The 262,639-nt window shown below is 42.7% G+C and overlaps 6 protein-coding genes, 1 long non-coding RNA gene and 1 other non-coding gene across 18 annotated transcripts; 5 read left to right on the top strand and 3 right to left on the bottom strand.

Moving 5' to 3' along the window:
• Positions 1–16,547: 16,547 nt before the first annotated feature.
• Positions 16,548–100,834, top strand: LOC133390183 (SEC14 domain and spectrin repeat-containing protein 1). Of its 5 annotated transcripts, none has more exons than XM_061638227.1 (20): positions 16,548–16,935; positions 21,851–21,927; positions 23,262–23,362; positions 24,775–24,855; positions 36,181–36,289; positions 36,549–36,639; positions 42,129–42,242; positions 56,994–57,107; positions 58,493–58,590; positions 67,882–67,937; positions 69,137–69,339; positions 73,860–73,982; positions 91,476–91,670; positions 92,994–93,108; positions 94,836–94,995; positions 96,632–96,713; positions 96,939–97,061; positions 98,211–98,402; positions 99,421–99,542; positions 100,113–100,834. In XM_061638227.1, exons 4-20 carry the CDS (start codon positions 24,801–24,803, stop codon positions 100,240–100,242), a joined length of 2,082 nt encoding a protein of 693 aa, XP_061494211.1. In that variant the 5' UTR covers positions 16,548–16,935; positions 21,851–21,927; positions 23,262–23,362; positions 24,775–24,800; the 3' UTR covers positions 100,243–100,834. The 5 variants fall into 5 exon arrangements, with proteins under 5 accessions (XP_061494211.1, XP_061494208.1, XP_061494206.1 ...); XM_061638224.1 differs by having other exon boundaries at positions 16,549–17,103; positions 69,137–69,348; XM_061638222.1 differs by having other exon boundaries at positions 16,549–16,935; positions 69,137–69,348.
• On the top strand, positions 48,283–48,388 carry LOC133363538 (U6atac minor spliceosomal RNA). The gene has a single exon (XR_009757705.1). It is a non-coding gene; the product is annotated as a U6atac minor spliceosomal RNA (small nuclear RNA).
• Positions 100,835–107,179: 6,345 nt separating the features above from the next.
• Positions 107,180–131,406, bottom strand: LOC133390192 (dual specificity protein phosphatase 12-like). Of its 2 annotated transcripts, none has more exons than XR_009764333.1 (4): positions 130,208–131,108; positions 122,758–123,024; positions 110,356–111,276; positions 107,180–107,337 (listed from the first exon to the last, which is right to left on the bottom strand). XR_009764333.1 is itself a non-coding variant. In XM_061638259.1 (4 exons), the coding sequence occupies exons 2-4, from the start codon at positions 131,016–131,018 to the stop codon at positions 111,029–111,031; spliced, it is 1,326 nt and encodes a 441-aa protein (XP_061494243.1). In that variant the 5' UTR covers positions 131,019–131,121; positions 131,299–131,406; the 3' UTR covers positions 107,627–111,028. The 2 variants fall into 2 exon arrangements, 1 of the variants encoding a protein (XP_061494243.1); XM_061638259.1 differs by lacking the exon at positions 107,180–107,337 and adding an exon at positions 131,299–131,406 and having other exon boundaries at positions 107,627–111,276; positions 130,208–131,121.
• Positions 131,407–134,823: 3,417 nt separating this feature from the next.
• Positions 134,824–178,050, bottom strand: LOC133390193 (uncharacterized). 3 transcript variants are annotated; one of them, XR_009764334.1, is made up of 5 exons: positions 177,964–178,050; positions 150,469–150,555; positions 145,957–146,088; positions 145,378–145,483; positions 142,541–142,715 (listed from the first exon to the last, which is right to left on the bottom strand). XR_009764334.1 is itself a non-coding variant. In XM_061638260.1 (2 exons), the coding sequence occupies exon 2, from the start codon at positions 160,779–160,781 to the stop codon at positions 159,465–159,467; it is 1,317 nt and encodes a 438-aa protein (XP_061494244.1). In that variant the 5' UTR covers positions 160,782–161,512; positions 177,964–178,050; the 3' UTR covers positions 150,469–159,464. The 3 variants fall into 3 exon arrangements, 1 of the variants encoding a protein (XP_061494244.1); XR_009764335.1 differs by lacking the exons at positions 142,541–142,715; positions 145,378–145,483 and adding an exon at positions 134,824–134,991; XM_061638260.1 differs by lacking the exons at positions 142,541–142,715; positions 145,378–145,483; positions 145,957–146,088 and having other exon boundaries at positions 150,469–161,512.
• Positions 153,309–174,319, top strand: LOC133390900 (uncharacterized). Its single transcript, XM_061640379.1, has 3 exons — positions 153,309–153,499; positions 171,712–171,987; positions 174,041–174,319. The coding sequence occupies exons 1-3, from the start codon at positions 153,309–153,311 to the stop codon at positions 174,081–174,083; spliced, it is 510 nt and encodes a 169-aa protein (XP_061496363.1). The 3' UTR covers positions 174,084–174,319.
• LOC133390194 (uncharacterized) lies at positions 177,576–184,225 on the top strand. Its single transcript, XR_009764336.1, has 3 exons — positions 177,576–178,149; positions 182,305–182,448; positions 182,829–184,225. It is a non-coding gene; the product is annotated as an uncharacterized LOC133390194 (long non-coding RNA).
• Positions 184,226–202,473: 18,248 nt separating this feature from the next.
• On the bottom strand, positions 202,474–207,764 carry LOC133363279 (elongation factor 1-alpha 2-like). The gene is made up of 4 exons (XM_061582679.1): positions 207,365–207,764; positions 207,022–207,123; positions 204,783–205,021; positions 202,474–202,752 (listed from the first exon to the last, which is right to left on the bottom strand). The coding sequence occupies exons 2-4, from the start codon at positions 207,097–207,099 to the stop codon at positions 202,710–202,712; spliced, it is 360 nt and encodes a 119-aa protein (XP_061438663.1). The 5' UTR covers positions 207,100–207,123; positions 207,365–207,764; the 3' UTR covers positions 202,474–202,709.
• A 2,879-nt stretch (positions 207,765–210,643) lies between these two features.
• Positions 210,644–224,754, top strand: LOC133390184 (transmembrane protein 184C). 4 transcript variants are annotated; one of them, XM_061638228.1, is made up of 10 exons: positions 210,644–211,043; positions 213,782–213,912; positions 213,998–214,034; positions 215,002–215,207; positions 217,512–217,586; positions 220,121–220,214; positions 221,081–221,193; positions 222,032–222,131; positions 222,777–222,948; positions 223,098–224,754. In XM_061638228.1, exons 1-10 carry the CDS (start codon positions 210,927–210,929, stop codon positions 223,364–223,366), a joined length of 1,314 nt encoding a protein of 437 aa, XP_061494212.1. In that variant the 5' UTR covers positions 210,644–210,926; the 3' UTR covers positions 223,367–224,754. The 4 variants fall into 4 exon arrangements, with proteins under 4 accessions (XP_061494212.1, XP_061494215.1, XP_061494214.1 ...); XM_061638231.1 differs by lacking the exon at positions 210,644–211,043 and adding an exon at positions 211,066–211,405; XM_061638230.1 differs by lacking the exon at positions 210,644–211,043 and adding an exon at positions 211,480–211,862.
• Positions 224,755–262,639: the final 37,885 nt, after the last annotated feature.

The following is a 262,639-nucleotide window of genomic DNA, read 5'->3' on the forward strand; positions in this document are numbered from 1 at the left end:
TCTTTTTATGTACAAACCCAAAACCCATGGTTAAGGGCTTGCAAAGAAGGCAAATTCCTAAGTCAATTTTTAAACCATGGCTTTGTATCTTGGGCTTTTTGGAAGCCATGAATGATGTTTTTTAGGTTAGCATATAATGAAAAGCTATGGGTAAGTGCTAAATCCTGGCTTGTTCAGCTACTCGTGCAAAGGGTGCAGTGAAACAGCAGGAAAGGTGCGTGCAGGTGCACACCCTCTGTCATATCCTGCTTTATTAAGCCAGGGTTGGACGGTGTGAATTTGCCCACTGTTAACATCTTTCCCCTATAGAGAATGCGCTCTTGGACCAGAGGCAGGTGAACTGAGGTTGGAGCTTGGACATGCCAAGAGCAAGTCAACCCTACCATTAACAAAAGACCTGCCCTGCCTCCTTAGTGTCTCTTGAGTGGTCACACATAAATACTTTTGATAAAGTAGGAAGCGGTGGATGGAGTTTCTAGTCAGAGCAGCAGCACCACCACCACCATCACCCTTTTCATGGCAGTTAAGTTTGCTGCAGGTGCATAGCTCTTCCAGCGGCATCTCCCACAACACACATAGGATGTTTAGTTGACAAGAATGCATCCTTAATCCATGTGCACAAATTGGGGAGCTGCAGCTCAATCAGGGCTCCCAGAGTTTTGTATGTAGGTGTTTAAGGACATGTATCTGTTGCTCATACTTCAGAGGCAATGAACCTGTAGCTCTCCAGGTGTTGCTGAACTGCAGCTCCCATCAACCCTGATCATTGGCCACGCTGGCTGGGGCTGACGGGAGTTGGAGTCCAGCAACATCTAGAGGGCCACCCTGCTTTACACTGTCTGCTTTAGGAGCTCTGGTGCAGCATCCTATCTGTTACAAACATGGATTAAGTGAAGTGCAAAGATGTTCACTTCTGTGTTGCCTCCTGCATGGCTTAACCTTACCTGCGAACTTGGGTCCAGCTATGATTAGAAGTAGGAAGTCCTTCAGCTTTCCTTCTGCTTGAATATGTCTCTGATCTTCTCACCCTGCTCTCTGTGTGTTGCCTTTCCACCTCTGATTCAGCAGAAAGGCAATCTCACAGCTGCCCTTTGTAGCCAAACTAGATGCAATGGCCATTCAGTGTGTTTCTAAACATGGAACTGCCCCCATCATGTAGGAAGGGGTGGGAGGGACCAGGTTTTAAAGACAAATGGGTATGCACAGGTGAGCAGAGCACAATCCTCCACCCACCTTTGCCGGACTACCCTGAATCCCTCTTTCCAGATACTTTGCTTACTTCTGGGAGACTACATTTTATTTATTAAATTTATATCCTGCCCTTCCTCCCAAAAGGAGCCCAGGGCGGCAAACAAAAACACTAAAAGCACTCTGACATCTTAAAAACAAAAGTCTTTAAAATATATTTATACAAAACATTTTTAAATATGTATTAAAACAAAACATCTTGAAAACATCTTTTTTTTAAAAAACAGCTTTAAAAACATCTTGCAAAGCAATTCCAACACAGATGCAGACTGGGATAAGGTCTCTACTTAAAAGGCTTGCTGAAAAAGGAAGGTCTTCAATAGGCACCGAAAAGATAACCAAGATGACACCTGTCTAATATTGAAGGGGAGGGAATTCGAAAGTGTCGGTGCCACAACACTAAAGGTCTGCTTCTTATGCTGTGCAGAACAAACCTCCTAATAAAATGGTATCTTCAGGAGGCCCTCACCTGCAGAGCGCAGTGATGGACTGGGCATATAAGGTATATAATATTGTGAGAGAAGCTACAGGGAACCACCCACCCAGTGGACATATATTATTGGTTGGTCACATATAAATATAGTAAAATTAAATAAACTAATGGAAATAAGCCATAGGAGGGTTTAATTCCTATCAGATGTGTGCCCATTTTTCTTTTAAGGGTGGAACTCTCACTCTCTTTCTACATAATTGGGGCAGTTGTATGTTGTAAACATAAGACACTAACTGCTGTCATCATACCTGCTTACTAAGAGTGCACCAAACCAAGAGCTATAAGCATAGACTATAATGCATTCCTTGCTCCTAGAGAATGCTGAGGTATGTCTCCCATTGTTTCGGTTCTTTCCCCATGTGGGCCAGAGCCAGAGCTGCAAAAGATGACGGTGTCAGCAGAGTTGGCAAGAGGTGTTCGCAGCTTAGGACCGAACTCCCATTTCTCTCCTACCAACCCCTCAGGAGCGCTCTTCTCTATGAGTGGGGTGGGCTTTGAATGCAAGGTGTCCTGTGATACTTAGCTTGGGACAGGTTTCCAAGGAAGAGAACAGTCGAGAGCAGAAGTGGCTTCTACCCCACATTTCCAAGCAAGTGCAGAAGAGCAGTGTTGTGTGATATTGGGTGCAAAATCTAGCATCTCTGAGTTATTAAGTTTGGAGCTTAAAAGATCCTAGACCAGGGATGGGGAACCTCTGGCCCCTGACCTAATTTCACGAGGGTGGCATGGAGGAAGGGAAATGGCAGGAAAGGGGGTGGCAGAGAGAAAAAAAAGAGAAGGGTATGTACCATCCACTTTCAGGCCCTGCCTACTTCTGTGTTTGGCCCCACCCACCACTGGCTCCACCCCTGCCCACTTCCAGCATGCAGACCCCAATAGATTGTCTCCTAAGGGAATGCGACCCTTCACAGAAAAAAGGTTCCTCAGCCCTCTTCTAGACCCTCATGACTGCAAATAAGAGTTCCTATAAGTGAATCGACGTTGCCTATGAAACCTCTAAGACCAGAGTCGGGCTAAGTAGGCAGGGTGTGGCTTCAGTGCCCTGCAGAGTTAATTCCCTTCTCCGTGACTTGACCAGAACAAAGTAAATTATGCAAATATGTGCATTTTTTTAAAAGTTATTTTCTTAGCAGAGCGCATTGGGGTTTGTTTTTGGACATGCAGTACACAGCACTCTAGAGAGCCCTTTCTAGGCCCGTGAAGGGTTTCGTACCTGTACTGATGCGACTAACTACACTGTTGGGCTATCTTGGTGGCCCGCAGGGGCTTTTTCAGCTGGGAGGTCCTGGTTTTTGATCATGTTCAGGTACAGTTTTTTGGTCTCCTTTCTAGAAGACATGTGCACCCCAGAATCTCATTTGCAGTCTCTCATTAGAGAACTTGCAGAAATGGAGTGACTGCTGCAAAAGTTGTATGCGAACAAGCAATAAAGCTTGTCAAACAGCTGCTTGCGTGATAGAGACCCTATCCAAGTTACGGCACTTGGATGATGCATTTATGGCGTTACTCTCTCTGATCTGCGATTACATCAACTCTGGATTTATGAAACTGATTAAGCTGGTTTTGGCAGCATGCTCTAAAGAGTGTTGCAACTGATCTACATCCCCTGCTCTGGGAGGATTCAGGGTCCCAGTATACAAAGCATGACCTAGGGGTAGTTTCCCTGTCTGGCCTGCTCTGTATTCAAAAGTTTCCCTTTCTTATAAGGGTAGCTCTTTTTTAAAAACCTTTCTTCGTCTTGGCAGAAAGCCATCTTGAATTCTGAAGCATCTCATCATCTGTTGCAAGGTACATCTATCCTTTGCATTTATCTGTTCTTTGCATCTGTCATTTACACATCTGGCACTGCATAAAAGAGCTGGGGATGTTGTTGGACTACATCTCCCATCATCCCTGACCATTGGCCATGTCGGCTGGCTGATGGGGGTTGGAGTCCAACAATGTCATCTGGAGGGCACCAGGTTCCCTATCCTTGATCTACAGACTCGCCACACCAAAGAGCAGTAGCACAATGTATTACACTTAATTTATTAAAATCAGCTGACAATCACTGAACAGTAAACTGGTCTCATTCTCTGACTGCCTCTCTCTCTGCTAATATGTCACAAACAAAAATAAAACTTGAAAGCCTTGTTATCCCTTCATTCACTTGCCAGAGCAAGGAAGACTTGTCACTTACCCTGGTGCAGCCTTTCCCAACATTTGGGTCCCCAGATGCTGTTGGACTGCAACTCCATTCAGCCCTAGCCAACATGGCCAATGGTCAGGAATGATGGGAATTGTAGTCCAGCTACAACTGGGGACCCATTCATTGGGAAAGGCTGCCCTGGTGGTTCCTGAAGATGATGTCACTATTGCTCCTGCTCTGCAAAAGGTCCTGGAGCCGTGCTCGCCTTCTCCCCTCCCCACTTCTCTGTTTCATTGTCGTATTTCTTGTTCTTGAATTAGCTTTGAAATGCATTTTGGGTTTGTACAAGGGGAAAAACTGTGTTTCTGATTCTGGCATTGAGGAGAGGAAGTATAGGAAGGCCTCTTGGAGCACCATCCCAGCTCATGACGGGCACAAGACCCTGGTGCTTGTAACATGACTGGATTCCTCTTGTAGACATGCCACCCTCCCCCTCCATGTCAATAACTAAGAAAGGAAGAAGAAATGAAGGAGAGATATTTTGGGGCAGCTGCTTAGCTATTCACACTGAAGTCTGATGCCAGCTTTGAGATTAATAATGCCCCTATCCAAAGTAGCACCAGAGAGCAAAAAGTCAATCCTTTGGGCTTAACCTTGTGGGAGTGTGGGGCCCCTTAGAAAAGATTATGCAAATGCATTGCATGTTCATCAAGCCTTTGAACTGCCCTCCTGTCACATCAGTTGCTGTGACCAGTAGTGTAGTGGCAAATTCAGAAGTGCAGGGTCCCTTCATGTTCATCACAGACATGCCCCCTCCCCGGGTTTTTGCTGTGGGGTTAGGAAAGAGAGCCTTGTTAATTCCTAGGAACCAATAAGCATGAAAGAGGAGAGTTTTAGCTACCGAGAATGACCTCCTTCCACTCTGATTGGCTCCAATCCGCAGGAAAGGGTAAGGAAGCATGTTAGAAGACTCTTTTCAGTGGCTTTCATGCTGATTGGCTTGTAGGATAATGGAAACATAGGGATCCTGCTGGGACCCTACTCCCAAAAAAGTAAAGGGTCTAAGACCCTTGAGACTGTTGTGAGAAAATGCCTGTTCGACTCTCGCTCTGGTCATAATTAAACAAGCCAGACAGCAGATCAGGAGTAAAACTACAAAAATAGGTTTACTGAGAAAAAATATAGTGCACTCATCAGCAGAATGCAAGATGGGTGGGTCGACGACTCCAGACATTCTACACAGGTTCTTTATACCCTCTGGCATATAGGTTTCAGGATACACACAGGAAACACACCAAATATGGCAAATCATACTATTCACATTTGCTGGCCAACATCCAGCTCATAATGGTTTCAAACTTCCCTTTGTTTTTACTTCACAATAGTTTCTACACACATACCCTGTTCTATACAGCCTTGTATTTTGCGCTGACCAAATGCTGATAGCTCCTTCCGTGCATTAGTAGTGCACTTACTGCACGGAGCACAGAGTCATAAAATGCAACGCTGTCTTTGATGGGGGATGCCAGTGTGTAGCAGAGTGAAGTCTGTACAAAAGTAAGTCAGGGCAATCTTTTTCTAAAGTGTAGAGAAAAGGTTTGTTAACCCTTTACTTTAACAAGACCCTGCATGACTACATCCCTGGCTGTGACCCAGTTTGGTCTGGAAACCCCTGGGGGTCTCTGTTCCATCCCAGGCTGACCTTCCTGTGCCAACTTTCTTGTCCCAAGGCTGCTCTGTCCATCAGATGGCACTATGAAGCCAGAAACCATCATATACACACACTCTAAGAAGCAAATTGCTCCTAAAAAGTTTATGTGAAAAATGTTTTGGACTTGACCTAAGGTCTAGACTGGATGCCATGGCACTGATTTCACTGATTCAAGGCATACGTTGGGCTGCCTTTGTCTCTGCTTCAGATCCATTCTGCCTGTGTAAGGGGTGATGGCGAAGGAGTCTTCTCTTCATGCCGGAGCTGCCTACTGCAAGGAGGATCTCTTTTCCAAGGCTTCCCTGCTGCAATGCTAGAGGTGTTTTTAACTCCCCATACAACGGATGCAGTACCGAATTGGTAAGGGGGATGGGTGGGAAGAAAGGTAGTGAAAAAGAGAGGTACTAATTTAGGTCAAGGGTTTATGGTTATTTATTTTGACCATTTATATACTGCTTATTTACAAATTGTCTCTCAAGCAGCATACAGCAAGCTCAACAAATACAACAGAGATAAAACCAGTTAAAGGCTAACCATAAAATCAGAAACAATGTAGTTTAAAATGCTTGCAAGGTGTTTTTAAGTCTTCACTGGGTGCTGGAAATTCAACAGGGAATGGGTATGTCTGATCTCAGCTGAAAGGGAGTTCCACAAAATTATTATTATTATTATTATTATTATTTATTACAAATTGAGCCCACGATACTGAACGCAGGGCTCCTGGTGGATTTAAGCTGGGCATCTGAGCCATGGAGGACCACTACAAGGAACTCCCCTGAAGACTTCAGCGACTGGGTTGGGATACAAGGAATCAGGCTGTTTCTTTACTTCTGAACTGTGCAGTTTGCCCTAAGAATGCTGCCCTGATTGGCACAAGGACGATGTAACCTGTGGGTGTCTAGCATGCAAACCTTTGCCCCTCAATCCTGGGGGAAGGGGAAGGAAACAATCTGGAAACAGCTTAAACTCACCTAGAAAGTGTGAGTTGAAGTTTCAGATATGCCTCTTGTTCCTTGCCAAGCTGCTCCAAGTGGCAATAAACTCCTCCGTCTGCTATCCAGTGAAGAGATGTTCACTAGACCCCCCCCCTCATAACCCTGCTCAGGTTTCTTCAGACAACAGCATGTGAGCAAGAGGCTGCTGCCTTATCTAATATTTGCTTCTGATCATTTATTTCACATTTGAGTATCTAAGGCAGCCTTCACCAAGATGATGTTTTGGACCATGACTCCCATCAGCCCCCACCAGCACAGATGAGAGCTGTAGTCCAAAATACTGGAAACTGGCAAAGGCTGAGCTAAGGGCCGATGACAGGAGTGATTCCCCCTGCTTTTGATTATCCATAATCTCTCCCTGCCTGCCTGCAGTTACAAACCATTCTTTTCTTCTCTCCTACTAAGCCTTCTCCAAGAGCTGTTTCATGCATGCCTTTCACTGTGTCCAACATTTCATTGATAAAATCAGAGTCATTCTAGTGAGGACTGACAAAAGCCCATTTCTCACACCGAAGAGCTCTTCCTGGGTCTACAACCTTACCACACACTGCTGAAAGCTCTTCTGTGTATTTTATACATTTATTCTGAAATAGTCTGTTGACAGTATTCGCCCAAGGCTTGGCCACCATGTGCACAGGCATCTGACCAAAAAAGAAGTGCTTTTTTGGTTAAACAAAAAAGTATGTGGTTAAACTATGGAATTGACTTCCACAAGATGTGGTGATGCCCACCAGCTTAGATGATTTTAGATGGGGATTGGATTTGTCTAATTCATGGCAGATAAGACTACCAATGGCTACTAGTCATGATGGCTATATGATACCTCCAGGATCAGAGGCAGTCTGCTTCTGAAGACCAGTTGTTGGGGATCACAAGTAGGAGGAGAGTGCTGCTGGGTTCATGCCCTCCTTACGGGCTTCCCATCAGCATCTGGTTAGCCACTATGGGAAACAAGATGCTTTAGATACACCTTTTGGTCTTATCTGCCGAGGTTCTTCTTATGCTGTTAAGGGCTTATCCACATGGAAGCCTAACTTTGTACTAAAGAAGCTGCTTTTACCATCACAGTAGCTTTTCAAGGTCCACACTTTTTGCGCAATGGTAGCTTCCAATCTGCTGTTTTCCTTTCACACAAATAGGCGTTCATCTGGAAAGGTTTAATATTGCTGTTTCCTTGTGGCCCAACCCCCAATTTTACATGTTTACTCCCTCTGGAGTATCCATATTGCTAATGGAGAAGGGGAGGTTTTTTTTTGTCAGTTTCATTGTTTCTTGTCAATTGCATGCAGGGCCGGTTTTAAAGGGTGGCCAGGTGGGGCACTGGCCCGAGGGCCCCTGGAGCTACAGAGGCCCCTGATGGGTTGGCCCCTCCACTCCCCTTCTGCTTCTGTTTTATGTAAAAGCGTATTATAGCCCGGAATGGGTATCGGAACAGGGTTTGTGTGGAAGTTTTGTGTCTTATTGCATGAATCCCATGTAGTCATGTGGGACTGGTGAATTTCAGAGGTCTGGCTCGCTGGGAAGTTGATGTTCCGGGCTGTTTCATTCCGTTCCGGAGGGCATTTTGGTTGTTAAAGGGTTAATAAAAATCCTATCGGAATGGTTTTTGTTCCTAAATGTTGTTCTCAAGTGTCTCTAACACATCCCAGTGTTTTTGGCATCAATTTATTTTATAGAGGGCCTGTTTTGTCCTGTTCCGTTCCGTTCCGGCTTTTATACCGTCCCGCGCTCACTAGCCCTACGCCACCTCCCTCGCTTGTTCCCCCTGACCACTCCCCCTCCCCCTGCCCATTTACTCGCTCGCTTTTCTCCGCTGCCTCTCTCGCTTGCCTGTTTGCCGCCTGATCAATGAAGTGCTCTAGCCCTCTGCCGCCCCCTCGCTTGTCCCCCCTCCCACTCCACTTGCTCGCTCACTCACTCAGTAAACACACATTGCTTACCTTGGCTGCAGCGCTTCTGTCTTTGATGGGTCTCCTGGCACAGTGCTGAGGAGTGGGTTGGAGCTGATGCAGGTGTTATTCCTGTGCACGCAAAGGTGATCAGCCTCTGGACAGAGAAGTGCTAAGCGTAGTCTTCCCTTTCATCCTTTAGGGTGTTGAGATTGGGCCGTTAACACAATGGAAAGTCAGAAAAATGGGCAGCACAGGCAGGAGAAAGATGGAATTGCTTTTTAGGAGTTTTTAAATATGTTTTTTAAAAAATGTTTTGTTTTAATATATTTTAAAGTCTATTTTTAAGATGTTTTATAGTGTTTTTAGTGTTTTGTTTGCCGCCCTGGACTCCTTCTGGGAGGAGGGACGAGATATAAATGTAATAAATAAATAAATGTTATTTTTCCCCTTTCAAGTTTTACCTCTTTAGTCCCTTTTTAATATCACTCCCCTTGAATTGTTAACTGTTTTTATATCTATTTTAAAATTTTATTGTGTTTTTATTTACTGTGTATGATTATATTGTGAGCCGCCCTGAGTGCCCCATTGTGGGGTTGAAGGGTGGGATGGCAATATTTTAAAGAAAATAAAATTAAATAAATCAAGTGTAATTGTAAACCATTTTATATATGGATGCAGCTAGCTAGTGATATATTATCTCCACTTTTTCTACACTTGTAGACAGCCTCCCCCCATAATATGTCATCTGACTACTAAAAATGGGCTCTGATGAGCCTACTTTCAAACCATGGACTCACATACCACATGAAAGACACCATGGTGTACACAAACTATGGGACACTCTGAAGTGCGTTTTAATTTTTGCACAGCAACAAAGAAAGGAAGAAATACCTGAATGTGTAATTGGCTATTGTTTTATCACACTTCCCTGATGCTAACAAAGTTCACCATCATTTCCACCCTTATTTCCTTCATCTATTTTCAGCTTTGTCTCTGGCATCTATTTGAATGTTTATTCTTAAGCATCGGTAGGCCGGCCATACATGCTCTTCCTGCATTTTTCTGTAATATCACATTTCCATTTTAGATGAACGTAGAGAAGCTGCAAGTTCAAATATAAGCAGGAACAATATTAAAATATACATAGGAACAAGCAGGAGTGGGATGAGACCACCCTACACTATAATTCTGATTCAATTATTCAAATACTGTTGCTTATGTAGCCAAAATAGCAACAGACAGCCACACACACACAAAAAGGGGGAGGTATCACCAGAAGTAGAAAAACGGTTTTGAGGTGGGATTTAAAAGAGGGACAGCCCAATGGGGACTGAACATGCTCAGTGTTTATGGAAACTACCCCTATCCCAGTTTTCACTGACATGAAAGCTTGACAGTGAAGAGATGGCTGTATGATATCTGAGAAAGATTGTCAGAAAAGAAAAGGAATAGCCATACAAGTTTTATACAGAGAATTGCTAAAACTTAGTGTTTCCCTCAGGATAAAGTAATGGTTGATGTAAAAGCTGGCTATTGATGTAGAAGTTTTATAACATCTGAAAAGCAGTTGTAGCAACTGGAATGCTTAGTTAATCATTTAGAATAAAACAGATTTCAGCCAGTTTGATTTGTGATTGGCATGGAGACAAAGAGATGTTTTTCTTTTTTTCTTATTAGCAAAATGGACGAATATCTGCATAAAATGTTTGCTTAGTTAAACCTAACATATTTTATTCTATGTGTTAAGATCTGTGGCAACTGAAGAAATTGCCATAAAATCTCCAGATCTGATTCTAGCTCAGATAAATATAAGTTTGTGTTCTGTTACGCAAGTTGGTATTTGTCAGCCTAAGTTTCCTATCTGTACAGTGGAAATTATTTCTCATAGGAATACTGTAAAGACAAACAAGATAAAGATTTTAAATTATTGTGCAAATTAAAAGTGCTGCATAAACATTTAAGACTGGACAGGATCTGAAGAGCTGCTTAGGATCATGCAAGCTGAGCAGAATGTTTTAACATTTTTTCTCTTTGAAACTGCTGATCTTATTTATTTATTTCTTTATTTATTAATGATATTTATTAGTTGCCTTTTTTTCCAAAATGAAACTCAAAGCGACACAAAAAAAAATCTCAAAAACATATACAGAATAAAGATAACAGTACAAAAGCATACCAAACAAAACTCAATACAATAAATAGAACAATATGATAACAATTGCAACACACAATACAACTCAAATATAGGCTTTCTGCTACCCCCTCGCAGAGCTTGGAAAAGTTACTTTTTTGAACTACAACTCCCATCAGCCCAATCCAGTGGCCATGCTGGCTGGGGCTGATGGGAGTTGTAGTTCAAAAAAAGTAACTTTTCCAAGGTCTGCCCCCTCCTGTCCCCAAAACTTAGGATCTACTAGTTCAGCCATCGTAGCCACGAACCCCCCCCCCCTCCCCCGGCTTAGGCTACAGGAAGCTCCACTTCAGGTATGTTTGGTGGCAGAAACCACCTCGGAAACAAACAGGACGCTACCGCATTGGAGATGGAGGCAGGGCGCGTGCCAAGCAGGGGGTCTCCATGGATGCAGGAAGGCCATGGGGCAACCCAGCAGGCGGCCCCCACCTATGTGGGTCCAGAGGTGTGGCTTCAGGTGCGAGCTCTTGATGTAGATCTTCTCGCAGCCGGTGTCAGAGCAGATGTAGATGGCAGTCTTGGGCTTGGCTTCCAACAGCTCCAGCGAGGAGGAGGAGGGCGGGGTGAGCAGGCCCCCCCGGGGCAGAGGCCTGGGAGGGGAGGCTCTCCGCGAAGAAGCTGGAGGCCCTTGAGTGCGGATGGGACTAGTACTGGAGCGGATGGGTGAAGGCCGGGTGGTAAGGCGGCTGCGGTGGCTGCAGGGGTGCTCCCCGATCCTCGGAGGCCACCAGGAGGTCGTCAGGGCTGAGGGGCGGCATCTCCGCGCTGGGGATCTGCAGGGAGCTGGTGGCCAGCATGCAGGGCATGGGGCTGCCCTCCTGTTTGATCCCAGGGCAGGGCTGCGGTGCCAGGCCCATAGTCCCATCTCCATAGCTCAGCTCCAGCGTGATGCTCTCTGCCTTGGCAGTGATCCGGCAAAATCTTGCCAGATAGGTGGGCGTAGCCCCAGGTAGGGAGTTAGTTTTGCTTTCCCTTCTCATGCCAAGTATGACATCGCAGAGTTTCCTTCTCTTCCTTCTATATCACACACCACTTTCCTAAATTTCAGTAGTGCTGTGCTATGTTACTGCAGTGGGTGTGCATTGCTAGAAACAAATAATTTTAATTTGTTCTTTTGATCTTGGCCTGAACATTCAAACACATTTTGACAGCACAATCCTATGTATGTTTACTTGCGGTCAATGGAGCTTACTCTCAAGTGAGCATGCACAGGATTTATTTTAATTATTTATAGGAAGCATAACTTATGTTATGGAGTGGCATACATATAGTATAAATACATAGGCTATATACATATATGTATGTATGTAGTACATAGAATATGCATCATTAAATGTGTAACTGACAATAAAAAGATGAATGCTTGCTTATATTTTTGTGGAAATGCTTTAGGATAGTCGTTGTGCGCCACCCCCAATCTCCGAGCGGTGAGATTTCCGGGGGTCCCTGCGCTCCTCCAGGGTTTGGTTTCCTTTGGGAAGAAGGTCAGCAGAGACTGCAATGTCTTTATGAAATATGGTTTATTTATTTACACACATTCCAACCTGAGCTCAAGAATGGAGGGGGTTCAAGGCATCAGCAGTCCAACATCCAGCTTTTCCATCTGGGTTGCAGGTGACACCCCAAATGCCATGGTGCAGGGAGCCAGTCTCTCTGCCTGCCTTCAGTCACCAGCCTTCTCTAGACACAAGTACAACTACAAGCCTCTCTTGGGCTCCAGGAAGGGGGGGGGATGCTCTGCAGAACAGTTTCAATGACAAAAGGGTCTCCCTGGCCCATTCACCAGTTGCTGGGCAACCGATAATCATATCATCTTACCTGGCCACTCTATTTGATTAACAAAGGAGATTCATCTGGCTAGCAGAGCCAGCCCCCAGGGCATAGGATTCCAAATCAGAGGCTGGAAAGAGGACCCACAGGAATCATCCATTCCAACCCCCATACTCATAACAATATGCATCATTAAATGTCTAGCCTTTTAATAAACAATACAATTTGATTATGTATCATCCATCAGATACTTGATAGTTCTTTGCAACTTGTAACTGACAATAAAAAGATGAATGCTTGCTTATGTTTTTGTGGAAATATTTTAGGATGGCTTTGATTTTTATTGCAGTGATGTTCTTGTAAACATCAGTCTAACTGATAGGAAAGCTTTAAAACAGAAGGTCTTACAGACTATCCTAAAGGTGATTAAACTATGGATTAATCTAATCGCCTTTGGAAGTTAGTCTACAGAGCAATCCTTCTCAATGAGAATGATTTATCTCTGGCTCTCACAAGCATTGTAAGCATTACTGTCCTGAAGGTATGTAGCTCTCTCAACACATCACAGTTAAGGAGCTGGTACTGGTGTGGGTGAGAACTCAAAAGGCAGGAAGGCATGGGTAGCAATTAATGTAGCAGAGGAAAGGGGACAGTAGCCCTCCAGCTGTACCACCAAACCAAATTGCTATGTTTCCTGTGGAACTCCCTCCCAAATGATCTCCGCCATGCCCCTTCCATGATGAGTTTCCGCCAGGCCTTGAAGACCTGGCTCTTCAGGCAGGCTTTTGGGGTTGGCTAGATTTTATCTTCATTGTTTTTAGATTTTTAATGTCTAGGTATTATATGCCTATTTTATTCGTTGCCCAGAGTGGCTGGACAGCCAGCCAGATGGGCGACTAATAAATTAAATTAATTAATTAAATAAATAAAAAATCTAGGATGCTCCACTTCAGACTATTGGGGGGGGAGTCATCTGTTCCTCCAAAATAAAATACATAAATAAATTATAAAATCCACAATAAGTTAGCATGTGAGAAAGAAGTCTGTTTCCCTGACATTTTACTTTTCTATATAAGGGAATAGATACTGCTTTGTATACGGAAATATTCAGTCATCTGAGTCTTTTCCTGCAGTCTGAATTAGTACAATTCAGGTGAGAATAAATCCAAATTCTTTGCTCTAAAATAGCTGGGTGCACTGAGCTGAACGCAGATAGCATTTTGCTGCATTGACAGGGAAGGAAGATTTTCCTGACAGACTCTTTAGGGGCACTCCAAATATTACAAACTCCCACACTCTGCCCCACACCACACCCCCATGCCCTGCTGCCATGTGGTGAATCTACTGTGGTTGCCTATTCTTTAGAGAAAAACAGTAAACCCTTCTTAGCATGAAAAAATTGGTGTGCTGCTGAGTAGAGTCAACATTATATGTATTAACCTTTCCTGGATACGCCACACACACACACTTGTAGGAGAAAATTTGCAAAGCAGTAAATACATGTCAACTCAGGTTAATAAAAATACACAGCTACCTCATGCTGAAAGGCTCTCAAAAGAAATAGATAATGTAATAGATAATGATAAATAAACCTGTCTAATGGTGTAAAAAAAGAAATTCTGCCAAGGAAGTCTGACTCTTTATGCTAAATAAGGTCAGCATGAAACTGAGGTTATCATACTTTGGACACATCATGGGAAGACATGATTCACTAGAAAAAACAATAATGCTGGGAAAAACAGCAGGGAGTAGAAGAAGAGGAAGGCCAAACAAGAGATGGATTGATTCCATAAAGGACGGCACAGACCTGAACTTACAAGATCTGAACAGGGTGGTTCACGACAGATGCTCTTGGAGGTCGCTGATTCATAGGGTCGCCATAAGTCATAATCGACTTGAAGGCACATAACAACATCCTCCTTTTCTTCAATTTTAATCTTTTTTGCTTGGATTCATAGGGTTGTCTTAAGTCTTAATCGACTTGAAGGCATATAACAACAAGAACAAATTAAACCAGAACTACCACTAGAAGCTAAAATGATGAAACTGAGGTTTATTTATTACATTTATACCCTGCCTTTCTTTTCATGATAGAAACGCAAGGCAGCTTATATATGGTTCCCAAGCGGTCTCCCATCCAGGTACTAACCAGATCTGACCCTGCTCAGCTTCAACAGGGAGCTGGCCTTATGCACCTTCAGACCATAGGTTATCATACTTTGGACACATCATGGGAAGACATGATTCACTAGAAAAGACAATAATGCTGGGAAAAACAGCAGGGAGTAGAAGAAGAGGAAGGTCAAACAAGCGATGGATTGATTCCATAAAGGACGGCACAGACCTGAACTTACAAGATCTGAACAGGGTGGTTCATGACAGATGCTCTTGGAGGTTGCTGATTCACAGGGTTGCCATAAGTCGTAATCGACTTGAAGGCACATAACAACAACAATCTACAAATGGCTGGAAGTCAAATAAAATGCAAGTATGCCAATTTAAGTGGCCTGCACCTTCAGCCTCTTACCTCACAGTGCAGCTGTGGTGATAAAATGGCAACGGAGAACAGCTTAGTACAGTACCTGAGACACACACACACACAATATTAAAAAAAATTAATACATATATTTTGACATTTTTTCCAGACGTGTCTAACACCAATCAACAGTGGAACAAACCAAAACCACTCAAACCTTTAGATTGGCTTTCCTACTGACCAAAAGCACCTCAGCTTTTGACACTTGGGAACCTAAGCTCTTCCCCCACAGTATTCCATTGCATCTTTGTATCAAATTCAGTTCTTACAAGGTGTATGGTGACTTACATTGTCTGGAAAATAAATAAATAAATAAGAGTTGTCTGGGAAGAGGGACTGACTGTTAAACCAGTCTGGTAATTGGAGCTCTGTGAGGAGAACAAGGGTCTTCCAACAGCTCTCAGCACCTTTCACACACTACACTTCCCAGGATTCTTTGGGGGAAAGCCGTGACTTTTTAAAGTGGAATAATAGAATAAATATATGGTGTGAATGTGGCCCTGGTAAGAGTGGGGAAGATTCTGGACTGGAGCGATGATTCCAGCTACAAACCTATATTTCACCTATGGAACTAAGTGGGGTTATTAGAGGCGCCCAGGATTGCAATGTAAAGCGCCTTAAGTTATTGGCACGAGTTCAGCCTTTATTCTTATGGATGTCTCAGAGAGTTACAAATAACAAATTACTTGTGATTTATTACTTTTTTGAGTAACGAGTGGGTAACTTCATTACATTTTGCTGGTAATAGAACAAGTAGTAATTTCATTACTTTTGAGGAGTAATTGTAATGTTTCCAGCATTACTTTTGCGCATTACTTGGGGGGGGAGCAGGGGAAGTCTTCTGCTCCTCTGATTTGTGGATGAAAATCATGTGCTTCAAATTGGGCTTCTGTGCGGCGTTGTTCTTCATGCTCTGTGGGTGCTTAGGAGGCAACAAGGGAGGAAGTGGAGAGCGAGACAGAGTGGAGAAAACAATTGTTTAAAAATTGACAGGAGTTGAAGGAGAAAAGAGCTAGAGGCAATATATATACACACAAAATATGTGTGTTGGGGTATCATAATTGCTGGGGGTGGGGTGAGGGGATGTGAGATTCTGTTATGCCATTCTGTTAATATTATGGATTAAAAAAATATTCTACTACCCTCTGTGTGTGTGTGTGCTTATTTTTAAAGTTGTTTTAGGCTACTTAGATGTGCAGCAGCCAAGGCCCGCACCTTGTAGGCTTTTTTTAAAAAAAAAGTAACTAAAATGTAATTGTAGCAATTACTTTTGAGTAAAAGTAAAGTAATCAGTTACTTTCAGAGCAATTGTAATTGTAACGGTAATTACTACTTTTTGGGGGCCATGTAACTGTAAATTATTACTTTTTAAGAGTACTCTTCCAAGCTCTGGGATGTCTACACAGAACGAATCGGTTTAAATCTGTATGCGACTGCGCTATATTGGGGGAAAAGGCTGTCTTGTCCCTTTCCAGCGTGGTGGGTGGAGGACACAACAGAGGAAAAGTTCATCTGCTCCGCACGTGTGAGTGATCTTATCCACTGGGGAGGGACCAGTGGGGGGAGCGAAAGGCTTGGCTGGTGCATTATTTTCCTTCAGGGTGGGGCTTGTTATTGCAGTCTCTTGTCTTGGTTGACCCTGCCCCAAAGCAGCTGCAACACGGAACAAATATATAAGGAGGGAATGTGTGATACGTGTAGTCATTTTTCCTGGTCCAAGTTAGATCTCCCTTCTGGAAAACACGCGACTGTCAAGTGGTGGGGCTGCAGCTGCAGCACCAGCCCCCCCTCCCCCCTGCTTTTGTTCGGTGGGATAGCGCCGACAGGCCCGGCAGCAAGTAGCGAGAGAAGAAGCGTGGCAACAGCTGCCTGCCTCCTCCCAGTCAGCCCGCCTTTTTTTTTTTGCCCTGGCTTTATCGCTCCATTACTACGGCGCCTCAGGCCGACCAGAGGCCGCCAGCCAGGACCCAGGTGAGACTCTGTCCGGCCAAACGTTTCTCGGTGGCTGCGGCAAAGAGGGAGAGGAAAAGAACCGAGCAGGCCCTGCCTTGCAGCCTGAGCAGGCTTTTGTCCCCGTCAATGGTGGAGCGCCGCCGGGCTTGCTGGGAATGGCTTCTCCATCTTCCTGAGACCGCGGAGGTAAAACGGCATGGGGGAGGGACTCCTGGGAGTGAGCGAGGAGGAAAGAGGACATTTTCTCTCAGAGTCTGCACCCAAAATGCTTCCCTCGTGCGGGAGGGAGAATCTATCTCTCCGGAGTTTTCCCTCCCGCCTTTTGCAAATGTTGCCCGCCTTCTTTTCCCTTCAGTGTTTCCTGTTTAACCTGGTCATTTGTTCCATCGGATTTCTCTCTTTCGTGGTGGCAGGGAAGGATCCGCGTGAAGCAGCAACACGATCTCTTTATTCTCAAGGACAGGATCTTTCTCTCCACGGTTCTTGTCAGTTTTAATCAGAGTCGGGTTTAAGATCAGAGCAACAGGTTTCTCCTTGCAACTTACGCGTTTGGTGGCTTTTATACAAATCTAGTATTAAGCAACCTCGCTGTTCTCTGTGGAGCAGAGTCGGCCTTTGCCTCTCTGCTGCTGTCTATTGCTCGAGGTTTTCTCTCCCCCTCCCTTTTTTCCTTGCCTTCCTTCTCTTTGTGTTGTCACTTTCCAAACCTTGCCTTGAGTACAAGCGGGTGAGTGCGGAAAGGCACCAGCCTCTTTCTTTCTTATCCTCTGCTACTAAAGAAGTATTTCATCTTTTTTGTCCACTTTTCATTTAACTTTCTGTGCAGCTTTATCTAAACTTTAAAGTGGGTTATTTAAAAAAAAATACCCCAGAGGGATGGTAATTTTGTGGAAAAGAAATAGGAGCTGCCTTATCTGTGAAAAGAGGGACAGAAGCTTGCATCCTAGCCTGGAGATGAATGGATGTGGCTTCTTCACTATGACTTGTCACTGATAGTAAAAATGTAACCCGGGGTGCTGTTCTCTGGCCGTCTTGTGATATATAGTGTAGTCAGGGCTTTGGCATCTTATCCTTTTGCCTTTCTGAAAGAAATGCATGACTAGGGTAGTTGATTCAGCACGGCAGCATTCCGAAATGTGTTTACCATATCTCTCCGTTTTGGACAGGTCCATTGTTTTTACAGTTTTGTTTCTTCCCGTCTTGCTTATACTGCACCATGCTACCTAGTGGGAAAGTGGCTAATTTAAAAGAATTTCCATTTTCAAAGCATTGTGTGGGAAATTGAAAGGCTGTGTATGTGCACTTCTCTTTTTTAAAAAAAGTTGTGGAATAATTTCAGGTGTTACAACTTCAGTGACTAAAGCAGGTAATAGTTCTTTGATCCTAGTTGAAGAGAAGATGACAAATCTATTGTCTATTTGCTTTAAGAAAAATGTAATGGATCTTTGCAGCACGTAAAAATGGTGGCTCTGCAGATACCGCCTCATATCAGCATTCCTGTTGTAATCTAGTAGCATTGATTGTCTTCTCCCCTTCCTTGCTCCATGATTCTTAAAGGTGAAACCAGGAAGAGCTATCTTGTTCTTTCATCACCATGGTGAAGTTTTAATTTTCATGAAATAATGTTTTTTTCTGATTTGAAGAGATCATAGTCTTCTCTGAAACTGATTCATTGTAAGGGGAAGGGTGACTTCAAGTTAAAACTGAGGAGGCAGTTTCAAAGGCCTAGTCCTGATGTTGCACTGAATGCCATGGTAATATTTACAGATACTGACTGAATATTTCTTGAACAATGCAAAATATTCTAAAAATCTACATTGTGATTCCGTGCCTTGTATAGAACTATGATACTAGGCCTTGAGGTCTGATCTGCACAAATAATATTGGATCAGAGTCTTGGAGAAATTCTGTACTGACTTCTCTCCCCACACTTATACATGGATACTAGGGTTGCCAGGTTCTTGGCCTGAGACTGATCCTGTATCTTTAGGAGAAGAGAAAGCCAGCCAAGTGCAGGTGTTCTTGCAGTTCTGTAATGAGAAAAACCACAAGGTGGAAGACCCTTGCACAACTTTTAAAGATACAGAAGATCTCTTGGTTGCCAGGCCCAGCCTCCAAGAGGTCTTCTGTATCTTTAAAAGTTGTGCAGGGGGCAGGGAGAATTCCACCTTGTGGTTTTTCTCATTACAGCATTGCAGGAACACCTGCACTTGGCTGACTTTCTCTTCTAAAGATACAGGATCAGGATCAGGCCAAGAACCTGGCAACCCTAGTTGATACAGATAGGAAATACTTTGTGGAGAGTTTTGCTTAATAATTCTGTCAACAGAAATCTAAGGAGGGGTTCTCTTCTGAAACTTTTGGTATAGATCATTCATCTTTGATTTTATAATCTGATATTTGCAGTTGTGCTCACTTTCATGTTATTTTGTAAATAGCTGGAGGCAGCAGGATGACTCCTCTGCTAGGTGGTCAAAAGCAAATAATCTTGTATATCTCAGTTTGCCTCTTCTTGACAGATCTTGTATATCTTGTTCAATCCCTCAGCAGAGGAACTGAGAGGAAAGAGAAGAGGTTATGTGCAAGGAGGGAATAGCAAATGACAGAGAGAAGAAAACAGTTGCAGCTGACAGAAATGGTACAGTAGGAGTTCTGATACAGAAAGGACATAGTAGAAGTGCCTCTGAGGAAGGTGTAGTAGTTTGCATCACTCCAACTTTTCTAAAAACTTAGAATGCTTTTGTAGGGTGGGGAGAGAGACTTTTCCATTTTGTTTTTGGTGTAGGCCAGGCCTTGATGACTTTTCCTTACCTTTTCAAACTGTAAGTTTAAGGGTGCAGTTGAGAATCTGAAGAACACAGGAGAAGCAAAAACAACAAACTATGCTGTATCCATTCCTATGTATCTGGGAAATAATGTTTCTGGGTACATACTAGGTTTGAACCAGAGGTTAGAGCATTCAGTGAGGAGAAACTAGGAAGAAGTGTAGGCCAGACTGATAAATTTACTGCTCAGAAAATTATCTCTTGTAATTGTCTTTTCCTATAGTTTTCGCTTTTGCTGCATTTGGTAAGCTTTGGAAGTGTATGCTTCTGCAAAAATCAGCCTTGTGTTTTAAACACTCTCCTGTAGGGATGGCCATGGAGGAAGAAAGGCTTTTCCTCTTTACCCTGTACAAAAATTCAGTCGGCTGTTTACATCATGGTATAGAAGGGCTATTAGAGAATTGTACTAAAAACTTCTATTAAAAATCAGATTCAACTGAAAAAAATCTAATCGAATGCAGTGCATTTAGGAAACAGACTTTCTGTCTGTATTGTGCTTCATATCCTATGATGAAAAGTATCCCAGCTTGAAACATGTCAGGAATTGTTGCTTTCTATGAAAGGAACTTTGATTCCCAATTACTTCGTGTTTTCTATTGCTCCTACCTTACAGCTGTTCACAGAGCCGCCATCCTTCATAGATTCTCCCCAACTTCCCTCTTCCCCCCCCCCCCAACTTAATGGTCTGAAAACAATTCAGTATGCAGGACCAGTTTGGCCTGGGTCTGGGGGCCAGGTATACATTAGAACCCATGTGACTGGAACCTTTACAGGGTGATGGGTGTTTAGTGTGCACTGTGTTGAGAGTGGTGTAGACATTGAGTGGTCCTGCTCTAAGTTGTTCCTATTTAAACCACTATACAGGCATACCCCGCTTAAAGTAGCTTCACTTAAAGTAGCCTTGCTATAAAGTACATGCTCCATACTCCACCATACCCCGCTTAAAGTATGCGTGCTTCGCAATAATGGACTCTTTATTGGCATGACGCCGCTGCCATCTAGTGGTGATTGCGTGCAGTACAAGTGAAGATAATTGCTTCACTTTAAGTACATTTTCACTTAAAGTACACTCTCCGGTCCCATTGCATACGTTAAAGTGCGGTATGCCTGTATTCTGTTATGGAACTGTTCTCCTTGCAACATTAATACAGCAGCAGGTGGAAACTAGCTTGTAAACTAGTATCTAGCACTATTGCTGCATAAGAATCAGTGTGGTAGCTGAAGCATGGGATAGAACACCACATGTAAATCCAAGTTCTGTGTCGAGCCCTTAGCCAATAGTGAACATAACCATTCTAAAACTATTTTTATCGTGTCTGAACATGACATGAGAGAGTTGTGATGTCGGTGACACCTACTTGGGGTGCTTTCACACTGCACTTTATTCTGTTATTCTGACTAAGGGTGGGTGTGGGTGGGTGTGTGGGTGTGTGTGTGGGTGGGTGTGGGTGGGTGGGGTACTGCAATGTGAAAGGGGTTTTAGAAATCGGGACAGAAGCGCTTTCTTTTTAATCAGTTAAACTAGCACTATTAGCCCCATGTGTGAAAGCAGTCTTGGTTTCCTGATATGATAGCAATTGGAAATTTAAGTACAATATGTAAACAAGTATTTCTATAAGGTTCTGCTATTTAAGACCTATTTGAATGGAGTGCCTTCCATTGCTTTGTCTCCTAGCATGAACTTGGCTGGAAGTTTGCTTTCACTTTGCCTTAAATGTGGCTTGCCTTGTCCAAACCTGGGACCATAGCTTAACACTAATTATAGTTAGTCTCAATAAGCTAGCTTAATTTGAAGTTGGCTTGTTTTGACACTAAACATAATTGGTGTTAAACCATCATCCCAGTTCAGATGCCTGCTTCCCTTTTTCCTCCACCTGCATGGGCAAGCGCAGGAGGAGGCTACGCTCATTCGCTTAGCATAAAATCATGGCTTAGTGATGTGTTCAAATGTGGGCATTTAGTGAATACTTCAGGAAACTCATTTTAGACAGACACCAATTCCATCATTTGAGAATTCACTCTGAGGTATAAGAAAAGTTTCTAAACAAATCTGTACATTCAATTGTCAGAAGAAAACACTGTAGTAAAATTCTAATTTAAATCCACAGGGTTTGAAAAACTGAGTCAAATCTCAAAACTGTTCTGTCAAGGAACCCCAATGTTTCTGGAAACTGCAACAGACACAGTAAGTAAGACCATTCACATTTTGAAGCATTTTTTGTTGTATGGGAATGGCATGAGAGAATAGGTATGTTCAAAATATATATTGTGCTGCAGCAAGAGATGTATTTGGATGATGTGGTATCTTCCCAAATGATGACGCAAACTCCCTCTCCACTTAAAGCATTTGTTTATACCAACTAGTGGAATTTAATCATTTTGCATGGTCTTATGTTTAGACAAGTTCTTAGTGAGAATCTAGTTGTGAACATGTTATTAATGTAAACACCACAACTGTATGTGCATTTATTCAGAAGCGAGGCATACTTCCAGTTGTGTGCATAGAATTATGCTATAAGCTACTTAATGAAAAATGAGGCATTATTTCACGGATATGCAATGTAAGGCCCATGGCTCAAATCCAGCTCATTGAAAGCCTCAGGGGACATTTATTTTACCTATTTTTATCCAGCCTTCAGCACAAGTGCCTTAAGGCTAGCTAAAATAAATCCAAAGTCTCACACTTTTATCCTTAAAAAAAAAAAAACCCTCTGAAGTAGATTAGGCTTGTGGTTGATGCACAAAATGGTGGCTGAAAGAAGGCTAGGCATGGTGACTACTTTATGTTGCTTACTCCTTTATATTATGATTTAGGGTAGTGATTTCCAAACAGCGTACCTTGGAAGTTTTTCGGGAGTTCCTCAATGAGAAACTTGATAACAGCAGATAGACCAAATCAACTTGTTTAAAGAAGTGCTGGGAATATGATACAGTCACGGTTTCCATGGTGATGCCCAACAGGTTGATCCAGGACCTTGTTTAGAGCAAGAATACTTCTTAGAACATACCCTAGAACGCTGTACAGTATGTAGGGGTGCTATGGCAGATATTCATTGGAAGACAAGTCAGTGGGAATTCACTCTGAGGTGAATTCAGAAGATTTGAAAATCACTGGTTTAGGCTAAATAGCAGTAAGTGTTGGAAAACTAGGCTGAGTGGTTTGGGAAATGTAGGCGGGCAGCACTGAGTGTGTGCATGTTTAACGGTTGTAATGCCTCAGGGAGATATTCTAGAAGATGTTTGGTTGAGAAGATCATGGGCAGATGTAGTCATGAATGCAGCAGAGCCAAGTTGGCTTTGTGTACTAATGATGCAGTTCCAAGACTTCAAGCAAATAAATGCTTTGGATAGAAGATTGCCAAATGTTGCACTCGCAGGTTGCAAAACATGAATGTAGGCTAACAGATATAAAATGAAAGAAAGTGTATGCATGAGTAGAAAGAGAACTAGAGTTTAATTTGAACTGTAAAGTTGTCTTCTATAAAGAGATAAATATGGGATATTGTCTTCTGTTTTTAGGTGAGAAGATGAGCAGCTACAATTCAGAAAAACTGACGTTTGGAGTACATGCTCATAAATCCAGAGAGAAATTACAGTGATTAAGATAAAAAGAGATGAAGGTATGATAGATTAAATATTGTTTGGAATAAACAGTGTGGAACAGGTGATGCCTGAACTTAAAGGGTTGTAACTACCACTGTACAATTGGAGTTCTACTTGTGCAATGGGACTTTCTCTTCCTCTCCCCATGCAACCTCAGAATCTGTTTTGGAGGGTCCGCCAACCCTCTGGATCAGATTCTGAGGGGCTGCAGAGGGGATAGAAAAGGGAAATTCTGTTACAGAAGCAGAAGTCTGTTGAGCAAGCAGAGCAGCAGTGTTGGATACAACCCAAAGAGTTTGGGGATGTTGTGAGGACTAAATATGAAACTGCCTTATACTAAGTTGTTTCATCCAGCTCATTACTGTTTGTACTGTAAAGAGATCCATATGGGATATTGTCTTCTGTTTTGCCTGGCAATGGCTCTCTTAATGTCTGAGGTTGAAGTCTTTTCCAATTCAGTTCCCGTTATATTTTTAATTGGAAATGTAGAGATTGCATACAAAGGATGTATTTGACTACTGAGGTATAGGTCCTCTGCCGTTTTAGGGTTTTTTGTGTGCATACATAGGCTGATATTAAATGATAGCACCAGAGTCTTAGTAAAAACACATCAGTTAAATAACCACATCCAAAGCTGTTAAATGCTTGCCCAAACAAAAAGATACAGCATCACAATCATTTGACTGTCATACCAGGATTTATTCATTTTAGTGGGACAGACATTGGCTGCCATGGTTTAGCAGTATGTGAATGAGCCTAGCCTCCTTTTGGGCATGTGCGTACTCAGCAGAGCTTAAAAGCCTTTAGGTGTTTCACTCTCATTGCTCAGACATGCACAAACCAAAAGGGATGAGGCGAGAGAAGATACTGTGGAATGTAGGGGACGTAAAGTGATAACAGTGGTCCATGTTTTTAATTTTCTTGCAGGAATGGAAGAAAATGCTTATTCTGTTCTTTCCTGAAATACTGAAACTCTTAATTTGCAAAAACAGTACATAAACATGAAAAAGATAGCTATTTTAAGGTGTGCCTGCTTAAATGAGGGGCAATATAAAAGGTACCTGAGAGACTAGGAAAATCTAGAAAGGATGAAGCACACAGCTGAGTTGAGCATTTCAGCTGTGCAAAAATGGGGGGGGGACTGGCTTTATAAGAAAAAGGAGAGATTGGCTGGCCACTGTGAGAACAGGATGCTGGACTAGATGGGCCACTGGCCTGATCCAGCAGGCTCTTCTTATGTTCTTATTAGTTGGCTATTTAGGAAGGCACCCAAAATGTTAACATTATTTATTTTTGTATTATCAAGCATTCTGAACTTCTCTCCATGGAGCAACCATACAAACAATCTGAATCTTGAGCAGCTTTAGTGGAGCACAGTAATTGATTTGCCTTGGCTAAAACCCTCTAACACTAACTTCTTGTGTTTCAGAACTCTGAAAGTTAACTGAAGGTAGGATGGATGCTTCAGTAATATTGCCTATTCTGAAGAAAAAGTTAGCCTTCCTCTCAGGTACAGTTTATATGTTTTATTCCAACTATATTACTTTGAATTGTTAAGCTGTTATCTGATTCTCCATTGCCCCCCTTCTTGACAAGTGGCACAAATGTACTATACATACTGAAGCAAAGGCTGTTAGTGACTGTGGATATGGGATTGCTTTCGAACACTCAGAAGGCTTGGTTGCATAAATTACCATTAGTGTCCATTAGTGAGTTCCTCCTTACTGGAGCTTTCCTGGCTGCTTCTGAAGCATTCAGGGGGACACCTTACTCTGCACCTAGTATCATGGTGCATTCAACACGAGCAGCAGTTGCTTATGCAGCACATACAACAAATGTTCCGCTACAAGAGATCTGTCAGACAGCCACGTGGGCAAACCTGGATATATTTATCAAGTACTATAAGGTGGGCATGTATGCATCTGCAGATGCAGCCTTGGGGAGGTGAGTTCCTTAGGTGCTGCTGAATCATTAATGACCCACACAGAAGGTCAGCTTTGGAACATTGCACTTGGGGGAGGCAGGAAAGAGTTAACCCTCCAAAGGACTCTCGCCTTAGTCCCTCCCATGGAATGACAGTTCGCTGTCTGGCCAAGCTTGAAAGTATTACACTTATAACACTAACAACATCATGGCTCAAAATAACATTGCATTCGCTGAAGCCAACTCGCAAACTTCTAGGTCAGTTCCGTGACCCTTCAATCTCCCCCATTTTCCTTGTGTTATTCTTCCTCATGCTGCGTCCCAGGGTGGGCCTTGGTGGTGTCCTGGTGTCCCCAAAGAAACACCTTCCTGGTGAGTAAAACGGTTCCTTCTCCAGTGGGCACCAGGACACCCCCAGGACATTCTGAAGATAATGCTTCAGAAGCAGCCACAGAAGCTCCAGCTAGGAGGAACTCACTAAAGGACACCTGGTAATATATGCAACCAAACCTCCTGAGTGTTTTGAAAGCAGCCAGGAAATCTCCAGCTAGGTGAAACTTCTCATACCTACAAAGCAATTCCTGAAACATTGTCATGTTATGCAAACCTGCTGAGTGCCTGTAATCTGCAAATGTAACTTGCTGTTTAAATGAACACAAAGGAACAACAGAAGGCCTAGTAGCCAAACAGTACCATTAATGAGCAGCAGGGGCAACAGAGAACATGTGACAATGCTTTACCAGACCCACATGATGTGTCCAGAGGTAGAGCGCTGAGGCTGATGGTACAGAGGTTTGGCAGACAAACCACTGAGACACAACATAATGTGTATGATGATTCAGTTGTCTCTGGAGAAAGAATATAGATGGTTCATTGGTGGATGGCAAAGTCAGCTGCTGCTGTCTATGGAATTGTGAATTAACTGTTTGGTCTGAGTAACCCTGCTACGTTCCCTCAGTAGACTTAGGTAGTCCCATGGAGGGTGTGATGTCCGCCTCGTCTAAGGGACAATGATTGGGCGCTAAAATTAACATTGGAGCCTGGAGTGTTGGCTAGTTGCCTAAATAACCCAATGGCTTTGTTGTAGATAAGGATTGTTCCTGTTAAGCAGATTTTTATTTGATAATTGAGGCCTTGTTCATCCCTAATAATTACTTTTCAGCACCTACAAAGAGTTTTCTTTTCTTCCTTAGAACCAAATATAAATATTTTATAGAATTTGATCCATATTAAGTATTTGTTATGTTGTAGTCCTAGAAAAAAATGCAGTTTGCATTATAGTTGATTATTGGATCTTTGCTAAATCAGCATAACATGACACTCCATCTTAAAGGGAATAACTCAGTTATCATTGGTACTTACATAGTTTTTAAGGCTATGGGAATATGTCACTGTCCCTGGTCCCTGAGTGATCATTAATAGTTGTAAAACGTACTAGATTTTCAGAACTACTCCATATTCTAAGAGCTTTCTCATGCTGCTTGAGCCTTCAGATGTGTTAGCCACTAACCAGGATGACTGTGATCTGCCTTCACAGTTTGAGGCAGTATGTTTCTGAATACCAGTTGCTTGAAACTGCAGGAGGGGAGAGTGCTCTTGTGCTCAGGCCCTGCTTGTGGGCTTCTCATAGGCCTTTGAATGGTCAAATGTTCATGTGCGAACAGGATGCTGGACTAGATAGGCCATTGGCCTGATCCAGCAGGCTCTTCATATGTTCTTAGGTTGTAGTCAACTAAGTCATACCATTGAAATTAACGAACCTAAGTTATTCATGTCTATTACCTTCACTGGTTCTACTCTGAGTGGGACTAGCACTGAATACCACCTCTAATTACTGTTTTTTTTCCTGCTAGCCTTAGTTTTTGTTGTCAGTTTCTTTTAGTATACATGTAGCAAATAAACAGTTATGAAAGGTAACTTCTTATAGTTGAATAATAAAATAGTGCAGAAAATGAGCAATAATAGAGCAGAGAAAAGAATTTACCAGCAGGATATCTCTTTTTTGGCAAATAATTTTTACAGTACCTTTTCCTGACAGGCATCAAATGGATGTTGAGCAATCATTTTCATTGCAACAATGAAACATTTCACCTGTTGCAAACACTTATCTTGAAATAAGCTTTTAATTGACATGTTTGGCTGCTACTGTTTCAATGCCTGCTAAGGTGTTTTTGAGTTTTCACTGAGTTGTATTCACTGTTGGGTTTGTGCGAGTAGAAGGTGCTTCTGCTCGTGCAAGGTGGGGTATCCGCTGATTCCCCTTACCTATTGTAGCCCTTGGTGACATATCCCATACTTTTCTAGATAATCTACCAACCCTCAGGAACAGCTTTTGTGGGGAGGGGCTGCAGAAGTTAGGGGATGAGAGCAAAAGCCACCATTGGATACAACTCCATTATGTATGATCCAGATCTAGAGGTGCTTCCAGACGGGTGTTTGTTGTGGGATAAGTGCTCTTCATGAATACAGGGGAATTTTTGGACAGCATCCACACAATGTTATTAGTATTAAAATGCCAGTGTGCAATTCTCCCCCCCCCAATTTAATCTGGATTTCCCATTTCCTAGAACAATCCAGTAATAGAGCAATCCAACCCCCTCTCCCTTGCTGGGATTTCCCCCTGCCTAGCTGTACCAGGTAAGCCATCCACCTGCCACTGATGGAGTGACACAAGCATCACTCTGTCAGTGCTGACCTCCATCTTCTGCTGTGCGTGTGTGCACGTGTGCATGAACCACTGATGGGATTCCCACAAGCATCAGCCTAAAACCTTCCCAAACACGGTAGCAGAGAGAAGGAGGGGCTGAGGATCTGTTGAATCTCAAGCTAATTACAGTGCCATCATGTGACTGATCCATGGTCAGTTATTGGCCAACTCTAGGCTAACAGGGTGATCTTCCTTTCTTTTTAAAGCCATGTTTGATTTTGCCATAAGCAAGGTTTTTAAAATAGTCTTGATGATGGATGTTCTTATAAAATAGTGTTCTGTTGTTAAACTCTTATATGAACCTTTTTTTACTGCATGTACCTCCCAGAAACAAAAGAGAACCCAGTGAAAGGGGGAAAGTCTGGCTCTTATCCCATTGTCCAACAAATATATATTAAAGAGGAAAATATTGCAAATGGTTCAACAAGAGGAAGGAAAATACCTTCTCCTTAAGTGGGCTCAGCTGCTTGAAGTTAAAATATAAATACAATATTATTCTTCTGAACATTACTGAGTCATTTCCTCTTCCTTCATCTGCTTCCTCCTTATCCATTTACTCTTGGTTGAATTCCTATTCTGTGGGGAGAGGCAAGAGACAGCTCTCTGCACTGCATGATGAGCAGATTTGGAAGCTTAAGCATGGGGACATCTCCGCTACTGGGATTATGTTACTGATTATTTCTTGATCCTGGAAGAGTGGGTGTAAGAGAGACTTCCATATCTTTCATTAGGTGTAGCAAAATATTAATAGAGCTAGGGACAAAAATCCAGTTGAAATCGAGTGTGTTATCAGTATTTCTATTCACATGTGAAACTGGAGCCCATCTACATGTTTTGAAAAAGCAAGAGTTTGGGGCCAGGGCTAAAGCACTTGAGATTGTCTGTAGGGATCACAGAGTGTAATCTTGTACACCAAAACTCTGTGTTCATGGAAAGCTAGGACATCAGAAGTTTAACAGTCTGTCTTCTCCCTGATTTACTATTCTTCTCTCTGCAGAAAAACTTTTCTTACTGTGGTGGTGATGATGATAAGCATTCAGTGGTGCAATTTCTCACTTGCATTCTGAAGCAGTATGATTTGGAAGGCCCAAAAAAACGTATTTTCTGAATAAAGTCTCTCACACACTGAAATGTGATGGTGAAAGCTCCTTTGGAATGAGTGTTGCATGTCTAATTTTTCTGCTCACTTAAAAAAGCTTGGAAATGTGCATTGAACTTGGAGGATGTTGTGTTGATCTCTTGCTTTCAACACAAACACTATCAATATTCATGCATAAAGTCAGCTCATGGTGTCTCTACCACCCAATTTATAACAAAATAGTAATAGTTAGGATTCACATTGCACTTTTTTGAAAGTGCCATGGTGTTTCACATACATTATCTTAGTCTTCACAACAGTTGTCCAAGGATATCCAGTACTGTTATCTTTAGGTTATAGATGGGGGAGGCATAGGGTGAGAGATAGTGGCTTCTCTAAGGCTACCCAGTGAGTTCATAGTGCAGCTAAAACTTTTGAACTGGGGATGCATAAGTTGTACCTTGAGCTCTTGATCACTACACATTTGCCATCTCCGTATATTATATGCAGGGTTCTACAGTTTTTGGATCGCTTTGATAGCTAAAAATTGTGGCTGACGTGTTCCTTATCCTTCCACTAATAAATAAAGCCTTCCTGCCTTTTCCTGCGGGAAAGGCAGGTAGGGAGCCTGTAGGCTTAGGCAATGCAAATTAGCTAGAGGCAGTTCCCTGCAGGGGAGGCAGGTGGGGTGCATTGTGGTTTAGTCACCAGAGGTGGGTGGTATGGGCACTTCCCCTTCAAGCAGCTGAACAAACCTCCGTCTTCCTTCTTCTCCAACTCCAAGGTTGGGATAGGGATTTCTTCACTGCTGATGGGATAGTCCTCACCCCCTCTAGCAGTTGGCACTAATGCTTCCTTCTGTTTTAAAGTTTAAGATATGGCTAAAACCTAAAAAGAAGATTTCTGAGGCAGGGCCTGCGAGAATCTTGCACATTTTCAAGTTCCATGAAACTAACAAAGTCCTCAGTTTAGGCCTTCCTGCTGACAAGGACCTACCTTATCTGCTGTATAATGGATAATGCAGTAGCATTCAAAATGGTAGGATGTGGTAGTGATGAGGGAGTGTGGAACACAAGGTAATAACTGAGGATAGCATGGATGGAACTGTGATGAAGGTGCACAGGGTTTACAGGACAGGTGGATTGAAAGGGAGAGTTGGGCCCTTTCCAGAACATCTTAATGAGGTTTTCAAAAACATGCTTCAAGATAGTGTCAGTTGAACTTACACTTGTTGTTACGTGCATTCAAGTTGATTATGACTTATAGTGACCCTATGAATCAGCGACTTCCAATAGCATCTGTCGTGAACCACCCTGTTCAGATCTTGTAAGTTCAGGTCTGTGGCTTCCTTTGTGGAATCAAGCCATCTCTTGTTTGGCCTTACTCTTTTTCTACTTCCTTCTGTTTTTCCCAGCATTATTGTCTTTTCTAGTGAATCATGTCTTCTCATGATGTGTCCAAAGTATAATAACCTCAGTTTGATCATTTTAGCTTCTAGTGATAGTTGTGGTTTAATTTGTTCTAACACCCATGCTATCTGCAAAGCTCTCCTCCAACACCACATTTCAGATGAGTTGTGTTTTCTCTTCTCTGCTTTTTTCACTGTCCAACTTTCACATCCATGCATAGAGATTGGGAATACCATGGTCTGAATGATCCCGACTTTAGCATTCAGTGATACATCTTTGCATTTGAGGACCTTTTCTAGTTCTCTCATAGCTGCCCTCCCCAGTCCTAGCCTCCTTCTGATTTCTTGACTATTGTCTCCATTTTGGTTAATGACTGTGCCCAGGTACTGATAATCCTGACAAGTTCAATGTCCTCGTTGTCAGCTTTCAAGTTACATAAATCTTGTGTTGTCATTACTTTAGTCTTCTTGCGTTTAGCTGTAATCCTGCTTTTGTGCTTTCCTCTTGAACTTTCATCAGCATTCTTTTCAAATCATTACTGGTTTCTGCTAGTAGTGTGGTATTGTCTGCATATCTTAAATTATTGATATTTCTCCCTCCAGTTTTCACACCTCCTTCATCTTGGTCCAATCCTCCTTTCTGTATGATATGTTCTGCATACAAACAGGGTGATAAAATGCACCCCGGCTCACACCCTTTCCAATTGGGAACCAATCAGTTTCTCCATATTCTGTCCTTACAATAGCTTCTTGTCCAGAGTATAGGTTGCATATCAGGACAATCAGTTGCTGTGGCACTCGCATTTCTTTTAAAGCATTCCATAGTTTTTTATGATCTACACAATCAAAGGTTTTGCTGTAATCTATGAAGCACAGGGTGATTTCCTTTTGAAATTCCTTAGTCTGTCCCATTATCCAACATATGTTTGAGATATGATCTCTGGTGCCTCTTCCCTTTCTAAATCCAGCTTGGACGTCTGGCATTTCTCGCTCCATATATGGTAAGAGCTTTTCTTGTAGAATCTTGAGCATTACTTACTTGCATGGGATAATAAGGCAATAGTTCGATAATTACAGTACTACATTCCCTGGGATCTCCTTTTTTTGTCTGTGGGCCATTGTTTAGTTTTCCATATTTCTTGACAGACTTTTGTCAAAATTTGGACAGATTCAGTCTCAGTAGCTTGTAGATCTCTATTGGTGTGCCATCTGTTCCTGGTGATTTGTTTCTTCCAAGTATATTAAGAGCAGCTTTTACTTCGCATTCTAAAATTTCTGGTTCTTCATCAGATGGTTCCTCTGTGACTGAATCTGTCATCTTTCCATCTCTTTTATAGAGTTCTTCAGTGTATTGCTTCCATCTTTCTTTTATTTCATCTCAGTCAGTGTGTTCCCCTGTCGATTATTCAACATCCCTACCCTTGGTTTAAATTTCTCTTTAATTTCTCTAATCTTTTGGAATAGGGCTCTAGTTCTACCCTTTTTGTTGTCCTCTTCTATTTCTATACAATATCCATTGTAATAGTTCTCTTTATCCCTACGTACTAGTCACTCTATAGTTTCATTTAAGGTTCTAACCGTGTTTCTCCTTTTGCTTTGCTTCTCTCTTTCAACCATTTTAAGAGTTTCTTCAGTCTTCCATTGAGGTCTTGCATTCTTCCCTGATAATGTCTCTGACTTCAGTCCATAGTTCTTCTGGTTCTCTGTCAACTAAGCTTAAAGTCTCAAATCTGTTCCTTATTTGATCTTTATATGCTTGTGGGATGTTATTTAAGTTGTGTTTTGGCATTATGATTTCTTTGTTGGTCTTCTTTAGCTTTACTCTGATTTTCAATATGACCAGTTCATGATCTGTACCACAGTCTGCTCCTGGTCTTCTTTCTGTAGAAAGTATGGAACTTCTCCATCTTCTGCTACCAATTATATAATCAATTTGATTCCTATATTGACCATCTGGTGATGTCCATGTGTACAGTCGTCTTTTTGGTTGCTCAAAACATGTGTTTGCAAGAAACAAATCATTGGCTTCACAGAATTCAATAAGTCTTTCTCCTGCTTCATTTCTGTCTCCTAAGCCCCATCTCCCCACAATTCCTAGTTCTTTTCTATTCCCTACTTTTGCATTCCAGCCCCCCATGATTATCATCACATCTTGTTTTGGTGTGTGATCAATTTCTTCCTGTACTTCTGCGTAAAATCTGTCCAATTCCTCCTCTTCTGCATTTGCCATTGGAGCATAGACTATAAAGTTATCAGATTGAATAAGCTGTATAATACATCTCAAACAGACAGTCTGGTCCTTTGCAGTCTCAGCACTGATCCTTATACAGTAGGCTGTAGTCTTCTCCTGCTGATATATGATGCATCCAGTCTTGGCAAATACCGTATATTCCGGCGTATAAGACGACTGGGCGTATAAGATGACCCCCAACTTTTCCAGTTAAAATATAGAGTTTGGGATATACTCGCCATATAAGACTACCCCTGCTTATGACATGCAGGTACTTAGCAGGAAAACTGTCACTTATAAACTTATAAATATTAATATTTGGATTGTGCAGTTGTTTTGTTTTTGTGCCTAGGAATTACCACCAAAAACTGGGGAAAGATGTGAGAAATCTTTTTTTTAAAAGCAACATTAAATGCCTAGACTCTAGTTTCCAACACTATGGAGTATTTATTGATTGATTAAGAGAATTTATATCCTGCCGTTTTGCTGTTAAAAACAGAGCTCAGCACAGCTTACAAATATAGTAAAAACAATAAAAATACACAATCAGAGAAAAACAAGCCAAAATGTTAGGAAAAGGAGTCTTTCACACCACATGCTCAGTTCTAAATACTGTTGCAGCAACTTTTACAAGTTCCTCCAGTATTCCACTGGTGCAGGCACTCAGACATTCAAAGTACTGTATGTTTCTTAGGTTTTATAAAAGCAGAGCTTTGCTTAACTCAAAATTTCTTCTCCCTTTGATAACCACATCTACACAGGTTCCACCTCCATACTCAAAATGAAACTGAGCCTGGAAGTGTACAACAACCCCACACATACCTTGCTATCAATGCCAGGATGTCTGTCTTATCGACTACTCTCCTGCTCCCCCCCCACACACACACACACCGGGCATCATGAAAGACCCAGTCCTGGGCTCAGAAAGAAAATAAATATCTGGTCCTCTTCAAAGTATTGATAAGCCTCTTGTTTTAATTGAAATAATAATTATAAATTCTTGTTCTTATCACTAATGGGAGTTAATTATCTTGCATATGCTGCTGTTGCTTCTATGGCTGTAACGGAGTGAGGTTAAAGATAAGTGAAATGCAAATAGGAAAAAAAAATACAGAAGGCAGTAACACTTTCCTAAATGTAATACCATACCAACCACAACAAGATTCCTATAAGGCAAAAAACTAAGCATCTCACAACCAGTCAGGATTCCTAACCAAAAACCAAAAATAGGATAAATGAAGAAATATTTATATAAGCATAACTATCAAATATATTTATTATTTACACAAACTGTAAAGATATTTATAGTGCAATCCTAAATTTATTTATTCAGAAGCAAGTCCCAGCATATTCAATGGGGCTTACTCAAACAGGGACAGAAATGCAACCTCAAGTGATAAGCAACTTCATTCACACAACCCAAAATTCCGAATCATGCCACTTTACACTGTTTTGCAACTGTTTATACTTGTTTTTATGGTTATTGGATTTTAAATGGCTTTATTTCTTGTTGTGAGCTGCCTTGGTTTGCAACCCTACCTCACAGGGGTGTTGGAAAGACTCCATACACGCACACGCACACACTGCAGATGTATAAATACATACAGCCCATATAATAGTTTATTGTCAAACCAATTGGTCATTGCAGAAAAATCAGTATTAGTTTTTTAAAAATCAGTATTAGTTTCCTACAGAATAAAAACTGCAATACCTAAGTAAGCCCTGCCTACTTGCTTTAAAATAGGACTGGGGGGGGGGGCAGAAAGAGAACACAAACACAATTCTTTTTTACATTCACTCCAAAGTCCCATTGATTTTCAGCACATTCATAATCATGTCTACTCAAAAGTAATTCCTACTGAATTCAATAGGATTTACTCTGGACATATGGGATTAGCACTGTTTTTACCCCCAAAAGCAACTATTGGGAAGGTTTTCAAAACACTGCCCAGGATCTGACTCCTACACACAACAGGGGGAAAAACTGAAATGTATATACCTACCCAATTTATGAGATTTTCAGATAAACAGGAGGGGAAACCACCATTTTCTGGCCTCGCAATGAGGTTTTGCAGACACTGCCACCAAACAAACACTTCACTGATTGGCTGAAATCCTGAACGGGCGGGGTTAAAGCTACGAAGTGCTATACAGTAGTTTAAAAAAAGATTTAACCGGGGGGGGGGTGCCTGACGTTTTTATATATATATCGAGAACCGCACCACCTAGAAACTTAATTTTTTTTTTAAATGAAAGCTGAGAATCCGGGCCACCTAAGGGGCTAGCCGGGTGCCGGGTGGCATGCTTAGAATCCGGGTAAAACCCAGCTATCCAGGCAGTATGGCAACCCTAATAAGACGACACCCGGCGTATAAGACGACCCCCGACTTTGGAGAAGATTTTCCAGGGTTAAAAAGTCGTCTTATACGCCGGAATATACGGTACTATGTTCCCAGCTCAATATTTGTTGTTGTTGTTGTTGTTGTTGTTGTTGTTATTATTATTATTAGCTTAAATAGTGATTGGTGAACTCTTTTTAGCTTGATTGATTGGGTCAGCAATTAAAAAACATATTTGCGAACATTCTTTGGGGCAACTTTTTTTGGCAACAGTTCTAAATTTATTATTCTGCACCATATTGACTTTCACACAAATTGTAAGCACACCCCAAGGGGGATCTTTATGACTCCAGGGAAATGTGGGCAACCCCAGACAAGCTTTGTAGCCTTGGGACCAAAGGAGCTGAGGAATCCCTGAGCTAGGTAACCTCCCCAACCCAAACAGCCTGTAATTTCTGCAAAGGCTTTTTTGTTAACCTTGTTATCGTATGGGGATGCCAAATAACTTTAGAATCCTTAGTCTTGTTAAATGCAAACTACAGTTTTCAAACATTGTCCTGTTCAAATAGATGTTTCTGTTAATCTGAGTAGTTAGTTATCATTTTATACTAAAGAAATACTTATTGTGGTTTTACAGATTTTCCACACCTTCATCATTTTTTTATTACTTATATATGCCACCTTTTAAAAAAAGGCTTACAGTTAAAAATACTAAGTGTGTAATGTGATCATGCTTGCTTTCTGAAGCAAGTAGGGCAGAATGTTCATTTTATCATGACCAAATTGTGCAAAAAAATGAATGTCCTAAGCAGAATGTCTTGAATGATCATTTCGATGGCTGATCTTTTGGTAATTTAAGTTTTGTGCTGCAGTATGCCTGTGAAAAATTAAACATAACTTTTTCTGAAGTTAACAAGCCTGATCTGGAAATTTGTGATTATGCTGGCATATAGCTTCTTTTTTAGTCCCGTGTCTTGTTCACTTTAATGTATCTTTGTTAGAAAAAAGGGCAAGTAGTATCAAATTTCAATACAAGAAGTTTCAAAACAGTTGTTCACTGTCAAAAAAACACACACCACAGTTTTAATGCCAAATTTTATTGGGTAAAGGTGATTTTTTTCAGTTCAAAACTTATATTTATTTATTACAGGTGGGAAGGACCGAAGAAGTGGCCTCATTCTGACAATTCCATTATGCCTTGAACAAACAAATATGGATGAGCTGAGTGTTACTTTAGACTACCTGCTAAGCATTCCAAGGTGACTCTATGGGTGTGCCCTTTTAAAGCTCTATATATTCTTATTTTGTTTCTATCCTTAGATTTTCTTGAGGTGGTCTTAATTCATTATGTGAGATATGACTTAAATACAAAACTGTTCGGAAAGTTCTTAGAAAGAACAATGAAATGCTTTTTATGTTCTTGGGTGCGCTACTGATAATGCTTAAGCAAGTAAAGAGAGAATTATAGATGTTGTGATACCACTATATTATATTTTGAATATCTGTCCTTTTTTGCAGTGAAAAGTGTAAAGCTAGAGGATTTACTGTTATAGTGGATGGTAGAAAATCGCAATGGAATGTTGTCAAGACTGTTGTGTTAATGCTACAGGTAAGATGTTTTCATGAATTTGTAGTGAATTAAGATCTGTGGAGATTAATCAATCTATATTTTAGGCCACCATGGTGCTTACTTTCTGGGGAAGTAGGCCATACATAATTTTATAGGTTTACAGTGTGGAGTATGTTTATAAACGCATAACAAATCATGATTGGTTGTTATTTGTAGAAGCTGAAGCGAGTCTTCGGCTCACATGCTCTGTCCTTCACATACAAGGGAAGGGATTGATAAGTTGCAAATTGCAAATGCAAAGATTATTAGTTTTCTATTTTGTCTAAGTGCAGGAAACCATGATTTGTGGAAACTGTAACAAATCGCTTTCCTTTCTGTTCCGGTTTATGAATAAATTAAAAGGATACTTCTCATCTCTCATGTGTGAAAGAGGAATTGTGTGATCCTGAAGCTGTCCACAGCATGAGCACATAATGAAAAACCATGGCTTGTCACTGTCTGAGCCTCATAACTAGGCCAGCATGTTTGTAGTTTGGGATTTTTTTATTAAAGGCATTTAGATTCCCTGGAGAACTGATAGTCACTACTTTCTCAGAGATCAGAGTTGTCTTGCGTGCTTGGAAGGGTGCACCCAATAAAGAACAGTAGATACAAGGAAGTTATATTGCTTGCTTCTCATGAGAAAGTGTTCTATAGAAAATGAGAGTCGATAGAGTGTTGAAGCTTATTGATGCGTAGATCTTTCAGTGATCATCCACACTTCTCAGTTTCAGTAGAGGCTGTAGCAAGGATGAGGTAGTTTGTAAGCATCCCTAGAAATCTTAAAATTGCCTCTAATGGTACAAACTATATAGAAAAGGGATTGGATTTTGATGTTTATTATCTCAAGTCAGTGTTATTTCTTTTCTGCAATTTTTGCAATTTTTCTTCCTCTAGTACAGGAAAGTAGTGTTTCATATTTTTGGGGAAACAGATGGGAAAGAGGGGTTCTTAAAAATCAAAATGGGGAGAAATAAAGACCTGAACAACTAAATTTAGTTACTTGGTGGTCCTCCATGAGCTTTTGTCAACCTTTACCAGGGATCAAACCTCTTCCCAATAGAAGTCTGGCAGGAGTCATCTCTGTTTAGATGTCTTCAGACACACAGTACTGTTCAGACAGGACTTTGGAACATGTTTTTTTTATTTTACCAACCACTTTTATTGGCATGTCACCAATGTTTTTGTTGGTGTTATTGTAGAATTATGTTTCCATGTTGCATGCCACAAAAATTTTCTATGAAAGTCCTGTTTATAATTATTTAAATAAACATACATAAAATTGGGAAGAGGCTGCATTTGAAATCTACTGCAACAATTGCCTATTATTTATTGTCCTTGCATGAACTGTCCTCTACTTTAAAGTTGCTATTTCTAAAGAGCCCAAAGTGGGCACTTTCCCTCTTGGCTTTATGAAAATCTTTAATAGATATTGACTTAATGAGGTTTGACATTTTGACCCCAAACCATTTTTGTCAAGTGACAAGGTGTATTACTTTCTTCCTTTTTAGTTCTGTTTGAATGCTCTTTTACAGGATGTGTTCTGTCAAGTTCATTGAATAAAAAGCACTTTGTTCTTGCTGTCTGTCTATTTAATATGTGTGTTTTCACAAAATTGTGAAGCAACTTGACAGGCAGGGGAAACAACTGTGAACCATGAGCACTTTTAAACTGTTCTCATTTGTGAGGAAAGGCTATCCTGTTACATGGGTGGAATATAGAATCTAAACAGTGTGAAAAAAGGCTGACCTTACCATGTTATCTACCATGTGAAGCAAAGCATTTTATGGTTGTTACTTAAATGAAATAAGTTTGAAGGCTCTGGCCTCTTTATTAAAAGATATATTTATCATACTCTGATATTGAGCATACATACATAGGCTGGGAATAAGTCCAATTGAGCTCAGTGGATCTTACTCCTGAGTGTATAGGATTGCATTGTTAGTGTGTGTTTCAGGTTGCTTAAAACTAATTTTAATGGTCCCAACATCTTATCAGTCTATGGCAGGCTTGCTTTATTCAGAGTGAAACTCTTAAGTGTGGTTTCTATACAGCAGACACTGAGTCCAGCAGTTAAGCTACACCTTAACTCTCTCTGCACAGATGCCATGTTAAGGAGTTGACCCCCCCTCCATATTAGCACACAGAAATTTAAGGTTCAGGGATGAGTATTAGGCAAGTAAATTTGGCAAATATATTTCCTTTACTTCACAGAATTTGAACATTACAGAAAATAAAATAAATGAAATTAATCAATAACATAGAAGCATTATAAAATAGTGAATGGGCGGAAGAATGGCAAATGCAATTCAATATAAACAAGTGTAAAATTATGCATATTGGAGCAAAAAATCTTAATTTCACATATACGCTCATGGGGTCTGAACTGGCAGTGACCGACCAGGAGAGAGACCTTGGGGTTGTAGTGGACAGCACAATGAAAATGTTGACCCAGTGTGCGGCAGCTGTGAAAAAGGCAAATTCCATGCTAGCAATAATTAGGAAAGGTATTGAAAATAAAACAGCCGATATCATAATGCCGTTGTATAAATCTATGGTGCGGCCGCATTTGGAATACTGTGTACAGTTCTGGTCGCCTCATCTCAAAAAGCATATTATAGAGTTGGAAAAGGTTCAGAAGAGGGCAACCAGAATGATCAAGGGGATGGAGCGACTCCCTTACGAGGAAAGGTTGCAGCATTTGGGGCTTTTTAGTTTAGAGAAAAGGCGGGTCAGAGGAGACATGATAGAAGTGTATAAAATTATGCATGGCATTGAGAAAGTGGATAGAGAAAAGTTCTTCTCCCTCTCTCATAATACTAGAACTCGTGGATATCCAAAGAAGCTGAATGTTGGAAGATTCAGGACAGACAGAAGGAAGTACTTCTTTACTCAGCGCATAGTTAAACTATGGAATTTGCTCCCACAAGATGCAGTAATGGCCACCAGCTTGGATGGCTTTAAAAGAAGATTAGACAAATTCATGGAGGACAGGGCTATCAATGGCTACTAGCCATGATGGCTGTGCTGTGCCACCCTAGTCAGAGGCAGCATGCTTCTGAAAACCAGTTGCCGGAAGCCTCAGAAGGGGAGAGTGTTCTTGCACTCGGGTCCTGCTTGCGGGCTTCCCCCAGGCACCTGGTTGGCCACTGTGAGAACAGGATGCTGGACTAGATGCGCCACTGGCCTAATCCAGCAGGCTCTTCTTATGTTCTTATGTTCTTAATACAGTTGCTGTTATTACAGTTCTAAACTATTAATGCAGAGCTGAGAAGCCCTATTAAATCATAATTACCTGAATCAACAAGACTGTCTAGGATGCAAACAAGGTGCAAAAAGAAGATGCTCAAAGGAAAGGATATTTAAAGTAAATCTGTCTTTTGAAGAAGAAAAATTATGATGCAGGCCTAAACATTCCTAAATCGCTAAGTTTCGCAATTATCAAAGACAGTCAAAGCTACATTCTACAAAATATTCCAGGTAAATGAAAGACTTTGATCAATTATATGCCAAGGTAACATATAGGCTGGCCCTAGGCATGCCAGGGTCCTTGGGCACCAGCTTGCCCTGGGCCCCTTTGCTCCCCTTCCTCGATTCGCGGAAGCAGCCATGGGAGGGATCGCAGGACAGGAGCTTCCGAGCCACCCGCCATCCCCCCACTTGACCTACCTTTCTCTCCGCTGTTTTTTGCGACTGCTTGCACTGCGCATGCAGGTTTGCCATCAATCAAGATGGCGGCCTAGGTTTCCCTAAGGGACTGAAGCCTCTGCCGCCATCTTGGTTGATGGCAGCAATGCTCGTGTGTAACACACATGCGTGCCATCAACCAAGATGGTGGCAGAGGCTTCAGCCCCTTAGGGAAACCTTGGCCACCATCTTGATTGATGGCATACCGCAAAAAACAGCGGAGAGAAAGGTAGGTGTCAGGCCCAGGATGTGACTCAGGAACCAGACCAACGGCTGTAGTTAATTCGTGTTTTATTAGGGTAATGTCCAAACAAAGACTGCGTTTTCTCATGAAGCAATACAGGGATACAGGTCCTGCGGCATTGGGAGAAAGTTGACAGAGCAAGGGACTTCTTCCCGCCTGTTCTTTAAGAAGGGGCCAAACGGTCCTCCTTAACTGCCCCTCAGGTACTGCCCGCCTTCCCCCCCTTCTCTCCTGTCTTTTCAGCTGTCTGCGTGTGCGCGGTGAGGGGGGAAGCATCACCCCCTCCTCTTCTGAAGTTTCCGATTCCAGGATGGGGGATAGGGGAGGGGCTGATGGTAAACTGCCTCCCCGCTTTTCGGCTGTGAGCAGCCCTCCCTCTTTCCCCTCTTGCTCTGAGCCTGAAAGAGGGGGAGGCGTGAGAATTTCAAGGGAGGGCTCAGGCTCCCCGTCGCTAAGCGACCTTATCACTGGCAGTTCCTCTGTTTCGTCTTCGCTCCAAAGGGGGGAAGTTCCTCCCCCTTCCCTCTGCCATCCATCCGAATACTCTTCTCCCAACTCTCCGGGATCCAGCTCCCCGGGATTGGGACCCCAGCTCTGCCTTCCGACAGTAGGTGAACCAGGGAAATGGTGGGCGGCTCGGAAGCTCCTGTCCTGCTTCCGCAGATCGCGGAAGGGGAGTGGAGGGGCCCCTGTAGCTCCAGGGGCCAGTGCCCCACCTGGCCGCCCTTTAGAACCTGCCCTGAACATACATTGCAACTTTTGCAACAATTTTTATTAAATGTAGTGTACTATCATCAAAGAGAAATAACTGTAGGCACATCTAATAGAAATATGTCAAATACGAACAGTTGCTATTTTATTATCAAAACTTAGATTATATTAATATGAGAATGTGTTTGGTTCGCATTGGTGAATAGTAAATAATATCAATGTTAAAAATAATATTCACTGTGAATACAACTTATTTAGCTGATCTACAAATGTGGATGGATTGAGTTTAGCCAATTCAGGGCTTTCTTTGTACAACAGGAGATGCGGATCTAGTGTTCAAGATAAAGAAATGGGGAGTAGTGGTGTCCCAGTCTGGTTTGCAAATCTATTCTGTCTCTGAAGGACATCACAAACATGGACAGATGCCTTCCATTCCCAATATGATTATTTTAATTGAGCTGCATTGGGGTCAGGAAAATCAGCTATGGAGCCTGGCCCAGTGTCTCTGGAATCAGTCGAAATGGGTGCAAAAATGAGTGCAGAAGTGGTATATTTACGTTCTTTAGTCTGTCCAGTGGTCCGTGGAGTCTGACTCGCTCACTGATTGTTGCCTGTAGATTTTAAACTCTTCTGAGGAACAAACTGATAAGTGCCAGTTTCGTTGTCCACCACTGTTTTTGTTGTTGAAGTGCTAGAAAGAGCATTGAAATTGTCCGTCAACCTAGATTACCGTATAGTAAGCAAAGTATTGTATTACATTAAGATTTTTAGCCAACTGTAGCATAAATAGAAACATGATGTTCTGTAGTTGATGATGGTTTTAATTTTGTATCTTTCATCTTCTTAGAATGTTGTTCCAGCAGAGGTATCACTTGTCTGTGTAGTAAAACCAGATGAATTCTGGGACAAGAAGGTTACACATTTTTGCTTTTGGAAAGAGAAAGATAGACTTGGATTTGAGGTATGTGTGTTTGTTTTTTCATTTGTCAGGCCTGAACACCAGAGTTAGCCTACAACTGCATGCAATAAATAAAAATTGGTAACTCCTAACAAACACTAATATATAAAGCAATTGCTGAATGATTCATTGGATGTTACAACAAAAATCATTGCAATCAGTTTGCAGTACTATGGCATATTGGTTAGTAAGTGGATTTAGTCTGATCCTTAGCTCCTTGTCTCAAGATCTGCAGAACATTTTCTGTTTCTAGAGAACATCATCACTTGAAAGATGAGACTTCACTGCCATGAATTTAACTGATTTCTGTTAGCCGATATGATAGACACTCAGATTTTTTTAAAGATTATTTTTTGTTTGTCTGAATTGCAGTCTATTTTAGCTATGTATAAGTTATTAGGGGTCAAATCGCATATACTCTACTTTGTTCACTTCACAAATCCTTCTGCTCCCCCCTTCCCTTCCTTTTCTTGTTCCTTCCTACTCATCTGATAGTGAAAGAACAACACTGTGCAGTGTGAAGTAAGGGTGTGCAAAATATTGAATGACTCAAGAACTGAAGTGTGCCCACTTTGGACAGATTCAGCTTTTATCAGAGCCAAAGCAGGATTTCTCTCCCATAATCTTAACCAAAGTGGGACCTCCAAAGCAGTTTGAGGGATTCAGATGCTTAAAATAGTATGCAGACTTTGTCTGCTAAAAGCAAAACTTTATCTCAGATCTTCCCAAAAAAGAAAATGCCAGGATGGGGAGAAGCAATGGGGAAGTTCTTTTTGACTAACAAGTCTAGCTGTTGCTATTATTTCCTTGCAAAAGCAACCTAAAGCTACTTACAGCAATAATAAGACGCTAAAACCAATTACAACAAAGTAATAAACCAAAAACTCATATGTACAGAGGTCTTGCAAAACCTGCCACACTTCTAATCAGAGGGAATGGATTTTACCAAGGCTCTCCAATCACAGAACTTTGGGGAAGGGATGTTGAGATAACGTATGCTTGTTCTTATGTGTTCTATGCTCTTTGCTACTTCCGTTTGTAGTGCTTGGAAAAGTTTGGACATTAAAGTCTTTCTGTCTCTCTGCCACATTTTCAAAGAGCCACTCCTGTCAAATCAGGTTTGCATTTTGTTTCTTTGACTTTTAGTGCCAACTGAGCAGCACCCAAGTGTGAAGCATATTTTTTTCATCACACTCCCTGGCCCCTGCACTCAGTCTTCTGAAGTTTTGCAGGCCACTTTCTTAGGGGTACGTCTACTATGGATGCAAAAATTGTTTCCACACAAAACCACAGGGAGGATATTGAGTCCCTTCTAGTTGTCTCTCTTCTCCCACCACCGCCACCACCCAACTTTAAAGACACCAAGCACAAAAGCCCCTGGAACTATTTGTCTGTAAATTTGCAGGTTTCTAGCCTAGCGGCACCCATCTCTTCTGTGTTCTTTTCATACAAATTGCCCACAGAACAGTAACTGAAATAAAATGAATCCCTTTTTTTTAACTGCCCCAAATAGGTTACAGATCCTGTCTTTGCAGAATAACGGTTGCAGTTACCCTTCTGACATTTGACATGATGCATCCTCTTAGAAGGGGCTAGCAAATCTGAAACAGTTATGCGCCCCCTCCCCCAGATTTTAGGGTAGAAACATGCTCACTGTTCTACCGGTTCCAGGGTGTCTCCACCTCTGCTCTGAAAACAGGAGTACACGATGCTAGTCAAACCTTGCGCCTTTTACTGTAAAATCTGGTGGGAGCAGCTTGAATGTATTTTTTAAAATTCAACTTTAAAGAGATTTTGCAACTGATCAGCAGATCAACCTGTCCCCCCTCCAGGTATGGCTAATGGAACCCTTTCCTGGCAACTAGTGTGTTCATGGCCATAGATTCTTCCTTTTTAAAGGTGTTTAGCAGAAGATCCCCTGGACCTGTTTGCCTTTCAATTGGCAGGTCTTGCCCACTCACAAGGGGTTACCTGTAAATTTCATCCAATTGTGTCAAAAAGAATAATAAATATAAAGAAAAATAATGAGAAAAAGTCATAGCCTTTTCAAAATGTAATCCATAATAGTGGGGAGGCATACCTTGGCCTTTTGAAAACCGTAATATGTATTTTCAGGACCCAAACTATTCCTATGACTGTGATTTGTTTTAAACTGTTTTTAATACTGAATTTTAAATTGCTGTAACCCAACCAGACACCTTATGGTGAAGCATGGGCAAGAAATCAAATTAATAAAATTCACAATACAGCTTCATTTTTCCAAATCGGGATTCAGACCAAACCTAATTAGGCTGCTTTCTGAACCACTGAATTGGGTCTGACAACATCTGGAAGGCACCACGTTAGCTACCCTTGCCGTAGTGAAATACATATTCTGAAGTTGTTTCATAGTGGTTTAGCCCATGCCACCTTGACCCTTGTTTTACCTGTAAGAATTGTAAAAAAGGCAAGCTTCTGTAGTTTGAAATCTACTTCTGATAAAAAGTTTCCCACGTGACTGATCAATGCTCTATGACTTGGCACTGACAACTTTCCAGACATATTTAACAGAATGCCTAAAGTAAAAATCTGAAGTACTAATGAGCCTGGGTTAATACCCAGATTCTAGCACTTTCAGATATATGGGCAGTTTTTATTATTTGACTTGAAGGACTGACTCAGTATCAGTCATTTAATCATAAAAATGTATTTAATTATATTTGGGATACAGAGGCATTTAATTAAGAATCTTGTGGTGGCCATGTGGATAATTTCTGCTGCTATAGCTGAACCTCAATTATGAACATAACCCTGTAAATTTAAATTATAGAAAATTACTGCACTGAAATTTGCATGTGTTGGTTTCAGTAATTGAGTTACACTATAGTCAGTTGAAAATGCAACAGGAAACTAGAGAACTAATTGGTGTGTGTGTTTTTCATGAGAATGTTTCAAATGGCCTAGCTATTTAAATGGCTAGTACCTGTGATATGTTCACAGTGAGAGATTTTCATGGGCAAGGTGTGAGAACTTGTGGCTATGGCATAAAGAAACAAAAGAATGCTACACAAGAACTGACTTTGTGGTGTTTTTATAGATAAGCTTGTTGAGGGAATGCATTTCATGTCATTCTAGTACAAAAGTATCCAGTTTTTCTGTTGCAATAAACAAATGTCCACTCAGAAGTAAGTCCCATGGAATTGAGCCTTATTCCCAGCTAAGTGTGTGTAGGACTGCAATCTTAAAGTGTTAATTTATGAAAGTGAATTGCTGTCAGTTGGAATCCCAATTCTCCCTGTTTCCACTGGTTTGCTTTTCGAGCAGGGGAGATAGAGATTGTCCAAGAAACAAAGGGAAAGTAGAACATTCAATAACATTGGATTTTTTTCTTATAACATGCTTGGTTACTGCAAAATTGCCTCTTGATTATTTTGATACATTCCTCTTAGTTGTATTTTTAAATATGACTTCAGATATAAACTGTCAAATTAGCACTTTGAAAATCAAAACTATGCGAAGGCAAGAGATCTGACCTGTTTTCCGTCTCATGAGTATAGTAGAATGTGTTTTAAAAGATTTAGATTTGGAATCTAGAGACATAGTCAAGGAAGCAGAAATGCTTTAAGAATACAATAAATGAATTTTAACTTATTTCTATTTAGTCTAGTTAATAGAATTTTATTCGTAGACTAGGGGGGCAGAGCCTCCCTGCTTGCTTTGCTCGCCAACCCTCCATCCCCCAACACACACACATCAGGCACCCCTAAACCTTACCTGCCTTCCGCCTGCCCAGGCCGCCACAACCCTTGCCCTGCCTCAGCCACTTACCGGCCTTCCACCCCCCTGGCCTGGAGCAAAGCTGCTTCCCCGCCTAGGCTGCTTACCAGCCTCCTGATGGGGTTGCTATTGAAAAGTCACTGTTGGATACAACACATACTTTTTTGGCTGATGCAGACGTAGTAGATATTTGGCAAATGAGGTATATGAATGGCATAATAACTAAGAGCTGTGCCGGAACTCACTCCCTTTTACAAGATAATTTGGCAGGCTTTGTCCAGCCAGGGCACATCAATATTTTCTTCAAAATGTCAAGGGGAACATAAATGGAGGGAAAGGAAACCACTAATTTGAAAGGGCATTCTGAGTATAAGATTTTTTTTAAAAAAATTCATGTGTCATCAGTCTTATGGATAGTTCATCTAGATATGCTAAGTAAAATTTTACTACTACTTTCAACTGTTTGCAGAATTGGAAAGGGTGACTTTTTATATCTGTAGTACTGCAATACTAGAAAGAGGAACTAAACTTGAAAGCTGCCAGGGAGGAATTTGATAGATTGGTTTCGCAGTCTTAGGCTGGGTTCTTATGCTACTCCCACAATGTAGGAACTGAAAAGGTACCTCTGCTTTCTGTGTTGGTTGGTGACATGTGAAGCTTTGGATCATGGGGGGTTAGCCCGTTTTTCAGCTCCTTCCTATACTAGTTTAGCCCAGTTTCTAGAGGGTTGACACTGGTGTGGAAAAGAGCTGCAGTAAGAGATCCATCCTTGTCCAAGATTTCCCATATTACCATAACAGTATGGGAAGAAGCAGCATTTCAGCAACTCCAAACACTACTTAAGAAAACTGCAAGTATCTTATGTTTAGTTGGTAACTATGAAGAAACTCTTCAAAGTGCACCATATGCATATCTGCTTGATGGGATGGACTTGGGAATTCAGTTAAACTTCTGTGTAAGCATGTATAGAATTGCAGTTAAATTCTGGTTGGTGCTGTTGTCAACAGTTGGATTAAAACTAAGAATTAAATGTTTAAAATTCAAAATTAAGCATTGTTAGTCAGTAAATTAATTGTTGAAAACACAGTATAGTGTTCTTTGATATTCCTATCTATACAATGAATATTGTACTGGTAATTTTCATATATAAATTTTAATATTTCCAATAATATGTGTAAGAATTACTTATGTGAGTGGCAGTAGTGGTAGTGCTTGTATTATATGCTCTGTGCTCTAACATTTTTTTCTGTGAAGAACCATTTCTGTGTGTGTTTCCTCTTGGGATCACTGGGCTACAGGCAGGAACAAAATCCACTATTGTTTACTGTGTTTTGGGCAACGTTTTTGGGGTGAAAAGAAGGGTAGAATCATTGTAGCTATAGTTAAGGCTTGAGTTTATTATTTTTAAATAAATTAGTATTATTTTAGTAATTAATAAATTACTATCTGCCAATAAATCTTGGCAGATAGCTGTGAAAAGAGCCAGTCTTGCTTCTATTTTCCTTTATATTGAGCATCATCATCTAACCAAAGTTAAATACTTTTAAATCCCATTGATATCAATAAGCACCTGCTTAAACATCTCTTCATTAATTTTATTACGACTTAAAAGTGTTTGCATTTGACTGGATAGTACCCACGGGTATTGTCTTTAACAAGATCCTTGGCTTATCTGATGATGGTGTAGTCATTAACAAAATTGACAATTGGAATAATTTCATGAAATTCACATTTCTTCAAAGGATAAAGACCTTTGCTACTTCAGTAGGATTTCATTAACATTAGCAAAATTGCAGCTGCCTGTTGATACGAAGCTCTTGGAATTAGAACCACTGGGGGAATCTGATTAGAGCGGTATCACCACCATTCTTGCTAGCCATGAATCGTGCCATGGGGTGGCCACTGGAAGCCAAAAGGGAAATTAGAGACCTCGGGTATAAATTATTGATGCTGTTTATTTATGCTACCATCTGTCCAGTTCTATCTTTATTCTCTAAGAAGTTTAATCTTTGCACTATAAATTGATATTGCATCCAACTCAGTTGCCAGATAAGCCATTTGTATCCAGGTTTATCTTATTTTACATTTTTTAAAAAAAAAAATTAATGTAAGACTGGAAAGTTGGAAAATATGTAATGCTGAACCCTTTGTATTATTATTGATACTAAAGCATTTTCGCATCTCGTGGAAGTGAAGTATAAATTTGCATAAGGAGCAGAAAAAAGCATTTGATGTGAATGTCTTCCCTCTGGAGAGGAGAAGAGCTGATATAATTATGGTGGTTAATGTGATTTCTGAGGGGAGAGCAGTTCTGCACTTGAGATGCAAAGGATGGATGAAACTAAAACACAGCTTTTAATGCAATGTTCCTGAACATTTTGGAAATTATTTTAAAAAACAGCATGATGTCTAAATCAAATTTATCACAAACGTATTTAAGGATATCTAATTAGGAAAAATCACTTTTTAAAATGTATGCAGCCTGGCTGCTGAAAAGTTGAGACAATCTGAAATGTGAAATGTTAATGGATATATCTTGGTAATGCAGCAATCATATTTCATGAATAATTACCTTCTTTGATCTATGTGATTTGGTGTACACCATTGCCAGGTCACTTATTGCTTTAAGGTTCAGATGTGAAAGGATAGCCCAGTGGCTTGTGTTGAGACTTCTAGCTGTCTAAGATTAATATGCATATTTAAACATATAGTCCCGTTCTAAAGCAAGTTTGAAAAGCATGGCTCCTGTTTAAAACAAGATAGTCAGAAGTCCTACTGGGTACACAAGTCCTTCATAACAGTGAACCTCCTTAGGCCATAACAGTGAACCTCCTTAGGCTAGTGGCTGTAATTCTCTTGGTGTTACTTAACAATGTTTATATGGCACAGGTTCAGTATCAACAGTTTACCATAATTTGTTTTGCTAAATTCACCAGAGCTTTAAAAATTCAAGGTTGAAACATCTCTTACAAACCAGGCAGAACCTTCTATATCTCAGATGCATTTAAAGTGCTTTCAACAGGAAAACTCTTCATTTTATTATCAGTTATTTATTGTTCTTTTTATAAAAAATGACATATTTTAAAATATTTAATTGCTACTTAAGAGTATGCTACCAGAAATGAACATAGCATAATTGGGGGAGTACAGCATATCCACCAGCCATGCTGATAGCATCTACCTTCTCCATGGAGGGGAAAAATAGAAATCAGTTGCTACTCTCAAGGTTAGGCTACATTTTCCCATATGACCCTCTACTATTTTGGGTGTGACAAAACTGTATTATACTATATTATACTGGAGAGGCTTTGCTTTCTTGAAGAGTAAATGAAAATATAATAACCAGGCTAAGTACAACTAGCCAAGGAAATGTATTTTAATTGTGGTCACCAGGTGCTTCTAAAACAGTCAGTTGCTCAAACTGGAGAATTAGGAAGGGTATCCAATATGGTGTTCTCCAGATGTTAAGCAGTACAACTTTAGTCATCTCTGACCAATGGTCATGCTGGCTGAGGGTGATAGGAGTTTGTATCCAAAGCATCTGGAGAACATCACCTTGTAGTCTATATGGTAACACACAGTTTTTCAGTCAAATTAGACATGATGCTTCTCATGTAATTTGGTTGTGCATAGTATTTTTTAAAACTAAAAAATCACAATAGAGGATGGCCTGAGCTGAATTGGGACTAGGAAGAGGAGGCAAATTAACCATTTGTCTCCATTGGAATTGCCCCTTCCCTCTGTGTTTGCTAATTGCCAATGTGAACTTTCTATCATGAATAGCAAGGGTGGGAGGTGGATGGCCTGATTACATTTGGGACAGTAGTGAGGCAAAGAGTTAAATACACATATGCTACGGTCCCGAATTTGTTTCAGCCACCTGTGATTGCTATTTTAGTTAAACAGAGGAAAGCTATGTAGCGCTAAATAACGTGGTACAATCCATGTCTAGTTTGGCCGTCAGTATATATATTTGGCAGGAAGATTCACTTAAAAGAGTTTTTAGTTGTTGAGTCTTTCGGTCATGCAAAATAAAGTATATCCATCTAATTGTTTGTATAACCTATAGTTCCCTTAGACTGGAGGAATTTTCTGATGGGGGGTGGAGGAAGGAGATGGGATATGTTTCCCTCTCTGTTTCAGAAACAAACAAGCTATAAAAGCAACACATTTGGCTAATGCATATCTCCAACAAAACTTGTTTCACATCCATGTATTAACATACTGAAATATTTATAGTTAGTTTATGAGTAGCATGCCTTAACTATAAATATAATAATGAATTATGTGCATGGAACTGAGATCTAGCAAATCAAAGCTCATAGTAACTTAGTACAAAATGCTTCTTCATATGCTGAACTAGTAAATGAGTTCAGGGATTGTAAGCTCTTACGGTGGAGGAAAGGGAGGTTTTATGAAGGCTGGAACTAAAACAGTCTTTAGGTCAGCTTGTTCTGAAACCTTGGCCATTGCTTCTGTGCTAAGCAGAATGGAAAGAGGGCATTTTATAGGGGAGAAGCAGAGTGTGGGCTGCTTAACTTTTCTCCCACACACTGCTTTTCCCTGTAATTCCTCCCCAGCCCATTTTCCCCAGTCAAGTATTTAGGATAGCAAGTACATGTCTAGAACTGGATGGATGCAGGAGATGCAGAGGAAAAGCCATAAAAACAAATGCCAAATACCACCTCCCTGCAAATTGCCCTTCCTGATGCTACATAGTGTGAGTTGGCTGCAGAACCTATAACTTTCATGTTGCTGGAGAAACTCATTAGCTTGGGTTATATTCCACCTTGTTGTTGAAGGCAGGAAAGACAAGTTGAGGGAAGTAGGTCACTCCCAGTATTCCTCAGTTCACTTCCCTGCCTTCATCAAAGTGGTCCCAGTCAGTATTTGCTCCTGTCTTTGTCCTCAGCCTTTGCCCAGTTTCTTACTCCTTTCTTGTTCCTAAACCTTTTTTACTGATATCCTGCTGCTCCTTTACTGTCAGCCATTATTTTCTCTCCCCACAGCCCAACTTGAAGCATCTCCCCTTTTCTCCACTTCAACACTCTCTCGGTCCCTTCTTTGGAAAAAAAAAGGTCTTTCCTCTCAGCTTCTCTTCCCCTCCTTTCCCTGGCTTTGCCACTTTGGCGAAGTTCTTTGAAGGCACCTGGGTCATGTTTTTTCCCCGCCATTAGTCCACAGCGCCTTCGTGTCAGACATGTGCATTGTACTGCACTTAATTTACCTCAGCTTCGTTTGTGCCAGTGGAACAGCCGTAGTGGCATCTGGCAGCTTTTTACCGGAGGCTTCTCCCAGCACTAGTTTTGCAGCAGCCTGTTAGGCAAAGCAGAAATCCTGCCATTTGGATTACTGCCCTGTCGGAGACAAGAATCTTGAGGTGAAAAGAGCGTACTTCATGAAGGCAGCAGACTCCACATCCACCCACCCTTCAGAGAAGCAAGTAGATAACTGCTCTTTACAATGTCAGTAATGGGAGGGAGATGGTTGCCTGCTCCATCACTGTGGTGTCCTGGGGGACCAAGGAATGCTTCAAGGGCTGTTTTCTACACACTTCTCTGGAGAGGAGGTTTTTGTTGGTTTTGCTGATTCACCTTCTATAGCCTGGCAGAGTGCCTCTGCCTTTTCTCATGGCAGGCAGTTACAGTCCCACACTGAGGGCACTGTACCCTCTAGCCAAGGATTTCTTCTCAGTCCAGAAATTCTCATATTAAAGAGGCACTAGTGGGAGAATTATCTAAGGAATTAAAGTCTCCGCATGTTACCACTGTGGCTGAAGCCAGTGCACCTCCCATCTCTAGGGGCAGACCTTCCAGACAACTTTTGCCACAGCCTAAGGGCTCTGCTCATAGCAGGCTACCATTCCTAGAGAGCACGCTACCACTCCTGCTTCTCCTAACCCTTTTATCACTGATAAGGATGTATCTGAGGATGCCTCTTTCAGGTCTCACCATGTCACCCCTACTATTGATGCAGACCCACTTGACCCCTTTCTGGATCTTGAATTGGAAGAAGGAATAAAGTGAGGGCTTGTTTGGGGATAAACACACATCCCATTGCCTATTATATTATTCTTTCTTTGTGCCATTAATAGGATTCTAGCCACTTTGGAGATTAACTCTTCACCTGCTGAGGCACCTCCAGTCTAGTCTAAAGGCACAGCAGTGCTACCTGAACCAAGTCCTCTGTCAAGCTCATTCCAGTGCCAGATCCCTTTAAGACTCTTACTAAGTCAGAGTGGGATGTACCTCTTCCATATCAAAAATCTGTATCCTTGGTTAATAAACTCTATAATCTGGATTCTGAGTTTACAGATCTGAAGATTCCAGCCATTGACCATCCAGTATCTGTACTTGTAGCCAAAAATACCTTGCCCAAAGATGGGGATGCCCAACTGAACAATCCCAATGAGAGACACCTTGACTATGCAATTAGAAGACCTCATAAGGCTGCAGCTTTGGATATGCATGCATCGTGCTCTGATTCTCTTTTCACCTGGGCAGGTCTTGTCTAGTTGGATGACGTCACTGACAACCCCAGTCAGAACCTGGACCATTTGCGTAAGTCCCTCCTGAAAGTTTCTAGTGCCACAGCCTATGTAGCTGATGCTACCTTAGATGCTATGCAGTTTGCAGTTCGCTCCCTCAAAGTTGTTTGGATCTTCTGGAGAACCTTATAGTTGAAACACCTGGATGCAGACACTATTTCTAGAGTCGGCATCTTATACTGGAGAAAAACTCTTTGGGGATGAGGCAATAAAAGATGTATTGGTGGAATCTCGAGACAAGAAAAAGGTCTTAGCTTTTTCACATAGAGATGGCCAACATTTTCCTTGCTGATACTCATCTTATGAATCAAATCAATCCTTTTGTGATTTCTGGCTGCCACCAAGATATAAGGATGCAAGACCCCTACTGGGAGGAAGGGTGGGATATAAATTAAATAAATAAATAAATAAATAAATAAATAAGACCCACTAGCAGCAGCTGGAGCAAGCCCTAATGTTCCTCAACGTACCACCAAGGCTCCAAGTCCTCCTCCTCCAATAAGACATAATCAGCAATCTTAATGATGCCAATGCCCTGAGAGTAGGCAGCAGGCTGCAACACTTCTTTCCTGCCTGGGAAGCCACCGCCTCAGGTAAGTGTATAATCAGTACCATTCGTCAGGGCTACAAGTTAAATCTTCAGACCCAGTGGCTCCCTTGATTCCTCCCTTCTCCAGTTTTAACTCCCCAGAGAAGAGGGGCATTGTGCAGAGTGCCTTTCTTCACCTGCTCTCCATTGTGGCCATTGAGCCAGTTTCTCCAGGTGAATCCTCCTTCAGCATCTACTCAATATTCTTTGTGGTACCAAAGAAGGAAAAGAATGCTCAGAGGGCCATTCTCGATCTCAAATTCCTGAATCGATGGGTCATATACAGGAAGTTCCAGGTGGAGATCTTGGTTTCAGTCAAGGAGGCTCTCCATCCTTGGGCCTTTTTAAACTCAATAGATATCAAAGAAGCATACCTTCATGCTCCTGTTCACCCTGACCATCAAAACTTTATTCTGTTTTTCTACAATGGCTTTCTAGTTTCAAGCCCTTCCCTTTGGCCTAGCCTCAGCTCTGAGGGTATTTACGAAGATCATGGTTGCCCTGGTGGACCATCTATCTATGCCATGGCCCCGTCAGAGGACTCATCAGACGAGGATGACTCAGGAGTAACAGCAGCAGACCCAGAAGCAGCAGACCCAGAAGGAGAAACAGAGGAAACTCCTGAGAACCCAGCTCCTTCTCCCCCTCAGCTGCAGCGCACCCCAGACACAGCTGAAGCCCTTCAGCCAGACGCAGTCAGTGAACAGGATACTCCCCCCTCACCTGCAGAACGTAGACAACAGAAGGTCAGGCAGAAGAGGGGCAGGCCTGTCCACTTAAGGCCAAAACGCTGATGGCTCACACTTGCTGACAAACCTGCTCCTTAAAAGTCAAACCTTGGCTTCAGCTTGTTGCTGACTACAACGTCAGGCGTGACCACTGTGTGTCTTCCTATCCCCTGAACCTTGACTTAGACTGATCTCTTGGCAAACTAGACCCGGACCTTCACTGACGTCTCTTCTGGATTTCTGGCTTGGCACGTAAGCTTTGAGCGGCCTCTGCCCTTATCTTGCTTCCTCCTTGCTAGCCTGGCAGATTTATAGCCAAGCTGCCGGCTGAGGACTTATGGCCTGGCAATTATCAAGGAATCTCCAGCCCTGCCTGCACCCCCACCGACACTGCTGTCTCAGTGAAGAGCTGACAGTCTATGCCTCCAGGGCATCCATATTTACCCCACCTGGACGACATGTTGATTCACTCCGCACCCAGGTAGAAGGCTCTTCAGGATCTCAACATCTCTCTATCCTGCCTGAAAAGCCATGGATTCCTAATCAACTTACAGAAAAGCCACCTTCAACCCACTCACACTCTAATGCATCTGGGGGCCATCCTAGATATTGCCAATGGCATGATCTCCCTTTCTCAGGGCAGAATACAAAAGATCAAATCAGCAGCCCTCACTTTATCAACCTCCAGATATGTGGGTATTCTTCGTCTCTGCAGCAAACCATCAGCTGAAGAGGTTCTCCTCCAGATTCCATTCTCTAAGGTAGAAGCAATGGATGCACTGGCATGTCTGTGGCCCAGAGCGTTGTTATACACCTTTCCACTACTCCCTATCCTCCTTGACTCTTGCGCAAGATCAGGGAGGAGGCCAGGGTGATCTTTGTAGCCCCATTTTGGCCTTGCCGTCCCTGGCTCTCAGACATTCTAGCCATGGCATTATCTCCTCCATGGTGCCTTTCTCAATGTGTGGATCTGATCTTGCAAGGCTCTCTATATCATCTGGACCCAAGCTGGTTCCATCTGATGGCTTGGGCATTGAGCGAGGATGTCTAAGAAAACTGCCTCAACACAGAGGTTATTGAAACCATTCTCGCATCCAGACACCCATTGACAGTGCACATCTATTCCTTCACTTGGAAGACATTTGTGTCCTGGTGCTCTTCCAGAGACATCTCCACCCACAAGCCCAAAATTTCTGAAATCCTAGCCTTTCTCCAAGATGATCTCAAGAAAGGCTTGAGACCAGTACCCTAAAGAGACAAGCAGCAGCATCAAATCCAACTACAACTCCCATTTCTCACTATCTTATTCTGAAGTGCTTCCTAAGAGGAGCAACCTTGAAATGGCCTCCTGTTGTATAGATTCCTGTCCTGGGACTTGAATAAGGTGTTGCAAATCTTACAAAAGCCACCATTTGAATCCTTCAGTAAAGTCTCTCTTCGACTCTTATCCTTAAAAGTTTTTTTGTGTGTGGCCGTAACATCTGCTCGTAAAGTATCTGAGTTGAATGCCTTGTCAGTTGTGAAATACCTATGTGTATTTCATAAAGTCAGGGTAATTCTCCGTATAGACTCCTCCTTTCTTCTTAAAGTACTGACCAAATTTCTTAGACAACAAGAGTTATTCTTCCCACATTTTGACCTAATCCTATCCATCCCTTTGAATGTGCATGACATTCTCAGGATGTTGGAAGGGCTCTCAAAGTTTATATTTCCAGAACTAAAAGCATTAGACTAACAGACTCATTTTTTGTTTTATTCCACTCTGCCTTCTTGGGCAGGGGAGTCACTACTTCTACACTTTTTAGGTGGATTAGAACATGTATTCACTCTCTTATGATGCCCAGAAGTTACCTGTTCCTTGTAAAATAATGGCTCATTTTACAAGAGCTACAACCATCTCTGAAGCCCTGTCGGCCAGTGCACCAATAGACAAGAACTGCAGGTCAGCCACATGGGTATCCCCCAGCTCATTCACTAAACACTATAAAATGGATGCCTACCCATTGGCAGAGGCCACTTTTGGTCGAATGGTCCTTCAACAGGTCCTTTCAAATCAATGTATAGCCTTTTTTTATTCATCGCTCCCTTCATGGGAATCTTTAGAACATTCCAAGCTGATGAGTTTCTCCAGTAACACAAGAGAGAACCATTGCTTCCCTACCTGAAAGGTAATTCTGTGTTGCCGGACAGAAACTCATCAGCCCCACTCTTCTGGCTGTCCTGTCCAATTTATTTGATCAGCGTTAGCTCACTTGCCAGTTTTTTTTCCCTTTAATGGGAGGCAGGCTATCTGTTTTCTACTATTTGCATAGTTGTTCTTCCTTTAACCATCTGAGCTTGGCAAGAATGCAAACTGAAGAATTTTGGGAGTGACTTACTTCCCTCAATTTGTCTTTCCTGCCTTCAACCACAAGGTGGAGCTGTAACTCAAGCTGATGAGTTTCTTCCAGCAACACAGAACTACCTTTCAGGTAGGGAACCAACAGTTCTTTCTGATCTAAAGATGCAACCTAAACAATGCTTACTTAAAACCAAGTCTTGTTGAATTTAGTGGGAGTTTTCTGAGTCAGTGTGTTCATTGAACTGCCAATCAGTAACCATTGAGCTGATCAAATGCATGATATTTTGAAGACTGTTGGATCATGATAAATTATTGCATTATTGAAAAAGAATCTGCCTCACTTTCTGAAAGAGGAGTTATGATAACTTGTTGTTTGTTGCCATGGCAATTGTAGGGGCAGAAAGTCAAATACTTTTTTTCATGCACACTGTTTTAACAAATATTAAGTGTATCAGCTCAAGGTTAGACTGGCTGCCACCCTGCGGTTCTTCTGTGGGCAGGTGAAAACTTTTCTATCCTAATAGGCTTTTGGGAGCTGACTGCCAGGGCTATTAATAGGGTGCTGTTTTTCTGATTTTTATTTTGTGTTTTTAATAGCTGTGATTTAAATGGTTTTAATTCTATAGATAGTTTAATTACATTTTAAGTATAACTTCCTTTATGTTTTACTTGTTTTTAATTGGATTTAATTTTTGTAAGCCGCCTTCAGTCCCAGTTCTGGGGAAAAGGTGGGATATAAATGAATAATAAATAATAAATAAATAATAATATCCCTTTTAATGTAATTATACAGGTTATTTTAGTATCTGCCAATAAGCTTACACGATACATAGAACCATGCCAGCTGACAGAAGATTTTGGAGGAAGTCTTAGCTATGATCATATGGATTGGCTGAACAAGAGACTGGTTAGTTATTTGGCAAATTTTTGTCCCTCTCTTTCAGTAGACTTTTTAAGTGAGGCAGTAGTAGGAAATATTAATAGTCTTGTTAGATGCGTAAAACTCTGGCAATGTTGGATTTTACTTAAGTGTAAAGAGTGTGTGATTAGGTTGCTTACAGTGATTAGGAGTTGGGTCTGGAATTGCATTTGAAAAGGGAAGAGATCCTTGATGAGTGTTTGTCCTTTTGGATACTTTTCAGTTTGTACAGCCTAAGGATAGGCAGAAGTTATTGGGAAGTGTGAGGTCGTCTATGTATGCACTTGACTCTTGCCCATCTTGGCTTATGAAAGCGGCCAGATCTGGTCTAGCTAAATGGATCCTAAGAATTGCAGACACTTCCTTTAGAACAAGTTGTGGTTCCATTTAATCTTAAAATGGCTATGGTAAAGCTACTATTTTGAAAAAGAAAAAACAACTCTTTTAACCCAATAATACAAGATCGTTATAAGCATCTGTTAAAAGTTCCATTCTTGGGCACGATGTTCAAACGTTGTGAAGTCCTAGATTCAGAGGTTCTTGAATAAAACATTATCCAGACCAGCAGTGGGGAGACCTCTGACCTGCCTATTTAAGCCTTCCCATTTGGCCTCCCACTGCTTTTAGCCATGTCACACCCACCTGCCCTACACCTGTTGTTATATGACACCATGTCGGACAATTAGATGTGGCTGGGCCACAAGGAGATGTATAGGTGCTTGCAAAGTCTTGTACAAAGCCCATGCACAGTGCTTTGTAAGCTCCAGTTATCTCATCATCGGTACTTGCAAAATGCTGTGCATAGAGCTTACCAAATCCCAACAATCAGTAGATGGTTGACACTTGCAAAACACAGGGATGTCCCTTTGCCTGCATGGTTTGATTTCAAACTGCATGGGCAAAACTGGTCACCTGATATTATTGTGACTTCAGGTGATTGAGAGGTGGACATCGCTGGCCTGCTATCAAACTTGGTATGTGGGGTATATAAGGATCTGGCCCATGGGCCAGACCCAATTCCCCACTCTCAGTAGAGATCCTCAACTAGTCATAATAACTAATATTTTGGTTATGTTAGTATTGGACGCCTGTAGAGAGAGCTGCCTTTGAAGAATTTCTGGAAGCTTTAATTTGTCCAGAACACAGCAGCGAAAGTGCTTAAGGCAATATAGCTGTGTGAACATAAGATGTCCATTTTACAACATGTTCTTCGTTTGCATATGCCTTTATACCTCATCTGTCAATGAATTGCTTGACTTTAGAGATGATTTCACAATGTCTGGATTGGAGCACTTAGACAGGCAATCTGAATCTTCAAGCACTGGACTGTGAAAATCAATTGCAGTAAAGTTAACTATAAATATTTTATATAGGCATTTGAAAAATTTACAAAAGAATCTACATCCTTACTGGATGAGCTTGCCTTAATCAACAGTGGAAGTGATAAAGGAAATCAACAGGAGAAAGACAGGTAATTCTTTTTTCTTGTTTTCTTTACTAATTTATCAGTAATTAAATCATTTGACTATAAACTATTGTTAGTTAATAGCTATAACTATAGCTCACATAAGGGACACAATTGTTTTTAAGAGCAATGATGTGGGGGAAATTATAGGTGTACAAAAATCTGATGTTTCTAGCTATGATATTGAACTTTTTTCTAGTTCTGTCATAAGAACATAAGAGCCTGCTGGATCAGGCCAGTGGCGCATCTAGTCCAGCATCCTGTTCTCACAGTGGCCAACCAGGTGCCTGGGGGAAGCCCGCAAGCAGGACCCGAGTGCAAGAACACTCTCCCCTCCTGAGGCTTCCGGCAACTGGTTTTCAGAAGCATGCTGCCTCTGACTAGGGTGGCACAGCACAGCCATCATGGCTAGTAGCCATTGATAGCCCTGTCCTCCATGAATTTGTCTAATCTTCTTTTAAAGCCATCCAAGCTGGTGGCCATTACTGCATCTTGTGGGAGCAAATTCCATAGATTGACTATTTTATTTATTTATTTATTTATTAAATTTATATACCGCCCGACTAGCAATAGCTCTCTGGGCGGTGAACATAAAACAACATAAAAATACAATAAATAACAAAACAATACTAAAATACAAGCAACAATCCAACACAGTAAACATTTTTAAAATTAAATCAGTGTAACTTAAAATGCTTCAGAGAATAGGAAGGTTTTGACCTGGCGCCGGAAGGAGAGCAGAGTCGGCGCCAGGCGTACTTCCTCAGGGAGACTGTTCCATAGTTCGGGGGCCACCACTGAGAAGGCCCTAGATCTTGTCATCACCCTCCGGGCCTCCCTGTGAGTTGGAACCCGGAGGAGGGCCTTCGTAGCAGAACGTAGTGCACGGGCCGGTTCATATCGGAAGAGGCGTTCCGCAAGGTATCGTGGTCCCGCACCGTATAAGGCTTTATAGGTTAATACCAACACTTTGAATCTAGCCCGGAAACATATTGGCAACCAGTGCAAGCTGGCCAGAACAGGTGTTATATGCTCGGACCGCTTGGTCCTTGTCAGCAATCTCAGCAATGCGCTGAGTAAAGAAGTACTTCCTTCTGTCTGTCCTGAATCTTCCAACATTCAGCTTCTTTGAATGTCCACGAGTTCTAGTATTATGAGAGAGGGAGAAGAACTTTTCTCTATCCACTTTCTCAATGCCATGCATAATTTTATACACTTCTATCATGTCTCCTCTGACCCGCCTTTTCTCTAAACTGAAAAGCCCCAAATGCTGCAACCTTTCCTCATACAGAAACTCAGCTTCATAACCCTCATATTTCATGTGCAGTACCAATTTGGAAATGTGGGAATTGGTTCTTTATCTCTGGCTTAAAACTAGCCAGAAACAATAACCTAGTTTTGTAGGTTTGCTTTTGTCTGTGCTGCTAGGAAAGTGGTTCATTGCAGCTGTTGGCTTCTCTCCATTTGTGCACCATGGTCTACTCTTTCTGGTGTCCCAAAATTTTAATCTCTGTAGCTTTCCCAGTCTACATCTCTGTGGAATTATTTTTTAGTTGTAGATGTTTTAATTGTTGTATGTCTGGTGTGTTTGCTACCCTTAGCTCCTTCAGGAGGAAAGGTGTCATAAACAAATTTAAGAAATGATAACAATAATCTACAGGTACTTACTATGGAACCATTGGTCACTCCTTAAGAATGCGTGGCTGTACGGTCCAGTTTGTGTTACCTTTATAGGTCTATATACAAGACACTATTTATGTCTCTGTCAGGTTGTGAGATTTGTGTGTGTTAGCTGGCAGCAGATCTGCCCCTCCCCCCGGGTTCCACCTGTACAAAATATAATCCAGCAAAAGGAAGCGAATGACATTTTGAATCAGGTGTTGTGGATATGAGCATCTACCTTTTTGTCAGTAGGGGCTCATGTGGTACTGCAGAGACACAGACACTTTCCTGATACCGGAGTCACTGCAACCTTACCTAGACAGGGCAGGGTGGCACTGATGTCTGGGTTGCATGGGCACACTGGTGCAAGTGGCGGATTGGTTCTGCCAATGTGTCCATGCAGCCCTGACCTTGCTGTGGCCCTGCCCCATCTCCATGCAGGTAAGCTGCCATGATGCTGATGTTTGGGAGGTCAGTTCTGCCCATTTTCCACAGGTAGCCTGCCATCAGATTGGGGTAGTACTGCCATCTAGCGTCCGAAGGCAAGAATGCACTAGAGTTAAAACCTGGGGCTCGAGCCCCTCCCACTCCAGTCTTCATTCTTGCCTCCGTCCGAGGCAGATCTGAATTTAGACAGAGCGTAGCTAAGTCTTATTTCCATTCTGTTACTCTTCTTATCTTTTTACCTCTTGATTTCTTTGGGGCTCTTCCCTGAGGCTTCACCAGCAGCGGCTGCTGCTTTTACATTTAGCGGGGACTCAGCGGCTGCGATCCTCCCCCCCCTTTTTTCTTTGCCGTTTGTTACTCAGCTTTCAGAACTTCCTCCAGCAGCGGCTGCTGCTCTTTCCCATTTAGCGTGGCTGCGGTCCCCCCCTCCCCCTTTTTTTGCCGTTTATTACTCAGCCTTCTCAGCCTCCTCCAGCAGCGGCTGCTGCTCTCTCGTGTTTGCGGGGGCTCCGCGGCTGTTAGGCTCCAACAGCAGCGGTTGCTGTTTTTTCGTTTAGCGGGGGCTCCGCGGCTGCGGTCTCCCCCCTCCTTATTTCAGTCTATATTTTAGCCTCTACATAGGGAAGCTTGCGGCTGCGGCTCCCTCGTAGACACCCCGCCCGTTCTGAAGCCTCTTGTAGTGCTCCCGTTTTTCCCGCCAACCCCGATATCGCGGCCGCCATTGTTATTTATTTCCGTCCTTAGGGAAGCTTGCGGCTGCGGCTCCCTCAGCGGCCGCCATTGCAATTTCTTCAATTTTTTTACAGAAGCCCCTCAGCCCTGCTGTTCATTCAACCCGGCTTGGGCTCAATTACGCTTACTGATATCGCCCCTCTCGCCTGTTTTTTAGCACCCTCCGGTGGCATATCCTCCCAGCTGACTCCCGGCCGTTTTCAAACCCTGTTAGAGTCTTAGTGAGAGGCTCCGTTATCGCGGCCGCCATTTTGTTCGTTTTTTGCCGCCTTTTTTCTTTTCTAATCACTTGGGACTTGTGTGCTCTCCTGTTAACAAACATATACTCACCTATTCAGTATTCCCCTCAGACACAGCAAGTAGCCCTGTTGTGGGACTTGTGTAGTCTCCGGTTATCAAATTTATATTCACTTAATCAGTATTCCCTTCAGATACATCAGGTAGCCCTGTTATACCACACCTTCCTCTTCGTGTGTGTGTATATTTGTAAGTGCACCTCCAGTAGCCCTGTTATACCACACTTGCCCCATTGTGTGTGCGTATATTCGTAGGTACACCTCCAGTAGCCCTGTTATACCACACTTGCCCCATTGTGTGTGCGTATATTCGTAGGTACACCTCCAGTAGCCCTGTTATACCACACCTTCCCCAGTGTGTGTGTGTATATTTGTAGGTGCACATCCAGTAGCCCTGTTATACCACACCTTCCCCATTGTGTGTGTGTATATTTGTAGGTGCACATCCAATTGACTAGTCTGTGCACCTTGGTGGTACCGCACCTTCCCCATTGAGTGTGTGTATCTAACCTTGGCCACACTGCGATTTTTAAATAAAGCTTACCTCTCTGACAGTGTAACTAGCGGTCTCGCACCTTCCCCATTGTGTGCGTGTACTTAGCTTGGCGCCAACCTTACCCGAGTTGTTACCTTTCTCGTACTGGGCGTACTCACTCCTGTCATACTGTTTCTAGTCTGTCCTATACTATTTCTACCTTGGCTCTGTTACCGCTGCTTCCCCATTGTGGGCGTCATTCAGAGATTGTCATGGCGGATTTGAACCCTGAGGTGACAATATCCCCTGAAGCAGGCCGTCCATCCCCACGCCAGCCAGCTAAACATAAACACGCCAAGGCAAAAGCAAAGACTAAACACCTGTCTGGTCACGGAGCGCCCAAGAGAGCACGCTACGTATCATCACTCCCAGAGAAACCTCGCCATGCAGCCGTTCCTGCACTTTTCCAGTCTCCTTCTGAGTCTTCAGAGGAAGAGTTTGAAGGATTCCCCTGTCAAGCTCCTCAAACTCCGCATGGGCAGCCTCAAATTCCTCTTCAGGAACAGGCAATACCTTCTTCCACTCCCCCAGGGATACAGTTGACCCCTGACTTCCTGCAACAACTACAAGAGCTGCTGGGGTGCCTATCCCATCCCCAGCCTACTCTACAGTTGTCTTCTCAGCCTGGAACCTCGCGACAGCCCAGCTGTGCGAGACAACCCGGTGACAATACTGATGCTCCACTACCCTCTCCTAACCCATATGAGGTGGTCAGGGGTAGATTCAGACTGACCTGGATGAATGGAGTGGGGAATCTGACCAGGAGGAAGAGATCTCCTATCGCCTGTTTGACCCGGCGGATTTCTCTCGTCTGTCACGTAGAGTCATGGACACTCTTGGCATTCAACCAGAACTTATTCAACCGGTTGTCCCTCCTGTCAAGGGTGCCAGAGTTCTCAAGTCCCCCAGATCAGTGCAGCACTTCATTCCCGTGCCAGACCCCATTAAAAAACTGACCAGAGAAGAATGGGCCCGTCCCCTTTGTCCACGTCGTTCCTCCTCCTTAGCCAACAAGCTCTATACCCTGGACCCGGAATCCATGTCCTTTCTGAACGTCCCGGGGGTGGACCAACCTATTTCCAATCTTGTATCCCGTTCTCTCCTTCCAAAGGAAGGCGAATCACTGTTCAAGGACCCCTATGAGAGGAGGCTTGACTTTGTCTTCCATAAGATCCATGAGGCCTCTGCTCATTCCATCCGGGCCTCTTCTACTGCCTCTATCTTCTCACAGGCTTCCATGATGTGGTTAGAGGATATCCTTGACGAACCCAACCCGGATCCCGCCAAACTAAGGAAAGGTATCCTCAAGATACACAAGGCTGCTGCCTTTGTGGCCGACGCCACATTAGACGCTTCCCATCACGGTGCATGCGCCCTTGCAGCCGAAATTGTAGCTCGTCGTACCCTATGGCTCCAACATTGGGACGCCGACTCGACTGCCAGAACCAACTTATCCTTAGCTCCATACTCGGGAAATATGCTGTTTGGCGAGGACACTCTCAAAGCAGTCCTTGTCGACCCCAAGGACAATCGTAAACCTGCACTAGCTACGGCCAAAAGAGACGACCCCAGACCCGGACGACGGTTTACCCCTTACCGTTCCTTCCAACCCTTTTGGAGAGGACGACCCGGTGGACGAGGACGGGACACCAGGCCTACAAATTTCCGTCCCTTCAAGGCACCCTGGTCCAGACAACGATCAGAATACAGGGGCCAATACCAGAGCAGGCAGGCATATGGCAGAGGAAACCGTCAATGCAGGCAGTTCTGACTCCATCCCCATTGGAGGCAGACTCTCCTTCTCCAGCATCTGGCTAAACTTGACAAACATCTCCTGGGTCAGACTTCTCTTCACCCAGGGCTACAATATAGAATTTTCGCGGACACCACCTGACAAATTTTGCATCTCCCCTCGTCTCCAAGGCACGCAAAAAGATCATGCAGGACGCACTACGACATCTACTAGAGATAGCCGCTATAGAGCCTGTTCCCCCATCCGAACGGCTACAAGGCGTGTACTCCGTCCTCTTTACGGTTCCCAAGCGAGACTCCTCATGGAGGGCGGTCTTAGACCTCAAGGGCCTCAACCGCTTCGTCAAATACCGCCACTTCAAGATGGAATCTCTGGCGTCTATTGTAGAGGCTCTACAACAAGGGGACTTTATCGCATCCATCGACCTGAAGGATGCTTACTTACACATCCCAATTTGCCCGGGTCACAGACGGTTCCTGAGATTTGCACTAGGCCACCTCCATTTTCAATACCGGGCCCTTCCATTTGGCCTCTCCTCGGCCCCCCGAGTCTTCACCAAAGTGATGGCCACCATGCTGGCGTATCTCCGCCTCCAGGGGGTCCATATTTATGCTTATCTCGACGACCTCCTCCTCTGAGCAGGCTCCCGGGACTTGGCCAACAGGCAGATCCAGTTCACCCTAGAGGCACTACACTCTCACGGCTGGCTGATCAATGCCGAAAAGAGTCATCTACAACCAACTCAGTGCCTCCAGCACTTAGGGGCAATACTGGACACATCCCTAGCCATGTCCTTTCTGTCCCCAGACCGTATTGCTTCCATCACAGCCATGGCAAACTTACTTCTACATCGCCCCACAGCAGATGTCATGTTTCTGGCCCAGTTTCTCGGGGCAATGATCTCCACCATCCACATCATTCCGTGGGCCCGACATCATTCCAGACCTTTACAATGGGCTCTCCTACCCTTTCAAGCGGACATTTCCAAGTCCAACCATTGCGTAATTCCTCTGGGCCAATCTCTGACGCAATCATTCCGCTGGTGGGTATCCACAACTTCCCTTACCAAGGGGACACCGTTCCGGGACGCAACCAGAGTCCTAATCACCATGGATGCCAGTCTGTCCGGCTGGGGAGCCCATTGCCCATTGCAACTCCACCTTTGTCCAAGGCGTGTGGTCAACCCAGGAACTAAGTTACAACATCAACTGGCTGGAGCTCAGGGCTGCTCATCTCGCTCTGAGACACTTCCAGCCACTATTTGCTCTACAACACGTCCTAATTCGCACTGACAATGTTTGCGTGAAATCTCACATCAACAGACAAGGAGGCACAAGGTCCAGGGCTCTACAGGAGGAAGCGACACGACTCTTCGACGGGGCCGAGTCCCACCTCCTGTCATTACGAGCAGAACACCTCAGCGGCACGCTAAACGTTACGGCCGACTGGCTCAGCAGGCAAACGATCCATCCGGGAGAATGGAAACTTCATCCAGCTGTGTTCACCCTCCTTCAGCGGCGGTTTGGCCCCCTCTCACTGGATCTCTTCGCCTCCAGCCAAAACTGCCAACTGCCTCGTTACTTCTCAAGGTACCTAGAGACAACGGCGGAAGCAGTGGATGCGCTGACGACACCATGGCCACATGGCTCCTGTATGCCTTCCCGCCTATATCACTCCTAGGCAGGACATTGACAAAACTCCGACTCGAACGGACACGGATTTTACTCATAGCACCCTACTGGCCTCGCAGACCCTGGTTTTCGGACCTCCTCTCGATGTCAATGGCGGCTCCCTGGACTCTTCCAATCAGGCCGGATCTTCTCTCCCAAGGACCAGTTTGGCATCCGGACCCGAACTGGCTGAAACTGACAGCCTGGCTTTGAGCAGATACAGTTGATCTCTGCTGGTCTGTCTCAAGGGGTCATAAACACTATGTTAGCATCTCGGCGTCCGTCAACTACTCGAATCTACCAGAGTACTTGGCGTGCCTTTTCCAGCTGGTGCACTTCTAAAGGTTTTTCAGCACCCCAAGCCACTGTACAGCACGTTCTACAGTTCCTACACAGAGGCATGACATTGGGACTCAGACCAAACACCCTGCGTAGACAGGCCTCCACCATCTCCTCAATTCTGTCTGTTTCTTCATCGGCAGCACTCCTGGGCACTCACCCGCTCATCAAACGCTTCTTAAGAGGAGCTCCCCACCTCTCTCCAGCGGTACGTCACCACTTTCCATCCTGGAACCTCTCCAAAGTTTTGCAGGCATTACAGCGACCTCCATTTGAGCCTCTTGCCTCAGTGCCTCTAAGACTCTTGTCTTTTAAAGTCCTTTTCCTCGTGGCTATCACTTCAGCGAGGCGGATTTCGGAGTTACAGGCCCTGTCATCGGCCCGTCATCTCTGCGTATTCCATAAGGACTCTGTAGTCCTGAGGCTGGATCCATCGTTCTGTCCTAAGGTCAACTCAATCTTCCACAGTAGCCAGGACATTGTACTTCCATCCTTTTGTCCAAAGCCGGTCCATCCCCTCGAAAAGGCCTGGCATTCGCTGGATGTTAGGAGAGCGCTCAAAGTTTACCTCTCTCGCACCCAGGATATTAGACAGACGCATTATTTGTATCCTTTCATCCGAGATCTTTGGGAAAAAAGGTGTCCAAATCCACTTTGTCCTGTTGGCTTCGAGCCTGTATTTCTATTGCATATCAGTCACTTAATTTGCCAGTGCCGTCTAACATCACGGCCCATTCGACCAGGTCTGCCGCCACTACGGCGGCTTTCCTAACTAATGCTCCTCTTACAGACATATGCAGAGCGGCGGTATGGGCTACCCCTAACTCCTTTGTGAAGCATTATAAGATTGATCGCTATGCTTCAGCTGACGCCTCTTTCGGGAGACGTGTCCTGCAACACGTTATTTCTGATTTGTAACTTCCTAGGAATCCCTCCCTATTAGGGGGCTACGTTGGTACATCCCAATCTGATGGCAGGCTACCTGTGGAAAATGGTCCCTTGGACCCACCTGAAGGGTGATTTTCACAGGTATGCCTGCCATCACGTCCCTCCCTTGTGGGGGATTTCTGGGGAAATTCGTTCAGTATTTCGTATATAGTTCAATCTATGTGCTTCATGCTCTGTCTGATTTTCTTTAGTTAAAACCTGTTCTTATGTTGCAAGTTCTATGATATTTGCTATGTATATTTTCTTTGCTGCTGGGGCTTTTGCCCTTTGGTTACTTTCAGATTACCACTTCGGACTCGTCATCATGAAGACTGGAGTGGGAGGGGCTCGAGCCCCAGGTTTTAACTCTAGTGCATTCTTGCCTTCGGACGCTAGATGGCAGTACTACCCCAATCTGATGGCAGGCGTACCTGTGAAAATCACCCTTCAGGTGGGTCCAAGGGACCAATCACATGGACTGCTGAACTTTCTCATGTTTGAGCAACATGATGTGTCCAAGGTTACGCAGGTCCTGATGTGTTTTCAGTGCAGTTAAACCAGAGCATTGGTCTCAGTTTGCCACTGAGCTGCAGTAAACAGTATATTAGATATGAGCAGACAGTGTCTATGGAAGTTGGGTGCATATTAATCATGTTTTTTGAGGCTGAGAATGACTAGCTCATTTTTATCATGTGAAATAGCCTAAAGTGTCTCAAAATTTCTGATACTTTGACACCCCCTCTTTTTTCATTTTTTGGTATTGCCAAAATTGAAACACCTGTTTTGACAAAAATATTCCTAGTATTTATGACAGGTAAAGAAAAATTGTGAAATTTGGGTAGAGTATTTTTAAAGGTCCATAAGCTATACTCATGTTTAATACTTGAAACCTCAACTTTCTATACAAGCAATTAACATTTACCTTTTTATTTGAAGGTCTATAGACTCAAATTTTCTTCCATCTGTTGATCCTGAGACTGTTCTGCAGACAGGTATAATTAGCTGAAATGTGGCATAATTTTTGTTTGCTTTACTGGTTTTATAAATTGGTGTGAAACGTTGATAGCATACAATGCTACAGCCTCTGTGTGCTAAAGGCTTGTTTTGGGGGATGATGTTTTGGGGGATGTAAAATCCTTACAGTCAATTATAACAAAATAATATATTCTATGAATATCTTCCTTCTCCACTTGGAGTACTGCTTTCCCCCCTACTACTGTTTTCCCCTCCTCTTTCTGGGAACAGCAACTTACAGAGAAATAAAGTACTGGTCTCCTTGTCTGTTGGAATTGCCAAGCAAACTCTGAGAATGCCAAGAAGGCAATTAAGAATTTAAGTTATTTTATAAATAATCAAGTAGGAAGGATAATGGAGAGCATATACTTGGAGATACGGTTACTGAAGAGTTTATTATGGAAAGGGAAAATAAAATGTAGAGTTTGGGCCTTCATAATTAGTTTCTAGTGTAAGAAACGTACCATTCTAGTGCAGGAATTTTTTTGCTCATTCATTGCTCAGGGTTCAGGTATTATTTCTCAGGGAAATACAATTGTTTCGGGATCATTTCATTCTTCCAGCCAAAGTTAAGTACTTCTCCCATTGGTCTCTGTGGGAAAGTTAAGCATTAGCTCTTTGCTATTGTAACTGGTGGATATGGATAATGCACATTATATTTTATTTATATAGTCATATAATTTATACTCCTAGTTTCTATATTAAAATATGTTCAAAATGGCTTATGAGTTTTATTTAAGAAAAGTAGACAAAAACAATTGCCACTGTAACTTGGACTGCTATTTGAAGTGTGGCTGTGTGAATGCACAGGCACCCATTTGATGATGTCTTTGTCATCACTGGTGAGTAAATCAGATTCTCCCAACTCTCCCCATGACTCTCAATGCTATTATTTTTACTTAGTGTGGCCCCTGTGCAAGGATGACATGCAAATTTGTGAAGCATTCCATATTTTCATGCAGAAAAGATATTTATCATTCTGTAGCCCCAGAGGGGGACTTGCATAGGAGCAGATTAATCTTAAGTCAGAATATGAATAAGCCCCCTTTCAGTTTTATCCTACTACAGTGAGCCTTCATTCTTTATCTTGAAACGTTTGCATCCTAGCTGATTTTAACTTTGCTATACCAGATCTGAATTATTTGAGTATTTAATATGAATGTTTTAATCATTAAAGGTCATGAGCTGTTATCTGAATTGCAACAACGCCGCTTTAATGGTTCAGATGGAGGGGTCTCATGGTCTCCCATGGATGATGAACTGCTTGCTCAGCCCCAGGTTATGAAGTTGCTAGATTCACTTAGAGAACAATATACACGGTATCAAGAAGTATGCAGGCAACGTAGCAAGCGCACTCAGCTAGAGGAGATTCAACAGAAGGTAATGCAGGTAGGTGCCAAGCTCCACTTGGTTTCTTTTATCTATTGTTAATAGGACCTCTAATTAGCAGATTATTTTACTCTTCTAAACCTTATTCTTACTTCATATCAGGGCTGTGGAGTTGGTACGCCAAACCTTCGACTCCGACTCCTCTATTTTTCTACTGTCTGACTCCGAGTCCTTCATAAATGGCAATTGTATATTAACTAGTAATAACAAATTTACTGTAGTAAAATGGTAGCATAAGGCATTTCATCACCACCACATGAATGTGGTGGTGATGAAATGCCCTGTGCTACCATTTTACTACAGTAAATTTGTTATTACTAGTTAATATACAATTGCCATTTATGAAGGAATCAGAGTCGGTACATTTCTTCCGACTCCAACTCCACAGCCCTGCTTCATATGGGTAAATTCAACTAAATACGAAGTATTGGCAGAGTTTCCTCAACAGAGAAAAGGGTGTGTGACACTGGTTGCTGAATACTTCGATTCCATTAAAGAAGTGGCAGTCTAGTAAAATATAGTGATACTTTATGTTACTAGATGTTGTCAGTACTTTGGAATATAGGTTTTAGCTATCTAAGAACTAAGGTGTGTGCTTATATTTCCCATCTTATTTCTTCATTGAGACAGTTAACTTAAACCTTTGTCTCTGTTGGTCTCCTGAAGCACCATGTGACTAAGCAGGTCATCTATAGCCAGGAATATTGGAAAGCAATTCCCTTCCTACATTTGGCTTAAGATCCATATGAGCCATTTTTGAAGCTTTTGTACATTTTTGGGATAGTACAAAGCAGTCTTAATTTCACCAAAGTGCTTGTGTTGTCAAAGCAGTTAATGATGTTGGGTTCCTGTTCCACTTGTGCAAGAGCCTTGCATTAGCATAATGGAATTTTCCCTTCCTCTTCCCTGCAGCCCCCCATGTACACTCAAAATTAGCTCTGGAATGTTGGGAGACCCTCTGAAGAAGATTTTGGGGTCATGGGGGGGAGGGGAAACGGAAGTGCCACTGCACCAGTGAAACTCCACTGACGCTGCTTTGGATACAACCCATTGATCTGTTTCTGGTAGATCTTGTGTTAAAGTAAACTTCCAATAAAATTGAACAGGAACTACCCCAGGCTACTAAAGCAAAGATTATTAGACTGATCTTTTTTCATAGCCATTTAATATAAACAGAAGATAACGAGTTTATCTAATATATGAGTAGGTTAGTGTATCAGTGATTAAAATCCAATATAACATTTGTAATACAAGGCTGTTCCTGACTAGAATAACTAAAAATCCTTGTAATGAATTGTGTGCTAAAAGGTTGTGAAGGATTGGGATGAACTTTAAGAACATAAGAAGAGCCTGCTGGATCAGGCCAGTGGCCCATCTAGTCCAGCATCCTGTTCTCACAGTGGCCAACCAGGTGCCTGGGGGAAGCCCGCAAGCAGGACCCGAGTGCAAGAACACTCTCCCCTCCTGAGGCTTCCGGCAACTGGTTTTCAGAAGCATGCTGCCTCTGACTAGGGTGGCAGAGCACAGCCATCATGGCTAGTAGCCATTAATAGCCCTGTCCTCCATGAATTTGAAAATCAGTATATGATTGATGCTTTCGACACTTCTGCAGACATTGTCTCAGTAGAGATAACAGAGGAAATGGAATCAATTCATTTCTTTCCCCAAGCTTATTATTTGAAATTAGATGTGTATATATTTTAGATGCTATGCTGGGTGGACTGAGTGCACATGAACAATCTTTCAAATACTGGCTTTTCAAAATGAGGTGGTGGGTGGAGAGGCAAGAGATCAAAATATTTTATTCACAGAATTCTAAATGAAATATAAACGCTAAGAATTTTCTGTCACTTTTAAATCTGTAGAGCACAATATTTATTTACTTCACCCTAAATTTAAAGACATCAAGCCACTGTTGCAAAAAAGCCTTCCTTTGAAAAATATTACATGGGTCAATACAAACTTCTTTCTGTGATAACTTCAGCATTCAAGTGATCTGAGCAAAGATGGACTGATTGGAATGAAGTTCATAACCTAGTTTGGCATACTGCCATCATTAATGCATTTAAATAGACTTGTTTACTGGAGCATCAACCTCATTTTGCATCATTTTTATTAGAAATTGTCATCCATTTGCTCTGTCTGTGTTGTTGAAGCTGCATAGTAAATGAATTAAACTTTTGCAGGCAATGAAATTGAGCACTCATCTGTGTTTTTATTTAGTAATGAATTTAGAAGGTACCTGCAGAAGATAGCTAAATAAGGGGCAGGGGGAAGACCTCTAATTGTTTCAAAAAAACCTATAGAACTTGGGAACTCAAGTAATTAAAAAGCCATGTTATTAAGCTAGCTGCCCAGCGATATCAGAAGTATGTGTTTTCATAGTGATGAAAAGAGAAAACTGACAATGGTAAATGGAAACAGGCAGAAACTAAGAGATGATTTGCAGTATCATTTGGTAATTATTGCAGTAGGAAGTTTCCGTCTCACAATTTAGTAACTAAAATAGATGACTATTAGCTCACATTTCAGGTGTATTTACAGAGAACAGCTCTTTTTATGTTATTAATTAAAAACTTGGTATAGAAAATAAAATTAAATGCATCATCTATTCTGAATGGTGCATGCAGATTTAAATGGGTGATTTCTACAGGATGTCTGCAACAGGTTACAAAAAGTACAATGAATTGGCCTTAACATGTACCGAATGCATAAAGTTTTTTGTGGTGCCTTGATGTATTTAGCTCAATAGCACTCAGATATGTTAAGTTTCAAGAGAAACTTATTGCTGTTCCATAGCACAGGCAACAAAAACACTGCCTTACTGAATCTGTGCAAGTGATGGGGCTTTTTGTCACTTTCTCCTTCCATTACAGTAATTTCTCCCTCCAGTTCTAATTGTGAAACTGGTGGAAGCTTCAAAAGTACAACACAGGATGCTGCTGTGTAAGAGTAGGGGAAGGAGAAAAGAGTCAAAAGGCTTATTACATATGTGCCTACCAGCGGCAGGTGGTGTAGTGGGCAGCAGTGCTTACGTAACCTCCGGGTGGTTGCTGCTTACTGGAAGATAGAGGAGGAGGAGGAGCAAAGGAGTGATGAGGTCAGCATGGTGCAAATGCACCTGCAGGAGCACTGGATTGGCTCCACCAGTGCATTTGACCAATCGGAGGTAAGGTGAGCGCCACCACTCCGCCACTCTTTTGGCTACCACACCAGTGGCAACCCTTAGAATTGCCTGAAGAAGTTCTTGGGCTAGCAGCCTTTACCTTCCATTCACTTTTCCATAGATAGGAGATACATCCTGCTTTTTGTTAGTGAACTACTGTGTTTCCTCCTAAATACCTTTATCTCTTACTTTTCACTTGATGTGAAGCTGATAGGTCTCATTTTCTGTTAGCATACATATAGGTTGGATCCAGAAGGACCCTTTAAGCTTATGTATTGCTATCCTGCCTGTAGTGAGGCAGGATCCACCATTTGAAAACCAGTTCTGACAAATACTCATCCAGCCCCATCTGTTTTATATTAACAACTGCAGTCAGGGCTGTGGAGGTGGAGTCGGAGTCGGGGGCAATTTTGGGTGGAGTCGGAGTCGGTAGAAATGTACCAACTCCATCTCCGGCTTCAAAATAAATTTTGATTGACAAATTTTTTAAAATATAAAATCAAAATGTCAAAGAAGCTTCCAATGAAGCCAGCTGTAGTTGAGCATTTCACCATAACTCAAGATGGAAAACATTTTGTGTGTCAGTGTATGACACAGGACCCAGATGAAGACAAATGCTGTAATGCCAAGATCAGTGCATATTCAGGCAGCGATAAAAATGCTCCTATGAGAGCTTCCAATTTAAAAAGACATTTACAGCCCTTTCCAGGGCTGTGGAGTCAGAAGCAATTTTGGGTGGAGTCGGAGTCGGACAATAGAAAAATAGAGGAGTCGTAGTCGAAGGTTTGGCGTACCGACTCCACAGCCCTGCCTGCAGTGTAAGACTTCTGTTAAATAACTTGAATGAAAATAGCAGTCTGTAATAATAAAGCAACAAAGAGTATACATATACTGATGATGATTCCTAAGCTCACAGTCAGGTGCTGTAATTCCACAAGTAAGAACAAGGTAGTTTTCACTAGGGAAGTAAAAGAATCCCCCTCTTTTTTTCTGAAGAAGCCAGCTTATCATCTTAGCTGCTAATACAGATATGAATTGACAAAACAGTGAATATGCCAGATATCTTCATGCTCTGTTCCTAATGTGAGACGATACATTAAGGTTTACAAAGAAAACATTCTTAAAAAAAAAAAAGCATTGAGAAATGTTTGATCAGCCTTGCCCTCTGTACTTAGAGGAAATAAGGGCCCCTGCTGCCCTTATTTGTCTTGAGGCAGAGACTGTATTTGTATTAAAACGAACATTTCTAGAAGTAAAATTTAAAGAACAATAATTATTTAAAATCTGTCTAGATTGCTTTGGTTTAATTATCTGCTGTGGTGAAAATGTTGCTGTTGATCAACAGGTAGTGAACTGGCTTGAAGGACCTGGTTCAGAACAGCTTAGAACCCAGTGGGGGATAGGTGATTCAATTAGAGCTTCACAAGCTTTGCAACAGAAACACGAAGAGATTGAAAGTCAACACAGTGTGAGTTTTCATTTTCCCACGGAAGTTACTGCATGATTGTTCTTATATGTAATTCATTATGTGCAACATTTTCCAGTGACATTTTTTCTAGTGAATTTTAGACAGTGATTTATGAGTTATAAAACTCTGCTCCTATTCTGCAAGAGACTGTGTTGGTGATCTCAATGATAGTTGATTAAATTCTAATGTCATGGCAGTATACTAATTTTAAAAAAGAAAGAAAGAAGAGTGATTGTATTTATAATGAGATTGAAAACACAAAAAGGAAGCATTGATTTAGGAGTAAACATATGTAGGTTTTTTTCCTGGGAACTGCTCTATTGTAACTAATGCTAAATTTAAGATCATATACAATATTGGAGCATAGGTTGTTTCATGATTGGCAAATGAAGATCTTGTTATTCAGGGGTTAAAGCATTCAGAGCATAAAACATTTTGGGGTCAATGTAAATTGAATGGAAAATTGGAGGGGTGCAAATCAGACTATTGCTCACATTCAAAAGACATAATGTACACACATTAGGAGGATGTAGGAATTGCATTCATTCTCCTGTCAGTGTGCATCACCTCCAGGTTGTGTTGGATGATATGAATATTGCACACAATGACCCCTGAATGTGCATAGTCTTACACTGAAGTACATACATAGCATCTGGGGAATGTGTGATATACCATGTTAGTATCCAGTATTCTTCATATATCCCAACATATTTTCACTGAGCAATATATACAAAATGCCCTACTGGTGCTACTTATTCATTCTCCACAACATCCAACGAATGTGCTTGATGACTGGTTTTCACACACACTCAACCTAAAAAAGTGATACCCAATGGTTAACCAAAATGTCATAAAAGAAAAAAGAAATAATTTTAAATACTCAAGGTGCTGCTGCTTTTTTGTTTCATGCTCTGCATATCATAATAGATATCACAGCACGAAATAATGAATATCTGAGATACGCATTTCTCATTATTGTGGGTCATCCTTCCTGCCATAACAAGTTTCCAGAGAGTAGCACTGGATGATTATGACTTAGCCCCCTAGCAGTTATGTTGTGGGTACTGCAGGACACTTTTCTGTCCCCAGCTATTTAATATCTATATGAAATTGTTGGGAGTGGTCATTAGGAGTTTGGGGTGTGTGTGTGAAATGTCAGCTGTATACTGTATACTTTGTTCTCCTTTACATCCAAGTCAGAATTGGCCATTCACAACCTGGGCCAGCTCAGGTTGTCTCTAAGACTGCCTTTTCCCATATAGGCTACCCATCTGCAAGTGGGGCTCTCTTAACTGTACCTACTGAGGTTTTGGCAGGGGTTTGAAGGACAGCCTCTTTTCTTTGTGGCACCCATGTTGTGGAATGAGCTCCTTATGGAGATCACACAAGCTCCAATGATGGGGTGGTTTCACAGACGGTAAAAGGTCTTTCTGCTTATCCTCGTGTTTATTGACTGTTGATACTGAGTTCTTTTTTTTTGGCTCTGGCTGCTGTCATTGTTGAAATTATATAGCTATTTGAATGTTTTAAACTATTTAGTGATTTCATATATATTCTGAACTGCTTTAACATTTATAAATGAAGAGTGATACAGATATATTTAACATGTTTCATGAGGCAAAAGATGTTAAAGCAATACATGCCAAATAGTCCCACACTTAATCTACATGGGGTGGGATCCTGTGGTCCTCCAGATGTTGTTGGGCTCCAGCTCCCATCAGCCCCAGTCAGCATGACCAATGGTTAGGGATGGTGGGTGTTGTAGTCAAACAACATCTAGAGGACTATTTAGTCCCCATCCCTGCCCGAGGCAGAGCTTATTGTCTGCCAACAGTGTTTTTCACTGAGGCTATATTGCCTTTCTCTGCATATACCATACTATGCTATCTTTTTCCTCCATTTTTCTAGGAAAGTTTTGTGTATTCTTAAGCCAAGAGAGCTAAGTTCAAGCCAAACAAAAATCGCTTATTATATAGCTTGATTGTTCTTTATGACCTCCCTGCATATCCGTATATAATGTTCTAAAGCTGAGCATGGTTTGAAATTGATTTGTAAACCATTGTTTGGAGACCCTATTCTGGGTGCCCTCTCTTCAAAGGTTAGGTGGGTGGAGATAGGACTTATTTCTGATGGTGCTTCAGTTGTGGAATACCTCCCAGGCTATGGTGTCTGCTTATTAACTTCTAGGTGTCAGGTTAAGACTCTCTTGAACTTTTAATGAATGATGTATTATTATTTTTACTCCCCCCCCCCAACTGCTTTACTGCTGTCTTGTATCGCTGGCACTTGTGTTAAGGATCCTTGTTAGAAACTCTCATAATTTATTAATTGTTTTACATATTGGTAGTCAATCTTACAATTTTATTTCCTGTATTTTGGTATAAAGGTTACATTTTCTTTTGTAAAATTTCAGTTTAAAAGTGTAAATATAATTTATTCAAATAAATAAAAACATAATGCAGTTACTGCTGACTATAACGTGCCTGATTCCATTGTCCCAGCAAGCTAACTAAGAAGGAAGGAGTGGAAATGCAAGAGGAGAGGAGAAAGCCTGTGGTGTATGTTCCTGCTAACATTAGATGTGAATTCGACCTCTGATTCAGGATTTGTCCCTTAAAAAAAAAAAAGGCCCTCAGGAGAAAGTAAATGATAGTGGTATACAGCTGATATGAATCACCTTGGTTGGGGCACCACCCACCTGTTGAAGCCCAGTCATTTCACAGTGACTAGAAAACATGTTACAATCTATAGCAACCAGGTGGTTCCTTTTTGTTTATTCATGTGGTTTCTAACTTGCTTCTTGAGGTGCTGGATGGAAAGGAACTTCATGGCCAACAGATAAAGGAAAGAAATTTGGCATCATGAATAGAAATTTTAATTACTTAGGGATAATATTGCAGTAGTATCTCCAGTTTCTGAGCCTGTATAGCCAATATCAATATTTTCCTGCTTACCTTGCATCTTATTTGCTCTCCTCTGGAATGAAGTGATTAAACTTCTGAAATCCCAGTGTCAGTTTGTTCTTGGTGCTTTGCCATAACAAAGAGATTGAAGTTCCCACTACATCCTTGACCTTTTGAAGTAGTAGCTTTTCATGAAGCCCAGTGCATTCCAGACAGGTTCTTTTAGCAGACAATCTCCCCTGTGACCACAGTTGATCCCCTCTGTTTGTTCAACCCTTACATCAGGGGTTACAAACCTTTTTTGCCCTGAGGGTCACATTCACCCTATGCCAGCTCTCTGGGGGCCACATACTGGCGTGGGGTGTGGCGAAAGTAGATGCAACTACTCCCACACTCTTACATGTATGCACATAGCCCCTCCTTCCCAGCTGATCCATTCAGATGTGCTGAGGAAGGTTAGCACTTCTCTCTGCTCAACAGATACTCAGTTTGATGATGGAAAGGGGGTAGTTTGCATCCCCATCAGGGCACTGAGCTGGGTGGAGACCCAGTGCTGAGTTTCCACTATCACCAAAATTGGTGAGGTCTTCTAGGGCCAGAAAAAACTATTTTGGGGGGGGACTTCCCAGGAGGATCGCTCCGTCTGTGCTTGCCTCTAGACGAGCTCTCGTCTCAGAGGAACCTTTTTCAGTTTTAAAACCAGTCAGAAGAGTTTTTTTGACTGGGAAATTTTTCTCCCAGGCAAGGGAGAAACTTAGAGATTACCCACAGAAGTTCCGTGGTGTTTGTTGGACTGGAATTCATTGGAATCGCCTATGAAGGAAGGTAGCCAACAGCGTCGGATGGAGCCAGGGATTACAAACAGGCTCTAACTGATTAAGCGAGACGGTTTTTTTTCTTCAAAGAAAAACGGAAATTAACAGGCAAGCATCCTCCTGTCTATTATCATCATTTTGTTATCGTTACTGCAAAAGAGATTTGTCAAAGAGTCAGCAACAAAGAAGCCCTGGGTGAGTTATAACTGTCTCTTTTACATACGGAATTAAGGAGGAAGAAAATCGAAATAGCCTATCTTTGTTTTTTATTGCAAAAAGCTGGCATGGAATTGAGCATTTTAAAGATATAAACGGATGAGAGGCATCTGATTTGAAGAGAAAATTTGATTTATCTGATATTTGAGTATTATATGTCTGGGACTATTTTTTCTGGTCTACTTTTTTTGGGGGGGGGGCGAATCTGCTTATTCCTTATGCCACTAATCATTTGGATGCTGTGAACTAAATTTGTTTTGGACATATAAGAGATAAGGCAGTTCGTGCTGTCTAGAGGGTGATGTCATCTGGCTTGGAAGATTAACTCATTTGTGACTGGAAAAAGAAATAAACTGTTCTTTGCTTGAGAATAGTGACTATATTGGAATTGAAGGGTTTTTTTTTTTTTTTTTTGGTTTTAAGAATGACAGTCAAGAAGGTGGCTGAGACCCTGGATGTTCAGGAAGGGGTTCTGTCTCTAAATATGTTTCAGAAAATAATGAATGAGATTAAGCTAAGGAAACAAGAGCTGGGACAGAACAGACAAGAGATGAAAATTGGATTTGGCAAAATGAGACAGGAGCTGAAAGAAATTCAGGATTCTATAACTGGACAAGAAAAAGAAGATGAAAGAAAGATCAAAGGGAAGGTTCAAGCCCTGGAGATTGGAATAGATTTATCAAATATGGACCTGGAAAAAGATTTGGATTTTATGGTTGTGATGGATCCTAAAGACAAATATTACTGTTTGGAATTCAGCGCTGCCCCTGAAGGAATTGGTGAAGAGATTAGAGATAAAGATATCAACGACTCGAAAAAATTTCTGGATTGGAAGGATTTGATGGAACTTGAAATAGAGAAAGTTTATAGAATAAATTCCAGATATGTGACAATGGAAAAACTCTCAAGAGATGTGTTAGTGCATTCTGTAAAAAAGAGGAACAGAGATACAACTTTACAACAACATTTCAGTAATACATTCAGAATTGATGGCAAGAAAATATCTGTGATGAAAGAAATCCCTATCAGACTCTTATTATATGACTATGGCAGCAAGACCAAGATTATTGGGTGTGCAAAGATGGAAGATGGAATCAATACTGATAATGGGAGAATGGGTGAAGAGCTATTGAAATTACTGGACTTAGTAGACCTGAAGAGATGGATTAATTGACATGTCTATTTGGAGAAAAATTGATGGATATATATCTCAAGGATTAGAAACTTCTCTTTGACTTTTTGTGGAAAGAATAAAATGATGTTAATGAGATTTGATACCAATTAAGATAACCACTGGAGGAAGGTGATTGTATAATTTTATTAAGAGACAGGTTTGTTATATATTATAGACTTATAGCTAATCTACGACAAATCGGAAGTCAATAGTTTTTATTGTAATAGTTATTAATTTGTTCTGTTTGTTTTGTTTTGTTTTTGAAAATTTGAATAAAAAATTAATGATAAAAAAAACTATTTTGGGGGGCATAATCTGACCTCCAGGCCAGGAATTTTTATTTTACCTATTAAAATTATATCCCACCTTTTCTCTCTAAGATGCTCAGGGAGATAGCCACCCCTGCCCTGTATCAACCAAGAAGAGTCTGATTTGGTCCACAAGTAGATCTAGCTCATTGATTTAATCCACACTCAATCCATGCTCAAGCATTTAAGTGGACTTCTTTGTTAGCTTGGTTAATTAATAACATTGCTTTAGATAGTGTGTGGCATCCAAAATCTTGTACTTTTGAACATTTTTTACATTAACTTCACATTAACTTCATTTATTTTTATAAGCCATTTCTTAAGATTGTGTCAACCTGTAGCATTGCATTTCAGCATGACCATGAGCACAGTGTTGTGGCCCTCTCTTTTTGCTGTTTTGGAACAAGATTGTCAAGATACCTACATACATGGCTACAAAATTTCATATTAATAAGCAGGAGGAGCATTACCTTCAAGACATTTTGCCACCTAGTAGCAAAGCCCTGGGATTTGTGTCTAGATCATAACATTCCACCAGAACTATGCATGTTGTGGCCTTGCACATATTAGTAGCAGGTACAATGAGGAGGACAATACTTCATAAAAACGCTTGAAATAAAAAACACTAAAAGTCACACAAGAAAAGCATGAAGAGTTAAAAACTAGAGTTAAAATTAAAACAACACAAACTGGTTGTTGAACTGTTGGCTAAATAAAACTGTGTTGGCTAGACAGCAGAAAGTCAGAAGGGAAGGGTCCAGACTATAAATATGGAGGCCTGGGGTGGGGGGACTGAAAAATTGGGGAAGGAACCTACATGTGTTTTTCTTTTTCCCCAAAGCCTTTTACTGTGTTTTCCACTCAAAAAACCACACTTTTTTGGGTGTTTTTCCAGGCCTTCACATCTCTAGTCCAGAATTTCACAACTAGAGTGCAACCCCAGAAAAGGTCCTCCCACATGTTCGAGCCAACCTAGCCTTAGCCTGTGGTGGGATGCAAAGAAGGATATCTCTGTCAGATCTCAGAATATGAGCAGGATGGTGTGGAAGGAGGTGGTCTTTTAACTACTCTGGACCCAAGCCAGTTATGGGTTGGCTTTATGGCAGGTCTCCCTCTCCCCTGTGCTAGCAAACACAAATCTTCTGCATCGGGGTGCATTAGTAGAGGGGAACCCTCTTTATATGTCTTTCCTCATTTTCTCCTACTTCCAGAACAGCACATACCCCATGTCCAGAGAACATGCCAATTGCATCTAAATAATTCTGTTATACCCCGCCAGCCTTGATTTCTCTCCATTTAGCAGGGGACACCAGCTGTTAAATGCTTTTCCATTACTATGACATTATCCTCCCACTATGTCTTAAGTATGTTGAATCTGATGCCTGGAGGATCCAGTCCTCATAGGAGCCTCTCAAGCCCTCTGTGCTCTTGGACACAATAAAACCAGAATATACTGTACAAAAAAATTGACTTGCTTTTTGTCCAGATACATTTTGATACATTGTCTAATTTTTACGCTCACGTAGTGCTACATCCTGCACTTAAAATGTAGAGGATTAGCTATCTCGTTGGAATATCCTGTTCTTACCTCTTGATTAATCGAGGATCTTCAGAATCCTGTCAAGCAACTTACCAGAGTCTATAGCTTGTTTCTGGTGCTAGTGCAGTGAATGCATAAGTGTGAAACTACTGTGTCCTACGACTTGATTCAAAGCTGCCCTACATCATGACATTCCGTTCTTGTGTTTGCATTAGGACTAAGCTGAACTGCCCCCAGGCTTGGAATTCTGGGGTGATTTCTGATTTCCATCTTACCCAAGATGTTCTTCCTGTTTGATCTTATCACCGCACCATGCCCCCCCAATGTATCTATAGGACAACAGGGTCTGCATAATTTAGATGTTGCAGAGCATTCATGCTTTACATAGGTATGATACCATGGCAGTTTCAGCTTGTCTTTCACCAAGGGGCTTATTTCACAACTGAGTCCAGAGTGGCCTCCTAGTCCCTGTCTTTACATTTGTTTGAAATGTGTTTCAAGACAGCTTTGGCAGAGCAATTCTGCATTGTCTACCTTGCTGAGGATACCAGCACCTTCCTTCAGATATGTTGACTAACCAATTACCCATATTTGGGACTGCATGGAGACCATGAAGAAGAAATGCATGTTGATTCCCTGAAATTTACTTGTTTTTCATGTGAAATTGCACAAATTAGTATCATAAGGAAATGTGTGAGAGGGCATTTCTTCCACCCTTCAGGGAATGGGCAGATGATGATAAATCTCGGTGAGGGAGGAGAGGAGGCAGAGCTCATGAATGATCCCAGAGATGGCTCTGCATTGTGCAGGACCCATATGTGGAATTGCTCCGGTGACCAGACAGAAAAAATAATGACAAGTAAACTGTTTTTTTTCTGGCATGAAATCCTTATAAAGCCCAGTAGACTTCCTCACTAGCTGCTTTGCTTTGCCTTGGTATGAAACAGCTTCTACCTTACTATGTCTGTTGCTCCAACATCACTGATGTTTACATCATCTTTTTTAAATTTGTTTTCAGTACTAACTTGTAAAACTATTTGGAGTAAGCAGAAAGCATATTGTAGCTGTTAAGATTTCTGTTTCTCAAATGTATGGCCATCTTTTCTTGGTTATGCCTTGTTTGAGCATTTGGGGCTTCAGAAGGAGTAATCCAAAAATCTGTTATGTGCCTTCAAGTCGATTACGACTTATGGCGACCGTATGAATCAGCAACCTCCAAGAGCATCTGTCATGAACCATCTTGTTCAGATCTTGTAAGTTCAGGTCTGTGGCTTCCTTTATGGAATCAAGCCATCTCTTAATTGGCCTTCCTCTTTTTCTACTCCCTTCTGCTTTTCCCAGCATTATTGTCTTTTCTAGTGAATCATGTCTTCTCATGATGTGTCCAAAGCATGATAACCTCAGTTTGATCATTTTAGCTTCTAGTGACAGTTCTGGTTTAATTTGTTCTAACACCCAATTATTTGTCTTTTTCGCAGTCCATGGTATCCGCAAAGCTCTCCTCCAACACCACATTTCAGATGAGTTGATTTTTCTCTTATCTGCTTTTTTCACTGTCCACCTTTCACATCCATGCATGGAGATCGGGAATACCATGGTCTGAGTGATCCTGACTTTAGTGTTCAGTGATACATCTTTGCATTTCTAGTTCTCTCATACCTGCCCTCCCCAGTCCTAGCCTCCTTCTGATTTCTTGACTGTTGTCTCCATTTTGGTTAATGACTGTGCTGAGGTATTGATAATCCTTGACAAGTTAATGTCCTCATTGTCAGCTTTAAAGTTACATAACTCTTCTGTTATTACTTTAGTCTTTTTGACATTCAGCTGTAGTCCTGCTTTTGTGCTTTCCTCTTTAACTTTCATCAGCACCAGTTTCAAATCATTACTGGTTTCTGCCAGTAGTATGGTATCGTCAGCATATCTTAAATTATTAATATTTCTCCCTCCAATTTTCACACCTCCTTCATGTTGGTCCAATCTCGCTTTCCATATGATATGTTCTGCGTATAGATTAAATAAATAGGGTGATAAAATACACCCCTGTCTCACATCCTTTCTGATTGGGAACCAATCAGTTTCTCCATATTCTGTCCTTACAGTAGCCTCTTGTCCAGAGTATAGGTTGCGCATCAGGACAATCAGATGCTGTGGCACCCCCATTTCTTTTAAAGCATTCCATAGTTTTTCATGATCTACATAGTCAAAGGCTTTGCTGTAATCGATAAAGCACAGGGTGATTTTCTTCTGAAATTCCTTGGTCCGTTCCATTATCCAACGTATGTTTGCAATATGATCTCTGGTGCCTCTTCCCTTTCTAAATCCAGTTTGGACGTCTGGCATTTCTCGCTCCATATATGGTAAGAGCCTTTGTTGTAGAATCTTGAGCATTACTTTACTTGCATGGGATATTAAGGCAATAGTTCAGTAATTACTGCATTCCCTGGGATCTCCTTTCTTTGGAATTGGGATACATATTGAACGCTTCCAGTCTGTGGGCCATGGTTTAGTCTTCCATATTTCTTGACCAAATTGTCAAAATTTGGACAGATTCAGTAGCTTATAGCAATTCTATTGGTATGCCATCTGTTCCTGGTGATTTGTTTCTTCCAAGTATTTTAAGAGCAGCTTTCACCTCAAAATTTCTGGTTCTTCATCATACGGTTCCTCCATGAATGAATCTGTCATCCTGGCATCTCTTTTATAGAGTTCTTCAGTGTATTGCTTCCATCTTCCTTTTACTTCATCTTGGTCAGTTAGTGTGTTCCCCTGTTGATTATTCAACATCCTTACTCTTGGTTTAAATTTCCCTTTCATTTCTCTAATCTTTTGGAATAGGGCTCTTGTTCTTCCCTTTTTGTTGTCCTCTTCTATTTCTATACAATAACTATTGTGATAGTTCTCTTTGTTCCTATGTACTAGTCACTGTATTGTTGCATTTAGGGTTCTGACTGTGTTTCTGTCTTCTCTTGCTTTTGCTTTCCTTCTCTCTTAAACCATTTTAAGAGTTTATTCAGGCATCCACTAAGGTCTTTTCTCTCTTTTTAACTAGAGGTATTGTCTTTTTGCATTCTTCTCTGATAATGTCTCTGACTTCAGTCCATAGTTCTTCTGGTTCTCTGTCAACTAAGTTTAAAGCCTCAAATCTGTTCCTTATTTGATCTTTATATGCTTCTGGGATGTTATTTAAATTGTATTTTGGCATTATGATTGTTTTGTTGTTCTTCTTTAGCTTTACTCTGATTTTCGATATGACCAGTTCATGATCTGTACCGTAGTCTGCTCCTGGTCTTGTTTTTGCAGAAAGTATGGAGCTTCTCCATCTTCTGCTACCAATTATATACAGTAGGGCCCCACTCATATGGTGGGTTACGTTCCGGACCCCTGCTGTAAAGCGGAACTCATTTAATAGAATGGTACGTGATGCCCCAAAACCACCGTAAAAGCGGAAGAAGCACCGTATGAGTGGGGCTTTAGTCTAATTGTGTCTAATTGAGACCGCAGCATTAGCGAAGCACCTTAAAGCGGGGCCCTACTGTAATCAATTTGATTCCTATATTGACCATTTGGTGATGTCCACGTGTACAGTCGTCTTTTCAGTTGCTCAAAATTGTGTTTGTAAGAAACAAATGATTTGCTTCACAGAATTCAATAAGTCTTTCTCCCGCTTCGTTTCTGTCTCCTAAGCCCCATTTCCCCACAGTTCCTAGTTCTTCTCTGTTTCCTACTTTTGCATTCCAGTCCCTCATGATTATCAACTCTTGTTTTGTTGTGTGATCAATTTCTTCCTGCGTAAAATCTCTCCAATTCCTCTTCTTCTGTGTTTGCCATTGGAGCATAGACTTGGATGATGGTTATGTTAATAGGTTTCCCGTTTAATCCCATTGATATCACTCTCTCAGACCTTGCGTTGTAGCTCCTAATTGCTTTTGCTACATCACTTCTCACTATTAAAGCAACCTCATATCTTCTTAATTTCTCATTTCCTGCATAAAATGTTTTGAAGTTGCCTGATTGAAAATGTCCCATTCCCGTCCATTTTAATTCACTCTATGTATAGTAATGTTGATACGTTCCATTTCTTGCTTGACTATTTCTAACTTTCCTTGGTTCATGCTTCTCACATTCCATGTTCCTATTGTGCGTGTCGTACAACTCCAGACTCTCCTTTCGCATCTGTGCGCATCAGCCTCTGGGCTTCCTTTTGGTTTTGACCCAGCTATGTCATTAGTCACAGCGCTACTCATTCTTGTCCTTTGTTCTCCCCAGTAGCTTGGTGAGTGCCTTCTGACCTGGGGGTCTCATGTTCCAGCACTATCTCGTGTTGCATTTTGGATACTCTGTTCATAGGGTTTTCGTGGTAAGAGGTATTCAGAGGTGATTTACCATTGCCTTCCTCTGAGTTTGGATGCATCTTAGTCTGGTGTCTCAGCTTTGACCATTCCGCCTAGTCTTGATCTAGACTCCTCACGGCATTGCTCTCAGCTTCTTCAACACTCTCAAACCCCCTTGCCACTTTAAGGTATGCATCCTAAAAGGGGATTATTTAATAATAATTCAAGAATAAAAACCTTGATTTGGAGCTCAAAATATACTGTAAATTCTAGTTGTGTTCTTGAACTTTGCACCTCTTTGATTGCATTAGATTAAGGGGCCAATCGTAGTTTCCATTATTTATTTGTTTGTTTGTTCAATTTGTATCCCACCCTTCCTCCCATCAGGAGCCCAGGGCGGCAAACAATGCACTAAAAACACTTTAAAACATCATAAAAACAGATCTTAAAAACATTAAAACAAAACAGCGTTAAAAACATGTAAAAGAAACTTTTTAAAAGGGTTAAAAACATTATTAAAAAACATATTAAACAATTCTGACACAGATGCAGACTGGGATAGGTCTCAACTTAAAAGGCTTGTTGAAAGAGGAATTCTTCAAAAGGCACCGAAAAGATAGCAGAGATGGTGCCTGCCTGATATTCAAAGGGAGGGGATTCCACAGGGTAGGTGCAGCCACACTAAAGGTCCGTTTCCTATCTTGTGCAGAATGAACCTCCTGATAAGATGGTATCTGCAGGAGGCTCTCACCTGCAGACTGCAGTGATTGGCTGGGCATATAAGGGATAAGGAGGCAGGCTGGAGCCAGAGACTGGCGGGTCGGGTGTTGCGGCCTGTCCTTGGAAGATGCTGTTGCTGTGATAATCTTTCGGCTTCTGAGGAGTGGGAGGCGCCCCTGCGGCGGCTGTCATTTTGCCATGCGGCCTCTGTTTGTTTTGCCTGTTATCAGTCGTGTTTACGCCCTGGCTCCTCTGCCTTGGCTTCCTTGAGAAGAACTGCCCTGTTGGTTTTGATTTTGAGGGGCCTGTTCTCCCACCCCTCTCTTTCTTGGAGTTGCTGGATGTTAATATCAGGGGAGGATGTTGTTTTACATCTTGCAAATGAACTATCACCACACTGGTTCGATGCTTACACCAGGAACCTCCATCTGTAGTTACATCTTCGGGCTATACAGGAGAGAAGCCCTGTTATTATTGGAACTTGTTGCTTCTACGTTATTGTTTAGTTTTTATTGTTAGTCTTTTGATGTTTACATGTTCTGCTTTGTACGTCGCTTAGAGTGGCTGATAATTCAGCCAGATACGTGACTAATAAGTCGAATAAATAAATAAATAAAATAAGGCGGATAAGATAACAGAGATGGTGCCTGTTTAATATTTAAGGGGACCTGTATAGGGCTTTGTACACCAAAACTAGAACCCTGAACTTGGCCCGGTAGCAAATGGACAGCCAGTGCAGTTCTTTCAGCAGTGGGGTGACATGTTGGTGATACCTTGCTCCAGTGAGCAGTCTCGCTGCCGCATTTTGCACCAGCTGCAGCTTCCGGACCAACCTCAAAGGCAGCCCCACATAGAGCGCATTATAGTAATCCAGCCTGGAGGTTACCAGTGCATGGACAAGAGTGGTCAGGCTATCCCGGTCCAGAAACAGCTGCAACTGTCTCACCAGCTGAAGCTGGTAAAAGGCACTCCTAGCCACTGAGGTCACCTGGGCCTCTAGCGACAAAGATGGATCCAGGAGCACCCCCAGACTACGAACCTGCTCTTTCAGAGACCCCATCCAAAGCAGGCAACGGACCAATTATCCGACCTCGGGAACCACCAACCCACAGCGCCTCCATCTTGCTAGGATTCAGACTCAGTTTATTGGCCCGAGTCCAGGCAACAGTCCAGGGCTTGCACGGCCTCTCCTGATTCAGATGTTACGGAGAAATAGAGCTGGGTATCATCAGCATACTGCTGACACCTCGCCCCAAAGCTCCTGATGACTGCTCCCAAGGGCTTCATATAGATGTTAAACAGCAGGGGGGACAAGATGGTACCCTGCGGCATCCCACAGCACAGCCGCCAGGGGGCCGAAAGAGAGTCACTTCTGAGAACGACCCTGGAGATAGGATCGGAACCACTGTAAAACAGTCCCTCCAATACCCATCTCACCAAGTCGGCCCAGAAGGATACCATGGGCAATGGTATCAAAAGCCGCTGAGAGATCAAGTAAGAACAACAGGGTTGCACTCCCCCTATCCTTTTCCTGATAAAGGTCATCCATCAGGGCGACCAAGGCAGATTCAGTCCCATAACCAGGCCTGAAACCAGACTGGGATGGGTCAAGATAATCTGTTTCATCCAAGAGTACTTGCAATTGCTGCGCCACAACCCTCTCAATCCCCTTCCCTAAGAAGGGGGTATTTGCAGCCGGTCAGTAGTTGTCACAAATCAATGGGTCCAGCGTGGGCTTTTTCAAGAATGGTCGGATCACCGCTTCTTTCAAAGTGGCTGGAACCACTCCCTCCCGCAAAGATGCATTGACCACACCCTGGATCCTCTTGGTCAGACCCCCTTGGCAAGCTTTAATAAGCCGCATCAACTGAAACCGTTCCCAAGAAGTTGCAGCAGACGTTGCACTGGACACCTCATTGGGGACTACAGTAGATGTGGATGGAGCATCAAGACTGCTACAGAGGCGAGCAACTTTACCCTCAAAGTGCCTTGCAAACAATTCACAGTGGGCCTTGGTTGTTCAGTGCTGATTTCATAGCATACTTCATGAATAATTATTGTAATCTTTTGTAAATGTCACAGTCACATTTTGCAAATTGATTCTGGAACAAAGACAAGAAAATAGGATGTGTTACGTTTCATGTTTTCTGGCTAAGTGGACTATCTGGCTATCTAAGTGGACATTTGTGTCTTTTTTCAAACAGAATTTGTATGTTTGAGTGGATGTGCAGAAGCATTCTTTGGTGTTCTGGGGTCATTGCAATTCAAGATGCTTCTGAAGTTTGCCACGTCTAGAAAAGTGCTTCAGGAGCACAGTAATATTTGTATCTAAGAAAACACAAACATTAGAGAGCCCGAATTCTTCTCTGACTTAGATTAAAATATGAGCTTAAGAAGACTTCTCAATTTACCCTTCCCATGTAGGCTGTACACAGCAAAACTGCTGCTGGGAGGCAAATGCCTCCCAGGGTCCTCTGGAGGGGATGGATTTTATTCAGATCAGTGGTATGCTAAAAAGGGTTGAACCACAATTTCATTTAGGGTGGTGGGAACCATACCTCCTCTCGGAGTCAACCAGCTCCAAGGTCCAAATTAATAATCCAGATCTGCCTGCTTTTAATAGACAGTAAGATCAAGGATCTAGAGGGAAGGTAGCAGACCTCAAACATCCATGCAACTTGCCAACATTCATGCTGCAAAAACGTAAAAGGTATATGTTAAAGCTTGATCAGGTGGTGTACTGGCCACATCCATTTCTGACTGACATAACCATTTAAGCAGATATGAACAATTCTTTCTGCAAAATGTAATTTGCAGTTCACAATGGACTCCTGTTTGAAAAGGGTCTCTAACCATTTGAAAGAGCTCCACTGACTGACATCCCCACAGCAGATGATGTGGGGAAATAAGCTTTTCTTCTCTGACACACAGTGATCAGTAGCATTTGTTTGTAGAGGTTTTTTAACCAGTTGTGTTCTAGTTGTCCACCCAACAATTTTCTTATCCTCAGTATACCAAGGAGCTAAGAAGACTCTATAGTTTGCTTCCAAACATCCTTTCCTAATTGTATTGATGGTCTAGGTCACCTCATTCCAAAGGGAAACAGTAGATCTGCTGGTCTCATCTCCAGGAAAGTCCCCTTGAAACAGACCCCCCACACCTATAGAGATCTGAGGCAGCATGTGTACTAAAAGTGATAAGAAAGTTAAAGTTACAAATAGCTTTAGTTGCTACCTTTTCCCTTATGGATTTAAAATGAACATTAGAGGACCACCAGTGGAAGCCTCTGGAACCTCATGAACTTGTAATCAGTTTGAAAGATTCCATTGTAAATAAAGGATTATGAGAATATCAATCAATCTGTCTCTTGCAACCAAATTTGGCAATGCATGGCAGCAATTAGAAGTTACTGCCTTTATATACATAAAAGCTCTTTGAATAACTCTAGTATTTCGTTAATCTGCTGTCTCATTGATTTACAAGCTAATTACTTTAACTGTGTTTACTAAAAAGGATTCAGACTTTATTGCAAGCCAGTCATACTGCAGATGCCATTTATTCCACTGACACTACGAAATAGCTTAAATACTCATTTAACATTGAGTCATTGCCTTCCCTTCTAGCAAGCCTTCCATAACCTTTTACAGTTCGAGTCATATTCCCCCATTTAAAAAGGTGGTGATATTGCTATTTATTGTCTAGGAACTTCAGTCCATGATTGGATTCGAATCATGCTAGATTATGTGTAAGGCAGGCTTTTATCCAAAGGATTTGTCACCAGAATAAGTGACTAGAGAGAACAGAATAGAAAATAAACTAATAAAGTATATGGAAGTGGTGAAAAGATAGTACTCAAGTTGGAAAGGGAAGCTGAGTCACATAAGCCTCTTATTTATTCATTTGCTACATTCATAATACTGTATTTCCATAAAATTGTCAGGACAGGTAACAAAAACAATGCATCAAATTACAATAAAATTAAATAATTTTCAAATATACAATAAAACTTAAAAGCACAGCAACAAAACAATACAATGCAGCCATTGACCAGTTACAAATTAAGAATGGCAAATTATAAGCTTGCTTGAAATAAAAAAAGTTTCAGTTGCTCATTTCAATGCAGCATAGGGTGCTTGGCAGACTACTCCAAGGAAGTGGTTGTTTCTTGTGTCCACCAACTAGCTTTCCACTAAACAGTGGAACACAGAGAGAGGCCTCCAAAGCAGGTCCTAACCTAGCAGGTGACTCTTGGGGTATCATGTTCTTTGGCCATTAAGGATTTTAAAGGTTAATTCATAAGGTGGGCTAGCGGCACAGCTATATGTAGTAAAGTACAACTCAAAAATTGTTGCCTGAAGATCTCTCTTCCCAGGGAATTCTTGGAACTGTAACTTTGTGAGGGGAATAGGGGTCTCCTAAGAACTCTCATCACCCTTAACAAACTACAATTCTCAGGATTCTTTGGGAGAAGCCATGACTAATTTATAGTGGTATGATATTGCTTTAAGTGTGCAGTGCAGATAGGACTTTGGTCTCAGTTGCAGCAGCAAGTTGTCTTTGAGCAGGATAAATAGTGCACAGCGTGGTCCCCTGTAGAAGTACTTTATTAATAATAAACTAGTAAGATGACTGATGTGCACTCTTGATAACAGTGAAGAAGAGGCAGTGGAAATTCTGTGAAGCTGCAGATAGATGCTGAACTAGTTTAATATTTGTGTTTGATGTGATGGAAAAGAAAGTTGCTGTGGGGGGGCAGCGAGAAGAAATGATGTGACCGAGGGAACAAATAGAGATGATCAGCGGAATGCATATTGCTGTATGTTAGATACAAGTTAGTTTAAAAAAGAAAGACTGTCAGATAAAAAAAATAGGATATTTCAGTAGAGAAAAATTAAGAGCCCAGATAAGAGTATAAGCTTAGTGGATAAATGAAAGGCTAAACTTTTGCAGGAAGACAGGTAAAAAACAGAGGTTCAGATAACTTGATGAGAAAAGAGGACTTGTTGAAAATTGCTCCAAGGTTCTGAGATTGATTTTTGCTAAATAACAAAATTACTTCGGTCAATGGAAAAAGAAATGAAACTTTGGACTTGATTTTGAGATTCAGACAGATTTGTGTACTAATGCTTTTAATTTTATTTATTTATTTATTAGATTTGTTAGATGCCCATCTGGCAGAGGTTAATCTGCCACTCTGGGCGATGTACAACAAAACACAAATACATTCCATATAAAACATAATCAAAGAACATTAAAAGATTAAAAAATTAAATTAAACCTCCCAAGAACTGCAATCTGCCAACCTAACCCCCTTCCCATGCTTGGTTAAAGAGCCAGGTCTTTTAATGTATTATTGCAAGAGTGAAGTATACATAACCTTGCATAAGAAGTTGGTTGATCAAGAGTGTTTCTGCATGCACGATGTCTTAAAAAGAACATTACAAAAATGATAATGCTGATAGTTTTTTGCTCTCCTGGGCTTGCAGGAATGGTTTGCAGTGTATGTGGAACTTAATCAACAGATTGCAGCTTTGCTAAATGCTGGGGATGAGGAAGACCTTGTGGAACTGAAAGCATTGCAACAACAGTTAAGTGATGTTTGTTACCGGCAAGCCAGTCAACTGGAGTTCAGGCAAAATCTGTTACAAGCAGCACTTGATTTCCATGGTGTTGCTCAAGATGTAAGTATATACACGCTTACTGACCGTACAGTCTTGCTTTGTGATTATTACTACAGATGGCCAACAGTTCAGCTAGTTTTTCAGGAAGAAGCAAAGTCCAAAATATACCAATCCATTTCTGATGAAGTACAGTAGCTAAAGCCCTCTGTTTTATGAACATTTATTGAAGTACTGTAGAAATGATCTGATGTACCTAGCACAGCCTTTCCCAACCAATAGGCCACCGGCTGTTGTTGGACCACAATTCCCATCTTTCCTGAGCATTGGCAATGCTGGCTGAGGCTGATGGGAGTTGTGGTCCAACAACATCTGGTGGCCCACTGGTTGGGAACGGCTGACCTAGCATGTTTGAAAAAGTAAATATATAGTCAAAGAGGAGGCTTATTTTAACTGTTCTGAGAGAAGGCATCGGTCATCTCATACTATAGAATGTAACGACCATAGTGCTAAGAGTTCTTCAGTGATTCTTGTGTTCATACTTATCTGAAGGTCCCTTTTTCAATTCATATTCAAGGACTGTCAGTTGATGGAGTGCTAAGGCAATTGTTCCATCAGCACAAGGATTTCTGTATGTGTAATGGAACATTCTCCCCACCACCACCACATACTGGGAAGGGTGAAAGTCCATTTGGACAAGCAGAAATCCTTACACTGGTCAGATGTGTTAACAGAATATCACCCCTTCTGTTTCTCTTCTTTGTCTATATAAGCTCTTTTTCATACTGTCCAGAAGTGGTGAACTTTCATCTCAAGACCACCTCATTAAGACCCCTTTTCCCATTTTTTGGCCTCTTCTATTCTGTCTGGACCTGAGGCCCTTATTGCTGTCTGCACACACAAAAAGTGGAAATGGCCTGCCTTCAAGTCGATCCCGACTTACGGCAACCCTACGAATAGGGCTTTCATGGTTAGTGGTATTCAGAGGGGGTTAACCATTGCCTCCCTCTGAGGCTGAGAGGCAGTGACTGGCCTACGGTCACCCAGTGAGTGTCATGGCTGTGTGGGCATTCGAACCCTGGTCTCCCAGGTCGTAGTCCAGCACCTTAACCACTACACCACACTGGCTGAAGTCCTGCCCATCTTGATCAGAGGAGACTGGTAGAAAGTGTTGCTGTTGAGGACTTCTCAGTGCATGCTGCTGTTGGGTCCCATTATTCAAGCCATCTGCCCGGAAACTTCCCTACCTCCTAGACTTTCTCTCCCTTTACAGATTTTTTTTTTAAGTACAGTCCACCCTGCCATTCTTGCAGTACATACTTGGTGGAATAACCAAATTCACAGATTTTGAGGATAATAGAATGCCTCTTGGCTTTTCTTTTTCAGTTGTCACAGCAACTAGATGGCTTGCTAGGGATGTTGTGTGTTGATGTAGCACCAGCAGATGGGACATCAATACAGCAAACTCTAAAGCTGCTTGAAGAGAAGTTGAAAAGTGTTGGTAAGCCAAAGAGTGTTGAAACACCCAAATCTATACAACAGTGAACAACTTAACTAGAGTAAATTTTAAACTAAAGGATACATTCATTTTACATGTTATCTCTATGTTTAGTTTTGCATGTATCTCTCTAGCCACGAGCCACAAGTCTCTATGCATGCAGAAGAGATTGTGCAAGCTTTGCAAGTCTTTCTTCAGATGTGCAGTCTCCTTCCCTTTCTTTCTCTGGGGATATTCATTCCCTTTATATATTTTTTAAAATGCAATGCAATATGTGGGATGAATACACAAGCCTCACTGAGTTCATAGACCTAGCTTTACAGTTCTTTGGATTATGTCCCCAATTCCTGGCTTTCTTTTACATTGGGCTCAAACAGTGTTAACATAAAATCTTAACAGTACTTTAATTTATTTGTATTGCAACAAGGAAATGTTATAAACTACATCCATGAGTCCTTGACAAGCTACCTGCTTCCAAGATGGAAAACTTCTAAAGCTGCATTAGTGTATTAAATCATGTGTAGGGGATCCATATGTAGCAAGGGCAGCAGGGGCACACCATTAGCCCTGTCCCAAGTTCACATGGCTTGCCTGCCCCATAGCACCCATGAGCTGAGCCTGGACATCTGTAGCTGGAAAGCCTACATGAATAGACGTCTACGAGATTTGGAACCCTGTATAATCAGGGTTCAGCTCCCAAAGCAGTCTACACATGAAAAGATCTATGCATGGAAGCTTTACTCTTGCAGACAGCAACGTTCATTATGTGAACATCATGGACGGTGAAAAGAGCCACATATCTTCAGGGGCAGGGACATTAGCACCAGCCTGCTGCCCCTTTTAATCACATGGATCCCCTTAATGGAATCAACATGTGAAGGTTGCTTATGATAAATAAAGATCTATAATAAGTCTAGACTTGGAAGATTTGTGTCCGTACTTGAAAAGCTTTAACAAGAAAATTAATCTCGTTTTGGAAACATCTGTTGAAGCTAAACTGGATAATTTAAATAATAATCAAATTAAGAAAAAAGGAAAATTTCAGGATACCTACTGTGTGATTTAGCAGTTTATCTATTTATTTATTAGTCACCCATCTGGCAGGTTGTCCAGCCACTCTGGGCGAAGTACAGCCAAAAATATATAGTTATAATCAACATAAAACATAAGCACATAAAATCACAACCAACCAGTTCATAAGGTAGGGGTAACACAACATATAAAGCTGCTTTATACCTACTCAGACAATTGGTCAGTCTTACTCAGTACTGTCTACTCTTGACTGGCAGTGACTGGCCAAGGTTTCAGGCAAAGGTCTTTCTTAGGCCAGCTATCACTTTTTTAAAAAAACTGGTGACATCAGGGATTGAATAGGGATTGTTCAGTATGTAAGACGTGAGCTCTCCCACTAAGCAGTGACATCTGCCTGTAAGAAATTAAAAATACCATTGCCTATTAAAAATTATGGATATCTTTAAGATTGGGCGTACCTATGTAACTTAAATACTAATTATTTATATGTTGACACAATTAGAGTTTGTCAGCTTTTCATTGTAGCACTAATGTTGCTTAAGTTAAATTGATACAGCTAACTTGCACATAGATGAAAAGAGAATTGGGCAGACATTCATGAGTGGAGAACAATGTAATTTGTTCACATTTGCAACTGCATGGGGGTGGGAAATATACTAGATCTATGAAACAAAGAATTTGGGTTTTTTGTACCTTAGACTTAGGTCTGCAAGGTTTGCGTGAAAAAGGTCAAAGTCTTCTTGATCAAATATCTAACCAGGCATCTTGGGCTTATGGAAAAGATGTAACCACTGAAAACAAAGAGAATGTTGATCACATCCAGGGAGTGATGGAAGACATGCAGCTCAGGAAGCAAAGGTAATAATTATGGAGGTGGTGGTGGTGGTGGTGATGTGCCTTCAAGTCGATTACAACTTATGGCAACCCTATGAATCAGCGACCTTCAAGAGCATCTGTCATGAACCACCCTGCTCATATCTTGTAAGTTCAGGTCTGTGGCTTCCTTTATGGAATCAGTCAATCTCTTGTTTGGCCTTCCTCTTTTTCTACTCCCTTCTGTTTTTTCCAGCATTATTGTCTTCTCTAGTGAATCATGTCTTCTCGTTAAGTGTCCAAAGTATGATAACCTCAGTTTCATCATTTTAGCTTCTAGTGATAGTTCTGGTTTAATTTGTTCTAACACTCAATTATTTGTCTTTTTCGCAGTCCATGGTATGCGCAAAGCTCTCCTCCAACACTACATTTCAAATGAGTTGATTTTTCTCTTATCCACTTTTTTCACTGTGAAAAACTATTCTTTACAAGTTATCCTTAGGATTTTTATATCAGATGACTATCTTCTAGTGTTTAAATATTAAATCTTTCAGAGACTCAGAGGCTGCTGATTCCAGTCTGCTTTATAAGCAAAACTGAATGCATTTGCTACTGCATGGTAGGAAGCTCTGCTGCTGCTTTGTCTGCAAAAGTCACACAGAGGAGGGGAGGCATGTCCTGCACTGCACAGCCCAGGAAATAAAAAGGCCGATGTCTTCGCTGCCTTTGCCTTTGCTTTGCAGTGAAATATATCCCATCACGGCATTGCTTTTGCCAAGGCATTAGGCCTTCCTCTCCACCTTTCTGGGTTATGCTATTAACTTAGGAAAAGTATTCAAGCGAACAGAACAGGATATGGGCAATCGCCCTGAGAAAATTTTAGAGAGGGTGTAGCATAGTATGGCTTAGATAATAACATATTTAATCTACCTACCTACCCCCTGCCCCAAAGAGATCTTATCACAAGAGTTGCTTCAAATGAGCCTTGGCTTGTATACTCCTCCTCCCTTACTTTGTACGGCCACAGAGAATATCAGAAATATCATTTCTGGTTTTAAACTGAGTTCCCTGTTTATGTCCCAACTTGGAGAGCTCTGGCTTGCTTAAACTGTGGTTAGTTCAAAGAAGCCAGGGTCAGGAACTGCAGTTTACAGCTTGTTTCAGTCAATGAGTGTTTAGAACCAATCAGAGTTCCCCCAGGTTTTGACATAAAGGGGAACTCTGGTTAATATAAAATTGGAAGAGAAATCTTCCAGTCTCCTCATGGTTGTGCCAGAGGAGGGGAGAGTCTATGAGCCCAAGGCTTGTTAATGTGATGCTAGGTTCACTTTGGGGGGGGGGAGTGGTTTTGTTTCGCCATAAGCTACAATAAAACTAAACTAACAGTACAAAATAAAATACATGAACAGTACTTGCATTATATCAGAAATATAGGGAAGATGAAACAATTGTTCTACATGTCCATTTTGTTGACCAACAAATTATAGTGTTTATCAAGGTTTTGGTAATTTTTAAAGCAATTCCTTTTATATATTTTCAAGGTGGGTTATAGTAATGTTCCGCCCAAGCTTTTAGGGGCACCTGAAACAAAGAACTGTTGAAGTGCTACCTTACATGCTAGGCAGAACTATTAACACCATGCCCTTTCTGATGTGTTTGCATATTATTCTGGATTTCACAGATGTGAAGACATGGTAGATGTACGACGATTAAAGATGCTTCAGATGGTTCAGCTCTTTAAATGTGAAGAAGATGCTGCTCAGGTGAGGTTGAGCTGCATATTTTTTTATAGCTAGTGTTTATGTAAACTTCATTGAAAAAGGGGGGGGGAATACAACAAGCTTTGGAAATTGACTGAATAATTTTGAGTTCCTGAGTACCCCGTGATACATTGCAGACCTCTTACTTATTCAGAACATCTGTGACAAATTGATTATGCTAGCTGAAATGTTTTCTGTTTTACAGTCTGTTTCTGCTCTTCCTTCTAGGCAGTAGAATGGTTAAGTGAATTATTAGATGCTCTGCTGAAGACCCATATCCGTCTGGGAGATGATGCTCAAGAAACCAAAATTTTGTTGGAAAAGCATCGAAAGTTTGTTGATGTAGCACAGGTATATGAAGGATTTATTTCATTATATAGCAGGCTAGATGGGTGACTAGAAAGCTGCCACTAAGGGTTCTTGTCTATTTTTAAAATTAACATTGTCATTTAGACCATTTACTGAGTTTTTCAAGTACAGTTCTGATTGCCAGAAATCTTGGCTAGATCTGACAAGATTATTTTATTGGAACATATCTGAGGGCACAACCACAATCAACTTAACTGCTTTCATGCATCATAAAATGTACACAGTTGATTTTGAAATGCTTGAATTAACTTCATCTTTGACAAACATGGAACGGTTGTTTCATGTACCTTGGGCAAGTGTTTTGTACGTTCGAGAAGCTGCTTCCCTGATTAGTTATTTAAATTTAATAAAGGAATAATGTAGGTAAACAGTACACAGCAAGGCTTTTGTGTTCAGAAACAAGAGGCCAAAAGCTTTTGCATGATTTTACTAGGCAGACATTATTTGTTGTGCATGTGCACAGAACTCAGAGAGAGGTGTTCCTCTTCCTTGCTCTGGGCTTTTTAGGGGGCACATTCAGCCACTTGCTGTGGCCTTCTGGGAAAGTCTGGTGGAAAGGGACAGAAACCACTCATTCACACAGTCCAAGTTTTTCATGAAGAACAATGAATAGAGACAGAAAGTAGAGATATGTGCCTTTTTTCTGTTGTGCTCCTTGAGTCATCAGCCATTCACAGGAAACACAGGGGTGGGAGGATACAGGATCTTTGTGCTGGATCTTTGAGACCTAGACAGGAGTGTTTGCCACAGAGACAGCCACTCACTGCTGGTGAGCAAGCAAGTAGTTTTTTAAAAAAGGTGGGCTTAGTCAGAGGAACTCCTTTGTTGTTCTGAAAGCACTTATGTTGGTTTGCACAGCAGAGGCTGCCAGCCATGAAAGTATCTATATACACCCATACACCCCAACTAGTTTTTTCCAGAGTACGCAAACAAACCAAGAGGGTTAGCTTTCAATTTCCCTCACTTTTCAGAGCTTGGGAAACCAGGCTATATGTTAATAGTATAAAGAAGCTCAAGGATGCCTTACGATTTACATTTTAGGTATTTTATTTCTTGCAGATGTGTTGCTGTATCATTAAATCTGTTTCAAGATTTGAAATTCAGATTTTGCATCTATTTTCCTTTTTATAGAGTACTTATGATTATGGGAGACAGTTACTACAGGCTACTGTCGTTTTGTGTCAGTCTCTGCGATGCACTTCTAGGTCCTCAGGAGACACACTTCCAAAGCTGAACAGAGTGTGGAAACAGTTCACAATAACTTCGGAAGAGCGAGTAACTAGGCTGGAGATGGCTGTTGCTTTCCATTCAAATGCTGAAAAAGTTGGTTGATCCTAATTATGCTATTAACATTGATATAAAAATTTTAAATGTACTTTCTTTGGCTAATACATTTAGAGTGTGAGGTTTTATTATATTTTTCCAGGATGTTCAGATTTATGGTTTGACTAATATATTAGTACAAATCTTCATACTCTGTCATTATTTGGTGCCTTGATCTAAATGTTTAATTGAAAAGAGGTAAATTCACATGTTCAGCATGGATTTTTCTTCCTTGTTGCATCCCACTTTGTTACTTCAAGTGAGCTAGGACCAGTCCACACGCAACTAGTTGATTAGTGCTAAAATGGGACCAGGACTGTCCCACTTCAAATTAAATGTTTTGCCCTGTATTTTTCTTTAAATCTCCCCACACATAGCTATCTCCTGAATAAGATTTCTAGGCTTGAATCCTTTCCCCTAATACCTAGTTTTCTGCATGTATAGGCTATATATGATAGAATATTCAGTCCCATGCTCTTCCATGCAGTCTCAAGTGATGGTCCACAAGCAGTTTTACTATGCAATCAGCTGTTTGAGTAGATTGGGCCTTAGTAAGCTTACTGAGGGCCAGCATGATCACATGTGAGCTACTAGCTCATGGATGTTTGCAGTAGCAGCTTCTGTGTTTTGTAATGGATGTTTTTGGAACTCTGTGATCACCGATGTTGTGTGAAGGCCAAATGTACCGTGTGAGTAATACAGAGCTGTAGATATGCTAGTGGATTTGCGCTTTCAAGCAATTCAGTGCATCACTGAAACTCATTGGAATGGAGCCAAAAATTAGATCCTTTTGCTCCTGGAACGAAGCTTCCCATAAGTACAAGGTCATCCTTAGATCCAGCCTATAGTCCAGTCTTGTATTTAAGCATTCTGGCAGCTATAGGCAAAAAGAATTGCAGGCTGGCATAGGGGCTACAGAAAAATATTTGACTAGAAAACATAAAAATCTTGCTCTGTTGCTTAAAGGAGTCTGGAAGCTTGTTTTTATCCAGTTTTTCATAATGCCACTTTGTTACAGGTTTTGCAAGAATGCCCAGATCAGCCTGATTTTATAAATGACCAGGAACAATTTGATGAGATTGAAGCTGTTGGAAAATCACTTCTGGATAGATTAACTGTTCCCGTAGTTTATCCTGATGGGTATGTAGCTTATCTGTATGATATGATTCTAAAATGCTTCAGTTTGTAACAGAAGCAGAACTAGCATTAAATATTTGGTGAGGGAACAAACCAATATTGTAGTTGTGTTAGTAAGTTCGGGAAAAGAAAGTAGAGTAAGTCAGATACAGCACTAGCAATCAGTAAAATATTTAAGAAAATCTAACTTCTTTAAAGTTGTCTTCCTGTGCCTTCAAAAGGTGCATTTAATGGAGATGCATGCCCACTTCATAGAAGCATGTCTGCTTCTATAAAGTCACTTCATAGAGTAGAATTTAAATGAATAAATGCAATGTTTATTGTTCATTTCAAGTGAAGACTGCGCCAAACAAGTCACATTAGTTTGAATATAAAATGATGAGAATCACATATAAAAATAATGGTGGTGTAGCATATTAATCACTCGGGTCTCGGACCCCATCTAGGACTATGCCAACCAGGTGCAGCTTAAAGCAACTGTTTTTAATTTTTATTATATTTTTATAAACTGAGAACAAATCCATCTGCAGAGCAGGACTACTTATTAAAGTTGTTTGTTTTTCTTTGTTTTAGTACTGAGCAGTACTTCGGGAGCCCGAGTGATATGGCTTCTGCAGCTGAACACATTAGAGAGAAGATAAAGCTAGTTTGTCTCAAAAAACAGCAGCTGAGGCAACCAGAAATCTGTACCACAGAGAGCTAATAGTCTCCATTTGCCAGTTCATAAGATGTCTGTTCGTTACACCCAGCATGTCATCTGCATTCTACGCCTCCCGTAACACGTTAAAATGCATTTCTACAGCTGTTATAAAAATCTCGTCCTTCTTGAAGTAAAACTTACTCGACATCTTAACCATGTATTTCTACCAAGCCATAATTATTTAACATGCTATGAAACCATTGACTTCAAATATTATCAAAAGGAACTGAAAATATTGCACTGAACCCTTTGCTCTGAAGCTTTACCCCAACCTGTCAGGTGCTTCTTTGTTTAAGCAACTGATGCAAGCTTTGAATGGTGCTAATAAGTACAAGTTCCTCAGAGAATAGTAATTCTCGTTATTCTCCAGGTGATGTAGTATTTTTAGGCTGTAGGCAAGCTATCTGTTGTTTAGACAGTGGTGACCCTATAGATTTAATTTGTATTACTTTTTAAATGGTCCTTTTTATTGTGCCAATATACATCCTGCCCATCAAATCTTTGAAATTCACTATAGTTGTTCCCCCCACCACTTTGTATGGATAATGTATTGAGAGCTGTTTTGTGCTTAATAAAATCCATCTTTTAAAAATCTGACAGCCTTTATGCAAGCCCGTATTTCCTAATGTGTAGGCGAACTTCAGTAGAAGTGGGAAGGCCAGGTCTTTCCTTTAGCTCCTAACTTTGGAACTATTATTCTTCCTATCTGTTTCTCTTATGATGTGAAAGGGATGCACATTTTGGATCATGGGTGGGGAGGGGAGAATGTCTTAATAGTTGAGGCCAGAAGGCAGTAAGCAAAGCATTTCTTCGGTTGACCAAGTTCAAAATATCTGAGCCAAGTGGACATGGTGAAAGGGACACACATATGAGCAGTTCTGGTGTTCAGCTTCCTCCTGTCTTCATGAGATATGTGGCAAACAATATACAACTTTTCTCTGCAAATGGGAGTCGGTGGGTGGGCAGGGAGGAAGGGGACTTAAGAAGGGAAAGGGAAGAATATCGAAAAAGGATACAGGGAAGCAAGGGAAACTATCCAGGTAGTGAATGATGAGAGGATTTGGTGGGGTGGGTTCCTCCTCCTTTGTACTAGTGAACATTGCAGGTGTATGTTCTCATAGGGCTCATCCAGATGACTGTATAATCTGCAGTATAATCGCTTTGTGTGTTCATTAATTTTCCATGGTCCATACAACATCACCTGTTAAAGCAGACATTCTTGCTGTTTAATCCCCTTTGGCATTACCGCAACAAATGTGATTTGCTTTTTTAAACTGGGAATCATCCACTGTACCTTCAGGCGCTAGGATGCAATACTGTGGACTTTAGAGCAGGAGGCGTTCCGTGGGCGGTGCTGGGGCGTTTCCCCATACCCCTTCTCTCATTCACAGCCAATCATGTATTTCCACTTTTGCGCATGTTCGAAAATGACCAGGGAAAGCCTGGGAAAACGGAACCAATCAGAGCAATGGGATGGTGTTGGGGGGGGGGGCTCTGCAACTTCTACTGCGCAGATGCAAAAAAATGCATTTGCGCAGAAGCCGCTCAAGGCGAGATCTGCAATTGTGGTTGTTTGTAAAGCCCCCCTTTTCCTAGCTGGTCTCACTCAAGTGCGGCCAGTTGGTGCAGGGAGCTTTGCATCAATCCGCGATAACGCAGAGGACGCTTCGTGTAAGCTTTCTACTCCATTATGAAGCTGTGCAGATGTCCCTATGGCACAGTTTTCCCAACGGTAAAATACAACTCATACTAGACAACAGGTGCAGTGAGGGGCACCGATGCGCACCACTCACCGGTTGATAAGAAATGTGTGTGAGAGAGAGTGCATGATTAGCTCATGCAGGAGAAAAGTGGGTTGCGGGAGGGGGTGGATGAAAAAGGGAAGGAGGAGCTGTGAGGCTCGGGGTGGTCTGGCACGGAGAAATGATCCCCCGAGCATGGGAGTGTATAGTTGAGCAAAGGCCACTGCTGCCGATAACAAATGCGCAGCCTTCTCTCCCCGAGACAGCCAATAAGCAAGAAAGAGTGTTAGCTACTGAGAAGAGTGTTCTCAGTGGCTGACTTACCTCCTTTCACTCTGATTGGCTCCAATCAGCAGTAAAGGGCAAGGAAGCATGTTAAAAGACTCTTCTCACTGGCTAACACATTCCCCTTTCATGTTAATCGGCTCGTAGGATGCTGGAGACTGCTCCCCAAAACGTAAGGGGTCTAAGACTCCCTGACCCCTGGACAACTACACTCCTATTTAGGACAGAAAAAAGAAAGTGTTTCTACACACAGAGCATAGTTAAACTATGGCATTTGCTCCCACAGGAGGCAGTGATGGCCACCAACTTGGATGGCTTTAAAAGAGGATTAGACAAATACATGGAGGATGAGGCTACTTATGGCTACTAGCCATGGTGGCTACGTTCTGCCTCCATGGCCAGAGGCAGTATGCTTCTGAAGAGAGTTGCTGAAAATAGCAGGAGGGGAGAGTGCTGTTGAACTCGGGTCCTGCTTGTGGGCTTCCTATGGGTATCTGGTTGGCCACTGTGAAAACAGGATGCTGGACTAGATGCGCCACTGGCCTGATCCAACAGGGCACGGTTCTTATGTTCTCTCTATGTGTGGCTTTGCTGACTTAAATTGCTCCCACCCACCTGAAGCTACTACAAGCAGCAGAAGGCGGAAGGTGGTGGTAGACCAGTACCTGTAGTTTATGTGCCTCTCCGCCCCCATTAAAAGGTTTAACAGAAAACCTGTCAACATAACCATCATCCAAGTCTATGCTCCAACAGCATAACACAGAAGAGGAGGAATTGGAGAGATTTTATGCAGAAGTACAGGAAGAAATTGATCACACACCAAAGCAAGATGTGCTGATAATCATGGGGACTGGAAAGGAAAAGTAGGGAGCAGACAAGAACTAGAAATTGTGGGGAAATGGGGCTTAGGAAGTAGAAAAGAGGCAGGAAAAACACTTATGAGTTCTGTGAAGCCAATAATTTGTTTCTTGCAAACACCTTTTTGATCAAAGACGACCATACATGTGGACATCACCAAATACTCAATATAGGAATCAAATTGATTATATAATTGGCAGCAGAAGATAGAGAAGTTCCATACTTTCTGCAAAAACAAGATCAGGAGCAGACTGCGGTACAGTTCATGGACTGGTCATATCAAACATCAGAGTAAAGCTAAAGAAGAACAAAGCAATCATAATGCCAAAATACAATTTAAATAACATCCCAGAAGAATATAACAATCAAATAAAGAACAGATTTGAGGCTTTAAACTTAGTTGACACAGAACCAGAACTATGGAGTGAAGTCAGAGACATTATTAGGAAAGAATACAAAAAGACAATACCTCTAGTTAAAAAGAGAAAGACCTCAATGGATGATTGAAGAAATTCTTAAAATAGTTAAAGAAAGATGGAAAGCAGAAGCAAAAGGAGACAGAAACATGGTTAGAACCCTAAATGCAACAATACAGTGACTAGTACATAGGGACAAAGAGAACTATTACAATATGTTTTTAATAATGTTTTTAACCTTTTAAAAAAGTTTTTAAAATGTTTTTAACACTGTTTTGTCTTAATGTATTTTAAGATTTGTTTTTATGGTGTTTTAAAGTGTTTTTAGTGCCTTGTTTGCCACCCTGGGCTTCTGCTGGGAGGAAGGGCGGGATACAAATTAAATAAATAATAATAATAGTTATTGTATAGAAATAGAAGAGGACAACAAAAAGGGAAGAACAAGAGCCCTGTTCCAAAAGATTAGAGAAATGAAAGGGAAATTTAAACCACGAGTAGGGATGCTGAAGAATCAACAGGGGAACACACTGACTGACCAAGATGGAATAAAAGGAAGATGGAAGCAATACACTGAAGAACTCTATAAAAGAGATGCCAGGACGACAGATTCATTCACAGAGGAACCGTATGATGAAGAACCAGAAATTTTAGAATGTAAGTTGAAAGCTGCTCTTAAAATACTTGGAAGAAACAAATCACCAGGAATAGATGGCATACCAATAGAGTTGCTACAAGTTACTGAGACTGAATGTCCAAATTTTGACAAAAAATTGTCAACAAATATAGAAAACTAAACAATGGCCCACAGACTGGAAGCGTTCCATATACATCCCAATTCCAAAGAAAGGGGATCCCAGGGAATGCAGTAATTATCGAACTATTGCCTTAATATCCCATGCAAGTAAAGTAATGCTCCAGGTTCTACAATAAACGCTCTTTCCATATATGGAGCGACAAATGCCGGATGTCCAAGCTGGATTTAGAGAGGGAAGAGGTACCAGAGATCATATTGCAAACATACATTGGACAATGGAACGGACCAAAGAATTTCAGATGAAAGTCATCCTGGGCTTTATAGATTACAGCAAAGCCTTTGACTGTGTAGATCATGAAAAACTATGGAATGCTTTAAAAGAAACGGGGGTGCCACAGCATCTGTTTGTCCTGATGCACAACCTATACTCTGGACAAGAGGCTACTCTAAGGACAGAATATGGAGAAACCCATTGGTTCCCCATTGGAAAGGGTGTGAAAATGATGTGTGTTCCCAATTAAACATTAGTGAACTAATTCATAAGTTCGCCAATGAATGAAAATTCATAAGTTCGCAAACATGAAAGCATGTAAGGCTAAATCGTGTAACTATGTATCTTTTTGCTAAATAAGGGCAATACAAAAAGGTCGTTTTCTTTTTACTTTATTTTACTATTCACACAAAACATTTTCCTACTCCATAATGATTTTATTTGTCTTTATTTGCCTTGTTACATTTTTTTATAACATTTGAATTGAAAAATGAACAAAAAAATTATAAAAGGTAAGGGCGCCGATTTATAATTTGCAAGGGGGCACTGAACACGCCAGCAACAGCCCTGCCTCGATCTAAAAAGCCAGGCTTGTGGGACCAATTGCATAAAGAGGCTTTGGGCAGTCTCTTTTTCCTCATAGCAAACAATTTTGTGAAATTGATGGCTGTTTTAAAAAGTTTGTAACGGCTTTGTTGAGTGTGGGGATGGGAGTCTAACATCAAAGGCAAACAGTCAAGCAAGGCAAGACAAGCTCTTGGGCACACCAGACTCACCATTTGGATCCTGGCCCATTACATAGACTTCACTATTACCATGCAGAAGCAGGAGAAACTACACAAGAGTTGTCCACAGTCTTCTAAAATTATAGCATAGACATCAAAGGTTAGATATATAAGGTATCAGAATCTAGATGCAACCATCTCACTGGATTAGCATTTCCCATCAAGAATATTTGGGAAAGGATCAACCAATCCAGAGATATGCTCCTTCACCTCTTCAAGATAAGAAATAAATAGGTTCAAGCTACAGTTAAGCAAGCACTTCTGTATTCCCAGTGCACACATGCCAGAACAAAGTTTATGAATTCATAACAGAAAAAGACTTCTTTCTTAGAGTCACTTGAAATACCCTGAATGAATAGCCCTTTTTGGTGTGAAACACTGGTCAGTCTTGCACAATATTCCTAGACTAGTCTTTCCTTTATAACATAACTAAGAAGAGAATGGTTATGTTTTAATGTTTAAGTCGCCCATAGGCACTAAAAGAGTGGGACAAGAATTTCTATATAATGTATGCTCTCTAATTAAATTCATCCACAGCAAAGTAGAACTCAATTGCTTTGTGTTTTCAAGTGCAAATAAAAGGCAATAGCACCTGAGGTGACATGGTGTTATCTATAACATACAGAATGTTGGAGCTTTTGAGTGTTTGTGTGAATAACTGGTTGTTCACCTTTCTTCCAGTATGTCATATTGCTGGGAGCAAAGGAAGAGACACCATTTATTCCTTCCTGTCATTGGAGGAGACAGGATTGGGATGGGCCTCCGCTAGTGGGCTACCGCAGCATCCCTGGGAGAGGCAGATTGAAGGTGTTGGTTTAGGCATGCAAATGAGCAATACAAGTAAGGAGCTCAAGCACATTGCCCACCGCAGTCTTGCTTGGCTGCTGAGCAGCTTGACAGGTGTGGAGAGAAGAAAATAAGTGTTTACACACAACATTAGAGTTTGTTGGCTGAAATAAGAGACTAAGGAATCTATCTTGGTTAAAGATGGTACAGGTTGCATTTTCATTGCTGAAGGTGTGGATTCTGGGTAACTTCAATATCAAAATCCCATAGAACATAAAACAGCCCTGCTGGATCAAACCAAAGGCCCATCTACTCCAGTATCCTGTTCTCATAGTGGCCCACAACCAGTACCACTTCCAACACTGGATACTATACACAGCCATCATGGCTTCTAGCCATCTGTCTAACCCCTTTTCAAGCCATCTAAGTTGGTTGTCATCACTACACACTGTGGGGCTGAATTTCAGTTTTAACAATGTGATGTGTGAAGAAGTACTCCTTTTCTCCACCTTGAATCTTCCAAAATTCAGCTTCATTGGGTGACCCTGGGTTCTAGTAGTATGAAAGGAATAAACACTTTGGTAATTATCTGCCTCTGTTTTTCCTCTGGAAGGCTACATATAGTGCTACAACTTTGTAAAACCAAAGCACTAGGCGAAAACGAAAGCACTACAGCCTGGTGTCCTCATAGCCGTGCTGGCTAGGGCTGATGGGTATTGTAGTTCAAAACATATGGAGGGCGCCAGGCTTGGGGAAGGCATTTATTTTGTAACCACAAAATCATGCCACTGCAAAAATTAAAGTGCTTGTGTATTATGGGATATTGCCAAATTATTGTCTCCAGGACTCAAAAACATCAGGTGCAGCTACACCTCAGTCTGTGATCGCACTGAGCTGGAATAACATATCCATGAGAAAAGAAAGCAAACTAATTCTGTTCCTAGATGAAAGCCAGGGTAGGGATAGCCCTCAGAGGAAGGAAGATAGGACCTTCCTTATTCTAGCTAGGATTGCAAGCAGAATAAACATATATTCCAGTGAACTTCAGTGTCAGTCATCTATCTTCTTACAGGGTGAAACAGAGTAAAGATACATGGGATTCTCTCAAAGATATACAGGATTCAAGCTGACATACAAAGTTTTAGGAACTTGAAAAGCACTTCAGTCAATGTCTCAAATGCAATCACAGGTGCTCTTCTACCTAAAACAAATTACAAAAGGATTTAAATTGGTCATTTAATACTCATATTACAGATAATTAGAATGAAATTACTGTGACCAAAATTATTTCTTCAGGAACTCAAAGTTCAGTATGTTATGGAGAGGTAAATTATTCCACTCATAATATCCAAGACTTCCAAAGTGAACAAACAGGATAGCGAGTAATGGGTGTAACCAGGAAGCCAAACTGAAAGAACTGTCCATTTCTTTCTACAACCATCAGCATACTTATGGTATTAAAACACAAATTGTGATCAAAAGTGCTTGGCAATGATTCAAAATAAATTTCTTTATTTCAAAATAGTGTTTTATATCAAATCATCCAGTTAATAGAAAGGTCGCAGAACAAGTAACAAGCCTTTTTTAAAAAAAACAGGGAAGAGTTCACAATTCTGTATTAACAGAAGACCTCTGTCTTCATTAAACAGACAGAATAGAAGACAAGAAAATTGTTACTTTTGCACGGCTTCACTTTTAATCATATATGGTTCCCATAAGGTTGGCTCCAGAATGACTAAGTGATGGGAGAATTTTAAGAAACCAAACATAGATAAAAAGTTTCTTAAAATTGTTCACTAACATGCTCTCCTATGGAGATAAATATTACAAACTGTTAATATTTCTGTGACACATAGTAGCAGGATATATTTAGCATGCCAAACAATTCACACAAAATTTTATTTTTGGAATAAAAACTGTTAATAATCTGATGATAGCTCCAACATTTGAAGGTTTTTTCAAAAGCTAGACACTTTCCATTCTGTGTATTTTGCACTTGAAGACTGCATAAGGATAGTGGAGTTGTTAGAAATGTTAACAACAGAAGATAAAAGAAATACAAGGAGTACATCTAATATTGATATCATCTTTTAGGAGGAGGAATAAACTACAGTTTCTAGAATGTTCATATTTAAACTAACAGTGTAACACTAATTCTGTTCATGAAGTGTTCTATAAGCCAATGAAATTACAAATAGACTGTCAAAGGTGAAGAACACACAAAATAAACAGGTATGTACAGTAATTCATTTATCGAGACTGATATTGAAGTCTCTTTAAATATTCCTGGATTAATTAAAGCTTGATACATAATACTTTTCTGGAAAAGTCAAAGCCATATAATGATGGTTGTAGCATAGTTACACTAAAAATAAACGTTCCAAAAATATATATGTTCATTTCACTGAATGCACTCGATGTGTTTTTTGGTGACTGTTTTGTCTGGCAATTCTGAAAATCTGCCAAAGAATGGGGCAACCTAGTGTCATATAAATAATTAAAAACATGGTTGATCAGGGCATATTTCTCCCCCTTTCTCCAAACATAATGCCTATTCACCAATTCTGCAATATGAAAGGCTTGCCAGTGTGCCACCAGTCCATCTTGCTTGCCATGGTATCCTTGCTTTCCCAGTTCCCAGGCACTGCCACTTAATCTTCATGCTTCACCTATTTTTAGGTATGTTTCAAGACATAACTGAGTGCCCACTAACCTGATTCTGAGTTTACTGGGTTACTCAAATTTAAGTTTTCTTATCAAACTTTCCATTGCTAAAATATCCATAAAATCATGCCACTGTAAAATGTCTTTTTACGGCAGATTTTTTTTCTCTGAAGGACAATGGAGGAAAGTTCAGAATCCAATCCTACAATTGTAGCAGTGACAAATGAGAAGGGGAACAGCTACCAGAACAGAGAAGCATTAACATGTTGAATTTACTGAGCAGCAAGCAAGGAGCTCCATAGAACGTGCAAGTATTTTCTTAATATTTTCTTTTTCAGTAACAACACAGTAGTTATCATTGGTAAATTGGTGTTTGTAGGCTTAGGCTTAACTTTTCATTTTTATGAAATTTTTATTTGCCACACACATGGATCATTCATTAAAATGAAAAGGAATGGCTGACTCTGCTTGGATCAAGAAAACATAATCTATAGACAAAGGCCAAAAATGAGCAAAGCCAACACGTCTTTAGGAAATTTGGACTTACAAGAAAAATATGGGTAACCAGGTAGTTTACTGAGTCACACTAAAAACTCTTGGATGTTGAGGTAAATTAGCACCAGTGTATGTCAGTTGTTGGGATAGATTTCAATTATGCCATGAGAACTATTTAGGACAATTTTTTAAAATGTGCTATTCTTTCCTACACATTCACTGCATGAGGCCCAGGACCCTGCTACCTCAAGGACCACCTCTCCCCATATGAACCAACCCAGTCCTGCCAATCACCATTGGAGGCCCTTCGTGTGCACCCTCTATGGGAAGTTCAGAGGGTGGCAAAATGAGAAACAGCCTTTTCAGTGGTGGCCCCTTGGCAATGGAATGCTCTCCCCAGGAAGGCACGCCTGGCACCATCTTTATCTACCAAGCAAAGTCCTCTCTCTTTTCCCAAGCCTTTCACCCTTGATGTGTGGGGTCTTGGTTATTGATGATGTATACCTGCTCTTTATTTCTATTGATTGTGCTTGTTTTAACTGGTTTTTTAATGTCAGAAGCGTTTTAGATTTTATTGTGTTGTTTTTAACTTATTAATGTGAGTCACTTTGGGTCACCTTGACGACAAATGTGACCAACAAATAGAAATCATCATCATCATGCAAAGCCATCACTTTGAAAGAGTATCATACTCTTGTGTCTTAAAGAACTTCAAATACTGTATCAAACCTTCAACACAATATATTTCAAAACCTTTCAAAATCAGCTTCATTCATTCATTGCATCGGGAAGCACTTCTTGTACAGCCAAGTGTTATCCAATTCTTCTCTATTCTTGACATGACTGATGCATGAAAAACCAAGAATTTTGCATTTTATGCTTAAATAAGAACACCAGAACAAGTTTCTTCTGAACAAAACTTGGAGGGATGGGGTGGGGTGGGGAAGGAAACGTGGTGCTTTTCAAAGCTGTCTTCACACTCCCAATTAGTTTTTCTTAAATATAGCATAAACACAATTTGATAGGGTAAACAGCACTTTTAGGTTGCAATTCCACTTACCTGGAAGAAAGTTCCATTGACCCCAACTGGAGTTATTTTTGAATAGGCACATGCTAGATTGTATTGTAAAACATGAATCAGTTTGCTAGTGATGCACCTTAGATAAATTATGAAAATCTGCAGATGAGGGGGGGAAGTATTTCTTCACATTGCTGTTAAAACAAAGGAGACATTGCAGTTCCATAAAAAGTGTTTGTTTTTTTAAAAAAAGAAGCTGTTACCAATATTTGCCACTTAGAGATTCACTGTGTAAATCCCTCATCAAATTGTTGATACTTTGTTGGATTCATTATTCCAACTCCGCTTGTTTCAATCTCTTCTAGGAACTTGTTCATTAGTGAAGGGGTGATTTTTTAAAAAACTTACACACACAAGGAAATTTCAAAGGGCTAAAGTCCTTTTAACAACCCTAAACGGTTGTTTCACCTGCATGAGCAGAATCTTTACAAAAGCAATCACTGACTACAGAAAACTAGATTATCAAGCTGTTGGTCTTACGGTTGCTTTTCTTTAACAATGTGCTACAAAATGAAGTTAACAGTCCACATAACTAGGTTGCTCTAAGAGCATCTAACAGTGTCCTTTAAATATTTTTTTTTAAAAAAGAAACAAAAACAAGAACCCTCTCCAGATTTTTTTTAAAGAAAAAATACAAATGATAAATAAAAACTTATCATGACGGGAAACAAATTCCGCAGCATTCCATGCAAATTTCCAAACAGTCTGATGATCCACAACAGGCATCCGTTATGCCACAGTCCATATCACATGGGCAGTTGTAGTCATCTCCCATTTCCTCTCCGCAGCAGCAACAGCAGGCTTCCACTGGGCAGACACCACATGATGCTTGTCCCAGGACAAGGCTGCAGAGGGTGACGAATTCACAGAACAAGCAGGCCAAGATACAATGCACACAGCAATCTTGGAAAATGTATTATAGCATGTTGAGTGACAGAGGAGAGGAGAGAGAGAGAGAAAAACAAAAAGTTAACATTGAATTCTAAATTCCCACTTAAAGAAGAAAAAACTTTTAAGAAGAGCAATATAAACAAAAGCTACTTCTTTCCTCCCACAATACATAGCTTATGTGCAAAGGCTGAAAAGGCACAATGTATTCACAGACTATAACTAATTTTACTATATACCAACATTGCAACAAGGTGCTGACCTTCTTCTTCTATTGAGACTTATTCAGACAGTAAACTATCAGATGCAACTTCCAAGTAAATCCATTCTAGCAGATGGGAAGGAGTGGGAGTTGAGGTTCTTCCTCTAGAACTGGTATGCACTTACACGCTTGGCAAACAATCCATTTCTTTTATTCTTTTGGAAGAGACACTGCTCACATTCCACTGGTGAATCACTTTTATCACTAGTTAACTTTCCCAACAGAGCCCTCTAAAGAGTTTTTCGAAAGAGTTTTTGACTGTGTTCCAATACAGTTCTTAAAGACTGACCTACATACATTTTACAGTCACAACCAATGGGAGGTTCATGTTGGGTTTGAGCCCCAATTCAGTAATTACTCAACATCCAAAGACCATTCTGGATTTTAAAACTGCCTTTCTACCACAAGAGGCTGCCCAAACCCTTCATTCTGAATTTAAGTGGGTAGGGGCCTGGGAGAAAGTTTTCTTGGTCGTGGCACTACCCCAGCACAGTTGATCACCAGCTGCACCAACTTTCCACTATGTTTTATAGCTGATACTAGTATTGCTTGTAAGGTGTCTGCTGGCTTTTACCAACCTTACTGAACTTGGGGCTGCTGCTCTATGATTGCATATTACTCTTTTACTGAGTGTTGCTGTATTTCTGTGATCATTTAAACTGTACACTGCCCTAGGAGCCTTTTACTGAAGGGCAGTTTACAAATTCAACTAATAATTTCTCTAGTGGCATTAGGGGTTTCCGTCCCTGGACCCAGCACTACCATCTGCCTCAGAATGAGTTTAGCTCAATAATAAATCTGTCACCTGTCACTCCAAGCTGACAACCACATGACAGAGAATGCGGAAGTATCATTTCATTTTAAGATCAACACGGGGGGGGGGGGGAATGCAGCTTCTAAGTTTCTATTTCTGCTCGAAAGTCCACCCTACCTTTCAGCCACACATTTCCTGTGGACAGGATAGGAAGCTAGTGCACAGAGGAGGGAAATCTTCTACAATCAAAGTCAAACTATTTAGAAAATTCAGAATTTCAGGAGTTAGTTATCTAGTATATTTCACAAACTTCAAAACATTTTAAGTTAAGGAATGTGAGACTCTCCCAAAAGTTGCTTGGGCTCGTAAAAGGGTCATCTTACCCCTTATATATTCAGTCGATCACTGCACTCTGCAGATGAGGGCCTCCTGCAGATACCACCTTATCAGGTCTGTTCCACACAATGTAAGAAGCAGACCCTTAGTGTAGTGGCACCTACGCTTTGGAACTCCCTCCCCTTAAATATTAGACAGACACCATCTCTGTTATCTTTTCAACACCTACTGAAGATCTTCCTCTTTCAACAAGCTTTTTAAGTCGAGACCTTATCCCAGTATGCTTCTGTGTTGGAATTGCTTTTTAATGAGTTTTTAAAGCTTTTTTAAAATGATGTTTTGTTTTAATACGTTTTTACATTTATTTATTTATTTAAAATATTTCTATCCCGCCCTTCTACCCTACAACAGAGCACTCAGGGCAGCTTACAATAAAATCATACACAATAAAACCACAAAAACATTAAAAGGGACTAAAGAGATAAAAAACTTTAAAAGGGGGAAGATAAAATCAAAGATGTTATGCCTGTTTTCAAAATGTTTTAGAGTGTTTTTAGTGTTTTTGTTTGCCACCCTGGGCTCCTTCTGGGAGGAAGGGCGGGATGGAGGGATAGATAGATAAATAAATAAATGTGTCTTAATGCTAGGCCAGTGAACACTTTGTCTTTTTTCCTTATAATAGTTGGCCCCTCTGCCATATCACAAACAATTTTTGAAACTACCCACTGTTCAAAAAGTGTTTTTCATGTAGTAGTGGGTGGGTGGGTGCTGATATTTGAGAAAAACAAATCTAAAGCCTCTTGGGCTCATGGAATCAGTTTCACAGTTCTTTGAAATGTATGTGCATGCATGAGAGGGAGGGACCAGCAATACAGGATTTTTTCTGCTTGAAAAATAAAATTTGACACAGGAAAGATAGCTGAGTCAAGCCATAAACTATATAAAGAGAACAGATCTTTTTGATTTAGAGTAACCAGGTTGTACTAAGATCGAATAGTGCCAAATTGAACTTGCAGTCTTACAGACATCAGGTCAAACAATTGAACAGAAAGAAAGAAAGAAAGAAAGAAAGAGAGAAAGAAAGGTTTACATTTTAATTCATTAAAACTGTGATCCTGTAGTTGTCTACTCAAAAGTAATCTCCACTGAGTTCAATGGGACTTACTTCTAGGTAAGTGTATATAGGACTGCAGCCCTATTTCTACTATTCATCTAAAGAATTCACAAAGTGAGCTATATCCAAGTAGTTGTCTGATCAAACATCCCAGAAAGTAGATCCTATAGCAACTTGAAGTCCAGTAAACACAACTTTTGGATATTTACCTGAAGCTTTCACATATGAAGTTTAAACTGTAATAGAATTTTGGATTAAATAGTCAATGTCTGACCATTGTATCTCAGGCCCACTATACTGGCCTGGTTCATGCATAACTCTAAACCATGGTTTGTTTAACAAACTACATGTTAGTCACAAATTGTCCCATAGGCAAACAAACCATGGTTTGTTTTTCAAAGTCTGATTTGTTTTTCAGGTATGCTTATTTTGTGTATTTGTAGCTTGGTGGGGTCTGGGGTGGCAAGCAAACTATGCTTAAAGAAGGGCACTGGGTTTTCACAAAACACCAAGTCATAGTTAAAACAAACCAAAGTTTATAAGCCAACCACAAACCATGGCTTTGGATAAAGGTTTGTTGGCAGTAAACATACCTTAGTTAAGTCTCTGTGCAGAGTTCACACATAACACTAAGCCATGGTTTAATAAGTCATAGTTTAATCATCCATAACATAGCATTATGTGTGAACCAGGTCATTGTTGGTCCCCTATAGATGTTCTAGGAAATAGAAACAGAACAATTATAATTTTACACTTCCTCTCCCACCACTTTCAAGTATGAAGGAGAAAGAAATCATGCATAGTATTCTCGTCTCTTTCCCCCTTCCTCACATAAACTAACAAGTAGAGGAAGCTCATACTTCCTCTATTGCCACTTAAAAAAACACAAGAAAAACATGTATTAAAAAAGAATGGAAACAAAATTACATGACAAAAGATAAACACATCAGGAACTTCCTGTTGCAGCTTCTTTAGATGATCAGAAGATGGCCTTCAGGAAACACCTCTCTATATGAAATCCTTAAAAGGTAAAGGTGTCCCCACACTTGTAGTGCGAGTCGTTTCCGACTCTTAGGGTGACGTCTTGCTATGTTTACTAGGCAGACCGTATATATGGGGTGGGATTGCCAGTTCCTTCCCCGGCCTTTCTTTACCCCCCAGCATACGCCAGGTACTCATTTTACCAACCACGAATGGATGGAAGGCTGAGTGGACCTTGACCCCTTTTACCAGAGATTCGACTTCCTCCTTCTGTTGGAATCGAACTCCGGCTGTGAGCAGAGCTTTCGGCTGCGTTACCGCCGCTTACCACTCTGCACCTTACTTCCCCCTATATTCAACTGTAAGGGAATACTGTAGGGGAGTCTATTTTGGCCTCTACCTTTGAGAACAGTCCCTCACCTCAAATATAGTACAGTTTAATGGCGTGCAGGATTTCTCGTTTTCTGTCTTCTTTTTAAAGGAAACTCTGCATAGCCTTTTTGTAACAGAAAACAGATGTTAAAGATCTGCTATAATACATGGATGGGGAACTTATACTCTTCCGGATGATGGGAGTTGGAGGTTAACAACATCTGGAGGGCCACAGGCTCCCCACCCATGCTACAATGTTTTGTTTGTCTTTTAACTGTGGCACTTTTCATGTGGATTCTGTTTATTAGTGTTTTAAGGTTTACGTGCTGTATATTGCATTTTGTTTTAGTATTTCATATTAATTTAAGTCACCATTGCTGTTTTTGAGGAGTTGGGATAGAGATCTGATTAATGATTTGGGTGGGAGAGTATACATTTTCCTTAAAAATTGGAAATAAGTGTTTTTTTCATTGAAGAAAACTGATGTAGGCTTTGCAGCAAAAGGGTTATTGGGAAGAAGACAACCACTGAAATGCTTACAATCTACATACGTACTCATCTTAACATTGGTAGTGTTACTCGTATTTGTTACCTCATTCTTACAATTGATGTACAGAAGTATGCAAGCTAAACATTCTCAATGAAGATTGAACATAGCATGAAAAGAGATTGTGAGAAACAAAAAAGAGGGGGAGAAATTCTAAATAAGCTAGATGGTAAAATAAGAAGAATGGTGATGTGAATTAAATGGGATTCTTTATATGAAGAATAAATGTACCTATAAATGACCTTCCTCCAAAGCTCAGCAGATATGACATGTGAAGTGAAGCTGGGGAGTACAAGTTCAGTGAAGAGGACCAAAGCCAGATTGATGGGGATTAATTAGCTTGTTGTCATGGAGATTGTACTTGAATAAATCTAACACAATTTCCTCTCTCTCTCTCTCTCTCTCTGTGTGTGTGTGTGTGTGTGTGTGTGTAATGTCACAGCAGTTTTAAAAATGTGATCTAGCAGGGAGCAAAACAACAACAACACAGACCCATGATTTAAGGCGAGGGAATTCCAAAGGGTAGGTGCCACAGCCCTAAAGGTCTGCTTCCTATGTTGCGCACAAAGGACCTCCTGATAAGATGGCATCTGCAGGAGGCTCTCACCTGCAGAGCGCATATAGGGGGTAAGATGATCATTAAGAAGCAATTCCAGCACAGACACAGACTGGTATAAGGTCTCTGCTTAAAAGGCTTGTTGAAAGAGGGCAGTCTTCAATAGGCACCAAAAAGATAACAGAGATGGCGCCTGTCTAATATTTAAGGGGAGGGAATTCCAAAGTGCCAGTGCCACAACACTAAAGGTCTGCTTCCTATGTTGTGTGGAATGGATCTCCTGATAAGATGCTATCTGCAGGAGGCCCCTGCAGAGCTCAGTGACTGACTGGGTATATAAGTGGTAAGATGATGTTTCCGGCATCTTGGTCCCAAGCTACATAGGGCTTTGTACATTAAAACCACGACCTTAAACTTGGCCCAGTAGTTAACAGTCAGCCAGTGCAATTCTTTCAGCAGCAGCATAATATGTTGGCAATACCCTGCCCCAGTGAGCAGTCTCACCACCACATTTTGCATCAGCTGCAGCTTCCAGACCAACCTCAAGGGCAGCCCCACATGTAGTGCATTACAGTAATCCAGCCTGGAGGTTACCAGTGCATGGAAAACAATGGTCAAGCTGTCCTGGTCCAGAAATAGCTGCAGCTGTCTTACCAGCCAAAGCTGGTACAAGGCAGCCCTAGCCACGGAGGTCACCTGGGCTTTTAGCGACAAATATGGATCCAGGAGCAACCCCAGACTACGAACCTGCTCTTCCAGAGGGAGTATAATGCCATCCAAAGCAGGCAATTGACCAATTATCTGAAGTAGGGAACCACCAACCCACAGCGCCTCCATCTTGCTAGGATTCAGACTCAGTTTATTGACCCTCATCCAGTCCACCACTGAGCCAGGCACTGTTACAGGGCTTCCACGGCCTTTCACAATTCAGATGTTACAAAGAAATAGAGCTGGGTATTGTCAACGTACAGCTGACACCTCGCCTCAAATCTCCTGATGACTGCTTCCTATAGATTTCTTTAACAACACTGGGGACAAGATGGTATTCTATGGCACCCCACAGCACAGCTGACAAGGGCCGTAAGACAATCACCCAATGCTATTCTCTAAAAACGACCCTGGAGTTAGGATCGGAACCACTGTAAAACAGTGTCTCCAATACCCATCTCACCAAGTCGGCCCAGAAGGATACCATGGTCAATGGTATCAAGAGCCATTGAGAGATCAAGTAAGAATAACAGGGTTGCGTTCCCCCTGTCCTTCTCCCAATAAAGGTCATCCATCAAGTGACCAGGCTGATTTAGTCCCATTACCAGACCTGAACCCAGATTGGAATGGGTCAAGATAATCTCTTTCATCCAAGAATACTTGCAATTGCTGTGCCACAAATCTCTTAATCACCTCCTCTGAAAAGGGAATATTTATGACAGGGAGGTAGTTGTCACAAACCAATGGGACTAGAGTAGGCCTTTTCTGGAGTGGTTGGATCACTGCCTCTTTTAGAGAAACTGAAAGCACTCCCTCTTGCAAAGATGTGTTGACCACATCCTGGATCCACTCGGACATACATCCTCACCAAACTTTAATAAGCCAAGGAAGGCAAGTGTCCTATTTTTTTGCAAAGAGGACTTAATGACAAACTTTATAATTTTGTTAAATGATCAATAATTTCAAGTTTGGGGCTGATAGACCAATTTCACAGCATAAAGTGGGAGTTAAGAGTTGCCTACCCTATCCATGGGGTTACCTTCCCCACAGACCCTATATTTTCTCAGTCAAGCTACCATACCAAAAATGAGCCCAGCTGGGAGAAAGGTGGGTGGGTAGGGACAACTTGCATGCACACAGGATCACATTCTCAATCTCTGCAACCCATTTTCCCTTTAAATTGTATATCTTGCTTTATATGTGATTGGGACAGAACTGGGTTCAAACAAGGTGTCACCAAGGCATTTACAGGTGCTCCCAGACTCTGAGCTTTCATTTACAAAAAGAAAAATAAGTCTATAGCTTTCTATAAATCTATAAAGAAAGTTATTAAGCAAAATGTGCACATATCCTCCTAAACAATTTATATGAAATAAGCCAGCCTGACTACTATCAGTTTTAATCTGTTAAATAAATCAGTGCATTATCTGCCTATACTTAAGATACAACTTGGCCAGAAAAATTAAGCTAATTCTAAAACACTTTGCTTGACATAATCAGTACCACACTAGCTGTAGTTAAGAGAACAAAGTTCTAACCAGGAAGTCCTAAATTTAAAATTGCACCTCAGCCAGAAACTAAGATATAAAAATATGTCCTACAGAAAACCACCTCCAGGTGACACTAAACGCAGAAGAACTCAGCAGCCTGTATTTAAAAAAACTGCACTGTATACCGTATATTCCGGCGTATAAGACGACTGGGCGTATAAGACGACCCCCAACTTTTCCAGTTAAAATATAGAGTTTGGGATATACTCGCCGTATAAGACTACCCCTGCTTATGACATGCAGGTACTTAGCAGGAAAACTGTCACTTATAAACTTATAAATATTAATATTTGGATTGTCCAGTTGTTTTGTTTTTGTGCCTAGGAATTACCACCAAAAACTGGGGAAAGGTGTGAGAAATCTTTTTTTTAAAAGCAACATTAAATGCCTAGACTCTAGTTTCCAACACTATGGAGTATTTATTGATTAATTAAGAGAATTTATATCCTGCCCTTTTGCTGTTACAAACAGAGCTCAGCACAGCTTACAAATATAGTAAAAACAATAAAAATACACAATCAGAGAAAAACAAGCCAAAATGTTAGGAAAAGGAGTCTTTCACACCACATGCTCAGTTCTAAATACTGTTGCAGCAAGTTTTACAAGTTCCTCCAGTATTCAACTGGTGCAGGCACTCAGACATTCAAAGTACTGCATGTTTCTTAGGTTTTATAAAAGCAGAGCTTTGCTTAACTCAAAATTTCTTCTCCCTTTGATAACCACATCTACACAGGTTCCACTTCCATACTCAAAATGAAACTGAGCCTGGAAGTGTACAACAACCCCACACATACCTTGCTAATTCGATTATCAACGCCAGGATGTCTGTCTTATCAACTACTCTCGTGCTCCCCCCCCACACACACACACACCGGGCATCATGAAAGACCCAGTCCTGGGCTCAGAAAGAAAATAAATATCTGGTCCTCTTCAAAGTATTGATAAGCCTCTTGTTTTAATTGAAATAATAATTATAAATTCTTGTTCTTATCACTAATGGGAGTTAATTATCTTGCATATGCTGCTGTTGCTTCTATGGCTGTAACGAAGTGAGGTTAAAGATAAGTGAAATGCAAATAGGAAAAAAACATACAGAAGGCAGTAACACTTTCCTAAATGTAATACCATACCAACCACAACAAGATTCCTATAAGGCAAAAAACTAAGCATCTCACAACCAGTCAGGATTCCTAACCAAAAACCAAAAATATGATAAATGAAGAAATATTTATATAAGCATAACTATCAAATATATTTATTATTTACACAAACTGTAAAGATATTTATAGTGCAATCCTAAATTTATTTATTCAGAAGCAAGTCCCAGCGTATTCAATGGGGCTTACTCAAACAGGGACAGAAATGCAACCTCAAGTGATAAGCAACTTCATTCACACAACCCAAAATTCCGAATCATGCCACTTTACACCGTTTTGCAACTGTTTATACTTGTTTTTATGGTTATTGGATTTTAAATGGCTTTATTTCTTGTTGTGAGCTGCCTTGGTTTCCAACCCTACCTCACAGGGGTGTTGGAAAGACTCCATACACACACGCACACACTGCAGATGTATAAATACATACAGCCCATATAATAGTTTATTGTCAAACCAATTGGTCATTGCAGAAAAATCAGTATTAGTTATTTAAAAATCAGTATTAGTTTCCTACAGAATAAAAACTGCAATACCTAAGTAAGCCCTGCCTACTTGCTTTAAAATAGGACTGGGGGGGGGGGCAGAAAGAGAACACAAACACAATTCTTTTTTACATTCACTCCAAAGTCCCATTGATTTTCAGCACATTCATAATCATGTCTACTCAAAAGTAATTCCTACTGAATTCAATAGGATTTACTCTGGACATATGGGATTAGCACTGTTTTTACCCCCAAAAGCAACTATTGGGAAGGTTTTCAAAACACTGCCCAGGATCTGACTCCTACACACAACAGGGGGAAAAACTGAAATGTATATACCTACCCAATTTATGAGATTTTCAGATAAACAGGAGGGGAAACCACCATTTTCTGGCCTCGCAATGAGGTTTTGCAGACACTGCCACCAAACAAACACTTCACTGATTGGCTGAAATCCTGAACGGGCGGGGTTAAAGCTACGAAGTGCTATACAGTAGTTTAAAAAAAGATTTAACCGGGGGGGGGGTGCCTGACGTTTTTATATATATCTCGAGAACCGCACCACCTAGAAACTTAATTTTTTTTTTAAATGAAAGCTGAGAATCCGGGCCACCTAACGGGCTAGCCGGGCGCCGGGTGACATGCTTAGAATCCGGGTAAAACCCGGCTATCCGGGCAATATGGCAACCCTAATAAGACGACACCCGGCGTATAAGACGACCCCCGACTTTGGAGAAGATTTTCCAGGGTTAAAAAGTCATCTTATACGCCAGAATATACGGTAATCTAAAACAACACTTTCTAAACAAAATCACAGAAGTGGTTCGGGTGCTCTGGCATCCAGAAACACAATGCTCCAATGACAATGCTAGATGACATTGTGGAAACACTGCCAGAAAAGCAGGAAAGAGATACTTAAATTATTCAAGTGAGTGATGGGGAAACAGTAAACTCTGTTAGAGGGCAAAAGGATGAGGGAGATACAAATTGGTACAGGCTGAGATCAGCAAAGATCCAAGAAGGTTAGAGATTGACATGGTGCAGGAAGTTGAGGAGATCAAAGAGGTGAGAGGTACAGGAAGTACAACTCTTACAAGCAGAGGATATATGTCAAGAGCTGAAGACAGGCATTAAGCTTGTTAAAATCCATCGGAACACTTTCAAGCAACTCAGGGTAGTTGCTGATTGGGCCAAAAGGCTGTATTTCTTCCTTTACTATACCTCTTCTTCTGTTTTAGCCTCTTATCCTACTTCCCAATGCAATGCAAACATTTCACATTCTGTCTCTAAACATGCATGTTTGGGCCTTTAAACCTCTGTTAACTGACTCCCCAAAGCGCAACAAGATTGGTGTGTGAATATCAACAAAAATAAGGGAATTCACCATCTGTTTTAAAAGATAAAGGAAAATCTACTGAGCATAGTGGCATTAATGGGAGAGCATCAGATTTGAAATAGACTCAGAAACCATGGGGCCATTAGAGTTAAGTGTGATCAGCAACAAACACACAGGAAGAAAATGTATTTACTTGGCTGACATACTGTGCAGCGAAGAGAAAGGAAACAGAAGTATTCATGTAGGTGAAGAGGATTCTGACTGATCCTGAACAATTCTAACTGCCATTCCCTGTAAGCAGGGGAGGGGTCACGTAGACAATAGTGAATAGCACCAATGTAATAGACTGAATATGTTGTTCACCGCCCAGAGAACTATGCTAGTCGGGCGGTATATAAATTTAATAAATAATAATAAATAATAATATGTGTCAAGGATACTGATATCGCAGGAATGTATAGAGGAGGATGGTTGGTACAGGGGGCATCACTGTAGCACTTTAGCATAGAACAATTGGATGAAACTGTTGCCATGGTCATGACGAACATGGGAGACCACTGGGAGTATATATCTGTCTGTAACTGACCACCATTTTGAGGTGAGTTCTGTACTTTACTCCAGCTAAGCGCTTGGCTGAATAAACAACCTTAAACCAGGCTTTGGCTTCATTCTTAAGTCTCCTCCAAAAAGAACCCAGTCCTAAATTCCACGACATAGGTAAATTATGTACTGCCTTTACAGAAGTATGGTGGTAATTAAAGCACTGTCCTAGGTTTGAATGCCTTTGGTCAGAATATATGGGTCTCTCGGATAAGTATTGTACCATTTTCAGTGACAAAATTTCATTGACAAAGAGTTCACTCCATACACAAAGGTATTTGCAACTCTCCTAAGTCAGGGGTGGTGGTGAACCTATGATCCTCCATATATTGTTGGACTCCGGCTTCCATCAGCCCCAGCCAGCACAATCAATGGTCAAGGATGATTGGAGTCTAAAAGGCCTGGAGAGCATCAGGTTCCCTATCCCTGTCCTAAGGCAAAGCATTTATACTCCCTGTTGCATCTGTTAAACAGTCAGCAATTCAGAATTACTCCATCTACAAATCCCATCAATAGTGAGGTGCACATATGTTTGAAAGCAAGAAATCTCTCATTTCAATTTCCTTTAAATACTTAATATTTTCCTTTGAGGGAAGACACTTGTGTTTTATTGTAATGATTTCTATTTGCTTCTGGAGCACGACTCATGCTCTTCAATTATTTTTAGCTGATTGTGTAATTATTAGTGGGAATGGCTTTTGGTTATTCTGTGTTCAGTTTGTTTATAAAGTTTCAGCTTACCTTCATGTGAAGAGCCTGGCTTGTGAGAATATGCAGAGCTTTTCTTACTGCTTTCACTGTTGACAGATAACCTGGACTGAATTTTTCTGTGCATTTTTTGGGAAACAGGCGCTGAGAATTTTCTGCTGACTGGTGCACCACCTTTGACTCCATTGTGCATCCCACCTCCATTATCCAGCTTTGTATGGCCATTTTGTATTTTGCCAGTTTCTTCCTTATACTTTTCAGGTGGTGAAGCATTTGGTTGTGGCAAACGCTGAGGTTGTGCTTTACAAAGAAAAAAGTGACAGCAGTTTAACTAGTATCTGTGCAGAAGTTAAACAAAAAATAAAATCTTGCTTATAATGGAGAATAACTTGATAAACACACACAAAAACCTTTAAGTCCTGGGAATCCTCCTTAACCCCTTCTGGATTCATTATTCAGCTTCAGTATCATTTCCAAATTGAAGAGGAAAAGGACTGGCGTTGAAAGCCAAAGGTAAAATGAGGATGCACAGTGTCAAGGGCGAAACTAGAGTTTGTAGTTTCTATAACGCTCAACATCAAAGGCCCTCCTCCAGGTGCCTACTCTGAGGGAAGCTCGGAGGATGGCAACAAGGGAGAGGGCCTTCTCAGTGGTGGCCCCCAAATTATGGAATGATCTCCCTGACGAGGTGCACCTGGCACCAACACTGTTATCTTTTCGGCACCAGGTCAAGACTTTCCTCTTCTCCCAGGCATTTTAGCATGTGTTTTAATTGGCTTTTAAATATGTGTTTTTAAATTTGTGTATTTGTTTTTATGTTTTAATTGTTGTAAACTGCCCAGAGAGCTTCGGCTATGGGGTGGTATACAAATGTATATAATAATAATAAATAATAACAATAATAACAATAACAACAATAATAATAAAACAAAAGCAGCCAGCAAGGGGCTGGGTTAACTCTTTTCTCCACATCATCTCCCCAATTTATACCACTGTTTCCCCAAAGCTGCTATTTGCCAACTATGAAAAATATACAAATATCTGTTTTCTGCCCAATGAGGTAAATACCACTGGAGGCAGGAAAATTGCATGGGGTAAGAAAGGGTTGAAACCCCATGCCCTCCAGTGCCACAGCCCTAGGGCAATCTAGTTCCTTCACCACCACTCCCAGCAGCTGAACCCCGCCCCCTTTTGGGCTATTCAGCCAGAGATCTCCACATCTCATCTAGTTTGGTTGTAAGTGAGCACAGTATGTGAGACTATGCAATGTCTTTACTGCTTACACTGCAAGCAAGTTAATGAAGGAATCTTAACTCTCTGGTTCCATGCTTTGGGGAATATTAAGTGGATCTCTTAACTCTTAACTCTTCCCTTAAAACAAAAGGTTTTTGCTTGGTTTTTGTCGGGAGGGGGTAGCACAGTGTTTAAGGGATTGAGCTACAAATCTTGAAGTTCCCAATTCAAATCTCACTTTGCCCTGAACTCACTAGGTGGTCTTAGGCAAATCACTCTCTCCCAGCCTCAGTCCCCTCATCTGCAATATGGGAGATGATAATACTGTCTTGCTTCACTGGGCTGTTGTATGGATTACAATGGGTTACAATGCCTGTGAAGCAATTTGAACCCTTGAAAGCACTATACAAATTGACACTGGCAAGACTGCCCCCCTTGCCAGTGAATGCACAGGGTTGAGGGTCCTTGCTTTCTCCCTTCCTCTGTACCTATATAGAGTATGGTGAACATTAGTTCACCTAAGCTCAGAGGTTATCAACAGCAGTCGTCCAGTGCAGGCAGAGGATAAAGGGGGTCCTACTGTAGCTTTCTTGATTCTAGAGAGGTACCAGAAATTTTCTGTTTGGAAGTCAGACTTCAGGCAGCAGAACAGTCTTTATAATATATGCGATTTATTCATAGCTTGCACACTACAACCAATAAAATGCATTCTAGGCAGCCATTGGCGTCACTGCAGAAACAGCAAAGTAGGAATACAAATCAGCATGAAACAAGTTGCTGGATATCCATTTAACATCAAAGGATAAGACTTTGAGGGCACATCTTAGTTAAAGTAGGTTACAATAGTGGAAGAATTCTAAGTTATATTACAGAGCCAAAATTACAAAGTATATGGAAATACATGTCATGATACATCACCCATCAGATGTCATGGATGGAATAGATGGATGGTTCTCCTGCTTTCTTCCAACCCCCATTCCAACCAGAGCTGAGGGGTAATGAGTGCTATAAAACCTGGCCTTTTATACACTTCCTTATCAAAGGGGATGGGAGTGTTCCCTTGGCTTTATCTTGCTACTTTCTCCTTGTTGTCTCTTCATGCCTTCTTGGCAAGCATGACTAGTGTCAACAACTAGTTTACCTAACTGTCTGCAGACCCCCTGGAAAATCTACTTGCCCTGTCTACAGGTTTCAGCCACACCATATAAGGAGCTTCCTCTTAAACAGCCGAAGTGTTGGCTGCCTGCCTAAACATCTTATCTTATACTGTACGTCAACATTCTCATGTAAAACTCTACTTTGTTCAGAAGAGAGGGGAAGCCTATTTTCAAAAGAGAAAATTTTTCCTCTAGGCTACTTATCCGGTACTAAGCTATAAGCTAAGCCGTTGTAAGCAAATGTAAATGATTTCAGCACATTTTATGCATATTTCAAGCCAATATCTGGGCTGTCCCATTACAAAATGTTAAGTATTTGTTAAGCACTATTTGTCATAATAAAATTCAGGATATGTGATTGTTATCTGAAAAAAAAATTGAGGATTCCAGTCTTAAACAATATAAATCACAGAAGTATAAAGTGAAAGAGAGCAAGTCAAATATACAGAGCCAAGGCAAGATTCTCTAAACATGGATTAAAAATTAGCCTACATTATTTATTAGATCTGTAGGTTGCATTTTAGCCAGCAAGTTCCCAAAGCTGTTCAGAATCGGAACAGTTAAAGAACATTAAAACAATGATGCTAAAACCCACAATGACTGAACTAAAATCAGCTGACTGGCAAAGGCGGCAGCGAAGAACAAAAGAACACAACAAAAGTCACAAAGTTTTCTATCCTATATGATATTTTTGTAAGTGTCACACTGCGCAGAAGCGTGTAGTGTGATGGTGCAAGGTGATGGCACTGTCACTTGCTCGAGGTGCCTGGCAGCAGTGGCATGTGAGTTGTGCAAGGTGCCCAGTGGCAGCTGGGCCTGGCCCTTGGTGGGTTGATTGGTCAGGGGAAGTGCTGGTGACCTGTGTGCAGGGAGGGAGGGAATGCTGGAAACCCATCTGCAGGAAAGGAGGGAGGTGGGATTGCTGGCGACCCATGGGGAGGAGCACTGGTGACTCATGTGCAGAGGAGGAAGAGGGGGCACTGGCGACCTGTCAGGGGAGGGAGTGGAAGTATTGGTGACTTGTGGGGGGTTGCGCTAGCAATAGTAGGCAGGGTTGGCAAGCGAAGCAAGCAGGGGCAGAGCCCCTAGTACTTCCAGAAAAATCAAACCCTCACCTAGTCTCAACAAACACACCTTAAACAGATGTGCCTTAACTTCCTTGTAAAATAAAGCAAAACAGCAGTGTCTCTGAAGGTCCAGTGGAAGGGAATTCCACAACTCTGGAGCTACCATGTTAAAGGCCTGCTTTTTATTGCAAAATACACCTTTTTAGATCAGGACATTATCAGTGGATTTTAATATGTGTGGTGCTCACAGGGTGTGAGACACTACCCACGATATTCAGGCCCCAGATCCTTTTGAGGTTTAATTTGGCAAAAAAAGCCACCCAAACAAACTGGTAACTAATGAAGATGCTTAAAAATATGTTTTATATATCATATTCTCATCAATACATGAGATAGCTTACTGTGGAACACTGTGCCTACTGAAATCAGACAGGCACCCACAATTCTGATATTTTATTGCCTGCTTAAAATATTTCTGTTTTGCCAAGTGTTCCTGGAGAATTAATTTTTCAGTGTTGGCCATTTGTTGTGTATTTTATGATGTTATACTTTTATAATGTTTTAATTATTATATTATACACTGCAATATTAAATGAGTTGTCAGTTTACCTTTTTATATAAATTTAAAAATTGGCAGTTACATTTTGGTCAGGTGAAGTTTCTGGACCATGTAAAGTGGTCCAGAATTCCCTGGACAGGCTTACAACAAAACAATATTAAAAATATAATATATAACTATTTTAAAAAAGAGAGATTGCAAAGTCCTTACAACAGATATAGCATGAAACAATTACAGCCCAGATTTAAAACACTTAAAAGGTCCAAAATCCACAGACAAAGCCAATGCAACCCATAAATTGTGTAGGAGATAATCAACATAATTGACAGATATAACAAAAAATATATTACAGCAATAGTATATAACAATGTATGTGACAGACTTATACAGCAGCCAAAAATCACTAAAAAGACCACAAATATAAATTTCCTTGTGAAGCTGAAGCTAAGAACATATTGGAGAATTGTTGATGAGATCTCGAACCTATATCTCATTTCACAGCTTCATCAAAACCAACTTAGAAATGAGGAATTTCTCATAGTTGGCAGTTGAAAATAACCCTCTGGCTTCTTCTGTGTCTCTTCCAAACAACATATTATCTGATATGAATCATCCAGAGTAACTTAACCAGCAGAACATCCTCAGATGGAATTTATTGTTCCCCAGAAACTTCAGTGTTGAAATTGGGGCCACTAACTAATTTTAGGAATACATATAACCCACAGAATGTCTTGGACTTGATACATTGAGACAGCCTCATGGTTATCACAGTGGCTATAAATTCTTGAATTGCACTCAACAGATGGGGGGGCAGGCTTGGCATAGAAGTCTTCCAAGACCAACAGCCTGGGGTCTCCGACACAAACTTGTCCACATCCATGAATTTACTCAAGACACCTGTTAGGCAGTAGGTTCGCCAATCCAGTAGAATCCCTAGTTTGTCCCCATCACCCACCATCAGGTACACATACGCTCAATAAAAGATACTTACTAGAGAAGAGACCTGGTGATAACACTACTAAGAGGAAACAGCAAGATGCAACTATATCAAGGTCCATTTCAGGACAGACAGTTCTAGATGCCTGGAAGCAAGCACAAGAGGCATTTAAAAAATCCTCCACAGTAGCTAGCCAAAGTAAGCACCTAACATGTAATGAATTACAGCATGGTCACTGCCTTCAAGTACTGATGAGAACACAGAGTTGGAAGATACTCAAGATTCACCCCTACCCAGAAGCGGACTGAGTAGTAAGGTTACACTGCTCACTTGACCTCCCTCCAGCTGAGTCACTGCTGCATACTGGCACAAAGAAGGGGAGGGGCAAGGGGCAAAGAGGGGCAAATGTAGCCAATCCAACGCTCCCACCAGCCCATTTGCCCTACATCAACCTTGCTCCTAATCATCCTGGTACACAGCAGCAACTCACCCAGAGGAAGGTCAGGCAAGCAGCACAATTCCACCACACTGTCCACTAGAGCTCCTACCCTCCCTCTAGTCAAATTAAAAGTTAATGATACTTCTGAAAAGAAACAGGGGGACTAGGGTGACTTTATGCTACCTAACAACCTCCCAGTTATAGCAGCTCTTTAAGTGCCCAAGGGAAGGAGGACTATCAAAAGGACAAAACACAACTGATCCCCACGCCCTTTACTTCTACTGCACATTCACAAACACACAATATTTTTTCTTCTACTGAAAACATAAAATTCTGATTTGTAAGAATACCTGTCAAAAGCACCATAGTTAAAACATTTAAAAATAATATTTGTCAAAATAAATAGACACTTGCCTGGCTGCTCATGGAAAATATGACATGCCTGTAAGCTGACGAGTGAAGCTCTAAAAAGGCTGGTTCCTTCCTTTCTTGTAGAGCTCATGACTAACTAGGTATGTGTGGTCAGGCAGGCAGACTAGTTATATAAAAAAGGTCTTATATGCTGATAGCATATTATTTAATTCAAACCTTTTGGTCAACGCAGCCTTTTAGAACTGAAGACACAACACCAAGCCCCGCTGATTTCAAGTACCTCCAATGATCACAAGTACTCTTGCAATTCACTGACAAAAGGAAATCCCCAAAGGTTGTAGTAGAAACTTAAAATACAATAGCTTTTATACAAAATATTCCTTTTACCAACAATTTACTCAATCCAATGGCATAGATCTTAACATTTCCCATTCCTATGCAATACTAATTTGATCCATTTTCATCCTATGTAGGTACTGATAAAGAGGTGACCATCTCAGGGCTGTGGAAGCATCTTGCCACTTAACAGTCTGGCAAGTAGATATATTTTACTTTGAATTCTTGGATATAAAATGTTATGCTTCATCAATAATTCTGTTGTTGGAAGAGATGTTATCCTTTGTCAATAAACAAGTGGAGAGAACAGGGAAGAATTCTGGAAATGCAGTTTGCAAACATAGAAACCAATACTATTCTTGTCAGTCAGGTTTCTGTGACTCAGCAAATGCTGACTACCTGTACTTTTGGATCAATTTTACAACAGATTGTTAAAAACCACCATGATGTAGGAAATCACAGCATTTATCTTAAATACTGCCGCTGATAAGAACATAAGAACATAAGAAGAGCCTGCTGGATCAGGCCAGTGATAAATAAACACGTCACCAGAGAGACACTTTTTTCTGATACTCCTCTTCCAAGTTGTAATCCAGTTGCAGGTGATAATTAGAAGTCAGACATTCACTGCCTGGCCCTCCTGTATCATGAGTGGTTCCTTGACTGTTCTGCATTCCCAAACATCCAGTCATATTTTGCACTGACCCTATCCAATCTTAGAAGACTATATTATTGCATTCTAACAGCTACAGTGTCTCCCTAATTATTTTTCCTTAACTGTAATTTGGGTGCTAAAACTAGACAGGTATATGAAAAGCTTCTGGATACAGACCATTTAAAAAAATTTCTTGAAAGAACAGTGCAGCAGCTAGGGTCAAATGTCATATGCGGGATTGCATTTCACATCTCTTTTAAGAAATAAACTGTAGCCATGGGGGGGGGGATGAGGGTTCAAGATCAAAACGGCAGCATACAGGAAGAGTAGGGAGGCAAGATTTTCATCAGGACTGAAATGCAAAGAGAAGGGTTAATGCCCTCCTTACCACATGCTCCAGTTCTAATCTTGGTTCACCTCACCAACGGGCCTGCTTTCCTCTTTCTTTAAAAACATGACACATGATGTCCAGGTATTCTCGTGTAAAACCACTCCAAGGAAATTCTCAACATGGAGTTCAATTAGTTCCACTGCATATACGACTTGCTGTAAACCCGCAGGAAAAACAATCCTTTTTACTGCAAAGAGGCCACTGATTGGGCTGCACAACTACAAGCCAAGTTCATCTTTTTACAGATTCCCAACGGGCAGCCCTTTCACTTCATCCACACGACTCTTGTGGATTTGGAAGGCAGGGGTCACCCAATGGCCACACGAACACTGCTCACCTTGCCAATAAAAGGAACCAAGCTTTGATGTACATTTTGGGCAGAGAAGCTGTCCTTCCATCACTCCTAATAGTGCTGGCTCCATCCATTGTACTGGCTCAATGACGTAAGAAGTACATCTAGACTGGCCATCACAGTGAAAAAGAGCAGGTGCTGAAAGTCTCCTGTGAGCAAAAGCGGCAGGTCCCTTGCCTTCATCATGAGACAAAATGCTTGAACTTCGGAAGAGCAGACGCCTGCATTTCCGACACCTGTACAGAACTTCAGAGTTTGGAGTTTTCTGTACAGTGTCTGGATCAACTGCAAAGACATCTCGTGGCAGGTCTCGTAGCTCAAGATATTTCTCTGTAACCTTTTGCAAACGATACTGCTTGTAAACAGCACTGGTTATGTCGACTTCACAGCCCATTTCTTCATAGAGTTTCAGTTGCCACTCAAAGCCTCTATTCATTTTGCCATCTGGTTTGATGGCCTGGACAAAGGCACAGGCCTCTTCAAAAGGAATCTTACTGGCTTTCATTAAATAGGCAATCACAACAGCAACACTTCTGCTGACTCCAGCTTGACATCGCACCAGGACGGTCCCACCCCGCTCCCGTGCTCGGCTAATGAAGGAAGCGCAGGTGTCCAAGTGGCTCAGCAAGTCACTCTCCGGCTGATCCAGAGCCTGGACGTGCAACACCTCCGCTAGCCCTGCAACAACAGCGGCTTCGGGTGGCTCCGAATCCACCGTCAACAGCGCTGTAACGGCGCCTTCTGGCTGGCCGGGATCGGTCCCGCTCAGATGCAGGCCCAGAAGTACGAGCACCATGGCGACAGCCTCACCGCCACAGGACCCCTTCACCCAGCGAAGACGCCGCTGGCGAAAGGGATGGGTCGGGACTCCCCTTGCCCCGCCTACCACCGGAAGAATTCTGTAAATCGAAATGACAAAATTATTAGAATTGACAGTTGTGACCTTTAGAAACTAGCAAGATTTGAAATGCTTTTTGCAATTGTTTACATTTACAGCCAGTAGGGAAACCCCCATGGGGGCCAACTCCACTGTGGCTGACCCTGTTGGTGTTGGTGCGCAGTGGAAGGGGACTCACCCAGTGCACCATCCAGTGTTGGCCCCCTGGAGATCTGTGAAGTAGGAGCTATTCCCGCTGCTGCGCTGGTCATCCTTGCATCGGCCCTCCTGGGCCCGGCCTCGAGTGCATCCTGCCGAGCTAAGATGGCATCAATGGCAGCCTTGTTAGTCCCGCCTCCCTGCGGACTGTGTTTTCCTGTGGGAGTGCTTAGCCGGTGGCTGTTTTACCCTCCTAGGCACAGATTGAGCCTGGGGTGCCTCAGGCTGGTGTGGGCCGCGCTCTAGGGCTTCCATCCTGGCCAGGATAGCTGCCCATGGTGGCCCGTCCTCTTTTCCCCTTTCTAACGCCGGAGGCTTGGGGGCCTTTTCCCTTCAGCCCGCCTTGTCCTTTCCTGGGTGGCATCCTTCATTAAAACAAACCAGGGGCCCCCAACTGACAGGACTGTGCCTTGAGAAGGGAGGAGTGGGCACACACACACACACAACCCCCCGGCTGTACCTGTGTTACTACAGCCCAAGCTTTACCTGTGTTGCTACAGCCTAAGCTTTACCTGTGCTACTACCACCCAAGCTTTTCCTGTGCTACCTCCCTGCTGTGGCTTAAGTAGGCCTCACAGGCTGCCCCAGTGGTGGGAGGGGGGAGGAGCAGAAGGCCGCCCACCTGAGGCTCTACCCAACACATGCATCCCTCAGGCAAAGCTCCACTGCGGCAGGGAAGGATGGCACAGCCGCCGTGAGGCTGTTGGGGGGGACTAAAGTTGGCCATGGAGGCCCGAGAATAACCGTCCCCTAGCCCTCCTGTCCCACCAGTTGTGGTGAGGGCAGGGAAGAGCTTCCTCTGCACAAGGATGGCACTGCGCGCTAGCCTCCCTCCCTCAAGAGCCCACGAAAACCAAATCAAATGTCCTCGCCTGTGTGCCCACAGTGCCGCGTTGGCACCACACGTGCACACACCCTCCAAGATGGCGGCCCAGGCTTCGGCCGCAAAACTCGCCCCTTTTGCCCGGTAAGTACCGGGCACGGAGCGGGATTCAGCAGGTGCCGGAAAGATAACAGAGATGGCACCTGTCTAATATTTAAGAGAAGGGAGTACCAAAGGGTAGGTGCCACTACACTAAAGGTCCGCTTCCTATGTTGTGCAGAACGGACCTCCTGATAAGATGGTATCTGCAAGAGGCCCTCACCTGCAGAGTGCAGTGATTGACTGGGTATACAAGAGATAAGACGGTGTTTCAGGTATCCTGCTTCCAAGGGCTTTGTACACCAAAATCAGAAACTTGAACTTAGCTAGGTAGCTAATAAGTAAGCAGTGCAATTCTTTCAGCAGTGGGGTGACATGCTGCTGACACCCTGCCCCAGTGAGCAGTCTCACCACTGCACTTTGCAGCTTCCGGACCCACATATTGTAGCCCCACATACATCGCATTACAATAATCCAATCTGGAGGTTACCAGTGCATGGACAACAGTGGTCAGGCTATCCCGGTCCAGAAACAGCCACAGCTTTCTTACCAGCCGAAGCTGGTAAAAGGCACTCCTAGTCACTGAGGTCACCTGGGCCTCTAGTGACAAACATGGATCGAGGAATAACCCCAGACTACGGACTTGCTCTTTCAGAGGGAGTACAACCCCATCCAAAGCAGACAACTGACTAGTTATCTGAATTTGGGAACCACCAACCCGTGTCTACATCTCACTAGGATTCAGACTCAGTTTATTGGCCCTCATCAAGCCTACCACCGAGTCCAGGCACCAGTCCAGGGCTTGCAAGGCCTCTCTCAATTCAGATGTTACAGAGAAATGGAGCTGGGTATCATCAGCGTACTACTGACACCTAATCTCAAATCTCCTGATGACCACTCCCACGGTCTACATATAGATGTTAAACAGCATAAGGGACAAGATGGTACCCTGCGGCACCCCACAGCACAACTGCCAGGGGACCAAAAGACAATCACCCAATGCTATTCTCTGAAAACGACCTTGGAGATAGGATCAGAACCACTGTAAAACAGTGCCTCCAATACCCATCTTACCAAGTTGGCCCAGAAGGATACTATGGTCAATGGTATCAAAAGCAGCTGAGAGATCAAGTAAGAATAATAGGGTCACACTCCCCATCCTTCTCCCGATAAAGGTCATCCATCAGGGCAACCAAGGCCAATTCAGTCCCATAACCAGGCCTGAACCCAGACTGGAATGGATCAAGATAATCTGTTTCATCCAAGAGTATTTGCAATTGCTGCGCCACAGCCCTCCAAATCACCTTCCCTAAAAAGGGGGTATTTGTGACCAGTTGGTAGTTGCTGCAAACCAATGGGTCCAGGGTGGGCTTTTTCAGGAGTGGTTGAATCATCGTTTCTTTCAGGGTGGCTGGAACCACTCCCTCCCACAACAATGCATTGACCATACCCTGGGTCCACTCGGTCAAACCCCCTTGGCAAGCTTTAATAAGCCAAGCAGGGCAAAGGTTGAGAGGACACATTGCTGGCCGCATCATCACGAGCATCATCACGAGCCGCATCAACTGAAACTGTTCCCAAGAAGTTGCAGCAGATGTTGCACTGGACACCTATCAATCCATTACACATCTTCTGCATCCCCATCCAACTCTCCCTTCTCCACTCAGTCAATTTATACAAGCTCCCACACCCCATAACAACCTTGATGTCATGGTATTGCCCCACTCCGTGTGTATAACAAATGGTTCTGGACCAGTTCAGGGAAGCATTAGTGCCATTGTTTTCAGGGCTTTATAACTCAATTGTAGTATATTTATAGCACAGGAACACAGCTTCAGGTCTACCTGTGAATATTTCTAAGTGAAATACTCTTCACACATACATAACTCCCACTAGCTCAAACAGGAAGAGACTTAAAGTCACACAGAACGTGCAATATATGCTTGCATTTCTGAGTACAAATTATAACAGCAGTTTCAACTCTCATGCCCTAAGCAAAATATAATTACCCAGTTCATAACAAAAGAGTAAGCAACCAGATCTTTTTTCTCCTTATATCTGTAACAGGCAGCTCCTAATACAACGTGTGATACCAACTATAAAAGCCCTTAAAAACTTATTTGAGCTCTGCAAGAAAAGCCCAGAAATTGCCAGAGAAAAGGCCTTATGGCCTAACACCAGAGTTTATCAGATCTTCTGAATTAGAGGTGGACAAAATTGGTGGGTTCCACTCCTCTATTAATACTGAAGAACTGCCATTGTCCATATTGACACTGAACTGCCAGATGCTTCTCTGGAATTTGTGTCAGAGCTGAATTCCACTCACTGAACATTAGCAGTTTTAGAACCTTTCTATACAGAATAGGCTGCATACACATGCAGGGAGGCCTCCTGAACCAACTTGGCACAGTGACATCACGCTACAGGCCTCCACACCTATTTGGTATGATCTATATTATTTCCAAAACCTCCAGATCCATAACAAAACTGTCAGATTCTGATGAATCTTCAGCCAGGTTCACCATGGTTTCAAAGCAAATGAAATTCAAATCTAATGCCTATGTCTCTAACCATATACCTCTATCAAATCCAGATTTATATCTGAAAACCGACTTAAATGAACTATGCAGCCACTTACCCTAAGGCAAGATGTTTGCCTTGACTGCCCTTTCTAGCTGATCCTGGACACACAGCCGGATGTAGGCAGGGTGGGGTTTTTGTAGACTGCTATGTGCCAGAACAACCTGCAGACTACACAGATACAAATTTGTATTCCATTTATTCTATATTTGGAGAGTGCATTATCATACAGACGGTACTAAACACTAAGTATGAATCTTGGGCATTGAAGTACTGAGCTATTTCGCTAAGGGCGGTATATAAATTGAATAATAAAATAAATAAATAAAATAAATTATTTTGGAGATGCCTAACATTTTTACCCATCTTATACCTTTACAATTTGACAAAGTATCTAATTTTGTGTTTGAAATGCTAAATATGTCTAATTGAATGTATCATTGCTCTAGAAAATTGCAGACTGCAACACCAACTCACTCCACAGTATAATTTCAGGAAAAGTGTGGGCAGGTTCTTGAGAACTGGATTATTATTAATCAATTATTCATGACAGTTTGAATATATGGGAGATGCTTCTTGTTTTCTTAAATATCACAAAGCTGAAGTCCTGTTTGAGCAACAGGAAGATTGCCCTTGACTGCCTGTACTATGCCTCTCTGGAGGGAGAGGCGAGACTTTGCAACAACTACCTCTTCAGGAAGTTGAACAGGATAGTTTGTTTTGTTATTTTCCGTTTGCGGTAAAACTCTTTCTCTGTGTTTTACCTGGCCCCTTTTGGGTGTGGGTTTTAAGGAACCACTTTCTGCTGTTATCAATTGTGCACTTATATTTTTATTCAATAAAGCTACTTCTTATTTACCTATGTGTGTTCTTTGTAGGAGGGCGAATTTGGCTCTGAATCTCATACTTTGGCCACTGACTATGGGGGTATTCAGTTTGCCCGGGGCTCCAGGACAAGGAATGCCTGTTTAGCTCTTGTCTTTTGGAATCCCTGGCAGAGTTGTTTCTGGCCTCTGGGTTTTCCCTGACTCAGAGTGGCTACTCAGATTAAGGGGTGTTCTACCTACCTTGCAGGGCTGTTGCTGGGTTGCTCAGCTTTGGCAGGGGGAGATAGTTTGCATGGATCAATTGCCCTGGGTAGGGAATTGGGTCCTGGGACTGCATGGGAGGCCAGTTTGGTGGCCGTAGTGCATCACAATGACAAAGCGCAACATATACCTTGACAGAGTCTCAAGCTGAGACCTGAACTACTAAGCCTCAGTAATAGGCCCCAGTTCAGGTTACAGAGCTACTAGGCTACAGCAGTAGGTCCCAGTTCACACAACTACTAAGCCCCAGTAGTAGGCCCCGTTCACACTAAGGCCTCAGTTCACATTTGCTCAACAAGCACTTCCTACAATTGTCTTAAAGGAATAGTACACCACAGTGGCAGATGAAGAGAAAGCTAACGCATAGGAGTGGGTGTCACTTCTTATTATCCGGTCTGTGACTAGAACACACTGGAACATGTCTACATGTGTTTTGGCATTGTTTTAAGATGAAATTAACATTGTGGAGTATGAACACGTCTAAAGCACAGAAGAGAAAAGAAAAGTGAGAAAAATATGAAAAAGCAAAAAAAGGTCAGGCAAGATTATTCAGCCAGAGCTTTATTTCAAAATCATTGTGAGGTGATGTGTGAGATAGTGAAAGCCAGTCATCGGATGCTCAAGCATTATTAGAATGAGAACAAGCCAATGAGGATTCTGCTGAAGAACAGAGATGCACTAAGCACAGCTCAGGGTAAGGATAGATTAGTCTCATACTATATTGAGTATTGACAAATATTGTTTGCTATTTTCTGTGCAGTAAACCAACCTGGGGTCTCTTGAGGAAGGGTGGTATATGTAATTAATAATAAACTCATTCTTGAATACTTCATTGTGATTTAATTTGTCTGTACACTTAGCACACCAGAATAAATTTGCATATTTTCCCTTTCATTTCTGTATGTAAAACAAAATTTGAAACACTTGTTCTTCAAACATGAATATTAGTGTATAGTACTAGTGTTCAGTACTTGCAGGAAATTTAGGACCACCATGAATTTACCAGATCTCCTTTATAGGTACTATATTAAGTAAAAAATTCAAAAACTATTCACTCCATTGGAAACAGCTTAAAATTAGCTTAAACTGATTTAAAGGACGTCTTAAAATAATGTTGAATATCTTTTTAAAAAATGCAATGCAAAAATTATGCATTTATGGGTTATTTTTAACAATGTTATTACCAACCCCCTCTAGGATGCACATCTTAACGTGGTGAGGGGATTTCAGAGTGTTGAAGAAGCTAAGAGCAATGCCGTCAGGAGGCTAGACCAAGAGGCTAGACCAAGAGGCTAGACTCCTAGCAGGGGCACCCAAGGCGGAATGGTCTGAAACACCAGACTAAGATGCATCCAGACTCAGAGGAAGGCAATGGTAAACCACCTCTGAATATCTCTTACCACGAAAACCCTATGAACAGAGTATCCAAAATGCAACACAAGATAGTGCTAGAAGATGAGACCCTCAGGTCAGAAAGCACTCACCAAGCTACTGGGGAAGAACAAAGGACAAGTACGAGTAGCGCTGTGACTAATGACACAGCTGGGTCGAAGCCCAGAGGCTGATGCGAAAATAAAATCCGGAGTTGTACGACGCGCACAGTAGGAACATGGAACGTGAGAAGCATGAACCAGGGAAAGTTAGAAATTGTCAAGCAAGAAATGGAACGCATCAACATTACAATACTTGGTGTGAGCGAACTAAAATGGATGGGAATGGGACATTTCCAATCAGGCAACTACAAAATATTTTATGCAGGAAATGAGAAATTAAGAAGAAATGGGGTTGCTTTAATAGTGAGAAGTGATGTAGCAAGAGCAATTAGGAGCTACAACGCAAGGTCTGAGCGAGTGATATCAATGAGATTAAATGGGAAACCTATCAACATAACCATCATCCAAGTCTATGCTCCAACGTCAAACGCAGAAGAAGAGGAATTGGAGAGATTTTATGCAGAAGTACAGGAAGAAATTGATCACACACTAAAACAAGATGTGATGATAACCATGGGGGATTGGAATGCAAAAGTAGGAAACAGAGAAGAATTAGTAATTGTGGGGAAATGGGGCCCAGGAGACAGAAACGAAGCAGGAGAAAGACTTCTTGAATTCTGTGAAACCAATAATTTGTTTCTTGCAAACACATTTTTTGAGCAACCGAAAAGACTACTATACATGTGGACACCACCAAATGGTCAATATAGGAATCAAATTGATTATATAATTGGTAGCAGAAGATGGAGAAGTTCCATACTTTCTGCGAAAACAAGACCAGGAAAGCAAAAGCAAAAGGAGACAGAAACACTGTCAGAACCCTAAAATGCAACAATACAGCGACTAGTACGTACGGACAAAGAGAACTATTACAATAGTTACTGTATAGAAATAGAAGAGGACAACAAAAAGGGAAGAACAAGAGCCCTGTTCCAAAAGATTAGAGAAATGAAAGGGAAATTTAAACCAAGAGTAGGGATGTTGAATAATCAACAGGGGAACACACTGACTGACCGAGATGAAATAAAAGGAAGATGGAAGCAAGACACTGAAGAACTCTATAAAAGAGATGCCGGACGACAGATTCATTCACAGAGGAACCGTATGATGAAGAACCGGAAATTTTAGAATGCGAGGTGAAAGCTGCTCTTAAAATACTTGGAAGAAACAAATCACCAGGAATAGATGGCATACCAATAGAGTTGCTACAAGCTACTGAGACTGAATCTGTCCAAATTTTGACAAAAGTCTGTCAAGAAATATGGAAAACTAAACAATGGCCCAATGGAACTGGAAGCGTTCAATATACATCCCAATTCCAAAGAAAGGGGATCCCAGGGAATGCAGTAATTATCGAACTATTGCCTTAATATCCCATGCAAGTAAAGTAATGCTCAAGATTCTATAACAAAGGCTCTTACCGTATATGGAGCGAGAAATGCCAGATGTCCAAGCTGGATTTAGAAAAGGAAGAGGCACCAGAGATCATATCGCAAACATACGTTGGATAACAGAATGGACCAAGGAATTTCAGAAGAAAATCACCCTGTGCTCTATAGATTACAGCAAAGCCTTTGACTGTGTAGATCATGAAAAACTATGGAATGCTTTAAAAGAAATGGGGGTGCCACAGCATCTGATTGTTCTGATGCGCAGCCTATACTCTGGACAAGAGGCTACTGTAAGGACAGAACATGGAGAAACCGATTGCTTCCCAATAGAAAAGGGTGTGAGACAGGGGTGTATTTTATCACCCCATATATTTAATCTATACGCAGAACATATCATACGGAAAGCAGGATTAGACCAAGATGAAGGAGGTGTGAAAATGGGAGGGAGAAATATCAGTAATTTTTGAAACGAATGCTGATGAAAGTTAAAGAGGAAAGCACAAAAGCAGGACTACAGCTGAATGTCAAAAAGACTAAAGTAACTACAACAGAAGATTTATGGAACTTTACAGTTGACAATGAGGACATTGAACTTGTCAAGGATTATCAATACCTTGGCAGTGTCATTAACCAAAATGGAGACAATAGTCAAGAAATTAGATGAAGGCTAGGACTGGGGAGGGCAGCTGTGAGAGAACTAGAAAAGGTCCTCAAATGCAAAGATGTATCACTGAACACTAAAGTCAGGATCATTCAGACCATGGTATTCCTGATCTCTATGTATGGATGTGAAAGTTGGACAGTGAAAAAAGCGGATAAGAGAAAAATCAACTCATCTGAAATGTGGTGCTGGAGATGTCATGGCCCCGTCAGAGGACTCATCAGATGAGGATGACTCGGGAGTAACAGCAGCAGACCCAGAAGCAGCAGACCCAGAAGGAGAAACGGAGGAAACTCCTGAGAACCCAGCTCCTTCTCCCCCTCAGCTGCAGAGCACCCCAGACACAGCGGAAGCCCTTCAGCCAGACGCAGCCAGTGAACAGGATACTCCCCCCTCACCTGCAGAACGTAGACAGCAGAAGGTCAGGCAGAAGAGGGGGCAGGCCTGTCCACTTAAGGCCAAAACGCTGAGGGCTCACACCTGCTGACAAACCTGCTCCTTAAAAGTCAAACCTTGGCTTCAGCTTGTTGCTGACTACAACGTCAGGCGTGGCTTCGTGTGTTTCTAGTTTCCCTGAATCTTAGCTTGGACTGACCCCTTGGCAATTGAACCCGGACCTCTACTGACCTCGCTTCTGGACTTCTGGCTTGGCATGTAAGCTTAGGACGGGCCTTGCCCTTGTCATGCTTCATCCTCGTTAGCCTGGCAGATTTATGACCAGACTGCCAGCTAAGGACTTTCCTGCCCTGATAACTACCCAGGAATTTCCAGCCCCCACCGGCACTGCTGTCTCAGTGCAGAGCTGACAGGAGAAGAGCTTTGTGAATACCATGGACTGCAAAAAAGACCAATAATTGGGTGTTAGAACAAATTAAACCAGAACTATCGCTAGAAGCTAAAATGATGAAACTGAGGTTATCATACTTTGGACACATAATGAGAAGACAAGATTCATTAGAAAAGATAATAATGCTGGCAGGGCCGGTGTAACACGGTAAGCAAGGTAAGTATGGCAGGAGGGCGCAACGCTTGAGGGATGCCAGAGACGCCTGGCCGCTCTGACTTCCTTTGCCCAATGTGCACAGCATGAGACACTTCTCCAGAAGGGAGCACACCCGCGAGTGGTGGCCAAGTTGCCCCAAAGGCTCAACAAGCCGCTGCCTCCTTCCCTGGTGGGACTGGGAGGGCTCCGCCGGAGTGGGCCGCCCGGCTCTCCTATGGCACCTAAAGGACGCCCCCGCAGGGCAGCTCCTTTCACCTGCCGAGCCCCTGCCTTTAAACAAGCACTCGAAGCCGCACCGCCGGCTCCTTGGCGCTGTCTGCCTCCTGTGCTCACGCGCCTCGAGGGGAACGATCAGAGAGGCTGCCTCGGCCCTCCCTCTGCCCCTCGACAGCTCCAGGCGGAGTTGGCGGCAGCTCCACGAGGCCAGCTCTCCTTTTCCAGCATGCACTGTCATTGAACAGGCAGGAAGGAACGCACCATGGGCCAGGGGGAGAGTGCCGGCTTCTCGAGCAGGTAAGAAGACACACACTCCTGGCTCTCTACCCCAGAGGAAACTCTGGGGCACTTTACTTGGGGAAACTACTTCGGAGTAAGCGTGAGAAGTAGCTCCGTGGTAGTTTGTTGTGCTTGAGCTCATGTGATCTGGGAGAAAACAACAGCCCCCCCCCCCAAGTCAGCCACACTTTGTCTCTTTGAGTCTGCCTCCCGGGAGGGTTTCTCTGAGAGTGGGGGGAGATTTTTGCCTCTCAGTTGGATAAATCCTGGCTTCTGTGCAGCATGACTATGAGGGTGTTGCTCAGCATGGACAGCGGGCCCCCGCCTCAGTACTGAAGGGTGGTAACTATATTGAGGTGGGATTAAAGACGGATGGGTGACTACAGCTCAGTGTGGGGCTGTCAGGTAGACATTCAGGAGGTGCGGCTTTACCCTGCCTGGCCATGCAGAGATGGGGAAGCCTGCTTCCGTTGGATTTCTGGCAGCCCCGCAGCTGTGAAGAGCACAGGAGCCCTCCCACCAATCTGGTGCCCACGTTCTGCAATCTTGCCCTCCACCGCAATGGTGGTGCCTGAGACCTCCCCCATGAATCTGCCACCTGTAAGCAGGGGCCCCTCTCCCCACTGGTTGGAATGGGGTGAGCCCAGTGCCAGCTCTCAACAGCCCTGCATTTGAGGTTCCTCCTAACGGGGAGATTCTACACAACCAAGAGTAATCTGAAATATAGATTGTCAAAATAAATAATAACTGCTGGCTACAGCAAAATATTTCTCAGATGAAGATTGATAAAATTTGCATCTTAATGCTAGTCATGTGAAAATAAAATTTCAGAACGCTACCACCCAAATGAACAATTTCACTGAGTCAGACAAACATCCCATCTATGTGTACTGTTTTCCCATGTTCAAGGGGGGGGGGAACCCAGAAAACACTATCTGCCAGCCATATCCACTTTCGAACATGCAATGAAAACATTGTGCATACTCTTTTGAAGAAGTCACACTTTTACTATCTCACCTATAAAATAGAACAAAGGGAACTATGAAAAAGGAAGAGACACCAGAAATCTACTGTAAAACAATATAGCGATGGGCAAAGAGTAAAGGTTTTCCAAGAAGCAAGGCTGAATTAGGTGAGATGGAAAGACAAAATGCTTGCCCACAAAGTAGGAAGGAAATGCATGGACTACCCTTATTGGAGAATGGCAGAAGCTGCTTGAGGGAGAAGGGGTAGTAGTGAGAGCAAAAGGGTGCACCAGTAAAGGAAGAAGAGAACCAGCAGTAATGGAATGAACTGGGAAAAGAAACTGCAATTCAAGACTGTGAGGTGGAAAAGCAGAGGTGAGCAAAAGATGATAGTCTAAAGCATACCAAGAAAATCAAGAAATATTTTTAAATGCTTTTGCCAGCTCCCATTCTTGCAGAGGACTGCGGGGGCGGGGGGGATTTGTGAAACAGCAGCAGAGGCTGACCAGGCAACATACTTTAGCTGCTAATAGGAAAACTGTCAGGAGTTTAACAACAACAAAAAAAGACAGAATACTGTGGTTTCTTCTAATTGCACCCCAATTTTAATGGCAAGAATTAAGTTCTGTATTTGTATACTCCTGACACTCACCAATAGAACTGGCCAAGGATTATGATCTTGCTGTATTGTTTGAAAATAGTAAAAACAAAACATCTGGAAACATTTATAGCAGGACAGTTTAAAGAGTTACAGTAAACAGAGCAATATTGAAACTGTGTAAGTGAATAAACAATCCATCTGGAGGAGAAAAAAGAATATCGAGTCAGTAGCAGTGAAGAGAAAGAAAGGCTCTTGTCAAAATTATAATGCATCTTATGTTCAGTTTAACACAGAAAAGCAAGTTCTTTGACAAGTCACCCTTATGTAACACTTTTTTATATAATTGCTTTGTGTGTTTACTTTTGAATGATTCCATTTTCTATGCAATACTGTTCACAGTTATTTGATAATCCCAATATAATTTTAGTGGATTATTAGAATGATCCATCAATAGCATGCATTGCATGAAACATGCAAGCAATCGTCCCAATCAAGAGCTGCTGAGGCACAAAGGAAGATTTTACACATATGACAACTTCCTACATACACAGCACTTTTGTGAATATTCCCATTCATGATTGTGAACATCCCTGTTCATGTCAGTGCCAAAGGCAGAAAACCATGTTAACAAACAGTTTCACCTAAACATTAGAATGCAGAGCTCTAAACTGAAAGACAAAGAATTTCTGTAGCCTGTTGAGCTATTCAAGCTTTATTTGCAGGACAGAAATATTAAGCAGAATGAAGCAGCAGCAGCGACTTAGATTCTCTTCTGTTAGAACTATTCTACTCATAGCCTTCAAACAGTGAAACTCTAAGCACAGAGAGAAATTGTTTGAAAATTAGTGTTTTATTTCTCCTTACTTAATCCAACAAAAATATCAGCAAATAACCATGCAAGACTAATTCTTGAAGGAAATAAGCATTGATCTTGCACTGAAATATGTTAAAATGATAAAGGCATACAATAATAGTTAATCTGCCTTTTATCACTGCCTTTTATACCAAGTGTCCAAGCTCAATATTTCAAAATTCTTTCCATTCCCCTTGGTTCCCAGGTCATTATAGTGTTTCTTTCTTCAGCAGAAATTAGGACATTCCGTTAATTCACACAACAGGGAAGAGCAGTAATGACAGCATCTAGCAATTAACTATTTATTTAATAGTGTTATACTCCTTAGAGAGTTTTTGAGTTAGTTTACAAATCATCTTTTTTAAAAAGCCTACCCAAGAAATAAGAGAGTAAGATACCAGCAGATCATTAAACTAACAAAAACAGTAGACCACTATAAAGATCTAAAACGTATAACAACAATAGCTACTATGACCCTCATAGTTAACATCTTTTACCTGGCAACTAAAACTCAAAAGAGTAAGCAGAGGGCAAGGCCACCACCAAGAAAGCCCAATCTCTGGTCATGACCCCAGCTGACCTTAGCAGGTGCAGAGACACAAGAAAAGGGTCTCCCCAAATGATTTTAATGCCTTGGGATTGTATCCAAATTAGCATTAAGTAATGGGTCCTGCCAGCTCAAGGATATCTACTTGCACAATGGGACTTCTCCCCTTGCATCCCCTAAATCTGTTCTAGGGGTTACCCCAATCCTCTGAAGCAGATTTGGAAAGCGCATGGGGTGCATGCAAGGGGAAGTCCCACTGCACAAGCAGAATTCCTTGGAACAGGCTAGGGGTTTTGTTGTTATTGTTTAAACCCTTTCATGACACCATAAGTCAGCCACTTCACGCTGCTTAATGATATGTATTATCCCAATCTTACAGATGGGGAGGGGAAGGTAGGCAGAAGCAGAGAATTTGTGGCCTTAAGACTAGCCACACAGTGAGATCATGCTGGCTGAGATTTGAACTTGGACCTCCAGCTCATAGATGTGTTCTTCTAAACCATTACGTGCAATGTCATAACACTGAAATATCTCTAACATATGTATGAATCAATTCACACAAACAAATTTAGAGAGATAGCTACCAGACAGAGGGCATTCCAGGTTTGAAATGTACATGCATACTTTTCAAGCATAGTCTAGGTCTTTCTGGAGCAGTCTAGAAACTGCATTTGATAGGACTTACTTCCAGATACCATAGGACTGCAGATGCAGGATTGCAGTCTAACATTAAAATCCTATATATTTACATTTAACTCACTAGTAAACCCCAATATGTTCAACAGAGTTTATTTTCATGCAAATGTGGGATTGCAGCTTATGATGGGCAGTCATGCAGAAGACAGAGCAGTTTTGTTGCTTCAGAGGGTAAGATCAGAACCAATGGATGGAAATGGCAAAGAAGCAGTTTCAGCTTAATGTTAGGAGAAACAGTATAATGGCAAGAGTTGTTCAATGTGGAACAGACTGCCTGGGGAGATAATGAGCACTCCTTTACTGGAGGTTATTTAAGCAGAGGCCAGACAGCCATCTGTCAGGAATTCTGTTGGTGTATTCTGCACTGCATTGAGCAGGGAATTGGATTAGATGATCTCAAAGGACCCTTTTAATTCTACAATCATATAGAGTCTTAGCTGGTAGTTATTACTACTGAACTCAATGGGGATTACTTCTGGGTAGACATGAATAAGTTTGTTCTGTAAAGCAATTAGATCTTCATCACTTATTTATTTATTATTTGATTCATATCCCGCCTTTACTCCCAGCAGGAGCCTAGGGCGGCAAACAAAAAAAATAAAAACACTTCAAAACATCATAAAAACAGATTTTACCATAAGTTAGCTCCAGAAGTATCCTTCTACTTACAGGACTGTTTCACACTTTGCTTTAAGTGAAACTAAATCTAAAAGGTGTTTTTCAGCTGTGAATAACTTGTGTGTAAGAATGGCTAGAGTACAAACCTTCTGTGGCTCTTTGTAGAATAAGTATTAAGAGTTCACAAAATTCTACAGGCAGACTCAAGTGTTAGCAGCTGTTCTCTCAGCTCACAGTTCTTTGACTCCAATCCTATAATTTGGATGCAAAGCTGCATTTTACAATAAATAAATTCTACTACTGCCAGAGTGTTGCGGTGGTGGGAATTTTTTGGATTTATTACTTGAAAACCTGAATCATTGTTTTCCATAGTGTATTTTAAGGCACTCTCTCCCTAACACAATAAAGTTGACAATTCCCAAGATTGTTCAAAAGATATTTGCTTTGCCAGGAATTAATGGAAAAGAGCGTTACAGGATCTTAAAATATAAAGACATGGTATAATGCATGTTTGCTCAAGTCACCAAAGCAGATTGTTTACATCTAATTTCTACTCTCTGATTATGTAGACTGACAGAAATCATCTCTGGGAAGAAATTGCATTGACACACATTCCAGTTCTACACAAATGCATTTGACACAGATTTACCTACATAAGCATTCAGTACAAGATTACACTAAAATGGCAAGTCTAAACAGCAGCAATTAGTTCTGGAAATACTTACTTCTGATGAGGTCATCACCAGTGAAATTTCCCCAGACAGGATGGTCTTGTGTATCTGCTTGTGTATTTCGATTATTTGAAGGTTCTGTTCTGTCTCTCCCCCCCACAGCTGTTATGTCTCCATCACATTTTTCTAAACAACAACAAAAGATTGAAGACAATAATTTAAGACAACCATTTCCTTTACAAGCTATTTTATCAACAGGAATTTATCTTACTAATTGTTTATAGTTCCATGTGTGACTCAGATGCAAAAGTTAAGTAGTAGCCAAGAGATTAAGGATAACCACCTTTTTTCATTAAACAGTAACAAGAAAGCTACTTTTCTCTCTCCCCCGTCCCCCTTTCTAGACTGAAACATACGTACAGATTTTAGACTTGTAGGATCTACCTTGTTTTTACTAGATCCCTGAGATCCACCAAGTGGAGGCAACTGTTTGCACAGAGGCTCAGACATACATTTAGAATTAAAGATGGGTAAAGCCAAGTATCTCTGAACACATTGCTTAGCCCAGCTATTTCTTTTGAATGCCAGCTCTCTGTCTCTTCACATAGAAATCAACTCCAATTTCCCCCCCCCAAGGTTTCTGTTTTGATAATCTAATTAAGAGAGAATTTTAGTAGCTGCTATTGTTAAACAGCAGGAAACCCTTGCCATTAACTGCCAGTAGACCCAAATGTCTACCAGTAGATCATGATGTACTTACTGTATGTTCACACTTTCTAAGGAGGACAGGCCCGATCCTTCCTTATAAGCACAATATTGAAGCTGATAGGAGGAGCAGTATATGTATGACTTCATATTGATCTTAAAAAGTTGTATGTAACAACTTTCCTCAGCTCCCTACCCCAAAATGTAATGCAGCTTGCTACAAACATATGGAGGCTTTTATTGTTACATGTTCCTGGTGTCATCTTTTGTTATGTGAAAACTCTACACACTAATTGGAAGATGTTCCAAGCAGTGCTAGATGGTGCTGTAACCCACAGGAGAGTCCACACGTGAAATCAGCTTGCCTCAAAGATCACACAACGGGACAGACCAGCCCTTGGACTAAAGCTGCAGTCCTATACATACTTACCTGGGAGTATGTCCCACTGAATTCAGTGGTGCTTACTTCTGAGTGCATAGGATTGCACTGTAAGATACCAAGGAACAATTAACAATGATCTGGTCTGAAGTATAGAAACAATGGACAGCTTTATGATCATTTTTTTAAAGTTACACCTGAACATAAAAAAGAATTATAATTTTTCATTTGCACTTTTCATAATTAGGATTCCGTGATGGAAAAAATTACCATTACCCTTTTGTTAATTTAAAGCTTTGTTATTTTATTAGTGTGTTATTTTTGCTTTTTAAAAGAAATACAATTTAAACTCATAAAAATGAATGCAGGCTTCTCATACAAACGTTTCAGAGATCAGTAATATTATGGTATTTCTTTGGATCGTCTAATGAAAAGACGAATATTTCTTTACAGCCACTCATGTAAATTAGGCAACAAAATTTCTCATGGATGGTGTATTGATCCTTTCAAAAATTTGTAAGGCTTTCAGACAAAGGGATTCCCCCCACCCTCAATCAGAAAAACGTATTGTTATGACTATCCTCACTAATGAGAAAGAGTCTGCCTACTGCACCATTGTATCCTGTTAGCTTGTTCACTACCTAGAAACTGCTTACCCAAGGTTTTGATGTAATGGAAATTACCTACATAAACCCACAAAGCAAGCAGTCAAAGTTAGCTAAATGCAAAACCACATTTTAATTTTGATCATGGGAATAACAAGGATATCATTCTCAAGTATTATTTTACATATTTATTTAGGGATTTCTATACTGGCCTTTACAAAATGGTCACAGAGTAGTTTACATATTTTCAAACTTCGTAAGTACGTATTATAAAACATCAAAATATCAAACTAAAATAACAATATTCTGCAGACTGACAGAAGTTCCCAACAATTGCATAATTTCATAAGAGCTATATTCCATATCGCATTTCCTCTCCAAAGGCCTGGCAGAAGAGATGCATCTTTACCTGTGTCGTAATGAAAGCAATGATGGTGCAAGACAACTCCATGAGAAGGTCATTCCAGTGTTTTGGAGCTGACACTGAGAAGACCCTATTATGTGCCCCCTCACTCTGTACATCAGTACTCATCAATCTTTTTCAACCAAAGGAAACATTTCAATTTTTGTGAGAGTGCTGTCATGGGGGCATGGCATAACACAAAATTAGAGAGTAGTCATGGTAAAGCTTTTCACATAATTGTATTTCTTTACTAGAAAAGGTTTGAGCTGTTGAATTTCTGTCTGCCATACTCTGTTTTCCCAATGGGGAAGGAGGACTCTTTAACATTCAGCTACACTTACTATGTAATAGTATTAGCAGAAAATAAATGTTTAGGCACTACCTGATCTCAAGCGAACACAGAACAGGAAAGAGGAATCCTAGTTGCTAGGGAAAGAGGAAGGGCAAACTATTCAAAGGACTAGACAAAAAAGATAGGAGAAGTTAACTAAGAGAGGACAAAGCAGCAGCTCTTTAGGACTTCAGGGATTCCAACTGCATGGTGTTCAAATATCTCGCTTATCAATCACAGCTGTGACTTCATTCATTGGCTAAAAATAATGAAAAGATGGAAGTAGCCAGGTTGTTCATTTCACATAAAGCTTAGAAGGGTACCTGCACATTTCGCTCCATAACGCTCTGGGAGGGCTAGAGACTTACTTTTTTTTTTCAAATGAAACCTCAGATTTTGGGCTTTCTGCTGGGGGAACCACTGAAGGCCTTTGCAGGCACCAGGATGCCCAAAGGCCACAAGTTGGTGACCCCCACTGAACATCCTAAATTGGGGGAATCACAAAAGGCCCCCCTGCTGATCTCAAAGATGTGGTAATAAGATGTTGGTCACATGGGCAAGGCATGTTGGTATGGCAAGCAAACACACTGATTTGCCTGAGATCTCCCTTATTGTAACTTTACTGGTCACACAGGATGGAACCTGAGGAGAGCAACAATCATGTCACCTCTGTTACACAGAATTGGATTTATGACTGGAATGCACTGGAGTTATGCATAATTAAAACCTTTGGGCCTCCAAAGTTCATCACAATCCATTTGAAAACCTGAAATCTCAAAATATTTCATCCAGAATAAAAGAGGGCAAGAGTCACATTGGCTAGATACACCTATGAATAAAATATATATTTATAAACACTGAAGATTTCTAGAACACAGAAAGATGTCACATTCCTAAAACAACTATCATATAACCAAAAAATTTGTTGAAGCAATTCCAGATATCTTTATGTGGCCAACTTTCAAGTAGTTTCCAGCTCACATACTTTAGTGATTACACAAACACTCCAAACTTAAGCTATCTTAGAACTGGCAAACTTAATTAAACGGAAAGCACTATTTGCATAAATAATCTGAATTCAGGAAGTGCATTTTAGATATTCTAGTGGCTAAACTTTTAAACATTTGGATTGTAGTTCAATTAAACAACGTATGTGTGCCCAGAAGAGCTCTGAGCGGAGCCAGGGTTTCTTTAAATTCCACAGCAGCTGTTCATACTGCTAAAGAGGTAAGTCATATTTTAAACTGAAAAGCTGCTTGCCTTTTCAGAACTGCAATGACTGCAGCAGAAACTTCAAAAAAACCGACTCTGCCACTCACATTTCATCACTAGATTGCAGGTTCTGGCTGGAAAAGAATCTAAGATCAGAAACTGCTAGATTAACTTTACTAGACTAAGATTGTGTAAGGTTGTTTAGGTCTTGACTTCAGAAAGAATATACAAGTGTCACTGCCACATGGGCATTAATCATCTTAACTGAAATTATGCACGAGAAACTGAATGCAGAAGTGTGTCCTTGCGACATTTACGTTTAAGCTCTTCCAGAAATTTTGCATTTTCTTAGTTGATACTAATATATTCAAACTGTAGCATTTAATAAATATGAAAAACCTTAGTAATTTGTTCAACAGTAAGATGTAAGTACCAGTAATGCTACTCATAACATTAAAACCAGTTACCAGAAAACTATGTTACAAGTTCTGAGAAAATGAGAGTAATTGTGAAACTCCAGATTTTAATACTACCAGTTTACTGTCATTTCTATTGCAGTACAAAGACAAAAATGTCATGGCTTCAAGTCTGAAAAAGTGTATCTGTCCAAAGCCTATCTACCTTTATAGAAGAGGTTGTGTACTGATCTAAAGCAGGATGTTATATTTGCATTTCGTCTCATTCCATTAAATTTCACACTTACTAACCTCAAGTTACAACCTAATTTACTCTAGTTATTATGGAGTAAAACTTCTATAGAAAACCTATGTTCAGTTATCTATGATTCTCTGCATTACAGAACAGGAAAAACCTTAAAGGATGCAATCCTAAACACACTAAGTAGAAGCCCCACTGAACATAACTTACTTCTGAGTAAACATGCATATGATTGTGCTATAAATTAATCTTCTAGTATACTTTTTGTTCTTACCAGATTACAGATATTCAGCTATGAATCTGAGTGGCACTTTCAGGCTACTGCAACACGAATGTCATGAGCTGAAGGTGGGAAGCCTTTCTGATCAAAGGGGGGGAGGTAAGAAGGAGAAATAAAAGTTCAAGAAAACAGCATCACTTATTTATTGCGATTCTCCAAATTAACATGCAGCTCAAACTCAAATCAGCACTCAAAAATCTGAAGAGTAAGCTAGTCTCTCTTTGGAATGGAGCTCCAGATACCCCCTCCCACAACTGTACAGATTATGAGTTGCTGTCTCTCAAGCTTTGCAGATATTACCAACTTCTGTTAGCATCGTTCTACAAAGGCAAATACAACTAATGACTGGCTAGGAGAACCCAATCAATCGACCTATGTGGTGGAGGTGCATTCCACTGGTTGAATTTCACAGAGAGATTTATTTATTTATTATTTGATTTATAATCTGCTCTTCCTCCCAGCAGGAGCCCAGGAGGTGAGAATATCAGAGTCATCTGTCACCACTTTTCCATAGAAGGGCTTAGTTTCACCTGGCTCAAGAGGCTGGACCTACCTACTCCCTTGTCCTGTGTTGCAGATCTGAGCAACCAGGGCTTAGCTGCCACCCAGAAGAAATATAATGAGATCAACTTCCTAACTGTGAATTATTATAACTGTCATTAAAAGATTTATATCCCGCTGTTCCTCCTAGAAGGAACCCAGGGCGGTAAACAAAAACACTACAAGCACTTTAAAACATCTGTTTAAATTTTTTAAAACATATTAAAGCAAAACATCTTTAAAAAACAACTTTACAAATATCTTAAAAAGCAATTCCAGCACAGACGCAGACTGGGATAAAGTTTTACTTAAAAGGCTTGTTGAAAGAGGAAGGTCTTCAATAGTTGCCAAAAAGATAACAGAGATGGCGCCTGTCTAATATTTAAGGGTAGGTGCCACACCACTAAAGGTCCGCTTCCTATGTTATGCAGAACGGACCTCCTGATAAGATGGCATCTGTAGGAGGCATATAAGATGATCTCAACTGGGCATATAAGATGATCTTTCAGGTATCCTGGTCCCAAGCTGCAGGCCTGCCCTTAGCATGTGCGGGGCCCGGGGCAAAAGCATAGTTGGGGCCCCCTCACATTCTTTCTCTTTATATATTATATATATATTTAGTAAATTTTATTAATATTTTACTGTTCTTATATTTGTGTGTACATCACCTTGTAATACTATATGAAAGGAGATATAATAAATAAAGCACTTTGAAGTGAACACCCAAGTGACACCACAATATACATTTTCCATAGAATCATAGAATACTAGAGTTAGAAGGGGTCTATAAGGCCATCAAGTCCAACCCCCTGCTCAATGCACTTTTTATCACTATTAACATGTCTTAAGCACCTTCTCAGCCAAATGGTGCTCAAGGCTAGGTATAATCTTTCAAAAAAAATTGTAAACTGCCCAAAACAACATAGTAGTGAAGGAGGAAGAGGTTACTCTAGCACAATCAGAAGAATCTGGCAAATGCCTTTACTATTATTTATTTAACCTTTTGGGTAGTTCTAGTGCTGGCTCAGATTGGATCCAATATATTTTTGTTTGGAGTATCAATAGTATTTATATAATTTATATCCCACTTTTTCAGATGAATGTGCAAAAGCAGCTCATAAATTTCTAAAGTAAGACATTAAACTGAAACATTTTTTCAAAATTGAAACAGATTTAAAAGCAGTTGTAGGGTAAAAACGCATCACCGATGCAGTTCTAAACACACATAAGCCCCACTGAGGTAAATGGGACTTACAGCTGAGTCAAACCTGCTTTAGGTTTCTACTATTTCCATCCATGTTAGTCTGCTTACACCAAGTCAGACTATTGGTCCATCTTCTTCTGTATCATCGACACTGACCAGCTGTCCAGGATTCAGGCAGGAAGTCTCCCCAGCCCTACCCAGAAATGGGAAGGATTGCACCCAAGACCTTCTCCATGCAAAGCAGGTGCTTGATCACTGCACTACATTTTTATTTCTTTACACTGCATTTCACAATGATAATTTATTTCATTATTCATCCCTTTATTATTTATACTTATAACCCACCTTTCACAGAATGGTCCCAGAGTGTGCTACATAAAATGATTAAGGAGCATGATAAAATCACCACCACCACACATGAACATGCTACAGTCTAGCTCTGCCTTCCTCAGTCTTCCTGATTTTTTAGGGACTCCAGCTCCCATCGCCATGCTTAGCCACTGGGAGTACTGGCTCCTGGGAGTCCAACAATATTTGGAAAGCATTTATTTTATTTTATTTTTATTTATAATTTAATTTATATCCCGCCCTTCCTCAGCAGGAGGCCAGGGTGGCAATCAGCATCAGGCTCAGGGAGGCTGGTCTAGCTACCCTATTATTAACAACAACAACAGCTTTGAGGATGAACTCCTGAGGAGCCGATGCCAGTCAGGGTAGACAAAAATAAGCCAGATGGACCAGAGGTCTGACTTGGGATAAGGCAGCTTCCCATGTCAGCTTTTTTACTTGGTTATTTATTTGGGGAAGAGCTGTATCTCAGAACACCTGCCTGGGCGGCGGCGAGCAACACAACAACCCCCCTCGACATCAGCCCAGCTTGGAGGGAGGTCGGGGGGGCGTTTCCATTCCCTTCCCCCACCCGGGCCCCCACTCGGTCCTTACTGGACAGCGCCGCCTGCTCCTTCTTCCTTCTCTCTGAGGGGAGACTGGGAAAAGGGGGAAGGAGGAGGGAACAGGACGAGCTTCTCACGGCAGCAGCAGTGAAGGCGACAACAACAGCTGGGTCTGCAGCTTCTCCTCTTCCCTCAGAATGCCAGATGGCGCAACTGCGCAGGCACTGAGCTGCGGCAGCACCGCGCAGGCGCCAGATTCAGGAACACCAAGAGGGTCAGCAGTGCGTCGGACAGCACTCCCAGCGCAGCAGCAGTGTCCTTCAGGGTTTCCAGCAGGGGCTGGAGGCTTGAACTCTGGCAAAGTAGGATATAATATGCAGATCACCAAGTGCGGGGGCCCCCAAAGCGCGGGGCCCAGGGCAACTGCCCCGCTTCCCGGTGCCTAGGGACAGTACTGCCAAGCTGCATAGAGCTTTGTACACCAAAACTAGAACCCTGAACTTGGCAAAGTATGAATGCACAAGTGTTTCAATTAATCAGTTTCTTATTTAAAATGGTATCTACGGGAAGATATATCTGCTTGCTTCATTTCATTTTTTAGTGAAGATGGGAGAAAACAGTATCATGCGAGAGTTATTAAACATTTAGAAAGATAACATGAATGCAAGGTAGGGAGTAAAATAGAATGCACCAACACATTGTAGCTAGGGATGAGTGAGAAATTTGATTTGATGGGTGAGATAATCTGTCAAATTTGTACTTTCCAAAACAATATGAGAGCCGAAATACCACTACTCTTCAAAATTCACACTTATTCTAATTTTGCAATGCAGTTTGCTAACCAAACGTTTACAAAAAATGCATATGTTCGGGTAAGGTGTGCTTAAAAATGTATGAGTAAAAGTAACATACAAAATACATTATAAGACAAAAAATTGCTTGCAAAAATTTGCACATTAGTCAAAACTGCCTACAAAAATGTGCTTTAGGAGAAATCCACACTGAAATGTGGGAAAATTTTAATGAGGATTTTGTTTACAAAAAAACCATGAATTGCTGAAGAAATGTGGAGAACTAAATTTAAGATAGGAAAAATGAGAAACTGTGTGAGACAACTTCCCATCCCTAATTGTAGCCAACAAGTCTGGTTGCAGTTCGTCAAGGATGGCAAGCAAGGCATGGACTTCGCAGTTTGCTTTGTATTGCCTTGCTTTCTTCTGAATCTGTTTGTGGAATAGTTTATCAGTAAATTTCTTTAGTTGTTATTATTTGTTCTAAGTACTTTTATGCTACCCTCCAATTATATTCCAGGGACAGTTTACAAAAAGAAAAGAAAAGAAAAGAAAAGAAAAGTTAAATACAAAAAATATAGTAAGCTAAAATCCACAAAATTGTAAAAGCATCATAAAACAATCCATAAGATTAAAACTGCAACTAAAAAGCATGGTAACATAAAAAGGGCCTTGCCTGGCACCCAAATGATAGCAAAGCAGCTGTGGAGCAAACCTCTCTGGGATGAATGTTCCACTACGGGGCATTACCGCCAAGAAACGATACACAATAACCTCTGGCCATGTGCTGAATACTTCCCACCACTAACTAGCCTCCATATGTCTGGAATTACAGAAGGAGGAGGAAGAAAAAACAGGGTGGCAATGTGACATCCAGATAGCTTCAGACCCCACACTTCTGATTTCACAGGGAACCAAAAACTTCAGCCCCCTTTCCCCACAAACACACTCCATTATAACCCTTTAAATACCACCCTCACCCTCCATCTTATATATGAACGGTGCAGACCTGCTTTTAGAAGATGACATGTTCTGAGGCCCAAACTATTCAAGTTTTGAGGCTGAACTTTTAACTGTAGCACTATACAGTAGCACTGAACAGTATAACTGTATTGTCTATCTTTATACTAGTATCTACAACTGTGCTGAGATTACACATAAAATCAAATACATAAACAATACATAGGCCCCATAAATATGTCATAGTAAGCCATAGTTAATGAACGCGGAGATCACTCCCATTTTGCTATTCCCCTAGTGCAAGCAACAAATGGCAACCCCAGGTTTACATCCATCCAGGGATTGCAATTTGTTTCACTGAAACTATGAATGGAAACTTCACATCATGGTCTCACAATATATTTAAGGCTAGCATACCTCTTCTACTCCCACTCAACTTCAGGGGTATGAAAGGGGAACAGGAGGCTTTTCTGCCCCCCAGGCCCCCTTCTTTCCCCTTCTGCTTTGGAGCACCATCAGCAGGACAACTTTCCACAGTGCCTGGGAGAAAGCTTCTGGGGCAAACCCCAGAGGGAGATCTGCAAAATATATAGCCCCCCCGAATCATAAGACTGCACCCTAAATCACAGTTGTCTAACTACAGAGGAGGGTTATGTTCTCCTGAAAGTCCCATCCTCCCACAATACATTGCTCATGCAAGTAGACCACTGACATAAGAATTTACTTATTATTTTAATAATTTATATCCCACTTTTTTCTATCAATGACAACCGAAACAGATTACAAACTGGTAAAACAAAAAACATGCACACAATGAAAATAATTAATACAAAAATAGAAAACAGCAGGATAAATAAAATCCCTTCCCAGCATATAAATAAATGTGTAACACCTCAGTTAAAATAACAACTTAAACCTAAATTCACTAATACTAAAAAAAACCTTGCGGTTTAAAAACGTACCTATAGCCAACAGGTATTTCTATCAAACTTCAAAAAGCAGGGAAATTGGGCAGCTATTGTTGTTGTTATGTGCTTCCAAGTCGACTACGACTTATGGCGACCCTATGAATCAGCGACCTCCAAGAGCATCTGTCATGAACCACCCTGTTCAGATCTTGTAGGTTCAGGTCTGTGGCTTCCTTTATGGAATTAATCCATCTCTTGTTTGGCCTTCCTCTTTTTCTACTCCCTTCTGTTTTCCCCAGCATTATCTTTTCTAATGAATCATGTCTTCATGTGTCCAAAGTATGATAACCTCAATAGTTCTGGTTTAATTTGGTCTAACACCCAATTCTTTGTCTTTTTCGCAGTCCATGGTATGCGTAAAGCTCTCCTTCAACACCACATTTCAAATGAGTTGATTTTTCTCTTATCCGCTTTTTTCACTGTCCAACTTTCACATCCATACATAGAGATCAGAAATACCATGGACTGAATAATCCTGACTTTAGTGTTCAGTGATATATCTTTGCATTTGAGGATAGTGAATGAAATTAATAAAAAAATATAAAATATAAAATTTTAGTGAAATAAATTTGACACAGATTTCTAGGATGAATAATGAGACAAATATAATCTTCTAGGTTAGATTCTCTACATAAACAGTAGTAACACAGAAAGGAAGCAAAGTAAGAAGAACACCAAATGTAATTTTCCATCTTTGGATATGGCAGGTGTTGCCACCACTTACCATAGGCTCAGAGGCACGTTACCAATTTCTTCCAAGCTACACAGGAAATGGATTGGACTGTGAAAGACCAACCCAAATTGTTTGCTCATTTTGACTTATTTGTAGGGCAGTACAGTAGGGCCCCGCTTTACGGCGTTCCGTTTTACAGCACTTCGTTCATGCGGCGGTTTTCAATTAGGGAAAGGCCCCACTCTTACAGCGCTTGTTCCACTTTTACGGCGGTTTTTTCCATCGCCTGCCATTTTGACGTCATTTTCGCGCGATGCATCCCATTATAGTCTATGGGGTTCCGCTTTATGGCGGGGGCCTGGTCCCTAACCTGCCGTATTAGCGGGGCCCTACTGTACAATATCTCAGAGAGGATGTCAGGTCTCCTGCTCCCCTGGTGCATTCACTAGAGCTGCCCAACTTCCCTGCCTTTTAAAGTTTGATAGAAATATGTGTTGGCTATTGGTAGATTCTTAAACTGCAAGGGTTCTTGTCTATTAGTGAATTTCTCTGCTTTTTAATCCGAGAGAAAAGAAATGGGATCCTGTGCGAGTTTGCTGAGAATGGATTGATCATTTGCATGCTTATTGAGTTCAGTGGGATTTACTCCTGTGCAATCATGGTTAGGATAAGTAAAACTGGTCATGGGGGGAGAAGAGAAGAGGAAAGGGAGGTTGGCATGGGGAAGAGAAGAGGAAGAAGGAAGAGGGGAGGAAAGGAAAAAGGGAAGAGGAAGGGAGAGAAGAAGGGAAGGAGGAGAAAGGAATGTCTGATCATTTGCATGCTTATTGAGTTCAGTGGGGTTTACTCCTGTGCAATCATGATTAAGATAGGTAAAACTGACCATGGGGGAGAAGGAAGGAGAAGGGAAGGAGGAGGAGGGAGGGGATTGGAAGGGGATGGGGAAGGAGGGCCAAAGGAAGGGGAAGGGAAGGGGCAAAAGGGAGGTGATGGGAGGGAGGTGATGGGAGGAGGGAGGTGGTTTGATCATTTGCATGCTCTTTGAGTTTAGTGGGATTTAATCCTCTGCAATCATGCTTAGGATAGATAAAACTGTCCTGGGGGAGGTGCAGGGATGGGAGGAGATTGGGTGAGTGGGCAGAGGGGAAGCCCCTTTCCTTTCCAAAAGGAAAACATTGTGAACAGTATCATTTTTCAGTGTTTCCCCCATCTTTTTATTCTATAGCGGGCACATAGTCCCCCACCTAAAATTAAACCAAAGCTGTCGCTGGCCACATCCACTCCAGACTTTTATTCCACTTTACATAGTCATGGCTTCGTAAAAAGTATCCTGAGAAGTGTAGTTAGTGAAGGGTGCTGAGAGTTGCTAGGAGAGGCCCTGTTCCCCTCACAGAGCTTCAAACAGAGTGGCTGACTGTTAAACCACTCTGACCACTGGAGCTCTGTCAGGGGAATAGGAGTCTCCTGTCACCATTCACAAACTACACTTCCCAGGATTCTTTGGGGGAAGCCATGATTGTCTCAAGTGAAATAAAGGTCTGGTGTGGGTGTGGTCCCCTGATTAGCCAAGCCCAGCAGCTGTGAGTCTTGGCTTTTAGAACACTGACAGTTGGTTCTTACTGAGCATGCCTGCGCTTTTGATAGACTTCAATGCTAAATTTCTTAAATTAATTAAAAATCAGCTAGGGATTTTTTTAACTATTAAACTGCAGAAGATGAAGGTCAGAGTATGGGGCAAGGTCTGTAATAGGATTACAGGTACTCTGGGAACATGGCTGGTTTTTAATTAATTTCAACTAATTATAAGAACTCTTGACAGAAAAAAGTCCAAAAGGGGTCTGGTTTTATTCTCTTTTTTACACTCTGAACTCTCAATTCTCTCTGACTGTTTTGTGTATCACCATGAAAATTTAGAGAGTTGTTAATCAAGCATTTGAGTTCAGGACTTTTGTAGGGTTTTGTTTTAAAATGAGCTTATGGGAATCTTCAGAATGGCATGGGGGTATTTTCAATTTAACATTGCGGAGTGCAAAAAATCCATGCTGGCTGAAGCCACTCTCATGGGTCTGGGCTCCTGCTGGGAGGAAGGGCGGGATATAAATCAAATAATCAAATAAATAAATAAATGGCTGTATAATATAGCAAAATCAATTTAACCAAAAGCTTCCTAAAAAGCCGGGTTTGGGCTCAACACCTGAAAGAACATAGTGTCAGGGTCTGGCACACTTCGCTGCAGGAGGCATCCCACAAAGCTGATGCCATTACTGAAAATGCCCTGCTTCTGGTGGACATATGCCAAGCTTCTATTGACTGCAGTATCCGAAGCAATGTATCAGATATTAAACAAAACACATGTGTTACACAACTGGTTCATTACACCTGGTGGAAGCCCAATGCACACCAGACGGGTGACCAAGTAGGATCCAACACCTTTATTGATTACCACAAGCTTTTGCAAAAGGAGACTCTACCATCGGCTCATGCCCCATGGTTGAGAGTCTGAAGCACGTTACATTCAATTGCCTTATATACTTTGTTACTCGCTCCCCCTCCCTTTGCAGTACTTTTCCAGTTCTCTCATTGACTTGCATTGAGCCACCGCCCTTTGGCTGCTTGCCAATGCGTACGTGTCTCTGCAGTTATGTCAGTTACTATGTATATTCTTTCCTGTTGACACATAACACAGAGGAAGTGGACAGTACCTACATGAGTGAGCCTTTATGCAAGCAAGCAAATTTAGCAAGCTTCAGATAGTTAGGCTGCAAGCTGTAGGCATGAAAGATATATTTATTTCCTTGTCCCTTCTTGTATCACAATCCCCCCTCAAAAGCCTTTAGGGAATTGGGCTTTCATCTTCATCCAGTGGTATACCCTGGTACATCATCATCATTTGCCTATGTGTTACACTCTCTACCATGCGTTATATGATTAAGCGAATACATGGAATTAAGCAAGGTAAAATTAGCAAAACAAAACCACACATAAAATCATGACCACACTTCTTAACCATCCCATATTAAGCAGCCAATTGGTCATCCAATTCCAGTCCCACCCATTCCATGTCTGTGGTCCAACATATGCCACTTCCTTCATCCTTCTCACAAGTTGTTCCAAGGTGTCTCCATTGTCATCAGCAAGTACACAACATTCTGAGACATGTAAATACCCACAGAGTCCTCCTATCTTCACAGCTCGTGCTACCCTCTGATGGACTGGACCATAGATTTTAAGATTGGACTCATTACGATGTATGGATATTGGTGGGAGTAATAGGGCCACATAACAAGTTCCAGTCCAATTGGCTGGGAGTTCTTTATATGCCCTAGAGCCGCAAACAAAATGATGTCCCAATCTAGCTTTTATGCCCTTGGGGAATGGTCCCTTATCCCAGGGTCGAGATCCATTAAGGAATGAAAGAGGAGGTCCTCGGTCTTTCTTCGGGTCATACCATCCTCCAGAAAAAGGGCTATCAAACCATTCTCTAGCATACCATGCTCCACTATTCTTGTGTGAACAGAGCATTGGTCCGGTATCATTTCTTTGGCATGATAATGTTTTGGCTAGGGCTTGACAAAATGGCCCTGGCTCAAACCATGACTCCTTAAACCCATTCATTCCTGTGCCATTTGCCATTACCCATTGCAGAGTTTGAAGATTGTCAAAATATAATGAGGTTGAATTCAAATACCTACACATACGTAAGTAATTTGGAGCGTCCCAACATTCATCTTCTGTTCTAGGCAGGCCTTGCATGCCATTTAGGTGAGTACTATTCCATAGCCCTTTATAACGAGTACAATCGAGACCTTTATCCCAAAACGGTGTTGGATGCCATTTAAGAGTAAAGGAACATTTAGATGTCCCAACTGGTATGCTGGTCTCACCTCTACGTGGTTCTCTTTGGAAGCACCATGTCCCAAGTTTGGGGACCACCGAATACCAATTATTTCTTGTGGTGAAGTTATATGTTTTCCAAGTGTTATTAGCATTTCCATGCTGCACATGTAGAACAGATTCATTGTACACATGTCCATAGGCTGTTAAAGGCAGGGGTCTAAAGGGGAGAAGGTAAGCACTATTCCCACCTGCATGAATGCACACCCAACAATTTGTGAAATTAAATTCCTTTACCACCTTTTGCATCAAATTTAAGATTGAATTCTCATGTTCCGCTGTGTGGGCCAGGATAAAACCTCCCCACATCCCAATTAGAAATATCCAAACCATGGTTCCACCTTCACAGGTCTCATAAATCAAAGAAATAATCCCTACGGTCATAAGGATAATAGAAGGGGTGGGATTCAGTATAGGTGAGGGAAACAAGAACCACTCCTTTCTTATTCACATACACTCCCCCAAACAATCCTGGTTGGCAATATTTCCAAATATAGAAAAGGGGCCTGTTATCCCCCCGAAGGAGTCTTTCCCTGTCAAATCTCACATCAGCTACGAGAGAACTCCTATACCAGCCTATTACAGTCTCAAACACTGGCCTGGAAGTTTCTCCTATTTACCCCCTCCTCAGGGGAGACGTTTGCAACTGAAGAAATACAAAAAGATAATTACAACTAACAATCCAATTGATCCCCCTATTATCCCAGCCTAATTTGTCTCTAATGCGGTTGGGATTGGGGTGAAACAGTCAATTTTTTTATTCAATTCTTCTTCTCAGCTTCATTTTCAGGCCGAGACCCGGTACTGTCTCCGATAGCCACTTTTCTTCAGGGCTTTTCTCTCGTCCCTTAGCTGTTGGGAGGTCCTTGGCTACTTCCTTCACTGGTTCCACTGGTGGAGATGCTGCTTTGAGTCTGTTTGCGTGGATCCACTTGGACACTCCGTCCCCGTCCACCTTTACAGCCGCTGCATGCGTGGTCAACAGGACCTGTTTAGGGTCACTCCACTTGTCCTTGAGAGGTTCCTGTTGCCATTCGCGAATGCGGACCCAGTCTCCAGGTTGATACAAATGGATGGGGCCCTCCAATGGCAACCGTTGGAACTCTCTTGTGTACCTGTGGAAATCATGTAGGGCAGTTACATATTCAGCAACAGTATTATCTCCCAAAAGCATATTTTACAGAAATATTCCCTGCCTCCCCCAACTGTGGTGGCCTGCCATACAAAACTTCATATGGTGTCAATTTAGTTTCCCCCCCTTGGACTGCATCAGGCACCTTTGCCACCGTCTGAGCCGTTGCATGTCGACAGGGAAATGCTTCCACCCATCCAATGAGTTGATCCACAATCACTAACAGATAACGCCACCCCATTGTCCTTGGAAGTTCAACAAAGTCTATTTGGACACGTTGAAATGGATAAAAGGCCCACGGGCGGCCTCCCATCAGAGCTGGAGGCTTCGGTCCTGCAGCATTCATGGCTGCACAAGTAGGACACTGGGTCGCTGCCCTCTGGGTTTCCACATACAGTCCTGGTGCAATGATATAACAGGTCATCGAGTCTCCCAATGCACTTCCTCCTAAGTATGTGGCTTTGTGCATATTTAGCACCAAATGTCTTAGCAAGGGCCGAGGAATAGTAATTTGTCCTTCTGCAACCTGCCACCATCCTCCAGGAATAAATTTAGCCTTAGCCTCCTGAGCCCTTTGAAGCTCAGCGGGTGAATAAATTGCCTGATAGTTGGACAAGTCCAGGGATGGAACCAATGCCCCTTCCATGAGGCTCCGAATGCATGGGTGGTGCCAAAAACATATTTCGAGTCAGTATACAAATTAACATCCTTTTCTGTATACAGTTCTAGGGCCTTGGTAGCAGCCCATAATTCTGTCTGCTGTGCAGACCAATTGGAAGGGAGGGTTTGCTGCCATAAGATTTCTTTTATTCTGGGTTACCGCTGCTCTGGTACATCGCTTGCCCTCTATTACTCAGCTGGACCCATCTACAAAGACGTTATCGGCCCCCTGAACTGGCACATCTCTGAGTCCAGGTCGAATAGTGGTGTTCTGATCTAGCGTTTCTAGGCAATCGTGCAGCAGTTCTCCCGGCTCTGGAAGCAGGGTTGCTGGGTTCAGGGTATTGCAAACTGACAGAGTCCGGTTGCTGCGGCCGGTCAGCATATTTTCACATGACGTTTGCCTGGAGGGGTTTTTAGGACTTTATCGGCTTTTGTCCCCAATATTCTTGCCACACCAATTTTTTTCTGCCTTTTGCCACAAGCAGGCCATATGGCTTATCTCCATCAGGAATGGCCAGAGCAGGGGGTACATTTAGTGCATACTTTAATTCCCTAAAGGCTTTTTCCATATTTTTGGTCCACTTCCAGTTCTTTAACCCCTCTTTGGTCAGGGAACCGTATAGGGCAGCTACTTTCACCCCAAATTCCGGAATCCATTGTCTACAAAACCCCACAAGTCCCAGGAACGCTGTTAATTCTTTTGGAGTCCTAGGGCTTGGCATCCCGCATAAAGCCTCTCTCCTCTCTGGCCCCAAACATTGGTACTGACTTACTGGTTGGGGCTTAGCTCCTGGTTTCAGGGTAACCTTCACGGGACTTGCATCTAGGGCTCTTGCCGGGTTGTCCTTATATGCCCAGACTCCATTGGGGACACCCTCGACTTCTGTCTCCCATTCCATCCCACGGTTAGTTTTCTGTTGGGTAACCCCCCTCAAAGCCATTTGGTAAGACGAACTGCAAAAATTGGGAATGACTACTTTCATCTGGTTGCCTTCGAAGGAAATTGAGGCTTGCAATTTAGTCAAAATGTCTCTGCCCAACAGGGCTACTGGGCAATCGTGGGATACGAGGAACTCATGTTTTAAATATCCATTGCCAATCTGAGTCAATTGGGGCCAAGTAAAATGTAAACTCTGCTTTATGCCATCAATGCCTTCCACAATCTTAGTATAGGGGCTTATTTGGTCAGGTTTTGCCCCTGGTCACGTAGAGTAGGTTGCCCCGGTATCGATGAGGGGATTATACATCTGTCCCCTTATTTTAAGAGGCACCACTGGTTCCTTTAGCCTCTTGATGGACCCGTCTACCAGCATTCTGAATCACTTTCGTGGCCTGTACTGGTCTCACTTTCTGGGAGCTCCGGTTGATACCATTATGCCCTCCGCTCTCCGCCTCGTGGCCCCAAGGCAGGTCCAAACGACCTGGGAGCTCCTCCTTGGCCCGCCCGAGCGTGACCCGGGAAGCCGACAGGTTAACCAGGAGCTCCTGGCTGGCTCGCCAATTGTTACACAAGCAGTTTGTTACACCTGGTGGAAGCCCAATACACACCAGACGGGAGACCAAGTAGGATTCAACACCTTTATTGATTACCACAAGCTTTTGCAAAAGGAGACTCTACCATCGGCTCATTCCCCACGGTTGAGAGTCTGAAGCACATTACATTAAATTGCCTTATATATGTTGTTACTCGCTCCCCCTCCCTTTGCAGTACTTTTCCAGTTCTCTCATTGACTTGCATTGAGCCACCGCCCTTTGGCTGCTTGCCAATGCATACGTGTCTCTGCGGTTATGTCAGTTACTGTGTATATTCTTTCCTGTTGACACATAACACAGAGGAAGTGGACAGTACCTACATGAGTGAGCCTTTATGCAAGAAAGCAAATTTAGCAAGCTTCAGATAGTTAGGCCGCAAGCTGTAGGCATGAAAGATATATTTATTTCCTTGTCCCTTCTTGTATCACATATGGAGGCATGTGCAAAAGAAAGAGCCCTTAGGACACCTAATCCATTTAGGCCTTTTTTGGTCAAAAAACAGTCCTTTAAGTGGAGCTTGGAAACAAATAAGCAGCTAGTGCCATTTTATCAAAACCAGAGAAATATACTCCAAACTCCAGCCAATTCCAGATAATAACCTGGCAGCAGCATTTTCCCCTAGCTGAAATTTTGGAATGCTCTGGGAAATCATATGTAGAATATGTTACAGAAGTCCAACCTGGAGGTCATTATAATAATAATAATAAATAATAATAAATTTTATTTGTTGGTTACCTATCTGTCCAGGTTAGTGGACACTCTAGGCGACTCACAATAATAAAAAGCAATACATAATATACAATATAATATACAAACAAGACACAATCATCATCAAATTAAAACCAATTTCCATTTAAAACCTTGTAGAATCAATCCTTCCCAATCCCATAGGCCCGCCTGAATAGCCAGGTTTTTAAGGCTTGGCGAAAACCCATCAGGGAGGGAGCATGTCGGAGACCGAAAGGAAGAGAATTCCAGAGGGTGGGGGCCACAATCGAAAATGGCCGCACCAGCCTAGCTGTTTTAACCGGTGGGACCGAGAGAAGGTCTTGTGAGGCTGATCTTGTCAGGCGGCATAATTGGTGATTCTGGAGGCGCTCCTTTAGATAGACTGGGCCGAAACCGTATAGGGTTTTAGGACATGAATGACCACAGCACAGCAAGGCCCAATTTTGCCAGGAAGTATAAGTGTGCAAGTGGAATGGTCAGCTGAAGCAAGCTCTGCAGCAACTCTGTACGAGACAGTTCAATGCTATGCATGTTTTACTGTGTTTAATGTGAATTACACCCAACTCATCATGCATTATTCTTGCAGATTTTGCTCCACGAGCTAGAGGGAGCCTCAGCTGATGAAGCGTCAAGGCCCCAGCTGACAAAGCGTCAAGGCGAGTTAAGCAGCAGAGCGAAAAGAGGGCAAGTAACTCCCATTTATTTCATTCCTTAATTGAATTGAAACAGCTCAGAGCAGTAAGTAATAAGGGCAGCCTAAGGTCACCCTGAGCTAGGAGCCAAATCCTGGAAGAACCTATATCTTAGGAGACAGATCCTAGGAGAAGCAAGCCTATAGAAAGCTAGTTTTCAACACCATCCTAGCAGGAAAGCTTCAGGGGATACTGTAAACAAGGCTAAATTCCAGTCGGAGAGAAGGGGAAAAAGGAAACTCCACCAATACATACAGGGAGAGTCAGCTCAGTCTTTGCTAAAAAGGGCAGCTTTAGCCTTCCTTAAACACAACCACAAGCTCTGTTTCCCTAGGTTAAAGAAAGGTCAGGCTGTTCTAGGTGGGAAAACAAACAAACAAAAGTCCTTAAACAGCCCCGCCCCTCGCTGCCTTCCTTCAAAGGAAGGAAGCCTGAGATAATCCTAAGGAGTTAAGCCCCAGCTGATAGTTGAGCCATCAGCCTCAATTAACACATCATTGGCTGGCAGCAGTAGCTGGGAGGGACCAGCCACACATAGGCCCCAGCTGACAAAGCGTCAAGGCAAGTTAAGCAGGAGAGCGAGTTCGGCAGCAGGGCGAGGAGGCCAGGCCCTCCCCCCACTCTGCCCGTCTGTTCCCTGACCTCAACTAAACTGGTTTCCAACCCATTGACGTAATAAACCTTAAACAAAGATATGCAGGTAAGAAACCAGCAGGGGTGTGGAGGCTTTCCAGTGTTTTGCACTGCCTGCAGCATGTACCTGTGGGATACGGTTATCCGTGGATATTGGTGGCGGAGTCGCTCTATACGTGAAATAAGGCATTGAATCCAGCAAGCTTGAAACCCCAAAAGAGGCAGACTCCTCCACAGAATCGTTGTGGGTGGTGATACCATGCCCCAGGAGAGATTTAATACTGGGAACGATCTATCGTCCCCCTGATCAAGATGCTCAGAGGGACCTTGAGATGAGATATGCCTGTTGGACAGAAGTCGTGGGTGTGCTCTCGGTGCAATGAGCTCCTGGCTCTCCGGGAACGACTTCATTTCCTTGAGGCCAAGGTGGCAGACCTGGAAAAGCTGAGAGAGGCAGAGAGGTGTGTGGAGGAGGCCTTCAGGGATGTTATAGCTGTGTCCCACTCCAAGGATGATAGCTCTTCTGCTATCATGCAGAACGATGGTCTCGGGGAAGGAGAGCATCCAGCCGAGGAAGAGGGAAACGATCCCTTAGAAGGGACCCATTCCTTGGGGGATGAGCAGCTATCCTCTCGTGCCGAGGATATATCTCCAGGGGGTGGAGGGATCCTTGTAGTGGGTGATTCAATCATCAGGAACATAGACAGTGGGGTGTGTGATGGGCGTGCAGACCGCAAGGTGTTTTGCCTGCCTGGTGCAAAGGCTGCGGATATTGCCCGTCATTTAGATAGTTTGGTAGACAGTGCTGGGGAGGAGTCAGTGGTCGTGGTGCACGTTGGCACCAACGACATGGGGAAATGCAGCCGTGAGGTCCTGGAAGCAAAATTTAGGTTGCTAGGTAGGATGCTGAAAGCCAGGGCCTCCAAGGTGTCTTTCTCTGAAATGTTACCGGTACCACGCGCAGGACCAGCCAGACAGGCCCAGCTTTGCAGTCTCAATGCGTGGATGAGATGATGGTGTCGGGTGGAAGGGTTTGGATTTGTTAGGCACTGGGGAACATTTTGAGACAAGCTGGGCCTGTACAAAAGGGACGGGCTGCACTTGAACCAGAATGGAACCACACTGCTGGCACTTAAAATTAAAAAGGTGGCAGAGCAGCTTTTAAACTGACTGAGGGGGAAAACCCGACAGGAGCTGAGGAAGGTCCGGTTCGGAATAAACCTCCCCCCTGGGATAAAGACCAAAGAAATGATGAAATTTTAAAAGGGGTAGGCCTTGTGAGAGCAGGGGCACAGGATATAAATTCAGAAGGGCAAAATTACCACAGGCCAAACCACAAGTGCCAAAGACACTTGAAGAGGGACACTGCTTACAAGTGCCTGTACGCTAATGCTAGGAGTCTCCGAGCCAAGATGAGAGAACTGGAATGCTTGGTCTTAGAGAATATAGTGAGCATAACGGAGACCTGGTGGAATGGAGAAAACCAGTGGGATACGGTTATCCGTGGATATTGGTGGCGGAGTCGCTCTATACGTGAAAGTAGGCATTGAATCCAGCAAGCTTGAAACCCCAGAAGAGGCAGACTCCTCCACAGAATCGTTGTGGGTGGTGATACCATGCCCCAGGAGAGATTTAATACTGGGAACGATCTATCGTCCCCCTGATCAAAATGCTCAGAGAGACCTTGAGATGAGATATGAAATTGAGGAAGCATCCAAACTAGGAAAGGTGGTAGTAATGGGTGACTTCAACTACCCAGACATAGACTGGAAGCGTATGTGTTCCAGTCATGACAAAGAAGCAAAGTTTCTAGATATTCTAAATGACTATTCCCTAGACCAGTTGGTCATGGAACCGACCAGAGGGACGGCAACCCTGGACTTAATCCTCAGTGGGGACCGGGACCTGGTGCGAGATGTAAGTGTCGTCAAACCGATTGGGAGCAGTGACCACAGCGCTATTAAATTAAACATACATGTAAATGGCCAATTGCCAAGAAAATCCAACACGGTCACATTTGACTTCAAAAGAGGAAACTTCACAAAAATGAGAGGATTGGTAAAAAGAAAGCTGAAAAACAAAGTCCAGAGGGTCACATCACTCGAAAATGCTTGGAAGTTGTTTAAAAACACTATATTAGAAGCTCAACTGGAGTGCATACCGCAGATCAGAAAAGGTACCGCCAGGGCCAAGAAGATGCCAGCATGGTTAACGAGCAAAGTCAAGGAAGCTCTTAGAGGCAAAAAGTCTTCCTTCAGAAAATGGAAGTCTTGTCCAAATGAAGAAAATAAAAAAGAACACAAACTCTGGCAAAAGAAATGCAAGAAGACAATAAGGGATGCTAAAAAAGAATTTGAGGAGCACATTGCTAAGAACATAAAAACCAACAACAAAAATTCTATAAATACATTCAAAGCAGGAGACCATCTAGGGAGGCGATTGGACCCTTGGATGATAAGGGAGTCAAAGGTGTACTAAACAACGATAAGGAGATTGCAGAGAAGCTAAATGCTTTGCATCTGTCTTCACAGTGGAAGATATAGGGCAGATCCCTGAACCTGAACTAACATTTGCAGGAAGGGATTCTGAGGAACTGAGACAAATAGCGGTAACAAGAGAGGAAGTTCTAGGCTTAATGGACAATATAAAAACTGACAAATCACCAGCTCTCAGCCCCTCTCAGTTTCCGGCTCTCAGCCCCCTCGGAAAACCTCTTCCCCTGCCTCGAAATCCTCTATTTGGTGGCTGGCCTCTTATTGCAAGAGCCAGCATTTCACAATCCTCCTTCTTCTCTTTCTTTCTACTTTTCTCCTTATCCTTGTCCCACACAAAATCTGCTACTTCTAAAATCACAGTCACAGCCTCCCCCCCCCATCCGGGTCTGAAATTCAGAAAATAATCCCTCACCGCTGGCTGCGCTTGGTGAACAAAATTGGCAATGAGGGTCGGATGGTCCAGCACGTTTTCTGGGTTCAAATTGGTATAACTACGTGCTCCCTCTAACAAGCGCGACCAGAATTTTCTGGGAGGTTCACTGGCTTCTTGTTTGATCGCCATAAATTTAGCTTGGTTGGGGGGTGTCTGTGACATTCGCTCCAAGTGTGTCAAAATCCTATCCCTATCGGTCTGCAGCTGAGCGCGGCGAGGCTGCGTCCAGTCTCCCGCTGCCCAAGCTGCAGCCGTTTGTGCTCGGTCCGACCAAGCTCTATTTGTTGCCGCTTCCGCAGCCCAAGCAGTCTCCATTGTCCACAACCTGCTACGTTCTTCACCTGTCAGTACTCTTCTCAACAAATGTTCCACATCCGAGTACGTCGGATTGTGGCTTTCAAACAGCCTACCTAACAGTTCTCTGATTCTCCTTGGCTGTTCCCCAAAGGTTCCAGCCATTCTACTCCATTCCTTTAAATCCCATTCCAACCAACTCTTTAGTTCAACCACCTCAGTACGCTGGATACCCCCGTGGCCATCCACGTACGGCTGATCATGTACAAGCAAAGGCATCTCCAATGCTTCTGCCTCTTTTCTCTTCTTTTCCTTTTTTCGCTTGCGCGTGTCCATGCCCCCTGAGGCCCCCTTCTCTTTCCCCTTTTCGTCTGTCTCATCATCTGACACAAATGAAAAGGCCCCTTCCTCCGGATTGGGATCCCCGCCCCCGGGAGCTGGTAGCGGATCCGGAGCAGAGGGTATTATAGAACGATTCAAGACCGTTCTTTTCCTTGACGTGTCGTCATTAAAATAATGAGGAGGGGGTTCCTCAATGGACAAAGTTCTCACTGCCATCAAAGTAAGACTATCCCATTTTTGCGACCCTATTTTCCATAGGAGCCAAAATTCCAATTGATCCGGGTGGGTATCCCCAATCCGTCTCCGCACTCCCAGTAGCGGAGCGGTTTCAAAGGACCCACCCCTCGGCCACCGTTCACCCGGCACCGACACTGCAGTCATCCGCGGCCATTCCTCCTCACAGAGCTCTATCATCTTTTTCTTTTTCAGGCCTCTCCTTCGCACTGGCAATTCCTCCTCTTGCCACAGCATACACATGATTCCCAAAGGGCTGTCCTTTACCGGCACACTCCCTTTATTTCCCATGACGTCTGATAGCGGGTTTTTCCTCAACTGTGCTTTATCCCCAAAGTGTCAAAGCCGCCCGCTTTTATTGATAACCGAGAAAATGTTCTCGTGGCGCCTGTTATCAAATTAAGGGGTGCAATGGCAAAAAGGGGGTCCGCACAAGGGATCCCGGACGAGCCCCCAATTGTTAGATCCAAACCCAACACGCAAGCCGCCCTGTCTACCCCAACTCGCTTATTACACCCGGGAAGAGTGCGGAGCTGAGTGCAAATGAACCCACTATCAGAGATCAAGTAACACGAGACAAAAACCTTTGCAAAGGGGACCCAATACTTACAAGCCGAAGCAGGCCAGCATGGGAACCTCGTTTATTGGTGTTCAAGGGTTTATATAGGCTTACCCCGAAGTTTACAATATCGGGTTCACGTCATAAAATACAAAAGAAGCAATTGCTAACGGTCATAGCTTTGGGGCATATGTAAGGAGGTAAAGGGGTACAGGGGGAAGGACAAAGTGGAAACATCAAGACTATCTCTTAGACTCTATGTCTGCATATTTCGCATGTCCTTGAGATAAGCACTATGCAGAAGCAGACAAAGGCAACTATTGAGGGGAGGCCCAGCTGCAACCGGGCGCCCCCTAAACTGGAGACAGACATGATATTACTCTGCTTACATATCAAAAGGAGTAGAACAAGTCAAGGATATGAGGGGCATTGGAATAGCGTTTGACATTTCTATGCAATGCACTTTTGTAACAATAAGCAAGGCCATAAGCACAAATGTGATACAGAAATGCATAGTAGGGAAGTTTCCAGCTTAAACCGGCTTTTATTATGCGAGCCACTGGAATGTAGGTAAGGGTCAGGTCACCAGGAAATAAACCGACATCTTATATCAAAAGTCAAATAAAGGCCACTTTGGTTCTATTTCCCATTAAGCCCAAGCTGGTTTAGATAGAACAAGTGAAATATAGTTTTTACTGGCACTGGGGTATCCAATCCGTCCCTAACATTTGTATTGATGTATTTGAAAGCAGCCTTGATGGTCTTTTGGCCAAAAGGTGTGGCAGAAATAAACTATAATAACAATATTAATAATTTCATTGATATCCCTTATCCCTTGCAGGCTAGGCTGAGAAACTGTGAGTGGCTGGTTCTATGGGGATGTGCACTCTGTTCTCCCTGGTCTTATTTCAACACTCTAAGCCAGCCTTTCCCAACCAGTGTGCCTCCAGATGTTGTTGGACCACAATTCCCATCTTTCCTGACCATTGGCAATGCTGGCTGAGGCTGATGGGAGTTGTAGTCCAGCATCATCTGGAGGCACACTGGTTGGGAAAGGCTGCTCTAAGCACTTCCCCACACAAGCTGGCACACGGAGGGGCTTCTTCATGTATGAAGCAACCCCTATAATTTTTTTCTTTTTAAAAAAACACCCTTTTCGATAAAACAAGTTTTCTTTGTTTACATAATTAAATTCTGTCTAGGAAAATATCTTTTGTTTAAAGTAGACGCTCTGCCGCAGAGCTACAGCATTTTCTATACCGTTCAGCTGCACATTTTTTGTAGAGATCCGCGTCCTTGTAAATTCATAGAGTGGGGTTTGAACACTTTTTGGTTTGGTAGGCCTGACCTTTATCTCCTCCCATCCACATGGGCCAACTTTGAGAGGTAGGCAGACTGCCCACCTGTTGGTCACCTGATGTGGTCGTGCTGTCAGATGATTGGCCTGTGGGAGTGGGGGCAGGGAGGCTTGCCAGGCCAGACAGCTGCCTTGGGCTGATGGGAGCGGTAGTTCAAAACACCCGGAAGAGACCTGCTTGGGGAAGACACCTGTACAGGGACATTAAGTGTTTCCAGAAGTCCTGATTGTTCTCCTTCCTTGACCTTGACACAGGTGATCATCTTGAACCATCCAGGCCAGCTCTCGGCAGGCTACACCCCAGTGCTGGATTGCCACACAGCCCATATCTCCAGTAAGTTTGCTGAGCTGAGGGAGAAGATTGATCGCAGGTCTGGCAAGAAGCTGGAGGATGACCCCAAAGCTCTGAAATCTGGAGATGCAGCCATTGTCCAGATGATCCCTGGCAAGCCCATGTGTGTGGAGAGCTTCTCTGAATATCCCCCTCCCTCTTGGTAAGCTTGGTAAGTGGCCTTGGAAGCTGCCTTACAGCGAGGCCAGCACTTAGCCCCTCTAGCTCAGGATTCTTGACACCAGAGATGGGGAACCTGCAGCCCTCCCGGTGATAATGGGCTACATCTTCCATCATCTTTAGCCGCTGGCCAGGCTGGCAGGAGCTGATGGGAGATGAAGTCCAACAACATTTGGAAGGGTTTACAGGTTCTCCATCCCTGATCTGAAAGATTGCCAATAAGATGTATAACAATATCCAATAAATAGACTTAACTCTATTTCAAAGCCGACGGCCATATTATGAAAACACCTGATCTCGGAAGCTAAGTAGGGTCAGGCCTGGTTAGTATTTAGATGGGAGACCGCCTGGGAATAGCGGGTGCTGTAGGCTTAGAGGAAGGCAATGGGAAACCACATCTGAATACCTAGGCCATGTCCGAATATACGAAAAAAAGTGCCATACAGTCCGTACTCAGGGCACTGTGGAAGACTAGTCAACATGGATAGCCAAGCAACCACGCACCCTTTCTCCTTTTTTTAAAAAAAAGAAATGGAAATTGTGTAGTAGAAGACATGTTTTGTGTCTTCTTTTTCTTGGTCACCATTGAAAGGTAAGTTGTTCTGATAAAACGATACAAGCAATAGCAACTTTTGCTATGACCATGAGGTATTCATGCACAGATGTAAAACATTTTTAACATAATAATATCCTTTCAGAAATCGGTCCACTTGCCTTTTTTTGGCATCGTTACGTCATATATTTTCTGAAGGAGAAATGCCTCTGTTCCATGCTGAGATTTGGTGACTACGCCATAGTAATTGTAAACAGCAACTCATAGTTGGAATTCGCTTAGAATAGAGTGCATTCTATGGTTCTCTACATGTAAGTTTTATAGGTCTGAGGTAATTTCAATAATTTTTGTTTTCGGTTTCATGGAAGAGAAACATTATACCTGGCACTGGTCTGTTGTCTGTGCCTGCACAGGAGATCCCTGAACAGCTCCAAGTCTGACAGGGGATTGTGTTTACCACTGAGAAGAGTCTTCTCAGTGGCTGACTGACCTCCATTCACCACAATGAGATCCGAACAGCAAGAACGCTCAAGAAAGCATGCTAGAAGACTCTTCACCCGGTGCCCAGCAGAAGCTGTGGGGCATGCGGGACGCAGTGGAATCTTGTAGAGGACACCCTCCCCTTTCCTGGGGTATATGATTAGTCCTGGCCCAGAGAAGATGTTGGGGTGGGCACCCCCAGTTACTTATTTTTTTTATTATTTTATGACATCATTATGTATTTATGATAATAGCAGAAACCAGATGATTTTGATTGCATAAATGTATTGTTATTCTTGACGGGGAGAGTCCCCTGATCACAGTCATATATCATACCGGTTACCCCAACATATATTTTTTGGTTAAGCAACATGTTAAATTCGGCTTGAAGTTGCTGTAGCTGTCAACTTTTCTTCTTTATTACCTTTTGGAACTTTCAAGCTAATAAGGCACTGGGAACTGGGGTCTAGGAACCAAGGTCAGCGTCATCTCCTGCCATATGGAACCTTGGCAGTGCGATAGACAAAGGAACCATCACTGTGCTATGATTCCGCCTTTTGTTAATCAAATAGAGTGGCTGGGTAACTGAATGGGCCGATGCATTGCCCATTAATAGGTTGTTTACCCTTGGCGGTTCCATTGTTTTCTGAATTCTTCAGCAGCCCACTCCCCTGCCAGCCAGCGGACAAGGACAGTTTTTTTAGTTTTTTCTTGGGTCATGTTGAAAGGGTTGTAAATGTAGCCAGCACTCTCACCCAGTGTTTTCTTGGTAAGCGTTATTCAGAGGGAACTTAACATTGCCTTCCTCTGAGACAGCGGCAGTTACTTGCGCAAGGTCACACACTGAGCTTCAACTCTTTTTAAAGAAGCACCTAATTCATATCAAGTGATCTTGCAAACATGCCGTAATCTTCATTGATTATCTAGTTCTCATTAATAATTTGAAAATATAAGTTGTGAAAATGACTTCACTGCCATAATAATCCAACCATTCATATTCCAGGAATGACAGAGCAAATACAACTGAAACCAATGAAACTGGATAAGCATCCGTATGTTAGTATTTCTAATCAACATGTATTATTGATGACTAAGATTTATTAATATGTTTACAGACTTCATGTGCTTTGCTTCAAGCGGTAATTGAGTATGTCCTTACACACACTGCATATTACATATACGCCGTTGGTTCATTTTACAATCTCTGTTTCTGCTATGCTATTGTATCTTTACTATTATTCCAAGAAAGTATTTAAGTGGAGATGCATGGAGAATTGTGGATCCTGCTTTGTTCTTTGATGTAAAGAGGAGTTATGCTTCATTATGTGTTCTAATAGGCATTAGGAATTGTGATTACAGTAGGGCCCCGCTTTACGGCGTTCCGCTGATGTGGCAGCTTTCAAGCAGGGGAAATTCCCCGTTTTAAAGCCGATTTTGCCGTTTTGTGCCGTTTTGCGATGTTTTCGCATCATTTCTTCGCAACGTGGCCCATTATAGTCTATGGGGCCCTGCTTTACGGAGATTTCTGCTTTACGGCGGGGGCCTGGTCCCTAACCCGCTGTATTAGCAGGGCCCTACTGTACAGAATAAGGCAATAAACTGGTTACTGATAATTTGCCTTTGAATATTGGGTAGGGACCAACTACTGGGTTGCAGCCTAAACTAAATTATAGGGCAGATCCCTGAACCTGAACTAACATTTGCAGGAAGGGATTCTGAGGAACTGAGACAAATAGTGGTAACGAGAGAGGAAGTTCTAGGCTTAATGGACAATATATAAACTGACAAATCACCGGGCCCGGATGGCATCCACCCGAGAGTTCTCAAAGAACTCAAAGGTGACATTGCTGATCTGCTAACTAAAATATGTAACTTGTCCCTCGGGTCCTCCTCCGTGCCTGAGGACTGGAAAGTTCAAATGTAGCGCCAATCTTCAAAAAGGGATCCAGAGGGGATCCCGGAAATTACAGGCCAGTTAGCTTAACTTCTGTCCCTGGAAAACTGGTAGAAAGTATTATTAAAGCTAGATTAACTAAGCACATAGAAGAACAAGCTTTGCTGAAGCAGAGCCAGCATGGCTTCTGCAAGGGAAAGTCCTGTCTCAGTAACCTATTAGAATTCTTTGAGAGTGTCAACAAGAATATAGATAGAGGTGATCCAGTGGACATAGTGTACATAGTTTACAAATTCATGGAGGACAGGGCTATCAATGGCTACTAGCCATGATGGCTGTGCTCTGCCACCCTAGTCAGAGGCAGCATGCTTCTGAAAACCAGTTGCCGGAAGCCTCAGGAGGGGAGAGTGTTCTTGCACTCGGGTCCTGCTTGCGGGCTTCCCCCAGGCACCTGGTTGGCCACTGTGAGAACAGGATGCTGGACTAGATGGGCCACTGGCCTGATCCAGCAGGCTCTTCTTATGTTCTTATGTACTCAGACTTTCAAAAAGCGTTTGACAAGGTACCTCACCAAAGACTTCTGAGGAAGCTTAGCAGTCATGGAATAAGAGGAGAGGTCCTCTTGTGGATAAGGAATTGGTTAAGAAGCAGAAAGCAGAGAGTAGGAATAAACGGACAGTTCTCCCAATGGAGGGCTGTAGAAAGTGGAGTCCCTCAAGGATCGGTATTGGGACCTGTACTTTTCAACTTGTTCATTAACGACCTAGAATTAGGAGTGAGCAAGTGAAGTGGCCAAGTTTGCTGACGACACTAAATTGTTCAGGGTGGTTAAATAAAAAGGGATTGTGAAGAGCTCCAAAAAGACCTCTCCAAACTGAGTGAATGGGCGGAAAAATGGCAAATGCAATTCAGTATAAACAAGTGTAAAATTATGCATATTGGAGCAAAAAATCTGAATTTCACATATACGCTCATGGGGTCTGAACTGGCGGTGACCGACCAGGAGAGAGACCTCGGGGTTGTAGTGGCCAGCACGATGAAAATGTCGACCCAGTGTGCAGCAGCTGTGAAAAAGGCAAATTCCATGCTAGCGATAATTAGGAAAGGCATTGAAAATAAAACAGCCGATATCATAATGCCGTTGTATAAATCTATGGTGCGGCCGCATTTGGAATACTGTGTACAGTTCTGGTCGCCTCATCTCAAAAAGGATATTATAGAGTTGGAAAAGGTTCAGAAGAGGGCAACCAGAATAATCAAGGGGATGGAGAGACTCCCTTACGAGGAAAGGTTGCAGGATTTGGGGCTTTTTAGTTTAGAGAAAAGGCGGGTCAGAGGAGACATGATAGAAGTGTATAAAAGTATGCATGGCATTGAGAAAGTGGATAGAGAAAAGTTCTTCTCCCTCTCTCATAATACTAGAACTCGTGGACATTCAAAGAAGCTGAATGTTGGAAGATTCAGGACAGACAAAAGGAAGTACTTCTTTACTCAGCGCATAGTTAAACTATGGAATTTGCTCCCACAAGATGCAGTAATGGCCACCAGCTTGGATGGCTTTAAAAGAAGATTAGACAAATTCATGCAGGGCTATCAATGGCTACTAGCCATGATGGCTGTGCTCTGCCACCCTAGTCAGAGGCAGCATGCTTCTGAAAACCAGTTGCTGGAAGCCTCAGGAGGGGAGAGTGTTCTTGCACTCGGGTCCTGCTTGCGGGCTTCCCCCAGGCACCTGGTTGGCCACTGTGAGAACAGGATGCTGGACTAGATGCGCCACTGGCCTGATCCAGCAGGCTCTTCTTATGTTCTCAATGCATATTTATGTGGGTGAAAATCCCACTGCACAGTGGAATTTCCTTCTAAGTAAACTTGTCCTGGATTTGGCTATTGTTGATTTTCTTTCTTTAAAAGTTTGATTCTGAAGAAAACAACACAGCAAGGGTAGTCTAGCACTTCCACAAGCAGGAAGGAGTGTTGTTATTTACAGGTATTTCTAGCATTTCAAAATTATTGCTGCAACAGCATTTCCATTATACAGTTGTGGACCAGTGTAAATATTTATTTTGATCTACAGAGTATTGTGCATCATTCAATATTCATTAAATCCAAACTGCCAGTTCTAAAAGAATAAAAATCATGAAGTGACCACCAAAATACAACATGTTATCTTAAAAAGAAGGGGCTAAATGTTTCTAATTTTAATCTGCTGCTAAAACACAGAACCGTGTATATGAAAACACTATCACATGACCATCATCCAACACCGCCCTCTTTATTTCAAACTTATCCGCTACTGAACATGACCGGCAAAGTTTAAAAAAACCCTAAAAATGAACAGCCATTTGCACAAAAGAAGCTGCTTTATACTGTCAGACTGTTGGTCCATCAAGTTTTCTACATGGACTGGCTGTTGCTCCCTCAGGTTTCAGCCAACATCGTCTTCCTATCCAACCAGGGGATGACAGAGACTGACCCTGGGCCCTTCCCCTAAACACATGGTGTTGCATACATAACAATTTTAAGGGTGTTAAGTGTTAAACTAATCTGGAGCAGCTGCTTATGTGAACACTTGCAGACGGGGGAGGGTGGCGGCTGTGTAGAGAGACCTAAGAGCAACTACCCCCCCATCCCTCGAGATTCAAAAGAACTACAGCTAATCTACAAGGTGAAAACAAGCTTTTGAAAACACTACCCTGCATTCCTCAGCCTGCCTAGGAATTTGGGAGGCGTGACAACGACAAAAGGGCCAGGAAAGCAAGCCAGCAATCTCTTTTTTGAACACATCTAGGTTTTGAACTTGGAAAAGGAAATGGAGAGGGGGAAGCGACACAGACACAAGTCCATCATTCTGTGGCTATATTACAGAAGAATCCCCCCTGCCTATAACAGGGTGTGGGGCAAGGAAAGCTAAATACGGCCTGGGAAAGCCAGCCCCCCACTTCTCCCTCCAACGCTCACGATCTAATTTCAGCTGTATCATTTCTGCTGTTAAGATGTGGCTGCGCTTCCAAAGAAACTTTTGGGCAACTTACCTCGAGGGAGTGAGATCAAAAAGCTGTTTTCAGCCGAAGCTGCACGCTCTGGCCCCTCCAGCCCTGAAGGAAGAGGTTCTCTCGCTTGGGACATGTGCCAGTTCTCTCCTCCGAGTAATGAAGAGCTTACACTCCCTTTCCTTTCGACAAGACTTAACACACGACCCTGAAGGAACAAACAAATGAGTAAGTCTTTCAAATGGGTTTTGCGCGCGCACTCTCTTCCTCCCTCACATACACACACACACACACATATCTGACCTGCTTGGAGGCAGAGGACCGGAGACAGGAGCCACAAAAGAGAAGCCCTAACTTGGCAACTCGATAGCAAGCGTAGGTTTCGCCTCCCTCTCTGCAAAAATGTGGCACGCACACACCCTTCTGTTACTGTGCATTATTTGAAACCCAAACCCCTTTGCGTGAAGAAGAGAGCCGAGCGCGGAGGAGCCCGCCAAGCCCTTAGGAGCCTCGGCCCTCCTATGGGCATTTCGAAAGCAACCGTCGAAAGAAAGAGACACGCGTTTAAGTGCCCTTACCTTGGAATTCCGTCCCAAGGAACCCTGGCCTCTTCCTTGGGGGGGGTGTTTAGCAGAAACTTCTCTTTAAGCACTGCCGCTTCCCCAACATCTTCCGCTGCCGCCTCTTCTCTATCTCTTCCTCCCCCCTTTGCAGCCGCAACAGCCCGCCCCGCCCGGTCAGCGTCTTGCCCTGGCTCAAGCAGAGCCTCCCGGCGCGGAAATTCCCTTCAACTTCTACCCAAGTCTCGCGCCCCTCCTGCTAAATTCGGGTCTTGCTCGCTCTCTTCTCTCCCCTCCCCGCCCATCATCATTTCCGCATAAAATGCCTGATTCTTCAGGCCAACAGCAGTAGAGCGGCGGCTTCACGTGCGTTCAACACCACCCGCGCCCTGGTCCCAACTAAGCCAGCGCAGTAGTCACCAGTGGTGTGGTGTTTTCATTTGAAAGTTTACACAGATATGGCTCAGGCTGGACCTGTTGCGTCTGTTGGCTTTGGGGCCCCACTATTCTTAGTGTTTTTCTTCTATAATTCTAAATCCACAGAGCAGGAAAGGAGGGAAAACACACCAGTGCAGAAACAAGAAGAAAATCTGTAGGTGCACTGAAATACATAACTTATTAGGCCCCCATTCGTTTTGATTAAGATCTTCAGGGTGAAACAAAAACCCACTGTATTCTCCAAATGCTCTGCTGCAACGTGGTTCTTCTAGGAATCTAGTCCATGAAAGTTTACAGTGTATTATTATTATTATTATTATTATTAATAATAATAATAATAATTACCATACCCTGGCATATCCTGGGGGGTAAAGAAAGGCCGGGGAAGGAACTGGCAATCCCACCCCATATATATGGTCTGCCTAGTAAACGTCACAAGACATCACCCTAAGAGTTGGAAATGACTCACACTATAAGTGCGGGGACACCTTTACTTTTTACCCACCATCCACCCAGAGGTCCCAAGGCAGGTTAAGGTTTAAAACGCATAATTAAAACGGTTAAAAACAACCTAAACAACATCACAGAAAATAGGGTGGGTCCTAAAAATATACCTCTCAGGTGTTGAAGGCCAGGGTAAAGAGGTGCATCTTCAGCATTCACCAAAAGTTGTTCAATGAAGTTGCTAGACGCACCTCAGTGGGGAGGGAGTTGTCATGGCCCCGTCAGAGGACTCCTCAGATGAGGATGACTCAGGAGTAACAGCAGCAGACCCAGGAGCAGCAGACTCAGAAGGAGACATGGAGGAGCCTCCTGAGAATCCAGCTCCTCCCCCTCAGCTGCAGAGCACCCCAGATACAGCAGAGTCCCTGCAGCCAGACACAGACAGTGAACAGGATACTCCCCCCTCACCTGCAGAACGTAGACAGCAGAAGGTCAGGCAGAAGAGAGGCAGGCCTGTCTCCTTAAGGCCCAAACGCTGAGGGCTCACACCTGCTGTCAACCTTGCTCTTTATAAGGCACACCTTGGCTGCAGCTTGTTACTGACTGCAACGTCAGGCGTGGCTTGTGTGTTCCTAGTTTCCTGGTACCCTCTTTCGGACTGACCCCTTGGCACTTGATCCCGGACCTCTACTGACCTCACTTCTGGACTCCTGACTCGGCAAGTACGCTTCGGACAAGCCTGGTCCTTATCAGCTCCCCTCCTCCTAGACCTGGCAGATTTATGACCACACTGCCGGCTAAGGACTTTGCTTCCCTGCCAACCACCCAGGAATTTCCAGCCCCCCACCGGCACTGCTGACGCATTGTAGAGCTGACAGGAGTTCTACAGCTTGGTTGCCACAGAGAATGCCCTCTCCCAGGCCGCCACCCCCCTGAGCTTTGAAGAGTAGCGGAACTACCAAAAGGGCCCCTTCTGCTAATCTCAACACCCAAGAGGGTCTCTAGGGAAGAAGTCAGTCTTTCAGATGTTGGGACCTACGTCATTTAGGGCTTTAAACACTAACGTGAGCACCTTGAACTGGGCCTGGAAATGAACTGGCAACCAATGCAGGTGTTTTAAAATGAGTTATGTGAGTTCCAAAGGGAACCCGCGCCAGTAATCTGGCTGCTGCATTTTGGACCAGTTGAAGTTTCCAGTCATCCTAAATACACTATACTGGGTTCCACTGCATTCAGCATGCATAGGATTACACCGTAAAACTGTTCATCTTTAAGCAACTGCAAGTATCTTTTTGAGTGTTTGCAGTAAGAGACTCCAAGAGGTTGCCATTCCTCTGGTATCTATCCACTGCCCTTGAAGCCTTTCCCACAATTCTAAATGAATAGAAATAGGTTGTGGGCATCCAAAGCTGAGGTAAAGGCATTTTATTCACTGTTATTATTGCTATTATCTGTTATGCTTCCAGAGTTGAATCTTAACAGTAAATTAAAGTAAGCTCTGAATCAAATGAAGCCCAATATTGACCCCAAAATGACTGGAATATTGCTTGGTGACTTATTTTGTCCTCCCATAAGCCAGAGAGGGGGACAAAAGGATCCAGGGCAAATACACCAACTGATGTTAAAGGCAACCCTATGGGCTAAGGATATTCAATGCAACAATGAGACTACAGCAGTGCTGATTATGTTACTGAGCAGGCTAGACAAAATATCCAGTCTCCATAAAAATGTAAAAATTAAATTTGTCACATGGGTCTTGCTGACAAACATCCTACAAAGAAATTGGCATAACTCTAGCACATGTGATTGTATCATGTGATTATGTGTATTGTACACAGGTTGGAGGCTATACAGACCCAGATTTAGAGAACTCATCCAGCCCTGTTGAAACAATAATGGTATTAACATAAGGATAGCTATTTCCAATCTCTTCCCCCAAAGACAGAGCAAAGCTATTCATTGCAGCCTAGTAAATCAATACATCCAGATGTTGCAGTGTGGGGTGCGCCTGTTCTAGCTAGCCATGCATTCTACACGATAATCCATTCCATTCAAACCTCCACCCCCCATTTTCTGTTCTCTGTCTCTCTCTCACACACACACCAGAGCATTCTGTGGTCAATAGGCATGTTTAATACTCATTGGGCTATGTTTGGAGGGTAGCCGACCCCCTTATTGATTTCCTTCCCCCTAAATATTTCTTCTCTTTCCTTGGGGTTCCTTGAAGCATGCTATTAATTTCTCTTGTGTTCCTCTTACATGACTGAACATCTCACAGAGCTAGACTATTCATTATTTATTTTATATATTTATATACTGCTTAATACCAGAACAGCTTCTAAGTGTTTTATAAAGATATAACAGATACTATCAATGAAACTAAAAGACTACAATGCCAGATGAAGCAATAAAATTCCAGAAAAGCAAGAACATAAGCATACTTTAAGAACATCCTAAGAGTAAGTGAAATGATTCACTAGCCAGGCCATCAGGTGCCTGCAAGGTGAATGGAGGATTGGAGAGAGATATGGTCTACAGTAATCTGTACCCCACTTACTTCCACACCTTTTGTTTGGGATATCATCCTATCACTGCTGAATTGGGGCAAGTACAAATACAGTTTTCACCCCTCCTCATTTTATAATATCGTAGAAATATCCTTTAGGATAGCTGAAACTACATTTTAAGAAAACGTTACATAGAACTCTTACTTAAATCAAAAATATGTGTGTCATCTATCAATTATCACATGACAAAAGCAAAGAGGAAAACATTAGGGCCACATGACCGTTGAACCTAAATGGAAAACACTAGACCTTTTCACAAGATGAAATCAGCACAAGCTGGGAGCAGGACATGATAGCTACTCTGCCACCAGCATCACACGACTCATTATCCCCACCCACCTCATGTATTAAGCTTGAATATCTTTTTTTTTAAGGAAGCCTGAGGGTGTAGAGCTGTTACTATGAACCAACAAAATATCTATAGGTTGGAAGACGGGAGCTCAGTTTTTTCAAGTCTTATCTTCTAAGAGCATGCACCGTATACTTAGTGGAATTGTGTGATTATCTCCATTGGGAAGGTAAGAGCAGACTTGTTGGATCACACTAAAGGCCTATCTAGTTCAGGCATTCTGTTTCAGTTCAGGCAGTTTAGTTCAGATATCCTACGTGTTCAACAGGAAAGATAGAGAAAGAAGGATTCTTTGATTATTCTTTGATTAATTTATGAATCACCTTTCACATAAGTCTTAAGGCAATTTACAATCATGCAATAAAACTAAAAATAGAATTAAACACAATACAAAAACAACTAAAAGGTTTTAAAAACAATACAAATAAATGTCCAAGGTAAAGACCTAAACTAACAAAAATCATCCAGTTAGAAAAGCATGCCAAAACAAAAATGTCTTCAACTGTTTCCAGAAAGTACAAATACTGTGTACATGTCATGTCTCAACAGAATGCGAAAGCAACCATCCTGGAAGCTTTACTCCAATTTGCAGTGGAGACTTTAGGGACTTCATGGAGTGACTGTCCTGCAGAATGCAGTCCCCAGTGGATATGTAAGGAGGAAGGCACTCTGTAGGAAGAGGATGCTGCGGATGAAAATGTTGACTGGCAGGCTCCAAACGACATATGGGAGGCATCATGCCTACCTTCATTGCTTCAATGACACAACCCCTGGTACAACTTTTTTGGGGACCGCCGACCACTTAAACGTTGATGCGTCTTTGTTGAGGCACATCACAGCCACGTGCAGTTTGAAGTGTGGGTTTGACAGCGTGATCGGTCATGGTGGGAAAATGAGGTTCTTCCCCTGTGGGATGACATCCTATGGCAGAAAAATTTTCATATGCCAAGGGCCACCATCTTTGAAATTGCGTGGCAGCTCAGACCTTCTCTCGAGAGACAGGGAACTAACATGCGCACACCAATCCCTGTGGAGAAGCATGTGGCTGTAGCAGTATGGTAGCTCGCAACCAGGGCCGGATTAAGCTGAGCAGGGCCCCTAGGCTGATTGGTGTTTGGGGGGCCCTTCTCCCTACCTTTCTGCTATTTTTCACACAGGTTTGCCATCAGTCAAGATGGCGGCTGAGGTTTCCCTAAGGGGCTGAAGCCTCTGCTGCCATCTTGGTTGATGGCACCAATGCGTGCGCATAGCATGCATGCATGCCATCAACTAAATGGCGGCAGAGGCTTCAACCCCTTAGGGAAACCTCGGCCACCATCTTGATTGATGGCAAACCGCAAAAAACAGCGGAGAAAAAGGTAGGCGAAGCAGGGGGATGGCGGGTGGTTCGGAAGCTCTTGTCCCGCGATATTTTTTTTTAGCTTATGCATGGGCCCCCAAGAGCTCTGGGCCCCTAGGCTTCAGCCTATCAAGCCTAATGGATAATCCGGCCCTGCTTGCAACCCTAGAATGCTACAGGGAGGTGGCGGTGAACTTAGGAATTGGAAAGGCGACTGTCGCTGGGATTGTTTTGGAGGTGTGCTTCGCAACTGAACATGTGCTACTCCACAAAACTGTTGAGCTGGGGAACCACCACGAGATTAGAATTTTAACTCTTGTACTGCCTTTACTTCTCTCTTTCAGCTAACATTCCTTTCAAATGTCCATGTTATTTCATTTCCTCTTACATCTGGAAATTTTCATCGGCATGCCATTCCCTTGCACTACGAAGCACTTTAATCCTTCTCACACATCTTCGGAAGTGGTGCTGTTTTGGGGGGGGGTTTGGAAACTCCAACACCTGAGCGCTGCCTCTTTCTCTTGAATACTACACATCCTAAATTATGGTTCGTTCTTTCTTGTGTTTTTTTTGCAATTCTGTGTTGGATTTACTTTCCTTATCCTTTTCTTGTGTTCATTTTTTTGGAATAATAAAAATAATTTTGACACTGATACTTTGCTCAGTCCTTGGAAGGTGTAGTCACTAGAGAAGAAAATGTGCCACTCTTTAGGTGTTTATTTACATGACTGCATAGGCAATGCTATCATCATTGCTTGTTAGTTGGAGGACGTTCCTATGCACAAGAATTAGAACTTCAATTCATTTATTCCCATTCTCTCAGCATTACACATGCCTCCTGCTATTTCTGGCATTGCTGTACCTTTTTGGCCAACTTTGCAAGACAATTTAATCTCTTTCTACTTCGGCAGAAAAGACTGAGCGTTATATGTCTTCCCCTCAGGAATTTGGATGGGAATCCTTCCGGACTGGACATGGAACTGAAACAGCCTTGGTCGCCCTGGTGGATGATATGAGGAGGGCGTTGGATAGGGGAGAATGTACCCTCCTCATCCTCCTGGATCTCTCAGCGGCCTTTGATACTGTTGACCACGGTATCCTTCTAGCTCGCCTGGAGAAACTGGGATTAGGGGGCACTGTTTTACGGTGGTTCCATTCCTATCTTTCAGACAGGCATCAACGGGTGGCATTGGGGGATGAGGTATCAGACCCTTGGCCTCTCAATTGTGGAGTGCCACAGGGCTCTATCCTCTCCCCCATGCTATTCAATATCTATGTAAAGCCGCTGGGGGCCATCATCAGGAGATTTGGGCTGCAGTGTCACCAATATGCAGATGACACTCAGCTCTATCTCTCGTTTAAGTCCTCACCTGAGTTGGCTGTGGATACCATGTCCAAGTGCTTGGAATCCGTAAGTGGATGGATGAAGGAGAATAGGCTGAAACTAAATCCCGATAAGACCGAGGTGTTGCTCGTGGGAGATAAGAGGAGGCTGGGAGATATAGATCTGGTGCTCAATGGGGTGAGATTACCCCTGAAGGAACAGGTCCGCAGCCTTGGGGTCATTCTTGACTCCCAGCTGTCCATGGAGGCTCAGATCTCGGCAGTGAGCCGGGCAGCTTGGTATCAATTACATCTGATTCGGAAACTGCAACCCTACCTTCCTATCCATCTACTTCCACGGGTGATACATGCCCTGGTCTCCTCTCGCTTAGACTACTGCAATGCGCTCTACGTGGGGTTACCCTTGAAAATGGTCCGGAAATTGCAGCTGATACAGAATGCGGCGGCACGCTTGATTAAGAACAGCCGTCGCTGTGATCATATCACTCCGGTGTTAGTAGATCTACACTGGTTACCAGTTGCCTACCGGGCCCAATTCAAGGTGTTGGTGTTGACCTTTAAAGCCCTACACGGTTTCGGCCCAGTTTATCTGAAGGAGCGCCTCCAGCGTCATCAATTGTGCCGCCTGACAAGATCAGCCACACAAGGCCTCCTCTCGGTCCCACCAGTCAAAATTGCTAGACTGGTGCGGACCAGAGAGAGGGCATTTTCGATTGTGGCACCTGCCCTCTGGAATTCCCTCCCTTCCGATCTTCGCCATGCCCCCTCCCTGATGGGGTTCCATCAAGCCTTGAAGACCTGGCTATTCAGGCAAGCCTATAGGATCTCTGGGGTGGACTAACTTTTATGCTGTTATTAACTGGATGGGTGGTTTTTAGCTTAATTTGTTATTATGGTATTTTGATATTGTATTTTACTATGTACTGTATGTCGCCTAGAGTGGCCGTTAACTCGGCCAGATAGGCGACTTATAAATAAAATTTATTATTATTATATTATTATAAATTTATTTTGGTGTAACACCTTGAATACCCCGATCATTGAACTTCACATTCATCATCCTTCTGTGTTATCCTTCGCAGCATTTTCTTGCCGCAAAATCCCCCCAAAAGGCACATATCCAGAAAAAAGTCTGGTTGTGATGCATCTGGCTGTGGCTTGACATTACAATGTGGCTTTGATGGGTACCAACAATGATTTCCTATTCCACACTCCCTTTGTACATCTGCTTTACATTTTCAGTGAGGAAGCGATTTTCCAACTACATTGTTGCCTTCTCATGTTCTCCATGGTAATTTCTTTATTTCATGTGATGGATGGATTCATGGCCATGGGCTTCCCACAGGTGGTCGGCATTGTGGATGGATGCCATGTCAAGATCCTGGCACCAACAGCACAGGGAAAGGAGTATGTTAATCGCAAAGGCTTCTGTTCCATACTTTTACAAGGCACTTGTGACCACACTGGACGGTTCGTGGACATTGAGGTCGGCTGGAGTGGAAGGAGACACAATGCCTTTGTCTTTCGTAACTCCTCTCTATTTGATGCAATGGAATATGGACAGTTTGTGCCAGGAAGCCCGACAATGATCTGTGGGGTTCAAGTACCGCCCTTGCTGCTGGGGGATGGAGCATATCCCATGCGTTGTTGGCTCATGAAGCCCTACTCAGGTTGCCTTGATTATCAAAACATTGGTTTTAATTGATGCTTCAACAGAGTTAGGAATGTAGTTGAGTGTGCATTTGGGAGGCTTAAATCCAGATGGCACTGCCTCTCCGGCACCCTTCCTGTTGCCGAGGAAAATTTGGTGACTGTGGTGTGTGCCTGTGTTGTCTTGCACAACATACGTGAGATAGTTGGTTGCGCGCTCGGAGGCTCCGGCCCAGCCTGCCCTGGGCCCCTCCACTCCCCTTCTGCGATTCGCGGAAGCAGCCGCTGGAGGGATCGCAGGACAGCAGCTTCCGAGCCCCCCCACCCCGCTTCACCTACCTTTCTCTCTGCTCTTTTTTGCACATGCACGCATTGTGCGCACAGGATTGCCATGGCTGAGGTTTCCCTAAGGGTAGCACGCATGCGTGCCATCAACCAAGATGGCGGCAGAGGCTTCAGCCCCTTAGGGAAACTTTGGCTGCCATCTTGATTGATGGCAAACTGCAAAAAACGGTGGAGAGAAGGGTAGGCGAAGCGGGGGGATAGCGGGCGGTTCGGAAGCTCCTCTCCTGTGATCCACGGCTCCTGTCCTGCTTCTGTGGATTGCGGAAAGGGAGCAGAGGGGCCCCTGTGACTCCAGTGGCCCTCAGGCCAGTGCCCCACTTGGCCACCCTTTAGAACCGGCCCTGCAAAGAAGACCTCCCGATTTGGAAATTATTATTCATTTATTTATTGTATTGATTATGCTATTCTGCGCTGCACAAAGGGATGGGAAGGCAACATAAAAGCGTAACACCATGTCTTACACACATTACATTCCCACAGCACATCACATAAAAGTTACCTTTCTTTATAAGCAGTGGCATACCAGGGGGGACAGGGGGTGGTCTGCCCTGGCTGCCCGCAATAAGGGGATACAATAAGGGGAAGGAATCCTTCCGCCCCCCTCAAATCCTGATTCTTCAGATTTCTCCCGGAGCATATCACTTAGTCTTGTGTACTATAGCCCGAAGTAACACCTGCCTCTTTGCCCCTCTCCTAATTACGTTCTAAGTTCCTGCTGTGCAAGAAGCCCCCTTCCAATCAAGGGGATCTTCCTCGCAGGAAAATGTGCACCGCGCGGCTGTGAAAGCAGAACTGTGTCCCATGAGGCCCGCTTGGCCATTTCAGAAGGCTGAACGTTCCCCAAGTGGTCTTGGGTTAAGACGGCCCTCGACAAAGATGTGACCCGAGAAGTGGGCTTTCCCTTCTGACACATTCGAAAAGGGTGGAAAGGGCAGGAACGACACTTTTTTCTGCCCAATTCCAACGAGGCTTGCATGCCTCTGCTTCTCTCTCTTTCTCTCTTGGGCCTAACCCAACTCTTGAAACGGTCAGTCGTTATTTACTTATTTGCATATTAACGATAAATCCAGCTGTTTAATTCTATAGTCTGTTTTGTTTCACCAGTTGGGCTCCTCGCATCGAGCAGCACAAAGAGAGGGCAGCCGGGGGAGCAATTTCAAGCAAAGAAAGTTGTTTAAACCTTCTTAAGACCATTTTCTGTGTTGGAGATCTGTCAAGATGCTCAGCGGAGCGGAGAGTTTTGAGCAAGCTTATGTTTGTGTGTTTGAATCCTTGCTAAAGATTCCACCTTCCCTGCAAATTAGTCAGAAAGAGACTTTAAGCTTTAAAATAAGAAATAACTACTTTATTCTGGAAATACATGCTTGATAGGAAAGAGTCCTGTATCTAGCTAACTAGCTAAGTTGGAGAAGCAAACAATGAGCCCAGTGCATGCCCTCATGCTTGGAGGAGAGGGAGAGACAAAGGAATATGTCTGCTCTCCCTCATGAAGAAAGAAGACTGGGAAGGAGGGAAGGACCTGGGAAGGAGGGAAGGAACTGGGATCAACATCCTATGCATATCAGTCTAGCAGACTTTCCCAACCAGTGTGCCTCCAGATGTTGTTGGACCACAACTCCCATCAGGCTCAGCCAGCATTGCCAATGGTCAGGAAAGATGGGAATTGTGGTCCAACAACATCTGGAGGCACACTGGTTGGGAAAGGCTGGAGCAGGACGGAAGAGACAGCAGGAGATCAAAGGACAGGTATAGCCTAGCAACCAAGAGGTCTCCTCTCTAGCTACTCTATTTAACCCCATGCAGCTTCAACCCAGAGCTTGGAAAAGTTACTTTTTTGAACTACAACTCCCATCAGCTCCAGCCAGCATGGCCACTAGATTGGGCTGATGGGAGTTGTAGCTTAAAAAAGTAACTTTTCCAAGTTCTGCTTCAACCCACCAAGTTGGAGTTGAACCAAATATATTCCAGCATTCTGTACGGGAAAAAATGGAAAGGGTGGAGAGGCAGTGGAAAGAAATCCAGAAAAGTATGAATGTACCTAAAACTCTCGACTTCCCCACTCCCATTCATCTCAGGGGAACAGTTAAGCTTTTGTCCCCACCCTGAAATCAAAGCGACTATTTAAAGGGTTTAATTTGGCTAGAACGTGTACTCTTTTCCCTTCCCCTTTAATAATGCTGTTGGTTTCTTAAAAACGTATTTAACACCCGAATTATTTTTGCGAAGAACTTGTAGGGGACGCAGGCTTTAGGAACCTTTACCTCATCCTGAAATGACACACCCACCCACCCCATTTAGCCTTCAGTGAGCAGCAGTCCTTCAAAATGCAGGAGAGAGAGAGATTTCTTTTTCCTCTTTGCCAAGGAAGCTGAAAGCCCCACCTCATCCAAGATTCCCCTAAGAGGCAGACATGCTCAGGTGCTTCAAGTTTTCTTGAAAAAGTTCATTCTGTTTGAGAGTGGTGAACTTGCTTTTCATACGTTTCAACAAAATGGGGGGGGGGAGTGGAATAGGTACGGAAAAGTAAAAAGCCTAAAGCATGTCAACACTTTTACAACCTGATCCTGTGTATGTTTATTCAGAAGTAAGATCCAACATGTGTGGTCCAATGTTATCTTACTCCCAAGTAATGTGCATGGGATTGGAATCGTCCATACCTCAGCATTTGTTGCTTTTTACTCGAAAGTAAGTACCACTGAATTCAATAGGACTTACTCCGTAGGAACTATGCAAAGAATGGAAGCCTTCGCCTACACCTCAGGACCCATAACTTAGAATGGCTGTGGGTATAGGGTCTGTAATGTGTGGGTAGAGGCAGAGGGATGCACTGTGGCCTGACAGTTCCACATTAACGCTATCAGTCCCTCATATAACACTATCAAGTAAACGATGCTTGCATGAAAGGCAAAGTTTGAAGCCAAATACCCGTGAGAGTTTATGCTGGACATAAATGCATAGGAAGGATTGTCCAGGTGTTGTGTCTTTACTATAGTTTGAGGTCTTTTGTTTGGCTTTTGTAGACAAGTTAACCCCCTTCCCTCCCCTAAACTGTAAGGAAAGCATCTACCTGACTGGCAAACATTCTCATCTGGGGAAAATTCGTTTTTCCTCCACGGGTTGCAACTCAGACAATCTGCTTCATACAGTTTGGAGATTAGCCAAATGTTGTCTTTTTTAATAGCTGTTACCATTTTTCTGCTATTTGAGAGGGAAAAATGGATTCATTACAGTTTGGTGGGTAACTCAGTATTGATGGAAATATAATTGTTAACAATTAAAACAAAAGTGGTGAATAAGGAAGGTGCTGTTTCAAAACAAAATAGGTGTTGGCGTGTGTGCGTTGTTGCGTGAAACAGCATACATTACGTTGGAGTTAAGTTGAGCAAGAAACTTCTTCAGAACATTAGAGCATGTTAAGAGTCTTTTATTAAGACATTATGGCTTAAGGCTTAAGAGTAAATACATGTAGAGTTTCTTCAGTCATCCCCCCCTCTGGTACATCTCTCTCCAAAGGTAAACACAAAAGACAACCTCTCAGTTCAGAGGCAATATTCAGAAGACCAGCCTCACAGATCAGAGGCATAAATCAGAAGACACAACTTACAGACTCTGTTAGAACTTTCCCAGTCTATCAGATGGTTACCATAGCAACGGCCTTGGCAGTCCGTTCCCAGACTGGGCTAAGACATAACTCCCCCTAGTTACAGTTTTGCAGACTTGATGGAAAACTACTAGGCCTCATGCCAACAATAGGTGCCTTTCTATCCTAGCTAGAACTTTCTGGATATGACTCTGAAAGAGAAACTGATCTTACTATTTTGAAAATCTTCTTTTGGACATTTCTCCAAAAATTGGCAGTACAAGTCCTTAATAACTCCCAAATACAAAACTTGGAGAATTCTGCAGTCCTATCCATGTCTACTGAGAAGTAAATCCAAACTGAATCCAACTGGACTTACTCACAGGTAAGTTGCTATTGGACTGCACACCTCAGATTGTCATCTTCTCTAGTTAGGCAGCAAAGGCCCTGAGCAACCATAATTCTTTAGTGCAGCCAAGCCAGCTAATTGAATATGACTCTACTGTACATAGGAATGTCCCTGGCCTCTGGGGCCTTCCTTCTGAATGCTGGTTACAAAAAAATGCCTGTGCAAAAAAACCATTCCTCTCAAACCAGATGTGAAAATCCTAAGTGCTGATCACCTCTAGGAATAAAGAAACTGAATCTGAGACTGCTGTCTGCAAGCCTGGGAAATCAATGGCACAGTTTCCATTGATTTGTGTAGATTTGGACTGCTGGCAAAGGGCATTCCTTGTTTGTTAATGGGGTCACCCTAGTTTAGCTTGTTATGGCCTGTGGTCAAACAAATAAATGATCACTTTGCCTCAGTTCAGTAGTCGCACTGTGTAGACTCTAAGAGACTCCTAATCAATTGATGCTGTACCTGTGGATAGATAGCAATTGTTCCATTCATTAAGGTATTGTTACATCACTACATCTAGATGGGTGTAGATGCAGATGAAGATCCATAGAAAGCGCTAGTGTAATTTCAAGAGCAAGAAATGTGGCTGTATAAAGCTAACCAACTTTCACGCTACACACATCTGTGGGGGCAAATCAATGCACAAATGCTGAACAGAATGCACTGGAAAGTTTGTCTGCACAAGCCCTATTTAAGCAAATAAAAGGAACACAAGAACAACTGTGCTGTAGCCTCAATGCCATTGTTCCAATAGGATTTGGTGAACTGAAGTATAAGCTACTGGACTGTGGATGCCTGAATGGGGAAATGTTATCAGAAGTTATTTATTTCTTTAACTGTTCTATATAGTGGTTATATGTGTATAGATTGTACAGTATTTGCATTATACTTGCCTATTGATCCCACTTTGCCCACACTCATTAATATAACAACAATAATAATTACCATACAAGAGATAATGCACTACACAACATTATTACCTAACTGTTCTTATTCTGAAAATTCTTGTCATTATTACGTACTCTTTTGAGAGTTTAGCTTGAGTTCAAGACAGAAGGTGCAAACCTATTTAAATCCGTGAAAGAGGAGCAAAAACATTGTTTTAGTTTTTAGCCTACTATATGCTAAAGAGAAGGGATTTACGTTGGCTTCAACTCCACAATGAATGGACATAAATGGGCTAGTGATTATATTATTAGAACCAATGTTTTCCTGATGATATAAGCTGGTATATGCTGCAGCAGATCTTACTTCCAAGTAGATGTCTCTAGAAACAGGATGTTCAGTCAAAAAAATTGTTTGAAAGTTGCACAGAAGGCAATACAGACAGCATATGGAGTTAGAGATTAATGGTAACAGTGGACAATCTTGCGTTTTTTTTAAGTAATACATTGTAAGTAAATGTATCAACCATCTTTTTTTTTTTGGCAGCCAAGGTAGCTGGTAAATTTAGTAAAATGCTTATCTAACATCTGTTCTAATGTGTACATTAATGTTGAGCCTCGGCTCTCCCTGAAGGAGCAGGGAGGAGAGAGGCATGAGTTTCAGGCGCCTCAGCTGCCAGAAGACTCGGAAGACCAAGGAGTTATTGAGTCTGCTCGGGGCCTTGGGGGGAGCAATGAACTTGAACTCCAGCCAATTCCCACGGGTAGTGCGAGCTCTGTAGAGGAGAGTGTGCTGCCCCCAGTCGTTCCCAAGGTCCCGTCAGGAGACGCCCCAGAGGTTGTACCAGCTCCTCCCTTGCCATGCAGTTCCCAGGACGCTTCCAGCGTGATGCCACCTCCTGACCTCGAGCCTGCAGCCCAAGAGCAGGTATCTTCCGACGAGCCATTGGAAACATGCCCCCCCCTTGCCTTGCGCCTGCCGCCATGAGAAATGGACAGGGCAGAGACAGGACTTACGAAGGAGTCAGAGATTATGATCGAAAATGTTCCCTACATAAGCTGGCCTCTCAAAGAGGGGAGTCGCTGAGTCAATTTCCTTCACGCGCCGCAGAGCATGTCTAGAGTGTAGTTAGGGGTTTCTAGTGAGTAAGGGAGGTTTCTATATGAAGCGCAATGTCCTAGATGTATCCATTACTCTAATAAAGCAAGATTTAATTGCACCCACGTCTCTGTCTCGTGGTTCCAGCTCTGGATGGGACAATTAAGTAGTTTTTGATCAAAATAAGAGTTCAGTGGCATCACTAGGGTTGGTGTCACCCGGTGCAGTAACTTGTGGTGTCACCCCCATGGACCTCCTCCCGTACCAGACCATACAGAATCCTTAGTAGGCTTACAGAGCTACACAGGCTCCCTCTTTTTCCCAAGCACAGTGGCATTGGGTTCAGGAAAGCCCTTGTTCACCTTTGACATTTTGGAGGGTCGGTTTTGGTCAGTATCGGGACACGTCACCTTGCAGCACGAATGGCTTCACTGCAGAGGCTGCCAGTTTCCTCTCTTTTGTAGTCAGAATTTCTGTGCCTATGTTATTATTTGAAAGAACTTTTCTATATTGGATGTTGTGGGAAGAAGTGAATCTGTGTGTCTCGCAGAGGAGGTTGCTTGTTCTTAGGATCAATGTCAAAACAGAAGATACCTAAGAAGTTGCCTTATTCCAAGTCCATCTAGCTCAGTATTGCCAACACTGACTGGCAGCAGCCCGCCAGGACATCAAACAGGGTCTTTTCTTCTCAGCCCTGCCTAGAGAAGCTGGGGAGTGAGCCAGGACCTTTTGCAGGCACAGCAGATGCTCTGCCCCCCTAAGCCTCCAAACTGTGGGGCGATGAGTTTCCCACTGGGTATAAAAGGAGGCTGGGGGGACCGTCTCCCTTCAGAAAAGCTATTTAATGGAGAACAACCCAATTCATAAGAGAAACAGACACATTTAGACAAAGAGGGATGCTGAGGCAAGCCCGCCGGCGGGACAGCAGGGCCTCCAAGTTCTGAAGACGCCTCCAGAAGACTCAGGAGGGGCCATTTCCCGGGATCCAGGGAGGAGGGTTGCCAAGGCAACAGGTACCCGCCCTCCTTTGTGACATCTCTGGCTGCCGGCTTAAAAACCACCAACTAGGGATGTCCCTTGTGGGTTATTCAGGAGGATTGGGAGGAGGTGGAGGAGAGAGAGAGGAGGAGTGGCTGGAGAGAGAGGAGCGGCTGGAGTGCAAGGAGAGGAGGTTTTTGTTTATTTATCTTTTGGTTTATTTTTGTTTGTTGTTATGTGCCTTCAAGTCAATTACGACTTATGGCGACCCTATGAATCAGTGACCTCCAACAGCATCTGTTATGAACCACCCTGTTCAGATCTTGTAAGGTCAGTCTGTGGCTTGGCCTTCCTCTTTTTCTACTCCCTGCTGTTTTTCCCAGCATTATTGTTTTTTCTAGTGAATCATGTCTTCTCATGATGTGTCCAAAGTATGATAACCTCGGTTTCATCATTTTAGCTTCTATTTATCTTCTGTTGTTGTTACTTTAGTCTTTTTGACATTCAGCTGCAGTTTTTCCCAGCATTATTGTCTCTAAAGACTTTTCTAGTCTTTTCTTGCTTGCTTCCATCTTCCTTTTATTTCATCTCGGTCAGTCAGTGTGTTCCCCTGTTGATTATTCAACATCCCTACTCGTGGTTTAAATTCCCCTTTCATTTCTCTAATCTTATTTTTGTTTACATTTCATTTTTGTGTACATTTCATTTTATCTTATTTTTGTTTATATTTTTATTTTATCTTTTTTGTTTATTTTTATTTTTATTTTGCTGCTTCTATTTTATTTACCTTTTTGTTTATTTTTTTCTTTGCCATTTGAATATATTTGTGTATATTGTTTTTGTATATCGGGGTTGGGGCCGGGTTAGGGCTGGGGGCTGGGGGAGGGGCTCAGGGTAGAATTAGGGCTCGGGTTAGTTTAGGTAGGTCTTTTAGAGTAGGTTTAGGTAGGTGCTTTACAAAGAGGCCTGAACACATTCAAAATGTAAGTAAGATTTCTTCACACTATTTCTATTTTTGTGTTGATATCCTGGGCGGTCCCCTACGTGGCCTTGGTCCCTGGAGGGCACTTAGGCAAGTTGCCCCAGTTCCCTCCTGCTGAGCCCAGGGACTTCCCCCCCCCCCGCAATCCACCATGGCACCTGCCTCCATCCCCTCCTGAGACCAGCAGGATTCTCCCTCCACAAGACACATGGACACCCAGACAAGGACGCAGCTAGATTAAAACAGTAAAGGTGTGTTTATTTAAGCAAAATAATATTCAGAACTAGTCGTCCTTTTGTACAGAATGCTAAAATTAGGACTTTCACTCCCTGGCCACATCTCCCCGACTCCCCTCCTCAGGAGCCCCCCTCTACCCCCAAATTCTTCTCCTGAGCCCCCCTCCTCCCCCCATCTCCTTCCTTCTCCTTCCTCCTTCTTCCATCTCTCCAACGGTCCCAACAGTCACTCTCTCTGCCTCCCTGTCAATCACTCTCCATCGCCCTCCATCTGCTCCCAACATTCTGCCTCTGGCTCTTCTTTCCTTGCGCACTTGGAGGCTTGCAGGGCGATATCTGCCCTGAAAGAGGTTGAAACCTGGGCCAGCGCCCCTATTTCTGTCTTGTCTGCTCTGATCCTTGGCCTCTCCAGACCCCCCTCCCCTCCCCACAACCTTTCCAGCCATGGGCCTCATTCTGACCTCTCCCACTTCTGTTCTAGGTTGATGCGGCTGCGGCGGCTGCGGAGGCTTCTTTGGTGCAGGCCTGGCAGGGTCACCCCTTCAGGGGCCAACAAAAAGCCCTCCTGGAGCTGCCCATTTCAGGTTGAGAAGAAAGCCAGAAGCCAAGCCAGGTGAGGTTGCCGGGGCAGAGGTGTTGTCCAGTTTGGGGGGGGAAGGGAGATGGCGAGGATGAGAGCCCAGGAAGATGGGGCTGGTGCTCAGGAATCCTTCACAGGGGTGTAGTTGTCAGGGTCCCATGAGGTCTAAGACCACTTACCCTTTTGGGGAGCCAGATCCCAGCATCCATATGTCTCCAGCATCCTACAAGCCAATCTGCAAGAACGGGGAGTGTGAAAAGAGTCCCAGCGAGTGTCAATTGCAATCAAGCCTCTATCAGTTCCTAGTCAAATCCAAGACAAAGAGAGTGAGAATTCTGTCATGGCAGAAGGAGAGAGAGGGAATCCTGAGGATAGCATCCCGTCTACATCCTCAAACAGTCTGGAAGCAGCAGGAAACAAAAGGGTAGACAATTAATTCAGTAATTCAAGCAATATCTCTTGACAGTGAGAAAGGACAGTCAAACGGAGGCATTGCTAGAGAAGCACAAAGCAGCATTAAAGCCTGGACAGATTATTCTATAATCTTAGAAGGTTGCAGAATCTTAGAAGGGGAAGGACTATTACTTTCATGAAGGGACCGTGCACTTTGGAACTTGCCACCGCACCACTGAGATTCCCTCACAGGAAGAGCCCCGCTGGGTCAGAAAACAGGCCTGTCTGGTCCAGCTGTCTGGTCCCACAGTGGCCAACCAGATGTTTCAGGGGGACACTCTACCCCAGGACACCCTGACAGTCACCCTCTCCCACTTCGTATTTGTCCCTCCAGACGTTGCTGAACTACAGCTCCCATCAACCCCAGCAAGCATGGTCAATGGCAAGGGATGGTGGGAGTTGTAGTTCAGCAACATCTGGAGAGCCAAAGGTTCCCTGCAACTGCTTTAGAGGCACGATGAGGAAACAGAGAGCCACCTTAGACTAGTTGCCCTCAAGGGCTTTGTCTCCCTTGAATTTTCTCTAATCCCCTTTTACAGCTGCCCAGGATGGCCCCTCTCACTGAATCCTGTGGCCGGGCATTCAGTCCTTGAGGGATGCAGCACTGTGTGATGATGAAGAGTCTCCCCCTCACCTGTCCTGCATCTAGGGACAGAGGAAGCTGCCTCATACCAAGTCCGAGCATGGGTCCACCTAGCTCAGTATTGTGTGCACTGACTGGCAGGAGCTCTCCCAGCCCTCCCACTCTTCAGCATCCCTGGATCCCAGCATTAGGAAAGAGAGAGGGAGAGGAGGCCCTTTGAAGAACGGCAAGGGAAGAGGCAGAGGAGGCTAAATGCAAAAGAGGGGGCAAGGAGTGGGTGCCTGGCCAGAGGGAAGGCCTCCCAGGGAGAGGGAGATGGGAGGAGAAGGGGGGGAGGCAGGTGGGGGGGAGCAGAGCAGAGGGGGTCATCTGAGGAACAGCCAGGAGATGGGGAGCAGGAAGGTCAGCAAGATGATGGCTAAATGCATCAAGGCGGGAAATACTAAGCGGTGCATGAACCTTCCTTCAAGGCCTTTTCTTCTCTTTCCATTGCAGAACCGCAGATGCCGCAGGAGGAGGAGTTCATCCCCTTGCCCGAGGTCAGTATCTGGGGGACTGGAAGTGAAGAGGGGGTGCAAAGCCCCTCAGCATAGGAGATTCCCTTCCACACCAACTCACACACACAGACCCCAAACCAGGAAAATGCCCATTCTAGGCGTTTGCCCTTTGGGCTCTGGGAGCACACAAGGATGTCTGCAGGGTGGGGGCAAGGGGGTGTCCCCCCAGAAGTCTGAATGTGATGATGCATGGAGTTCATAGACCTTCCTCCTCCTGAAACATTTCTGCGGACACTCTTGGGAGCACCCCTTTCCCTCCTTTATTTTCATAGCTCTAATTTTTGGAAACCAAAATATCTCCCCCTGATGAAAATCTGTACTGTTTCCCTTTTCAGCAACTCGCAGGGATGAATTCTTCCTCTTCTCCTTCCTATGGAGCTGCGAGGAAGCCTGGGCGAGGGGCCAGGACACCCTCCCCTTTCCCAAGGATGCTGCAGCCCATGCGATTGGGATGAGTGAGTTGCAGGAGGAGAAGCCCCATGGGGGGGAGAGGGAGCCCTGGGGATGGGATTTGGAGGAAGTTCTGTGGGTCTGGAAGGGAGGAGGCCTTTGCAGGTATGGTATCTGGAAAGACCAATGGCCAAGGAATTCAAACCCTGCGTTTGGGGCTGGAGCAGCCGCCCTGAAGTCCCTGGAGAAATGACTTTGTCTCTTCTGCTCTCTTCTCAGGACATCCTTGACAGATCCCAAAACTCAGGTATATTGCGGCGGGGGGGGGGTGTTTGTTATTGAACAGTAATTGGGGTTTTCTGCCATTGTGGGGAGGGGGGTGTTTGGGGGGGCCAGGGAAGGTCATTAACTTGTCCGTGATGTTGGAAGTAAATATGCGGCCAGCCATGAGGGAATGTCTCATTTAGGCAGGCTCTGGCAGGTAGACTCCGTGGCGGGGGCTGCCAGTCTGTGTCTGTAGCCCTTGATGTTGAGGTGCTCTTTCCCTCCACAGGAGCTGAGTTTTTATGTTATTTCGAAGAGAAGGAATGGGATCTGGCTGCCAGCAGCATTGAATGGATGCTGGCGTACACCAAGCTGCCCAACCTGACCGTAAGTATCTCACCTTTATTCATTTATTTTGAATATTAGATGCCGCTTTATGGCCCTGAGGGGCTTTCAGAGGAGCTTAAGATACATTCTCAGCAGAAGAAGAACACTAATGTCTTCTGTCAGGAACAGAAATGAATCTCCTTATGTCTCTGTGGGGCCAGGATGATCCAGGTGCCATTTCCTGCCCTCTTCCTTGGGTTTTGCCCTTCGGCCTCCGCCTACTAGGCAGCAGAGCCCACAGAGGTCCTCTGAGGCAAGGGAGAGGGGCTGGGCAGCTGGATCTCGTTAGTTCTGATGCAGCATTTTCTTTCCTCTACAGCTGGATTCCATCGAAGACGCCCTCCCTCCGGAGGTGTCCCCGCTCTGCTCCCCAAAGAGAGAAGGTAAGATCTCCATCCTGGAGCCACAGAATGAGCCCACAGGTCTCGCTGTCCACATGAAATCCACGATTTGTAGCCTATCTGAGGCCTGAGAAGGGTTCACCTTTCGGCTTTAGCACACCTGCCTCAGGCCAGGTCTTGAAATCCCTGCCTTGGAGAGGGCAGAAAATCAGGGTAGGGGGAGGAGGGAGGGAGTGGCCGGGCCTAAGTGGGACAGGCCGGTGGCCACAGCAGGAGGGGCCCAACGGTCTGACAATGGTAGCGATGAGGGGTGATGGACAGGAGCCCCATTGGGCTGTACCAGGGCATGGCCCCCCCATCAGCTACCTAAGTGTGCCGGGTGCCGGGGCCAGGCCTGGCTAAGTCACAGACTTCGATATAAGCTTAAGTACGTATATTGACTCACAAATGTTTAATTAAAGATGAATGTAATTATGGTTATTCTATCCTTATTGTGAGGTGATGCAGTTTTTTGGTTTGTTTTGCTCTCCTCCACGTTTTTCTTTCTTGGTTTTTCTTTTTCTTCCTTTGCTAAATTTGTTATTAAAAATAGTTAATAAACATTTGAAAAGGTCAAATGAAGCAGCTGTAATGAAGACTTCACTTGTTTTCCTTTCTCTTCCATGCAGAGGAACTCCAGGTAGAGGACTTGGAAGATATGAGTTCTAAGAGAGGAGTTCCTCTTCTCAAACCTGGATCCAGGCATTTTGTGGACAGCGATGATGGAGGGACCACTGCACATGGTTTATGCTTGTGTGGTTTTCTTTGTTTTGAGGTTTTTGTGTGTGTATGTATACTGGATTTTATGTAATTAAATGTATAAACAGTTCTTCTGAGTCGGTATTTCTCATTTCTTAGAATACAGAATCATAGAATAGCAGAGTTGGAAGGGGCTGGTAAGGCCATCCAGTCCAACCCCCTGCTCAGTGCAGGAATCTAACCTAAAGCATCCCCGACAGGTAGCTCTCCAGCTGCCTCTTGAATGCCTTCACTTTTAAATGAGGAAAGGACTGGCTATTTGTCCTGAGCCCTGCTGAGAACTCCTGGCAAAGTGGGCAGGGGGAGGAGGGTTCAGGGGAGGCTCCCAGTTGTCTGCAACGGGTGGGGGTTGAAACCAGAGAAGACTTCAGTAGCCAGCAACAGTCCCCCCCCCCAGTGAGGTGCGACCTGCAATAGAGAAGATGGCAACTGAGGGTGAATGTCCCATCGTGCCTCCAGGCTCTGCTTTGCGGTGAAAAGTTGTCACTGCCCGGGATACTAGGAATGGAAGATCAGCTATTACACAATAATATTTGTATGCCATTTCTAATGCTTTGCAGTTCCGTTTTTCATTCAACGTACTGTAAAGTTCAACACAATGTTACATAACTGAGACAGAGTGTGACTGGGCCAAAGACCCATATGAAACCCAATGATGAACAGAGACTCAAATTAAAGCCTTCCAGCTCCAAGACGCCTTGAATTCCATGCAAACAAATGTAGAACAGTTATCTTCAACCCAACCCACCTTTAATCCAAACATGCACTTAGGGACCCATCTTTTTTTTTTAACAAAAATTTGAATGGTGCTAGTGATCCTGTTGCAACCCACTTTAAGAAGAGCCTGCTGGATCAGGCCAGTGGCCCATCTAGTCCAGCATCCTGTTCTCACAGTGGCCAACCAGGTGCCTGGGGGAAGCCCGCAAGCAGGACCCGAGTGCAAGAACACTCTCCCCTCCTGAGGCTTCCGGCAACTGGTTTTCAGAAGCATGCTGCCTCTGACTAGGGTGGCACAGCACAGCCATCACGGCTAGTAGCCATTGATAGCCCTGTCCTCCATGAATTTGTCTAATCTTCTTTTAAAGCCGTCCAAGCTGGTGGCCATTACTGCATCTTGTGGGAGCAAATTCCATAGTCTAACTATGCGCTGAGTAAAGAAGTACTTCCTTTTGTCTGTCCTGAATCTTCCAACATTCAGCTTCTTTGAATGTCCACGAGTTCTAGTATTATGAGAGAGGGAGAAGAACTTTTCTCTATCCACTTTCTCAATGCCATGCATAATTTTATACACTTCTATCATGTCTCCTCTGACCCGCCTTTTCTCCAAACTAAAAAGCCCCAAATGCTGCAACCTTTCCTCGTAATGGAGTTGCTCCATCCCCTTGATCATTCTGGTTGCCCTCTTCTGAACCTTTTCCAACTCTATAATATCCTTTTTGAGATGAGGCGACCAGAACTGTACACAGTATTCCAAATGCGGCCGCACCATAGATTTATACAACGGCATTATGATATCAGCTGTTTTATTTTCAATACCTTTCCTAATTATTGCTAGCATGGAATTTGCCTTTTTCATAGCTGCCGCACACTGGGTCGACATTTTCATCGTGCTGTCCACTACAACCCCGAGGTCTCTCTCCTGGTCGGTCACCGCCAGTTCAGACCCCATGAGCGTATATGTGAAATTCAGATTTTTTGCTCCAATATGCATAATTTTACACTTGTTTATACTGAATTGCATTTGCCATTTTTCCGCCCATTCACTCAGTTTGGAGAGGTCTTTTTGGAGCTCTTCGCAATCCCTTTTTGTTTTAACAACCCTGAACAATTTAGTGTCATCAGCAAACTTGGCCACTTCACTGCTCACTCCTAATTCTAGGTCATTAATGAACAAGTTGAAAAGTACAGGTCCCAATACCGATCCTTGAGGGACTCCACTTTCTACAGCCCTCCATTGGGAGAACTGTCCATTTATTCCTATTCTCTGCTTTCTGCTTCTTAACCAATTCCTTATCCACAAGAGGACCTCTCCTCTTATTCCATGACTGCTAAGCTTCCTCAGAAGTCTTTGGTGAGGTACCTTGTCAAACGCTTTTTGAAAGTCTAAGTACACTATGTCCACTGGATCACCTCTATCTATATGCTTGTTAACACTCTCAAAGAATTCTAATAGGTTACTGAGACAGGATTTTCCCTTGCAGAAGCCATGCTGGCTCTGCTTCAGCAAGGCTTGTTCTTCTATGTGCTTAGTTAATCTAGCTTTAATAATACTTTCTACCAGTTTTCCAGGGACAGAAGTTAAGCTAACTGGCCTGTAATTTCCGGGATCCCCTCTGGATCCCTTTTTGAAGATTGGCGTTACATTTGCCACTTTCCAGTCCTCAGGCACGGAGGAGGACCCGAGGGACAAGTTACATATTTTAGTTAGCAGATCAGCAATTTCACATTTGACTTCTTTGAGAACTCTCGGGTGGATGCCATCCGGGCCCGGTGATTTGTCAGTTTATATATTGTCCATTAAGCCTAGAACTTCCTCTCTCGTTACCACTATTTGTCTCAGTTCCTCAGAATCCCTTCCTGCAAATGTTAGTTCAGGTTCAGGGATCTGCCCTATAATTTAGTTTAGGCTGCAACCCAGTAGTGGGTCCCTACCCAATATTCAAAGGCAAATTATCAGTAACCAGTTTATTGCCTTATTCTGTACAGTAGGGCCCTGCTAATACAGCGGGTTAGGGACCAGGCCCCCGCCGTAAAGCAGAAATCTCCGTAAAGCAGGGCCCCATAGACTATAATGGGCCACGTTGCGAAGAAATGATGCGAAAACATCGCAAAACGGCACAAAACGGCAAAATCGGCTTTAAAACGGGGAATTTCCCCTGCTTGAAAGCTGCCACATCAGCGGAACGCCGTAAAGCGGGGCCCTACTGTAATCACAATTCCTAATGCCTATTAGAACACATAATGAAGCATAACTCCTCTTTACATCAAAGAACAAAGCAGGATCCACAATTCTCCATGCATCTCCACTTAAATACTTTCTTGGAATAATAGTAAAGATACAATAGCATAGCAGAAACAGAGATTGTAAAATGAACCAACGGCGTATATGTAATATGCAGTGTGTGTAAGGACATACTCAATTACCGCTTGAAGCAAAGCACATGAAGTCTGTAAACATATTAATAAATCTTAGTCATCAATAATACATGTTGATTAGAAATACTAACATACGGATGCTTATCCAGTTTCATTGGTTTCAGTTGTATTTGCTCTGTCATTCCTGGAATATGAATGGTTGGATTATTATGGCAGTGAAGTCATTTTCACAACTTATATTTTCAAATTATTAATGAGAACTAGATAATCAATGAAGATTACGGCATGTTTGCAAGATCACTTGATATGAATTAGGTGCTTCTTTAAAAAGAGTTGAAGCTCAGTGTGTGACCTTGCGCAAGTAACTGCCGCTGTCTCAGAGGAAGGCAATGTTAAGTTCCCTCTGAATAACGCTTACCAAGAAAACACTGGGTGAGAGTGCTGGCTACATTTACAACCCTTTCAACATGACCCAAGAAAAAACTAAAAAAACTGTCCTTGTCCGCTGGCTGGCAGGGGAGTGGGCTGCTGAAGAATTCAGAAAACAATGGAACCGCCAAGGGTAAACAACCTATTAATGGGCAATGCATCGGCCCATTCAGTTACCCAGCCACTCTATTTGATTAACAAAAGGCGGAATCATAGCACAGTGATGGTTCCTTTGTCTATCGCACTGCCAAGGTTCCATATGGCAGGAGATGACGCTGACCTTGGTTCCTAGACCCCAGTTCCCAGTGCCTTATTAGCTTGAAAGTTCCAAAAGGTAATAAAGAAGAAAAGTTGACAGCTACAGCAACTTCAAGCCGAATTTAACATGTTGCTTAACCAAAAAATATATGTTGGGGTAACCGGTATGATATATGACTGTGATCAGGGGACTCTCCCCGTCAAGAATAACAATACATTTATGCAATCAAAATCATCTGGTTTCTGCTATTATCATAAATACATAATGATGTCATAAAATAATAAAAAAAATAAGTAACTGGGGGTGCCCACCCCAACATCTTCTCTGGGCCAGGACTAATCATATACCCCAGGAAAGGGGAGGGTGTCCTCTACAAGATTCCACTGCGTCCCGCATGCCCCTCAGCTTCTGCTAGCATGCTTTCTTGAGCGTTCTTGCTGTTCGGATCTCATTGTGGTGAATGGAGGTCAGTCAGCCACTGAGAAGACTCTTCTCAGTGGTAAACACAATCCCCTGTCAGACTTGGAGCTGTTCAGGGATCTCCTGTGCAGGCACAGACAACAGACCAGTGCCAGGTATAATGTTTCTCTTCCATGAAACCAAAAACAAAATTTATTGAAATTACCTCAGACCTGTAAAACTTACATGTAGAGAACCATAGAATGCACTCTATTTTAAGCGAATTCCAACTATGAGTTGCTGTTTACAATTACTATGGCGTAGTCACCAAATCTCAGCATGGAACAGAGGCATTTCTCCTTCAGAAAATATATGACGTAACGATGCCAAAAAAAGGCAAGTGGACCGATTTCTGAAAGGATATTATTATGTTAAAAATGTTTTACATCTGTGCATGAATACCTCATGGTCATAGCAAAAGTTGCTATTGCTTGTATCGTTTTATCAGAACAACTTACCTTTCAATGGTGACCAAGAAAAAGAAGACACAAAACATGTCTTCTACTACACAATTTCCATTTCTTTTTTTTAAAAAAAGGAGAAAGGGTGCGTGGTTGCTTGGCTATCCATGTTGAGTAGTCTTCCACAGTGCCCTGAGTACGGACTGTATGGCACTTTTTTTCGTATATTCGGACATGGCCTAGGTATTCAGATGTGGTTTCCCATTGCCTTCCTCTAAGCCTACAGCACCCGCTATTCCCAGGCGGTCTCCCATCTAAATACTAACCAGGCCTGACCCTACTTAGCTTCCGAGATCAGGTGTTTTCATAATATGGCCGTCGGCTTTGAAATAGAGTTAAGTCTATTTATTGGATATTGTTATACATCTTATTGGCATTCTTTCAGATCAGGGATGGAGAACCTGTAAACCCTTCCCAATGTTGTTGGACTTCATCTCCCATCAGCTCCTGCCAGCCTGGCCAGCGACTAAAGATGATGGAAGATGTAGCCCATTATCACCGGGAGGGCTGCAGGTTCCCCATCTCTGGTGTCAAGAATCCTGAGCTAGAGGGGCTAAGTGCTGGCCTCGCTGTAAGGCAGCTTCCAAGGCCACTTACCAAGCTTACCAAGAGGGAGGGGGATATTCAGAGAAGCTCTCCACACACATGGGCTTGCCAGGGATCATCTGGACAATGGCTGCATCTCCAGACTTCAGAGCTTTGGGGTCATCCGCCAGCTTCTTGCCAGACCTGCGATCAATCTTCTCCCTCAGCTCAGCAAACTTACTGGAGATATGGGCTGTGTGGCAATCCAGCACTGGGGTGTAGCCTGCCGAGAGCTGGCCTGGATGGTTCAAGATGATCACCTGTGTCAAGGTCAAGGAAGGAGAACAATCAGGACTTCTGGAAACACTTAATGTCCCTGTACAGGTGTCTTCCCCAAGCAGGTCTCTTCCGGGTGTTTTGAGCTACCGCTCCCATCAGCCCAAGGCAGCTGTCTGGCCTGGCAAGCCTCCCTGCCCCCACTCCCACAGGCCAATCATCTGACAGCACGACCACATCAGGTGACCAACAGGTGGGCAGTCTGCCTACCTCTCAAAGTTGGCCCATGTGGATGGGAGGAGATAAAGGTCAGGCCTACCAAACCAAAAAGTGTTCAAACCCCACTCTATGAATTTACAAGGACGTGGATCTCTACAAAAAATGTGCAGCTGAACGGTATAGAAAATGCTGTAGCTCTGCGGCAGAGCGTCTACTTTAAACAAAAGATATTTTCCTAGACAGAATTTAATTATGTAAACAAAGAAAACTTGTTCTATCGAAAAGGGTGTTTTTTTAAAAAGAAAAAAATTATAGGGGTTGCTTCATACATGAAGAAGCCCCTCCGTGTGCCAGCTTGTGTGGTGAAGTGCTTACAGCAGCCTTTCCCAACCAGTGTGCCTCCAGATGATGTTGGACTACAACTCCCATCAGCCTCAGCCAGCATTGCCAATGGTCAGGAAAGATGGGAATTGTGGTCCAACAACATCTGGAGGCACACTGGTTGGGAAAGGCTGGCTTAGAGTGTCGAAATAAGACCAGGGAGAACAGAGTGCACATCCCCATAGAACCAGCCACTCACAGTTTCTCAGCCTAGCCTGCAAGGGATAAGGGATATCAATGAAATTATTAATATTGTTATTATAGTTTATTTCTGCCACACCTTTTGGCCAAAAGACCATCAAGGCTGCTTTCAAATACATCAATACAAACAACAGAATTCACAAAAATTAGATAACAAGTAACATTATTAAAAAGCAGCAATTACAACTACCAGAGAAAATACAATATACAATAAGTAAGTGTGGAAACTTTAAAGAAAGGGTTTATTTTACAGAAAAGTTTCAATTTTTTTATTTAACAGTTACATTTATGGTTGATGTTACAAAAATATATGTGCGTTAATCAGATCCACACCATACATTTATTCTGCTATTATTTCACTTTAAACATTCTTGGATTCTGTTTCATAATCCTGAGAGATAGAGTTTGTGCATAATCACAGGATTACTGTGGAGAAGCCATGAATGTTTAAAGTTAAATATTAGTGGAATAGTGATTGCATCAGTTACTTTAGGGACTGTAAGGCTTGCGTTTTTTGGAAATACGCACTGATCTTTCAGTAGTAATAGATATTGCTTGGCCACTTTAAGATTCAGCGCTTTGTGATGCAGTGTCTTGTGTGCCCAGTTCTTTACTGTTTGTTGGGAATTGTTTCACTATTGCCTCTGACAGGCCTTTCAATCCAGAGGCTATGGTTGCCATGATTTCATTGCTTGACTGCATAGACTGCATCCTCCTCCTCCTCTCCTCCCTACACTACTCAGTGTCATTTTGAATTTTATTTAGGAACTCCTCAAACAGTGCTCTCTCATGATCTAGCTTCTCAAACAATTCTTTTTTCTCCCTCTTGCTTTCTTCTTGTACCTTCAAGGCCTCCTCTCTGGTAATGCTCCAAAAACATCTGCAGCATACCTCCCATATGGTTGCACTTTCTCTTCCTGGATCTCGTGAGATCTAGCCTCTCTTTTGGCGTTAGAGTCTCCTTTGGCCTCTCTGGTGCTGCACTCCTGTTAGGTCATTCTGTGAAGCTAGGATATATATATGTAATAAGCCAGGGATCGGGGGGGGGGGGAGAGACAGAGAGACAGAGAGAGAGTAATAGGAGGGGTTCCAGAGTGCAACTTGTGACTGTGCATGCCAGCCTGGAAAATGTGTGAAGGGAAAGGGGGGTGAAGGGAATAGAGCAGGGTTTTGTATTACACTGATTACCAGGCCAGCCTGGTATCTTTGAAAATAAATGTCAACTCCAGAAAGTGGAACCTGCCTTGTTTGTTACTCTCAAAAACATCATCACTTGAAATATCTTGAGGCTCTTCATTTTGGTTAATAATTTCCTCTTCATCACAGGCAGTAGATCTGTCTGTATCTGTGTGATGGCATATAAAAGAGAAACTGTCAAAAATCTATTTATTTAAATTATCTGTATCCCGTCCTTCAACCCTATAATATTGTACTCAGGGTGGCTTACAATAGTAGAACTGTACACAATAAAGATCACAGAAACATTGAAGTAAACCACACATTAAAAAAATACTTAAAACATGTATATCACAATGAAACAACAGAACTCAGGTATGCCAAGGTAGTCAATAACTTACAAAACTTACCCAAGATACTGAGTCACGTTGCTCGTCTCTAAATCCTGTGATACCACCATCATTTCCTCACAGGACTCCTGTGTCTCACGAATGCTGTGTTCTGTCATGGATGGCTGTCATCTGATCTCAAGACTTCGAGCAATTTGTTGTGGTGTTATGCTGGCATCGCCACCCAAGATTTCCTGAAGCTGATCATAGAATGGGCATGTCACCCGCTGACATCCAGACAATGAATTGCGGGCAGCTGCCTTTTTAAAGTCAAGCCTCATACATTTGGTTTTTGATCTGCAGTCAACAGCAGATCTATTATGGTCCCTTTTCTTCATTTATTTTGAAATGTCTGCAAACATATCTATATTTCTGTGACTGCTCTTTAATTGGAGCTGGATTTTTTCTTCACCCCATAGGTTTAGGAGGTCTAGTATCTCGTCCCGTCACCATGCAACCCCTCTCCCTTTACCATCTGACATAGTTGTAAGGACAGGAGAAATGCTGCCGCTATCTGCGCCTGTGCTGGAATACTGTCACATTTTCGTCAGGCCGCCCCAAAAAAGCCCGCACGACTGAAGGGCGGGAATGCACTGCATGCTGGGATGCCTGTCACATGAGCAGCAGCAGCTAGCGCAAAACTCCCGCAATCTTCCGAGTTCCCAGCCTTGCTAACGGATTATTTCTGGTATCATTTATCGCAGAAATTAGTGCTACACTTGCACTAGATTCCACCAGAATTCCAGAACTACCCGTTATGTCATGTGAAAGTTCAAATATAATGTGCAAATTACCAGGTAAGAAATCGTCAGAACAACAGAATAAAGTGCAGTGTGAAAGCAGCCTATGAGAACTTCCGAAGAAAAAAGGCCAAACGGCTTCTTCTTTTTCTCTCTCCCGTTTTTCACTTTAACTTGTGAATTCTCCGTGGGGGGGTTGTGTGTCACCAAGAAAACTTTCAGGGTTGCAGAGCAAGCAATTCTGAATCCAACAGTATAAGACTTGTAAGTTTTTGTTTTGAATTATACAAAGTACCAGAAAGGTGTGTGTGTGTGGGTATTTTCATTTAACATGGTAGAACGTGAAAAATCCCTACTGGCTATAGTATACAGCCACTCTCGTGGCTGTATAATATAGTGTTATAATAATAATATGCACAGGTTTAAGATGGGAGATACCTGGCTTTGCAATAGTACATCAGAAAAGGTTCTCAGCACTTAAGTTGATTATAAGCTGAACGTTTGTCAGCAGTGTGTGATACAGCAACAGAAAAGGCTTATATGATTTTAGGCTGCATTAAATAGAACCATCGTTTACAAGTCATGAGAAGTAATACTACTTGAAGGTATTGAAGGACCATCCCTTCTCATATGAAACTGCCCATCCTTTAAGACTGCCTGTTACAGCCCTCTTGTGTGTGCCACTGCCTTCTGAAGCATAGCTGGTGGCAATCTCTGCCCCAAAATGTTAGGTTACTTTCCTCCCTATTTGTGCTCTATGGGTGTTTGAAGGCATTTTTAAAAAAACAGATATTTGATTCTGCTGTTGCTTAATTTAACTTGATTTTTGTTCCCTTTGGATTTGTGCCATTTTTTGTTTTTGTTAATGCTTTTAGCCGGTTATTTTTGGTAATTGCAGTAAAAATGGATATGTTTTGTTTTTATTTTTGTGTTTGTTAATACGTTATTAAACTGCTTTGAGCAATTCCTTTTTTGGAGGTGAAAAGCAGGATACAAGTTTTCTCCCTAAATATTTATTTATTTATTAAATTTATTAGTCACCCATCTGGATGGCAATCCAGCCACTCTGGGCGACGTACAAAATTAAAACATATAGTTACATTAAAATCTCAACCAATAATAAAACCTAACCCTTTCCCAAGGACACTGAGGTAACAGGCCTATGTGTTTCACAGAAACGAGGAAGAGCAGTTGTGAACTCACTAATGGAAGGGGATCACTCCCTAGTATAGGCCCAAAGCTGGAACAGACAACACTCCAAAAGGTAGTAAGAACTCTATCCCTTTATTGAATGCACTGGAAAAGGTTGCATCGTGGTTTCTTTCTGAAGGGACAGATAAAATATAAATAAAATAATAATAATAAATAAATAAAATCATCCCATTTTATTTTGTGCTAGTCAGACTTTATCTGGTGTACTGTGGTCCAGTTCTGGGATTTGCATGTTAATAAGGAAGTAGACTGGTTCAGAGGAGAGCAACAAAGATTATCAGAGGCAGGGCTGTGGAGTTGGTACGTCAAACCTTCGACTCTGACTCCTTCATAAATGGCAAATGTATAGCCCTCACTTCTTTTTCCAGCCCTTACTTTTTGTTTTCTCTAGTAACGGAAGGGGATCAAATGCAGAAGTAGGGAACTAGGTATTTTTTTCTCTATAGAAAAAAACGCCACAGATCAGAAGCATCTCCCACCTTTTTTCTTGTAAGAATCTGTTTACCAACATATTTTTAAACTCATTTTGTTAAGGCTGCTTACCTAGTGCAAACGTCAGTTAACTAAACTTAAGATTTAAAACTTTCTGTACACACACAGGAAAGCACTATTAAATCCAAAGGGGACTGAGCAACACTGAAAAGGCAATTGCACCTCAGTGCATCGTGTAGGTATAGGATTATTGTTGTTGTTATGTGCCTTCAAGTTACGACTTATGGCGACCCTATGAATCAGCGACCTCCAAGAGCATCTGTCATGAACCACCCTGTTCAGATCTTGTAAGTTCAGGTCTGTGGCTTCCTTTATGGAATCAATCCATCTCTTGTTTGGCCTTCCTCTTTTTCTACTCCCTGCTGTTTTTCCCAGCATTATTGTCTTTTCTAGTGAATCATGTCTTCTCATGATGTGTCCAAAGTATGATAACCTCAGTTTCATCATTTTACCTTCTAGTGATAGTTGTGGTTTAATTTGTTCTAACACCCAATTATTTGTCTTTTTCACAGTCCATGGTATGCGCAAAGCTCTCCTCCAGCACCACATTTCAAATGAGTTGATTTTTCTCTTATCCGCTTCTTTCACTGTCCAACTTTCACATCCATACATAGAGATCGGGAATACCATGGTCTGAATAATCCTGACTTTGGTGCTCAGTGATACATCTTTGAGGATCGGTGTGAAAGGCAGTCATCCCAAGTCAGGCCCTTAGTCCTTCACGCCAACCTAATTTTTTCCAGTCGTTCGCTACCTGCGTTCGCTTATAGGAAAAGAGAAGCAGACTTGATTGCCACCTTCGAATGATCCAATCGTGCATTGGATCCGGTGAAGGCGGGTTGTTTACTTGGAGGTGCCGGAAGTGGAGCATCTGCGAGACTGCTGAGCGCAAGCCGGCCTTGCCTGCTGCTGCCTCCCTGATGGGGAGGAGTCTTCTACCCTCCCCCTGCGTTGCCCGCCAGGGGCGGTTGCTGCGGGCAGGTGGGCGGAGGGCAGGAGGCGGCGGCGATGGTTTCTCGTCAGCTGTGCAGGGCTAGGACCGGCCTGGCGGGTGCTTGAAACGCCGACAGGTCCCGGCGGAACCGAGGCGGCGCTGAGGGACGCCCTCCTCGCTTCCCGCTACTGCGGCACGCGGCACCATGCCGTGCACCTGCAGGAACTGGCGGCGCTGGATCCGGCCGCTGGTGGCCACGGTGTACGTCGTGGGGCTCCTGGTGGCCGTTCCGCTCTGCGTGTGGGAGTTGCAGAAACTGGAGGTGAGGGCGGGCGGAAGGGAAGGGGCGGTGGCCGTGGCCGTCTCTTCTTTTCACCTGGCGAGAAGAGCTGAGCGCCGCCGCAGAGATGAGTTGACAAGGAGACAGTGAGCGGCAGCCCTGGGCGCCTCCGCCTACGGACAGCGGCAGTGGCGGGGAAGGAAGAAACAAAAGCATCCCCTCTGCCTTCATGTCTCCCGGGCGGCTTTGTCTGTGTGAAGGCTGGCTGGCAGGGGACATCGTGCCTTGTTTACATCCTAACGTCGGCCCGGGTTACTTCCTTGAGTGCGCGGTACTTGAATGCACGAGGTGGACATTCTCTTCCCTCAACTTTTTAGGGTTAGGCGGACACGAGGAAGAAACACGTACGTGATATGATATGCGGCGTGCTCTTCTTCTTCGCTCTAGTCTGGTTGTTCGTCGCCTTGACTGATGATGAATCATCCCCAGTCATCTTTCCAAGATAAGGCCAGGGCATGCCATTGTGGGCATATCTGAGCTTGTTTGGCAAGCATTCTTTTCCGTTTGTTACAGAAAAGAAAAGAACACCTGCTAGAAAGGGTGTACCCTAGGGTCATGTTGGGCTGCAAAACAAAAAAAGTGTAAATGAATAAATGCTAGCTTGCTTGATCCCAGGTAACCTAAATGTAATGCTTACTACATAGGGAGTGAGTAAGAGGAGCCTCAGGAATACAGATCTCTACGTAACCCTCCTCATCTGGAGCTGTCAGGAGGCAGCACCATGTAGTGAGACAGCAGGAACATCAGAGGAGAGGACTAGAATGCCTGCAGGTAGAGGGAGATTTCTATTATTTGTATGAGGTAAAGATCACATGCAACATAGGTAGGTTTTTGTTAGGGGGTTAGGGGAAAGGGTAAGGGTGATGTCATCTAGAAAGATGTTGGACTTGTGTTTTTAGTAAATCAAGCTACCCTTGGGCAGCTAACACCAAGCTTGGATTATACACCTAGCCCCACCCAACAGGGCTTATGATAAGAACAGATCCCATACATGAGCTGGGGAATTTGCAAAACAGAACTCTTAAAAATGACAACAGCAAAAAACAAACAAACTCCCATACACGGAGAACAATTTGTTCCTTGGTGCACAGGGAAGTTGGGGGCATTAGAAGGGTTAACTTTCCACTGATCTGGGAACAAGGTATGTATACGCTACCTTCTCCTGCCTGCCTTCTCCAGAATCTCTCACATGGGACTCTCGACACATGGCCAGTACAGCAGGGAAGGGTTTCATCCAGCTGCTTGGGAATAGGCATAGAGATAGTGTTTTGCCAGCTATGGATTTTATTTGGTTTGGTGACTTATGTCACTAAATGATGGGTGCTTTTTGCATACAAAAAAAGTGTTGAATCAGTGCATCACAACATCTCCAATCGACCTGTGAGCTATGGCAATCCCTGCATTCTTGGTTGCTAGTCCAGGTGGAACAACAACTGAGTAATCGCCATCAGTGCTAATACCCACCTCCCAGCACCTATTCCATAACACATTCTCTCTTATCACTACCATCACTAAAGGAAGAAACTACCAGGCAACACCTTATATTCCAGTGCAAGGCTTGAAGTTTTCAAGTTTTAATTCACCATTTAGTGAACTACTGCAGAAAATTTTGTGCCTTGAAATAACTTAGCTTCCTCAAAAGGTGGAACTACAATAATAAATATTTTATTATTTATTTATTTGATTTACATCCTGCCCTTTCTCCCAGTAGGAGCCCAGGGCAAATATTCATTTCATTTATTTAATTTGTTAGACGCTCATCTGGCTGACTTCCCAGCCACTCTGAGCGACGTACAGTACAGCATATATGACATCAAAATATCAGAAACATCAAAAAACTATAACAGTATAACAATAAACAATATAATTAAACAATGTCATAGAACAAAGTTCAGAATACAGTATCAGGGCGCCTCGCTTGTGTCAATCCCAAGGGTGCACCTTCAGATAAAGAGTTCACGGTGTGAGTCTTCCTGCACCTAGCATCAGAGCAACGTAAGTGGTACTCCGTTCACGAGGCCAAAAATGTTCATGGTGTTGTTTTCTGTTCCAAATAAGCTTTTACTGAGACAGAAACGTAGAAGTGGCTAAAGGGGTGTCTGTACCCTCTTCTTGAGGCTGCTTCACGACACAAGGAAAAATGGCTCCCCATATTTAAATGTTTACAGTAACATTTAAGAAGATGCATACATAAAAACACACTGGAAATGTGCTCCGTAGTACATTGTGGTCAAGTAGGTATACTTGCGTTTCCCCTTAAAGCGTTACTGACAAGATGTGGCCAATATGTGGGAAAGACATGGCCTGACTCTTCTTGGCTGTTAGGAGTATGTGTACTACTAAGTTGGATCTTAGGATAGTAGTGACAGCACCTCTGTCTCCCTCTCAGTATTGGTGATGTGCTACCAGTTGCACTTTTAAATGTTCCTGGCTTGGATAGAAAGGAAGTTATTTCATCTATTGTAGCTAATCATGGTCTTGTCTTTGCTTAAATTTTGTGTCTAATCATGGTTCAGTTGCAATAAAACTAATTAAAGTTTATAACACATGTTCTGTTCTTGGAAGCGAAGACCCATTAAGTATAGTAGGGCTAGTTCAGAGGGAGTGGGATGTGGATTGTGATATATAGATTGCTTTATTGGTTTTGCTGTCATTGTTTCAAATTTCGTACTGTAATTTCTTGTGCCTCTGTTTTCCTTTTCGTGTGTGTGTTCTTCAAGGTTGGAATCCATACCAAGGCGTGGTTTATTGCTGGAATCTTTTTATTGATGACAATACCAATATCTCTTTGGGGAATATTACAACATTTAGTTCATTATACTCAACCTGAATTACAGAAACCAATAATAAGGTAACCTATCATATGCGCAGCTGTTGGTTATTCCCTATAGCAATACAAGCATTTGATTAATTGCAAATGTGTTTTGTTGTAACAGGATTCTATGGATGGTACCAATTTACAGTCTAGACAGTGTAAGTTAATTTTAATTTTTTTGTCAGATTATTGTGTTCTCACTCTAGAAAGCAGTTGAATAATCTCATTAACTTCTTGTATTTTTCACATAATACAATCTTTTTGAAGAATTTTAATGGGTTTTGGGGTGATGTCATTTCCATTCAGCTTGTCTGGAAGAAGCTGAGGAGATGTGAATGAGGTGCTTGTAAATGTGTTGCTTTTATTGGCTTATGTCCAGTACATCATACTGTGCATTGACAGATTAAACTCCATTGAATTCAGTATGATTAGATACAACCCACTGAACATTAATTTATTGGAAAATAATATGTATTACAGCTAAAAATTGACAAGTACCTAATGTGAACTGTAAGGCCTATAGATAGAGAGCATGGTGTTTCTCTATTGTGTACAGTCCTAGAAAGCTGTTGTCTTTGTATAACTAGCAACAGGACACAGAATAATGGGCTCAAGTTGCAGGAAGCCAGATTTCAACTGGACATCAGGAAAAACTTCCTAACTGTTAGAGCCATACGACAGTGGAACCAATTACCAAGAGAGGTAGTGGGCTCTCTGACACTGGGGGCATTCAAGAGGCAGCTGGACAGCCATCTGTCAGGAATGCTTTGATTTGGATTCCTGCATTGTGCAGGGGGTTGGATTTGATGGCCTTATAGGCCCCTTCCAACTCGACTATTCTATGATTCTATGAAATCTAAAGGACATTTGAGGAAGTAAGTCCCATTTTGCGCAATGGGATTTACTTTACACAAACTATGCTTGGGACTGAGCTGTAAGGGTGAGGTTTCTTAATTCTTAAATGTTTAAATGTAATACTGCGTTCTGTAAACTGTTTAATGAATTTGTATACCAGTGAACAATAAAATTATATAAAGCTATATAATAAAATGGAATCTCAGTATAAACTGACTCTGCGTGTTAGTGTGTGTGTGTCTAACTTAAAAGTCTTTTCTTCTTTGACAGTGGATAGCATTGAAATATCCCAACATCGCAATATATGTAGATACCTGTAGAGAATGCTATGAAGCATATGTCATCTATAACTTCATGGTATTTCTTTCAAATTACCTGACCAATCGGTATCCAAATCTGGTGTTAATCATAGAAGCCAAAGATCAGCAAAGACATCTACCACCACTGTGTTGCTGTCCGCCTTGGGCTATGGGAGAGTGAGTGCATCATACACTTCTTTTTCCCCCAAAGCTTATGTTCATGTATTATAATGGATATTGCGTCTTTGATTAGTATATTTTTTTCTCCTTTTAAGTGGTTATGGAACTAGATTTCGCTGATATTCCAAAGAGAGTTCCTGAATAATGTGATTCCAAAATAACTTGGGGAAATAGTCTTTCCTGAAAACAGGATTCCTCAGTGAATGAAAATGATTAGTTTTCCCAGTACCAGTTTGTAGCAACTGGAAACTGTGCAGTGTAGCTCCATTGGCTTTGCTGTAACAGAATGAGGGTTGCTGTAGGGCAGTATAGCAGTTAAATTTCAGGGGGTGACTGCTCACTTAGCTTCTTCCCCCCTCCCCATTGTAGCAAAATTCTGCAAGGGTGGCTGCTGTCTAGTGCTTCATAATACAGCAGGATGGAGAAGGGAATATATCCTTGTAGTGTCAGCATATGGCAGCCTCTCCTGGGAAAGAATGGGAATAACAGAATTTCCTTCACCATATAACCTTGTTGGTGCCAGTTGCTTCTTTCCCAGCAAGCTGGCTTTCCAATGATGATTCTAATCTGGATTCTTTGATTAGAAGGGCACAGCAGGATATGAAGAAATTAGACAGAATCTTGGCTAGATATAGCTACGATTAAGATGAAAATTTTTCCAAAGTTTCTATTATTGTTTTAACTCTCTCAATTAAAGATGTGCAGCTGAAATTCAGTAAAATGCAATCTACTTGTAATTTGGAACTGTCAATTCTAGGAGTAAATGTGTACCATGCAGCTGTGTCCTTCAAAGTTGAGATGTCTGTAACAGATTTTGAGAAATAGTACCATGCAGCTCATTGGATATCTCTGTGCCATTGGTTAGAACCTAAAAGTATGATATTTGTTGGGTCTTTGAGCAGGACTGTGTAGCTATGTTATTATCTCGATAGATCTGGTTGCAAAAGCAGAATAGGGCTAACTGACGTCCAACTTAGATACACATATGGGGTTTTAGCACCAGTAATGCCACCTCTAAAAGTCTTCTATAATAAAGATCTTGACATGACTAAAAGTGATCATAGATTTAAAAAATAAAATTTGTTTTTCCGATTGTTAACTGACATTAAGCCAGGGTTCTGTAGCTCATACGTAACAGAGAACCCTAGCTGATTGCAAGCCAGCATCCATGTTGAAAATGTGACAGGAAGAGGGGAGTGGTGAAGACCAGTGTACAGCTATGGTGCTTTGTACATGGCTTCATAAACTATAACTTAGGAAGCCTTGGGTGATCGTTCAAACATAGCCAAACATCACTGAAAATTGTTGGAGTTATGTGTAGAATGAATCCTAATTCTACATCTATAAAACTATATCCGTGCCAAATATACCTATGCCAGTTGTAGGGGATACTGCTGAGATGGAAAGCTACATGTGCCAACTTTTTCACATATGGTATAGCTGTAGAAGGGTGAAAATATATTGGATAACATTTTAAATAATTATGAGACATATTTCTTTTATTTGTACCCCACTCTTTAGCCAAAAAGGCTTCCAGAGTGGGTTACATGAAACAATACATGACAGTCCCTGCCTGCGGACCTACAGTAAAATATATGACACACAAAGGGAAAGAGGCAGGGAGGGAAGAGGAAAAAAGCAAATTCAGGTGCCAATTCTTAGAGATCGATGATAGCAGTTCCCAAGATGATTCTTTTTCTTATCTCATCCCCTCAGAGTAAGGCGGTGCTTCAGAAACCCCTATGAAGACATGTGGGGGAGGGATCACCATTATGTATGCAATAATAATTAAACTCATCAGTTGTTGTCGTTAGGCTATAAAATTGCTGCAAGAAGAAAACATGAGGTATTAGTTGGCAACTTCTTACTGACAGCTAAGGTACTGGTAAATTGTTAGAGGAACAGCTTTCTTCCTGGTTTGGACAAAAGGCTGAGAAATGTGGCACATGTTACTTTAAGACTACATTTGTGGGATGTGAAAATACCCTTGAGATCGTGATGATGATGATACTCGATTTGGACTGCCCTCTTAACAACTGAAATGGGGTTAAGCCTGAAGAAAATGTCCAGCAATAAGTATTAACTATAACTTAATAATATTTTAGATGTATATGGGCTGAAAAATGCTAGTATGTGAATGTTGGGTTAAAAAATTAATATATTACATGTGGTTTCAACCGTATTCTGATCTACAGGAAGTTTGTCATGTGAAATGACAGTTCTGACTCCTAATATTTACAATAAAGGTAGAATAAGTTGCTGTTCTGAATGTACTAAACTTGCTCTGGGCCTCTTTTGTAGGGTGTTGTTGTTCAGGTGCAAACTTGGTGTTCTGCAGTATACGGTTGTCAGACCATTCACCACTGTCATTGCTTTGTAAGTATGAAGGAATAGTTTTGCTTCAAAGCACGACTTATAGATGTTTCATTTTGCTCTTCTTTTCACTCTTCCACACCTTTTTGCTGTGGTAGTTGTGCAGTGACTCTGTTCTCACTCTTCAAACCTTAAAGACCTATTGCACATGCAGACAGTCAACTATGAAATTCTTCCTAAAGCGGAACCTTAAATTCATCTAGAAGATGGTGTATCCCAATGCTTTACTACGCATAATTTGTGTAAAAATGTTAATGCTCAAAGTGACTTTTTTCTAATACAGTAATTTACAGTGCCTTGCAAAAGTAATCAGACCCTTAACCAGTGCTCTGAATTACAAATGGTACATTGTAATTTCATTCTGTATGATATTTTATTTTGAAACACTGAAACTCAAAATCAATTATTGTAAGGTGACATTGGTTTTGTGTTGGGAAAAGTTTGAAAGACATAAAAAACTGAAATATTCAATCCCCACACATTAATATTTAGTAGAGCCACCTTTCATAGCAATAACAGCTTTAAGTCTTTGGGGGTAGGTAAGTACCGGCTTTGCACACAGTGTTGGAGGGATTTTGGCCCATTCATCTTGGCAGATTCACTCCAGGTTGTTCACATTGGTTGGACTTTGCTTGTGGACTGCAATTTTCAAATTGTGCCAGTGATACTCAGTAAGATTGAGATCAGGACTTTGACTGGGCCACTATAGGACATTCACCTTTTTGTTCTTGAGCCACTCCAGTGTTGCATTGGCCTTGCACTTGGAATCATTGTCCTGCTGAAAAATGAATTTCCTCCCAAGCTTCAGTTTTTTAGTAGATTGAAGCAGGTTCTGTTGCAGTATTTCCCTGTATTTTGCTCCATCCATTCTTCCATTTTAACAAGATGCCCACTCCCTGCTGATGAGAAGCATCCCCACAGCATGATGCTGCACCACCATACTTCACTGTAAGGATGGTGTATCTTGAGGCATGGGCAGTGTTAGGCTTGTGCCACACATAGCACTCAGTTTTGGCCAAAAAGCTCTATTTGGATTCATCTGACCACAAAACCTTTTCCCACATTGTAGCTGAGGCACTCTCATGCTTTCTGGCAAACTCCAGATGTGCTTTCAGATGGTACTTTTTGAGTAATGGCTTCTTTCTTGCCACCCTCCCATACAGGCCAGTGTTATGCAGAGCTCTTGATATGGTTGACTGGTGCACCATTACTCCACTCCCAGCCACTGAACTCTGTATCTCCTTCAAAGTGATTGTTGGCCTCTCTGTGGCTTCTCTCACAAGTCTCCTTGTTTTGGTGCGAGTTTTGAGGGACTGCCTTTTCTTGGCAGTGCCTGGATGGTGTGATGCAGCTTCCACTTCCTGATTATTGATCCAACTATGCTCACTGGGGTATCCAAACACTTGGATATTATCTATGCATTTGTATTACATTATCTCTCACTTCTGTAGAATGCTCTTTGGTCTTCATTTTCCTTCAGATCCACAGCCTGACCAATGATCCTTCAACAGTGGGGGTTTTATCCTGACAATGTGACAGCAACTTCCGTGGTTCACAGGTGGAGGCCATTGGTAAGGCAACTGTGTCCTCAATAGGGCAACTTCTTTCATCTGTGTAAACTGGGAGCTTTCACAGCACAGAGGTTGAATATTTATGCAAGCAACATGTTTCAGTTTTTTATGCTTCTTACAAACATTTCCCAACATAAAACCAATGTCACCTTACAATAATTGATTTTGAGTTTCAGTGTTTCAAAATAAAATACTATACAGAATGAAATAACAATATACCATTTGTAATTCAGTAATATGAGAGCATTGGTCAGGGGTCTGATTACTTCTGCTAGGCACTGTGTATAAATCAAGTTTTAATTGTTTGCATATCATTTCCTGCTTATCCTCCAAATCTGCCAAGGTTTTTTCTTCACTTTACCACTCATGGTGTCTTTGGAGGAAACACTACTAGCCTGGTTTCAGATGACATAATAATCCAGACTAGGGTTGCCAGGCTCAGGGCCTGAGACTGATCCTGTATCTTTAGGAGAAGAGAAAGTCAGCCAAGCGCAGGTGTTCCTGCAACCCTGTAATGGGAAAAACCACAAGGTGGAATTCTCCCTTCCCCTGCACAACTTTTAAAGATACAGAAGACCTCTTGGTTGCCAGGCCCAGCCTCCAAGAGGTCTTCTGTATCTTTAAAAGTGTGCAGGAGGAAAGGAGAATTCCACCTTGTGGTTTTTCCCATTACAGTGTTGCAAGAACACCTGCTCTTGGCTGACTTTCTCTTCTCCTAAAGATACAGTCTCAGGCCCTGAACCTGGCAACCCTAATCCAGACTGACTTGTTTGATCTGCAATGCAGCAGCAATAGGGGAGGAGCATTGTGGGAACTTCTGAGTAGTGTGCATTAGCACCTTGTTCACATTAAAGCACAGTTAATTTTAAATGATGTGACATGTGAACTGGGCCCTTGAATTCAAGAATCACTTCAGTACACAGGATTGAGTTTTCTAAGTAATGGTTTTTTATTAAATTCTTTCAGAATTTGTGAATTGGTTGGTGTATATGATGAAGGAAACTTTAGCTTCAAAAATGCTTGGACCTACTTGGTGTTTTTCAACAATATATCCCAGCTTGTGAGTAACAAGATTTTTTATTTTTCTGTCTGTCCTTGGGGTGATATTGTGTTATCTGTATGCATTAAAGATCTTAACTATTATGGTATGTAGGCAAAAAAATATTTTCAATTATATGCTGTTACCTCTTAATATATAGAAAAATAAGATTTTTATTGAAGATTAGGTGAGAACTAACCTTCAACTTTGGTCTTACACACACTTCCTTTGTATTTTATTGTGAATTCTACTGTACATATTGTACATGTATTTACAAGAAGCTGCCTTGAATACTATGGGAAGTATTCAAGGCTAGTCCAACTCAAAGTAGACTCATTGTAGTTAATGGATATCTCAGATTCATTAATTTCAATGAACTCAATGGGTAGGATGTAGTTGAATACAACCCTCTGAAAGGTGGTATATTATTTTCTTACATTTGTATCCCAACTTTTTCCCATGGTGGTATACATGTGATTCCTAGGTGGTCATTCATCCATGCACTGATCAGACCCTGGCTTGCTTAGCTTCAGCAAAGTAGTGGCTTCTTTCTCTTTAAGAGGAAGCTGCATAGAAATATGGTTGAGAGTATAAGAAGCTACATTGTTAGACCTTTGATCCATCATGCTGAGCATTGCATATACTGATGGAACGTCTGTTGCTATCCTATCTGGATTTTTTCTGTGACCTTCTCCTTGCAACACATGTGCCACTCTGTCACCCCCTCTCTTTAGTTGCTTTTAAATGTTTGGAACATGAATTGAACTGGCTTGCTATGTTTTATTTATGCTATGATAAAATCTAGAAATAAAAAAAGAATCTAAACGTTCTGTGTGGTTCTTCCCCCCCCCCCCAAGTGATTAAACATGCTTGTCCCTCTATTTTAGTTTGCCATGTACTGCCTTGTGTTGTTTTATAAAGTACTGCGGGAAGAACTAAACCCAATCAAGCCTGTGGGAAAATTTCTGTGTGTGAAGATGGTGATTTTTGTTTCTTTTTGGTAAGTGAAGTGTGTTGTAAGCTTTTTTTAATGTAAAACCTGTGACACACATCTAAATGCATTTGGACGCTTAATAACGTGTTTGTCAGAAACCAAGTATTAATATAATTCTTGTTTGCTTTTATTTAAACTGCGTAACAGCACAATCCTGTGCGTGTTTACTTGGAAGTAGTGCATTGGATTGCAGCATAAATATATAAAATATTGTACAATGATTAAAAGACCAATCCTCCTCTGTGCTTAAAGTTGCCCTGTTTTTTTAAGTTGTAGTTTTTAAAAAAGCTTTCATGTGACTTCCAAATAACTAAGAGTACAGTCAGGCAAACTTTTAGCACGTTTGTATCTAATTTATTCCAAAGGTTTAGTGTGTACTTTCCCATCAAAATGTATGGGACTTAAAAAATTCTGACATTTTTTTCTGGATCGTTCTGCTCTAGAAGAGTGATAATGACTGGGAACACACCAGAAAATTCTAGCTTCATAGGTGAGCAGATTTCCAGTTTATGCTGAAACTATTTTCCACAATGACAGATCATCTGTCTCTTTCTGAAGACACCTCTTAGCCTAGCACTACTGTTTACTTACAGGTTCCTTTCTCCTGGGTGATGCACATTCACTCTTCCTATGTGAACATGACCACATGGCTTGTAAATTCCTATTTATTTTTTAGCACTTTATTGATCTGCTTTGGGATCTCAATATCTTTCACATCTTATTTGTCTTTTTCTGACCTTACAACATAAGCTCACTAGAACTTTGTAATAGCCTGTCTCTGTCTGGACTGTTTAGTTTTGGTGTGGTGATATCCCAATCTCTTCTGATGTCAATTTTTGTATAGGCAAGCTGCGTTTATTGCATTGTTGGTGAAAGTCGGTGTTATCTCTGAAACACACACATGGGAATGGAAAAGTGTTGAAGCGGTGGCGACTGGTCTACAGGTAAGCAGGAATTGCTGTTGTAAACATAAGCCTCCTTGCTCTCCAAATCCTTCAGAATAGATAAGAATGGGCTGATTGGTCTTTGGAGTGAAAGTATTATGGATGCATGTAGGCACTTGTTTCATGCGGAGTAAGCAGTAGTTACCAGGTGCCTAGCCTACCAGCTCCAATGATCAAGCTGTCCTACAATACATAGCTGTAAATACGCAGGTAAATTTACGGTCTTACCAGTTTAAACTGGCTTTCCAATGGTGTGACTGGTGCATTATTACTGGTAAGTTATGCTGCTAGCATTGGCGCATTTCTGTGGCATACATGGCTGCAGTCATTTAAGTATTAGTTTCTGATTTTTGTTTTCTTCTTTCAGTAAGTGGGAGAAGATAGCAATATTTAATCATCAATTAAATAGTTAGTTGGTTGATAAAAACTTCCAAGTCTTAGTTTTAACCCAACCATGATAGTACACACCAGCTTAAACAGTGGGACTGTCAGCCAGCCCTAACTCATCAAGGTTCTTGATGCTATTGTTCCATAAGAAGTAACTTGTGATTAATTGGCCTTTAGGAATGAAGGAGTTCCTGTGAGGAATACCCTACTTGGCTGCAGTTGTGAGGTTAAGAGTGAATCTGTCTTCCCTTGTTTCAGGATTTTATTATCTGTGTGGAGATGTTCTTTGCCGCAATTGCTCATCACTACAGTTTTTCCTACAAGCCTTATGTGCAGGAAGCTGAAGAAGGATCATGCTTTGATTCTTTTCTTGCAATGTGGGATATTTCTGATATCAGGGCAGATGTATCGGAACAAGTTCGCAATGTTGGTGAGTGGGAAATATAAAAAATGCACCCCTAGCAAATAACTTACGTAAATATTTAGGTTCTTTCTGCAGATGCCACATGGGCAGCATTGTAATGTTTTTCTATTAACTGCAGTGTCTATGAAAATAATTTTAAAACTTCTTGCTTTTAGGAAGGACAGTTTTTGGGCAGCCAAGGAAAATGTTTTTTGGTGAAGATTATGAACATAATGAACATACGAGCTTGCTGTCATCGTCCACCCAAGATCCAATTTCTGCTGCCTCTTCCATACCATCATCTCCTGTGGGTCACTATCAAGGGTTTGGACATACCATGACTCCAACAACGCCTACTGAGCCAACATCTGATGGCTTGTTTAAATCTGCAGAACAGAGTGAGAATCCCCCTATTCCAACAGAGAAGCCTCTAGATGAAAGTTAGACACCTCTTTCTTCAGATGGTTTGGGATTTGCCTAGACAATACTTGCTACATTTGTGTGTGTTTTTGCCCTTGGAAGCCCTATTTTCTCCAGAAGAATGTCAGTTCTGCCAAGCAGCACATAAAACAAACAAGATGGATGGAATTTAATTTTAAATAGTAAATCTCTGAACTATCATTGAAAGAGTGTATGCTGAGATGAAACATGAATACAGAAATATAGTTTGTTTTAGTGCTATAATATAGTATTAAATCAACTGTTTGAGTAACTAAAAATACTTCAAGGAACATTTGATATATATACCTAAAGATACTGATCCAACATAATGAAATTATGACAAGTTGAGTAGCAAATGCTGTTTGGAGTAGAGCTTGGAAAAGTTACTTTTTTGAACTACAACTCTCATCATCCCAATCCAGTGGCCATGCTGGTTGTGGCTGATGGGAGTTGTAGTTCATAAAAGTACTTTGGAGACGATAGACGGTGTCAGATTCTGACTCCCATCTCAAATTGTCCCATTCTAGAATACTGTCTCATCAGCATGCCAGAAACTTTACAGTGCTGTTACAGACCTTAGTTGGGGTAGTAAATGAAATTATTCTCACAATAATATTGGCATGTATGTGCTGCACAGTCCAGTTAAGCAGAAGTACTTCGATTTAAGCATTGTATGCCGTATTGGCTCTAAGTGTATCTTCACCTTATGCATTGGAGCTTGCTGTAGAGTGGAAGTTTAAAAGCATTCTAATCAGGATTCTAAAATGGAATAACACTTTTCTTACTGAAAAACTGATTGGTATTCTTGTATTTTTACTAGTTTCAAAAACCTCATAGAATATTTCCCAATGGTTCACCAAATAATCTGTGCTCTTACGGTGTGGGTACTCTTTTAATGCCTCTTATTCTTGAATTCATAGTATACTTGCCTTCCAAAAATGTGTCCAGAATCAAGTAATCTTTGTAATACTAATATAGAATGTAACAATTTGTTGTTTTAAGGACTTTATTGCATCTGATTAACAAAACTGACTTTTCTGACCCATGATCACATTTGTATCTGCATTGCATGCTTGCTGTCTTACCGTCATATAAAAAGCTGCAGCAAGGTTTACATTTAAGTGGCACTATCAGAAAGAACTCAGACTACTTTTAGCACTCAGATGCCCTTTACAGGACTTGAGTGTTTAACTGCTACATGGATGCTACAGTGAAGTCATCCTATAAGTGCTTTTGCAGTACTAGTGTGTTATGTAAATACTTGGCCTTATTCATTAGGCTGCATATTCTATGGCTAAATTTGGTGTGTCCTTGAAGTGGTTAAGGGAGCAAATCATATTTATTCATTGCCTTTATTGTATATAAACAAATAAAGTTTTATTTAAACTCTTACATTGTATTTCTGTAATGCTGAGATTCAAAAATAATCTTCTAAAGCTGTTCTTCATAGTAAATCTTTATTATACAATGGGTAACTGATTCCATTGGGGTCACATCCTCCATGCTGGGATCCCCCAAATCAAGAGAAGGCCAAAAGGTAGTGCTCCCCAGTGGTTTAGTAACCCAGGGGTAAGTAGCGGGGGGAAAGGAAAGGATTCTTCACAAAAACATATAAACTCCAGGAAGAGAGGGAAAGGACTATGGATTATGGAGGTACACGGTCTTCTGGCAATAAGAATTCTCATAGGCTTCCCAGTCTTGTTTTTCAACCAGGTATTTGCACCCCAGGATTTGTTTCCATCCATGCCATCTGGGAATGCTATCTGCAAGCCTTACTTAGACATCAGCATAACATTGAGCATGGCCCAAAGATGGTGGGGAAATCCCTTGTGGTGACCCTTCTTAGGGTCTCACCAAGTTGGTTATTTTTACTTTGTTTACCAGCTCTACATTGCAAAGGCAGCCCTAGAGAGGGGAACATTCAAACCAAACCAACTTGCCCTTTTTGCTCAGCTGTTTTGATAGTAGGTGGGCGCTGTTGTCATTACAAGAGATGCCACTCAAGGCCAGCCCCCCTTCAATGCTTCTAGCACAAGGAGAAAAGGGGTTCATGCTGGTTAAGATAACCTGGCTATAACAGTAATAACATCTGCTTGATAATGATACTTCACATGAACAACTACTGCATCTCCCTGCCTGCTCCTAAGATTAAAAACAACAGCAACTATTTGGTAATTTAGAGAGAGATTGCATATGCATCATACATCTAAGGCACATGAATTCCCCCAAAGAATCCTGGGGACTGTAGTTTGTTAAAGCTGCTGAGAATTGTAGCCCTGTGAGGTGCAAACTACAGTTTCCAGGATTCTTTGGGGGAAGTCGTGCTTTAATAGGATGCTGTATACACAGCCTGAGATGTTGAAATGGACAGAGTAGCAGAACTGCTGAAAATGGAGCCCCACCTACCCCTTTCAAAAGATTCAGAAGTGATGTATGTAGGCAAGGGAGTTTTGAGTGTAACATTTTCCTTTGCAATTGGCTCTAGAAAGTATTTTGGCATCTATCAGTTTGTTTTTCCATAGCTTCCTCTATCAAAGTCTTTTTTTTAAAAGTTTACAAGTACTTTGAATGTTGCATAGGTGCAACTACTACAATAACAACTGGAGTGCTTTTTCATGCAGATGGTGCTCCTGGTCCATTTTTTTTAGATGAAATGGATTTCTAATAGTAGTTGTCATAGCACATTTGACAGATGTGGCTAATGAACTAGGTCCAAATCATTAAATCATGCTTTTTTAAAACTTACATTTCCTAGACTACAACTGGATATTATCAAGCCAGCCCTAAAATACTTTTTGCCCGTCCTGAAAGTACTGTTACTAGCTCTGTATTTGCCAGTTTCACCAAAAAAAATTAGGGGCAAGCAACGTACTCGAGCCAATTACTTATCTCCCCCCCATTACTTATTTCAGTAACTGAAAAGTCTGTGTTTCATGGAAAGTGTGTATATAGGTACTAAATCTATAAAACATTGTTGCTGCCCATTTAAATTCATTATTGCTCTATTAACCTTCAAAGTGAGATGCAAACAGGCAGGTTGCAGCATTCCATATAATTTTACTTTTTATGCTCAAATTCATACACATTTTCCAAAGGCAGGGAAAACTATGAATATTAAGTTATTTAGCACTGTAAACACCTTGCACACACTCATGCTGTCAGCCTTCCAGGTACAAACTCATTTTTCTCCTTCTTTATAGTCCACAGGTAGAGAACAAAGGCAGGTTACATTGCCAATCCAACTGCTAATCATAATCCAATTGCTAGTCCCAACTAGAGTAGAGACCCACTGAAGCAATGGAATTTACACAGTGTCAATTTACCAAGTTCCCATCGATTCAATGGGTCTACTGTAGTTGGGACTAGCAGCTGTATTTAGGCATTTATCACTCTTACAAAGAGAAGTGAATGTGTTCTCAAACGTTACAAACAATATTACTCTATAAAAGAGAAAACAAATAATGAACAAGGTGCTTTCACTGTAGTAACTTGATTTAAGAACAAAAAAGGCTAAGTTTAGAATTTGTATTTCTCATTTGAAATACAGGCTTTAAGCAACCTTTCATCTTTCTTCACATATTTGAAAAAATCAGCACAGTTCATGCCAAAGTTTAATTTGACACAAAGATCTGCTTTGACAAGGAAAGGTAACATTCAGTTCCTGTTGTCCATACGTTGGCCATGAGTGAAAACACACCCTCCACGAAAGCATTGCTTACTGGAATGGCAAACACTGCACTGAAAACCTTCACCAGAATTCTTGATTTGATGCTCCTTAGCAACTTCACCCGTTTCTCATCCAGAGGAAGATCAGATGTTCTGACCTCAGGCACAAACTTGTTAACCAGGCACAGTTCATCAAAAAATCCATCAACATCGACTTCAATGCCCAGATCTGAAGCCACTTTACTAACATGTTCCACTTTTAGCTCCTCTGACTCTCTGTCCAGAGTAAAGGCTGTGAAGTCTTTTAATTGTGAGTTCTCAAAATCATACCATTTATCAAGGTATGCTATTGCCCGATTATACATCTGGAGAGCATCTGTAGTGAAAGATGCACGTTGAAATTTAGGGAGGTGTTTTAGACCAGAAAGCACCTTTGCTCCAAAAAATCCTTTGCCCACACGATTTACCAGCTTCTCCCTCAAGCTGCACATCAAGGTGTGGAAGTGTGGACTTACTGAGTGCTTTCTTTCCAAAACACTAATAGTCTAATGAAATAGTTGCATGTAGTGATGCACAAAGTAGAGGTAACACTCTGGGACAGAAATCTTTTCAGTTGTGTCACTAGTTGCCTCATCTGCCTGGTCTCCAATAAAGTTCCATATCATGTCACTGGTCTGCTCTTCCCCAAGCTCCAGGAAATAGGATTTTATAGCAGGCCACAACTGGAGTAGCCACTCAACAGCTGGGAAAAGAGACAGCCACCGTGTGTTTCCATGTCTAATTAGTGCATGGTACTGCATGCCTAGCTCATGAGTTTCTCATTTTTAAGGGTGCTCCTGGAGAACTCTGTGTATACCTTATCAACCAGATACTCAACATTGTACTTGTTCTTTAAGCAGACATGCCTGGCAGCATTATATAGAACATGGCAAAAACAGTTTGCCTTCACAATGGAACTTTTCTGTTTCTTTAGGATCTGGAATACAGAGTTCCTTACACCGTAATTGTCAGCAGCATTGTCTGCCATGTAAGGCACTATATTTTCAGCGGATGATCCCAGATCCGTCACAGTCTTCAGAAAGCTATTGTTGATGGCAACAGCAGACTCTGATGGTAACTCATAGAAGTCCAGCAGTTTCTCTTGGACTCCAAGGTCAGCATCAAAGTAACGCACAGCCACAGGAAACATTTTACGTTTGCCTTTCTTAGAGGCATCCGTGGCGTTTGAAAAAGGAACTTTTTTAGTCGAACGTCCACCTGGTGCCCGCACCACATTTTCTACTGATTTTGGTCCAAGCACGTTTTCAACAATTCACTTTGCCTTGGTTCTTCCACAGAGCAGTTTTTTAACAAGAGCAGAGTCCTCGATTGTTGCAGAAATCAGTTTTATTCCACAATCCGTGCTCAGGTAACCGCGCTGGTGCATAACTGCATGATACACGCTTCTAACCTCTATAGCAGCAACACGGAGCATTTCTGGTGTACTTTCCTGTGCAATGAAGGATGTCATGGCAGCACTCTGCTTCACCGTTCTTGAGGCTCTAATGTGTGCTTCAATTTGCATGTGTCTCTGAACGGCCTTGACACCATTGTATCTCATGGTGAAAGCAGAATTACAGTACGTACAGCTGGCAAGAGTGTCATCTACTTTTACGATCCAGTCTTTGAAAGCATCATTCTGCAGCCATTCAGTCTGAAATGATGCTGCATATGTCTTCTTCTGTTTCTCTCCTTCTGGCTGCATTGAAACCAATAGCAGAGTTGCAGATGCAACAGATATGCAGCACAACAGCACCTGTACAGGAAGAAGAGAGGGCCACGCAGCTTATCCTTGTGGTGAAAAGGTTCCTTATGCATGTGCAGGTTTTGCAGATACAATTCCTTGCTCAGGTTTGGTAGCAAGACAGCAATGAGAACAACAACATAATTGGTTAGTGGAATAAATATCCTATATATTCATAATGAACTCATTTGTCTGAATGTGAAAAACCCTGAGACCTATTGAGCATGTTCAGTGGGCAGGTAATGCCGGCTGGCTGCTCTCTCTCTCTCTCTCGTGTGTGGAAAAGGGTGCAATGGTGTATGCCAGAAAAAAGGACCTGGCTGGCTGGAATCCTCATCTACGGAATGGTGGAGAAATTGGATTGAGTTCACATGGCAATGTGAATCTATCTACTTTGCAGTTTCCAAAACAAGATGTGAGCCAAACCACAGCTATCTTTGAAAACTGCACTTCTCCAAATTGTGTGATGCACTTCTCCAGCCAAATAATGAGTACAAAACTACATATACTGGGGACAGAGTTTGCACAAAAAGGTATATATGGGTGAAAATAACATACAAAAGTGCAGTATATTAGGGAAACTTACTTCACAAAAAAAAAATGGGTAGATTTGGAGAAGTTCACACTTGATGAGTTTTCATGAGGACTTTCGTTCAAAAAAAAAAGTGATGTGGAAGTGTAGAGAACTGAACATTGGAAATATGAGAAACTGAGAGAAACAGAGGCTAATTCGCCTATCCCTACACCCCACGCTGTAATATTTTGTGGCACATCTCTTGCTAGAATGTGAGAAAGAGACAGCACAACATGGGAAAGCAAAGCCTTTTGTTAATGCAATAACTGCCAGCTGTGGTCTACTAAGAAGTAAGCCCTATAGAGGACAGCGGGACTTATTTTCAGGTAACGTACATGTAGGATGGCAGCCTGAAACGGGGAGGAGGGGTAAGCAAAGTGAATAGGGGGGCAGAGCCTACCTAGTAATATAAGATGATCATAGAATCATAGAATAGTAGAGTTGGAAGGGGCCTATAAGGCCATCGAGTCCAACCCCCTGCTCAATGCAGGAATCCAAATCAAAGCATTCCCGACGGATGGCTGTCCAGCTGCCTCTTGAATGCCTCCAGTGTCGGAGAGCCCACTACCTCTCTAGGTAATTGGTTCCAGTGTCATATGGCTCTAACAGTTAGGAAGTTTTTCCTGATGTTCAGTCTAAATCTGCTTCCTGCAACTTGAGCCCATTATTCCGTGTCCTGCACTCTGGGAAGATGAATAAGTAGATGGATAAGTAACTGGGATGATAATAAGAGCAGTAGAAAAAAAATATCCGTTTAAAACAAACTGGTAGCAAAGCATACACATCTGTCTGACACATCAAAAAAATTAAGCCAATTTACAAGTTAAGGCCTTTTTCACCCAACAGCTCCTTGACAGATGTGCGCAGACTTCTATCATGTAAGGAAACACCAAAGAAATCAGTACAGAGATTGCAAAAGGGGAAGAGTACAGGTCAGAAGTGACAGAGAGAAATGGCATAAAAGGGAGTGGTATGCAATTTTAGTTTGGTTTAAATGGACAATATCCCTGGCCCACATAAATCTGTTCTTGTCTTCTAATTAGTTGGATTATCCTAGCATTAGAACAAATTCTAATGTCAATCTAAAATTCTTCTTTCCAGTAGAGGGAGCCATAACCATGCTAATCTTGTTCCAACAGTTGTGCACATCCCAGTTCATAACTGAATGAAATTACCGCATTGTGACCTTGGCGCAGGAAGCTTAAGCCAGGTTCACACCATACATTTAAAGCACTATGATGCTACTTTAAACAGTCATGGCTTCCCTCAAAGAATCCTGGGAAGTGCCGTTAGTGAGAGTTTTTAGGAGAGTCCTACTCCCTTCACAGAGCTACAGTTGTCAGAGTGGTTTAACAGTCAGCCTCTCTTCCCAGAGAACTCTGAGAATTATAGCTCTGTAAGGGAAATAGGGGGTCTAACAATTCTCAGCACCCTTCACAAACCTTAGCCCTAAGAAGAGAAAATTATATATAATTGCACCAAGGCACAGTGAAGAAGAAGAAAGAAATATCAAGAAATGTATTTATTTATTTATTGTATTTATATACTGCCCCATAGCCGAAGTGGTTTACAGTAATTGGGATGTGCCTGCGCTGCTGTGTCATCTGCGGCGCTTCCATCTGTGGCGGTGTGCCCTCCATTGGCCGCAGCGGTGGATCAAGATCAAGACCGAGAGGAAAACAGGACCTGTGAAGGGGCAGAGGGTGAGGCGCTTGGTCACTTGGAGCTACTGGTCGTGCTGGAGAGACAGTGGGGACTGGAGACAGCGGCCATACAGACGAGGAGAATCATTGTGAAGACCCGGAAACGATGAGAGGAAGGAGAGCAAGAGGACAGGGGCCTTTGGCTGTGGATGAAACATCTCCACATTTGGGAGTAGGAGAGATACGGACAACTTAATTTATTTTATTGGGGGTGGGTGGCCTGCCTGATTGGCAGACGGGAGGGAAGGCATGTGCAGACCGGAGGGGGCTGCTGAGGGAGGAGTGGGGAGCCACCACATTGAAAGGCTGGGCGGCAGATCCTGGAGTGCGGGTGGCAGGCCACACCGATTTAGGGGAACAAGGGATAGATGCCTTATATCCACCACTTGTTCCGGGCCTGTCCATGACCAGAAGATAACTGGGGGATGCAGGACTCCATCCAACCTTCGACTGCTGTTGTGTAACGCCAGGTCTGCGGTACAGAAGACATCTCTCATCCATGATACGATCTTGGATGAGAACGCAGACCTGGTATGTATTACGGAGACCTGGCTGGCCGAGGCCTCAGCTCCCATACTTGAGGCCATGTGTCCAGCTGGTTTCTGATACGCACAGCAGCCGAGGATTGGTAGGCGGGGAGGGGGTGTGGCAGTTATCTATCGGGAGTCTTTGGTTTTCACCAGACCCCCCCTCCACAAGACCAAGTTTGTTGATTGCATGTACTGGAGGTTGGGCCCAAAGGGCAGTTTAGGGATTTTACTTGTGTACCGCCCACCCCGCTGCACAGTAGACTCCCTGGCCGAGGTGCTAGAGGTGGTCTCGGCTGTGTGGTTGCTCTCCCCCAACCTATTGGTTTTGGGGGACTTCAACGTACATGCTGAGGCCTCTCTCATGGGAGCCCCTCGGGATTTCATTGAAACCATGACTTCTTCGGAACTGCACCTTAGTAATACAGGGCCCACCCATGTAGCCGGTCATGCTATTGACCTTGTGTTTGTCTCGGGAGGGGAAGGGAGTGCTCTGGAAATGGGGGCTGTTTCTTCTAACCCCATGTCATGGTCAGATCACTACCTGGTGAATATAGACTTCTCAATGCCGCACACCCTCCGCAGGGGTCAAGAACCTATTAGGATGGTCCGCCCCAGACTCCTGATGGAACCAAAGGGATTCCTGAATGCGCTGGGGGATTTGGAACTGACTGAAGGACACCCGGTCGAAACCCTGGTGATGGAGTGGAATAGGGAGATCACTAGGGCAGTAGACCGGGTGGCGCCGAAACGTCCTCTCCCCCTGGATGGAACTCAGACAGCACCCTGGTATACACCACGGTTGTGGGGTCTGAGACAGGAGGTGAGACGACTAGAGCGCCGGTGGCGGAAATCTCGTACCGAAGACGATCGGACACTGGGGTAGAGCAGCAATAGCGGCCTACCAGGTGGCAACAAAGGCAACGAAGAGGGAATTCTTTGCTGCCTCTATTGCGTCGGTGGAGTGTTGTCCCAGGAGGTTGTTCCAAGTGGTCCGAAGCCTGGTCGGTCCAGTTGCTCAGGAACCCATGGAGCATTCTAAAGCCTCCTGTGACACATTAGCTAAACACTTTGCCGATAAAATCGAATGCCTGAAGAACATGCTTCCGTACACCGTGGACACAGGAAGTAGGCCAGAGTCGGCCAGTTGCATTCCGGTCCGGTGGGATTGGTTTCAGCCTCTCCTTGCTGAGGACGTGGACAAGGTGCTCTCTACTGTGAAGCCTACCACCTGTCTACTTGATCCTTGCCCTTCGTGGCTCATTATGAGCTGCAAAGAGAGACTGGGCGAAGGGATCAAGGCAGTGGTAAATGCATCTTTGGAAGAGGGTGCAATGCCATCAGCCCTTAAGGAGGCAGTGATAAAGCCCATTCTGAAAAAGTCCTCCTTGGATCCCCAAGAGTTGAACAACTTTCGCCCAGTCTCTAATTTACCATTCTTGGGCAAGGTGATAGAGCGAGTGGTGGCCAAACAGTTACAGACACACTTGGAGGAAGCAGATTATTTAGATCCATTCCAATCGGGCTTCAGGACTGGACATGGAACTGAAACAGCCTTGGTCGCTCTTGTGGATGATATGAGGAGGGCGTTGGATAGGGGAGAATATACCTTCCTCGTCCTCCTGGATCTCTCAGCGGCTTTCGATACCGTTGACCACGGTATCTTGTTAAATCGCCTAGAGGGATTGGGAATGGGGGGCACCGACTTCCGGGAAGGGTGATTCGCCTGTGCTGCCTCTGAGACAAGCTCTTGTCTTAGATGAAGTTTTTTCAGCTTTAATCAGTCAGAATGTTTTTTTTTTTTTGACTGGTTAAGATTTTCTCCTGGTCAGGGAGAAACGTGAGATTAACCACAAAGCCTGTTTTTGTTGGGAGGACTGGATTTCATTAATTTATGAGAGAAAGTTCAGCCAGCGAATGCCGGACGGACTTCCATCAAAGCTCTTGCTGATTAAGCGACACGTTTATCTTTTCTTCAAAGAAAAACGAACTAACAGGCAAGCATCCTTCTTTCCATTTTTTTTTTACTTGGTTTAAATTGTTGCACCAAAAAGAGATTTGTCAATGAATCAGCTATAAAGAACTGGGTGAGTTAAAAAATTTCTCTTTCACTCACGAAACTAAGGAGGAAAGAAATCGAAAAAAGCTTATCTTTGTTTTTATTGCAAAAAGCGGGCCTGGAAGTGCATTCTAAAGATATTAACGGAAGAGGGATTTTTATTTCGAGGAGGGAAAAAAAATAAACAAATTTGATTATGAACTTTGGAGTATCATGTCTGGAACTATTTTTTTTTTTGGTCTATTTCATTTTGACGAATCTGCTTACTCACAACGCCACTAACTGCTTGAAGCTGGGAACTAAACTTGTTTTGTTTTCCTGAATATATAAGAGATAAGACAGGCTGTATTGATGTCTGCAAGCCTGAAACATTAACCCAATTGTGGCTGAAATAATTTTTTGTTTTTGTGGTTTTAAGAATGACAACCAGGAAAGTGACTGAGACCATGGAAGAAATTATGTTTCAGAAAATAATGAGTGAGATTGAGATAATGAAACAAACCCTGAGACAGGGCAGACAGGAGATGAAAATTGAACTTAGCAAAATGATGCAGGAGTTTAAAAAAACAGGGGATTCTGTGAAAGAGGATTTTGATGGGATTAGAGATGAGAAAAGAAAAATTAAAGGGAAGATACAAGCCATGGAGACTGGAACAAATGAGGAATTGGAAAAAGATCTGGAGTTTACGGATGTTAGAAATAAAGTTTACTGTTTGGAATTCAACGTTGTCTCTGAAGAAACTAATGAAGATATTAGTGATAAAGTTATCAACGTCTTGGATAATTTTCTTGACTGGAATGATGTGATGGAGCTTGACATAGAAAAAATCTATGGAATTAATTACAAATATGTGACAATAGAAAAACTCTTAAGAGATGAGCCAGTACATTTTGTAAAAAAGAAGAGCAGAGAAGTGACTTTACAACAATATTTCAGCAACATATTTAGAATTGATGGCAAGGACATATTTGTGAAGGGGGAAATTCCCATCAGACTCTTGTTATATGACTATGGCTATGACAGCAAGATCATCATGAGATACTGATAATGGATGAGTGGATACTGAAACCACTGGATTTAACAGGACTATTGAAGATGGAAGATGGAATTAATATTGATAATGGAAGAATGGTTATGGAAATTATTGGACCTAATAGATTCGACGAGATGGATTAATCGATATGTTTATTTGGATTATGGCTATGACAACAAGATTATTATGGGATACTGATAATGGAAGAATGGCTACTGAAATTACTGGATTTAACAGGATTATAGAAGATGGAAGATGGAATTAATATAGATAATGGAGGAATGGCTATTGAAATTACTGGACCTAATAGATTTGAATCACGATGGATTAAGCGACATGTTTATTTGGAGAAAAATTGAAAGATATATCTCTCAAGGAATTGAAATCTCTTTTGGACTTTTTGTGGAAAGAATAAAGTAATGTTTATGAGATTTGATGATTAATTAAGATAACTACTGGAGGAAAGTGATTTTGTAATATAATTTTAGAGATACGATTGTTATATATTGTAGACTTATGGTTGATCTGCGACAAATCGGAAGTCAACATTTTATTTTTTTTGTATAATTGTTTTTGTTTTGTGTTGTTTTTTTGTTTTTGAAAATTTGAATAAAAATTAATAAAAAAAAAAAGGGAATGGGGGGCACCGTTCTACGGTGCTTCCATTCCTATCTCTCAGGCAGGTACCAATGGGTAGCATTGGGGGATGAGGTTTCAGACCCTTGGCCTCTTAATTGTGGAGTGCCACAGGGTTCTATCCTCTCCCCCATGCTATTTAACATCTATATGAAGCCGCTGGGAGCCATCATCAGGAGCTTTGGGCTGCAGTGTCATCAATATGCGGATGACACTCAGCTCTATCTCTCATTTAAGTCCTCACCAGAATTGGCTGTGGAGACCATGTCCAAGTGCCTGGAGTCCGTAAGTGGATGGATGGGCGAGAACAGGCTGAAGCTAAATCCCGACAAGACCGAGGTGTTGCTCGTGGGTGACAAGAGAAGGTTAGGAGATATCGATCTGGTCCTTAATGGGGTGAGATTACCCCTGCAAGACCCGGTCAGCAGCCTGGGGGTTATTCTTGACTCCCAGCTGTCCATGGAGGCTCAGGTTTCGGCAGTGAGTCGGGCGGCTTGGTATCAATTACATCTGATACAGAGGCTGCAACCCTACCTTCCTGTACATCTGCTCCCACGAGTGATACATGCCCTGGTCTCCTCTCGCTTGGACTACTGTAATGCGCTCTATGTGGGGTTACCCTTGAAAACGGTCCGGAAACTGCAACTGGTGCAAAATGCAGCGGCACGCTTGATTAAGCGTAGCCGTCGCCGGGATCACATCACTCCGGTGTTGATGGACCTGCACTGGTTGCCAGTGGTTTACCGGGCCCAATCCAAGGTGTTGGTGTTAACCTTTAAAACCCTATACGGTTTCGGCCCAGTTTATCTGAAGGACCGCCTCCACTATCACCAATTAGGCCGCCTTACAAGATTAGCCACACAGGACCTCCTCTCGGTCCCACCAGTCAAAACAGCTAGGCTGGTGCGGACCAGAGAGAGAGCGTTCTCGATTGTGGCCCCCACCCTCTGGAACTCTCTCCCTTACGACCTTCGACATGCCTCCTCCCTGTTGAACTTTCGCCAAGCTTTAAAGACCTGGCTATTCAGGCAGGCCTATAGGAACTTGGGGGTGGAGTAGTAATTTTGATGTTTTAATTGATGTTTTGATGTTGGATAAATTGATGATTGTGTTTCGATTATACTGTATTTTAATTATTGTTGTGAGTCGCCTAGAGTGTCCGTTAATTCGGACAGATAGGTGACCAAGAAATAAAATTTTATTTATTTATTATTATTTAACTAAAAACATTAAAAACAAATATACAAATCACACCTATACTAAGTGTAGGGACTGTAATCTCCATTCCAACCCGTGTTTGTTGTATGCAGTGCTGTTTCCAGTCGCTGCAGTTGAGCTTCTGACAAAAACTACTTTATTTATCTTGCTGACTTCTGAGGTAGAATTTGACATAATTACGTTATTACTAATTGTTATTCCATATCATTAATTTCAAAGTGTGGGGGAGTCATCGGTTATGTATTGCTTGCAAAGTGAAAACAACAAATACTGATCATATTCACTGGACTGATTTCTATTCTGGACATGCGACCAGTCAGCAAACATTGGCAATTTCCACTCCTATTTCCTTTTCCTTTGGAAATCAATAACATCCCTAATTCAGCATATTCAAATTAGATGCTGACTCACAAAAACAAAGCAAAGGTCATTGACTCATACTTCCATTAAATTTAAATTATGGTGGGAAGACTGCGCAGCTCCTTGATAATAGAAATCTATAGTAACTCCAAGTTTTCCTTTCTCCAGTGGTTTTAGGATGGGGCAGTCTTTACTTGGGTGGATGTGGAAAAGCAGTTCATTCTCAGTGTGGAATTATATTCTCTCGTGCTCGACACAACCTTTGGAGGACACGTGGGTCAGAGATGACACCAGAGAAGGGAAGCGTCCAAACTGGATTGAGATGTAATTTAAGAGGAAATTCCCTAATTTATCTCAACATAAATTTGAACTATTATTGCAGCTTAAGTTACTCATTTGCTACCTTTTAACTTGAAAAACTAGGATCACCTGTGAGTGCAGAGACATGGACCTCAGCCCAGGACCTCATTTTAGGACACAAAACACTGCCCAGTATTAATCAGCTGACAGCATCTGATCAGAAACTCAGGGATCAGTACTCATTTCATCAAAAACACATTATGAGGATACTCCCTCCCCAAATACTTGTGGAGACAGCCACCAAACACTTTGAAACGAACTCCATGTAATGATAGAAGATTCCCAGAAGCTCAGTAGCATGAGCCAAAGCATTGCTTGGGGGTGCATAATTAACCCCACCTTCCATTGATTGCCCAGTGAATTTTGTGCTCATAAAGCTGTTGCCACAAAGGTTGATGGAGTGTGATGTGTCACACAAGCTTTTGGTATGAAGATTAAAATTAGGTTCACAACAGTACTGTAAATACATTTATCTAGTAAAGTTTCCACCAGTAAAAATAGTAATAATTAAAGTTAAGTATGTTAAGGAACTCAGTTTATAGGCTTTTGAAAGATGGAGAACGTGAGAAAAATAAAGCCAGAGCCTCCAAAAAGAAAGGATAGGAGTTACCATATATACGTAACCTGATATTCTAGGACTGGTGGGCACTCAATCTTTGGCTGCAGATAAACTTTAAAAAATCCCACACCATCTTAAAAGAAAGATGGATCCAAAGGGCTACAAGTGGGAGGAGGGAGGAGGAGTCACTTTCTTCCCATAAGCTTGTAATGAGGAATAAAATATTGGGGATTTTTAATATTTAATTCACCTCAGTGAACCAGAGTTTGGAAAAACCTACAACAGCAAAGATTCCTGGGAAGCAGCCTCTCTGACCCCTAAGTACATTTCGTGAAAGCCTGGGGGTATAGACTTCCTGACTCCTATGAATATTTTGGGGAATGTCGCCCAGTAAGAATCGGGGGCTCCTTTCAAACAAAGAAATAGTTGACATATGGTTTATGATAATCTTAATATTTAAGAGGAGACAGGATAATGATTATTTGAAACATCAGGAATTTACAGCAGGGAGAATGCAGCTATTATCTGGGAATTTATCAGGGAATGGTTTCTGGAAAAAAAACAGATTCCTTGACCAGTAATCCTAAATTCTTCCATTGTTCTTATCTGTCACATCCACATCTTTCTGGTCAGGATTATGCTGGGGTCAGTTCAGTTAGAAAAGGTATAAAACATGAGGGGTTTGAAGGGGTCAGCAGTTCCTCTTCTGGAGGGCTCCAACGGCTGCCTTACTTACCAATGTGCCCCAGCAACATCGGGACAAAGGCTTAGAGCTAAGGCTTTGGGTGAGATCTTTCAAATCTAGCACTGGTTACACGAGGGCGGTATCATTGGGCTAGACACTAAAGTCTCTGTCTCAGCCTTAGACTCACAACAATCAAACAAGGGGTGACTTTCAGTTTGCTACAATACCATTACACAATCCATCTGGAAAGAAACAATCAGATACAGAAGTATTGCTATCTCCAGTTACATATTCAAAAAAATTAAATGTGCTACTCAGAGCTTGGAGAAGTTACTTTTTTGAACTACAAGTCCCATCAGCCCAATCCAGTGTCCATGCTGGCTGGGGCTGATGGGAGTTGTAGTTTTAAAAAGTAACTTTTCCAAGCTCTGGTGCTACTACCTCCTTTGGTAGCCATCAGAATCTTCTGAATCTAGATCTTGCCTGCATCATCAGTCCAATCTTATCCTTCTGCTTTGATCATCAATTAGAGAAGTAACCCCTCATTTATTACTTAAACATTTATATTTTGCCCTTTAAAAACTCTTGAGTATTCTCTCTCTGCCGCTATATATGTCCGCGATGCATCTCCCAGGCTACTGGGGTAATTAGAGTCAGGGACGCAAACAAACATGGTTTAGGGGTAGGGCCAGGGCTGGATTAAGCTGAGGAGGGCCCCTAGGCTGATTGGTGTTTGGGGGGCCCTTCTCCTCCCAGGCAGATCCGCGGAAACAGCCGCAGGAGTGATCACAAGACAGGAGCTTCTGAGCTGCCCGCCGTCCTGTCCCATCCCATCCCCCCGCTTCACCTACCTTTCCGCTTTTTTTGCAGCTGCGCGCACTGTGCGCACAGGTTTGCCATCAGTCAAGATGGTGGCTGAAACCTCTGCCGCCATCTTGGTTGATGGCAGCAATGCGCACGTGTAGCATGCATGCGTGCCATCAACCAAGATGGCAGCAGAGGCTTCAGCCTCTTAGGGAAACCTTGGCTGCCATCTTGATTGATGGCAAACCGCAAAAAACAGTGGAGAAAAAGGTAAGTGAAGTGGGGGGATGGCGGGCAGTTCGGAAGCTCTTGCACGGGCCCCCAAGAGCTCCGGGCCCCTAGGCTTCAGCCTACTAAACCTAATGGATAATCTGGCCCTGGGTAGGGCTCAACTTGAGAACTGCATCCAGTTCTAAACACCACACTTTAAGAATGATGCAGACAAACTGGAACAGGTTCAGAGGAAGGCAACAAGGATGATCAGGGGACTGGAAACAAAGCTTGAGAGGAGAAACTGAAAGAACTGGGCATGTTTAGCCTTGAGAAGAGAAGACTGAGGGGAGATATGATAGCACTCTTCAAATACTTGAAAGTTTGTCACCCAGAGAAGGACCAGGATCTCTTCTCAATCATCTCAGAGCACAGGACATGGAATAATGGGCCCAAGTTACAGGAAGTCAGATTTCGGGCGAACTTCAGGAAAAACTTCCTAATCGCTAGTGCAGTATGACAATGGAACCAATGACCTAGGGATGTGGTGGACTCTCACAATACTGGAGGCATTTGAGAAGCAGCTGGACAGCCTCCTGTCAGGTATGCTTTAAGCTGGATTTCTGCACTGAGCAGAGGTTGGACTCGATGGCCTTATAGGCCTGGCTGCGAGGGGGCTTCAGAAGTGCTGCTGTATAGGAGCGGACATCTCCCAGAGAGATGCATTGATGGCACAGTTGCAATTTGCAAATTAGTCACAAAATTACAGGGTCCCGCAAGAGCTGACAGTGACTACCCCCCTCCCTCAGTCCCGGGGAGCTCTTTTTCCTCCCTCTGTATAACACACAAGTCTTTCTGATGTCCTACTAGAATCATTGCGTGTTTAAAGCTACAAACCAGCCATTACACACACACACACACACACACACACACACAGAGAGAGAGAGAGAGGAAACCTCCCACTGTAGAAGCACCCCGCTATCCCAACTGCACATTTGCCTTTGCTTTCGGTTAATTTCCCCCCCTCTCATGGATGCGCAGGCCACTGATTACTCGGGAGTCGGAATGGTAACCCACCCACCACCTTTCCCCCAGGGAGACAGCAGGCACTTTGAAAACAGGAGGTTGGTTTTCTGTTTTGAGAGTGATGGGCTTTAACTCCAGATGCTGAAGGCCAACTTGGGGTGGAAGAAGGACGCGCGAAATGCCTCAGTACAGTTGCTGGGCATGGAACCGGTTTGATATCCGAAGGGGAGATTCAATTTGAAGAAAGGGAAAGCCGAGAGGAGTGGAAAATAAAACGTAAATCCACATGGAGCCAGAAGTACTGCAGCAACGCGCGCACACTTGCGTGCACACACCCACCCCATCGCCCTACCAATCCTTTAATCCGGTTTTCTCCGCCGCCTCTCTCAACTCGAGGGAGGCATTAAAAGCTCCAGCATTCTCGGCTGTGGCAAGAAGGAGAATATCTCCCTGCATTAGTGCTTATTCACAGGCTGGTTCGATGATGAAACTGAGCAGACTTCCAGAGAAACTGACTAGGCCGCAAGATTGAGGAAGCAGGGGAATTCCTGGGATGGGGGCTTGGATTTCCTAGAAGATGCATTACCTTTCCAAAGGGGAAAAAAGAGACCGAGCTGTGTATCACTAGAAGCTAAAATGATGAAACTGAGGTTATCATACTTTGGACACATCATGAGAAGACATGATTCTCTAGAAAAGACAATAATGCTGGGGAAAACAGCAGGGAGTAGAAAAAGAGGAAAGCCAAACAAGAGATGGATGGATTCCATAAAGGAAGCCACAGACCTGAACTTACAAGATCTGAACAGGGTGGTTCACGACAGATGCTCTTGGAGGTCGCTGATTCATAGGGTCGCCATAAGTCGTAATCGACTTGAAGGCACATAACAACAACAAAATGTATTGATTGATCGGCTCCCGCTCTGCTTTGTATTGTACCTGCTGATGCCTATGGCGAAAAGTGTCCTTTAGACAGGTCAGCACTTCCTCCCGGGCAGCTCTGACCGCTACTTGTCACGGGGAGGAAAGCCCTTACAGACAATGCACCCCGTTATTGCCTGCACCTGGGGTGGACCACTCCCACCACTCCGCCCTTGGTAGGCCAATGCAGACAAAAGGCCTATCTAGCCCAGCACGCCATTCCCACAGTGGCCAGCTTGGAGTCTCTAGGAAAAGAAGCCCTCAAGCAGGACACGAGTGCAATAGCTCGTGAGTGTAAGATGGAAACCATCCCAATCATTATGAAAGTGCTTAAGTCACTGGAGAACAAAGGGCGGGGTTTGTAAAAGTGAAGGCTTGCGTGGCAGACGAATACAGGTCTGTGCACGTTGAGTCCTTTGCTGCTGCAGGAGGGGTGCTGCTGATAATGGTGTTGATGGTGGTGTTTATACACCTTTGGAAGGGAGAAGAGACTCCTTGTATTAGCATGGGGATGGGGATCCTCTGGCCCTTCAGATGCTGCTGTCCTACAGCTCCCGTCGTTCCCATGATGGCTGGAGTGTTTGAGAGTTCATTTATTTATTTATATATTGTTTTATTTATACCCCTTCCTTCCTTCCAGCAGGAGCCCAAGGCAGCAAACAGAAACACCAAAAACACTTAAAACATCATAAAAAGACCTTAAAATACATTAAGAAAAAACAGTGTTGAAAACATTTAAAAAAACTTTAAAAACATCTTTAAAAAAAAGAGTTAAAAACATATTAAAAGACATAAGAACATAAGAACATAAGAAGAGCCTGCTGGATCAGGCCAGTGGCCCATCTAGTCCAGCATCCTGTTCTCACAGTGGCCAACCAGGTGCCTGGGGGAAGCCCGCAAGCAGGACCCGAGTGCAAGAACACTCTCCCCTCCTGAGGCTTCTGGCAACTGGTTTTCAGAAGCATGCTGCCTCTGACTAGGCTGGCAGAGCACAGCCATCACGGCTAGTAGCCATTGATAGCCCTGTCCTCCATGAATTTGTCTAATCTTCTTTTAAAGCCATCCAAGCTGGTGGCCATTACTGCATCTTGTGGGAGCAAATTCCATAGTTTAACTATGCGCTGAGTAAAGAAGTATTTCCTTTTGTCTGTCCTGAATCTTCCAACATTCAGCTTCTTTGAATGTCCACGAGTTCTAGTATTATGAGAGAGGGAGAAGAACTTTTCTCTATCCACTTTCTCAATGCCATGCATAATTTTATAGACTTCTATCATGTCTCCTCTGACCCGCCTTTTCTCTAAACTAAAAAGCCCCAAATGCTGCAACCTTTCCTCGTAAGGGAGTCGCTCCATCCCCTTGATCATTCTGGTTGCCCTCTTCTGAACCTTTTCCAACTCTATAATATCCTTTTTGAGATGAGGCGACCAGAACTGTACACAGTATTCCAAATGCGGCTGCACCATAGATTTATACAACGGCATTATGATATCGGCTGTTTTATTTTCAATACCTTTCCTAATTATCGCTAGCATGGAATTTGCCTTTTTCACAGCTGCCGCACACTGGGTGGACATAGTGTACTTAGACTTTCAAAAAGCGTTTGACAAGGTACCTCACCAAAGGCTTCTGAGGAAGCTTAGCAGTCATGGTATAAGAGGAGAGGTCCTCTTGTGGATAAGGAATTGGTTAAGAAGCAGAAAGCAGAGAGTAGGAATAAACAGACAGTTCTCCCAATGGAGGGCTGTAGAAAGTGGAGTCCCTCAAGGATCGGTATTGGGACCTGTACTTTTCAACTTGTTCATTAATGACCTAGAATTAGGACTGAGCAGTGAAGTGGCCAAGTTTGCTGATGACACTAAATTGTTCAGGGTTGTTAAAACAAAAAGGGATTGTGAAGAGCTCCAAAAAGACCTCTCCAAACTGAGTGAATGGGCAGAAAAATGGCAAATGCAATTCAGTATAAACAAGTGTAAAATTATGCATATTGGAGCAAAAAATCTTAATTTCACATATACGCTCATGGGGTCTGAACTGGTGGTGACCGACCAGGAGAGAGACCTCGGGGTTGTAGTGGACAGCACGATGAAAATGTCGACCCAGTGTGCGGCAGCTGTGAAAAAGGCAAATTCCATGCTAGCGATAATTAGGAAAGGTATTGAAAATAAAACAGCCGATATCATAATGCCGTTGTATAAATCTATGGTGCGGCCGCATTTGGAATACTGTGTACAGTTCTGGTGGCCTCATCTCAAAAAGGATATTATAGAGTTGGAAACGGTTCAGAAGAGGGCAACCAGAATGATCAAGGGGATGGAGCGACTCCCTTACGAGGAAAGGTTGCAGCATTTGGGGCTTTTTAGTTTAGAGAAAAGGCGGGTCAGAGGAGACATGATAGAAGTCTATAAAATTATGCATGGCATTGAGAAAGTGGATAGAGAAAAGTTCTTCTCCCTCTCTCATAATACTAGAACTCGTGGACATTCAAAGAAGCTGAATGTTGGAAGATTCAGGACAGACAAAGGGAATTACTTCTTTACTCAGCGCATAGTTAAACTATGGAATTTGCTCCCACAAGATGCAGTAATGGCCACCAGCTTGGATGGCTTTAAAAGAAGATTAGACAAATTCATGGAGGACAGGGCTATCAATGGCTACTAGCTGTGATGGCTGTGCTCCGCCACCCTAGTCAGAGGCAGCATGCTTCTGAAAACCGGTTGCTGGAAGCCTCAGGAGCGGAGAGTGTTCTTGCACTCAGGTCCTGCTTGCGGGCTTCCCCCAGGCACCTGGTTGGCCACTGTGAGAACAGGATGCTGGACTAGATGCGCCACTGGCCTGATCCAGCAGGCTCTTCTTATGTTCTTATGTTCTTATGGGTCAACATTTTCATCGTGCTGTCCACTACAACCCCGAGGTCTCTCTCCTGGTTGGTCACCGCCAGTTCAGACCCCATGAGCGTATATGTGAAATTCAGATTTTTTGCTCCAATATGCATAATTTTACACTTGTTTATATTGAATTGCATTTGCCATTTTTCTGCCCATTCACTCAGTTTGGAGAGATCTTTTTGGAGCTCTTCACAATCCCTTTTTGTTTTAACAACCCTGAACAATTTAGTGTCGTCAGCAAACTTGGCCACTTCACTGCTCACTCCTAATTCTAGGTCATTAATGAACAAGTTGAAAAGTACAGGTCCCAATACCGATCCTTGAGGGACTCCACTTTCTACAGCCCTCCATTGGGAGAACTGTCCGTTTATTCCTACTCTCTGCTTTCTGCTTCTTGACCAATTCCTTATCCATAAGAGGACCTCTCCTCTTATTCCATGACTGCTAAGCTTCCTCAGAAGTCTTTGGTGAGGTACCTTGTCAAACGCGTTTTGAAAGTCTAAGTACACTATGTCCACTGGATCACCTCTATCTATATGCTTGTTGACAGTCTCAAAGAATTCTAATAGGTTACTGAGACAGGACTTTCCCTTGCAGAAGCCATGCTGGCTCTGCTTCAGCAAGGCTTGTTCTTCTATGTGCTTAGTTAATCTAGCTTTAATAATACTTTCTACCAGTTTTCCAGGGACAGAAGTTAAGCTAACTGGCCTGTAATTTCCGGGATCCCTTCTGGATCCCTTTTTGAAGATTGGCGTTACATTTGCCACTTTCCAGTCCTCAGGCACGGAGGAGGACCCGAGGGACAAGTTACATATTTTAGTTAGCAGATCAGCAATTTCACATTTGAGTTCTTTGAGAACTGTCGGGTGGATGCCATCCTGGCCCGGTGATTTGTCAGTTTTTATATTGTCCATTAAGCCTAGAACTTCCTCTCTCGTTACCACTATTTGTCTCAGTTCCTCAGAATCCCTTCCTGCAAATGTTAGTTCAGGTTCAGGGATCTGCCCTATATCTTCCACTGTGAAGACAGATGCAAAGAATTCATTTAGCTTCTCTGCAATCTCCTTATCGTTCTTTAGTACACCTCTGAGTCCCTTATCATCCAAGGGTCCAATCGCCTCCCTAGATGGTCTCCTGCTTTGAATGTATTTATAGAATTTTTTGTTGTTGGTTTTTATGTTCTTAGCAATATGCTCCTCAAATTCTTTTTTAGCGTCCCTTATTGTCTTCTTGCATTTCTTTTGCCAGAGTTTGTGTTCTTTTTTATTTTCTTCATTCGGACAAGACTTCCATTTATTGAAGGAAGACTTTTTGCCTCTAAGAGCTTCCTTGACTTTGCTCGTTAACCATGCTGGCATCTTCTTGGCCCTGGCGGTACCTTTTCTGATCTGCGGTATGCACTCCAGTTGAGCTTCTAATATAGTGTTTTTAAACAACTTCCAAGCATTTTCGAGTGATGTGACCCTCTGGACTTTGTTTTTCAGCTTTCTTTTTACCAATCCCCTCATTTTTGTGAAGTTTCCTCTTTTGAAGTCAAATGTGACCGTATTGGATTTTCTTGGCAATTGGCCAGTTACATGTATGTTTAATTTAATAGCACTGTGGTCACTGCTCCCAATCGGTTCAACAACACTTACATCTCGCACCAGGTCCCGGTCCCCACTGAGGATTAAGTCCAGGGTTGCCGTCCCTCTGGTCGGTTCCATGACCAACTGGTCTAGGGAATAGTCATTTAGAATATCTAGAAACTTTGCTTCTTTGTCATGACTGGAACACATATGCAGCCAGTCTATGTCCGGGTAGTTGAAGTCACCCATTACTACCACATTTCCTAGTTTGGATGCTTCCTCAATTTCATATCTCATCTCCAGGTCTCCCTGAGCATTTTGATCAGGGGGACGATAGATCGTTCCCAGTATTAAGTCCCTCCTGGGGTATGGTATCACCACCCACAACGATTCTGTGGAGGAGTCTGCCTCTTTTGGGGTTTCGAGCTTGCTGGATTCAATGCCTTCTTTCACGTATAGAGCGACTCCGCCACCAATTCGTCCTTCCCTGTCCTTCCGATATAGTTTATATCCAGGGATAACCGTATCCCACTGGTTTTCTCCATTCTACCAGGTCTCCGTTATGCTCACTATATCAATGCTCTCCTCTAAGACCAAGCACTCCAGTTCTCCCATCTTGGTTCGGAGGCTCCTAGCATTAGCGTACAGGCACTTGTAAGCAGTGTCTCTCTTCAAGTGTCTTTGGGACTTGTGGTTTGGCCTGTGGTAATTTTGCTCTTCTGAATTGATATCCTGTGCCCCTGCTCTCACAATGCCTACTTCTAGGCCTACCCCTTTTAAAATTTCATCATTTCTTTGGTTTTTATCCCAGGGGGGAGGTTTATTCCGAACCGGACCTTTCTCAGCTCCTGTCGGGTTTCCCCCCTCAGTCAGTTTAAAAGCTGCTCTGCTACCTTTTTAATTTTAAGTGCCAGCAGTCTGGTTCCATTCTGGTTCAAGTGGAGCCCGTCCCTTTTGTACAGGCCCGGCTTGTCCCAAAATGTTCCCCAGTGCCTAACAAATCCGAACCCTTCCACCCGACACCATCGTCTCATCCACGCATTGAGACTGCAAAGCTGGGCCTGTCTGGCTGGTCCTGCACGTGGAACCGGTAGCATTTCAGAGAAAGCCACCTTGGAGGTCCTGGCTTTCAGCATCCTACCTAGCAACCTTAATTTTGCTTCCAGGACCTCACGGCTGCATTTCCCCATGTCGTTGGTGCCAACGTGCACCACGACCACTGACTCCTCCCCAACACTGTCTACCAAACTATCTAAACGACGGACGATATCCGCAACCTTCGCACCAGGCAGGCAAAACACCTTGCGGTCTACACGCCCATCACACACCCCACTGTCTATGTTCCTAATGATCGAATCACCCACTACAAGGATCCCTCCACCCCCTGGAGATATATCCTCAGCACGAGAGGATAGCTGCTCATCCCCCAAGGAATGGGTCCCTTCTAAGGGATCGTTTCCCTCTTCCTCAGCTGGATGCTCTCCTTCCCCGAGACCATCGTTCTCCATGATAGCAGGAGAGCTATCATTGCTGGAGTGGGACACAGCTATAACGTCCCTTGAGGCCTCCTCCACACACCTCTCTGCCTCTCTCAGCTTTTCCAGGTCTGCCACCTTGGCCTCAAGGAAATGAAGTAGTTCCCGGAGAGCCAGGAGCTCATTGCACTGAGAGCACACCCACGACTGCTGTCCAACAGGCAGATAGTCGTACATGCTGCAGGCTGTGCAAAACACTGGAAAGCCCCCACACGCCTGCTGGCTTCTTACCTGCATAGTTTTGTTTGAGGTTTATTACGTCAATAGGTTGGAGACTGTGGTTTAGTTGAGGTCAGGGAACAGAAGGGCAGAGTGGGGGGCCCTGGCCTCCTCGCCCTGCTGCCGAACTCGCCCTGCTGCCGAACTCGCTCTGCTGCTTAACTCGCCTTGACGCTTTGTCAGCTGGGGCCTTGACGCTTCATCAGCTGGGGCTCCCTCTAGCTCGTGGAGCAGACATATTAAAAGCAATTCTAACACAGACGCAGACTGGGATAGGTCTCAACTTAAAAGGCTTGTTGGAAGAGGAAAGTCCTTCAAAAGGCGCCGAAATATTTAAGGGGAGGGAATTCCATAGGGTGGGGGCTGTGACGTCCTTCCCCTGGCTCCACCTGTGACGCTCTCACTCATGGCTACCAGCAGTCAGGATCGTCGTGTTTATTTTTACCTCTCTCTGCTCTAGCACAGATCTCAAAAGATCCCCCTGCTAGGCCACACTACTCAACACTCTGTGTACCCAATATAGCCTCTAGACTGTGCCTTAGTCTCTTCCTGGCTATTTTGATACCTTGTGTCTCTGTGTTTAAGTAATTCCCAACCCCCCTGAAGCCTCTTGCCTATGAAGCTCACAGCTCTGGGTTGCTCTGTGGTACTGGACGTTGATACAATATCTCTTCCTTCGCCGCTGCCGTCATTCGATACTATTTCTTGTCAGCCTTGGTTACTCTGCCTTCCCCCCTGGTCTGTGCACCCCCAGCTAAGGAATTAGGCTTTAAGTAAACCAAGAAAATATTTATTGATAACACTAGAAATAACAAGATTACTTATAGATTTTGTTGACAAGCATATGGTTTCATATATGATTCTCTTATGTTCTTAATTCTTAATATATGCCTCAGAACTCCTAATCCAATCTCTCAACAGCCACCTTCTCTCTACAAAAACCTTCAACACCCACCACCTTCCACCAACCCACCGTTTAACAACCACTTCGACTCAACTGTCATCCTCTCATTGATACCTTCAGCCATTCAAACACACAGCCAATCATCATCCAGCATTCTACAGCCCATGTACTCCCCCTTCTCACTCACTCCACTTACCATATTTCCTATAATAAACCTGCACTTACCATATTTACATTACATTCATAAACAGGAACATCACAGGGGCAGCCACACTAAAGGTCCTGTTCAAACAACATCTGGAGGGCCACAGGTTCCCCATCCCAGGAAGGGCTGTAGCTCAGTGGTAGAGCACTTGACTGGCAAGGAGAAATTCCCAGGTTCGATCCCGTGTATCTCCAGGTAGTTCTGACAAATAATCCTGTCTGAAACCCTGCCAGTCTGTAGGATAATCCTGAACTAGATGGACCAATGATCTGACTCAGGGGAAGGCAGCTTCCTATATGTTCATGTTACCAGATGGTGATGGCCACACAGATCTCCACTGTGCTGTGGGGAACCATAAGTAACCTCTGCCTCTTTTTTGAACACTGAACCAGGGTGGGGGCAGGCAGGGCCGGATTATCCATTAGGCTTAGTAGGCTGAAGCCTAGGGGGCCGGAGCTCTTGGGGGCCCATGGGGCACTGGCCCGAGGGCCCCTGGAGCTACAAAAGGCCCTCCGCTCTCCTTCCGCGATCTGCAGAAGCAGGACAGGAGCCGCAGATTGCAGGACAAGAGCTTCCAAACCGCCCACCATCCCCCTGCTTCACTTACCTTTTTCTCCGCTGTTTTTTTGCGGTTTGCCATCAGTCAAGATGGCGGCCAAGGTTTCCCTAAGGGGCTGAAGCCTCTGCCGCCATCTTGGTTGATGGCACACATGCGTGCCTAAGAGGAGAAGGGGAGCTAGGGTTACCATCATTTTGTCATATCAAAAAGAGCACATTTGGCTTTGATAAGTGAAAAGTAAGACTATGCTGTTGCACCATCTCAAAAAGAGTACATGTACTCGTACGGTTGGTAACCCTAAGGGGGGCCCAAACACCAATCAGCCTAGGGGCCCTCCTCAGCTTAATCCAGCCCTGGGGGCAGGTTAAGATTGCTCCTTCTTACCTTCAGTCCCTGACTAACATGAGCATTTGGTCTTTCTGTTTCAAAATTGACCCGTGGCTCATTGCATTGCCTCTCCGCAAGTGTATGATGGTGTCACCTCAGATCATCCATAGACATGAACACAACAAACAGGACTTGAGGAGGAGGCTATGAACGAGCTGCTTAATGCTCCCCTAGCCATATGGAAGATGTGGCCCACACACAACTGGGAGGATGTATGAAGAGCGCCCAAGTTAGGCTTGGAAGAGATTTTATGGCCATCCATGACTGCAGACAACTTGCTCAATGAGGCACAGAACTAAACACAGGGATGGATGTATCTGTCAATGTTGGTTTGTCTTAGTAGTCATTTTTGCAATTTCGGCAACAATTTCTCCTAATGTACATATTTTTATATGCAGATTTGACTAATACTGTATACACATTTTTGCAAGCAATTTCCCCTAATACAGTGCACTATTGTCACTAGTATATGCCTTTGTATGCACACTTTCCCCGAATATATGCATTTTTGTACACATTTGTTGGAGAATGGCATTGCAAAACATTCACAAGAAGTGTGAATGTCCAATGATTGTTGTGTTTCAGCTTGTGAATTGGTTTGAGAAGTGCTAATTAGGTAGTTTCTCATTAAAATGGGAAAAAAACTGATTTTCTCCCCGAACTCTGGCTAAGCAGAGGCCTTATATAGTGATGCAGCCTGATCTCAGAACTATGGCAGACAGAGAACTGCTCAGGCTTCCCTACAGCTAAGGATGGGGGGGGGGATTCAATTTTCTTCCCATTTTAATTACCTAATTTGCACATTTTAAACCAATACATGAACCAAAGCACAATTATCCTTTGAAATTTGCACTTCTTCAAATTTTGCAATAGTTCTCCAGCCAATGTGTAAAAAATCGTATATATTAGGGGAACTTTTGCATAAAAAGGCATACATTCATGAAAACAACTCACCCAAATGCATAGGGGAAACTGCTTCAAAAATGTGTTTATTAATCAAAACTACATACAGAAATGTGTATGTTAGGAGAAATTCACACAAAAATGCTGACAAATTTCCATGAGGATTTTTTTTTAACACAATTATCTGCAGAAATGTGAAGAACTGAATTTAGGATTTGAAACATGAGTAACAGAGAGAAACCAAATTGGCTGCTACTTTCTGTAACAAAAAGGTGGATTGTAATTGTGTTAAGGCAACTAACGTCGCAACTAATTTGGGCCACAGAATCACCCGAGACAATTGACAGGAAATATTCTCTGCCAGGATCCAAAGAACTACAAGGTCACTGAATTTCCTTCCTCCCCTCCCCACCACAGCCTTTAAACCAGAAACTGTCACACCCTCTCACAAATTGCTTCTGAATCTCCCCGTAGTTTCTAAAGAAGTTTATAAAGTGGGGGGGGCAATTCCCGTTTAAGGAACCCAAGTCCCAAAGTTCCTTTAGGCATGCAGATCTTGTTCCATGATTCTTTGGATCTGAGCCACCAATTGTAATCCATAACAGGTTTGACTTGTAGTTCGTGACTTTCATTCTATCCTGGCAATTGCTGACTTTCATTTTAGAAAGCACAACAATCTCACTACTGACAGCCCTCCCTTCAATGCTGACAGGACAAAGACTGGCTTTTGCAATAAGGTCTTCCAGCTGCTTCCTCTCTGCTTTAAAAATCTCAGCCAGAAAACATCTCAAGCAACATGTTTCAGCAACACAAAAGTTGCATGTATTCTTTTTATGCATTTTCATCTTCATATAATTTATCAAGAATGCTAGTGTGTCTGATGTTTAGCAGTATGAACATAGTGCAGTAGGGCCCCACTCATACGGCGGGTTACGTTCTGGACCCCCGCCGAAAAGCAAAAACCGCCGGAAAGCGGAACTCCTTTAATAGAATGGCTTGCAATGCCCAAAAACCGCTGTAAAAGCGGAACAAGCACCGTATGAGTGGGGCTTTAGTCTAATTGCGTCTAATTCTAGATGGGGTTACACTCCCCTTGAAGGAACAGGTTCGTAGTCTTGGGGTTCTTTTCGATCCTTCCATGTCTCTGGAGGCGCAAGTGGCCACGGTGGCAAGGAATGCATTCTACCACCTTCGGTTGGTAGCCCAGCTACGCCCCTAACTGGACAGGGATGACCTCGCCTCAGTTGTTCATGCTCTGGTAACTTCTAGGTTGGATTACTGTAATGCGCTCTACGTAGGGCTGCCCTTGAAGACAGTTCGGAAGCTTCAGCTAGTGCAAAACGCAGCAGCCAGACTGCTGACGAGGACCAGCCGGTCAGCGCATATAACACCTGTTCTGGCCCGTTTGCACTGGCTACCTATTTGTTTCCGAGCCAGATTCAAGGTGCTGGTTTTGACCTATAAAGCCTTACACGGCGTGGGACCGCAGTATCTTGTGGAACGCCTCTCCCGCTATGAACCGACCCGGTCACTTCGCTCAGCGTCTAAGGCCCTCCTCCGGGTACCAACCCATCGGGAAGCCCGGAGGACAGTTACTCGATCTAGGGCCTTTTCTGTAGTGGCCCCCGAATTGTGGAATAGCCTCCCCGAAGAAATACGCCTGGCACCGACACTTCTATCTTTTCGGCGCCAGGTTAAGACCTGGCTATGCTCCCAGGCATTTTAAAGCGTTTAATGTTACAATTTTAAATCTCTTTGTTTCAGTTTATTTATTGTGATATTTTGTATTTCTGTACTTTTAATCTTTTGTACACCGCCCAGAGAGCTATTCGCTATGGGCGGTTTAAAAATGAAATGAAATAAATAAATAAATAAATAATAAATAATTGAAACCACCGCATTAGCGAAGCTCCATAAAGTGAAGCGCCGTAAAGCAGGGCCCTACTGTAGATGAAATGTTTCGGGTCGGTTGTATTCTTTTATTTTTGTATCAAAAATGTGAGAGTTGTGAACAATTGATGTGAATATGAGGGATGTCAACAACAACACCCACTTCTAGTAGTTAGACCTCAAACTCAGGCAGAGATGTATATGTCTGGAGGCATCCACATTGTCCCAATCTCACTCCATCTTCACAAGTAAATGGACTAGGGTGCTGATTGGTCACTCCATGTCCTGACCAGAGCTTGGAAAAGTTACTTTTTTTGAACTACAACTCCCATCAGCCCCAGCCAGCATGGCCACTGGATTGGGCTGATGGGAGTTGTAGTTCAAAAAAGTAACTTTTCCAAGCTCTGGTCCTGACTACAGCTGATAAGTAGAGGTGTGGGAGAAATTCAGTTCACTTTGCATTGAAAAGCGAACATACTTAATTCACACATTCTGAAATAATGCACGATCCTCCTAAATTTACACTTCTCTGAATTTTGTAATGCAGTTCTCCAGGCAAGTAATGTTTCACTAGTGTAAAATGTGGATAAAAATACATATAGAGCCAGTGTGGTGTAGGGGTTAGAGTGTTGGTCTGGGGGTTGGGAGACCAGGGTTTAAATCCCTGCTCAGCCATGTAGCTCACTGGGTGACCTTGGGCCAGTCACTCTCTCTTAGCCTAACCTACCTCACAGGTTTGTTGTGAGGATAAAATAGGGGGGAGAACTCCTTGGAGGAATGGTGGGATATAAATGTAATAATAAATAAATAAATAGATGAAGATAGCATACAAAATGCATTATATTAGGGAAAAATGCTTGCAAAATATGTTATAATTGGGACGTTGCATTAAAAGTGTGCATATTAGGAGAAATTCTTGCTGGTACATTTTCAGGACTTCTTTTTTTAAAAAAAAATGCAAACTGATGTGGGAATTTGGAGAACCAAACTTAAGACTGGAAAAACAAGAAACGTACAGAAACAGATTTGCCCTACTGATGGGACTATTAAGTTCTGAGGCTCTGGAGAGCGGAGGGGGCAAGGAGGCAGCAGCAAAGGCAAGGATACCCATAGCCAGTATAAGGGAAGCAGCTGATTTCCTGATAGACTTGGGTCACTTCCAGACTGCCACTATTTTGCAGGAGGGAGTCAATTGCAGAGCAGCAAATTCAGGTTGCACAATTAAAATTTTGTGTTTTCATATAATTAAACCCACTTCAAAAACAAACAAAGAAAAATCTGGACTTTTTAAGGTAAGGAACGTGACGGGAAAATACACTGGAAAGTGTAGATAGCGATTGATGTGGCATCGTAAAAATGCCCTGCAAACAAAGCAGAACAAATGTTTTGTGAGATATTTTATAACACAGCACGGTCAGCACCAACGCTCGCTGGAAGCATCATCTGGAAGCAAACTTAGGGCTCATCCAGACGACTGCAAAACGTGCGACACGCCCGCTATGTGCGTTCATTATTTTTCGCTCGTCCAAATGACGTCTCGCGCTGTTACGCATTTTCACGGGTTAAATCCGCTCCTTGCAATACTGGCAAAAATGCGATTTGCTGTTTAAAATCGGGAATCATCCGCTGTGCCTTCAGGAGTTAGGATGCAATACTGCAGACTTTAGAACTGATGGGCGGTTCTTGGGCGTTTCCCCTTGCCCCTTCTCCTCATTCCAGCCAATCGCGTATCTGCACTTTTGCGCATGTGCGAGAATAAGCCCGGGAAAATTGAACCAATCATCACAATGGTGGGGTGTTGGGGGGGGTCTGCAACTACTGCACAGATGCATTTTATTTTTTGCCAGCCTGCAAACTGGGCAGCCGCTCTGGGTGAGATCTGCAATGCACAGCAAGCAAGAAAGGGGGGATGGTCGGTTTCAGCCTGCCTCCAAAAGCTTTGTCAATTTCATTCTACTTGCTGGGGGTTTTGCTTCAAATCAGAAAAGCATGCATTCGTTTAAGTGTAATATCGCAAATGCGAACAAGAAAAGGGCTTCTGGTCGGTTTCAAGCCTGCTCCGGAAAGCTTTGTCAATTTTATTCTCAGTGGGAAGGAAAGGGAGAAGGGGGGGTGACACGTTTCTTGCTTTTTTGGAGAAATAAGTGCATTGCCAGCTAAATATCAATAAAGGCAGAAAAGCATGCATTCGTTTAAGTGTAATATCGCAAATGCAAACAAGAAAAGGGCTTCTGGTCGGTTTCAAGCCTGCTCCTGAAAGCTTTGTCAATTTCATTCTCAGTGGGAAGGAAGGGGAGAAGGGGGGGTGACACGTTTCTTGCTTTTTTGGAGAAATAAGTGCATTGCCAGCGTGTGTATCTCCTTAAATATCAATAAAGGCAGAAAAGCATACATTCGTTTAAGTGTAATATCGCAAATGCAAACAAGAAAAGGGCTTCTGGTCGGTTTCAAGCCTGCTCCGGAAAGCTTTGTCAATTTCATTCGCGTGGGAAGGCAGGCGTGAACCCGACCAGCAGCCTTTTCTTTCCAGACGAGAACTCCTTTACAGCCATATTGTGCTTCGTTGCAAAGGGGGAGAGGAGCATACTTAATTTTTTTGCTGACCAATTGGTTGATAGGGAAAGGTTTTAGAGGCGGAGCTTGGAAAAAGCGAAAAGAATGTAGGAGTCTTACCGCTGCGTGTGGGTGCAAAGAAGCATTTTTTTTAATTGGTAAAGAGTGAACTAAAAGGCAAAGTGAGGACTATCAGATGACAAACCGAATATGGAAACTGTGGATTATCCTGCTCCATTTGGATAAGCCCTTAGTTACTCTCCAGCTTTTATCCCAGGTCTTCCCCACCTTTCTCTTCTGCACCTAGTTCCTTTCTCCTCTAATTTCACAAGTAGACCACTTTGTCTTGGAGCTGGCTGGGAGTGCCCGCACCTGGGGTCAGGCCAAGGAGACGGTAAACTAGGGCTGCTGCTGCTTTGCCATCCTCTCTGTTACCCAGCAGCTTCTATACCTGAGCTGGCAGAAACATTTTCAGCTGCGGCTTTGGAGGAGCTCTGGATGATTTTAATATCCATGCTGAGGCTGCCTCTAGTATTCCGGCTCAGGACTTCATGGCCTCTATGATGAGCATGGGGCTAGCTGAAGTTGTAACTGGCCCAACACATAGGGCAGGGCACACCCTCAATTGGTTTTTGTTCCAAATGGAGGAAGGGGTGATCTGGAGATGGGGTGGATGTCACCCCATTGTAATGGTCAGATCACTTCCTGGTGAATTTTGGACTTATGGCCCTGATCCTCACCTGCAGGGATGATGCAGATGTTATACCCCTAGAAACTAATGGAATCCACTGGATTCCTGAATGCCCTGGGGAGGGGGGTTGCCAGTAGATAGAGCAGGTGACCCTGTTGAAGCCCATAACATGCTGCAGGATAACGAAACATGGTTGCAAATTGGAAAAAAGAACATCATCAATTATGTATTGTTACTTATTGTTTGTGGACTAAAAGGAACACCAGCAACCAAAACAGATTGTCTTCATTGGATTGATTTCCATCCTAGACAAGAGAATAATAAGCAAACATCAGCCAAAAAAGAAGTGCCCCCCCCTTGACCCACTGGTTTATGACAACTACCACCTGGTTGCAATTTCCATTTTCATCAGAATTCGCCGGCATCCCTAGTCCTGATTCAAGCAATCAGTTTGCCTGAGAATTTCCCAGTGAGAAAAAAAATTACATGCTCCCCAACTTTAGGCATGCTTCATTTTGAAGCCCTTGCCATGCTGTGGAACAATGACATATGTTGGGGTCTTGATATGATTGTCCCTGAGTGCCCTCTCTGACATTGGGGAGCCTGTTTTGCACCTTGGTACACCAGTGAACTAAGGGCAATGAAACAGGCCGGATGACAGCTAGAGTGCAAGTGGCAAAAGATGTGCTGTGAAGCTAACCAGGCATGAGTGAAACAACATAACTCTGCCTCCTGTATAGTGGGGAAGGCAGCAAAGAAAATCTGCCCACATTGCACCCTCAAGTGATTGTCCAGTTGAGCTTTTTCATATTGTCCATGGTCTGTTAACATCTACTTCAGGAAACTGAGTTTTAGATCTTTCAGAAGTCCACTGTGAATTGTTTGCAAGGCGGTTCAAGTGTGAAGTTGTTCTCCTCTGTAGCAATTTTGATGCCATATCCACATGCACTGTAGCCCCCAGTTCAGTACAATACCTGCTGTGACTTCTTGGGATCAGTTTCAGTTGATGCGTCCTGATGACTTGGACAAGGTGCTTGCAATGATGCAGCCAGAAACATTTTTTCTCAATCCTCCTTCTTGGCTCACTGAAACTTGGTGAGGGGGTATGACCTAGTGAATCCAGGGTGTGGTCAACACATCTTTACAGGAAGGAGTGGTCCCAACTGCCCTGAAAGAGGCAGTGATCCAACTGCTCCTGAAAAATCCCACCCTAGACCCATTCGTTTGTGTAACTACTACCCAGTTGCAAATACCCCCTTTTTAGGGAAGGTGATCAAGAAGGTTGTGGTGCAACAATCGCAAGTATTCTTGGATGAAACAAATTATCTTGACCCATGCCAGTCTGGGTTCAGGCCTGGTTATGGGACTGAAACAGCCTTGGTCATCCTAATGGATGACCTTTACCAGGAGAAGGACAGGGAGAGTGTGATCCTGTTATTCCTACTTGATCTCTCAGCAGCTTTTGATACCATTGACCATTATATCCTCCTGAGCTAACTTAGTGAGATGGGTATCAGAGGCACTGTTTTACAGTAGTTCCTATCCTATCTCCAGAGTCAGTTTCAGAGAATAGCATTGGGTGATTATATTTTGGCCCTCTCACAATTGGGCTGTGGGGTGCCACAGGGTACTGTCTCTTCTTCAATGCTGTTTAACATCTATATGAAGCCTCTGGAAGCAATAATTAGGAGATTTGGGGCAAGGTGTCAGAAGTGTGCTGTTGACACCCAGCCCTATTTCTCAGTAACATCTGAATCAGGAGAGGCCATGCAAGTCCTGGACCAGTGCCTGGACTCAGTGGTGGGCTCCATGAGGGCCGATAAACTGACTCTGAATCCTAGCAACACAGAGGTGTCATGTGGTTTCACGAGTCCATATAATTTGGTCAATTGCCTGCTTTGGATGGGATCATATTCCCTTTAAAAGGACAAGTTCATAGTCTGGGGGTACTGCTGGAACCATCTCTGTTGCTAGTTCAAGGCTATGGTCTGAAGGCACATGAGGCTACCACCTTGCTGAAGCTAAGCAAGTCTGGGTCTAGTCAGTGCCTGGATGGGAGACCACCTGGGAACCACATGTATACCGCCTTGGGTTCCATGGTGAAAGAAAGGTGGGGTATAAATGTAACAAACAAATAAATAATAAATAGAGACCCAGTGGCTAGGAGTGCCTTTTACCAGCTTAATCTGGTAAAACAGCTATGGCCATTTCTGGACTGGGATAGCCTGACCACTCTCATCCATGTGATGGTAACCTCCAAGCTGGATTACTGTAATGTGCTCTGTGTGGGGCTGCCCTTGCGGTTTGTCTGGAAGCTGCTGCTGGTGCAAAACATGACAGCTTAACTGCTCACTGGAGCAGGATATTGCCAAAATGTTACCCAGCTGCTGAAAGAATTGCACTTGCTGCCAATTAGCTACCAGGCTACGGTAAAGCTTCTGTTTTTGGTATATAAAGCCCTATACAGTTTGGGACCAGGATACCTGAAAGATTGTCTCACCCTTTATATACCTAGTCGATCACTGCACTCTGCAGGTGAGGGCCTCCTTGCCATCTCATCAGGAAGTCTGTTCTGCACAACATAGGAAGCAGACCTTTAGTGTTGTGGCACCTACCTTGTGGAATTCATTCCCCTAAATATCAGACAGGTGCCATCCCTGTTGTCTTTTTGCTGCCTACTGAAGACCTTCCTTGTTCAACATGCCTTATAAGTAGATATAAGTACATATTATCCCAGTCTGCATCTGTATTGAAATTGTTTTTTTAAGATTTTTAAAGATGTTTTTGGTGTTATGGAATATACCATTGACCATGACATGTATAACCAACTACCAAGTGTAGTTAAAATACTATGGTTGTTGTGATAATATATGCTCAGATCATGAAATGTAAAATCTTAAGATATGTTTTGTAAACTCCTACTGGGGAGGGTTATAAATGTTGTTTTTTTATGTCATGTTATTTCTTAAAACAATAAAAATATAGTTAAAAAAGATTTTTTTAGTGTTTTGTCGCTTGTCATTTGCCACCCTGGACTCCCTTTGGGAGGAAGGGTGGGATATAAATGTTACCAACAAATAATTTTTCTCTACTCCTCTGTATCTATCTGACTATTTATTAGGCCTGTGTAAAGGAGTTGGTTGAATCCTGAGTCCCAAACCAAAGAGGGCATACTCAGGGGTATTCGGGCATTACTCAAATTGAGTTTCGACTAGGGATGGGGTTCACTGCATGGTTCTGATCCGCTTGAATTCTTACAGTCCATCATTTAATCCCGATCCGCCATTTTTGGTTCCCGCTTTCTCTCGCACTTAAAGATTCAATCTGCTGTGTGCATTTTGGGGTGATCCAATCCACGGTTTATTGTTTTCCCCCGGTGGTCACGTAGTTATCAGCGTCAAGAGCCATGGAGGTCTCAAGGTATTATAATGTATGTTAAATGTCAGTATATATGTTGTTTGTTCATCTATTCTTTACCAAAGAAGGGTGGATCTCAAAGGAGCCTCTGGGAAGACAGGAACAGTTTCCCATTCCTCTTGCAACAAGCGCTTTCCGGATTCCAAGGCAAAAGCCTCAGAGGTTACCTGATTGCAGCCAAATGGTGTCAGGTTTACCCTTCACCCTTAGGATGGTCTAGATTCAAAATTGGCTTCATTGGGAACATTTCTGTAAAATACTAAGGTTCCTAAAATTGGGGGAAATGAGGGAGTATGAGAGCAGAGAAAAATGGAGCTAAAGAACGAACCCAGGAGGCTTAGCAGCACAGGCATTTGCAAGTATGACGATGTGCGGTTTTACACTGGCTAATTGAAATTGCTTTTCCTTGTTAGCGATGCCCGGGGCTTGGCAAGCGGTTGATTGACAACAAGGGCATGAAATGCTTTCTTCTTAATGGAAATGATCCATTTACGGAGCATTATGAAAATAACTCAATGTAAAATTCTTGCTGATTTGCAGCCGGGCCCCCAAAATTCATGCCGATTACAGCCGCTGCCTGTAACAAGAAATAGGTGCCGGTCTGAAAGGATGGTGAACTATCAAATTCAGCTGGAATCCGGTGCCAGGACTGATTTGGCAGATATTCTCTCCCATCCCTAGTTTTGACAGCCCCAGATCACCACAGGCTGGGCTGGGCAGCTGAGAGCGATCCAGGGTGGTCAGGGGGCAGGACATCAAGCCAGAAGGAGAGGCAGGCAAACAGCAGGAAAAAGATGAAAAAGACCTACCTAACTGCTGCCTGCATCTTCCCGGGAGAAGGTAGGAGTGGGGGTGGGAATGTCTTTCCCTCCCAGCCTCTTCCTCCCACCTGCCCCCTTGTCTGACATGGCTACCCCAAAGCAGCACCCCACTGGCAAGCAAAAGATTCCATCCTGCGAGGTACAGGTCGCTGATCCTTGCCGAGTGCCTTCCCTGCTGGTGCAGCACTCCGCAGGATCAAACCCTCGTGCTCTCAGCTGAGAGGGGGGAAGGAGACGCAGCAGCTCCTTTCCCTCCCCCCTCCTGACCATGTGTGCAATTAGAGTTTTAAAGACTAATTAAACATTAACCCTACCCCACCCCCAAATTGATCCAAGGCAGGATCTGGGATGGGATGAGTGATCTCTTGGTTGCCACAGGATGGGTTGGCCCAATCCGGGGGGGGCTGTATTGGAGCCATGGGCCATATTGAGGGAGGGGGTCTGTGCACAGCCCAACCATTTATCCCCCTTTGCTCTATCTATCCAACCTGGGCTGCCTTTTTTTGACTGGTTCCCGAGATCTTTTTCTTCTCCTTGATGACAACCTCTCACCCAGTTCCTTGCCTTGCAGCAAAGCATATTTTCCCTGCCACAGCACACCATGTCCATCCCCCCCAGGTTCCTCATTTATACATTTGGCCAGCTGTCCTGACCAAAAACCCCGTGTTCATCAACTCTCTATTTAAAAATCTTGCCCAAGCATTTTCTGTGTGCTAAGCTTCATTCCCACTTATGCTACTAGCTATGAGTCTGTGTTTGTCTTGTGATTCTATGTCCACATATTATTGAATCCCCTGAGTTTATCCATACAATTAATCAGAAAATGATTTTTATCTACATAAATATATGCATGTGAATATGCATGTTATTCTAGTCCGACATCAGTAACCAGACAACGTAGTATAATCTCCCTGCAAACCTTCTGCAGACAAATCAGGATGCGAGTACTCAACAAACAAGTTGGCTGGCTGGAAGCAATCTTAAGACATATGAGGTATCAATGGAGTTTCTGTTACTTTTGCATGTGTTCATTCCTAAATCCAGTCCACCCTGTTTCCAGATTAATCTGCTGCAGGGTAAAATTATTGGAATTTGGTTTATATTGCAGAGGAGAATAAAGAATTAAGAAATGGGTGGGTTTATTACTTTGAGGAAATAGTCATTCTGACTACAGGCATATATGTGGCCATTCTAGAGCCATGAGGTCCACGCCCACTTCACTAACTGACTAGAAAGGAAGAGGAAGGGGGAAGTAAAGCCCAAGAATAAACAAATAAGTAGACACTAAAGAAGGAATCAGCAAGGATAGAATAGGTTGCCTTTCTGTCTCTCTCTCCCCCACCCACCCCCCCACACACTGATTCAGGTTACAGTAGGGCCCTGCTTTACAGCGATTCGCTAATACAGCTGTCTCAATTAGATGCAATTAGACTAAAGCCCCACTCATACGGCGCTTGTTCCGCTTTTACGGCGGTTTTGGGGCCGCACACCATTCTATTCAATGTGTTCTGCTTTACAGCAGTTTTCGCTTTACAGCGGGGGTCCGGAACGTAACCCGCCGTATGAGTGGGGCCCTACTGTACTTGCTACCAGCGTTGCTGCTTTACTCCCAACAAAAATGAATAAATAAACAGTGTTATAAGACAATCCAAGGGCTACCCCTTAAAAATGTTCCTTGCCTTCTTTTTGCAGCTTATGTTGTGTCAAGGGCCAGTGAGGGCAGCCATATATAAACCTGGGAGAGAAGGCACATCATCATGTCACATGCTCCCTTGGTCATTTATGACCTTATTTTGATCACATGAGAGGTAGTCACGGTGGCAGCCAGGCTGCCCAGATACTTGGAATGGCTATTGTCTGCAAAAACAAAAACGGGATTTTTTTAAAAAGGTTTTTGTTACACCACCATGGTTTGAAGAAGTGCAAAATCAAAAGCAGAACTATGTTTCAATCAGCACATGAGTCTGGGTGGTGTACATCGGCTCAGTTTTTATCGGAATATGAACTGAATGAATTCCTTGAGCATTCCTAGTGTTAGGGAGGGAGTCTACTCAAGGAGGACTAAGATTGAGGAGAAAGTTGGCCAATTCAGGATAGGGAAAGACTGGCAGCAGAGGCTGGCCTGAAACCTAGCAGGTATGCTCTACCTTCAAAGGGACTGGCCTTGTTCCAAAGAGTACTGTAAAGTAGACTCTGTAGCCAGGTTTGTCTGAGGCAAACAAAGGGGGAGGACTGAATCTTGGGAGAGTCTGGACCTGTACATGAAGAGATGGGAATGCTAAATAAATGCTTAATACATGCCTACTGCCTACTTCTTGTGAGACTTGGTGATTCCTGGGAAGTGGAGGCCAGATGACAGAGCGGAGGTGCAACCTATGGCTTTCCCACCTGTAACAGAGAGACATGTGATACTTAATGACAGGGGAGGCAAAGCCTCTGTTCCACAGTGAACAGTGTGATAGTGATGGACCTTTGTTCAAATCCCACCTCAGATATATTATGATTCAGTAATAGGCAAAAAACCTTGCAGTTTAAGAACATACCTATAGCCAACAGATATTTCTATCAAAAGTTAAATAGCAGGGAAATTGAGCAGCTATAGTGAATGCACCAGG

This window comes from Rhineura floridana, chromosome 8 (genome assembly GCF_030035675.1).
Source record: "Rhineura floridana isolate rRhiFlo1 chromosome 8, rRhiFlo1.hap2, whole genome shotgun sequence".
Lineage (NCBI taxonomy): Eukaryota > Metazoa > Chordata > Lepidosauria > Squamata > Rhineuridae > Rhineura > Rhineura floridana.

Excerpts from the sequence above, each read along its gene's own strand:
- LOC133390183 (XM_061638224.1), top strand. The coding sequence starts at position 24,801 with ATGGATGCTTCAGTAATATTGCCTATTCTGAAGAAAAAGTTAGCCTTC. Across the intron at positions 91,671-92,993 it reads TCCATGGTGTTGCTCAAGAT|TTGTCACAGCAACTAGATGG; the intron begins GTAAGTATATAC and ends TTTCTTTTTCAG. Across the intron at positions 93,109-94,835 it reads AGAGAAGTTGAAAAGTGTTG|ACTTAGGTCTGCAAGGTTTG; the intron begins GTAAGCCAAAGA and ends TTTGTACCTTAG.
- LOC133390900 (XM_061640379.1), top strand. The coding sequence starts at position 153,309 with ATGCCAGATGGCGCAACTGCGCAGGCACTGAGCTGCGGCAGCACCGCG. Across the intron at positions 153,500-171,711 it reads TATAATATGCAGATCACCAA|AAGTCCTGATTGTTCTCCTT; the intron begins GTGCGGGGGCCC and ends AAGTGTTTCCAG. Across the intron at positions 171,988-174,040 it reads GAATATCCCCCTCCCTCTTG|GAATGACAGAGCAAATACAA; the intron begins GTAAGCTTGGTA and ends TTCATATTCCAG.
- LOC133390192 (XM_061638259.1), bottom strand. The coding sequence starts at position 131,018 with ATGGTGCTCGTACTTCTGGGCCTGCATCTGAGCGGGACCGATCCCGGC. Across the intron at positions 123,025-130,207 it reads TGGTTCCTTTTATTGGCAAG|CACAACCTCAGCGTTTGCCA; the intron begins GTGAGCAGTGTT and ends TTCTTTGTAAAG. Across the intron at positions 111,277-122,757 it reads GCCAGGCTCTTCACATGAAG|ATTGCTGTGTGCATTGTATC; the intron begins GTAAGCTGAAAC and ends ACATTTTCCAAG.
- LOC133390193 (XM_061638260.1), bottom strand. The coding sequence starts at position 160,781 with ATGACCGTAGGGATTATTTCTTTGATTTATGAGACCTGTGAAGGTGGA.
- LOC133363279 (XM_061582679.1), bottom strand. The coding sequence starts at position 207,099 with ATGAAGAGGAAATTATTAACCAAAATGAAGAGCCTCAAGATATTTCAA. Across the intron at positions 205,022-207,021 it reads TTTTGAGAGTAACAAACAAG|GTGATCATCTTGAACCATCC; the intron begins GCAGGTTCCACT and ends ACCTTGACACAG. Across the intron at positions 202,753-204,782 it reads GAATATCCCCCTCCCTCTTG|GAATGACAGAGCAAATACAA; the intron begins GTAAGCTTGGTA and ends TTCATATTCCAG.
- LOC133390184 (XM_061638228.1), top strand. The coding sequence starts at position 210,927 with ATGCCGTGCACCTGCAGGAACTGGCGGCGCTGGATCCGGCCGCTGGTG. Across the intron at positions 213,913-213,997 it reads TTACAGAAACCAATAATAAG|GATTCTATGGATGGTACCAA; the intron begins GTAACCTATCAT and ends TTGTTGTAACAG. Across the intron at positions 222,132-222,776 it reads CGGTGGCGACTGGTCTACAG|GATTTTATTATCTGTGTGGA; the intron begins GTAAGCAGGAAT and ends CCCTTGTTTCAG.